This window comes from Medicago sativa, chromosome 6, assembly GCF_051527215.1.
Source record: "Medicago sativa cultivar Bolivia chromosome 6, Bolivia_mono, whole genome shotgun sequence".
Lineage (NCBI taxonomy): Eukaryota > Viridiplantae > Streptophyta > Magnoliopsida > Fabales > Fabaceae > Medicago > Medicago sativa.
The window spans coordinates 64,955,367-65,193,333 of record NC_140754.1 but is presented as its reverse complement, the minus strand read 5'-3'; the positions used below and the strand labels follow the sequence as shown (position 1 = coordinate 65,193,333).

General features: G+C 34.9%; 12 protein-coding genes, 2 long non-coding RNA genes and 4 pseudogenes across 46 annotated transcripts; 5 read left to right on the top strand and 13 right to left on the bottom strand.

Annotated features, from left to right (window-relative positions):
• Nucleotides 1-15,025: 15,025 nt before the first annotated feature.
• Nucleotides 15,026-28,059, bottom strand: LOC146916347 (uncharacterized). 6 transcript variants are annotated; one of them, XR_015015009.1, is made up of 2 exons: nt 16,011-23,207; nt 15,026-15,462 (listed from the first exon to the last, which is right to left on the bottom strand). XR_015015009.1 is itself a non-coding variant. In XM_085718501.1 (2 exons), exons 1-2 carry the CDS (start codon nt 25,050-25,052, stop codon nt 19,373-19,375), a joined length of 1,977 nt encoding a protein of 658 aa, XP_085574627.1. In that variant the 5' UTR covers nt 25,053-25,578; the 3' UTR covers nt 15,092-19,372. The 6 variants fall into 6 exon arrangements, 4 of the variants coding, with proteins under 4 accessions (XP_085574627.1, XP_085574625.1, XP_085574624.1 ...); XR_015015010.1 differs by having other exon boundaries at nt 15,026-15,446; XM_085718501.1 differs by adding an exon at nt 23,905-25,578 and having other exon boundaries at nt 15,092-20,201.
• A 1,736-nt stretch (nt 28,060-29,795) lies between these two features.
• Nucleotides 29,796-37,183, bottom strand: LOC146916346 (uncharacterized). Of its 5 annotated transcripts, none has more exons than XR_015015007.1 (3): nt 32,582-36,762; nt 31,358-31,445; nt 29,796-30,323 (listed from the first exon to the last, which is right to left on the bottom strand). XR_015015007.1 is itself a non-coding variant. In XM_085718495.1 (3 exons), the coding sequence occupies exon 2, from the start codon at nt 34,229-34,231 to the stop codon at nt 32,594-32,596; it is 1,638 nt and encodes a 545-aa protein (XP_085574621.1). In that variant the 5' UTR covers nt 34,232-34,378; nt 36,869-37,183; the 3' UTR covers nt 29,796-31,445; nt 32,582-32,593. The 5 variants fall into 5 exon arrangements, 3 of the variants coding, with proteins under 3 accessions (XP_085574621.1, XP_085574622.1, XP_085574620.1); XR_015015008.1 differs by having other exon boundaries at nt 29,796-30,051; nt 32,582-36,761; XM_085718495.1 differs by adding an exon at nt 36,869-37,183 and having other exon boundaries at nt 29,796-31,445; nt 32,582-34,378.
• A 3,731-nt stretch (nt 37,184-40,914) lies between these two features.
• Nucleotides 40,915-53,795, bottom strand: LOC146916345 (uncharacterized). Of its 8 annotated transcripts, none has more exons than XM_085718480.1 (7): nt 53,651-53,795; nt 46,458-51,622; nt 44,413-44,549; nt 43,243-44,188; nt 42,558-42,639; nt 42,113-42,288; nt 40,915-41,362 (listed from the first exon to the last, which is right to left on the bottom strand). In XM_085718480.1, the coding sequence occupies exons 2-3, from the start codon at nt 48,086-48,088 to the stop codon at nt 44,543-44,545; spliced, it is 1,638 nt and encodes a 545-aa protein (XP_085574606.1). In that variant the 5' UTR covers nt 48,089-51,622; nt 53,651-53,795; the 3' UTR covers nt 40,915-41,362; nt 42,113-42,288; nt 42,558-42,639; nt 43,243-44,188; nt 44,413-44,542. The 8 variants fall into 8 exon arrangements, with proteins under 8 accessions (XP_085574606.1, XP_085574604.1, XP_085574607.1 ...); XM_085718478.1 differs by lacking the exon at nt 42,558-42,639 and having other exon boundaries at nt 43,243-43,488; nt 44,149-44,188; XM_085718481.1 differs by lacking the exon at nt 42,558-42,639 and having other exon boundaries at nt 43,243-43,375; nt 44,149-44,188.
• Nucleotides 49,564-53,795, bottom strand: LOC146916344 (uncharacterized). The gene has a single exon (XM_085718475.1). The coding sequence runs from the start codon at nt 53,692-53,694 to the stop codon at nt 52,039-52,041; it is 1,656 nt and encodes a 551-aa protein (XP_085574601.1). The 5' UTR covers nt 53,695-53,795; the 3' UTR covers nt 49,564-52,038.
• Nucleotides 53,796-54,590: 795 nt separating this feature from the next.
• LOC146916343 (uncharacterized) lies at nt 54,591-82,345 on the bottom strand. Its single transcript, XR_015015006.1, has 7 exons — nt 81,793-82,345; nt 77,741-79,023; nt 73,687-74,969; nt 69,633-70,915; nt 65,580-66,862; nt 57,539-62,874; nt 54,591-54,768 (listed from the first exon to the last, which is right to left on the bottom strand). It is a non-coding gene; the product is annotated as an uncharacterized LOC146916343 (long non-coding RNA).
• A 10,790-nt stretch (nt 82,346-93,135) lies between these two features.
• Nucleotides 93,136-98,304, bottom strand: LOC146916342 (uncharacterized; annotated as a pseudogene).
• LOC146916341 (uncharacterized) lies at nt 98,298-103,205 on the top strand (annotated as a pseudogene).
• Nucleotides 103,206-103,310: 105 nt separating this feature from the next.
• On the top strand, nt 103,311-104,915 carry LOC146916340 (uncharacterized; annotated as a pseudogene).
• Nucleotides 104,916-113,547: 8,632 nt separating this feature from the next.
• LOC146916338 (uncharacterized) lies at nt 113,548-129,404 on the bottom strand. Of its 8 annotated transcripts, none has more exons than XR_015014999.1 (4): nt 128,162-129,404; nt 126,920-127,021; nt 124,326-124,789; nt 123,667-124,130 (listed from the first exon to the last, which is right to left on the bottom strand). XR_015014999.1 is itself a non-coding variant. In XM_085718487.1 (2 exons), the coding sequence occupies exon 1, from the start codon at nt 129,275-129,277 to the stop codon at nt 128,174-128,176; it is 1,104 nt and encodes a 367-aa protein (XP_085574613.1). In that variant the 5' UTR covers nt 129,278-129,404; the 3' UTR covers nt 126,689-127,021; nt 128,162-128,173. The 8 variants fall into 8 exon arrangements, 4 of the variants coding, with proteins under 4 accessions (XP_085574613.1, XP_085574611.1, XP_085574614.1 ...); XR_015014995.1 differs by having other exon boundaries at nt 126,920-127,007; nt 128,162-129,401; XR_015014996.1 differs by lacking the exons at nt 123,667-124,130; nt 124,326-124,789 and adding an exon at nt 113,548-114,119 and having other exon boundaries at nt 126,920-127,007; nt 128,162-129,401.
• On the bottom strand, nt 115,797-119,750 carry LOC146916339 (uncharacterized). The gene is made up of 2 exons (XM_085718474.1): nt 117,807-119,750; nt 115,797-116,192 (listed from the first exon to the last, which is right to left on the bottom strand). Exon 1 carries the CDS (start codon nt 119,495-119,497, stop codon nt 117,812-117,814), a length of 1,686 nt encoding a protein of 561 aa, XP_085574600.1. The 5' UTR covers nt 119,498-119,750; the 3' UTR covers nt 115,797-116,192; nt 117,807-117,811.
• A 1,659-nt stretch (nt 129,405-131,063) lies between the features above and the next one.
• LOC146916337 (uncharacterized) lies at nt 131,064-136,522 on the bottom strand. Of its 8 annotated transcripts, none has more exons than XR_015015005.1 (4): nt 135,778-136,522; nt 134,639-134,726; nt 132,099-132,159; nt 131,064-132,012 (listed from the first exon to the last, which is right to left on the bottom strand). XR_015015005.1 is itself a non-coding variant. In XM_085718493.1 (4 exons), exons 1-4 carry the CDS (start codon nt 135,458-135,460, stop codon nt 131,930-131,932), a joined length of 240 nt encoding a protein of 79 aa, XP_085574619.1. In that variant the 5' UTR covers nt 135,461-135,763; the 3' UTR covers nt 131,064-131,929. The 8 variants fall into 8 exon arrangements, 2 of the variants coding, with proteins under 2 accessions (XP_085574619.1, XP_085574618.1); XM_085718493.1 differs by lacking the exon at nt 135,778-136,522 and adding an exon at nt 135,453-135,763; XR_015015001.1 differs by having other exon boundaries at nt 131,064-134,186.
• Nucleotides 136,523-137,237: 715 nt separating this feature from the next.
• On the bottom strand, nt 137,238-143,846 carry LOC146916336 (uncharacterized). Its single transcript, XM_085718490.1, has 2 exons — nt 143,679-143,846; nt 137,238-143,389 (listed from the first exon to the last, which is right to left on the bottom strand). The coding sequence occupies exon 2, from the start codon at nt 142,813-142,815 to the stop codon at nt 141,511-141,513; it is 1,305 nt and encodes a 434-aa protein (XP_085574616.1). The 5' UTR covers nt 142,816-143,389; nt 143,679-143,846; the 3' UTR covers nt 137,238-141,510.
• An 8,033-nt stretch (nt 143,847-151,879) lies between these two features.
• On the bottom strand, nt 151,880-158,305 carry LOC146916335 (uncharacterized). Of its 2 annotated transcripts, XM_085718472.1 has the most exons (4): nt 156,370-158,304; nt 155,386-155,562; nt 152,629-152,714; nt 151,880-152,369 (listed from the first exon to the last, which is right to left on the bottom strand). In XM_085718472.1, the coding sequence occupies exon 1, from the start codon at nt 157,404-157,406 to the stop codon at nt 156,375-156,377; it is 1,032 nt and encodes a 343-aa protein (XP_085574598.1). In that variant the 5' UTR covers nt 157,407-158,304; the 3' UTR covers nt 151,880-152,369; nt 152,629-152,714; nt 155,386-155,562; nt 156,370-156,374. The 2 variants fall into 2 exon arrangements, with proteins under 2 accessions (XP_085574598.1, XP_085574599.1); XM_085718473.1 differs by having other exon boundaries at nt 155,386-158,305.
• A 6,932-nt stretch (nt 158,306-165,237) lies between these two features.
• LOC146916334 (uncharacterized) lies at nt 165,238-167,568 on the bottom strand. Of its 2 annotated transcripts, XR_015014993.1 has the most exons (5): nt 167,110-167,568; nt 166,802-166,853; nt 166,246-166,437; nt 165,961-166,127; nt 165,238-165,873 (listed from the first exon to the last, which is right to left on the bottom strand). It is a non-coding gene; the product is annotated as an uncharacterized LOC146916334 (long non-coding RNA). The 2 variants fall into 2 exon arrangements; XR_015014992.1 differs by lacking the exon at nt 167,110-167,568 and having other exon boundaries at nt 166,802-167,071.
• Nucleotides 167,569-174,589: 7,021 nt separating this feature from the next.
• On the top strand, nt 174,590-177,336 carry LOC146916333 (replication protein A 70 kDa DNA-binding subunit E-like). Its single transcript, XM_085721601.1, has 11 exons — nt 174,590-174,771; nt 174,871-175,138; nt 175,241-175,337; nt 175,434-175,555; nt 175,677-175,761; nt 175,849-176,136; nt 176,237-176,354; nt 176,497-176,619; nt 176,711-176,785; nt 176,891-176,998; nt 177,091-177,336. The coding sequence occupies exons 1-11, from the start codon at nt 174,616-174,618 to the stop codon at nt 177,334-177,336; spliced, it is 1,686 nt and encodes a 561-aa protein (XP_085577727.1). The 5' UTR covers nt 174,590-174,615.
• A 2,940-nt stretch (nt 177,337-180,276) lies between these two features.
• On the top strand, nt 180,277-181,321 carry LOC146916332 (uncharacterized). The gene is made up of 4 exons (XM_085721600.1): nt 180,277-180,479; nt 180,573-180,684; nt 180,796-180,984; nt 181,091-181,321. The coding sequence occupies exons 1-4, from the start codon at nt 180,277-180,279 to the stop codon at nt 181,319-181,321; spliced, it is 735 nt and encodes a 244-aa protein (XP_085577726.1).
• Nucleotides 181,322-185,402: 4,081 nt separating this feature from the next.
• LOC146916331 (uncharacterized) lies at nt 185,403-226,957 on the top strand (annotated as a pseudogene).
• Nucleotides 226,958-234,146: 7,189 nt separating this feature from the next.
• On the bottom strand, nt 234,147-234,989 carry LOC146916330 (uncharacterized). The gene has a single exon (XM_085721599.1). It carries the CDS (start codon nt 234,987-234,989, stop codon nt 234,147-234,149), a length of 843 nt encoding a protein of 280 aa, XP_085577725.1.
• Between the last annotated feature and the right edge of the window lie 2,978 nt (nt 234,990-237,967).

The window sequence follows — 237,967 nt, the reverse complement described above, 5'->3', positions numbered from 1 at the left end:
GTTTTTCTTATTTTTCCCTTCCCAAGAAAAAATGAGATATCAAAGGTTAAAAAGGTTCAAACTTAATCAATGTTTGACACCCGAAAAACCAAGATAAAACAACGCATAGGCATCAATTACCAATTTATCTTTACACAAACTATCAATGATTGTGTTGTGCATTACCACATTGGTGTTGTCCAATTTCCCTTCAATCTTTCTCAACATTAGCAAGGCAGCTTTTGTATCCCCCATTTTACACAACCCATTGATCAATGTACCGTAAGTAACTTGATCCAAGTGAAATCCAAGTGCAAGCAAATGGTCGTGAAAGTGCAGAGCTTTCTTGACCTTACCATTAAGACATAAACCTTTGATAAGCGTATTAAAGGTAATGGTATCAGATAACCCATCTTAAGAATCTTGGCCAACACAGAAAAGGCAAAATCCATTTCTCCGAGATGGCAGTAACAATTAATGAGAATATTGAAAGTAAAAATATGAATAATTCCATGGAATTCCAATTGATGAGAAAGGGAAATAACAGTGGTGTAATGATTGTTGTCAGACTTAACAAGGGAACCTAAAATCTTGTTAAATTCAATAATTGATGGGGTGGGATTCATACGCAGCATATGGTGGAATGAAGAAATAACATTATCAACATCAACAGTACTGCTAACAAACTGAGATTGAGAATAGAGTCTTGTACTTAAAAAGGGAAAATGAAAAGAGAGGATTGAAGAAGAACGAAACCAGAAGCAGCATGAAAACAAAAAAGACATTTGAGCGTTAGTGAGCGGCCCTTGCTTGGTAAGCGGAAGTTAAAGAAGAAGAAGAAGAAGAAGAAGAAGAAGAAGAAGAAGAAGAAGAAGAAGAAGAAGAAGAAGACGCAAGTTGTTGCCGTTGGTGATTGATTGTGAAAGCTTCAAGCCTTCAATGGGAAATTAACGATTTTTCCTTTCTCTTTCTATATTCATTTTGTGAAAAGTAAAATTAAGGGTTTTTTAAATTTTTTTGAAAAAAAAATCTAAGGTTAATAAGGCTTTACCCCTTTAATGTAGGAAAATTGTTGTTCACACATGCGAGAAAGCTGTGGCACACATGTAAAATACGTTTTTGCCCCCTCGGCAGTTAACTGCCGAGGAATTCAAAATCCGGCTGCAGTTAACTGCCGAGGAATTCCTCGGTAGTTAACTGCCGAGGAAAGCATTTATGCAGACAGCAGGTTCTGCATTAATGCTAACCCTTACCAAGCCGTTTTTAGGCCAGTTTTGACCTGTAATTTCACCAGCGCATTTCCATAGGCAATTCAAATTATACAACAATGAAACTCGGTCATAAACAAGAAAAAACAATATCTTTTACATTTGTCCATAATTAAATCAAACCGACATTTGGTTCAAACCACACAAAAGTTTGAAATTCATCAAAACAGAACATAGTGTCCATAATCAAACAACACATTACAACTCATTACACATCATTAAATTAAATCCCTACTTACATTCATTACAATTGCATATGGAACGAACATATATATATAATACATTATTTTCCACCATATTCCTAAACATAAATCTGACGTCGCTATCATCTTTAATAATCCAAGGCATATAGCTTGCCGTTTTCCATGCGAATTCATCTCTATCTTCTCCTAGGTCTATGCATGGCATTAGAGCAGACAAGTGACGTGTATATTGATTTTCACCAAGATGCTCAAATAAGTGTTAAGTTGTGTCTTCAAATCATCAATAGAGTCTGTCGATGTTATCATAACCTTAACCGTCTTTTTAAACGCGCAATACCTAACACGCCCTTCAATTCTTGCAACCTCTGACATGTTTCACTTGACAAAAGCTTTAACAAAATAATCATAGATTAGAACAAAATTAAATGGAATGTAATAACGAATAAATCAAATGCGTAAACATTAATAAGCTATAAATAAGTATTGCACTAGTTTCAAGTCAATAAAAGTCATATTATCATATATATCAATATCAATTACATAATGTTACTTATATATTGGCCACAAAAAATTGGCATTACAATTTTGACCCCAAAATATACGTCGGTGTAATTTCTACCAAAAAAAAGGACTAACACCGACAAAAAATCACTCGTTAAAGGCCAAGTGATTGGAGAAGATCAAGTGACATAAAATCTTCCTCATCTTCCGCAATAACTTCAAATTGTTGCTTTGGTTTTTTGGGAGTGTCCAACAAAATAGGTGACGCTTTGTTTGATTCCTTTTGTGGTTTTGGCGGTTTGTTTCCCCTTTCAATAGCCATGAGCTTTCGGAACAACTCATGTTGATCCAAATACTCATCTTCCCAAGTCACCGCATCTTGTTTCTTGTGATTGTGCCACTCCGTAGATGATGGAGGTAGTGGACAACCATTCTTCAAGTAAATAAGCGCAAAGTGATTAGGAATTACCCCAAGGCACATGATGGGAGCTTTTTGCTTACCCGGCGGTGGTGGCCCTCGAAAAAAAGATTCCGAGTTACCAACTTTAAGATTTGTCAACACAACCACACACCTTTTGTAATAATTAGCAACAATGTGCCCCATGTCCGGAAAAGTCAACCACTTATCAACAAGATGTGCACAACTTTTTGTATTTGCGGGAGGATGTAAGCCATTTAAAATGTAGTTATAACGATCCTCACCTGCAAATACTTCAACATAATCATCTCTATGATCTTTCAATTCTTGAATAAGATATGTACGAATCATGAGATGATTTTGTTCGGTTAAGCCCATGAACTCGGCTATAGCCCAGAATCCACAATGTCCATCGCCAATAACATCCACCACTTTTTCAATAAATGGAAGCATGAAGCGTGGCATATAATCAATAGGCCTCATAACTGGGATAACCTTAGGCTTTGGATACCGAGAAGGTGGTGTAAGTGGGGAAATTGGTGCTTTACCAAGACGAGCACCTTTTTTCCTTTTATATGATGATGTTGTTGGTGATGGTGACGGTTGACTATCCAGATTTTGGGAATCAACAACCTCCCAAGAAGAAGGGATCTGACTAGTTGATGTAATTATTCCTTTAGACCTCGCAATGTCCACTTTTTTCTTGGCTCCCTTGGTTGTTGCTTTTTGTGGTGGTGGAGACATCATGGTGGTTTCAGGAAATGCCAATTGCCGCAAAGCCTCTTTGACTTCAAGCTTCATTTGGAAAGGGAGTTTCTTGAGACGTTCTACAATACCCTTCAACTCATCATCCACCGAAAAACCAAGTTCATTACTTTCTTCTCCCATGCGTAACCTTTTCCAATGGTGGTGTATCTCATCCAATAAAATTGGCTTTTCTTCAAGGAGTTTAGTTGCAATTTCGCATGCACATGGTAGGCCATAAGATGTTCTTTGAATACAACCACAAATTTCCTTGTTCATGCACAACGTTTCCCTACAACGTGACTCTTCCATAGCAATGTTGTCCAAAGCATATCTAGACACATGACCACCTAAGCCGGAGTACAAAGTGACATCTTTGAATCTATGTTTCAACACGGTAACGCTCTGACCAAAGGCTGTTTGTATCGCAGTGTGTTGAAGCAACAACATGCTATGTATTTTCTCCCAACAAGTACCCAAATCACCAACACTATTGTCCAAATATTTCTTCACCAAAGCATGAGCCGATTCTACCCTATTAGTGGATCTACAACCAAGATGCAACACACGGTCTGTCCATACCCTCACTATTTTCTCCTTCACTTCATTCAAGGTGGTCATGGCATAATTTAGGAAAAGTGGGAAATCACTACAAGCATCTTGGAACTCCACTAATGCATTTGCATATAACTCTTGAGTGGACCATTCAACCATATCTTTCCATGCCCTCATGATCTTCTTGACAACATCGCGATTACTCACCTCTTTCCCATCCTTTTTTCCCAAAGGATATTTACAATCTAAGACGCACCTTTGTTTAACATTTGCTTGCACATGAAAGTAACAATTCATAGCATAACTTTCCTGGAAAACAATTCCAACCGCTTTCATCAAAGACCCATCCCTGTCGGTAACAATCACCTTAGGCATATTCATCTTTGAAGTATGAAGTTTACGCAACATTTTTAAAACCGAAACAAAGTTTTCCTCTTTCTCATGCATCAAGAATCCAAACCCAACCGAATATGTCAAATCGGTCGAAGTTACCCCAACTACCTCAAACATTGGCATCTTATACAAGTTGGTTTTGTAGGTGGAGTCCATAACCAAAACCGTTGGAAAATTGTTAAACAACTTAACGGATGTTGGATGAGCGCAAAAGATATCTTCGATTGTATTACTTTCACCATGTGTTCTTGAGTAATAAGTATAGTTGTGCTCCTCCAACTTCGAGATTAGATATTGCAACGGCTTCTTGTCACCTCTATTTGCCTTCGATATTTTTTGACGTTCATTGTACACTTGCTTCACATTTGTCATGCAATGTGGTCTTTTGTTCTTCAAGTGTATGAAAATATTTCTTGGAAGCATCTTGCTCTTGGTCAAGTCATGTACATCTTCTTGTCATCCTCCTTTAATCTACCGGCAAGAATGTGTCCTTCTAAAGCCGGCTCCATCGCATGGTTGTGAACTCCATTAAGAATGTTCAATCCCCATTCCTTTGTTTGCGTACTTTGATATCCACTAATCATGAACAAGCACCCGCATTTTCTTGAGCCCGTTGTCGCATGCTTCGGTTTTTTTAGGCACTTTGTGAGCTCCACTCCTTTCACACACTAGGCGCAATATTGGATGGATCAAGCTTGATCTTTGTGTAACAATTGTAAATCCCGCCTTATTTGCTTGACAACGTACCCACCCAAGCAATTCTTCTCTATCTTGAAACTTAATGTCGTCAGAAAAAAACCTAGCCGTGTCAACTTCGTGGGCTTGAAGTGGGACGACACCGGGGCTAACATATTTAGAAGCTTCAACATGGACGGAAGCTCCATCAATGTTTGGTTTGACTTCAACCTTAGGCGGTTTGACATCTCCGAAAATTTGGACAAAATTACGTTTTGTCTCTCCCGAAACATCTTCCGCGTTCTCGGTCATTACTATAATTAAACAACACAAAAATATAAATTAACAACTTACTAATGCATAAACATTAATGTCATAATGAACTAAAACAAAAAAAACAAAAAAAAAACAAAGAAAAAAAAGTTTGGAAAAAATGGCAGTAGCTGCTATTTTTTCGCACCAAAATTTTTTCCTAAGAGTTCCTCGGTAGTTAACTACCGAGGTTTTCCTCGGCAGTAAGGTACCGAGGTTTTCCTCGGCAGTATACTACCGAGATTCCCCATGACAGTGTTACGTAACTGACGTTGTAAAACCATGACATATCCAAAAAATAAACCGAATAAAATGCACAATACCTGTTTTTTTACGTCAAAAGTGTGTTGATACATCCTATGCTTGATGCTTGAATCAGTTTGGAGCAAGATTTGATGAAAAAAAATTTAGAATTTTGGCTTGGATTGGAGTTGTATGGAAGGTGATGAGAAAATAGTGTGTAGGGGGAGCAGGTGACTGTTTCATCTGATGAAACCGTTTTGCTCGGCAGTTAACTACCGAGGAATTCCTCGGCAGTTAACTGCAGCCGAATTTTGAATTCCTCGGCAGTTAACTGCCGAGGGGGCAAAAAGGTATTTTACATGTGTGTCTCAGCCATATGGAATGTGTCAACAACAATTTTCTTAATGTAGGTCATTTTCGGTTTTACATTCTGTAAAAAAAAAATTATTTACCCCTTTATAGGTAAAAAAAATGAAAATTTCTGCAAAAAAAAAAAGGTTTTTTTTATGACCTATACATGGGTAAATAATTTTTTTTTTACAGGGGTAAATAAAAAATGAAAGGCTATTCCAAGTAGTTTTTTCAATTTTTTTCTAATATAAGAAACTCAAGTGTAAGAGTTTCACATCTTAAAAATTGATTTTTATGATAGTAAACAAACAAAACTAACTTATCTATACTATATATAAAGAAAACTACTTCTTTCAGCACACTTTTGGGTTTGACTTTTTTTTCCAAAAATAACCTTAATTTTTCATTTTAATTTTAAATACAAATAACACATGTAACAAATAGATCTATACTATATATAAAGAAAATTACCCCTTTCAGCACACTTTTGAGTTTGACTTTTCTTTTCAAAAATACCCTTAATTTTTAATTTTAATTTTAAATACAAATAACACTAACAAATAGATAAGAATAAATTTAATTTAAGGAGAAAACTTACGCACAATTCCTTATGAACTGTTCTTACTGTTAGCCAATTATAAAACAACACATGGATTACTAATCAATGTCACTAATCGTCCCCGTTAACCCTCTTTTACCTCTGTTAACCACAAATCAAACTCAAAAAAACTGGCACAAAACAAAAACTCATGTTACTTTTTATTAGCCGATTTTATGTTATACATCTGTGTTGTTCCCCTCAATACAACCGACAAAGATTGCCAAGTATTTTTATATCCCTTCCACAAGAAACAATATTTCCATATTATTTTATTACTTCCAAAAAAACAATATTTCCATATTATTTTATCTATACTTCTATATAAACAAAACTACCCCTTTCAGAACACTTTTGGGTTGGACTTTTCTTTCCAAAAATACCCTTAATTATTAATTTTAATTTTAAATACAAATAAAATATGTAACATAGATCTATACTATATATAAAGAAAATTACCCCTTTCAGCTAACTTTTGGGTTTGACTTTTCTTTCCAAAAATACCCTTAATTTTTTATTTTAATTTTAAATACAAATAATACATGTAACAAATAGATAAGAAAAAATTTAATTTAAGGAGAAAACTTACGCACAATTCCTTATGAATTGTTCTTACTATTAGCCAATTATAAAATAACACGTGGATTACTAATCTATGTCACTAATCGTCCCCGTTAACCCTCTTTTACCTCCGTTAACCACAAATCAAACTCACAACAAACTAGCACAAAACAAAATCTCATGTTACTTTTATCAGCCGATTTTATGTTGTACATCTGTGTTGTTCCCCTCAATACAACTGACAAAGATTGCCAAGTATTTTTATATCCCTTCCACAAGAAACAATATTTCCATATTATTTTATTACTTCCAAAAAAACAATATTTCCATATTATTTTATTATTTTATCTATACTTCTATATAAACAAAACTATCCCTTTCGGCACACTTTTGGGTTGGACTTTTCTTTCCAAAAATACCCTTAATTTTAAATTTTAATTTTAAATACAAATAAAACATGTAACATATAGATCTATACTATATATATAAAGAAAATTACCCCTTCAGCACACTTTTGGGTTTGACTTTTCTTTCCAAAAATACCCTTAATTTTTTATTTTAATTTTAAATAAAAATAATACATGTAACAAATAGATAAGAATAAATTTAATTTAAGGAGAAAACTTACGCACAATTCCTTATGAAATGTTCTTACTGTTAGCCGATTATAAAATAACACGTGGATTACTAATTCATGTCACTAATCGTCCCTGTTAACCCTCTTTTACCTCCGTTAACCACATATCAAACGCACAAAAAACTAGCACAAAACAAAAACTCATGTTATATAGTACATCTCTATTGTTCCCCTCAATACAACGGACAAACATTGCCAAGTATTTTCTTATCCCTTCCACAAAATACAGTATTTCCAAATTATTTTATTACTTCCACAACAAACAGTATTTTCATATTATTTTATTAATATAAGTTACTCTTCCTTAGCCTTTGATCAATTGTAACAAACGTAAGCAAAAAATAATAGTAAAGATTGGACTTTAAATCCTCTAAAAAAATATTAGTAACAAACGTGAGCAAAAAATAATGTTAAAGATTGAACTTTAAATCCACTAAAAAAAGACTGGTAACAAACGTGAGAAAAAAATATTGTTAAAGATTGGACTTTAAATCCTCTAACAAAAAGATTAATAACAAACATGAGCAAAAAATAATGTTAAAAATTGGACTTTAAATCTTCTGAAAAAAGATTGGTAACAAATGTGAGCAAAAAATAATGTTAAAGATTGGACTTTAAATCCTTCAAAAAAAGATTAAGACTCAAAATATTTTAGAAAAAGATTTGTTAACACTATATTAAATATTAATAAGTATGGTTCTCACAGTTAATAATTCGTTTCCGCATTGTTTAGTTTTTCTCAACCTCTCAGCCCTCTGCATCAGAATTCAGAATTAACGTGTAAGTTTTTTTCTTTTCCTTTCATGTTACAACTAATCAAAGTCGATTAATTTTATGGATTATATTTGACTTTGTTGGTTTATAATTGCTTATAAAAACTATGATAGCGTGGTTTTTTTTTTATATATATAAAGAGAACCGTGGTTTTTTAATTATTAAATAAAGGGAAAATAGAAGGAGAAGATGGAGACTTTACGAAAAATGTAGTTTTTAAAGATATTTTTTTATCGCAATCATAACAATGTTTCTTTTAAAGATATTTTTTTATCGCAATCATAACAACGGGAGAAGGTAACCAGGTCGTTAGAGGTGCCTAGAGAAAGTTCAAACAACGTTTCAATATCGTCGGAATCAGTGAATAATGACTGGAAAAATTGGGTAGTTTTACATGGTAGTGAGAAGACCAAGGTGGATGACATACAAGGTATTGGTAAGGTTATTGGCGTTTCTATTTCCGAAAGCACCCACAACAAGTTTAGTGTACTATCTCAGCCTAGAAACAAATCGGTTGGGTCGGTTTTAACGCCTGTGTTGGTTGGGGGAGGCGAGGAGGATGGGGGGGAGTAGGGGTTCCGGTGTGTTGGGGGTGATTGGGAGGGGTGGGTGTTTCGATGAAGTTGGTATCTTGGAATGTACGGGGGTTAGGTGGAGTAAAGAAGAGGAGGGAAGTTCGGAAATTGGTAGGAGAAAAAAGTCCTTTTATTATTTGTCTTCAAGAAACAAAATTAGCAGTTTGTGATGATTCTTTGTGTACGTCGTTGTGGGGCAATTTAGACAATGATTTTTTGTATCGCCCTTCAGTGGGGGCGTCAGGCAGGTTGTTAATTTTGTGGGATACAAAGGAAGTGGAAGTTTGGTCGTCTATTAGTAAAGAACATATATGTTACAGATTCATGGGAGATTTATCCGGACTAATGAGGAGTTTTACTTGATTAGTATTTATGCTCCTTGTGAGTACCGAGCTAAACATGATTTGTGGGTCTCTTTGTCGACAAGATTGCAGATGCTAGGGGGTGCAAAGGTGTGTGTGCGCGGTGATTTTAATGCGGTCTGTAGTATGGAGGAACGGCGATCATCAAGGGAAGTTACTCAGTCTAATGATATTCAGCAATTTAGTCTCTTTATTAATGATAATGGGTTGATTGATTTGTCTTTGTGTGGTCGTCGGTTCACGTGGTTTAAAGGGGATGGTACCTCTATGAGCAGGTTAGATCGATTCTTGCTTTCCGAAGAGTGGTTCCTTCATTGGCCCAATTGTTTTCAGGTAGCCCTTCTTAGGGGTCTATCTGATCATTGTCCACTTCAGCTGTCTGTAGATGAGGAGAATTGGGGTCCCCGTCCGTTGAGGATGTTAAAATGTTGGCAAGACTTACCTGGGTACAAACAGTTTGTGCAAGATAAATGGCGGTCATTCCAAATAGATGGGTGGGGCGGCTTTGTTCTTCGAGAAAAGTTAAAATTGATCAAGTATGCTTTGAAGGAGTGGCACTCATTACATGCTAGAAATATACCAGGAAAGATTGATAATTTAAAAGTGCGTCTCTCCGAGCTAGATGAAAAAGGAGAGGATGGTGGGTTGTCAGCGGGAGAAATTGAGGAGATGAGGGGCATTACTCATGATATTCATTCTTTGTCTCGTGTTAGTATGAGCATCAGTTGGCAACAGTCACGACTACATTGGTTGAAGGATGGGGATGCAAACTCTAAGTATTTCCACTTGGTTCTTGCTAGTCGACGGAGGCGGAATGCTATCGTTTCTCTGTTGGTTGACGGAAACATTGTCGAAGGTGTGCAACCCATTCGAAGCGCAATTTATTCTCATTTTCAAAATCATTTTGCGGCTTCTAATGTGTCAAGACCGGGGGTCGGCAATTTAATATTCAAATCTCTATCTTATGTCGAAGGAAGTGGTATGATAAAACCTTTCTTGGAAGCGGAAGTAAAAGCGGCAGTTTGGGATTGTGATTGCTATAAGGGTCCTGGCCCGGATGGAGTGAATTTTGGGTTCATCAAGGATTTTTCGGAATTGTTAAAAGGTGATGTTATGAGTTTTGTATCAGAATTTCATCGAAATGGTAAATTAACAAGAGGTATCAATTCTACTTTTATAGCTCTCATTCCGAAGGTTGATAGCCCCCAGAGTTTAAATGAGTTTCGACCTATTTCCTTGGTTGGGTGTTTATATAAAATATTGTCGAAAGTGTTAGCTAACAGGTTGAGATTGGTTATTGGCCGGGTAATATCAGAAACTCAGACGGCTTTTGTGAAGGATAGGAAGATTCTTGACGGTATTTTAATAGCAAATGAGGTGGTGGATGAGGCTAAAAAGGAGAAAAATGAGTTAATGCTTTTTAAAGTTGATTTTGAAAAAGCATACGACTCGGTGGATTGGGGGTATTTGGATGCGGTTATGCATAAGATAGCGTTCCCTGTGTTGTGGAGGAAATGGATTAAAGAATGTGTTAGTACAGCAACAGCTTCGATTCTAGTTAATGGAAGTCCAACAGATGAGTTTCCTTTGCAAAGGGGATTGCGTCAAGGGGATCCCCTCTCTCCTTTTCTTTTTTTGCTAGCAGCTGAAGGTTTGAATGTTATGATGAATGGTGGGGTAGCTAATAATTTATTTAGAGGTTATCATGTTGGGACATCTAACTCGGTGGGGGTATCCCACTTACAGTTTGCGGATGATACATTGCTTATAGGTGAAAAGAGTTGGGCTAATGTGCGAGCATTACGGGCGGTGTTGACTCTGTTTGGGGAGATGTCTGGTTTAAAAGTGAATTTTCATAAGAGTTTGCTGGTTGGAGTTAATATTGGGGATTCTTGGCTAACGGAGGCGGCATCAGTTTTAAATTGTAAAGTGGGTAAAATCCCGTTCATGTATCTTGGTCTCTCAATTGGAGGTGATCCTCAGCAGTTGGTGTTTTGGGATCCGATGGTGAATACCATTAATGCTAGATTGTCGGGGTGGCAAAGTCGCTTTCTATCCTTCGGGGGTCGTTTAGTTCTTCTCAAGTCTGTCCTGACTTCGCTTTCTGTCTATGCTCTTTCCTTTTTCAAGGCTCCGTCAGGTATAATCTCTCTCATTGAATCTATTTTTAATAAAAAAAATTGGGGTGGGAGTGAGGAAAACAGGAAAATTTCCTGGATTGCTTGGAGCTCTATTTTTTTACGAAAGGAGTTAGGAGGTTTGGGGGTGAGGCAGTTGAGGGAATTTAATTTAGCCTTGTTGGGTAAATGGTGTTGGAGGTTGTTGGTGGATAGAGGGGGGTTTCGGTATAGGGTGTTAGTGGCAAGATATGGTGAGGAGGCTGGAAGGTTGGAGGTTGGGGGCCGGAGAGTTTCTCATTGGTGGAGGGAGGTAGCGAAGATTAGGGATGGTGTAGGTGAGGTTGACGGGGGCTGGTTTGCCACGAGGGTGTCGAAGGTGTTAGGGGATGGTTCTAACACATTATTTTGGTATGATAGGTGGGTAGGAGAGGTTCATTTACTTAGTAGGTTTGCTCGCTTATTTGATCTTTCAGAAAATAAGTTAAGCACGGTGGCAGATATGCTTTCTCTTGGTTGGGAAGTAGGTGGGGAAGCTTGGAGGTGGCGGAGACGTTTGTGGGCGTGGGAGGAAGAGATGTTAGAAGAGTGTAGGCTTTTACTTGATAATGTTTGTGTGCAGTCTTCTATTTCTGACAGGTGGCAGTGAGATCCGGATTCTCATGCTGGATATACAGTGAAAGGAGCTTATCAGATTCTGACATCAACGGTCTCTTTTACTCATGTCGAAACAGACGATCTAGTATGGCACAAACAGGTTCCTTTGAAGGTGTCCATTATTGCTTAGCGATTGCTGAAGGACAGGTTACCTACCAAAATCAATCTGCAAAGGCGTGGCTCTCTTCGAGATGCGGCCAACACATGTGTGGCGGGGTGCGGCTATGCTGAGACGGTGTCCCATTTGTTTATGCATTGTGAGGTCTTCGGTTCTTTATGGCAGCATATCAGGTCTTGGATTGGTGTGGCTGGAGTTGACCCTCAAAATATTGTGACCATTTTTATCAGTTTATTCATTCCACAGGTCACTCAAGGAAGCGTAGGTCGTTTCTTCAATTGGCTTGGTTACTTTGCGTTTGGCTGGTGTGGACCGAACGTAATAACAGGTTATTTAATAACATTGAAACACCGGTTATCCAGCTTTTAGAAAAAGCAAAGTTTCATTCATTGTGGTGGCTAAAAGCTCACAATACCACTTTTGTGTATGGTTCCCAAAGATGGTGGTCGGACTCTTTACTTTGTTTGGGTATCGACTGACCTTTAATGTGTAAATCATTTGTATGACTCTTTGATTTCTGGGGTGGTTCCTTTGGTACACCTTGTACTAATGTGTTCTCACCGCCGTTGTTAATATATCCCATTTTCATTTCTTCAAAAAAAAATGTTTCTTTTACATAACATGTCATTTATACAATTATGTTATGATGTTACTAATTACTATTAGAATAAACAATAAATGATCATTATTTTATCTTAATTTTATATGCCGGCAAACTAAAATATGCTGAGTTCAAAAATAATTTTGTTATATGTTTTGACAATATTTTGTTTATAAATCAATATATCAATGATTTCCATTAATATTTTAAAATTTAAAATTTTTAATCTAAATTATTCAAACAAACATAATAAAATAATTACATGCGTTAGCACAGTAGAAAGAGCGGATAGACGAGCCCGATAGTGTCCATCTTTCCGCTAGTGATAATAATATTGCTATGTACACATTTTAATTTTTAACAATCTATATTTCATTATCAAAATTAATGAACAAAGCATTTCATCCTAATATATTTTAATCTTTTTTTTTTTGTTTTTTTAACAAAAAATCCAATTTAGAATAGAGAGAAAAACAAACGTCAAAATATTAAGAAAATTTTGTAACAACAAATTCTTTTATATAATTGTACTAAACAAACTAAATTATTTTTTAAAATGATGTTTTACGATAACCAAACACAAAATAGATTTTGATTCTTTTATAAAACATCTAAAAAATATATAAATTATTGAATGTAGACTTAAGAATTTTAATATATAAGATATTGTATTAATTTACTCTATATAATTACTACTTCATATGTTTCAAACATAATCACTCACTTTCATTCTTTAATGTTAATCTCTTAATATATTTTGTTATTTTTATATGAAACCTATTATTTTACTTTCTTTGACTAATATTTTTTTTTTTGAAGTTCTTAATATTAATATTAATTAAAAAAAAATTATGTGTTACATTTTGGATATCCAAAAACCAATTCAAACTAAACCACATATATTTGTATCGGATTAGATTGATTTTCTATAAATAGTCATCCAACCTGAATGGCATTTTATTTTTATTTTTGATCGCATGCGTTTTTGCCTTAAAACTGATCTAAACTGCATCACGATCACCTCTATATAATGTTTGTAGAATAAAACTATAAGAAATATTTATACATGTCTCTTACAAGTTTATTAAATTGTATTTCAATGTATTAGACATTTTCGAGAAAGATTTTTTTTATGTTAACCTTTCAGTTAACAAATGAAGGGGCTCTGATAATCCAAAGATCGACTAGTCTGTTCAAGTATTGTTCCATCCAGAAATCAAACTCAGATTCTCTTGAACGATTCATCTTTTCGCAAAGCTCATTAACCACTTAAGCACAATCACTTGAATCGAGAAAGTTGTTTTATTTCGAAGGAAAAGTGTGGGAACTTTTTTTTCTAGAAGGATGAATAAATTCATGAGTAAGACTTTACCAAAAAAAATCATGTGTAACTACTCATAACTTTCTCTCTTCAAGTAAATCTCATAAAATAAAAGTTAACAAATAGTTTTTTTTTTCTCTCTCAAATGTGTGTGTGTGTGTGTGTATATATATATATATATATATATATATATATATATATATATATATATATGAATAAAACTCTAAAATGTATATATGAATAAAACTTTGATCATTTATATTCTCATGAAAATCATTCGTAGGAATGAATCCATTTAATTTGAAACAAACACCCTATTAATTAAAAGGGAATATAAGAATTGTTGATAAGTGGGTTTAATAATAGGTTTGAGAATAAAATATTAAATATTAACTTTTTTATACAATTAAATGAGATGAGATGTAATTTAGGTAATTAAGTTTTACATTTTTTTTTCAACAAGTTCCTTCAACCTTCAACTGGAGGTATTCCTGCTAGGAACGTGTTGAATATGAAACGTGGATACCTTTTCAAGTTTAGATTTAAATACGTATAAATTAATTAGAATTTTTTGGATATGAGTAAAAAAACAACTTTGCTGACAATTATTTATTTGGTTAGAAGAGTCCTCCAAATATTTTAATCTTGTATTGGTAATCATTTTCAAGATTTTTAAAAATTGAGAAAAAAGGATAAATTAATCAGAATTATTTGGTATGAGTAAAAAACAACTTTGCTGACAATTATTTATTTGGTTAAAAGAGTCCTCCAAATATTTTAATCTTGTATTGGTAATCATTTTCAAGATTTTTAGAAATAGAGAAAAGAGGATATGCTCATTCGATAATAAAGATAGGTAAATTTCCTATAAGGAATTGAGTGTGAGAGGCAAATGAATTGAAAGATTCATGTTTGGTTCGGGAAGAGATCGACGTGGTAATCTAGGTCTTTTTGCTAGACTCATCTTTCATTAACAACTATATATTTATCTTTATATTCCTTTTAGTTTTATCTTTTACAACTTTCGCATTTTAATAACACATCCCTACTGAACTAAAGTTGTACAACAAACCTCATGGACAAATTGTAATTAAAACTCAAATTGTATACAAAAATTACAAGGGGAGAAACCAATATAAGCGTTAGTACTCAGAATTGTCCATTAGGTTCATGTCATCAAGACAGCAAAAAAATTTCCTTCGTTTAACAGACCACCAAAATTACAATTAACAACGCAGGGCCACATCAAATGAGAGAAACAAACTGAAACTTCTAACATCCAACAGCTGCAACAGAGAGGTCCATAAACCATTATTAATAATCTCCTTTTGCAGCATAAAAATTACATAAACTTTTACTACTAGTCATTACTTTTTTGAGTTACTCAATGCCAGCCTTCTGTCCCTCCAATGCTTAATGTTCTTTATCCACTATATTGTGCTTCTCCAATTCCATTGAAGCTATCACTTCTCAGTGTTCTATCCTAACCAGTGTTATTCCTAACCATCAACACAGATTGATTACTTTTATAGACACACATTCTGGTATCACAAACAGGTCCACTCCACAGACAGCATAACCACACTACCCAGCATGATATCAAAATCACATGTCTAGTATTTCATGCTAGGCTTGGTATTAGCTATCAGAAAAGTTTTGCACTTCAATTAAGAAAGCTATAAAATGCTCCTAAATTAAGAAATAACTATTTCTATAAAATATCCAATTAGCATACAGTGATTCACGTGCAACCATCCTTGTTTTTTGTAGATTCAAAGGTGAGTCAGTGACAGTTTTCATAGTTGTGACATAATTAGTAATCATATTGACATTTGATCTTATGATATTCATAGTCATTTCTATTTCTGTTTTTGAATTGAAATTGAAATTGAAGATGGAATATACAACTTGAAATTTTCATGGAAACAAGTTGTTAATCCGTGATCTGCAAAATTCAGTATATATTAAACAAGAAATCAATGTAGACTTAATAGAAAAATGAAGTTTCAACTCATCTACAAAGATCCAAACATGATACTGCTATTACCTCCAATGCCGTTGGTAATCCTTCTAGCTCTACCTTATTTCTCTACCTTATTTCAAAATTGTCAAAGCCTTGAGTAATTCAAAGGTCCATCACCCTCACGACATCTTTCTAAGCCATACTTAACTTTTTCAATTCGAAGGTCCATCCACCTCATAAAAACTCAACTAAGTTTTACTGTTCAAGAGATAAGGAGTACATTCATGGAACTTAATACGATGTAATCAAGCCAATTGCAAGACTTTCATCATAAAATAAATATGATCTGTTGAGAGCAAACCAAAATTTCAGCTGAAAAAGCATATAGTGAAAGATCAATCAGGTAATTCATCATCAATTAATTAATTAATCAGTAAAAAAAAAAACTTGTAGCACATCCTAAATCAATCCTATCAGTAAACCTGGAGCACTAACTGAATATTATTTTGTTAGAAATTTCATCTGGTTTCTAGACAACTAGATTGTCCTATTATTGAAAACCGCAAAACCTGTCAAACCTTCCTACATTCTCATTTGGAACAAGGTAGTGATAACAGAACCAGAATGTTGATATCAAGAGTAAAAAGCCCTAATGGAAGGTATCCACTGGTTACTGGATAGATCTTTAAGTATGCCAATGATAACGGTAGAAACTACAAGAATCATGTGAACACAACCGACTCCAGCACACTACAACTATTGACACCAGCACAACGCAACCTCCTCTTAGCTATTGCATAATTATGTTAGAATCCAACCTCCCACAACAGACTCAATAACTGAAACCCAACACAGGGCAGCAATGCAAACTGACTTAGTACAACCTACATACCCGCCACAATAGTGAGTCCAACTTCCCCATAATATCTAATCAACCTTCATTTTCTGAATAACTGGCTTAGTCTGACAGAGCCAACATGCCTCTACAACGAAAAAAACGCACAAGCCTCAGCCGAACTGAAGGCCAAAAACGACGAGAAAACAAACTGCACGGATATACAGCAGCAAAATCAACACAAAAACAGCTGCACGGTACAACCTCCCAGCAACATAGCCACAGCTACCAACACAATGCACACTAGAAGTAGAAACAAACAAACGTGCAAAAACATTTGATGACTCAGACTCCACACACGTCCAAAAACTTAATTTTTTACGTTTTTGCATTACAACTTCAATATGCAGGCTAAGCAATACTACCACTAGTCACCACCCATTTATCCCATTTCCAGAAGTTATAGGATCATGCCTTATTGGAATGACGGTCAACTAACTAGATTGAAATGAAGGAGGTGGAAAACTAGAATAGCATATAATGTGCACTAGAGAAAGTGTGAGAATAGACTCATCATATAATATAAATTATCATCGGAGTGGTAGTTTATTTGGCTTTCTATAGTAAGACAGTAACCAAAGAATCGACTCATTATACAATATTAGAGTTTGTAAAAAGGTGACGAAGAGTGAGAAAATGTATAACTAATCCTCAAAGCATGTGATACTGCTTGAACCAACTATTTTTGTATAAGCTATAAGTTGTTTTAATAAGCTATATTGGAGACCTTAGATGAAAACAACTTGTGGATATGTCCTAAGTTATTTCCATAAACTATTCCAAATAATCCCACTAGTATTTATGTTAGTATATAATCTCAAATTCGTCAATTCAAACATATCCTAAAGCTTGCTGGCCAAAGGTGCAAATCAGACCTTCATTACTAATATCACTTAACACTTAAAAATCTTCTTTTGGACTTAACAAGAGCAGCTAAACACGGAAAATTTAGTATATGATCGGATGATTCTTTTTGAGTCATAATTGTGTTAGAAATAACAAAAGAATGCACATATTTTCTAATAAAGATTCTAAAACTTAAGCAGTTTTTGCATTAATTTCCAAAGAGATTTTAATTTCTTTATAAACCACATTTTCAGGCTTCTTATATTTTGGTCAGAAAAATGAGACTAAATCCTCCACCAATCAAAGGCATAACAATATTCAGATAATGCATCACTTTGTACGAAAATGAACTTAGCTATCTTTCCAATCAACTATCAGTCTTCGAGAACATTTTTAATTCCAAGGTCCGTTCTACCAAAGACAAGGTTTCCAAAAAGGTAACATTTCATTTATCAACTCTACTGATAAAATTCCTTTATTAAATAGTGAGGAGGTTCTTGATCGTCATCCACTCAACAAAAGAAATATTAAGCTAGTACAATGTGTAATGGTGGAATGAACCTCTCTCAGCCAAATGTATTTCAATAGTTATTGTTTAACAAAAAACAGAGAATTCAAAAATTTGTTATTCGATCTATTGAGTTACAATCCCTATATAGGAAAGCTTAACCTACAGTCACTATTGAGTTAACCTACACCCTAGTTGTCATTACCAGCTGGACAGAGGTGGCTAATTAACTTTAACCACAGTGGCAGAACTGGAATAAACAGATGAAGCTTCTAGAGCTCAGCAGAAGGTTCTAGAATCTTAGAGTACAAACTAAGTCGGTAAAAATATTTGAAATTGCCTGAATTCCTTATACATTCACACATTGTTATATTGCTTTTGTATGACTACACCAATGAGTCATGCACGTTATACCAAATTCAAGATAGCACAGAAATATGAAAGTGTATCCGACCCATCCTACCAACACAACACCAGAGAAGAAGAAAAAAGAGGACTCCATCCAATTTTTCAAACGACAGTGGCACAACTTGTATCTGACTCAACCACAACAAACTGTATAAGTCTAAAACACAAAAATATATCACCCTTATACATTCACACATTGTTATATTGCTTTTGTATGACTACACCAATGAGTCATGCACGTTATACCAAATTCAAGATAGCACAGAAATATGAAAGTGTATCCGACCCATCCTACCAACACAACACCAGAGAAGAAGAAAAAAGAGGACTCCATCCAATTTTTCAAACGACAGTGGCACAACTTGTATCTGACTCAACCACAACAAACTGTATAAGTCTAAAACACAAAAATATATCACATATCAAGATTTTATTAACTGTATTGCACACGACGAACACTAGCCAAAGATCACAGAATAACCAAAGAATAACCATATTTGTTTCTATTTGGTTTGTGAGTTAAAACACAAAGAGTAACCCATGAATGAAAAGAAAAGAAAAACTTACAACTATATGAAGAAAAAATGACAGAACATTGGAAAGAAAAAAATATTTATTTCAAAAATAAAAACACATGAATTCGAATTAAAACTAAGGAGTGAGGTCATTGTTAGTTGATCATCATTTGTATATGTAACCATTCAAACGAATAATTAGGATTCAATCGTTGTCAACGAAATTCAAAGTAACCTAATAATTAATAAGAAATAATCTTAACTAGTACTTTTCTTACAGTAGACCTCGAGCAATCATTTCACGTAGAAGTTTCTCTGCCTTATTATTCTCGTCATTTTTAAAGAGAGCACGGATAATTGTTTCGTATGTTACAGCATCAGGAATGCAACCATTGTCTTCCATTTTTGACAACAGGGTCACAGCTTCATCAAATAAGCCCTCTAAACAAAGACCATTGATTATGATATTATATGTCCAAACTGTTAAATTATAGCCTTTAATCAAAAGATCTTGAAAAATAACTTGTGCATTCGTAAGTCTTCCTTCTTTGCATAATCCATCGATAAGTATATTGTACGTGTACATATTTGGTTCAATGCCTTGGTCTTTAATTTTCTTGACCAATTCAATTGCCTTGTCAACACGACGATTTTTACATAAAGAATGTAAGAAGGAGCTGTAAGTGATTACATCGGCAGGTTGACCTCTATCATGCATCTGATCAAGAAGCTCCCATGCATGAGATATTCTCCCTGATTTGCACAAAGCATCAATAAGAGAATTGTAAGTTACCATATTAGGTTCACAATGCATTTCTTTAAAGAGATTCAAGGCTTCATCAACGATTTTAATCTTACATAAACCATTAATAATGATATTGTAGCTGCGAACATTAGGCGTCACTTTCCTTTTCCCTATGATGTTGAATACATGCTTGGCCTTGTTCAGTTGATTAATTAAGCAATACCCATCCATTAGAGAGTTATATGTAACAACATCAGGCTCCGCACCTTCTTTTATCATCACAGCTATCACATTTTTAGCTTCTTTCATCTTTCCTTCCTTACATAGAGCATCAACCAATATATTAAAAGTATACACGCTCGGGTTGATGTTTTTCAATACCATTTCATGGAACAAACCAAAGGCTTCTTTCAATTGACCAATAATGCAAAATCCATAGATTAGAGAATTGAAAGTGACAACATCAGGAGAAATTCTCTTTGCAATCATTTTAGAGTATAACTCATAGGCATCATTTACAAGTTTATCTTTACACAAACCATCTATGATTGTGTTATACATTACCACATTGGTGATGACCAATTTCCCTTCGATTTGTTTCAACATCTTCAAGGCGGCTCTTGTTTATATATATAGAGTTTTTATTTTTATTTTTATTTTTATATTTATATATATAGGAAACAAAAAGGGCCTGACTTTCCATGGTCAATCCCAAAATCAAATGATAGGTTATATTCTGTGGTAGCTATTGCCACTTAACCATTATTTGGTGCTTTGATAATCTTCCATTGGGAATGAATGCAACCAGGAGAGAGAACACGTAATATCAGACATCTTGCAATCCCTCAACGAAGCACTGACCCTTACACATACACTCAACACAAAACTAACTCTGACACGTCAAAACCGATATAATTTGTAAAAAAGAATTAATTGAATGTAATCAATCACATGCGTCTCTGTCATATCAGACATCAGATACACCTTCTACTCTTTGGCAATTTGCAAAATTCTACTAGAAAGGTAAATATCCAATCACAAATCACCTTTTGTGTGACTTATAAGATAGATATGATTAAAGTCAAATAATTATAGCGATCCGACAATTGTGATAGACTGTCAGTGTAAAAATCTTTAAATTGTCAGTGCATATGAATTGAATCCATATAAAAATGAATCATATCTAATAACATGTACTTACTCAAAACAAAAGTAACAGTGAGCCTGTTGCATAGTTTGTCCTCTTTTTATCTATAACTATGCAAAGAAGAAAGGATACAGTGTGTCACTAAAACATAACAATGTCGGACGGTTTTAAATGAATATTATGCACAACAGGTCGGACAATACTTACACAATGTAGAAACTATATAAATCATGTGAACACAACAGAATGCAACATAACAAAATGCAACACAGTATAATGTCTTGGGAAAAATATTGGGAAATTGGTTAAAGAAAATAATTCCAATAGTGAATAAAGACTATCAATCATCTGACTAATATTAGATCACGAAACCTCTGAATTATAGTTAAATAGATTCAACTGTTTGAACTGCAATAGAACTACATTGAAAAAATAAATTATTGCGTCAAAATAATAAATTTATATTGTCATGACTACATTGAAAAAACTAGAATTCAAGCTATAAATGGAATCAAGTCTCTTTTAAAGCATTGGTCTATTTGAATTGGAATCATGTCTAAAGAACATACTGTCCTTTGTCAACACTTTATCCTTTTCGCTCGCCGAGTTTATTAAAAACGCTTGAAATGGATAAGGACTATGAGGGCAATGTAAAAGTATCATTGGAAATGTTATACTTTTTATCTATTTATTCATCTACCTAACTATTTTTATGTATATTTTAAAGGACAAAATATAATGTTATTGAAGATGAAAGCACCACGGACATAATACAAATACAATATTACAAGAATGAAAACACACCTACACCCCATTTATCAATATTTGCTTCACTCACCACAAGTAAGATCACCAAACTAATAAAACATAGAAAGTTCCCAACCAAATCAAATTCTAATTCAAAAAAATCCAGCAATATTGAAAACAGGAAACATGTCAGTAAGATAACTTTATTCTAAAGAATTGTCACTGCTCCAGGAAAAGGAGAGAAGAAAAAAAAAATCTCCCACCTTTTTGATCGACCACCCTCACATTGCAACCTATTTCTTTCTTTTTGTTTTTGGATAAATAGAGGGTTAAATCCCGAAAAAGAAGACTACACAATAACTAAATGTGAAGCAGTAACTCCTACAAAATCAGCAATAAACAACGGTCTAACATGAGTCTGACACTACTCATAGAAAATCAACTCAGAATCTTCTTCACAACCCAACGAAGCCAAAACATCCACACATTTGTTGGCTTCACGATAAGAGTGGGACACATTCACTTCACAATCCAATTCTAACATTAAGAGTGGCACACATTGCAAGCTAGTTCCCTGACAGCATTTTCTGCATAAAAAAATGCTGCTATAAGCAGCCGCACTACCACCAACAGCAGTGGCAGAGCCACTAGGGGGGCCAAGGGGTACCACGGTCCCCCCAACATTTTCATGTTTTTATACTATTATACGATGCTGCTACTATGATGCTAGTAAACTCTTTAGCTTCTCATGATATTAAGTAGGCATCATTGATAAACTAGCATATATAATATACATAGATTAGACCCATTTTTATCATAGATTTATTTTATATCATGTGATAAACTAGCATAATATACATATAAATTTATATTTTTTACTAAATTATTGGAACTGGTCCCCCCAAACTTTAATTCCTGACTCCGCCCCTGACCAACAGTACATTATTTTTTATGCATGATGCCAGACAGAGAGGATTATTCAATTTTGACAATGATGTTACGTTTATAGTGATTTGTTGCAATGATGGTGCATTTATAGAGAGCATTGTTCAAATTTAACGGAGGAGTCTGATCCACAAATGAACCTCTCCAAGGGGAAGTTAATGCAAATCACGGTTATAGTGATTAGTTATTAAAATTGATGGATATATTACATCTATAGAGAGAGAAGTTCACACTGTATAAATTTTAAAGTTGACTTTGTTTTCCTCTATTAATTAAAGTGATTATCAAATACATGTTTATATGCAGACTTGTGAGTAACCCATTTTTCCAATATCCATGACTTGTATAGACTTATTACTTCATCTCAACATTCAATAAATCACATACATTATACAACACCACCATATACAAGAACATTATAGTTCAAAGCTCCTACCTTCTCAAATTGTTTTGTGCTTTGACTCACTAAAATTGGGCAATGAAAAGACAAATCCTTATAAGTAAATAAAGTTGATTGAAAATACACTGCAAAGATAAAGGATAACTAAAATCAACATTCTGAAGTACAAAATGAGAGATATGATTTTAGTATCGGGGATTGAAATGAACATTCTGACTTTTAAGTAGTACACCTTTTAAAAAATATATAAAGAAATCATAATGATTGCACAATTGTCTTCGAAATTCAAAATAACCAATTATATAGAGAAATCATCTTACCTAGTATTACTGTTTCAAGAGGCCTCTAGCAATCATTTTCCGAAGAAGTTTCTCCGCCTTTTTATTCTCGTCTTTATGAAAGAGTGCGCGGATAATAGTTTCATAAGTTACGGCATCAGGACTGATACCGTTGTCTTCCATTTTTGACAGCAACACCTCTGCTTCATCAAACAAGCCCTCTTTACAAAGTCCATTGATCATGATATTATACGTTCGGATATTTAGACTATAACCCTTAATCAAAAGATCTTGAAAGACATCTCGTGCATTCTTAAGTTGTCCTTCTTTGCATAGTCCATCAATAAGTATATTGTATGTGCACATATTTGGTTGAATGCCTTGGTCTTTAATTTTCTTGACTAATGCAATAGCCTTGTCAACATGATGGTTTTTGCATAAAGCATCTATAAACGGATTGTAAGTCATTACATTCGCAGGCTGACCTCTATCATGCATCTCATCAAGCAGCTCCCAAGCATAGGAGATTCTCCCAGATTTACACAAACCATCAATTAGAGAATTGTAAGTTACCGTATTAGGAGCAATTCCTCTGCAACGCATTTCATCAAAGAGACTCAAGGCTTCATCAACCATTTTAATCTTACAAAATCCATTAATCATGATATTATAACTATGAGCATTAGGAGCCACTCCTGTTCGAGAAATAGTGTTTAATACATGATTGGCCTTATTAACTTTGTTAACTAGGCAATATCCATCCATTATTGAACTGTAGGTAACAACATTCGGTATTACACCTTCTTTCATCATCACCACCAAGAAACTCTTTGCTTCTTTCACATCTCCTTGCTTACAAAGGGCATCAACCAATATATTAAAAGTATAGACATCTGGGTTGATGTTTTTCAATACCATTTGATGGAACAAACCAAATGCTTCTTTCAATCGACCAACAATGCAAAATCCATAAATTAGAGCACTAAAAGTGACAACATCAGGAGGAATTTTCTTTGCAGTCATTTCAGAATATAACTCATAGGCATCAATTACCAATTCATCTTTACACAAACTATCAATAATTATGTTATACATTACCACGTCAGTCTTGATCAATTTCCCATCAATCTTTCTCAACATTTGCAAGGCAGCTCTTGTTTCTCCCATTTTACACAATCCATTGATCAAGGTCGCATAAGTAACTTGGTTCAATTGAAATCCAAGTGCAAGCACACGGTCATGAAAGTGTAGAGCTTCTTTCACCTTACCATTAAGACACAAACCTTTGACAAGTGTATTTAAGGTAATGGTATCGGGCTGATAACCCATTTTGAGAATTTTTCCAAACAGAGAAAATGCAAAATTGATTTCACGTAGATGGCAGTAACAATTGATGACGATGCTGAGAGTAACAATAGTTGGCACAATTCCGTTGAATTGCATTTGTCGGAAAAAGGAAATAACAGTGTTGTAATGGGTTTTAGTCTTAACAAGAGAAGTTAAGATCTTGTTAAATTCAACAATGGATGGAGTAGGATTCATACGAAGCATGCGATTGAATGAGGAAACAACATTATCAATATCAATATTATTGGGAGAAGATCGATGGGTTAGGGTTGTGAAGTGTGAATGTGATAAGGGTAAAAAGGGAATAAGAAAAGATGGCTTAACAAAAGAACTTACTTTTCTCATTCTTAAAGGAACTGACGGGTTGATGGTTGCGATGCAACAGGCTTCAATGTGACGGCGGCGAATTGTTCAGTTGAAGCTTGCGGCACCGGAATCACAATTCGTGAGAGAAGAAATTGAGCTACTTACGGATGTAACATGAGTTCTTTACTGCTAACCTCATTTCACCATTTTACAAACATTAAATAAATAAGTTTAAAAAAGAGATAATAATAATAAAAAAAGAAAGAGATAAGAATTTTACTCCCTCCGTTTCAAAATGAGTGTCGTTTTAGGTGTTTAAGAAATGCAATGATTAAGAGAAAGAAAATGGTTATTTTACCAAATTATCCTTATTAACTATTGGTTAGTTTTAAAAGTAATATTTTGGAAGTAGTGTGCAGAGTATTAATTGGAGGGTACAATTGAAAAGAAAAAGTTATTATTGCATTGGAAACTGAAAGCGACACTCATTTTGAAACAAATTTTTTTGGCTAAAGCGACACTCATTTTGAAACGGAGGGAGTATTAAACTATTTACGTATTTCTTCAAAAAAAAAAGTTAAACTATTTACGTATTTTTTTTTAGACCAAAGTAAATATATTAAATAAAAAGAAAGTGCTACAAAGAACCCAGGAATAACCCAAACAAGAATACAACATGATAGATTAATTCAAGTGAATCAACTCAAATCTATCCTAACAAAAGTTCATTAATCACATGCGCAACCCGAACCCGTATTTGGGTGCGAAACCAAGTTAAAAAAAAAATGAACATCCGCATCAGACAATTTATAGTATAATTATGGCGGATGGATTGACCGCAAACACGGTAACAAAATCCAAGTGTCAACGACTCTTTGTCCAACAACAAACTTCAAATGCTCTTTCAAGCAAAACAACACGTAAAAAACAAACTATTTTTTAAATAATGTTTAATGATCCGTCAGATTTTTAATAAAATTGTATTTATATGGAATTTTTGCGATTCGTTGACGATTTTATTGTGTAATTAATATATTTATAGGTTAATAAATTGGATGGATGATGGATTAGTGGATTATTTTGTCACTCTACTCAAGTGTAACAAAAAACCTACTAATTAAACATCTTTTGATAACTACAAACAAGGATTCAGAGGCTCCTTTTACTTCTTACTAGGTATATAACCCGTGCGTTGTACGGGTTCGATTAAAATAGTGCTTGCATTTTTTCTTACAAATGTGAAAATAAAAATTGTGATAAGCATACTCATATATAATTCAATGATTTGTAATTTTTTTCTGATCAAATGATTTATATTTTTTTTTGAAATATAGTGATACAATTATTTTTAATATTGATTCCTTCAAAAAAAAAATATGTTTAATATTGATTTATATTAATAATATGTGTATTGTTTAAAAATATCAGAAGTTGTCTTGATTTACATCGTAGGTTTATGTAAATATTTTATGGACTGTGAATATCATTTTTGATGGACCTTATAATATTCTATAAGTTTAAACACATGTCATAGTTTATCCTAATAGTGTAATTATATAAGAGTACTTTTTCTTTATCATGTTCTTGAAAACTACGCAAAGTGACGTAAGTGCTTACTTTTGTTTTCCTATCTTATTTAAGGTCTCTCATATTTATTAAAGAGATTCATTCTTGTGTTGGAAAATTAGCTTCTTTTAAAGTTTCCTATGTAACCTCCACCTTTGGGATTCTACTCCGACTTTTATAATTGGTCCGGAGATTTTTAGTCAACGACTTAGTTTACCTCCATGTCACTGCGTAATCTTTTTTTTTTCCTTTTTTTGATCACGTTTATGTTCTCCAATATTTTTGTTTGACTTTTTTCTTTTATTATTATGTTTTGCTATATAGCACTATTCTAGTGAAAATAGAATACATCACTATTATTTTATAGATGAGATTTCCTTTAGTACTATTCAATGACACACACACACACACACACACACACACACATATATATATATATATATATATATATATATATATATATATATATATATATATATTAACGAAGTAAAAAAGGGTGAGTTTTTATGTAAGTGAATCTTAATCACATTAATATTAGAGATTACTACATAGGGGTAAGTGAAAAGTTTTTCAAATAGTTACACATAATCATAATTCTAACTTAATATTAAAAATGATAGGAAAATCCAAAAGAGTGTTGTATAAGCATATGAATTGCATTTTCAATATATATGAGAGAAAAAAGAGACAAAATCACCAAATAATCGAGTTCCATCATTATCATTCTTATGTTACAATAACCATATCACAACATGGATGACAACTTCAAAATCTTTTACTTCCCACTTAGTTTCTATCATTCTCATGACATCCAAATAGATCACAAACATTTTGTATACAACATATATTTAAAAATAAGACACATGGTTTATATTCCTAAATTCATCGCGGTCTGTCATCCTTTGATTGAATGTCCGCAACATCAACTTGTTGCCAATTTAATATAAAACTTATAGGTATAACAATAAAATATTCTGACTAAAAAAATTAAAATAATAAATTTAAATTTATCTTTCAGAAGAAACCTATAAAATTTACTACATAAAACAATTGCAATACAAATTACATAATTTAATTCAATATATGCAAGTATTAATGTTACATAATTTAATTCTTTTTTTTTTTAACGGCAAAAGTAGTGCAAAGCACACTACCCAATTTCATTCATTAAAAAGAAGAACAAACATAATTTAATTCAATATATGCAAGTATTAATGTAAAAGACATATACTTACGCTATGAGATGTCGTTTTTCTAAGGCTTTCCGAGCATAAGGGTGCAACAAAAGCAAAAATAGAAGCATAGTTTTTCCTTTTCTCCTTGTTCACACGAAAAAATAGTCACATATATATTAGACAATAAAAGAAAATAAAAAAGAAAGGTAGAAAAGTAGTAAATGAATAATCAAGATATATGTGAAGAGTAAGATAGATAAACAAAAACAACAAAACAAAATTCCAGAGTATCACCAAGAGTTTGAAGAGTTTCATCTAAGAATTGCATGTTAGAGAAAAATGGCAAGAAGTTAAATTATGTGATTTTTTTTTTTCTTCAAGAATCAATAATGGAGGGTGAGATTTTATATGGGAAAACGATTGGTTCATTAAAAGAATTTTTATCATATATTCAATGATTGAACCTTTGAATAACTAGAAATTTTACCCCATACCCCTACAAATGTACTTTCACCCCTACAAATCTGAAAATATTCCAATTTTATCCTTTTTTATCATTTAATCTTTTATTATTACTACTTCATATGTTTCAAACATAATCGCTCAATTTCATTCTTTAATGTTAATTTCTTAATATATTGTATGTTATTTTTTGGATCAAACCTATTATTTTACCTTCTTTGATTAATATTAATATTAATTAAAAAAAATTACGTGTTACATTTTGGATATCCAAATACCAATTCAAACTAAACCACATATATCACCACCAAAAAAACTAAACCACATATATTTGTATTTGATTTTTATTTTTGATTATGTGAGTTTTTGTCTCAAAACCGATCTAAACTGCATCATGAACACCCGTACATAATGTTTGTAGAATAAAACTATAAGAAGTATTTATTCATGTCTCTTACAAGTTTATTAAATTGTATTCCTATGTATCATATATTTTCGAGAAGAATATTTTTTTATGTTAACCTTGCGGTTAACAAATGAAGGGGCTCTGATAAATCCAGAGATCGACTAGTCTGTCCAAGTATTGTTCCATCCAGAATCGAACTCTGATAATCCCAAATTCGTCCTTTAGTGAAGTTCATTAACCACTTGAACACAATCACTTGGATCGAGAAAGTTGTTTTATTTCCAAGGAAAAGTGCTGGAATTTTTTTTTCTAGAAGGATGAATAAATTCATGTGTAACACTTATGCAACTAGTCATAACTTCTCACTTCAAGTAAATCTCATAAAATAAAAAGTTAGTTTTTTTTTCCTAAAATGTATATATGAATAAAACTTTGATCATTATATTCTCATGAAAATCATTCGTAGGAATAAATCCATTAAATTTGAAACAAACACCCTATTAATTAAAAGGCAATTCAAGGATTATTGATATAAGTGGGTTTTTTTTTTTTTTTTTTGTGGTGGCCGAAGTTTGAATCCCGGACATATATCATGCATTGTTCATACCAATTTAGCTAAACTCACAAGAACATATAAGTGGGTTTAATAATAGGTTTGAGAATAAAATATTAAATATTAATTTTTTTTATACAATTAAATGAGATGAGGTGTAATTTATGTAATTAAGTTTTACATTTTTTTTCTACAAGTTCCTTCCAACTAGGAATGTGTTGGATATCAATAGTGGATACATTTTCTCCCTCAAAAAAAAAAAAAATAGTGGATACATTTTCAAGCTTAGATTTAAATATTGATTCGTTACGATGTGGTAATCATCTAGGTCTTTTTGGTAGACTCATTTTTCATTAACAACTATATATTTATCTTTATCTTCCTTTTAGTTTTATTTTAAGAACACACATAAAACTCACCCACCCACACAATCTCTACTGAACTAAAGTTGTAAAACTCAAATTGAATACAAAAATTAAGGGGAGAAACCAATATAAGCGTTAGTACTCAGAATTGACATCAGGTTCCAATTTATAGTTAGCTTAAGCCTAAAAAGATGCATAACAGTGCTACTCCCAAAGCAGAAGGATTTTTTCATGTCATCAAGACAGCAAAAAAAATTCCATCACTCAACAAACCATCAAAATTACAATTAACAAAGCAGGGTCACATCAAATGTGAGAAACAAACTGAAGCTTCTAACATGCAACAGCTGCAACAGAGAGGTTCCATATCTTGGTATTACATGTATAAACCATTATTAATAATCTCTTTTTTGCAGCAGAAAAATTACAAATAATTTCACTTCTAATCATTACTTTTATTTGAGTTACTCAATGCCAGCCTTCTGTCATCCAATATACCCTTTTAAATAACCTGCACAAAAGAACCAAAACAAAGTAAAGTCTGCTTGCTATTCCCCAAAAACAGCAAGAATTTCCCTATTTCACAGTCATACCACTCCTCTACAACTACAATAAAAACGCGCCAAACTTTCCCATTCATTTCAACCACTATATTGTGCTACTCTGATTCCGTTGAAGCTATCACTTCTCGGTGTTCTAACCAGGGCTAACTGCTCAAAGCCATAACAGTGTTGGTGCTGCAGTAAAAAGTGCTACTGCATAACGACACTACCAGCGCTATCCCTAACCATCAACACAAATTCATTACTTTTCTGGACACAAATTCTGGTATCACAATCAGGTGAGCTTGTCCAATTAGATTCCACATTTTTTGGTAAGTGCATTTTCTGATCAACAGGTCCACTTCACAGACAGCATAACCACACTAACAGCATAACCACACTACCAAGCACAATATCAAAATCACATATGTCTAGTATTTCATGCTTGGCTTTGTATTAGCTATCAAAAAATGTTTTGCACCTAAATTAAGAAAGCTATAAAATGCTTCTAAATAAAGGAATAACTTATTTATATCCAATTAGGTTCATAACTGTTTACAGCTTATTTTCATAAGCTCTGCATAATAGCTTATCAAAACAACTTATAACGTCTATGAAAACAATTTGACTTAAGTTTATTTTCTCTTATAGAAATAGTTTATACATAAGCAGTATATGATAAATAATTATATTAAGTCTTTAATCCAAACAAATATAAAAGAAGATTTTCAGAAGAGTGACAATCATGCGGGTAAAGTGGGGACAGAAAGGAAGTAGGACCTATGGACAAGATTGTAAGAGAAGGACTTCTCAGTCTTTTGTTGTGACCAAAAGGAAGATGCACAAAAAAGGACTTCTCACAAATATTGAAGGAAAAGACATACGAAGTGTAACACAAATCTAAAGTGAAAAATCACACCAAGATGACAACATTCAATACATTTTTTCACCTTGGCGACTCAAGACACATACATGAAGATCATCCTCCTTCTCACAATTTAGAATAAACCCTAGGCAGTGAAGCTTAAAATACAGTAGCATCAGAAAAACAAAAACAGTTCATAAAACATTTCATTCTTTTTATAGTAACATTTTATGTTATTGTACATCGACTCTATACAAGCTCGACGAGTAAAAGCTAATTAATGCAAGCACATAATAGATCCTAAAATTATTTATACTAATATTCACTGATCTCGGGTCATCCATAGGTTCAGTGTATTAATTAGCATTTGGCAATCAATAAGCAATGATTGATACTTCTAATGCAATTACCTCTAAGCTTGTTGGACAGCCAGGGTTGTAATCCAGACAATGTTTTTCTTTACTGCTGAAGATAATGTGTCCCCTTAGGTACCAAATCCTGAAATTCAGAATCTGAATCATTAATGATCAAATTTTCAAATTATATGATTAGCGGTACGAAACAATGTTCAAAGTGATGTGCAAAGCCTGGCCGTTGGAGTAATGCAACTGAAAAATCTTCTCTCCACTATTCAGCGTCTATGAAAATATCAAGAACATAATGAAACTAAAATCTAACATTACATTACAATATTAATCTAACGCTTCACTGTTTCTTTTGAGAGCAATAATTCTCCCACCAAGTGGGATCTGGAAAGCTTCAATTAAAGTCATTTTTGTGACAGCATCAACAAACCATACTTAACACAATATACTAGATAGATCATCAAGCTCTTCTTGCATAATCATCCAAGCGAATTTCTATCAATTTAAAATGTTAAAATTGCAGGTGTTGGTTAGTAATAGGAAAATGTGGTACATACTTGTTCAGTGAACTTCCATCAATATAAAAATATATCTTTGTTGCTAAACAAAAAATTTTCAATGATAACACTGTGACAAGGGAAAGAACCAAAAAATACAAATATAGCAGAGTATGATGATATAACCATGGCGAAATATTTTCCAAAACATGATTTCCTACTCTATTACAGAATTTAAAAAGAAAAGGAATAAGGTTAGATACAATGCTTCCATCATGTCTTTGTTTTTCATCGTATAATAAGGAAGGATGATTATTAAAAACATATTCACGGAAAACTTGTGAGCAACCCATTTTGCGAAGATACAAGACTTGTATAGACTTATTGCATCATTTTAACACTCAATAAACCATATACAACACAGGAGCATTACATTCAAAGATCCTACCTTCTCATATTAGTTTGTGATTAGCCTCACTTAAAATGAGCAATGAGTGAAAATATCATTAAAGTAGATAAAGCTCATTGATAGTACGTTGTAAAGATAACAGATAATTGTGTCAAGAAAAAGAAAATCAGTCACCAACACTATTATAATATCGAAATGAACATATCAACAAAACATGAGTTTTATTAACATTAAGTGATAGTGAGACCATTGAGTAGTCCACCTTTTACTTAAAAAAAAAATAAAAAATCAATAAACCATAACGATTGCATAGTTGTCATCAAAATTCAAAACAACCAATAATATAATGAGAAATCATCTTACCTAGTATTAATCTTACATTAGACCTCTAGCAATCATTTCACGAAGAAATTTCTCCGCCTTTTCATTCTCATCTTTATGAAAGAGAGCCCGGATAATAGTTTCATAAGTTACTGCATCAGGAATGATACCATTGTCATCCATTTTTGACAACAAGGCCTCTGCTTTATCAAACAAGCCTTCTTTACAAAGTCCATTGATCAAAATATTATACGTTCGGATATTTAGACTATAACCCTTAGTTAAAAGATCCTGAAAAACATCTTGTGCATTCTTAAGTCGTCCTCCTTTGCATAACCCATCAATAAGTATATTGTATGTGCACATATCTGGTTGAATGCCGTTGTCTTTAATTTTATTGACTAATGCAATAGCTTTGTCAAGATGATTGTTTTTGCATAAAGCATCTATTAAAGAACTGTAGGTAAATATGTCAGGTGGTTGATCATTATCATGCATCTCATCAACAAGCTCCCAAGCATAGGAGATTCTCCCAGATTTGCACAAACCATCAATTAGAGAATTGTAAGTTACCGTATTAGGAGCAATTCCTCTGCAGTGCATTTCATTAAAGAGACTCAAGGCTTCATCAACCATTTTAATCTTACAAAATCCATTAATCATGATACTATAGCTATGAACATTAGGAGTCATTCCCATTCGAGAAATAATGCTTAACACATGTTTGGCTTTATTAACTTTGTTAACTAGGCAATATCCATCCATTAATGAATTGTAGGTAACAACATCCGGAATCACACCGTCTTTCATCATCACAGCTATCACACTTTTAGCTTCTTTTATCTTTCCTTCCTTACAAAGAGCATCAACCAATATATTAAAAGTATAAACATTTGGGTTGATGTTTTTCAATATCATTTCATGGAACAAACCAAATGCTTCTTCAAGTTGACCAACAGTGCAAAATCCATAAATTAGAGCACTAAAGGTAACAACATCAGGAGGAATTTTCTTTGCAGTCATTTCAGAATATAACTCATAGGCATCAATTACCAATTCATCTTTACACAAACTATCAATAATTATGTTATACATTACCACGTCAGTCTTGATCAATTTCCCATCAATCTTTCTCAACATTTGCAAGGCAGCTCTTGTTTCTCCCATTTTACACAATCCATTGATCAAGGTCGCATAAGTAACTTGGTTCAATTGAAATCCAAGTGCAAGCACACGGTCATGAAAGTGTAGAGCTTCTTTCACCTTACCATTAAGACACAAACCTTTGACAAGTGTATTTAAGGTAATGGTATCGGGCTGATAACCCATTTTGAGAATTTTTCCAAACAGAGAAAATGCAAAATTGATTTCACGTAGATGGCAGTAACAATTGATGACGATGCTGAGAGTAACAATAGTTGGCACAATTCCGTTGAATTGCATTTGTCGGAAAAAGGAAATAACAGTGTTGTAATGGGTTTTAGTCTTAACAAGAGAAGTTAAGATCTTGTTAAATTCAACAATGGATGGAGTAGGATTCATACGAAGCATGCGATTGAATGAGGAAACAACATTATCAATATCAATATTATTGGGAGAAGATCGATGGGTTAGGGTTGTGAAGTGTGAATGTGATAAGGGTAAAAAGGGAATAAGAAAAGATGGCTTAACAAAAGAACTTACTTTTCTCATTCTTAAAGGAACTGACGGGTTGATGGTTGCGATGCAACAGGCTTCAATGTGACGGCGGCGAATTGTTCAGTTGAAGCTTGCGGCACCGGAATCACAATTCGTGAGAGAAGAAATTGAGCTACTTACGGATGTAACATGAGTTCTTTACTGCTAACCTCATTTCACCATTTTACAAACATTAAATAAATAAGTTTAAAAAAGAGATAATAATAATAAAAAAAGAAAGAGATAAGAATTTTACTCCCTCCGTTTCAAAATGAGTGTCGTTTTAGGTGTTTAAGAAATGCAATGATTAAGAGAAAGAAAATGGTTATTTTACCAAATTATCCTTATTAACTATTGGTTAGTTTTAAAAGTAATATTTTGGAAGTAGTGTGCAGAGTATTAATTGGAGGGTACAATTGAAAAGAAAAAGTTATTATTGCATTGGAAACTGAAAGCGACACTCATTTTGAAACAAATTTTTTTGGCTAAAGCGACACTCATTTTGAAACGGAGGGAGTATTAAACTATTTACGTATTTCTTCAAAAAAAAAAGTTAAACTATTTACGTATTTTTTTTTTAGACCAAAGTAAATATATTAAATAAAAAGAAAGTGCTACAAAGAACCCAGGAATAACCCAAACAAGAATACAACATGATAGATTAATTCAAGTGTCAACGACTCTTTGTCCAACAACAACATGATAGTATAATTATGGCGGATGGATTGACCGCAAACACGGTAACAAAATCCAAGTGTCAACGACTCTTTGTCCAACAACAAACTTCAAATGCTCTTTCAAGCAAAACAACACGTAAAAAACAAACTATATTTTAAATAGTGTTTAATGATCCGTCAGATTTTTAATAAAATTGTATTTATATGGAATTTTTGCGATTCGTTGACGATTTTATTGTGTAATTAATATATTTATAGGTTAATAAATTGGATGGATGATGGATTAGTGGATTATTTTGTCACTCTACTCAAGTGTAACAAAAAACCTACTAATTAAACATCTTTTGATAACTACAAACAAGGATTCAGAGGCTCCTTTTACTTCTTACTAGGTATATAACCCGTGCGTTGTACGGGTTCGATTAAAATAGTGCTTGCATTTTTTCTTACAAATGTGAAAATAAAAATTGTGATAAGCATACTCATATATAATTCAATGATTTGTAATTTTTTTCTGATCAAATGATTTATATTTTTTTTTGAAATATAGTGGTACAATTATTTTTAATATTGATTCCTTCAAAAAAAAAATATGTTTAATATTGATTTATATTAATAATATGTGTATTGTTTAAAAATATCAGAAGTTGTCTTGATTTACATCGTAGGTTTATGTAAATATTTTATGGACTGTGAATATCATTTTTGATGGACCTTATAATATTCTATAAGTTTAAACACATGTCATAGTTTATCCTAATAGTGTAATTATATAAGAGTACTTTTTCTTTATCATGTTCTTGAGAACTACGCAAAGTGACGTAAGTGCTTACTTTTGTTTTCCTATCTTATTTAAGGTCTCTCATATTTATTAAAGAGATTCATTCTTGTGTTGGAAAATTAGCTTCTTTTAAAGTTTCCTATGTAACCTCCACCTTTGGGATTCTACTCCGACTTTTATAATTGGTCCGGAGATTTTTAGTCAACGACTTAGTTTACCTCCATGTCACTGCGTAATCTTTTTTTTTTTCCTTTTTTTGATCACGTTTATGTTCTCCAATATTTTTGTTTGACTTTTTTCTTTTATTATTATGTTTTGGTATATAGCACTATTCTAGTGAAAATAGAATACATCACTATTATTTTATAGATGAGATTTCCTTTAGTACTATTCAATGACACACACACACACACACACATATATATATATATATATATTAACGAAGTAAAAAAGGGTGAGTTTTTATGTAAGTGAATCTTAATCACATTAATATTAGAGATTACTACATAGGGGTAAGTGAAAAGTTTTTCAAATAGTTACACATAATCATAATTCTAACTTAATATTAAAAATGATAGGAAAATCCAAAAGAGTGTTGTATAAGCATATGAATTGCATTTTCAATATATATGAGAGAAAAAAGAGACAAAATCACCAAATAATCGAGTTCCATCATTATCATTCTTATGTTACAATAACCATATCACAACATGGATGACAACTTCAAAATCTTTTACTTCCCACTTAGTTTCTATCATTCTCATGACATCCAAATAGATCACAAACATTTTGTATACAACATATATTTAAAAATAAGACACATGGTTTATATTCCTAAATTCATCGCGGTCTGTCATCCTTTGATTGAATGTCCGCAACATCAACTTGTTGCCAATTTAATATAAAACTTATAGGTATAACAATAAAATATTCTGACTAAAAAAATTAAAATAATAAATTTAAATTTATCTTTCAGAAGAAACCTATAAAATTTACTACATAAAACAATTGCAATACAAATTACATAATTTAATTCAATATATGCAAGTATTAATGTTACATAATTTAATTCTTTTTTTTTTTTAACGGCAAAAGTAGTGCAAAGCACACTACCCAATTTCATTCATTAAAAAGAAGAACAAACATAATTTAATTCAATATATGCAAATATTAATGTAAAAGACATATACTTACGCTATGAGATGTCGTTTTTCTAAGGCTTTCCGAGCATAAGGGTGCAACAAAAGCAAAAATAGAAGCATAGTTTTTCCTTTTCTCCTTGTTCACACGAAAAAATAGTCACATATATATTAGACAATAAAAGAAAATAAAAAAGAAAGGTAGAAAAGTAGTAAATGAATAATCAAGATATATGTGAAGAGTAAGATAGATAAACAAAAACAACAAAACAAAATTCCAGAGTATCACCAAGAGTTTGAAGAGTTTCATCTAAGAATTCCATGTGTTTGAAGAGTTTCATCTAAGAATTCCATGTTAGAGAAAAATGGCAAGAAGTTAAATTATGTGATTTTTTTTTCTTCATGAATCAATAATGGAGGGTGAGATTTTATATGTGAAAACGATTGGTTCATTAAAAGAATTTTTATCATATATTCAATGATTGAACCTTTGAATAACTATGTATGTGTTAAAATAATTGGTGGGTCTTAAACATATTTAAGCTCATGGGTCAAAATACTTTATAGGTCACATAAAAAAAAATTACTTTCGTTTCATTGATACATGTCTGTATATACTAATATAATTTTATTTTATTATATTAATTTTTGGCTTGGAACGATATTTTGTTTAAAACTTTGATAAATGTTTGTATATACTAATATAATTTTATTTTATTATATTAATTTTTGGCTTGGAACGATATTTTGTTTAAAACTACACACAATAATATTTTAAGTAGTTTTAATTCTTGTGGTCAAAAAAAGAAGTAGTTTTAATTCTTAAATCTGAAAATCCTCTTTCAAAAATAAACTCTTAAAAGCCACTTGTAAATTCCATCAAGAGTTGCATCGGTTGTGATTTAATGACCATTTTGTGGAGATAAACCAAACCTTTTAAATATTAAGTTATAAAAGCAACGGTTTTTTTTACTCAAAGAAGACATGGGTCTAATCATATGAAACCTTTTAAATATACATACGTTTACATATTTAATTTAAAGCATCAGTTTTTTGTTGTAGAAATTATATAATCAGACATTGAATTGGTTTAAAAATAGTGAAAGAACTCTTTGTAGAGTGGCAAAGTTTCAATCAATAGAGAATGAGAAATTGAAGCTCATTTAGACATGCCACATCATCAAAACTCTTGCATAAGAATAGTTCAAGTTTCAAATTCAAAGATATATAGATATATATATATATATATATATATATATATATATATATATATATATATATATATAGATTAGAGCTGTCAAAACGGGCCGGCCCGAAAGCCCGAATAAAATGCAGGGCCTGGGCCGAATAATTACAGCCCGAATCGTTTCAGGGCTTTTTAGCCCGGCCCGAAAAAGCCCGGAGCCCGGATGGGCTAGCCCGGTCGGGCCTCGGGCGGCCCGGCAGCCCGCAAAAAAACTGAAATTATGAAAAAAATATGTTGCTTCTGTAATAAGAACTGCATGAAGGTAGTTGAATGCACAGACGTCAATAAGCACTTTAGTTGATAATATTGATATTGTTGTATCTTCAAGTGAATTGATATGTCCAAAATCAGAAAAGTATGTCCACAGTTACACGTTGCATGGATCTGTCCAATCTTTGCGAAGAAATTAAACTAATGTAAATTAAACTAATGTAAGATTTACACCAGAATAAATATAATACAGGTATCTGCCTCCTTTAAAATAGGTTGAGCCTACTGAGTTTTTGTGAAAGTTTGAAGGATATAGAAAGAATACTGCACGCCAATTATAAACAAAAGAATATAACAAAACAAAAGAATACAAACAAAAGAATGCTACCAGCCACATAAACCAGCAAGCAACAAGCAACATATAGTATAGAACAGTGACAATTTTATCAATTCTAACAAGTAGTAATAATAACTATGTACTAAGATCTCTCAAAAAAAAAAATAACTATGTACTAAGATCTCTTCAAAAAAAAAAAACTATGTACTAAGATTGAAATAAAAAAAAAAAAAAAAAACTAGATATGTGCGGGCCGGGCTGGCCCGTTAGCCCGGGAGCCCGTATAGGGCCGGGCTCGGGCTCAATTATTCTAGCCCATATTTAAACCGGGCTTTTTAGCCCGGCCCTAAAAAGCCCGTTGCCCGGTCGGGCCGGGCCTAAACGGGCCGGGCCGCCCGTTTTGACAGCTCTAATATAGATAGATAGATAACAAAAGTTGTAAGAGTGAACCCAAAAGTGGTTGAGCAGTTCCATTTTCCTTTAGGGCTATTTCTCCTTATTGCATTTTTTTAGAATTCTGATCTTTACCCAAACGGTTTTGCTCATTCCCAAGTGAACGGACCAAAATACCCCTACGCATGTTAACTTACGCTAGTGTTACATATGCGTGAGTTAACTCACGCAGAGATTTACACAGGGTTTTACTATAGCGTGAGTTAACTCACGCTGAGATTTACACTAGCGTGAGCTAACTCATGCTGCGGGAGTTAACTCACGCAAGGGCGTTTTGGTCTTTTCATTTGGGAATGAGAAAAACGTTTGGGTAAATAGCAGAATTCTTTTTTTTACTTGCTTGTGGCCTTTTTTTTAGGGTTGTATGCCCATGTACACAATTTTTCTTTTGTTAATAACTAGACTATTCCCGTGCTACCGCATGGGTCCTACCGTTTAGAAGTTAATCGAATAAGTCGCAATAATGTAAACATATATATTTAATAAAAGTTTTATAAAAATTTAAAAGACCCGTGCTCAAATAGACCCGTACATTATAATTGGCAGCGCAACATCACTTTTTGAGTTGATTGCAACATCACTTTTTTTGTCATGAAAAGAGGTAACCACTTTGAGTTGATTGCAACTATAGTAATTTTTTTGGCATCATAGGTTTTGATGTATCAAGTTGCAAGTGGTATTGTAATGAGTGGATATTGCTTGGATTATTGGATAAGCTAACAAACTATAAACATCAAATACAAGTGTGATTAACTTGACGATTATTGGATATTGCATGGATCAACTTTACAAATATCATGATTTCAACTTAGATGTTTTGTCCTTCAGCGGATTTTTTAAATTGGCTTAAGGAACATGTGCATCAGTTAATCAACAAAACCTCTTTTGTATGAGTATCTTTTGATAATGGGTGCACAATGCCGTGTATGATATTATAGATGAGTAGTATCTCATAAGTCATACCAAGCTTGGTATCAACAATCAGAAAAAACTAAAGGGTACATAACCACATATATAAGCATGTGATTTTAGTTTCAATCGAGCAACACGTGCAGGCTTAATACACAAATCATATCATTCACAACTGAACAGTGATTTAATCAACTTCATGATTTGAAGGGTTATTTTGAAAATCAAATTAGAAATCATCTCAAAGTAGATCACTGGAATTGTATGTTTCATGTGTTTTAGTTTGCTAAATTAAGTGGAATTCGTCAAAATATATATTGATTACACTAATTCATAAAAATAACATATTCAAGATAGCACCAGAGTCGGACAATGTATCTAACCCAACTTTCTAACACCAGAGAAGTACCCCGTAAAGAACGAATTATAAGCTAGTCACAAACACTCGGAGAAAATACAAAATTCCAAATGAATGGAGAGACTACAACTGAAAGCATAGCATAAAACCAAATAGAGCATATGCGATATTATAACTTTGTATCATGTCATATGTAGTCCATGACCTTATGTGATATTGCAAGAGCAATTACAACCTAGGAGCATATGCCAACGAACTTCTGAAGTATCAAGCATTTGCCACTGCAATATAAGACTTGTGACCATCACATAAGCAATAGCCAGCATTGCGTTTTCATCTATATGATAAGTTTGGAATTGTCAATCGCGAATTGGGAAAAAATAGTTGTGTTCGAATTATGCTACGCTACAACACTATATTGCGGCTATAGCCTCTATTTGACAACACTTTATCTTTATAGTAAATAGTGTACCACAGAACCATAGCGATTTATTCAATTTCTGCTACATAATAACATTATAGCACCGCTATAGCTACTATTTGACAACAAAGTGTACACCAAAGAAAGATGACCCTGAAACACAAGTGTATGGAGAAAGGGTTTGAAGAGTTTCCGTTCACCTTTCCAAAAGTTAAATTACATTTTCATTTAACTGTTCTTAAAAAACACTTCTTGTTTTGGTAAAAATAAAATAAAAAATAACTTCCAGACATAACCCCTTTGCACTTCTGTTCTCTGCCCATGTGTCGAGTAATAAACCTAACCTAAATAAACTTTTCATCTTTTATCTATCCATTTACATTTTGTCCAACAATTTAAAACCTAAACAAACTTTGTGAAACTGTTTATAACAAAACTTTCAGCATATCCCCATTTTTGAAGTGTATCACACACCACAAACACCAGCCAAATATCATAAATACTACAAGATATACAAGGTACCAGCAAATTATAGCACTATCTAAATAAAAAAACATGAAATCATGCGAGCTTATATTCTTCTTCCAAGTTTCCAATGAAAACAAGTTGCTCCACCTGTCGCGAGTTAACCATTAAAAAAAAAATCTAATTACTTATCCCAAATGACAATTTTTTAGCTGCAAATTGCATCTTAGTTTCTAGACAACAAGATTGTCCATATTATCAAACCTTCCTGATTTCTATTTTACAGCAAGGCAGTCCCAAAAACTGATAACATAGAATAGTGTTTTATAATTGGTTCATTATGCAAAAGTGATGAGAAGCCTAACTGACATTCAAAGAACATATTAGTAGCTCTTCTAACTCTTCTAATTGACACAATAGATAAAATAAGTTCATTTCTAGTTCCCACTCTTTGATATAGTCTCTTATCCAATTTCTAACTGACATCATAACACAAACAAATTGTTGAACTCAATTTCAGTCTTACATTTCTAGCTCTACCTCATTTCTAAACCTCTTCATCAATCTCAACAGAAACAGCCAGCTCCCACTCCACTACATCTTCCTCTTCTCAGCTCCTAATCACTCAGACCACTCATTTTTACTAGTAATTACCCGTACCTGTCCTACAGATTGTGGGTATTTTTTGCGGGTACCTAATGGATACCAAAAAGAAATTTAAGCCTAAAACCAAATCAACTAAGAGATATTTGAAGCCTTCAAACAGGAACGACAAGAACAGTGTATCATAAGCCAAAATGAGTAAAGACAACTCTGAGGTGAACTTTTACTAAGAAAGAAAACATGACAAATTATTATGCAAAAGACAAATTATCTGATAGGTTTCAGACTTAATAATACCGTTGATTGTTGAAGAATATGACATGACGTGAACTTCATATGCTGTTGTTGTGGATGTCATCCCATGATATTTTTCAGATTTTTGCTAATGTCAAGTGCCAATTTGTTTCGAGTTGGTTGAAGGCTTCAAGATCCACATTCAATTAGTTGAAATCTTATATTTCATCTTTGATATTCTGAAACCAAGTTACAAAAGCAATTTAAATTCACTAAAATTGGTCAAAATTTGAACAACAATTTGCTACAAGTATTGAAAGTAGAAACTACAAGAATCATGTGAACACAACCGACTCCAGCACACTACAAGTATTGACACCAGCACAACGCAACCTCCTCTTAGCTATTGCATAATTATGAAATTGGAATCCAACCTCCCACAACAGACTCAATAATTGAAACCCAACACAGGGCAGCAATGCAAACTGACTTAGTACAACCTACATACCCGCCACAATAGTGTGTCCAACCTCCCCATTCAACCTTCATTTTCTGAATAACTGGCTTAGTCTAACAGAACCAACATGCCCCTACAACGCAAAAAAAAAAAACTCAAGAACAAGCCTTAGCTGAACCGAAGGCCAAAAACGACGAGAAAACAAACTGCATGAATTTACAGCAGCAAAATCAACACAAAAACAGCTGCACAGTACAACCTCCCAGCGACATAGCTACAGCCAGCAACACAACACACACTAGAAACAAACAAATGTGCAGAAACATTTGATGATTCAGACTCCGCACACTTCCAAAAACTTAATTTTTTTACTTTTTTGCATTACAACTTCAATATGCAGGCTAAGCAATACTGCCACTAGTCACCACCCATTTATCCCATTTCCAGGCTACGTTTTAGGATCATGCCTTATTGGAATGACGGTCAACTAACTAGATTGAAATGAAGGAGGTGAAAAATTAGAATAGCATATAATGTGCACTAGAGAAAGTGTGAGAATAGACTCATCATATAATATAAATTATCATTAGAGAGGTAGTTTATTTGGCTTTCTACAGTAAGACAGTAACCAAAGAATAGACTGATTATACAATATTAGAGTTCGTAAAAAGGTGACGAAGAGTGAGAAAATGTGCACAAAGGATATTAGAGAAGCTATAATATAAGTAAATTTTACCTCTATATAGAGGTTTAGACCCTGTGGAGTAGTTGTGTTATCACATGAGTCCTGCCGGTACTGGTGAAACAGTACCAACCGGCAGCCAAGAAGGTATCAGCGTGCCACAGGGGACAGTGGCAGCCTGCCACATCTACGATTGAAAATAATGATAAGCTGATCATATCTCATAATCGGGTATCCTTTAACTGATCAAAGCTTGTGGCTTCTTATGCCAATTGAATCTTGTATGCCTATAAATGACTCCTATCAGGTAAACAACATCATTTCATGTGAACACACTGTTTGTACAAGTATTAGATGGATAGATTACATGAACAAAATACTTGGTAACTGCTACAACTATGCAGAAATTGTGAAACCAACCACTAGAAATTAGAGATCCTAGTATCTCCCTTGCCAGCCAATAATAAAAATAACCGGATGCCCTTTCTTTCATCCTTATTCCATTTAAATACACGCACACCTACTTACATAACTAGGGCCTACTGGCCAATGGGCATACACCTTAATGATAGGAGGCCAACTAAGACCAGCTTACAGAAACTGGTATGTATAATGATAACATTAGTAGAAACAACACTTTAATTATAACAATCTCGGAACTGTTGTCTCAGAACAGACGATGGATTCTTTTAGATTACAACTAATTAGAGATTAATACAAAAACTAAGAAAATTGATAGAGTTTGGTCTTGTAATACAATTCCAATCCAAGAAATTCCAGAGTCTTATTCTCTCCCATATAATAAATGCCTATCTTCTCAACATCCCAACTTCGCTATTTATTAATTAAGACTGTAAAATTAACTTCTAAATAGATTGAAGACTAACTTTTACTTTTAACCAGCCCATATACTTCAGACCTTTTTCTATTGTTCTTACTAATAAGGGGTCTAACACATACCTAGAGCTGTCCTTCTCCTTTCGAATTCAACCAGCAATACCTAAATAACCAAGATTAGAAATTAGTTAAGGAACTTTGACATACTATTTTTTTTTTTTAAAAAAAGAAAAGCAATCTGTTTTGCATTCATTATATACTAACAAACTTCTGTTCTCATTTAGCATATGAATACTACTATGCCAACACTGACTAGAAACTCGAGTAACTGCACACTGTATAAGTTTTGTTTGTTCAAGATCAAAGTAAACATGATACTATCATTACCTCTAAACTTGTTGGTCAGGGCAGCAATCCAAGCTCTGTCATGACTGCTAAATGCATAACTCATCGTCAAAGCATGTGATACAGCTTGGACCAAAAAAATAATGTGCTCTTAGGTACCAAATCCTGAATTTCAGAATCTGAAACATTCATGATCAAACTTTCTAATTATTTGAACTAAGGTACAAAACAATGTTCCTCCCAACTCAACCAACAACTCCTAAATAACTAAGATTAGAAATTTGTTAAGACACTTTGATAAGTACTTATTTGAAGCTATTTATTTAACAAAAGATAAAATAAAGTCAACTATTTTTGTATAAGCTATAAGTTGTTTTAATAAGCTATATTGGAGACCTTAGTTGAAAACAACTTATGGATATGTCCCAAGTTAATTCTATAAACTCTTCCAAATAATCCCACAAGAATTTATGTCAGTATATAAGCTCAAATTCGTCAATTCAAACATATCCTAAAGCTTGCTGGCCAAAGGTGCAAATCAGACCTTCGTTACTAATATCACTCAACACTTAAAAATCTTCTTTTGGACTTAACAAGAGCAGCTAAACATGGAAAATTTAGTATATGATCAGATGATTCTTTTTGAGTCATAATTGTGTCAGAAATAACAAAAGAATGCACATATTTGCTAATAAAGATTCTAAAACTTAACCAGTTTTTGCATTAATTTCCAAAGAGATTCTAATTTCTTTATAAACCACATTTTTAGGCTTCTTATATTTTGGGTTAAATTAGTTAGAGCTTGGTAAAAGGGAAAATGTAAGGTCAGAAAAAATATCAAACACAATGAGACTAAATTTCTTCAAAAAAATGAGACTAAATCCTCCACCAACCTGAGGCATAACAATATTCAGATAATGCATCACTATGTACCAAAATGAACATAGCTATCATTCCAATCGACTATAAGTCTTCGACAACATTTTTAATTCCAAGGTCCATTCTACCATGCAAACTCAAGATTCACTGTTCAAGTTCCGATAATCTTTTACACCAGAGACAAGGTCTCCAAAAAGGTAACATTCATTTTCATCTATACTGATAAAATTCCTTTATTAAATAGTGAGGAGGTTGTTGATTGTCATCCACTCAACAAAAGAAATATTAAGCTAGTACAATGTGTAATGGTGGAATGAACCTCTCTCAGCAAAATGTATTTCAATAGTTAATTGTTTAACAAAAAACAGAAAATTCTAAAATTTGTTATTCGATCTATTGAGTTACAATCCCTATATAGGAAAGCAGTCATGATTGAGTTAACCTACACCCTAGTTGTCAGTGTCAGCTGGACAGAGGTGGCTAACTAACTTTAACCACACTGGCAGAAATGGAACAAACAGCTGAAGCTTCTAGAGCTCAGCAGAAGGTTCTAGAATCTAAGAGTACAAACTAAGTCGGTAAAAATATTTGAAATTGCCTGAATTCCTTATACATTCACACATTGTTATATTGCTATTGTATGACTACACCAATGAGTCATGCATGTTATACCAAATCCAAGATAGCACAGAAATATGAAAGTGTATCAGGTCCATCCTACGAACACAACACCAGAGAAGAAGAAAAAAGAGGACTCCATCCAATTTTTCGACCGACAGTGGCGCAACTTGTACCCGACTCAACCCCAGAAAACCATACCAGTCTAAAACACAAAAATAAATGACATATCATGATTTTATGAATTGTATCACACACGACAAACACCAGCCAAAGATCACAAAGAATAACCAAAGAATAACCATATTAGTTTCTATTTGGTTTGAGTTAAAACACAGAATAACCAATGAATAAAAAGAAAAAATGACAGTACATTGCAAAGAAATAAATATTTATTTAAAAAAAAAATAAAAACACATGATTCCAAATTAAAACTAAAGTGATAGAGGTCATTGTGTAGTTGATCATCATTTGCATATGTAACCATTAAGGAAACATTAAAATGAATAATTAGGATTCAATTGTTGTCATCAAAATTCAAAGTAACCTAATAAGTAATAAGAAATAATCTTAACTAGTACTTTTCTTACAATAGACCTCGAGCAATCATTTCACGTAGAAGTTTCTCTGCCTTATCATTCTCATCATTTTTAAAGAGAGCACGGATAATTGTTTCATAAGTTACAGCATTTGGAATGCAACCATTGTCTTCCATTTTTGACAGCAGGGTTGCAACTTCATCAAATAAGCCCTCCAAACAAAGACCATTGATCATAATATTATATGTCCAAACAGTTAAATTATAGCCTTTAATCAAAAGATCTTCAAAAATCACTTGTGAGTTCTTAAGTCTTCCTTCTTTGCATAGTCCATCAATAAGTATATTGTATGTGTACATATCTGGTTGAATTCCTTGGTCTTTGATCTTCTTGACCAAAGCAATTGCCTTGTCAACGTGATGATTTTTGCATAAAGCATGCAATAAGGAATTGTATGTGATAATATTGGCTGGTTGACCTCTATCATGCATCTGATCAAGAAGCTGCCAAGCATGAGAAACTCTCCCAGATTTGCATAAACCATCAATAAGAGAACTGTAAGTCACCATATTAGGTTCACAATGCATTTCTTTAAAGAGATTCAAGGCTTCATCAACCATTTTAATCTTACATAATCCATTAATAATGATGTTGCAGCTGTTAACATTAGGTGTCACATTCATTTTTCCTATGATGTTGAATACATGTTTTGCCTTATTCACTTCATTAACCAGGCAATAACCATCCATTAATGAATTGTATGTAACAACATCAGGTTCCACACCTTCTTTGATCATCACAGCTATCACATTTTTAGCTTCTTTCATTTTTCCTTCCTTACAAAAAGCATCAACCAATATATTAAAAGTATAAACATCTGGGTTGATGTTTTTCAATACCATTTCACGGAACAAACCAAATGCTTCTTTGAATTGACCAACAATGCAAAATCCATAGATTAGAGAACTGAAAGTGACAACAGTGGGAGGAATTCTCTTTACAATCATTTCTGAATATAAACCATAGGCATCAGTTACAAGTTTATCTTTACACAAACCATCGATGATTGTGTTGTGCATAACCACATTGATCTTGACCAATTTCCCTTCAATTCGTCTTAACAACTGCAAGGCGGCTCTTGTTTCTCCCATTTTACACAATCCATTGATCAAAGTCCCATAAGTAACTTGATCCATGAAAAATCCAAGTGCAAGTACACGGTCATGAAAGTGTAGAGCTTCATTGACCTTACCATTAAGACACAAACCTTTGATAAGAGTAGTCAAGGTTATGGTATCTGGGCGATAACCCATCTTGAGAATCTTAGCCAATACAGAAAAAGAGAAATTCATTTGACCTAAGTGGCAATAACAATTAATCAAGATGGTAAAAGTAAATAAATCAGGCTTAATTCCCTTGGATTCCATTTTTCTGGAAAGGGAAAGAACAGTGAGATAGTGGTTCTTAGTCTTAACAAGGGAAGATAAGATCTTATTGAATTCAACAATGGATGGAGTATGACGCATTCGGAGCATGCGATGGAAGGACGAAACAACATTATGAACATCAAAATCATTGGGAATGGATCTAAAGTGAGAGTAAAACCTTAACCCCAAAGGTGAAAGTGAGTTTGAGTGATGTAAGAAAGAAGAATGAAGGAACCTGAAAGTTGAAAACAACATTGGAGCAACAAGTAGTGATTGAGGGAATGGAATTTGGAACCTGATTGAAGTGATTTTGGCCTGTGTCCACTGCAGAACAATTTTCAGCGGTGATGTTATTTTCTGTTCTTAAAACTCAGTTTTTAAGAACAATGTAGACATTAGAGCTATAGATGAGTGAAGACAAACTAACAAACAAGAAGCAGAATGAGATCTGAGCTGAATGAACCGAATCTAACAAGAATGTCGTCTTCTTTTTCTTCAATAGTTCAGAGTTCAGACACAAAGTAAGTGCCTCCCGTGTTGTGTGGCTCACAAAGGAATTTTATTTTTAAGATTTAATTTTTTTTACCAAAGATTTAAGATATATTTTTTTAAAAAAAAGGGTAGATTTAAGATACTTCCAATTCCCACAAACATGGTTACATTTTTTTTTGTCAAATAGTCTAGTGGTTAGAGCTCACACAATTTAATTGTGGAGAAGTTGAATGTCTGGAATTCAAACCCCGGTTACATTTTTTATTTTACATATGCCTCTGTGTTTTTTTTTTGGGTATTTTTTACTTCTCATATAGAGAAATAGTATCATTATATTATTTCATTTATAATGACACTTACTTTTCTTTAAAAAAAAAAAAAAGACACTAACTTCATTGTTTTTTCCGAAATTGATTTTTTTTTTTTTTGAAGGAAAGAAACTTATATCATTTCATTACTTAAAACGTGTTCAATACAATCTGGTATTTCTACCAAAATTTGGAAACTAGCTGAGGATGTGGCCGCCTTAGCTAATCTATGGGCTGCCTCATTTGCTTGTCTCCTCACAAACTCAACACTAGAGTTGACATAATGGTGAAAACAAAGAAGACATTAGAGCCATAGAGAGCAGCTGTGACGTGAACACTCGTGTGGAAGAGGCAACTTGGTGGCTGAAACAAACAGACCTAAGGCAGTACAAGCGTTTTACAACACTTTCCAAATTATGGTTTTTCCGAAATTGATAATATCTTCACATTAATTTCCCAAATTAATAAATTTTTTTATCATTTTAAAAAAACAGAGAAATGCCAAGAAGTTGTCAAAATTACATACATTTACCAAAAATAAAACAAAAATTATTGTGAGGATGAAACATCTCATTTTATTTTTCAGGGAATAAAATCAAAATTTGTTGTATTTTCATGGACGAAGAACTTATTTGACCCATTTATTTATTTTGACTAAATGAAACAATATTCATTATTTCAAATTAATAAAGTACATCACAATCAAATAAAATTTTAACATCGCTAAAAACAAAAAGTGTGAGCTTGCAAACAAATTCAAAACATTCAAGTTAATAACTTAAAACGGTTAAATATATACAAATAATATGATAAAATAAAAGTGTTGGAGATTCTCATGCCTCCGATTCTACAAAGTTAAAAACATAGTCATTTGATTGAGTTTGCAACCAGTTACAACCTTAATAAACTTTCTCAAACTATTTATAGCAATTTTTTTTTTTGGATAAATAATCAATTTTATTTAAAACAACTTGACCACTCTCCCCACTTTATAGGAAGGATTGACGAGGAAACTCAATGACGCACTAGACCTAGATGAGGAAAAAAAATTACACCAAATTCAACCTACTAAAAACCTGTCGAGACACCAAGTATTACAAAGCCCTTAAGCAACCTAATCTAAACTAGAAAGTAAGCAAAACCAAAATTAAAGATACATTATCCTTAACGATGATAGAATAGAAAAGAAAAACATAATTACTCCAACACTAAGCTATGGTACTCCTAGACGAGCAAGATTCATGAACACCAAACTACATACACTATCAACACCAAGAGTAGCACTAGAGAACAGCAAACTGCATTCTTCCATCCAATACCACTAGCAGCAACACACATCATAAAAAATAGGTTACCACTTTATGAAGTGCGTAAATATCTAGAGTGACAAACGAATAACCGAAATTGGAAGAAACCAAGAATTCCTTTGACTCCTCAGTAACACACTCCCCCATGCTCCATTATGCATCACAATAATGACTTCTTCAACCGTCATAATCATAACATGGAAAAAATCAGCTCCAAAGAATCATGCCAGTAGACCAGCGGCCATTATCCCACCCTTCTTTAGTATAACATCCCACATGAAGATACAAGCAACCAATTTTCCAGGCTCAGGTTGTAGCAATAAGAGCTCCCAAACCATAAATTCACATCACATCACCAAATCAGCACATGCCACTTGCAGCTAAGGACTTATACATTTAAACAATAACAAGCCAACACCTCATGAACACAACCCTACTTGAAAGTTTATGTAGTGTAACCTTCCACAGGACACTAATTCATTCACTGCATGATAGTAGGTTAATAGCAACTATCGCACTTAACCTTTGCTTACCATCAAATCATGCTAGCTTATATTCTCCTTCTAAATGTCCTTTGAAAAAAAGTTAATATGTCGTTTGCCTCCCATGTTAACTATCAGAATTGACGTCTAATTATTATTATTTTCGTACAGGAGAATTGACCTCTAATTAGATTAAAATCCCAAGAAGTTAGATGGAATCAAAGCCAGCGTGAGAGAGAGGGAACATTAGAAACCTTTAACCTCAGCAACCATCCATTTCCAAGTTCTGACATTGGCTTCTTTAATTACTAAGCCCAACCGAATAAGTTTTTCTACAAATTGCATCTAGTTTCTACACAGTCAGATCGTCCATATTACATTCCAAGAACATATCAAAAGTACCATACTCTTCTAGTTCTCACTTTTTTTATATAGTCTCTCAGCCAATTTCAAGCTGTTATCATAGCACATACACATTGTTCAACTCAATCTCACCCACACAATTCTAACTCTTTCTCATTTCAAAACTCTCAAAGCCTTAAGTATACCTCTGAATCAGAGCAAACTCCCACTCAACCACATCTTGCTCTTCTCAGCCTTCCACAACCTTTTTGATTCCACCAGATATTTCCATTCAAGACACTATAATAAAATCTAATGACTGGTACATACCAAATATACCATAAAAATAAAAAGTATGGGAAGATAAACTAATTTACTCAATAAATAAGGAGTTCATGCTAGTTTTAAATCTGCCAACAAAAAGGAAAATTGTGACAGTGTGATTAAGTTCCCAGGTACTCTTAAATATCCAGAAGAAAAAAAAGCTCACAGATAGTTTGTATGTGTTGTTGGACTGCAAATTTAACAATCTCAATTGACATGTAACTCCACTTTTTTTTTTCTTCCTAATATCACACAAATGACAACTACGTCAAAAAAAGTAGATGATTAACACAGCTGACAGGATTCTATGTCCATAACTGACAATAAGTATAGTGGGATGAGTCAAATGTTAACCCGAAAATGATATGTCTAAATGATCCAATTCCTTATATATGTTTTATTCATTCTTCTGTAAAAGTAGTATATTCAAGATTATCAATAGAACACACATACCTGAAATGATTTTCAGCCATTCAAAAAGCTCCAATTCCTTGGCCAACAATGACTTCAAAGAATATATCAACAATTGTAGCCCTGTAGAAAACTCAGATGGTACAAACACAAAAGGTTGAATCCTTACATGTTCCCTTCATGTGAAAACAATGGAAGAAAATGCAATAAAAAACACAAATGCTTCTTCCATCTAAATGGGGTCGACTACATGAAACATTTAAAACTCGGGATTTGCATTTAGTTTTTTATTAGAAACACAAAGAATGACCAACGATGGAAAAAATTGATACAACTATATGAAGAAAATTGACTGCACATTGGAAATAAAATATAATTACGTCAAAAATCATAACAAACGACCAATCGTAACAATTTAATAACAAAATGAACATAGCAATACATGATTTTTAGTTAAAACTACAACATTCTCATCACAAAATGAACATAACTAAATCATAACTGTTAACAAAAAGAAATCATCTTAACTCTACTTTTTCTTACAACAGACCTCTACCAATCATTTCACGTAGAAGTTTCTCCGCCTTTTCATTCTCATCATTTTTAAAAAGAGCGCGAATAATGATTTCATAAGTTACAACATCAGGAGTGCAACCATTGTCTTCCATTTTTTCCAGTAGGGTCATAGATTCATCAAACAAGCCCTCTAGACAAAGACCATTAATCATGATTGTATATGTCCAAACAGTTAAATTATAGCCTTTAATCAAAAGATCCTGAAAAATCACTTGTGCATTCTCAAGTCTTCTTTCTTTGCATAGTCCATCGATAAGTATATTGTATGTGTTAATATTTGGTTGAATGCCTTGGTCTTTAATTTTCTTAACCAATGCAATTGCCTTGTCAACTTGATGGTTTTTACATAAAGCATGTAAGAAGGAGTTGTATGTGATTATGTCGGCAGGTTGACCTCTAGCATGCATGTGATCAAGAAGCTCCCAAGCATGAGAAACTCTACCAGATTTGCATAAACCATCAATAAGAGAACTGTAAGTTATCATATTAGGTTCACAATGCATTTCTTTAAAGAGATTCAAGGCTTCGTCAACCATTTTAATCTTACATAAACCATTAATAATGATAGTGTAGCTGTGAACGTTAGGTGTAACTTTCCTTTTCCCTATGATGTTGAATACATGCTTGGCTTTGTTCACTTGATTAACTAAGCAATACCCATCCATTAGTGAAGTATATGTAACAACATTAGGTTCCACACCTTGTTTCATCATCATAGCTATCATAATTTTAGCTTGGTTAACATTTCCTTCCTTACAAAGAGCATCAACCAAGATATTGAAAGTATAAACATTTGGGTTGATGTTTGTCAATACCATTTCATGGAACAAACGAAATGCTTCTTTTAGTCGACCAACGATGCAAAATCCATAGATTAGAGAGCTCAAAGTAACAACATCAGGAGAAATTTTCTTTGCAATCATTTCAGAATATAACTCATAAGCCTCAGTCACCAATTTATCTTTACACAAACTATCAATGATTGTGTTGTACATTACCACATCAGTGTTGATCAATTTCCCTTCAATCTTTCTCAACATTTGCAAGGCAGCTCTTGTTTCCCCCAATTTACACAAGCCATTGATTAAGGTCCCATAACTAATATGATTTAAGTGAAACCCAAGTGCAAGCACATGGTCATGAAAGTGAAGAGCTTCCTTGACCTTACCATTAACACACAAACCTTTGATAAGTGTTGTGAGCGTTACAATATCCAGCTGAAACCCCAACTTAAGAATCTTCCCCAATAAAGAAAATGCAAAATCCATTTCTCCAAGATGGCAGTAACAATTAATGAGAATATTAAAAGTAAAAATATCAGGAATAATTCCATGGAATTCCAATCGATGAAAAAGGGAAATGGCAGTGGTGTAACGTTTGTTGCCAGACTTAACAAGGGAACCTAAAATCTTGTTAAATTGAATGATGGATGGAGTGGGTTTCGCAAGAAGCATGTGATTGAATGAAGAAACAGCATTATCAACAGCATCAACATGATTGGGAACAAATCTAGTGTGAGAATAGTATAGTGTTCTTGTAAAGCGAAAAAAGGGATTAGAAGAAAAAGAATGAAACCTGAAGAAACAAATTGACTCCATTTGAGAGATGGAGAGGATCATTCGGAGTGTCGTTGAACGAGACGTCGTCGTTGCCGTTGTTGAGCGGAAATGGAAATGGAAATTGGGGAAAGTCTCTCTTCTTTGTTTGTGTCTATGAAGCTGAACAAGATTCGTAGCTTGATCTTCAAAGATGATGATGACTCTGCGAAAGGGTTTTTAACACTTTACTAAATTACGGTTTCACCCCCCAATTCTCTTTGCATTTTTTATTTTTATTTTTATTTTTAAGATTAAGACATTTTTTATGCACCTTATCATTTAAAATAACTCTCATATCTTTAATTAATTTTGCTGAATTCAAAATATATTTTGTAAGCCATGTTGATGGAGGTCCAACATATACAATGTTTTAATTATTAACTTTCATTTTCTTCTTTGAAGAATATTAACTTTCATTTTTGTGTGGATACTAATACGTTCATAACATAGTTTTAAAACTCAGATCGGTCGTTGACTCGGTTAGGTTATTGGGTCACCGGTTCATTGAACCACTGGTACAACGGTTGGATCACATGACTGAATCCGATTAAACCAAATGACTCGGTCCTTATAAAAAAAATGTATACTATTAAATCCCATAACTCGATCTCTTAAAATTTTAAAAAATAAAAATCAAGTCACATATAATTACACATAATTTTACAAACTCATTCTTCAAATTAAACCACATGATTAAAAATTTTAAAAATAATCTACATTTAATCATATTAAACTAAACGACTTATAACTCAGTTGATAGCTATAATACTGGTGTTTTTTTCTCTGCTAGGGTTTCATGTCTGCCGACTTTGTCTTCTCAGCGCATATGGATACAGGTGAAACTCCAACAAAAAAACCACCTGATCACAATGATTCATGAAACACCCCTACTAGAAAATTACATAGAATATCTAGCATGAGTGTTAAACTCGGCATCGGGTACATTAAAATTGCAATAATTAAAAACTCTCTGAACAATACATATAACTTCTCACCTGTTAATTCAGAAAAAGTACCACTGACGTGTACTTTATATGGTCTAGCTACTTCTGCTCCTTCCTCAAGTATCATCCTGTCGTATAACAACTCGTATATCTGAAATAAATAAAAGGGATTGGAATGAGACAATATGTCTCAGTGAGTTCCACCTATCCTAGGCTATAGGCAACCTCGGGGAACCTAGGATCGCCATCTGTTTCTAAACTTAACCCATTTCGGGTTTATAGGATTTCACTACGCATAGCTGAGCGATTAGGGGATAACTAGAATCGCTCTCTCAAATACTACTTTGATTATATAATTCATATAGTCATACTCATAACCTTAATCATAATTTCATAAACATAATCACCATAATCATAATAATCATAAACATATCTCCAATATATCGTATTCTGGTATAGCTTACATTCTGACATACTTATCTACGTATGTTTCCGATCCTTTTCTGATAACAACTAGTTTCGGCTAACTAAGCCGGAATTCCATAACTAAAATTCCACATTTCTACTTTTGATAAAAAATGCCCATGAACTATTGCTTCGTAGCTAATTCATTCTAAACATAATTTTCATGATAATATGCGTATGCTATGTTAATATTCATGTTGGAGGGTCCTTAAAATTTTTCCTTGGTTCCATAATTTTATTTTTTTATTCTCTTTCAAATATTATTCGAATAATTCTTGACTTAAAATTTTATACCATTAATTATACATTTCATTTGTTACTATAAGTCGTACCTCATAGGCTACATTATCTCTTCGTTGTAGCAAACGGAGTTTTCATATTCGTTACTATGACCCGTACGTCATAGGCTACATTATCTCTCGTTGTAGCAAACGGATATAGAATTCATTACTATGACCCGTACGTCATAGGCTACATTATCTCTCGTTGTAGCAAACGGATATAGAATTCATTACTATGACCCGTACGTCATAGGCTACATTATCTCTCGTTGTAGCAAACGGATATAGAATTCATTACTATGACCCGTACGTCATAGGCTACATTATCTCTCGTTGTAGCAAACGGATATACTATGACCCGTACGTCATAGGCTACATTATATCTCGTTGTAGCAAACGGTTTACTATGACCCGTACGTCATAGACTACATTATCTCTCGTTGTAGCAAACGGTATACTATGACCCGTACGTCATAGGCTACATTATCTCTCGTTGTAGCAAACGGTTTTTCCATATATTCTCTTTTTTTTTTCTTTTTCTATGAGCATGTTACTCATTTCAATTTTTTCTCCTCATTTCCATTTTTCTGCGATTTTCTATAATTCACTGTGAGCATATTACTCATAGGATGCATTTCAAATTTTTCTTTCAATTCTTTACTATAAGCATATATGCATCAATTTCGTTGTTAATTTCCCTCCAACATTTATACTAACATCACATACTAACATCAATTAATTATGCACAATTAACATTACTATCTAATCACTTATTCTTAAAATCATCACTTATAAATAATATAAACAATCCTCTTACAATTATCACTTATAAATAATATAAGCAATCCTCTATAGGTTATCAAACGTGGGAAAACCTCGATAACCTAAACTAACCGACTTGTGAACATAAATGATCGTTACATCAGAACAATCACTGACAAGTTAGTTATCTCAACACTAATAGGTAAGGTGGAGATATATTAACTCCGATAAACGGTGCCCCGTTTACTCCTTCTTACACGTCACGTCGTAGACGGAGAATCCACCTAGCTAGGATGAATCCTAATTTTCTCACTCAACTTATCAGTTATCTAAATATTTATGAGACTTTTACATACTACGAACAAGAATGTCCCATTTCACATCGAATTCACCTTTAGATCAACCATCATCCTTTCATGTAACTTTCATCATTTAAGATCTCTTAGAAAAAGCATAGAACATGAAAGTATACATTAATTATAAAAAAAAACAGAATTTTCTGCTAAATCATCTGTCATTCAAAGCCACAAAAGACATAAAAATTGAAGTTATAAATTTTTGTAAATTTTTCTGTACATGACCAATACACACACGAAGACAATGCATTTGGTCCCATATCCAAATTCAAAGTAATCAATTTCAGAAAAATCTAACACTGAAACTGATCTGCAGAAATCAATTCCAGCACAGCAGTCCATAAAACCTATGATTGAATCATTCATATGAAATCAAACATTTATGATTATTTTACTGTATGCAGCCAGCTTATAATTTCAACTTATGCAATTGGTCCCGTCTAAAAATTCAAAATCAATAAATTATTAAAAATCCTGCACTGAAGCTATTTTCTGCAGTAATTTTTCATTAACATCTGAAACTTGTAACTTAATTTTCTCCATCATAACATAATTGAATCAATCCATTCCAAAGCCTATTTCGTGTTAAATTTTGTCTGCTTTCAAATGATCCAAGTCCCACTGCAAAATGACGTACGTACAGAGAGATATAACATAAACATTCCAGCAACAATAGTGCAGACTTTCAATTTCAGTAACTGAACTTCTAACTCAATTTTCTCAGCCATAGCATAGCGAAATTAAAGTTTTCTAAAGCCCACTTCATGTTAAATTCTGTCTATTTTTCCAATGGTACAATTCTCACTCAAAAACAATTCCTTTACACGTACTTACGACAGTTTTTCCGACAGCAGGTCTATAGGAATTTTAGCCAATTATTCATAAAACTCAACCGTAACCAATCTAACAAAAGCATTCAATTTCGACAGCAACACCAATTCAAAATACCACAACAACTGTACATTTTAAGGTTATTAAATTACTATCCCCTTAAGCTATCATCAATATCAAATTCATCTCTATATATTACAATTTCAAACCTAGAAAAGGAACTCACCTTGTAAATTGTGAATGAACTACCATTGATGAACATAAGCTCCAATTCTTTAAAATTCGCTATCAATTCTTCTTGTCCTTGCAGCTCCAAACATACATGTCATACCATTCCTCTATACCCCACTTCAATTTCTTGCCAAGAACCAAGCTTTTGCCTCAAAACCACAAACACATAACAAAACTACCAATTTAACAAATTTCCAAGCCAAGAGAACAAGAGAAAGGATGGGTCACGTGGCATAGAGGGAATAATAAGGGGATTCAAAGCTTGCTGAAGGTTCCTAGTGTGTTGAGGAACAAGAATGATCACTTGCATATTGATTTCTAAAAGGATTAAGGTTGGATATTGGTGGTTTTTTTTTTGAGAATGAGGGAGTGAGCCGAGAGGGAGGAAGAGATAGGGGAAAGAGCTTTTCAGCAAAGTGAGAGGAAGTGTGTGGAAGGATAGAGAAAAATGTGGACTTTTCCACTTAAAAAAATCTCAAGACCCAAATTGCCAAAATACCCTCCAAGGGAAAAGACACATTTACCCTCCATTACTTGTTACCATATAATTTCTCAATAACTAATTAACCCTTTAGAAATTATTTCGGTCTTGACATGCTCGACTGATACATCAGTCTATTTATAATTTCGCGGGATATTACAATCTACCCCCCTTAAAGAAATTTCGTCCTCGAAATTTAGCGATTTACTTGCTAATAAGCACAAATAATTTCTCCAACTTTCAACTTTAGATTCCAACATACGTCTGTTACGAACTGATTCTTTCTGACTGACTAATTTAAACTGCACAGGTACCAGCCACCATTGGCGTTGAATACTTCCTTAAGAGAATTCATTATAAACTTCACATCATGCCTTTCCTTCTTCGTACACTTCATTCCTCCAAGGTCCTATTCAGCTCTCAGACATTTGTTCTAACTGTCATATACTAGTCTGAGTTGATCAGGCTCAGCAGACATGACATTTGGAATAAATATCTGGAACCCAATAGTCACACTACATATTATTGAATTCTAATGACCCAAGGCACGATCTGAATCGACCTGCTCTGATACCAAATTGAAACACCCCTACTAGAAAATTACATAGAATATCTAGCATGAGTGTTAAACTCGGCATCGGGTACATTAAAATTACAATAATTAAAAACTCTCTGAACAATACATATAACTTCTCACCTGTTAATTCAGAAAAAGTACCACTGACGTGTACTTTATATGGTCTAGCTACTTCTGCTCCTTCCTCAAGTATCATCCTGTCGTATAACAACTCGTATATCTGAAATAAATAAAAGGGATTGGAATGAGACAAGATGTCTCAGTGAGTTCCACCTATCCTAGGCTATAGGCAACCTCGGGGAACCTAGGATCGCCATCTGTTTCTAAACTTAACCCATTTCGGGTTTATAGGATTTCACTACGCATAGCTGAGCGATTAGGGGATAACTAGAATCGCTCTCTCAAATACTACTTTGATTATATAATTCATATAGTCATACTCATAACCTTAATCATAATTTCATAAACATAATCACCATAATCATAATAATCATAAACATATCTCCAATATATCGTATTCTGGTATAGCTTACATTCTGACATACTTATCTACGTATGTTTCCGATCCTTTTCTGATAACAACTAGTTTCGGCTAACTAAGCCGGAATTCCATAACTAAAATTCCACATTTCTACTTTTGATAAAAAATGCCCATGAACTATTGCTTCGTAGCTAATTCATTCTAAACATAATTTTCATGATAATATGCGTATGCTATGTTAATATTCATGTTGGAGGGTCCTTAAAATTTTTCCTTGGTTCCATAATTTTATTTTTTATTCTCTTTCAAATATTATTCGAATAATTCTTGACTTAAAATTTTATACCATTAATTATACATTTCATTTGTTACTATAAGTCGTACCTCATAGGCTACATTATCTCTTCGTTGTAGCAAACGGAGTTTTCATATTCGTTACTATGACCCGTACGTCATAGGCTACATTATCTCTCGTTGTAGCAAACGGATATAGAATTCATTACTATGACCCGTACGTCATAGGCTACATTATCTCTCGTTGTAGCAAACGGATATAGAATTCATTACTATGACCCGTACGTCATAGGCTACATTATCTCTCGTTGTAGCAAACGGATATAGAATTCATTACTATGACCCGTACGTCATAGGCTACATTATCTCTCGTTGTAGCAAACGGATATACTATGACCCGTACGTCATAGGCTACATTATATCTCGTTGTAGCAAACGGTTTACTATGACCCGTACGTCATAGGCTACATTATCTCTCGTTGTAGCAAACGGTATACTATGACCCGTACGTCATAGGCTACATTATCTCTCGTTGTAGCAAACGGTTTTTCCATATATTCTCTTTCTTTTTTTCTTTTTCTATGAGCATGTTACTCATTTCAATTTTTTCTCCTCATTTCCATTTTTCTGCGATTTTCTATAATTCACTGTGAGCATATTACTCATAGGATGCATTTCAAATTTTTCTTTCAATTCTTTACTATAAGCATATATGCATCAATTTCGTTGTTAATTTCCCTCCAACATTTATACTAACATCACATACTAACATCAATTAATTATGCACAATTAACATTACTATCTAATCACTTATTCTTAAAATCATCACTTATAAATAATATAAACAATCCTCTTACAATTATCACTTATAAATAATATAAGCAATCCTCTATAGGTTATCAAACGTGGGAAAACCTCGATAACCTAAACTAACCGACTTGTGAACATAAATGATCGTTACATCAGAACAATCACTGACAAGTTAGTTATCTCAACACTAATAGGTAAGGTGGAGATATATTAACTCCGATAAACGGTGCCCCGTTTACTCCTTCTTACACGTCACGTCGTAGACGGAGAATCCACCTAGCTAGGATGAATCCTAATTTTCTCACTCAACTTATCAGTTATCTAAATATTTATGAGACTTTTACATACTACGAACAAGAATGTCCCATTTCACATCGAATTCACCTTTAGATCAACCATCATCCTTTCATGTAACTTTCATCATTTAAGATCTCTTAGAAAAAGCATAGAACATGAAAGTATACATTAATTATAAAAAAAAACAGAATTTTCTGCTAAATCATCTGTCATTCAAAGCCACAAAAGACATAAAAATTGAAGTTATAAATTTTTGTAAATTTTTCTGTACATGACCAATACACACACGAAGACAATGCATTTGGTCCCATATCCAAATTCAAAGTAATCAATTTCAGAAAAATCTAACACTGAAACTGATCTGCAGAAATCAATTCCAGCACAGCAGTCCATAAAACCTATGATTGAATCATTCATATGAAATCAAACATTTATGATTATTTTACTGTATGCAGCCAGCTTATAATTTCAACTTATGCAATTGGTCCCGTCTAAAAATTCAAAATCAATAAATTATTAAAAATCCTGCACTGAAGCTATTTTCTGCAGTAATTTTTCATTAACATCTGAAACTTGTAACTTAATTTTCTCCATCATAACATAATTGAATCAATCCATTCCAAAGCCTATTTCGTGTTAAATTTTGTCTGCTTTCAAATGATCCAAGTCCCACTGCAAAATGACGTACGTACAGAGAGATATAACATAAACATTCCAGCAACAATAGTGCAGACTTTCAATTTCAGTAACTGAACTTCTAACTCAATTTTCTCAGCCATAGCATAGCGAAATTAAAGTTTTCTAAAGCCCACTTCATGTTAAATTCTGTCTATTTTTCCAATGGTACAATTCTCACTCAAAAACAATTCCTTTACACGTACTTACGACAGTTTTTCCGACAGCAGGTCTATAGGAATTTTAGCCAATTATTCATAAAACTCAACCGTAACCAATCTAACAATAGCATTCAATTTCGACAGCAACACCAATTCAAAATACCACAACAACTGTACATTTTAAGGTTATTAAATTACTATCCCCTTAAGCTATCATCAATATCAAATTCATCTCTATATATTACAATTTCAAACCTAGAAAAGGAACTCACCTTGTAAATTGTGAATGAACTACCATTGATGAACATAAGCTCCAATTCTTTAAAATTCTCTATCAATTCTTCTTGTCCTTGCAGCTCCAAACATACATGTCATACCATTCCTCTATACCCCACTTCAATTTCTTGCCAAGAACCAAGCTTTTGCCTCAAAACCACAAACACATAACAAAACTACCAATTTAACAAATTTCCAAGCCAAGAGAACAAGAGAAAGGATGGGTCACGTGGCATAGAGGGAATAATAAGGGGATTCAAAGCTTGCTGAAGGTTCCTAGTGTGTTGAGGAACAAGAATGATCACTTGCATATTGATTTCTAAAAGGATTAAGGTTGGATATTGGTGGTTTTTTTTTTGAGAATGAGGGAGTGAGCCGAGAGGGAGGAAGAGATAGGGGAAAGAGCTTTTCAGCAAAGTGAGAGGAAGTGTGTGGAAGGATAGAGAAAAATGTGGACTTTTCCACTTAAAAAAATCTCAAGACCCAAATTGCCAAAATACCCTCCAAGGGAAAAGACACATTTACCCTCCATTACTTGTTACCATATAATTTCTCAATAACTAATTAACCCTTTAGAAATTATTTCGGTCTTGACATGCTCGACTGATACATCAGTCTATTTATAATTTCGCGGGATATTACAATCTACCCCCCTTAAAGAAATTTCGTCCTCGAAATTTAGCGATTTACTTGCTAATAAGCACAAATAATTTCTCCAACTTTCAACTTTAGATTCCAACATACGTCTGTTACGAACTGATTCTTTCTGACTGACTAATTTAAACTGCACAGGTACCAGCCACCATTGGCGTTGAATACTTCCTTAAGAGAATTCATTATAAACTTCACATCATGCCTTTCCTTCTTCGTACACTTCATTCCTCCAAGGTCCTATTCAGCTCTCAGACATTTGTTCTAACTGTCATATACTAGTCTGAGTTGATCAGGCTCAGCAGACATGACATTTGGAATAAATATCTGGAACCCAATAGTCACACTACATATTATTGAATTCTAATGACCCAAGGCACGATCTGAATCGACCTGCTCTGATACCAAATTGAAACACCCCTACTAGAAAATTACATAGAATATCTAGCATGAGTGTTAAACTCGGCATCGGGTACATTAAAATTACAATAATTAAAAACTCTCTGAACAATACATATAACTTCTCACCTGTTAATTCAGAAAAAGTACCACTGACGTGTACTTTATATGGTCTAGCTACTTCTGCTCCTTCCTCAAGTATCATCCTGTCGTATAACAACTCGTATATCTGAAATAAATAAAAGGGATTGGAATGAGACAAGATGTCTCAGTGAGTTCCACCTATCCTGGGCTATAGGCAACCTCGGGGAACCTAGGATCGCCATCTGTTTCTAAACTTAACCCATTTCGGGTTTATAGGATTTCACTACGCATAGCTGAGCGATTAGGGGATAACTAGAATCGCTCTCTCAAATACTACTTTGATTATATAATTCATATAGTCATACTCATAACCTTAATCATAATTTCATAAACATAATCACCATAATCATAATAATCATAAACATATCTCCAATATATCGTATTCTGGTATAGCTTACATTCTGACATACTTATCTACGTATGTTTCCGATCCTTTTCTGATAACAACTAGTTTCGGCTAACTAAGCCGGAATTCCATAACTAAAATTCCACATTTCTACTTTTGATAAAAAATGCCCATGAACTATTGCTTCGTAGCTAATTCATTCTAAACATAATTTTCATGATAATATGCGTATGCTATGTTAATATTCATGTTGGAGGGTCCTTAAAATTTTTCCTTGGTTCCATAATTTTATTTTTTATTCTCTTTCAAATATTATTCGAATAATTCTTGACTTAAAATTTTATACCATTAATTATACATTTCATTTGTTACTATAAGTCGTACCTCATAGGCTACATTATCTCTTCGTTGTAGCAAACGGAGTTTTCATATTCGTTACTATGACCCGTACGTCATAGGCTACATTATCTCTCGTTGTAGCAAACGGATATAGAATTCATTACTATGACCCGTACGTCATAGGCTACATTATCTCTCGTTGTAGCAAACGGATATAGAATTCATTACTATGACCCGTACGTCATAGGCTACATTATCTCTCGTTGTAGCAAACGGATATACTATGACCCGTACGTCATAGGCTACATTATATCTCGTTGTAGCAAACGGTTTACTATGACCCGTACGTCATAGGCTACATTATCTCTCGTTGTAGCAAACGGTATACTATGACCCGTACGTCATAGGCTACATTATCTCTCGTTGTAGCAAACGGTTTTTCCATATATTCTCTTTTTTTTTTCTTTTTCTATGAGCATGTTACTCATTTCAATTTTTTCTCCTCATTTCCATTTTTCTGCGATTTTCTATAATTCACTGTGAGCATATTACTCATAGGATGCATTTCAAATTTTTCTTTCAATTCTTTACTATAAGCATATATGCATCAATTTCGTTGTTAATTTCCCTCCAACATTTATACTAACATCACATACTAACATCAATTAATTATGCACAATTAACATTACTATCTAATCACTTATTCTTAAAATCATCACTTATAAATAATATAAACAATCCTCTTACAATTATCACTTATAAATAATATAAGCAATCCTCTATAGGTTATCAAACGTGGGAAAACCTCGATAACCTAAACTAACCGACTTGTGAACATAAATGATCGTTACATCAGAACAATCACTGACAAGTTAGTTATCTCAACACTAATAGGTAAGGTGGAGATATATTAACTCCGATAAACGGTGCCCCGTTTACTCCTTCTTACACGTCACGTCGTAGACGGAGAATCCACCTAGCTAGGATGAATCCTAATTTTCTCACTCAACTTATCAGTTATCTAAATATTTATGAGACTTTTACATACTACGAACAAGAATGTCCCATTTCACATCGAATTCACCTTTAGATCAACCATCATCCTTTCATGTAACTTTCATCATTTAAGATCTCTTAGAAAAAGCATAGAACATGAAAGTATACATTAATTATAAAAAAAAACAGAATTTTCTGCTAAATCATCTGTCATTCAAAGCCACAAAAGACATAAAAATTGAAGTTATAAATTTTTGTAAATTTTTCTGTACATGACCAATACACACACGAAGACAATGCATTTGGTCCCATATCCAAATTCAAAGTAATCAATTTCAGAAAAATCTAACACTGAAACTGATCTGCAGAAATCAATTCCAGCACAGCAGTCCATAAAACCTATGATTGAATCATTCATATGAAATCAAACATTTATGATTATTTTACTGTATGCAGCCAGCTTATAATTTCAACTTATGCAATTGGTCCCGTCTAAAAATTCAAAATCAATAAATTATTAAAAATCCTGCACTGAAGCTATTTTCTGCAGTAATTTTTCATTAACATCTGAAACTTGTAACTTAATTTTCTCCATCATAACATAATTGAATCAATCCATTCCAAAGCCTATTTCGTGTTAAATTTTGTCTGCTTTCAAATGATCCAAGTCCCACTGCAAAATGACGTACGTACAGAGAGATATAACATAAACATTCCAGCAACAATAGTGCAGACTTTCAATTTCAGTAACTGAACTTCTAACTCAATTTTCTCAGCCATAGCATAGCGAAATTAAAGTTTTCTAAAGCCCACTTCATGTTAAATTCTGTCTATTTTTCCAATGGTACAATTCTCACTCAAAAACAATTCCTTTACACGTACTTACGACAGTTTTTCCGACAGCAGGTCTATAGGAATTTTAGCCAATTATTCATAAAACTCAACCGTAACCAATCTAACAATAGCATTCAATTTCGACAGCAACACCAATTCAAAATACCACAACAACTGTACATTTTAAGGTTATTAAATTACTATCCCCTTAAGCTATCATCAATATCAAATTCATCTCTATATATTACAATTTCAAACCTAGAAAAGGAACTCACCTTGTAAATTGTGAATGAACTACCATTGATGAACATAAGCTCCAATTCTTTAAAATTCTCTATCAATTCTTCTTGTCCTTGCAGCTCCAAACATACATGTCATACCATTCCTCTATACCCCACTTCAATTTCTTGCCAAGAACCAAGCTTTTGCCTCAAAACCACAAACACATAACAAAACTACCAATTTAACAAATTTCCAAGCCAAGAGAACAAGAGAAAGGATGGGTCACGTGGCATAGAGGGAATAATAAGGGGATTCAAAGCTTGCTGAAGGTTCCTAGTGTGTTGAGGAACAAGAATGATCACTTGCATATTGATTTCTAAAAGGATTAAGGTTGGATATTGGTGGTTTTTTTTTTGAGAATGAGGGAGTGAGCCGAGAGGGAGGAAGAGATAGGGGAAAGAGCTTTTCAGCAAAGTGAGAGGAAGTGTGTGGAAGGATAGAGAAAAATGTGGACTTTTCCACTTAAAAAAATCTCAAGACCCAAATTGCCAAAATACCCTCCAAGGGAAAAGACACATTTACCCTCCATTACTTGTTACCATATAATTTCTCAATAACTAATTAACCCTTTAGAAATTATTTCGGTCTTGACATGCTCGACTGATACATCAGTCTATTTATAATTTCGCGGGATATTACAATCTACCCCCCTTAAAGAAATTTCGTCCTCGAAATTTAGCGATTTACTTGCTAATAAGCACAAATAATTTCTCCAACTTTCAACTTTAGATTCCAACATACGTCTGTTACGAACTGATTCTTTCTGACTGACTAATTTAAACTGCACAGGTACCAGCCACCATTGGCGTTGAATACTTCCTTAAGAGAATTCATTATAAACTTCACATCATGCCTTTCCTTCTTCGTACACTTCATTCCTCCAAGGTCCTATTCAGCTCTCAGACATTTGTTCTAACTGTCATATACTAGTCTGAGTTGATCAGGCTCAGCAGACATGACATTTGGAATAAATATCTGGAACCCAATAGTCACACTACATATTATTGAATTCTAATGACCCAAGGCACGATCTGAATCGACCTGCTCTGATACCAAATTGAAACACCCCTACTAGAAAATTACATAGAATATCTAGCATGAGTGTTAAACTCGGCATCGGGTACATTAAAATTACAATAATTAAAAACTCTCTGAACAATACATATAACTTCTCACCTGTTAATTCAGAAAAAGTACCACTGACGTGTACTTTATATGGTCTAGCTACTTCTGCTCCTTCCTCAAGTATCATCCTGTCGTATAACAACTCGTATATCTGAAATAAATAAAAGGGATTGGAATGAGACAAGATGTCTCAGTGAGTTCCACCTATCCTGGGCTATAGGCAACCTCGGGGAACCTAGGATCGCCATCTGTTTCTAAACTTAACCCATTTCGGGTTTATAGGATTTCACTACGCATAGCTGAGCGATTAGGGGATAACTAGAATCGCTCTCTCAAATACTACTTTGATTATATAATTCATATAGTCATACTCATAACCTTAATCATAATTTCATAAACATAATCACCATAATCATAATAATCATAAACATATCTCCAATATATCGTATTCTGGTATAGCTTACATTCTGACATACTTATCTACGTATGTTTCCGATCCTTTTCTGATAACAACTAGTTTCGGCTAACTAAGCCGGAATTCCATAACTAAAATTCCACATTTCTACTTTTGATAAAAAATGCCCATGAACTATTGCTTCGTAGCTAATTCATTCTAAACATAATTTTCATGATAATATGCGTATGCTATGTTAATATTCATGTTGGAGGGTCCTTAAAATTTTTCCTTGGTTCCATAATTTTATTTTTTATTCTCTTTCAAATATTATTCGAATAATTCTTGACTTAAAATTTTATACCATTAATTATACATTTCATTTGTTACTATAAGTCGTACCTCATAGGCTACATTATCTCTTCGTTGTAGCAAACGGAGTTTTCATATTCGTTACTATGACCCGTACGTCATAGGCTACATTATCTCTCGTTGTAGCAAACGGATATAGAATTCATTACTATGACCCGTACGTCATAGGCTACATTATCTCTCGTTGTAGCAAACGGATATAGAATTCATTACTATGACCCGTACGTCATAGGCTACATTATCTCTCGTTGTAGCAAACGGATATAGAATTCATTACTATGACCCGTACGTCATAGGCTACATTATCTCTCGTTGTAGCAAACGGATATACTATGACCCGTACGTCATAGGCTACATTATATCTCGTTGTAGCAAACGGTTTACTATGACCCGTACGTCATAGGCTACATTATCTCTCGTTGTAGCAAACGGTATACTATGACCCGTACGTCATAGGCTACATTATCTCTCGTTGTAGCAAACGGTTTTTCCATATATTCTCTTTTTTTTTTTCTTTTTCTATGAGCATGTTACTCATTTCAATTTTTTCTCCTCATTTCCATTTTTCTGCGATTTTCTATAATTCACTGTGAGCATATTACTCATAGGATGCATTTCAAATTTTTCTTTCAATTCTTTACTATAAGCATATATGCATCAATTTCGTTGTTAATTTCCCTCCAACATTTATACTAACATCACATACTAACATCAATTAATTATGCACAATTAACATTACTATCTAATCACTTATTCTTAAAATCATCACTTATAAATAATATAAACAATCCTCTTACAATTATCACTTATAAATAATATAAGCAATCCTCTATAGGTTATCAAACGTGGGAAAACCTCGATAACCTAAACTAACCGACTTGTGAACATAAATGATCGTTACATCAGAACAATCACTGACAAGTTAGTTATCTCAACACTAATAGGTAAGGTGGAGATATATTAACTCCGATAAACGGTGCCCCGTTTACTCCTTCTTACACGTCACGTCGTAGACGGAGAATCCACCTAGCTAGGATGAATCCTAATTTTCTCACTCAACTTATCAGTTATCTAAATATTTATGAGACTTTTACATACTACGAACAAGAATGTCCCATTTCACATCGAATTCACCTTTAGATCAACCATCATCCTTTCATGTAACTTTCATCATTTAAGATCTCTTAGAAAAAGCATAGAACATGAAAGTATACATTAATTATAAAAAAAAACAGAATTTTCTGCTAAATCATCTGTCATTCAAAGCCACAAAAGACATAAAAATTGAAGTTATAAATTTTTGTAAATTTTTCTGTACATGACCAATACACACACGAAGACAATGCATTTGGTCCCATATCCAAATTCAAAGTAATCAATTTCAGAAAAATCTAACACTGAAACTGATCTGCAGAAATCAATTCCAGCACAGCAGTCCATAAAACCTATGATTGAATCATTCATATGAAATCAAACATTTATGATTATTTTACTGTATGCAGCCAGCTTATAATTTCAACTTATGCAATTGGTCCCGTCTAAAAATTCAAAATCAATAAATTATTAAAAATCCTGCACTGAAGCTATTTTCTGCAGTAATTTTTCATTAACATCTGAAACTTGTAACTTAATTTTCTCCATCATAACATAATTGAATCAATCCATTCCAAAGCCTATTTCGTGTTAAATTTTGTCTGCTTTCAAATGATCCAAGTCCCACTGCAAAATGACGTACGTACAGAGAGATATAACATAAACATTCCAGCAACAATAGTGCAGACTTTCAATTTCAGTAACTGAACTTCTAACTCAATTTTCTCAGCCATAGCATAGCGAAATTAAAGTTTTCTAAAGCCCACTTCATGTTAAATTCTGTCTATTTTTCCAATGGTACAATTCTCACTCAAAAACAATTCCTTTACACGTACTTACGACAGTTTTTCCGACAGCAGGTCTATAGGAATTTTAGCCAATTATTCATAAAACTCAACCGTAACCAATCTAACAATAGCATTCAATTTCGACAGCAACACCAATTCAAAATACCACAACAACTGTACATTTTAAGGTTATTAAATTACTATCCCCTTAAGCTATCATCAATATCAAATTCATCTCTATATATTACAATTTCAAACCTAGAAAAGGAACTCACCTTGTAAATTGTGAATGAACTACCATTGATGAACATAAGCTCCAATTCTTTAAAATTCTCTATCAATTCTTCTTGTCCTTGCAGCTCCAAACATACATGTCATACCATTCCTCTATACCCCACTTCAATTTCTTGCCAAGAACCAAGCTTTTGCCTCAAAACCACAAACACATAACAAAACTACCAATTTAACAAATTTCCAAGCCAAGAGAACAAGAGAAAGGATGGGTCACGTGGCATAGAGGGAATAATAAGGGGATTCAAAGCTTGCTGAAGGTTCCTAGTGTGTTGAGGAACAAGAATGATCACTTGCATATTGATTTCTAAAAGGATTAAGGTTGGATATTGGTGGTTTTTTTTTTGAGAATGAGGGAGTGAGCCGAGAGGGAGGAAGAGATAGGGGAAAGAGCTTTTCAGCAAAGTGAGAGGAAGTGTGTGGAAGGATAGAGAAAAATGTGGACTTTTCCACTTAAAAAAATCTCAAGACCCAAATTGCCAAAATACCCTCCAAGGGAAAAGACACATTTACCCTCCATTACTTGTTACCATATAATTTCTCAATAACTAATTAACCCTTTAGAAATTATTTCGGTCTTGACATGCTCGACTGATACATCAGTCTATTTATAATTTCGCGGGATATTACAATCTACCCCCCTTAAAGAAATTTCGTCCTCGAAATTTAGCGATTTACTTGCTAATAAGCACAAATAATTTCTCCAACTTTCAACTTTAGATTCCAACATACGTCTGTTACGAACTGATTCTTTCTGACTGACTAATTTAAACTGCACAGGTACCAGCCACCATTGGCGTTGAATACTTCCTTAAGAGAATTCATTATAAACTTCACATCATGCCTTTCCTTCTTCGTACACTTCATTCCTCCAAGGTCCTATTCAGCTCTCAGACATTTGTTCTAACTGTCATATACTAGTCTGAGTTGATCAGGCTCAGCAGACATGACATTTGGAATAAATATCTGGAACCCAATAGTCACACTACATATTATTGAATTCTAATGACCCAAGGCACGATCTGAATCGACCTGCTCTGATACCAAATTGAAACACCCCTACTAGAAAATTACATAGAATATCTAGCATGAGTGTTAAACTCGGCATCGGGTACATTAAAATTACAATAATTAAAAACTCTCTGAACAATACATATAACTTCTCACCTGTTAATTCAGAAAAAGTACCACTGACGTGTACTTTATATGGTCTAGCTACTTCTGCTCCTTCCTCAAGTATCATCCTGTCGTATAACAACTCGTATATCTGAAATAAATAAAAGGGATTGGAATGAGACAAGATGTCTCAGTGAGTTCCACCTATCCTGGGCTATAGGCAACCTCGGGGAACCTAGGATCGCCATCTGTTTCTAAACTTAACCCATTTCGGGTTTATAGGATTTCACTACGCATAGCTGAGCGATTAGGGGATAACTAGAATCGCTCTCTCAAATACTACTTTGATTATATAATTCATATAGTCATACTCATAACCTTAATCATAATTTCATAAACATAATCACCATAATCATAATAATCATAAACATATCTCCAATATATCGTATTCTGGTATAGCTTACATTCTGACATACTTATCTACGTATGTTTCCGATCCTTTTCTGATAACAACTAGTTTCGGCTAACTAAGCCGGAATTCCATAACTAAAATTCCACATTTCTACTTTTGATAAAAAATGCCCATGAACTATTGCTTCGTAGCTAATTCATTCTAAACATAATTTTCATGATAATATGCGTATGCTATGTTAATATTCATGTTGGAGGGTCCTTAAAATTTTTCCTTGGTTCCATAATTTTATTTTTTATTCTCTTTCAAATATTATTCGAATAATTCTTGACTTAAAATTTTATACCATTAATTATACATTTCATTTGTTACTATAAGTCGTACCTCATAGGCTACATTATCTCTTCGTTGTAGCAAACGGAGTTTTCATATTCGTTACTATGACCCGTACGTCATAGGCTACATTATCTCTCGTTGTAGCAAACGGATATAGAATTCATTACTATGACCCGTACGTCATAGGCTACATTATCTCTCGTTGTAGCAAACGGATATAGAATTCATTACTATGACCCGTACGTCATAGGCTACATTATCTCTCGTTGTAGCAAACGGATATAGAATTCATTACTATGACCCGTACGTCATAGGCTACATTATCTCTCGTTGTAGCAAACGGATATACTATGACCCGTACGTCATAGGCTACATTATATCTCGTTGTAGCAAACGGTTTACTATGACCCGTACGTCATAGGCTACATTATCTCTCGTTGTAGCAAACGGTATACTATGACCCGTACGTCATAGGCTACATTATCTCTCGTTGTAGCAAACGGTTTTTCCATATATTCTCTTTTTTTTTTTCTTTTTCTATGAGCATGTTACTCATTTCAATTTTTTCTCCTCATTTCCATTTTTCTGCGATTTTCTATAATTCACTGTGAGCATATTACTCATAGGATGCATTTCAAATTTTTCTTTCAATTCTTTACTATAAGCATATATGCATCAATTTCGTTGTTAATTTCCCTCCAACATTTATACTAACATCACATACTAACATCAATTAATTATGCACAATTAACATTACTATCTAATCACTTATTCTTAAAATCATCACTTATAAATAATATAAACAATCCTCTTACAATTATCACTTATAAATAATATAAGCAATCCTCTATAGGTTATCAAACGTGGGAAAACCTCGATAACCTAAACTAACCGACTTGTGAACATAAATGATCGTTACATCAGAACAATCACTGACAAGTTAGTTATCTCAACACTAATAGGTAAGGTGGAGATATATTAACTCCGATAAACGGTGCCCCGTTTACTCCTTCTTACACGTCACGTCGTAGACGGAGAATCCACCTAGCTAGGATGAATCCTAATTTTCTCACTCAACTTATCAGTTATCTAAATATTTATGAGACTTTTACATACTACGAACAAGAATGTCCCATTTCACATCGAATTCACCTTTAGATCAACCATCATCCTTTCATGTAACTTTCATCATTTAAGATCTCTTAGAAAAAGCATAGAACATGAAAGTATACATTAATTATAAAAAAAAAACAGAATTTTCTGCTAAATCATCTGTCATTCAAAGCCACAAAAGACATAAAAATTGAAGTTATAAATTTTTGTAAATTTTTCTGTACATGACCAATACACACACGAAGACAATGCATTTGGTCCCATATCCAAATTCAAAGTAATCAATTTCAGAAAAATCTAACACTGAAACTGATCTGCAGAAATCAATTCCAGCACAGCAGTCCATAAAACCTATGATTGAATCATTCATATGAAATCAAACATTTATGATTATTTTACTGTATGCAGCCAGCTTATAATTTCAACTTATGCAATTGGTCCCGTCTAAAAATTCAAAATCAATAAATTATTAAAAATCCTGCACTGAAGCTATTTTCTGCAGTAATTTTTCATTAACATCTGAAACTTGTAACTTAATTTTCTCCATCATAACATAATTGAATCAATCCATTCCAAAGCCTATTTCGTGTTAAATTTTGTCTGCTTTCAAATGATCCAAGTCCCACTGCAAAATGACGTACGTACAGAGAGATATAACATAAACATTCCAGCAACAATAGTGCAGACTTTCAATTTCAGTAACTGAACTTCTAACTCAATTTTCTCAGCCATAGCATAGCGAAATTAAAGTTTTCTAAAGCCCACTTCATGTTAAATTCTGTCTATTTTTCCAATGGTACAATTCTCACTCAAAAACAATTCCTTTACACGTACTTACGACAGTTTTTCCGACAGCAGGTCTATAGGAATTTTAGCCAATTATTCATAAAACTCAACCGTAACCAATCTAACAATAGCATTCAATTTCGACAGCAACACCAATTCAAAATACCACAACAACTGTACATTTTAAGGTTATTAAATTACTATCCCCTTAAGCTATCATCAATATCAAATTCATCTCTATATATTACAATTTCAAACCTAGAAAAGGAACTCACCTTGTAAATTGTGAATGAACTACCATTGATGAACATAAGCTCCAATTCTTTAAAATTCTCTATCAATTCTTCTTGTCCTTGCAGCTCCAAACATACATGTCATACCATTCCTCTATACCCCACTTCAATTTCTTGCCAAGAACCAAGCTTTTGCCTCAAAACCACAAACACATAACAAAACTACCAATTTAACAAATTTCCAAGCCAAGAGAACAAGAGAAAGGATGGGTCACGTGGCATAGAGGGAATAATAAGGGGATTCAAAGCTTGCTGAAGGTTCCTAGTGTGTTGAGGAACAAGAATGATCACTTGCATATTGATTTCTAAAAGGATTAAGGTTGGATATTGGTGGTTTTTTTTTTGAGAATGAGGGAGTGAGCCGAGAGGGAGGAAGAGATAGGGGAAAGAGCTTTTCAGCAAAGTGAGAGGAAGTGTGTGGAAGGATAGAGAAAAATGTGGACTTTTCCACTTAAAAAAATCTCAAGACCCAAATTGCCAAAATACCCTCCAAGGGAAAAGACACATTTACCCTCCATTACTTGTTACCATATAATTTCTCAATAACTAATTAACCCTTTAGAAATTATTTCGGTCTTGACATGCTCGACTGATACATCAGTCTATTTATAATTTCGCGGGATATTACAATCTACCCCCCTTAAAGAAATTTCGTCCTCGAAATTTAGCGATTTACTTGCTAATAAGCACAAATAATTTCTCCAACTTTCAACTTTAGATTCCAACATACGTCTGTTACGAACTGATTCTTTCTGACTGACTAATTTAAACTGCACAGGTACCAGCCACCATTGGCGTTGAATACTTCCTTAAGAGAATTCATTATAAACTTCACATCATGCCTTTCCTTCTTCGTACACTTCATTCCTCCAAGGTCCTATTCAGCTCTCAGACATTTGTTCTAACTGTCATATACTAGTCTGAGTTGATCAGGCTCAGCAGACATGACATTTGGAATAAATATCTGGAACCCAATAGTCACACTACATATTATTGAATTCTAATGACCCAAGGCACGATCTGAATCGACCTGCTCTGATACCAAATTGAAACACCCCTACTAGAAAATTACATAGAATATCTAGCATGAGTGTTAAACTCGGCATCGGGTACATTAAAATTACAATAATTAAAAACTCTCTGAACAATACATATAACTTCTCACCTGTTAATTCAGAAAAAGTACCACTGACGTGTACTTTATATGGTCTAGCTACTTCTGCTCCTTCCTCAAGTATCATCCTGTCGTATAACAACTCGTATATCTGAAATAAATAAAAGGGATTGGAATGAGACAAGATGTCTCAGTGAGTTCCACCTATCCTGGGCTATAGGCAACCTCGGGGAACCTAGGATCGCCATCTGTTTCTAAACTTAACCCATTTCGGGTTTATAGGATTTCACTACGCATAGCTGAGCGATTAGGGGATAACTAGAATCGCTCTCTCAAATACTACTTTGATTATATAATTCATATAGTCATACTCATAACCTTAATCATAATTTCATAAACATAATCACCATAATCATAATAATCATAAACATATCTCCAATATATCGTATTCTGGTATAGCTTACATTCTGACATACTTATCTACGTATGTTTCCGATCCTTTTCTGATAACAACTAGTTTCGGCTAACTAAGCCGGAATTCCATAACTAAAATTCCACATTTCTACTTTTGATAAAAAATGCCCATGAACTATTGCTTCGTAGCTAATTCATTCTAAACATAATTTTCATGATAATATGCGTATGCTATGTTAATATTCATGTTGGAGGGTCCTTAAAATTTTTCCTTGGTTCCATAATTTTATTTTTTATTCTCTTTCAAATATTATTCGAATAATTCTTGACTTAAAATTTTATACCATTAATTATACATTTCATTTGTTACTATAAGTCGTACCTCATAGGCTACATTATCTCTTCGTTGTAGCAAACGGAGTTTTCATATTCGTTACTATGACCCGTACGTCATAGGCTACATTATCTCTCGTTGTAGCAAACGGATATAGAATTCATTACTATGACCCGTACGTCATAGGCTACATTATCTCTCGTTGTAGCAAACGGATATAGAATTCATTACTATGACCCGTACGTCATAGGCTACATTATCTCTCGTTGTAGCAAACGGATATAGAATTCATTACTATGACCCGTACGTCATAGGCTACATTATCTCTCGTTGTAGCAAACGGATATACTATGACCCGTACGTCATAGGCTACATTATATCTCGTTGTAGCAAACGGTTTACTATGACCCGTACGTCATAGGCTACATTATCTCTCGTTGTAGCAAACGGTATACTATGACCCGTACGTCATAGGCTACATTATCTCTCGTTGTAGCAAACGGTTTTTCCATATATTCTCTTTTTTTTTTTCTTTTTCTATGAGCATGTTACTCATTTCAATTTTTTCTCCTCATTTCCATTTTTCTGCGATTTTCTATAATTCACTGTGAGCATATTACTCATAGGATGCATTTCAAATTTTTCTTTCAATTCTTTACTATAAGCATATATGCATCAATTTCGTTGTTAATTTCCCTCCAACATTTATACTAACATCACATACTAACATCAATTAATTATGCACAATTAACATTACTATCTAATCACTTATTCTTAAAATCATCACTTATAAATAATATAAACAATCCTCTTACAATTATCACTTATAAATAATATAAGCAATCCTCTATAGGTTATCAAACGTGGGAAAACCTCGATAACCTAAACTAACCGACTTGTGAACATAAATGATCGTTACATCAGAACAATCACTGACAAGTTAGTTATCTCAACACTAATAGGTAAGGTGGAGATATATTAACTCCGATAAACGGTGCCCCGTTTACTCCTTCTTACACGTCACGTCGTAGACGGAGAATCCACCTAGCTAGGATGAATCCTAATTTTCTCACTCAACTTATCAGTTATCTAAATATTTATGAGACTTTTACATACTACGAACAAGAATGTCCCATTTCACATCGAATTCACCTTTAGATCAACCATCATCCTTTCATGTAACTTTCATCATTTAAGATCTCTTAGAAAAAGCATAGAACATGAAAGTATACATTAATTATAAAAAAAAAACAGAATTTTCTGCTAAATCATCTGTCATTCAAAGCCACAAAAGACATAAAAATTGAAGTTATAAATTTTTGTAAATTTTTCTGTACATGACCAATACACACACGAAGACAATGCATTTGGTCCCATATCCAAATTCAAAGTAATCAATTTCAGAAAAATCTAACACTGAAACTGATCTGCAGAAATCAATTCCAGCACAGCAGTCCATAAAACCTATGATTGAATCATTCATATGAAATCAAACATTTATGATTATTTTACTGTATGCAGCCAGCTTATAATTTCAACTTATGCAATTGGTCCCGTCTAAAAATTCAAAATCAATAAATTATTAAAAATCCTGCACTGAAGCTATTTTCTGCAGTAATTTTTCATTAACATCTGAAACTTGTAACTTAATTTTCTCCATCATAACATAATTGAATCAATCCATTCCAAAGCCTATTTCGTGTTAAATTTTGTCTGCTTTCAAATGATCCAAGTCCCACTGCAAAATGACGTACGTACAGAGAGATATAACATAAACATTCCAGCAACAATAGTGCAGACTTTCAATTTCAGTAACTGAACTTCTAACTCAATTTTCTCAGCCATAGCATAGCGAAATTAAAGTTTTCTAAAGCCCACTTCATGTTAAATTCTGTCTATTTTTCCAATGGTACAATTCTCACTCAAAAACAATTCCTTTACACGTACTTACGACAGTTTTTCCGACAGCAGGTCTATAGGAATTTTAGCCAATTATTCATAAAACTCAACCGTAACCAATCTAACAATAGCATTCAATTTCGACAGCAACACCAATTCAAAATACCACAACAACTGTACATTTTAAGGTTATTAAATTACTATCCCCTTAAGCTATCATCAATATCAAATTCATCTCTATATATTACAATTTCAAACCTAGAAAAGGAACTCACCTTGTAAATTGTGAATGAACTACCATTGATGAACATAAGCTCCAATTCTTTAAAATTCTCTATCAATTCTTCTTGTCCTTGCAGCTCCAAACATACATGTCATACCATTCCTCTATACCCCACTTCAATTTCTTGCCAAGAACCAAGCTTTTGCCTCAAAACCACAAACACATAACAAAACTACCAATTTAACAAATTTCCAAGCCAAGAGAACAAGAGAAAGGATGGGTCACGTGGCATAGAGGGAATAATAAGGGGATTCAAAGCTTGCTGAAGGTTCCTAGTGTGTTGAGGAACAAGAATGATCACTTGCATATTGATTTCTAAAAGGATTAAGGTTGGATATTGGTGGTTTTTTTTTTGAGAATGAGGGAGTGAGCCGAGAGGGAGGAAGAGATAGGGGAAAGAGCTTTTCAGCAAAGTGAGAGGAAGTGTGTGGAAGGATAGAGAAAAATGTGGACTTTTCCACTTAAAAAAATCTCAAGACCCAAATTGCCAAAATACCCTCCAAGGGAAAAGACACATTTACCCTCCATTACTTGTTACCATATAATTTCTCAATAACTAATTAACCCTTTAGAAATTATTTCGGTCTTGACATGCTCGACTGATACATCAGTCTATTTATAATTTCGCGGGATATTACAATCTACCCCCCTTAAAGAAATTTCGTCCTCGAAATTTAGCGATTTACTTGCTAATAAGCACAAATAATTTCTCCAACTTTCAACTTTAGATTCCAACATACGTCTGTTACGAACTGATTCTTTCTGACTGACTAATTTAAACTGCACAGGTACCAGCCACCATTGGCGTTGAATACTTCCTTAAGAGAATTCATTATAAACTTCACATCATGCCTTTCCTTCTTCGTACACTTCATTCCTCCAAGGTCCTATTCAGCTCTCAGACATTTGTTCTAACTGTCATATACTAGTCTGAGTTGATCAGGCTCAGCAGACATGACATTTGGAATAAATATCTGGAACCCAATAGTCACACTACATATTATTGAATTCTAATGACCCAAGGCACGATCTGAATCGACCTGCTCTGATACCAAATTGAAACACCCCTACTAGAAAATTACATAGAATATCTAGCATGAGTGTTAAACTCGGCATCGGGTACATTAAAATTACAATAATTAAAAACTCTCTGAACAATACATATAACTTCTCACCTGTTAATTCAGAAAAAGTACCACTGACGTGTACTTTATATGGTCTAGCTACTTCTGCTCCTTCCTCAAGTATCATCCTGTCGTATAACAACTCGTATATCTGAAATAAATAAAAGGGATTGGAATGAGACAAGATGTCTCAGTGAGTTCCACCTATCCTGGGCTATAGGCAACCTCGGGGAACCTAGGATCGCCATCTGTTTCTAAACTTAACCCATTTCGGGTTTATAGGATTTCACTACGCATAGCTGAGCGATTAGGGGATAACTAGAATCGCTCTCTCAAATACTACTTTGATTATATAATTCATATAGTCATACTCATAACCTTAATCATAATTTCATAAACATAATCACCATAATCATAATAATCATAAACATATCTCCAATATATCGTATTCTGGTATAGCTTACATTCTGACATACTTATCTACGTATGTTTCCGATCCTTTTCTGATAACAACTAGTTTCGGCTAACTAAGCCGGAATTCCATAACTAAAATTCCACATTTCTACTTTTGATAAAAAATGCCCATGAACTATTGCTTCGTAGCTAATTCATTCTAAACATAATTTTCATGATAATATGCGTATGCTATGTTAATATTCATGTTGGAGGGTCCTTAAAATTTTTCCTTGGTTCCATAATTTTATTTTTTATTCTCTTTCAAATATTATTCGAATAATTCTTGACTTAAAATTTTATACCATTAATTATACATTTCATTTGTTACTATAAGTCGTACCTCATAGGCTACATTATCTCTTCGTTGTAGCAAACGGAGTTTTCATATTCATTACTATGACCCGTACGTCATAGGCTACATTATCTCTCGTTGTAGCAAACGGATATAGAATTCATTACTATGACCCGTACGTCATAGGCTACATTATCTCTCGTTGTAGCAAACGGATATAGAATTCATTACTATGACCCGTACGTCATAGGCTACATTATCTCTCGTTGTAGCAAACGGATATAGAATTCATTACTATGACCCGTACGTCATAGGCTACATTATCTCTCGTTGTAGCAAACAGATATACTATGACCCGTACGTCATAGGCTACATTATATCTCGTTGTAGCAAACGGTTTACTATGACCCGTACGTCATAGGCTACATTATCTCTCGTTGTAGCAAACGGTATACTATGACCCGTACGTCATAGGCTACATTATCTCTCGTTGTAGCAAACGGTTTTTCCATATATTCTCTTTTTTTTTTCTTTTTCTATGAGCATGTTACTCATTTCAATTTTTTCTCCTCATTTCCATTTTTCTGCGATTTTCTATAATTCACTGTGAGCATATTACTCATAGGATGCATTTCAAATTTTTCTTTCAATTCTTTACTATAAGCATATATGCATCAATTTCGTTGTTAATTTCCCTCCAACATTTATACTAACATCACATACTAACATCAATTAATTATGCACAATTAACATTACTATCTAATCACTTATTCTTAAAATCATCACTTATAAATAATATAAACAATCCTCTTACAATTATCACTTATAAATAATATATGCAATCCTCTATAGGTTATCAAACGTGGGAAAACCTCGATAACCTAAACTAACCGACTTGTGAACATAAATGATCGTTACATCAGAACAATCACTGACAAGTTAGTTATCTCAACACTAATAGGTAAGGTGGAGATATATTAACTCCGATAAACGGTGCCCCGTTTACTCCTTCTTACACGTCACGTCGTAGACGGAGAATCCACCTAGCTAGGATGAATCCTAATTTTCTCACTCAACTTATCAGTTATCTAAATATTTATGAGACTTTTACATACTACGAACAAGAATGTCCCATTTCACATCGAATTCACCTTTAGATCAACCATCATCCTTTCATGTAACTTTCATCATTTAAGATCTCTTAGAAAAAGCATAGAACATGAAAGTATACATTAATTATAAAAAAAAACAGAATTTTCTGCTAAATCATCTGTCATTCAAAGCCACAAAAGACATAAAAATTGAAGTTATAAATTTTTGTAAATTTTTCTGTACATGACCAATACACACACGAAGACAATGCATTTGGTCCCATATCCAAATTCAAAGTAATCAATTTCAGAAAAATCTAACACTGAAACTGATCTGCAGAAATCAATTCCAGCACAGCAGTCCATAAAACCTATGATTGAATCATTCATATGAAATCAAACATTTATGATTATTTTACTGTATGCAGCCAGCTTATAATTTCAACTTATGCAATTGGTCCCGTCTAAAAATTCAAAATCAATAAATTATTAAAAATCCTGCACTGAAGCTATTTTCTGCAGTAATTTTTCATTAACATCTGAAACTTGTAACTTAATTTTCTCCATCATAACATAATTGAATCAATCCATTCCAAAGCCTATTTCGTGTTAAATTTTGTCTGCTTTCAAATGATCCAAGTCCCACTGCAAAATGACGTACGTACAGAGAGATATAACATAAACATTCCAGCAACAATAGTGCAGACTTTCAATTTCAGTAACTGAACTTCTAACTCAATTTTCTCAGCCATAGCATAGCGAAATTAAAGTTTTCTAAAGCCCACTTCATGTTAAATTCTGTCTATTTTTCCAATGGTACAATTCTCACTCAAAAACAATTCCTTTACACGTACTTACGACAGTTTTTCCGACAGCAGGTCTATAGGAATTTTAGCCAATTATTCATAAAACTCAACCGTAACCAATCTAACAATAGCATTCAATTTCGACAGCAACACCAATTCAAAATACCACAACAACTGTACATTTTAAGGTTATTAAATTACTATCCCCTTAAGCTATCATCAATATCAAATTCATCTCTATATATTACAATTTCAAACCTAGAAAAGGAACTCACCTTGTAAATTGTGAATGAACTACCATTGATGAACATAAGCTCCAATTCTTTAAAATTCTCTATCAATTCTTCTTGTCCTTGCAGCTCCAAACATACATGTCATACCATTCCTCTATACCCCACTTCAATTTCTTGCCAAGAACCAAGCTTTTGCCTCAAAACCACAAACACATAACAAAACTACCAATTTAACAAATTTCCAAGCCAAGAGAACAAGAGAAAGGATGGGTCACGTGGCATAGAGGGAATAATAAGGGGATTCAAAGCTTGCTGAAGGTTCCTAGTGTGTTGAGGAACAAGAATGATCACTTGCATATTGATTTCTAAAAGGATTAAGGTTGGATATTGGTGGTTTTTTTTTTGAGAATGAGGGAGTGAGCCGAGAGGGAGGAAGAGATAGGGGAAAGAGCTTTTCAGCAAAGTGAGAGGAAGTGTGTGGAAGGATAGAGAAAAATGTGGACTTTTCCACTTAAAAAAATCTCAAGACCCAAATTGCCAAAATACCCTCCAAGGGAAAAGACACATTTACCCTCCATTACTTGTTACCATATAATTTCTCAATAAATTAACCCTTTAGAAATTATTTCGGTCTTGACATGCTCGACTGATACATCAGTCTATTTATAATTTCGCGGGATATTACAATTCACATGGAAATCCAAATAAAAATTAAACAATCTCCTTCAGGGACATGGTTATGGGTAAACAAGAAATAGCTCCACCAAAGCCAAAGGTGGATCTTTTTGCTGCAAAACTTGCACATGTCAAGTATTATGGAGGTAATCCTGCTGCACCTATGGTACACATCAATGACTCAGTGTTTGAGGGCCTTTGTGAACCGTGGGAAGATTCTTTAGTGGTAAAACTAATGGATAAAAGTATTGGTTATCATACCATGAAGGACCGTCTAACAAGAATTTGGAAGCTTTCTTCTGGTTTTGACATAATGGCTATAAGCAATGACTACTATATGGTCAAGTTTGATTTAGAAGAAGATCGAGTTAAGGTTATTGAAGGTGGACCATGGATGATCTTTGATCATTATCTTACTGTGCAATCTTGGTCAGCGGAATTTGCCTCTCCTTTTGATAAAATTGAAAAAACAATGGTTTGGATCCGATTCCCTGGACTCAATTTGGTTTTTTATGATGAAAGCATTCTTCTTGCCTTGGCTTCAACAGTTGGTAGACCTATCCGCGTCGACAGCAACACGCTTGATGTAAGGCGTGGTCGTTTTGCTCGAGTTTGTGTCAAAATTGATCTCAACAAACATGTTGCTGGTAAAGTTTGGATCAAGGGGCACTGGTATAAAATTGAATATGAAGGTTTACACAGAATTTGCACATCATGTGGATGTTATGGGAACCTTGGACGTGACTGCAAAAAGGTTGTGAAGGTTGCAAGCAAGGAAACGACGGCAGCATCAACTACTGTTAGCGGTGGCATAACGGTTTCCGGCACGGTGGCTTCTGATTCTATCAACAATGCCATGGTGGATCCTGCCGCTGTCAAGGTTTCAGAGCCGTTAGCTAACAATCAGGTACAACCTTCAATTCCCATTAATTACTCTGAACCGTTACATGTTACTATGATGTCAAATGAGGAAATAATCAATCAGAATATAAAGGATATTAATGAGGAGGATCTCTATGGAGATTGGCTTATGGTTACACGTAAAACAGGTAAGGTAAAACAACATGGTAAATCTATCATTAATGTTACGGATTCTAAGGGAAAGAAACCTTCTGTGCAGCAATTAAAGCAGGGAGATAAAAAAGGCAACTCTCAAACTTACCAAGTCAACAATAGAGGTAAGTCTTTGGTTAACCATATTGTTAAAAATAAAAGGCCAAGGCAAGAAAATGACATGGTAAGACAATTTTATACGGCACCTATTAAGCCCAAGGAGGCTACTTTATTTGAAAATTGTTCTCCTAAAACAATTTATAGTGCTGGTCCGTCACATGTTCCCAAGGATAAAGACAAAATAACCCCTACCATATATGATATTGGAAATGGTATTAAATCAGTGTTAAATTTAAAACATGTTTCTAATTCTCAATATGAGCTAATGTTGGATGCAGATGACAGTAACTCTACTCAGAGAGTGCATGAGGGGGAGGGGAAGGAGATGGTTCTAGTAACTCAAAATCATAATGATTTTATGGCTGCTTAATGTTGACTTTTGTTTGGCTAACTTTATTTTTTGTTTTTATGGATTGTTATAAAGATTTCTCTTTTCTCTCCTGGAATATTCGTGGTGCTTTAGGTAAAAGTTCTAGACGCCATGTTCGTGAGATTATTAGAGGTTATCATCCCACTCTTTGTTTTATTTTTGAAACTCATGGTGCTTTTCAAAAAGTGGAAAATTTTTGGGATTCTCTAGGATATCATCCTTTATTTCTTCAAGAGGCTAGAGGTCATGCCGGAGGGATTTGGATTTTATCTTGCACTAATGATTTTACATTTACTCTTATACATAATATGCATCAGGCTATCACCTTTTGCATCTCTAAGGGAATGGCTACTTGGTATTGCTCGGCCATATATGCTTCTCCTACTTATACTATTAGGCTTAAACTTTGGGAGCATCTGATGGATTTACGTAATTTAATTTTGGGTCCTTGGATCATGGTTGGTGATTTTAACGAGGTTCGCAACTGCAGAGAGGTGGTGGGGACTTTAACTTGTCTCGGGCTAATTTTCTCTCTCAAATGATGGATGCTTGTGGGGTCATGGATTTAGACACTATTGGTGGCCTTTTTACTTGGAGGAGAAATTCTCAATATGGTGGCCATATTCGTAAAAAACTTGATAGATGTCTAGCAAATGTGGATTGGAGGCTAGCTTTTCCTCATTCTCTGGCTGAGTTGTTACCTACTCATGACTCTGATCATAACCCTATTTTGGAGAGTTGTATGAAGGCAGCGAGTAGGAGGTCTAAGATTTTTCATTTTCAAGCAGCTTGGCTTTATCATACAGACTATAAACCTTTAGTTCAATCTACTTGGAGTGACACTGTTGGTAATGTGATCTCTAAGCTTCAAGCGGTCCAAAAGTCTTCAGAGAGATTTAATTCTGATATCTTTGGTAACATTTTTAAAAATAAAAGACAATTGGAGGCTAGGATCAAAGGAGTGCATCAACAACTTGATTATTGTCAATCTTCTGATCTTATCAATTTTGAAAGACATTTGCAAAATGAGTATAACAAGGTCTTGGCTCAAGAGGAGATGTTGTGGTATCAAAAGTCGAGAGAGAATTGGATTAAATTTGGAAATAAGAATACAAAATTTTTTCATGTCCAAACTGTCATTCGCCGAAGGAGAAATAAGGTGGTTGGCTTGAATATTGATGGTATTTGGTGCACAGATGAAGATTCTTTAAGAAGGGAAGCTTTATCTTACTTTAGGAGCTTATTTCAAGAGGGAGGATCAACCAGTCCTGCAAGCCTCCACTTTTCTCACTTTCCTCATATTAGTATTGATCTTTATGACTCTCTTTGCCTGAACCCAAGTCTTGAAGAGGTAAAGTCTGCTCTTTTCTCGATGAATTCTTATAAGGCTCCTGGTCCAGATGGGTTCCAATCTATTTTCTTCAAAACTTTTTGGAATATTATTTCATCAGAAGTTCATAACTTGGTTTCCACTGCTTTTCAATCAGGTACCATCGATCCAAAATTGACTGAGACTCTTATTATTCCTATTCCTAAAATTGATGATCCTATGTCTTTGAAAGATTTTAGGCCATTAGCCTTTGCAATGTTATGCTTAAAATTATTTCTAAGGTGCTAGTGGGGAGGATTAGACCCCATTTAAATAGTCTTATCAGCCCTTTTCAAAGTAGTTTTCTACCTAAACGAGGCACGGCTGATAATGCTATTATCGCACAGGAAATAGTTCATAGCATGAATAAAAAGAAAGGAAAAAAAGGTTATCTTTTGTTCAAAATTGATTTTGAAAAAGCTTATGATAGAGTAGATTGGAATTTCCTTCGTATAACTTTACATGATTTTGGTTTCCCTACTTCCATTATTACTCTTATTATGAACTGTATAACCTCTTCTACTTTATCTTTAAAGTGGAACAACGAAAAACTAGAGTTTTATTCCTCAAAGAGGCTTAAGGCAAGGGGATCCTATGTCTCCTTATCTTTTTGTCCTTTGCATGGAAAAACTTTCTATGTTAATTCAGGAGAAGGTTCAATCTAATGAATGGAAACCGATCAAAATCTCCAATAATGGTCCAGCTATCTCTCATTTATTTTTTGCAGATGATTGTCTTTTATTTACTCAAGCTAAATCCTCCCAAGCTAGAATGGTGAAAGAGGTGTTAGAGAGTTTTTGTCATGCTTCTGGGTTGAAAGTTAATATTCAGAAATCTAGATTCATGTCTTCTGCTAATATCTCTAGAGGCAAAGTGAATAAATTTTCTTCTATCGTCCATTTTACTCATCATACTCAATTAGGCAAGTACCTTGGTTTCCCTATGTTATCTGGCAGGATAAAAAATGTTGATTTTGCTTATATCATGGATCGAGTCAATAGCAGATTGGATGGTTGGAAGACAAAACTCCTTAGCCGAGCAGGGAGGGTGACTTTGGCCCAATCTGTGGTCTCTGCTCTTCCTACCTACTCTATGCAGAATTTATGGATTCCTGAAGGGGTGTGTAACCAAATAGATGCTTCTATCAGACAATTTATTTGGGGAAGGAAACATAGTCATTGGGTGAATTGGAAGATGATTACACAACCTAAGTCTAGAGGTGGTCTTGGAATTCGGACAGCCCCTGCTTCAAATATATCTATTTTGGGCAAACATGTTTGGGAATTGATCCATAATCCTGATAAGCTTTGGGTCAACCTTCTTTCTTCTAAATATCTTCATGGTATCTCTATTTTAGAGGCTACAGATTATCAGGGTTCATCTTGTGTTTGAAAGGCTATTACCAAGACAGTTGAAGTTTTGAAATCTGGTTTCAAGACTAGAATTGGAAGAGGAGAGGTTTCTCTTTGGTATGACAAATGGTTGGAGGATGATTATCTTTGTAATCTTGTCCCTTATGTCCACATTAGTGAAACTAATTTGAGACTGAGAGACATTTACCATCACGGCCGCTGGAATTTCTCTCATCTCACAACTCAGATACCTCTCAATATTCAACTCCAAATTCAAAGTATCTTCATCGACGAGTCATCCCAAGACATCAAGATTTGGACTCATTCCCCAACAGGTATGTACTCTGTTAAAAGTGGTTATCAGTGGTTAACTTCAAACTCTCTTTCTTTTTCAGGTCATACTCAACATGAAACATGGCAATGGATTTGGAAGCTCAACCTCCCAGAGAATCTGAAGCATTTTATTTGGTTGGCTATGCATGGTAACCTTCCAACGAATGCATTTCGGGCTGGTAGACATTTAACCTCAGATTCATCAGGCAAGAGATGTGGAGCTAGTATTGAGCCACTTCTTCACACCTTTAGAGATTGCCCCCTCTCATTGGCGATCTGGGATGCCTTGCTGTTTAACAAAGATACAAATTTCAATTCTCAGGATTTCAATTGGTGGTTCAAACATTATGCCCTTGCTCCTAATGGTAATATCTTCGTTATTGCATGTTGGGTCTTATGGAAGGCTCGGAATCATAAGGTTTTCAATGGAAATGATTGGGTAAATTGGGTTTGTCTTAGCCATATTTATTCTCTTCATTCAGATGTGGTGGTGCATCTTTCTAATGATGCAATTCAGAGGCCCATTAGACAGGTTAAATGGATTCCTCCTTTGAATAATATCATCAAAGTTAATTTGGACGGTAGTTCTCTTTCTAATCCTGGGAGATCAGGTTTTGGAGGTCTTATTAGAAATAATAATGGTGATTGGTTGCTGGGCTTTTCTGGATTTTGTGGTATTACTTCTTGTTTGGCGGCCGAATTGTATGCCATTTTTCATGGCCTTCGTATGGCTTATGATGCGGGACACAGGAACATTATTCTTGAATCAGATTCTATGATGGCTCTTGATTTAATCATGTCGGATGTCCAATCTCATCATCCTCATGCTCCTCTGATTAGTCAGATTGTCCAACTGCAACATAGAGATTGGATTGTTAATTTTCATCATACCCTCCGTCAAGGCAACGAGTGTGCGGATTGGCTTGCTAAGCATGGTGCTTCCTCTTCAGATGTTTTTAAGACTTGGATTGTTTGCCCTCCTCAACTGCATCATTCCCTTCTGGATGATGCTCTTGGTGTTGCTCGCATGAGATTGTAGTTTGTTTTTGTTTTTATCATTTCTTCTTGATCAAAAAAAAAAAACTAAACGACTTATCTAAAAAGTAATGAAAAACCAAAATATAAAAAATATTTTCGAAAATATATCAATGCTTTGTATGAATTTCTTTTCACATAAGCTTTGTTACTTTTTTTTAAGGAAGCTTTGTTACTTTTGTTTTTGCGCAGAAACTAACACATTTGTATTGTTTGTTAACGAGTATCATAAAATTTGGAAAATTGCTCATCTCTCATCATGTTTTGCTCACTCCTAATTGCACTTCCAAAAACGCCCCCAGTGTGAGTTAAATCACGTTACGTGAGTTAAGTCACGCTGAACTTAGCGTGAGTTAACTCCCGTTGCGTGTCCTTTTAAAGGTCAGACAACAACTCATTTCCTCACTTCTCATCTCAAATCTCCAAAAACTCTCTCAAATCAACCAAATCCCTAATTTTTTCAAGTTCAAATCCAACAACGCTCCAATAACAAGTAAGTTTTCATAATCAAACATCATTAACTTTTATGTTTATATGTTAGATTTTTCCTCTTAAATTAGAATTTTTTTAGTTTTACGGTTTGTTTAAATTTTGATTTTTTTTGCCATGAAATGATACAATGTTTACATAAAATGACTTATATTTCTTAATTGTTTAGATGTTTGCATGTTTATGTTGTAGTTATGAGTTTTAGGGTTTATGTATAATTTGCACTCTAAGTGTTGGATGAAATGTAGAAGGAAGAGGATGAGAGAGAGTCTGAGATGATGGTGTCAGAAATGGTGAAGGTTTGAAGGGTATTTATAGGGAATATGGTTACATAGGTTATAACTACACTAAATGCAGTCAAAAAACATGTAAAATCAAGCTTGAACAACGGACCACCGTCCGAAAAACATGTTTTATGTGCTGCAGACCACCGACCATAATAGCGTGAGTTAAGTCACGCTAGCTTATAACATGCGTGAGTTAACTCACGATGAAAGTACTAGCGTGACTTAAGTCACGCGAGGGTACTTTCATCCATTCAGTTGGACATGAGTGTTTTTTGTTGGGACAAGAGCAGTTTTCTAAAATTTGGGCTTATTTTGAGAGGCCCATTATACCACCAGTCCACTACTAAGCTTTGTTTGCGAGTTTGGAAGGGAAGGGAAGGAAAGACTTGAAAAAATAGGAAGAAGTAAGTGATAAAATAGAGGACATTGGAATGAGGGGTTTTGAGATAGGTTATAACTACACTAAATGCAGTCAAAAAACATGTAAAATCAAGCTTGAACAACGGACCACCGTCCAAAAAACATGTTTTTTGTGCTGCAGACCACCGACCATAATAGCGTGAGTTAAGTCACGCTAGCTTATAACATGCGTGAGTTAACTCACGATGAAAGTACTAGCGTGACTTAAGTCACGCGAGGGTACTTTCATCCATTCAGTTGGACATGAGTGTTTTTTGTTGGGACAAGAGCAGTTTTCTAAAATTTGGGCTTATTTTGAGAGGCCCATTATACCACCAGTCCACTACTAAGCTTTGTTTGCGAGTTTGGAAGGGAAGGGAAGGGAAGACTTGAAAAAATAGGAAGAAGTAAGTGATAAAATAGAGGACATTGGAATGAGGGGTTTTGAGAGGCTTATGTTTCTTCAAAATATAAAACCCTCCTCATTTAGGGGAACTAAAAACTTGTATTGGAGGAGGGTTTTGGGGGGTTTAAGAGGGTTTATATGAATTCTTCAAATTAAATTTATATGTTGTCATAATATTCTTAAAATTAAAAATATATTAATCATAAGCAATAATTTATCCCCCCCAGAGTCTTTCCTTCCCCTCCCCTCCAAAGTCCCAAACAAAGCCTAAACTACTAAGCACCAATAACAAACCCTAATAGTGGCAACACTAACAACAGTAATCATGTTCATTTGTCTTTCTTTGTCCCAATTATTTAGCCTCTTATACATCTTCTCTAAGATTTGCTTTTCTCTTCCATTTTCTCACTAAGATGCAACTGCAACTCTCTCCAGCTCTGATATATCCACAAAATATTGAACTGTAGTTTACCATTAACGTCTTTTTGTGCGAAAAAACGGTCTGATCTAGAAAATCTGAGTCACCAGTTCAACTGGAAACCGACCGGTTTGTTAGAGTTTAACTGCAAACCCGATCCAACTTTATGCTCGAACCAGTCATGGTACCGGTTTTCGGTTGGACCAGTCCGACCGGCCAATCCGACCGACTGATCTGGTCCGAGTTTTAAAACTATGGTTTAGAGACACATCACTCATCTACGAAGTATTAGAATTAAAAGGAATCTAAGTTAACATTTAATTAAAGTTATTTTAATAAACGGTGGTGAGATTTGATCTTAATTAAAGTGAATTTAAGATAAAATTATTTAAACCGGTGATTTGAATAATAAATTTGAGAGTAAAACCCTTCAAAAAAAATTGAGAGTAAAAATTATGTTTGCTAACAAAAGACGATACACTTGATTTTTTTTTTTTTAAGATACACTTGATTTTAATATTATTGTTATTATTATTATTATTATTATTATTATTATTATTATTATTATTATTATTATTATTATTATTATTATTATTATTATTATTATTATTTATTTTATTGGGTGGGGGTATTTATTATTATTAAAAAAAAACATAATTGATCTCCTATATAATGATTATTTATGTAAGATTTGCATCATTTCATCAAAGAAAACTTTAACTTCTAACAAAGTCGGCCCTTTTTTTTAAAAAAAAAGTAGATCTTAGTTCTCTCTCTCTCTCTCTCTCTCTCTCTCTCTCTCCCTCTCTCTCTCTCTCTCTCTATATTCTCTCTTCTATTTTCTTTCTTGAGGGGTGGTTGTGAGTCAGATTTTGACCCAAAATCACCACTTGTCTTCTTCATCTTTTTCTCTCTATTTTAATTTAAATAACTTATTTTCACATAGATGTATATTTTTTTCCTCATGATTTCGTCGTTTAAGTACAACGTTGTGTTGTTCGTCGTCTTGTGTGTCATTGTTCGATTTCTTGTTGTTTTACGATGTTCGTTTGATTTCTATTGGCTTCAGTGAATTATAGATTCAATCAATGATTTGTTCATCAACGTTGCATATCTGAGGAAATGGGTATCTCGATCACTTTGATTTAATCATATTATTTGTATGCATTTTATCATTGTATGCTATTAAGTTCGGTGTTGTGAGTTAGTTCAGAGATTCATGTTGTACATTTTTAACAATGTTGAATATGTAGTTGTATTTGATGTACTTTATCAAATTGAATGAATGATTATCAGTTTGATTTTGTAAAAAAAATGTAAGATTTGTATCATATATAATTTTTCTTGGTTAATACACATTTTGTTCCATGATTGTTATTATTAACATTGGATGTTTAAAAAAGTGAGTTTAATAATAAATATGAGGGTAAAACTTACAATTGGAGACAAAGGCAACAAATGGCGCACTCGTGATGACATGTCATATGAGAATGTCGATTCAAATGGCGTATCCGTGATGTCTTCTTTTCTTTGTTTTGTTTGCTTTTTTTGGCTTTTTTAGTTTTGTTTGCTTTTTTTGGCTTTTTTAAATAATAATTTTTTTTTGTCAAGTAGCCTAGTGGCTAGATGAATAAGTGGGGTGTCCAAGGTTCGAACTCCGACCCCTGCACATATTGTGCATTATCCCTTACCAAATGAGCTAAGCTCATGGGACAATAATTATTTAAATATTTAAAATATAAGCTCAAGATTAAATATTAAAAAATATACTAATAAGATTCATTATGAAATATTACAAATTAAAAATTATTACAACAAATGAAAAACTACAAATGTCCTATTGTGCCACATCCCTGATGTCTAATGGCGTGGGTGGGATATCGTGGACTTTTCGATTGTGCATTCACCTATATGCTATTTGAAATGTTTGCCTATTAAGCCTGTGAAGTGTCTGCATATGTAGTGTTGAATTCAATATCATCTCTTACTGTTAACCTCTAATAGCAAATGTCAAAAAAGTCTTTGAAGATGAGAGAATCAAATCATTTTTTATATCATTCATTTTAATTCCTCTAGCTGCAAAGTATTGAATTCAAAAAAGCATTGAATTCTGTATGATTTTTTGTCAAGCTCTTCCTTGCTTCTTAACTCCATTACCATCATTAGACCACCCAGAAGCCGGAAAACACATCAGCAGGTTCACCCAAATCAATTGTAGTTAGGGTGAGTAACCCTGATATGCTAACTATCTGCTGAAATTGGACAAGTTTATTTTTACCAAATCAATAATGTAAATAAATATTAGCATATAGTAATTAGGACTGATATAAATCTGTCAAAATGTAAAAAGAAATGGATGAGGTCATTTAAAATAGAAAGATACACATACATAAAGTGTGAAATCAATATACAAAAGCAAGTACAAACATGTTTAGTATTGATGCCTCATGAGATGAGTTTTGCGTTTGTTTGTGCATCTTGGTCCTGTTGTCTAATTAGATTCCACATATTCACGCAGCCAAGCATATGATATCACAACTCACATATTAAAGCCATCAGAAAACTCTTGCACTGGAATCACTCAATCAATGTAGCTGACCTCGTAAATTATGAAGCATTGACATAGTAACACAACACTAACATAATGTAACTACATGTGTCGGTGTCGGACATCGGCACAGGTGAGATACCTAACTTTTTCGGACAGTGGATACATATTCAATATGAAGTGTTAATTCTACATTGCTCATAAATTTCTTTTCGAAGACAAAAACATAGCTCAAATTCTAAGCTTTAAGTTTTTGTATATCATTCTACTTGTTATTTATTTATCATCGTTAAATTTATTTATCATCCTTGAAGATAAATTTATTTATTAAACATTAGAGAATCTCTGAGTTGGTTAATTATAGCAATAATTAAGATCCATGCATGTTTCATCCAAGTCCTCACTATGACAATCCATAGATCAATCTCAGGAGGCCAAGACCATCACAATTCACAAACCACTTGAAGCTTAAATAAGGAAACCAGGCCAATAGCTAAAGCTCAACTACAGTCCTAGTCACCCACACAAAGCTAAAGATTCATAATTCTACTATATTATGAAGGTAACACCAGTAGTGATTACGCCTTCATGTGCAATCCACTAAAGTCCACAAGAAAATATACCAGAAACATAAAAAATCAAAGCACAAGTTCAAGAAACAATATGGGGACTAGCAGGGAAAAAGCAAGGGCAAGACTAACCGGCAACCTTAGACCAGAGCACCAAAACATAAAATCTACAAATTAAGCAAAAGAAATTGTCCTATGCAGGCGATATCAGCTACTGTCCTGATGAAAGTAGTAAGCCGCATGCAACCACCTAGAGGGACCCTAAATATCTATCACCAAAAAACAATAAGCTCGCATCAGACCAGAAAAACATAAACCTATACCACCAAACCGAAGCCCAAACCAACAAAGCACCCAAAAATTCTACAGAAAATACCATATATATAACACCTCCTCCTTCACCGAGCCAAACAGTTCATTGGATCTCAATAACATATGCATATTTTGAAATTGATGACATGACAAAAAAAATAGTGGCATCTAAATTGATGCAAGTGTAAAAATATCGGAGTAGGTCCATTAAACTCTAATAAATATTGTTGCCTTTTCACCCTTCCAACACCTCAATCCAACACAAAAATCTCAGCACATCAATAAAGCATGGATTGTAATACTGAAAAACAGGATAAAACAGAAGCATCACAGTCCCTCCAGATCGGAAAAAAAATGTCTTATATCAAATTGAAGCTCCATGGAAGAAAAGGTTGCCATGGTGGATGGTCACATGGAAGAGGTGATCGATCAACTCGAACAACTTCTACTGCACTATTTACAGCCAATGATGCCTTGGTGTACTATGAAATGGGTATGACAGAATGAACCAAAGAGATTCTAAGTAAGGGTCAGCATATCCCTAAAAGTAAATGACTGAAATGAAAAAAATCCTTAAACATAATGAAGATGGTCGATAGTACATTGCAAAGATAACGGATAACTACGTCAAGAAAAAAAAAAGAATCAACCATTAACACCATTCTAATATTGAAATGAACATAACAACAACACATGACTCTTGATTAAAATTTAAGTGATAGTGAGAACATTGAGTAGTCCATATTATTTTGTATATGCAACTATCAACAAAAATAAATAAATCATAATGATAACATAGTTTTCATCATAGTAAAAAAAATTATAATTAGAAAGTATCTTACCTACAGTTACTCTTCAAGTAGACCTCTAGCAATCATTTCCCGAAGAAGTTTCTCCGCCTTTTCATTCTCGTCTTTATGAAAGAGAGCCCGGATAATAGTTTCATAAGTAACAGCATTAGGAATTATACCATTGTCCTCCATATTTGACAACAAGGCCTCCACTTCGTCAAATAAACCCATTTTACAAAGTCCATTGATCATAATAGTATACGTTCGAATATCTAGACTATAACCCTTAATCAAAAGATCTTGAAAAACATCTCGTGCATTCTGAAGTCGTCCCCCTTTGCATAGTCCATCGAGAAGTATATTATATGTGCACATATCTGGTTGAATCCCCTATTCATTAATTTTATTAACTAATGCAATAGCCTTGTCAACCTGATGGCTTTTGCATAAAGCATCTATTAAGGAATTGTAAGTGATTGTATTGGGTGATTGGCCATTATCATGCATCTCACCAACAAGCTCCCAAGCACAAGAGAATCTCCCAGATTTGCACAAACCATCAATGAGAGAATTGTAAGTTACCATATTAGGAGAAATTCCTCTGCAACGCATTTCACAAAAGAGACTCAAGGCTTCGTCGATCATTTTTATCTTACAAAATCCATTAATCATGATACTATAGCTATGAGCACTAGGAGCCACTCCTATTTGAGAAATAATGCTTAACACTTGTTTGGCCTTATTAACTTAATTAACTAGGAAATATCCATCCATTATTGAACTGTAGGTAACAACATTCGGTATTACACTTTCTTTCATCATAACGGCTAACAGATTCTTAGCTCCTTTCAGATTTCCTTCCTTACAAAGAGTATCGACCAATATATTAAAAGTATACGCATCTGGGTTGATGTTTTTCAATACCATTTCATGGAACAAAACATATGCTTCTTTCAATTGACCAACAGCACAATTGAAACACACCGTTTTAGTAATTGGAAAAAAAAAATAGAATAAAATAAGTAACAATAATAATTATGTATATTGTAACACGTGAAAAAAAAATAAAAAATAAAATAAATAACACTAAACTACAATTGATAATAATAATATTTAAATAAATACTAATGTTTAGTAGTAAAGATAAAAGTGAGGTCTAGAAGCTACTAAACCATTCCCCTTGTTTCTTTCATCCTTTCCCTTGGTTCCTCTGTTCATCACACGGCAACATTTCTTTCTTTTTTCTTTCTATTCAAACATCAAATTTAAGCTTGTTCCTAATTCTGCAAGTGCTATTTGGTGGAATTTTGGGGTTAGAGTTTGTGCTTTGGGAAAGAAGAGGAATACCCATGTTGTGAAAGTTGCTCATTGAGACTTCTTGGAGGTATATTTATCAATTTACAACTCAATTAGTACATATTTGGGCATGATTATTGTTAGAAATTAATTTTTGATATTAGAGTAGATGATACGGGGATTTTATGGTTAACTATAGTTAAAGTAGTAGTAAAATGAGTTACTAATTCATGAGAAAATATTATGGATGCTCAGATATGACGCCGGACGCTTCACATACTTCTTCAGGAGTGGTTAGAGAGCAAACAGAGTTGATTCGTCATAGTTGTGAGTTGATAACGATCATTATCACAAATTTTCACTATTAATATTATTGATATTTTGATAATTTTCTATGTTAATGTGTTTATAAAAAATGGGAAACACACTCTTTGAACATTTTTCTTCTCATTGATACTTATGTTTAAAGTCATCGATATTATTATGGTCTCTATTTGGATTTATCTATGACTTATTGAGCAAAAGACTTGAAAATAAAGGTTTGAGATATGGAGAAATACGGTTGAGATATATGTTCTTGGAAATTTCGATATTAATATGCGATACATCTGGATTTGGATTTTACTAGGGATTTATAAAGTAGATAAATTGAAACAGAGAATTTGATTGTATGTATTTTCGTAGTTGTTTTGATATGTTGTGAAGTGTGGTTTTGAAATATGCGTTTTTGAAAGGTTTGATATTAATTTGTACGCGATTTGGATTTTGATTTGGATTTGAATTTGGATTTACTTATGATTATAAGTAGTAGATTTTCGACTGAGTTTTGATGACGCGTATTTTGAAATAAGTTTCGTTATATTGTGAAATATGATTTTAGCATTGTGCTTTTAAGAATGGTGTTTTGAAAATTACGGTTATAATGACGACGACCTAGGTGCACCTAGCATGTGATTTCAATTAGGTAGTTAATCCATTAGATGGAGCCGCCCCAATGGAAAGGTCGCCATTAGGAGGAGAGGGCTATCAATGAGAGGTTAACTCCCTAATTGAAAATGTTTTATACTTTGTTTTAAGTCGAGAGAAAAGAGCTATCCGTTAGATGGAGCCGCCTCTATGGAAAAGGCCACCATTAGGAGGAGAGGGCTATCAACGAGATGGAGCTAGTTCTCGATTCACCCATTTTGATTATTTTCACTAAATTGAGTTTACTATACTTTAAAAAACATTTTTGTTTTGAGTCGAGAGAAAAGAGCTATCCGTTAGATGGAGCCTCCCCTATGGAAAGGCCACCATTAGGAGGAGAGGGCTATCAACGAGATGGAGCTAGTTCTCGATTCATCCATTTGATTATTTTCACTAAAGTTGGATTTATATACTTTCTTTAAAGTTGATTATTTTGGTGAAATCAAATTGAATGTGATTTTATATTTTATTTGAAGTTGATTATTTTGATCATTTTCATTAATGGAGTTTTCTATATTTTCTGTAAAGGCTTTTACTATGATTTTCATCGGTGTATTTATAAAGGCTTGTAACCTATTTTTCACCTCTTTAAAATATGGGATTTTCTTTGAATTATTCTTATTTGATTGGAAATATTTATACATGTGTAAATTATCATGCGTCTAATGCGGATCAATAGAATTTTATACAATTACTATTTTTGTAAATTGACATTAGATTTGAGAAAGTAAATAATCGTGCCCTTGTGTGTTTCCCTTCTAGGTGGTGGTGGTGGTTGTTGTCTCTCACTAAGTCTTTGTGACTTACCCCTTCTTCTTACATTTTTTTTCAGATTCAAAGTCAAGGGCGTAGAAAGCTTGTAGCAAAGTTAAAGATCTATCAATGTCATTCTTTTGGTAGGTCTCCTCTATGTATAAACTGAATGGTCGATGTATCTGCAGCTATTGGTAGTCTAGAAATGTTTTGTTTTGAGTTGTACAAACATCTAGTTATGTCACTTTGAGATTCTGCTGATAATACAAGTATATAGATAGGATTTATATCTTGGAAAGTATTCAAAATACAGAGAATACTCTGTCGAAAATTCAGTGGATGTCATTTTAAGTAAAAGTAAATTTGAAAATTGTTTAAATTATAGTTTGTCAAGTGTCGTCAATAGGCTTGCCGGACTAGGATGCTCTAGTTCGTGCGCTAGTCACGATATTGAATTTTGGGTCGTGACAACAATATCCATAGATTAGAGAATTGAAAGTGAAAACATCAGGAGAAATTTTCTTTGCAATCATTTGAGAATATAACTCATAAGCATCAATTACCAATTTATCTTTACACAAACTATCGATGATTGTGTTGTGCATTACCACATCAGTGTTGATCAATTTCTCTTCAATCTTTCTCAACATTTGCAAGGCTGCTCTTGTTTCCCCGATTTTACACAAACCATTGATCAAGGTCCCATAGCTAACATGATCCAAGTGAAATTCAAGTGCAAGTACATGGTCGTGAAAGTGTAGAGCTTCTTTGACCTTACCACTAAGACACAAACCTTTGATAAGAGTATTCAAGCTAATGGTATCCGGCTGATAACCCATCTTAAGAATCTTGGCGAAAACAGAAAAAGAGAAATTTATTTGACCTAAGTAGCAGTAGCAATTAATCAAGATGGTCAAAGTAAATATATCATGCTTAATTCCTTTGAATTCCATTTGTCTTGAAAGAGAAAGAACAGTGGAGTAATGGTTCTTAGTCTTAACAAGGTAAGGAAATTATGGCCATAAAAAATAAAATAGAAAATGATAATTTGGGAGTAATACATATAGTATTAATTTTATGATATAATTTCGAAAATTAAATTAAAATTACGTTAAAATAAACTATTATTTTTATGAATGTGATAATTATTATGAAAAAGAGACAAGTATTGTTGGTATAAACTAGTTTGACACTACCCAAAAGTATTTTTATGAGATGATAATAGATATCTTTCAACTCAATTGGAGAGAATTCAAATTGAGCTTTAGATATTTAAATCTCTTAGACCATGTCCAATGGTAGTGTTGAATGCAACTTTCAACATGTGGTTTTGCTCCAATGGGGTGTTGAGAGATGATGTGGAGGAGAGAAGTGTTGAACACATTCAACATGTTGAAACCGTCTGCCATAGGGACACGCGACGTGATTTTGTTGGGAAAAAATGGCGAGTGTGCAACACGCGCCGACAGGCGCGACTGGTGCTGCAGGAGGCGGAGAGAGAAGATGCTTTGTCGATAGTGTGTGACACGTGGCTGATTCTGATTGGCTGTCTGGATTTTTACCATCTTAATAATTCAAACTCAATTATTTCACTCGAAATTAATTTTATTTTTTTTACCAAAATTCATAATTTTTTTCCTCTATAAATAGAGCTTGGTTCATTTGATTTGGACACAGGAAAAAAACCAAGTTTTTCACTATCTTAATCTTATTATTATCTTTCTATTAGCAAACTAAGTGAAGTTTTAATCTTGTTTTTAGTGAAATGGATCCCAATAATAACCATTTCAACACCCAAAATTATTTTAATTACCCATTTAACTACCAAAATCTCAACAATTATCAAAATCCAAATCAATTTTCCAACCAATGTCCTCAAAACATACCTCAAAACATACCTAATTTTGGTTTTACACCAAAGTTCAACTAGTCATCCTCTGTTTCAAACTTTCATCCATATTATGAATCTATGATGAGATATCCATCTCAAACACCCCCGTTTAATGGTTGTATGCCAATGGAGAATGAAAATTTTCCCAATGTTGGTGCATCTGAATTTCCTAAATTTTCAACACAAATAACTCTTGGTGGCATGTTAGTTCCTAATGAAGTCACTCCAAATCCAGAAGATTCAAATCCTAAGAGCAAGAAAAACCAGCAAGCAGCATGGAACACTGAACAAAATTTGGTGTTAATTAGTGCGTGGATTAAATATGGAACAAGCAGTGTTGTTGGGAGAAACCAGAGAGGTGAAACATATTGTGGTAAAATTGCTGAGTAATGTAATGAGTATTGCTCATTCGATTCTCCGCGCAATCTAGTGGGATGCCAAAAGCGTTTTAATTATATGAGCAAAGTAATAAATAAATGGATTGGTGCTTATGAAGGTGCTAAGTGTTTGCAAGGAAGCGGTTGGTCGGAAACTGATGTTTTAACAAAAGCGCAATAATTATATGCATGTGGGAAGAATGTTCAATTTACTTTAATAGAAGAATGGCATGCTCTTCGTGATCAACCACGTTATGGTAGTCAAGTAGGAGAAAATATTGGCTCAGGAAGTAGTGGATCTAAGAGATCTCAAGAGGACTCTATAGGATCTAGTGCTCGTCCAATGGGTAGGGACTAGGGAGGCAGCTAGAAAAAAGGTAAAAAGAAAAGCAAGGACGTTGTAACGCCAGTTTCGATTATTTAATTATTTTAATGAGTTTTAGAATATAATTATATGATTAGTGTGATTTATAAGATTTATGTGATTTATATGATTTTAGAGAAATTTATGTGACGTTGTGACTTATTTTATTGTTTAATAAAATAAGATTCGAAAATAAAATAAATATTAAGTTGTGGGGTTATTTTGTATAGAAATATATTTGTTATTTGATGTAGAGATATATTTGTTATTTTGTGTAGAAATATATATGTTATTTGGTGTAGAAATATATTTGTTATTTTGTGTAGAAATATATATGTTATTTAGTGTAGAAATATATTTGTTATTTTGTGTGGAAATATATATGTTATCTGGTGTAGAAATATATTTGTTATTCAGTGAAGAGGTGTATTTGTTATTTGGTGTTAAAATATTATATACATATATATTTTGATGAAATATGCTATTATGTGTTATTTGGTGTATTAATATTATTAAGTGGGAGAGATATATATTTAATTTAGAAATAAATAAGATTATGAGGAAAAGAGTAATTTTGATGTGTAAGAGAAATTAGATGAGGGGTTATAAATAAGAGAAGTTAGGTTTAGAAAGACATAGAACGTACGATCAGTTTTTGGAGAAAACAAGGTTTAGAGAGAAGAGAAGAGAAGAGAAGAGAAGACAAAGAGAAGAGAGAAGAGGCTGCATCGATAATTCTAAGGTAAGGGTGAGACTAGCATTCAATCTTATTATGTGTATGATTCTAACGATTAGATTTAACGAGTTGTAGGAAGAGTTTTTGAGAGATCGAGAATTAGGGTTTAAGTGAAGAATTGAGAATTAATGGTTGTTGTTGATTGAATTTTGAAGGATAAATATTAATTTATTCCATTTATGATTTTTAAGAAATGTGACATTCCGTTTTGTGATGAAAAACTCTGATAATTGTTATGAAATTTTTACGTTGGGAAAATGGGGTGTTACAATTGGTATCAGAGCAGGTCGGTCCGTCCGGCCAGGTAGATGAGTCGTTGTGTCGTGTGACGGTAAAATGTTGTCGTTGTGTTTTCTATTTAATGGTTATGTTTTATTATGTGATCATGTTTGACTGACTAACCTTAATGTGGTTTTTGTGTAATGTTTGAAGTTACTATTTTGTTTAAGATATTTAAGTAATAATTAAATTCATTTTCCTATTGTGCTTTGAATTTCAAGGACGAAATTCTTTTAAGGGGGGAGAGTTGTAACGCCCGTTTCGATTATTTAATTATTTTAATGAGTTTTAGAATATATTTATATGATTAGTGTGATTTATAAGATTTATGTGATTTATATGATTTTAGAGAAATTTATGAGACGTTGTGACTTATTTTATTGTTTTAATAAAATAAGATTCGAAAATAAAATAAATATTAAGTTGTGGGGCTATTTTGTGTAGAAATATATTTGTTACTTGATGTTGATATATATTTGTTATTTTGTGTAGAAATATATATGTTATTTGGTGTAGAAATATATTTGTTATTTTGTGTAGAAATATATATATTATTTAGTGTAGAAATATATTTGTTATTTTGTGTGGAAATATATATGTTATCTGGTGTAGAAATATATTTGTTATTCAGTGAAGAGGTGTATTTGTTATTTGGTGTTAAAATATTATATACATATATATTTTGATGAAATATGCTATTATGTGTTATTTGGTGTATTAATATTATTAAGTGGGAGAGATATATATTTAATTTAGAAATAAATAAGATTATGAGGAAAAGAGTAATTTTGAGGTGTAAGAGAAATTAGATGAGGGGTTATAAATAAGAGAAGTTAGGTTTAGAAAGACATAGAACGTACAATCAATTTTTGGATAAAACAAGGTTTAGAGAGAATAGAAGAGAAGAGAAGAGAAGAGAAGAGAAGAGAAGAGAAGACAAAGAGAAAAGAGAAGAGGCTGCATCGATAATTCTAAGGTAAGGGTGATACTAGCATTCAATCTTATTATGTGTATGATTCTAACGATTAGATTTAATGAGTTGTAGGAAGAGTTTTTGAGAGATCGATAATTAGGGTTTAAGTGAAGAATTGAGAATTAATGGTTGTTGTTGATTGAATTTTGAAGGGTAAATATTAATTTATTCCATTTATGATTTTTAAGAAATGTGACATTCCGTTTTGTGATGAAAAACTCTGATAATTGTTATGAAATTTTTACGTTGGGAAAACAGGGTGTTATAGACGCTGCCTTGGAGGCAGGGATGGGAATAGGTCAAGCCGCCCGTCCTATGGCTCGGCCTAATAAAAGCCCGGCTCGGCCTAGCTCATTCAATAAATGAGTCAAGCTTGAGCTTTTTAAAAAGCCTATTAATTTAATTAGGTCGGGCTTAGGCTTATAAAAAAGCCTATCAAGCTTATCAGGTCGGCCCGTATATGAGTATATGACATTTTTCCATATTTATTATTTATATTTATATATATCAAAAAAGAATTATTATCCTTCAAATTCTCATACCACAATTATTATTATTATTTCATTTTTTTTAATTTGTATTTTGGATACAACACAACTCTTGGTATTTCCCTCATATATCTGATAAACTTCATCTAACGAGGCAAGAGTTACTCACACCAATTACCAACCACCAAAAGTTAAAAGATAACACACGGTACACACAAATTATTAGTTTAATTTGTATCTAATTAATGTTTATCTCTATATTAAGTACGTTGCACAAATTGAAAGGAAAAAATAAATTTGATGAACAGACTCTATTTAAAATTTGTTACACAAACTAGGCTTTTAGACAGGCTAATAGACCAGGCCAGGCTTTTAAAAAGGTCAAGCCAGGCTTAAAATAAAGCCTTTGACAGGTGAAAGGCCAAGGCCCGGCTCATTCAACTAGGCCTAGCCTATTTAACCAAAGCCCGGCTCATTCTCACCCCTACTTGGAGGAGGTGGAAAAGCAGTGGATTGAATTCAAAGAATTAAAGGAGCAAGAGATTGAACAATTGAAAGAGTTAACCTTGGTGAAACAACAGAAAAACAAATTGATGAAAGAAAAGACTGAAGCTAAGAAAATGAAAATGTATCTAAAGTTAAGTTCCGAAGAGCATCTCGATGATCGTAAGAAAGAGCTGTTGGAAAAGTTGGAGCGTGAGATGTTTGAAAATTAATTTCAATCAAATATTTGTTTGTATTCGGTCAAAATTGGCAGTGTTGTCTGGTCCCCAGTGTTTGCTTTAATAATTGTCAGTGTTGTCTAGTCCTCAGTGATTTCTTTATTATCCCCATTGATAGTCCCCAGTGTTGTCTAGTCCCCCGTGACTTATTTCACATACTATTTTGCTTTAATAATTATCCTCACTGTGTGCCCATTATTTCACATACTATTTGCTTTAATAATAGTCCCTACTGTGTGCCCATTATTTCACATACTATTTGCTTTAATAATTATCCCCACTGTGTGCCCATTATTTCACATACTATTTGCTTTAATAATTATCCCCACTGTTTGCTTTAATACAATACAATAACTTATTTCGAATCCGTCAGTGTCCGCCACAAATGTACTTATATATTGGGACTCATATCTACTTCCAATTTCACAAATCTCATTCATATATACTTCCAATTTCACAAATCTCATTTATATCTACTTCCAATATCACAAAAAACTATTCAATCTACTTCCAAAAAACTATCAATGGATCCTTTTGATATCGAAGCCTACAAACAAAAACGTGATATTGAAGACACTTATATCGTCAACCGATTTATTCAGCGTCGAAAAAAAATAGAGGAAGATAGTGCATCTCGTACTAGAAAATATTTCAATAGAGATCATGCAACGGTAAACCAAAGACTAATTGACGACTACTTTTCCAATGAGCCTACATATGACGATACAATGTTTCGTCGTCGGTACCGGATGCAAAAACACGTTTTCCTTCGAATCGTTGGAGACCTTTCAAGTAGTGATAACTACTTCACCCAATGAGTTGATGCAGCCAATAAAGAAGGTATATCACCCTTAGCAAAATGTACCACAGCAATGCGAATGTTAGCATATGGTGTGGCAGTAGATGCGGTCGATGAATACATCAAAATAGGAAGTAGTACATCATTGGAGTGCTTACTTAGATTCTGCAAAGGAATCATACGATTGTATGAGCAAGGGTACTTGAGAGCACCAACCCAAGATGACCTGCAAAGAATACTACATGTTAGTGAAATGCGGGGGTTCCCATGGATGATCGGGAATAGTGACTGCATGCACTGGGAGTGGAGAAATTGTCCTAAAGCATGGGAAGATCAATTTACCAGGGGAATAAAGGAACCACCATAGTTATTCTTGAAGCAATGATCTATGGATCTGACATGCCTTTTTTGGATGTCCGGGAACGTTGAACGATATAAACGTTCTAGACCGATCACCAGTGTTTGACGATGTGGAACAGGGAAAGGCTCCAAGGGTGAATTACTTTGTGAATCAACGTCCCTATAATATGTCATATTATCTAGCTGATGGTATCTATCCTTCTTATCCAACTTTCGTCAAATCAATTAGACTTCCTCAAAGTGAACCCGATAAGTTATTTGCAAAACATCAAGAGGGATGTCGGAAGGACATCGAACGTGCTTTTGGAGTGCTTTAAGCTCGATTTAAAATCATCCGTGAACCAGCTCGCTTGTGGGACATAGTCGATTTGGGTATCATCATGAGGTCATGCATCATATTACATAATATGATTGTTGAGGATGAACGAGATACATATGCTCAACGTTGGACCGATTTTGAGCAACCTGGGGAAGTGGATCTAGTACACCACAAGCATACTCGACCGAGGTGTTACCAGCTTATGCAAATCATGTGTGTGCTAGATCCGAGTTGCGTGATCCAAATGTTCATCACGAATTGCAAGCAGATCTAGTGAAGCACATATGGACAAAGTTTGGAATGTTTCGTGATTGAAGATGATTTGTATCGTATTAAATAAATTACTTGTGTGTTGTATGCTTAATTTTTTGTCTTGCATTTTAAGTTATTTGTGTGTCGCGTGCTTAGTTTGTTGTATTGCATTTTAAGTTATTTGTGTGCCGCGTGCTTAGTTTGTTGTTGTATTGCATTTTAAGTTAAGAAAATAAAAATAAATTATTTTACAAAATTTTGTTATTCCAAAAAAACTAAAAAATAAATTGTTAATTGTATTATTTTAATTTAATAATAATCGATAATTGTAATTTTATGTAATTATAAAAAATAAAAAAAAAAAGTGATGGGGTAGAGTGTTGAATGAAAAATCATTGGAGAGGGTAAAAGTTCAATGAGTGTTGAATAAGATAGAGAAAATGATGTGGAGTTGGGAGTTAAAAAAGTGGGTGTTGAAAGAAAAAACCATTGTAGATGGTCTTAAGAGAGAGTTTTGTCATCCATTAAGTCTTACTCAAATCGAGGAATTAACTTTTACGGTTGCATTATTTTACCTTCTTGTTTATCCTTCTATGTAGGAATTGAAAAAGCTACAACACCTATTAAAAGACTGTTTTTAGTCTACGAAAAAGTCCTTTTATCACATTTTTTATTAGATTCTTAACAGGTCAACTAAATAAGAAGGATTTAGATTTAAATATTGTTCATGGTTCGGTTCATACCATAGAAAGAAACTGTTACAACTACTCGGTAAAATTAAATTAAACTGAACTGAAAGTGTTTGATATTACAATCTACTTGGCTTTAATCCCTCTTACCTTAATGAAATGAACTGTGGTGAAGCGCTTTATACCATGGAACAATAATATTCACAATGCCTTGAACCATAGTTAACTATGAGAATTGTAAAAGCAGATTTCAACTTATTTTCATAAGCTTTCTTTGATAGCTTGTGAAAAAAAATCTATTGAAATAGTTTGACTTTATTATATCTTTTATATATAAATAACTTATATATAAGCACTTATACAACAAATGTTTATGCAATAAGCACTTATACACTTATTGTATTGACTTATAAATAAATAACTTGTATATAAGAACTCATACACTTCTTTTTTAGGAATCTTAAATTATTAAGACACCAGTTTTATTAAGCACCATTGCCTAACAATGAAAGTTTTATAATTAGATAATCAAATCTTAATTTTTTTAACATCATGAACATTATCAACATATCATGTCTCGACATTTTTCTTACTAATATCAGAGCCATTTGTTGTTACTAACCATTTTTCTCAATCTTCTAGATGATCTACCTTGCAACTAACAGAATCTTCTGTAATTTTTTGTTGGAACACTAGTACTAGTCTAGTGAGAAAATTGGAAAGAAAGAAAACACTATGAGAAACTAGTGTGTGGGTATGTGACTTAAAAATGTCCCACATTGTAGAGTCACCCCAACTAGTAAGTGTTTATATAAGGGTGAGGTGACCTCCAAGGGTGTGCCCTTGGGGTACCCATTTTTGTGAACGGGTGAACGCTTACAAAAATGTATATATCACACGCGCGCCGAGGACGCCGCCGTCCGACCGGCCGGGCCGGGCTTGGGTCGTGGGTTAGAAAAATTGATATATATTTTTTTGTCACTTGAAAATGTTAAATTAATTAATTAATTTTTCATTATACGAAAGCGTTACGCGTAACAAATTGATGTGTTACATTCCGACCCGTATCCAGAAGCTTCCGGATATTTCCAATTAAGAAAACGCGTTTGCTTGAGTATTAAGCAAACTTAATCCCCAAGTCACGCGTAAAACGCGTTTGCTTAAGGATTAAGCAAACTTAATCCCCAAGTAACTATGCCTATAAAAGGAGAGCTCGCCCCACTCATTCTTCACACCAAAATCTCACAGTTGATGCTTCCTGTGCGGTTTTCTCTCTTCTCCCTTTCGATTTTAACAAATCGTTCTTCTTCTTCTACTCCTTTCTGTCCCTTCGGTATTAAGAGTGTTCTTAAGACCATAGTCCCTTGGTCTTAGGTTCATATTCCCTTCGATAATATATGATTCTTCGGAATATAGAGTGTTATTAAGATCATATTAAAGAATGATCTTAACAGTATATATATTATTTTAATAATTTTAAGGAGAAATGGTGGTATCACCATATTTGAGTGGTCGTAGTGCCATATTCATGTTTTGGAGAAGTTAGAATGGTGGTAACACCATATTTGAGTGGTCTCAGCACCATAATAGAATGGTAATAATACCATATTAATTTGAACGGTTTCGAATAGAGCGGTTACGTACCGTATCGAGTGGCTTCGATCAAACGATTGAGCCATATTTTGAGGGTGTAATTCTCGAACGATTTATCTACAGTGCAGTAGTTAATCGAACAGTTGTAGCTGGGCTTGTTTTATCCTGGAAGCGGCGTGGTTGATAGTCTACCTTGCACAACTTTGGGTAGTGCCACGAAACGTCTTAAAGAGAGCGACCTGGTCGCGACTCAACCTAGTAACAACTTCGGTAGATGATAGAATTTGGAGATTCAAATTTAACAGTTTGGAAATCCAAAAACAACAATTTTAAGACGTTTTTATATGCTATGTCTACCGAAGAAGTTACATATTGAGGTTAAGTTGTCCCTAAATACATTAAGGATAAATCAAGCTATAGATTTACATCTTTCGAATGAAACGATGAAGTGATTGTTGTCTCAATCAACAACACTAAATATTTATTTGATGAAAACAATAATTTGTTACAAAACAAATTATTTGTTACAGAACCAAACAAGTTTAGTTTGTTACAAAACATAAAAAAATTGTTTGGACCAGAAAATAAAATAATGCAAAGGTCGTTATTTTGTTATGGTGAATTCTAAAAGTGTTTTGTTTAAACATTGATATCACGTACTGGTTTTCAAATCTTTAACAAGAATTGATAAACATATGCATCGATCGCTTTAAATAATCCAAACTTATAAATAAGGAAAATAAATGGAATTGTGAAATTCTATTTATGTTTAAGAAAGAATCTGAATTTCAGATTTCTATTGAATAAGACTGAGTTGACTCAGACTTAAAGAGAGACTTGTGTACCATGCACTCTTGTGAAAAAGATTGCACTTTGATGGTATGTTAAAAAATTAAATTCTCCTTCTATGTTATTAGTTGTGTGATTTTAATATTTGACATATCAAAATTGATCATGAACAAGTTTAATTTTTGAGTAACTTGGAATTTAATTCCAACGTTATATAATTAGACAATTTTATTTATTGCAGTCAAGATATATGAACCAAAAGTTCATATAAATCAGAATTTAGAGAATTGAATCTCTAAACATAATAAATTATGATATGTGTTAATTTGAAGACACATAAATTAGAAATGATAAAATGATATTTTTATCATATTTATTGATGACTGTGACTTTTGGAAAATAAAATTGATGAGCTTGAATGTTCATTTTTTATAACGAAAATTGAAATTTATAGAGTTCCCAAGTCTAAGAACAAAAATTCTAATTAAGAAATTTTTGAAGAAAAGACAATCCAACTTGTCTTATTTTTTGAACTTGGGATTGTCTGGACTATATTTAGATCCTGGACCCCAAGAGAGTTGAACTCACTAGTAGAGCCTATGAATATGTATTCATCAGGTATGCGATAAATAACGAAACGTATAGGTTTTATGACCTAAATGTGAAAGTGATCATAGAAATTAAAAGATGTCGAATTCTATGTAAATATTTACCCCTTTAACTAAAGAATAGTGGAGGCACTAGTGGGGGCTCTAATGGGAGCACGACATTAGTGGGGGCAAATTAAATTTCCCTTTTAAAAAATTAAGAACTAGTGGGGGCACTAAATCTGATCACATTCATGTTATCAGAAATAGTTATGAAATAGTTATGAAAACATCATACGAGATGTTATAGAACCTCAAGGAGGTAAGAAAGCTAAAATTGCTAAAGAGTATGAACTTGGTTTATACAATGGAAGAAGATCCATTAAGCCTTAAAAAGCTATATCCTTAATGGATGCTGAATTATGGCAAGAAACAATAAACGATGAAATGGATTTTCTAGAGTCTAACAAAACATGAAACTTAGTTGACTTGTCTCATAGTTGCAAAACAAATCGGTTGTATTTGGATTTTTTTTATAAAAAAAAAATACAAAAAAAAAAGGAACTAAAACCTGATGGTACGGTTGATGAATACAAGGCTTTCCTTGGAGTCAAAGGTTTTAGAAAAAGAGAAAAATATAGACTTCTTCGACATTCATTCACCAGTCACGAAAATCATATCCATAAGAGTACTAGTCCCTTTAGCCGCCGTTTATAACTCGACAGTACTCCAAAAGAATGTGAAAGTTGCCTTTTTATGATGAACTAGAAGAACAAGTCTATATGGAACAACCTGAAAATTTTTGCAATTCATGGACAAGAAAACAAGGTCTATAAGTTAGATAATTATTTGAATGGTCTAAAATAAACTCCTGAGGAATGGCATGAAAAATTTGACATTCTAATGTTATCGAATGAGTATAAAGTGAATGAAAGTGACAAATGATATTTGCACGATCATATATCTCTATGAAGACGACTTGCTCATATTGAAAGATTCATGTTATGAATTATGTGAAATCATTGTTTATCAACAACATTGATAAGAAAGACCTAAACAAAAAAAAAATTGAAGTAATTCTTGGTTTCAAGATCGATTACTAGATCAGAAAAGATAACTTTTTTGATAATTCTCACAAAGTTGAGAAGATCTTAAAGAAATGTAAACTTGCAATCACATATTATGATCCAAGTGTAAGAACACTTGAGATGGAATTAGAAAAACAGAATATACGAGCATCATTGGCAGCACTTAGGTATGCCACTGAATGTATTAGATCCGACATTGTTGATGTCGTGAAACTCTTGTGCAAGTTTACTAGTAGACGGATGAGAAGCATTTCCATACTATAGAAAGAGTCATGAGGTGCCTTAAGAAGACTATGACTCTAAGATTACTTCACTAGGAGTAACATATTGTACTTAAATGGTACAAGATATAGAATTGAACATCTTTCAGATGAATATTTAGTGACTAGTGTTTGCACATTGAGCATCACTAGAGGAGTTGTTTGTTAAAATAAATGATATTGACTCAGTCCACTATGGAATGAATCTGAGATGAGAAAACTAGAGAAAACTAGTGAAGAAGCAAGTTGGCTAAGATCCTTGCTAGCTGAAATCCCTTTATGGGAGAAACCGTTACCGGCTATGTTAATTCATTGCGATAGTACCGCGGCTATTGCAAAGATTAAGAATCGTTATTACAATGGTAAGAGACGACAGATAAGGCGAAAACATAGCACGATTAGAGAGTGTATCTCTAAATGGAGCGGTTAGAGTTGATTTTGTACGTACGAATGAAAACTTAGCTGATCCTTTGACGAAAGGACTTAATAGAGAGAAAGTACAAGAAACATCCAGTAGGATGGGACTAATGCCTATAGCCCACAAGTGATGGTAACCCGACCTACATGACTGGAGATCCCAAGAAATAGGTTCAATGGGTAAAAACAAGTCATGAAGTGGTAGAACATGCTATGAGAGAAAGAATATAGAAAGCATGATCCTGCAATGGGTAAAAACAAGTCATGAAGTGGTAGAACATGCTATGAGAGAAAGAATATAGAAAGCATGATCCTGCAGCGAAAGAAGGATGAGGTAATAGTAACTCTTAATGAGATCTATACTCTATGTTGAGTGGGGTACACAGCTACAGGAGTACCCTTGATAGACTCACCTATACGAATGTGGAACTTAGGCCAGTCCTATGGAATTTCGAGGCAGATTTCCTAGAGCATTCGTTAAAACTGGGATACACGTGCAGGGCCTTAAAACGCACGGGCTTTTAGAATACACCTATGAAAAGGTTTGTGTGTGGATTCTATGTCTGAGATAGAGTTCAATGCTGTAAGCAACTCTTGTTAAATTAGAATACCTTCCACTATGCAAAGGTTCAAGTTGTTAACAACACCTTTGTATATTAGCAAATCTTATGGAAACGTTTTACGTTATTTCTCGAAACCATTTTGAAGTCAAGTGGGGGATTGTTGGAACACTAGTAATAGTCTAGTGAGAAAATTGGAAAGAAAGAAAACACTATGAGAAACTAGTGTGTGGGTATGTGACTTAAAAATGTCCCACATTGGAGAGTCACCCCAACTAGTAAGTGTTTATATAAGGGTGGGGTGACCTCCAAGGGTGTGCCCTTGGGGTACCCATTTTTGGGGAACGGATTGACTCCAGTGTGTTTTCTCTCCTGTTTTCTCCTGTGACAAATCTAAGCCCTTCATTTATTCTAATGGTAGATCAACGGATAGAATTAATAACACATAAATGTTCTCTCCTGAGTTCCATCTTTATTGACTGACGTCGCCGTCGCTTGCTGGTTGTTGACATCATAACCCAAGTATAATCAATTGAATAACAGCTCCCTCTTTGGTCAGGCCGGAAGAATAATCCAAGCAACTGTCATGGTTTTCAAGAAACTAATTGATATAATTTCAAGAAATTGTTATTGTTTCCAAGCAATTTACATCAACAGGTGTTGCCGCACTGCACTGTCGCCGCACTGCTCCACCGCCACACTTTTCCATACGTTTCATTTGGAACTAGACAAGGTTACCGCTACTTCAACCACACCTTCTCTCCCGTTGCGTATCATTGTTCTCCCATCGTGAATCACGGTTGCTAACGGCGCCGGTGTGGAGATCATAATCATGGAGTTTCAAATCATATGGATGGATCTTGTGAACAAGAAGGACTGCGATGGGTTTGTTTGAGGAAAAAAAAAAGGGAAAACTGGATATGGCTCGCCAGAAAGAACTGATGGATAAAACAGGAAAATGGCAAAACCACACCTCATTTATGTGTTATTAATCCTATCCGTTGATCTACCATTAGAATAAATGAAGGGCTTAGATTTGTCACAGGAGAAAACAGGAGAGAAAACACACTGGAGTCAATCCGTTCCCCCATTTTTGTGAACGGGTGAACGCTTACAAAAATGTATATATCACACGCGCGACGAGGACGCCGCCGTCCGTCCGACCGGCCGGGCCGGGCTTGGGCTTGGGTCGTGGGTTAGAAAAATTGATATATATTTTTTTGTTACTTGAAAATGTTAAATTAATTAATTAATTTTTCATTATACGAAAGCGTTACGCGTAACAAATTGATGTGTTACATTCCGACCCGATCCAAACCCGTATCCAGAAGCTTCCGGATATTTCCAATTAAGAAAACGCGTTTGCTTTAGTATTAAGAAAACTTAATCCCCAAGTCACGCGTAAAACGCGTTTGCTTAAGGATTAAGCAAACTTAATCCCCAAGTAACTATGTCTATAAAAGGAGAGCTCGCCCCACTCATTCTTCACACCAAAATCTCACAGTTGATGCTTCCTGTGCGGTTTTCTCTCTTCTCCCTTTCGATTTTAACAAATCGTTCTTCTTCTTCTACTCCTTTCTGTCCCTTCGGTATTAAGAGTGTTCTTAAGACCATAGTCCCTTGGTCTTAGGTTCATATTCCCTTCGATAATATATGATTCTTCGGAATATAGAGTGCTATTAAGATCATATTAAAGAATGATCTTAACAGTATATATATTATTTTAATAATTTTAAGGAGAAATGGTGGTATCACCATATTTGAGTGGTCGTAGTGCCATATTCATGTTTTGGAGAAGTTAGAATGGTGGTAACACCATATTTGAGTGGTCTCAGCACCATAATAGAATGGTAATAATACCATATTAATTTGAACGGTTTCGAATAGAGCGGTTACGTACCGTATCGAGTGGCTTCGATCAAACGATTGAGCCATATTTTGAGGGTGTAATTCTCGAACGATTTATCTACAGTGTAGTAGTTAATCGAACAGTTGTAGCTGGGCTTGTTTTATCCTGGAGGCGGCGTGGTTGATAGTCTACCTTGCACAACTTTGGGTAGTGCCACGAAACGTCTTAAAGAGAGCGACCTGGTCGTGACTCAACCTAGTAACAACTTCGGTAGATGATAGAATTTGGAGATTCAAATTTAACAGTTTGGAAATCCAAAAACAACATTTTTCATTAAACCATCATGGGCTATCTACAAAATTTAATCCTTAAGCACTTGGGTGACATAATGTCACCGTGACATTAAATCTGGGCCACACAACACACATTGCCACAAAACATCTGGACCACACAACACATACAACACATCTGGGCCACATAACACAACACCTTTGTGTGGTCCAGATTTAATGTCACGGTGACATTATGTCACCCAAGTATTTTCCAAAAGTTTCAGAGGGTGGACAATTTTAACTGAAATCATTAAGTACACATAAACCACAATATGATCAAACAGGAATCACTATGTGCTTTAAGATGCAAGTGATTCCTGTCGTACTTTGGAATAGAGCCCCTAATTTTATTTGGCATGTAGCAACATTGAATGATAAAATGATCCGATATTTCAAAGCACATGATGCCTATGCGATGACAAACGAAAATCGAGAGTCTCTTTTGTACTGCACCGTATGGTAGGAAGTCCATGTTTCTGGTGAGCCTCACATCGGTAGTGACAGCCAATACGGAATATGTTTTTCTTGGATATGACCCATTGTGAAAGAATCAAGTTCAAGGGAAAGTAAGTAATAAAAGTGTACAAGTTAGAAAAAGAATCAGATTTAATTTTTTTTCTGCCGTTTCATTCATCATGCTGTACCTATTGACAAGTAGCTACACCTCAGTGCAGCAGAAAAGGTGGAAGCTAAAAACCTATGAATCATGGACTCGGACACGGACACGGCTAATCTAAAAAAACGCCGGACACAGACACGGCTATAAATATTTTACACCAGAGCAGAGTCGAATCCGTGTCCGACCAAATAGATTTTTTTTTGGTTGGATATGGCTGAATCCGCGTCTGACGCGAATCATACCAGTGTCGCACGTGCGTCCGTGTCGGAACCACGTGGGACACGGCGACATGCCAGATTTCCACCACATCTGTGCTTCAGAGCTAAAAACTAAAAAGGGCATAGGAAAATATAATTGGGAATGTGCTTGAATATATAACAACCAGAAGTGGAGACCTTAAGCATTGTCAGCAAGTCCAATCTCTTGGAGTATCTCCCAGCTATGTATCATTACTCCATCTGTCCCCAACAACTTTGTCATTAAGGCTGTGATCACGAATAGCCAAAAGAAATCAGCCATAGCAGCAATATCAATTAAAAATACTATAATACCAGAAGGTACCAAGCAAAATACTCGATGATTCTATCACCAAGGTTTATAACTATCTTTAAAGGCATCATCTTTTCCACAATTACAAAAAGCCTAAACAAATATCGGATTTGGAAGTAGAAATGATTCTGTTCTGGAAGCTATTGACGGAAAATAGCAATTGTGTCACCAATACTAGCAGGCTCAAGCTCTAGTTGTCTGGCCAAGCCAAAATTACACAGGCAAGCATTATGATGTGAATCAAACATTACTGTAGCAAGAGAGTCAGCGATTACCTGATTGAATATCTATCGTAGGTTGATGGTAACAATTTGACGGAAATAGTGAAAAAATCTAGAATTCATTTGCCGCGCCATGATAGGATCATACAACAACCAACAACCAAGCCTTATCCCACTAAATAGGGTCGACTATCATTTGACATTGTACTCGAGCTATACAAAGTGTTGCTTCTGGGCACGACATAGCATTCACATTATAACGTATTTGTCATGTCCTATACGTTTGACTACGTTTTATGTTTGTTGTCAATTTCCTAACACAGCCCTATCCTTTTATCCGGGCTTGCGAACGGCTATGCATAGCTAGGTTAATATAGGCACAATAGGATCATATGAGTAGCTAAAAAAGTTGATGTGATTTTGTTTGGGTGCAAATAACTGTAGCTTCTGCAGCATAGTTGCTGCCCCAGCAGTGCAGGTGAACATCACAGCCCAGAAAAACAACATTTTTTCTTGAATTCATTAAGTTGAGTGCCAATTGAGGATAGTAATGAGCATACACTCTTTCAATAGTTGTTAAGTAAGGATCATGGCAACTATAAGTTATGGTACATGCAACAAGTGCTCTTTCATCCCTAAAAAAAGTAGACAAATATTCCATGAATTAAGTTAAGTTATTTAAGATTTCTGTCGGAAAAAAATGATTTCTATAGTATCCCAATTTCCACAAGGAATTATGCTTTTTGATACACTCAATTTAAATTGGGGAAAAACTGAAACAACTAAAGAAAGCATATATAAAAAAGTATGATTGTAATTATTTTATAATAATATGAGATTATGAATAGTGTCCCACGTTATTTTTGAGAAAATAGCTATCTTCAAGTATTGTGGTAATTGCTTTAACCAACTAATATTCAACAGAACATGCCTTTCACCATTCTGGGTAACAAATCATTGGGAAGCAATTGATGTGGTCAACAGGAATCAGTTGATGTACATCCCAATTTTACCAATCCTCAAATTGCATTCGAATTTAAATATGAAGAATTTGAGCAACAAAAAGTATCAAAGCATCGAGATGAACTTAGATGGCAGAATGCCACATATCCTTTATTAACATTTAAACAGTAGAGAGAGATATTTTAAAAAGAATTGACTATAAGAGCCAAGAGGTACTCACTATCCCAAATACAAACTGAGAACAAGGACACATCTAAAATAATTAAACTATAACATGAGGAGTAAAAAGTTTCCTAAACTCGAACAAGGTAGATTTCTTCTAATTTAAGTTACAAGAAAAAACTCCAATCGCTAGAACATGAACCAGCTAACATATATAATGACACCGCCAAACACTTGAGCGTATAATCTGAAACCAAACAGGGCATATGCTATACTGCAATCTTTGCATTTCATAAGATATAATGCAAAAGTAATTACAAATACACTATCCTTGACTATGAAAGTAAATAAAAGCAAAATATAATTACTCCAACACTAAACTATGATACTCGTAGACCAGCAAGATCCATGAACACCAAACTACATACACTATCAACACCATGAGTAGCACTGGAGAATAGAAAACAACATCCTTCCATCAAACCAATAGCAGTAACACGCCTCGTAAAAAACAAAACACCGCTTTATGAAGTGCGTAAATATATCAGTGGCAGAAATTAATCAAAATTGGCAACAACTGATAATTTCTTTGACTCCTTAGTGACACACTCCTCCACCTCCACCATGATCCATTTATGCATTACAGCAATGACTTCTTCAACCCTACATAATCTCAAAATGATAAAAACATGACAGTAGAGTAAACAATCCTTTGTGAAGATACAAGCAAGCAGCTTTCCATGCTCATGTTGTAACAATAAGAGCTGCATGTTCCACCCAAATCAAAATATAAAATTCCTGAGATTAACATCACATGACCAAAACCAGCACATGCCACTTGAAGCTAAGGACTTATTCCTTGAATGAAACAATAACATGCCAACACCTTATAAAGAACACAACTCTCTTTGAAAATTTATCTATTCTAATCTTCCATTAGACACCAATTCATTCACTGCAGGATAGCAACCACTATCACACAGAAATCCATCCCATCATTTAGCTATCATCACAGTTTAAACTATGTCAGTAGGCAAGAAACAGTAAACATCAATATCCTCTACTTTCTTTATCCACAAGCCATCCAAACCTAGTATGCTATGGATTACCACACACCCTAATATACTCCAAGACACCAGAAATATCACAAATACTCCAAAGACAGATAAGGTATCAACGCGTTATAGCACAATGAGAAAAAATAAGTAGAAATATCAAAACATGCTAGCTTATAATCTCATTCCAAATGTCCATTGAAAACAAGTTGGTCCATGTGTCGGGAGTTACCTCCCCTGCTAATTTTTAGAATTGACCTCTAATTAGATTGAAATATCAAGAACCCTACGGGATTCAAAGCCAGGGTGATAGAGAAGGAACATGACAAACCTGGAACCTTGATTTTTATCCACTTACATGTTCTGACATTGGTTTTTTCAATTATCTACTCCAACTGAATATTTGTTTTGGGCAAATTGCATCTAGTTTCTAGACAGCCAAATTGTTCATATTATTGGAAACCATAAAATCTGTCAAACCTTCTTCCTTTCAATTTTTTAGCAAGGCAGTTCCAAAAACTGATAAAAAGAAAGAATATAGTGATATGCATTTGATAGGAACCTGGAAGGGAAAGGTAGGGCTAGGGAGAGAATAAAAGTTAATTAGCACTCATTGGTTTTAGGGGATTTTCTGTTATAACAGAGAGGGAAAGGTAGCGACTAATTCACTTAGAGATATTGTTAAGAGTTGGTTATGAGAGATTTCTCTCTGGTTAAGACATTAAGCTCTAGTAGGAGAGTTCACACTTTGGTTTATCTTTTCATTTCATGTTTCCACCATTGTAGTACTCTTGAGCTCATCATTATATCATTCAATTCAATAATATACAGTTTTGTATCTTGATTTTACGAGTTCTATCAGTATGCATTTTGTAAAACTAATGCACAGTTCATTTCTAATTCTTACTTTATATAATCGCTCAGCAAATTTCTAACTGACATCATAGCATAAATACATTGTTGAACTCAATCTCACTCACAACTCTAGCTTTACTTAAATTCAAAACTCTGAAAGCCATAGGGAACCATTGGTAATTTGGTATCATGAAAATATAAAAATGAACCTAACACATAAATTTTAATTAAAACTAAATTAATAGCGAGTACAATGCGTAGTCCGTCATCTTTTGCAAATGCAACTATAAGTAAATAAAATAACAAATAATAAAAAGATCTTATCACTTTCATCAAAATTCAAAATACCTATGCAACAAGAAATCACCTTAACTAGTCTTTTTCTTCCAAAAGACCTCTACCAATCATTTCACGCAGTAGTTTCTCTGCCCTTTTGTTCTTATCATTTTTAAAGAGAGCGCGGATAATTGTTTCGAAAGTAACAACATCAGGAATGCATAAGTTGTCTTCCATTTTTGATAACAGAGCCTCGGCTTCATGAAGGAAGCCCTCTAAACAAAGACCATTGATCATAATATTATATGTACAGACTGATACATTGTAGCCTTTAATCAAAAGATCCTGAAAAATCACTTGTGCGTCCTTAAGTCTTCCTTGTTTGCATAATCCATCAATAAGTATAGTGTATGTGTGCATATCAGGTTGAATGCCTTGGTCTTTAATATTTTTGACCAATGCAATTGCCTTGTCAACATGGCGGGTTTTACATAAAGCATGTAATAAGGAATTGTAAGTGATTATATCGGGAGGTTGACCTCTGTCATGCATCTGATCAAGTAGCTTCCAAGCATTAGAAACTCTCCCAGATTTGCACAAACCATCAATGAGAGAATTGTAAGTTACCGTATTAGGAGCAATTCCTCTGCAACACATTTCATCGAAGAGACTCGAGGCTTCGTCGACCATTTTAATCTTACAGAATCCATTAATCATGATACTATAACTATGAGCATCAGGAGCCACTCCTATTCGAGAAATAATGCTTAGCACATGTTTGGCCTTATTGACTTCATTAACTAGGCAATATCCATCCATTAATGAATTGTATGTAACAACATTTGGTATTACACCTTCTTTCATCATAACGGCTAGGAAACTTTTAGCTCCTTTCACATCTCCTTCCTTACAAAGAGCATCAACCAATATATTAAAAGTATAAACATTTGGGTTGATGTTTTTCAATTCCATTTCATGGAACAAACGAAATGCATCTTTGAATTGACCAACAATACAAAATCCGTAGATTAGAGAACTGAAAGTGACGACAGTAGGAGAAATTCTTTTTGCAATCATTTTAGAGTATAACTCATAGGCATTGGTTACAAGTTTATGTTTACACAAACTATCAATGATTGTGTTATACATTACCACATTGGTGTTGCCCAATTTCCCATCGATTTGTTTCAACATTAGCATGGCAGCTCTTGTTTCGCTCATTTTACACAATCCATTGATCAAGGTCCCATAGCTAAAATGATCCAAGTGAAATCCAAGTGCAAGAACATGGTCGTGAAAGTGTAGAGCATCTTTCACCTTACCATTAAAACACAAACCTTTCATAAGTGTAGTCAAGGTTATGGTATCTGGCTTATAACCCATCTTAAGAATCTTTGCCAACATAGAAAATGCAAAATTGATTTCACGTAGATGGCAGTAACAATTGATGACGATGCCGAGAGTAACAATAGTTGGCACAATTCCGTTATATTGCATTAGTCGGAAAAAGGAAATAACAGTGTTGTAGTGAGTCTTAGTTTTAACAAGGTAAGTTAAGATCTTGTTAAATTCAATAATGGATGGAGTATGACGCATGTGTAGCATGTGATGGAATGAGGAAATTGCATTATCAACATCATCAGTATTATTGGAATTGAATCGATGTGAAGAATGAAAGTGAGAAATTGGGGTTGTGAAGTGTGAGTGTAAAAAGGGTAAAAATGGAATACGAAAAGAGGGATTGTTACAGAGAGAACCTAACCTTTTCATTGATCTCAACATTTGGACGAAAATGATGATGTCGAACTTCAAGCTTTTGCTGCTGGCGGAAAGAAAAATCACAAATTCATGAGCGAAGAACAAATTGGATAAAATGGACCCGTATTTTTTTTTTTTTTGAGAGAACCGTATTTTATTTTATTTTTTATGTCTTAACACGGTAAAAAAAAAAGTACTTTTTAATTTTTTTTAAGGAAAAAAAGTACTCCGTTTTTTATTGGTGGCTACATTTCACCATTTTACAAATATTATTAAAATAAAAAAGAGATAATTATTATTATTTTTTTAGATAAGTCAAAAGTATGGAGGACATCAAAGGGAATCAGGGACATCTCAACTAGGTTGGCACCTCGTTGGAACACTCATTTAGAGTGTTCAAATCCAAAACCGATTCAAATTAAACCGCATTAAATTGGATCGGTTCGGATCAATTTTTCAAAATTATTCATCAAAATCGTACCGGATCGCATACAATTTTATTTTTGGATCGGATGAGTTTTATCCTCAAAACCGATCCAAACCAGATCGCTAACACCCCTACCATCTTATACCACCTACTCAATATATATCACTAATATATATACACACACACACAAACAAAGAGGGGGACCAAACCAAAACCCTCTAAGATAATTATTTCATTAAGTTATTATTCTTTTTAAATATTAATGTATTTCATTATTTTTTTGTGTGATTTTTTTTTAAGAGCATAAACTAGTCCACCTATAAAAGGAATGATAGTAACCAAAACTTGAGACATGAGGTAAGAAAAGTATGGCCATAGAAAATGATAATTTGGGAGTAATACATATAGTATTAATTGTATGGTATAATTTATTAAATTAAGTTAAAAATTGAAATTAACAACCTTTTTTAAAATAAACTATTTTTTTTAGGAATGTGTCAATTATTATGAAAAAGCGACAAGTATTGTTAGTATAAACTAGTTTGATATTGTCTCCGTAAGCTTAACTCAGTTGGTAAGGACACTGCATAATATATACAAGGTATGGGGTTCGAACCCTATACACCACAAAAAAAAAACTAGTTTGACACTACCCAAAAGTATTTTTATAAGATGGTAATAGATCTCTTTCAGCTCAATTGGAGGTCTTGAATTCAAATTGAGCTTTAGGAATTTAAATCGTTTAAGAGAGAGTTTTGTCATCCATTAAGTCTTACTCGACTTGAGGAATTAACTTTTACAGTTGCATTCATAGGATATTTAATTAACAGTCATATTTTTTTACGCTACTTTAAAAAAAAAATAGTTTGTCACTAAACAACATCCAAGGACAATAAATTATCGTAGCTACAAGGAGAGATTGTGAGTATTGATACCTTGTGTTCGAGGTTGGGCCTCAACCGACACCGTCGGCCAAATGCATAGTGGCCCAAGAACACAAGTGCACAACTACGTCAATCAAGACCATTGATGTAATCTCTAATAAACTAATGTATTCCTCGCTGAATTTCACGATAACGGTTATGGTTGGAAACCCTTATATAAGGCCAGTTGTGTGTCATTGCACAGAGGTCCACACTTTTTCACCATTTTTACGAACTCTTCTAGAGAGTTATCTCTAGATCGTCTCTCAATAATATCATTTTACTTTCACTGAAGAACTACCTCCACCTTAACTTAGCATAGCTCAACCATAAGTTAGCATTTTACTCTCCCAACGTGGATTTTTTTGGATTATGTTGTGTGTGGAGATAGTTGATTATTACAATGTATTGTTCAATGGGGATGTTGTACGCCTTATCATTTTAGGTAGAGGATTGCGTCAAGGAAATCCCTTACCTCCCTTTTTATCCATCTTATTTGTAAAAGGTTTTTCCGCTCTTATCCAGCAAGCATAACAACAAGGTGATATCTAGGACATAACACTCCTCTATTGACTACAATGAATTAAGGAAAAAAAAATATCGTTGCAAATGAATTAACAAATCACTGAAAACTAGTTTAATTGTTAAATATAACAAACCAGGTTATTTAACTAATACAACATTCAAAACATGTAAATATCAAAATTATAAATCCAATTTTTTTTTTTTTTACAATAGTAACATTTTATTTTATTTTTGTAGAAAAAGTTTAGGTGAGTGGAACTTCGGAAGCTCGTCAGGATCAGAGCAGACCTGAAAGCTTAAAGAGTACTTATAGAGGTATTTACACGCTATCCGTTAAGAGAACATCGCTTTGATAGCGGTAGTTGCACCCATAACCTTATGGACGAGTCAACTCCTCACCAATAAAGTCAACCTTCATTGACCTCGTTAACACTTTATGACCGGAATAAGTTCGTAAGCTTGAAAATTATATTCTATAAAACCTATAAAAATAAGTTGATGTATTCTATTAGATAATTATATTTATACCAAGGCAAATGTGACATTCTTTTACCTTCTTGCTTATCTTTCTATGTAGTAAATTGAAAAAGCTACAACACCTACTTTTTTTATGATTGATTAAAAGACTGTTTTTACTCTACGAAAAAGTCCTTTTATCACATTTTTATTAGATTCCTAACAGGTCAACTAAATAAGAGGGATTTAGATTTAAATAGTTTGTTACTGGGTTCCTTATAAAATGAACCCATGAAAATATTTGTCCATGATGGACCAATTTTTTCAATGGTTAGATTATATGAACCCCTAAATCTTATCATGGTCTATAAACACTAAATCTAACCCATCTTTTCTTATCCTTTTATAAAAAATTCATTTTTATCCTTTATATAGTTTTTTTCTTGACAAATTTGTTACAGCAATTTTTTTGTTGGTATTTACACTTTTTTTTTTTACGAATTTGATACTGTAATTGTTGGACAGCTACATATTGTTATTTGATTTTATTTTTACGAAAGCGTACAAGTTTTTTTTTTTTTAAAAAGGACATTTTTTTAACAAATGGGAGAAAAGGTACATGATATTTTTTTTAAATAAGAAGAGGTACATGTTTTTTTTTTTAAAGAAAAAATGTACATGTTATTGTTACCTTTTTTTTTTTGAGGGAACATGTTATTGTTACCTGAAAAGTATAGTTCAGGTATATCGTTATCAATTATTTATTTATTTTCATTGTTTTTTTTAAATAGTCATATTATCCTTTCCAAAAATAATAGCAGTAATAATAAATTCTTTAACTGTTCATTGCTATCTTTTATAAAAAAAAAAAAAAGCTTTTCATTGCTATGTTTAAGTAAATGAAAATAAATATAAAATGATTTTTTTTGGGTAAATATTAATTTAATATTATAATATAAAAGATATGTTAAATTATTAAATTCTAAATATTGATTGAAAACGATGGGTTTTCATTGAAAACAATTGAAGATTGAATTTTGAAATTACTGAAAGAGAGAGAAGGCAAGAAAATATTTTAGAGAGAGTAAAGGAAATAATTAGATGTGTGAGGTGTATTGTGTTATTGTGTTTACATATAATCCAATGACTATAAATATTGGTCCATTATGGACCAATACTTACACAAGTCCAGGCTAAATGGCACCTTGTTACTGATCATGAGTTATATTGTTCATGGTCGGTTCATACCATAGAAATAAACTGTTACTACTACTCGGTAAAATTAAATTAAACTGAACTGAAAGTGTTTGATATTACAATCTACTTGGCTTAAATCCCTCTTACCTTAATGAAATGAACTGTGGTGAAGCGCTTTATACCATGGAACAATAATATTCACAATGCCTTGAACCATAGTTAACTATGAGAATTGTAAAAGCAGATTTCAACTTATTTTCATAAGCTTTCTTTGATAGCTTGTGAAAAAAAATGTATTGAAATAGTTTGATCTTATTATATCTTTTATATAAAAATAACTTATATATAAGCACTTATACAACAAATGTTTATGCTATAAGCACTTATACACTTATTGTATTGACTTATAAATAACCACTTAATAACTTGTATATAAGCACTCATACACTTCTTTTTTAGGAATCTTAAATTATTAAGACACTGGTTTTATTAAGCACCTTTGCCTGACAATGAAAGTTTTATAATTAGATAATCAAATCATAATTTTTTTAACATCATGAACATTATCAACATATCATGTCTCTTCATTTTTCTTACCAACATCAGAGCCATTTATTGTTACTAACCATTTTTCTCAATCTTCTAGATGATCTACCTTGCAACTAACAGAATCTTCTGTAATTTTTCATTAAACCATCATGGGCTATCTACAAAATTTAATCCTTAACATAAAAGTTACAGAGGGTGGACAATTTTAATTGAAATCATTATGTGCTTTGAGATGCAAGTGACTCCTGTCATACTTTGGAATAGAGCCCCTAATCACTATATGCTTTGAGATGCAACATTGAATGATAAAATGATCCGATATTTCAAAGCATATGATGCCTATGTGATGACAAACGAAAATCGAGTTTCTTTTGTACTGCACCGTATGGTAGGAAGTCCATGTTTCTGGTGAGCCTCATACCAGTAGTGACAGCCAATACGGAATGTTTTTCTTCGATACGACCCTTTGTGAGAAAGAATCAAGCTCAAGGGAAAGTAAGTAATAAAGTGTACAAGTTAAAAAAATAATCAGATTTAATTTTTTTTCTGCCGTTTCATTCATCATGTTGTACCTATTGACCTATGAAGCACGGATACGGACACGGACACCGGACACGACTCGGACACCGACACGCCGACACAGCTAATAATTTGAAAAAATTACATAATTCAGTGTAATTACAAGTGTCGGTGTCGTATCGGTGTCGGACACGACACGTGTCTGACACCGGGACACGCCTAATCCGAGGAGTGTCTGTGCTTCATAGCTATTGACAAGTAGCTACACCTCAGTGCAGCAGAAAAGGTGGAAGCTAAAAAACTATGAAGCATGGACTCAGACACGGACATGGGACACGGCTAATCTAAAAAAACGCAGGACACAGACACGGCTATATATATTTTACACCAGAGCAGAGTCGAATCCGTGTCCGACCAAATAGATTTTTTTTGGTTGGATACGGCTGAATCCGCGTCTGACGCGAATCGTACCAGTGTTGAACGCGCGTCCGTGTCGGAACCGCGCGGGACATGGCGACACGCCAGATTTCCACCACATATGTGCTTCAGAGCTAAAAACTAAAAAGGGCATAGGAAAATATAATTGGGAATGTGCTAGAATATGTAATATGTAACAACCAGAAGTGGAGACCTTAAGCATTGTCAGCAAGTCTAATCTCTTGGAGTATCTCCCAGCTATGTATCATTACTCATTTGTCCACAACAACTTCGTCGTTAAGGCTGTGATCACGAATAGCCAAAAGAAATCAGCCATAGCAGAAATATCCTTTATAAATACCATAAAACCAGAAGGTACAAAGCAAAATACTAGATTATTCTATCACCAAGGTTTATAACTATCTTTAAAAGCATCATCTTTTCCACAATTACCAAAAAGCCTAAACAAATATTGGATTTAGAAGTAGAAACGATTCTGTTCTGGAAGCTATTGACGGAAAAAAGTCAATTGTGCCACCAATACTTCCCAGCCAACCTAAATTGGCTTTCCATGTGCCAGGCTCAAGCTCTAGTTGTCTGGCAAAGCCAGAACTACCCAAGCAAGCATTATGATGTGAATCAAACATTACTGTAGCAAAAGAGGTAACGATTACCTAATTGAATATACATCATAAGTTGATGGTAACAATTTGATGGAAATAATGAAAAATTCTAGGGTGACATTAAGCAGCAGAAGAGAGGCAACGTTTACCTAATTGAATATCTGTCATAAGTAGTGGGTTTAAGCAGCAGAAAGCTTTGACATTAAGCATGTGATTATTAAAATCATCAATTATACTAAGTGGATCTCGTAAGGAATAGCACGGTAATAGGGATTGGGACATAGAATAGTACTATCTAGGAGTTCTGGGGTCTGAATTCTGCTGCTAACAAGTCCCTCTCCCCCTAACATATCAACTATGGATTCAGCAGATGCTGATGTTCCTTTTACTAAAAAAAGATTCAATGATTTAGACATTAAGTAGCTGCAGCGTAGATATAGCAGACCAAAATGACATTATACTTGCACTTAAACTATATTCAAATGACATAATATTTGAAGAAAGACTGAATTCTAGATAAGTATTACTATTCTGAAAATGTTGCATAATAGAAATAATTTAAAGATCATCATTTCCCAAATTTTCTTTTTTCGTGTCAATAACATGACCTACAAATTAAAGTATTATGGATTGGAAACACAAGCTTGATACAAAACCTCCAGATTATTTAGGTTAAAATATGTTGATTCCTATCGTATGATTTTTCGGCAAGCTCTTCTTTTCTACTTAATTGCATTACCATTATTAGGCCCAAATCAATTGGACATTGTTGGAATCAAAGTTATAAGTAACCTTGATATGCTAACTGTGGTTGAAGTAGCGTGAACAATTGGACATGTTTCTTTTTAACAAAACAATAATATACATAAAAATTATCATATCGTAATTAGTAATGATATATCCCTCAAAATGTAAAAGAAATGGATGAGGCCCACTGGCTGCATAATCACACTACCAAGCATGATATCACAATCACATGTACAGTATCTTAGTATAGACACTTCAAATTGAAGGTGTGTCCAGTGTCCAACATGTGTCAGTGTCCAACAACGACACGACACTGACGTATGTGGTAACATTTAGTTATTCCATTTTCATAAATTATTACTGGTGGCCACGTGAGTGTCATGTTCATGTTTGTATCACTACTTCATTGGTATTATCTCATGTAAGGATTGGTTTTAGCCATAAGAAAAAGAAAATCACCTCAATCAAGATAACTGACCTCAGAGGCTCAGACTATGAAGCATTGACACAGACACAGGTGTCGGACACGGCACTGACACGTCAACACTGGTAATGATTCGAGAAAATGGAATAATCTAATGTAACTGCAAGTACTGGTGTCGAGAACCTGACACATTTTCAATGTGAAGTGTCAGTGCTACATAGTTCTAAGCTTTAAGTTTATGTATATCATTCTACCTGTTATTTGTTTATCATCTTCGTGAAAAATAGTCTACCTATTCAATCTACTTTTTTAACAAGTGTATTTCTTTAGAGCAGACCTAATAATCAAATCATACATATGTTGACAGCAGGAAAAAAATGAGTAATCTAATAGAGTAACATAGAATGATTCTCATAGAAGACTTTCATAATAGTCATGTAACAGGATACTTTTATGAGGTTTTAAATATCAAAATGAAAACATAAATACACATTTCCAATACTAAAGTGGCTTGGAAGACACAAATCTAAATAGACACTGTTTAATGGAATTCACACTTACTTGATTGATAATAAAATGAAGTATAAATGTAAACTCCTCAACAACTCTAAACATGATTGATACTTTTAATGCTATTACCTCTAAGCTTGTTGGACAGCCAGGGCTGTAATCCAGACAATGTCTTTCTTTACTGCTGAAGATAACGTGTCCCCTTAGGTGCCAAATCCTGAAATTCAGAATCTAAATCATTAATGATCAAATTTTCAAATTATATGAACAATGGTACAAAACAATGTTTAAAATGAAGTGCAAAGCCTGATGGTTGGAGTAGTACAATTGAAAAATCTTCTCTCCACTATTTTAGTGTCTATCTAAATCTCAATAACATAATGGAACTAAAATCTAACATTACAATATTCAGATAACGCTTCACTGCATATGAAAAGTTGAAAACTATTTTCTATTCTTTCGAGCAAGATGCTCCCACCAAGAGGGATCTGGAAAGCTTCAATTAAAGTCATCTTTGTGACAGCAGCAACAAACCATATTTGACACGATATACTAGGTAGATCATCAAGCTCTTCTTGCATAATCATTCAAGTGAATTTCTATCAATTTAAAATGTTAAAATTACAGGTTAAGAAAATGTGGTACATACTTGTTCAGTGAACTCCCACCAATATAAATATATCTTTGGTTAAGAAAAAAAACTAAAACTTGTTCAATGATAGCACTGAGACAAGGGAAAGAACCAAAAAATACAAATATAACAGAGTATGATGATATAATCGTGGCAAAATATTTTCCAAAACATGATTTCCTACCCTATTACTGAATTTAAAAAGAAAAGGAATAAGCTTAGATACAATGCTTCCATCATGTCTTTGTTTTTCATCGTATAATAAGGAAGGATGATTATTAAAAACATATTCACAGAAAACTTGTGAGCAACCCATTTTGCAAAGATACAAGACTTGCATAGACTTATTGCATCATTTCAACACTTAATAAACCATATACAACACTGTACAACAGGAACATTACATTCAAAGATCTTCTCGTATTAGTTTGTGATTTGACTCATTTAAAATGAGCAATGAATGAAAAATTCATTAAAGTAGATAAAGCTCATTGACAGTACATTGAAAAGATAACAGATAACTGTGTCAAGAAAAATAAAATCAGTCACTAACACCATTATAATATCGAATTGAACATATCAACAAAACATGAGTTTTATTAACATTAAAGTGATAGTGAGACCATTGAGTAGTCTACCTTTTACTTAAAAAAATATAATAAAAAATCAATGAATCATAATGATTGCATAGTTGTCATCAAAATTCAAAATAACCAATTATATAATGAGAAATATCTTACCTAGAGTAACTCTTACAATAGACCTCTAGCAATCATTTCACGAAGAAGTTTCTCCGCCTTTTCATTCTCATCCTTTTCAAATAGAGCGTGAATAATAGTTTGATAAGTTACAGCATTAGGAATGCATCCATTGTCTTCCATTTTTGACAGCAGGGTCTCAGCTTCATCAAGCAAGCTCTCTAAACAAAGACCATTGATCATAATATTATATGTCCAGACCGTTACATTATAGCCTTTAATCAAAAGATCCTGAAAAATCATTTGTGCGTTCTCAAGTCTTCCTTCTTTGCATAGTCCATCGATAAGTATATTGTATGTGTTAATATTTGGTTGAATGCCTTGGTCTTTAATTTTCTTGGCCAATGCAATTGCCTTGTCAACTTGATGGTTTTTACATAAAGCATGTAAGAAGGAATTGTAAGTGATCACATTTGCAGGTTGACCTCTATCATGCATCTGATCAAGAAGCTCCCATGCATGAGAAACTCTCCCAGATTTGCATAAACCATCAATAAGAGAGCTGTAAGTTAACGTATCAGGTTTGCAATGCATTTCCATAAAGAGATTCAAGGCTTCATCAACCATTTTAATCTTACATAATCCATTAATAATGATATTGTCGCTGTAAACATTAGGTGTTACTTTCATTTTTCCTATGATGTTGAATACATGCTTGGTCTTTGTCACTTCATTAACTAAGCAATACCCATCCATTAATGTATTATATGTAACTACATCAGGTTCCACACCTTGTTTCATCATCATAGCTATCATATATTTAGCTTGTTTAACGTTTCCTTCCTTACAAAGAGCATCAACCAAGATATTAAAAGTATAAATATTTGGATTGATGTTTGTCAATACCATTTCATGGAACAAACCAAGCGCTTCTTTCAGTCGACCAACGATGCAAAATCCATATATTAGAGAGCTCAAAGTAACAACATTAGGAGAAATTTCCTTTACAATCATTTGAGAATATAACTCATATGCCTCGGTCACCAATTTCTCTTTACACAAACCATCAATGATTGTGCTATACATTACCACATTAGTGTTGACCAATTTCCCTTCAATTTGTCTCAACACTTGTAAGGCTTCTATTGTTTTTCCCATTTTACACAAGCCATTAATCAAGGTACTATAAGTAAATTGGTCCAAGTGAAATCCATGTGCAAGCACATGGTCATGAAAGTGCAGAGCTTCCTTGACTTTACCATTAAGGCACAAACCTTTGATAAGCGTATTAAAGGTAAAGTATCGGGGTGATAACCCATCTTAAGAATCTTGGCCAAGATAGAAAAGGCAAAATTCATTTCAGTGAGGTGGCAGTAACAATTAATGACGATGTTGAAAGTAACAATACTCGGAGTAATACCATTTGATTGCAATTGTTGATAAAGGGAAATAGCAGTGGTGTAATGGTTGTTGTTATTCTTAACAATGGAACCTAAAATCTTATTAAATTCAACAATGGATGGGGTGGGACGCATACGAAGCATTCGATGGAATGAAGAAACATGATCGTTAACATCAAAATCGTTACAGAATGAGTGAAATCACCTTGTGTGCTGCCTGATTCTGGAAATTCTATTTGGTAAAGTGGTATTTGGGAGGCGACTAGCCAATGACTTATTCACCCTATATTTTATATTTTTTTCCCATTTTGATAATACTCTTACCATATTTTATATATATATATATATATATATATATATATGAGGTTTGATAACTTAGAAAAATAAAAAAACAGGAAGTTCTAAGTTAGAAAAAATGTACCATTTTTATTTGGACAAAAAGTCAATATTCACTAGTATAAATCAATTTAAAGTAAGGGATAGTTTAGTAAATATCTTTCAAGCTATTTGTTATATAAAATAAAAGTAAGTCTAAATTAGTAAATTGGTCCAAGTTAACAAATATGTTTGTCCTCGTGAGCTTAGCTCAGTTGATATGGACAATGAATAAAATATGCAAGGTTCGGGGTTCAAACCCCGGCCACCACCAAAAAAAGTTAACAAATATGTTTTAATGATCAAGCTAACAAATTTGTTATTAAAACAAAAGGGTTTTTAACACTCACCATATAACGGTTTCGTCCCCAATTGTATTTGCAATTTCTTTTTTTTTGAGGAATTTGCAATTTATTTTTTGTTAAACAAATTTTTTACACAAAAAAAAAAAGTAAATCAAGTAATTAAATTAATTAAATCATTTTTACGTGATATTTTTATTTCAAGGGTATTTTTGTACTTTTAAATATAATCAACACATCTCTATTTCTCTTATATCAAACAACCTATCAAATCTACTTTATTTCTAACCAATTTCTCTCTTCTCATACTCTCTCTCACCTATTTCTCATACGCTCTCTTACCTATTTCTCTCTTACCTATCATCCATATAAAACTGAACGAGCATAATGACATCAAAGTATCTGCAAATTTCCTAGAATTAATACTTTAGTGCAGAAGTAGTATCAAATGAAAAATTTCCAGCTAGCCAAGTATAATTCCTTCTTCCATTTCAATGACGCTTGTTGCAAGCCAAGGCATTAAATGTGTTCTGCATATATCTAGAATATCACTTGAGTTCTAGTTTGCTAGTGCTAGTGGAGTTTCTATCATGACAGTAGGTATTTGCCTCTTTACTTAGATACAAGTATTGCAAAATTTGGTTCATATTCCTTTCAGAGTCATGCTAAAATGGCATGTTTGACTGCTTCCTTTCCGAGACAGGCTAAAATGGCATGTGTGAATTCGTTAAAGGATTATCTTGATTGCCGGATCCTTATTCTCTGATGTTCATTTACAAAACAATCAATGAGATTCCTAGTTATAACAGTAAGGTCAAAATTAAGTTATGCACTCACATACTTTTAATGAGAAAAGATAAGCCAAGCTAAATCAGAATAATGTAAACTTTATTAAGATAATGAGGCTAAAGTATACAAGTTTCCCGCATAGCTATAAAAATATTTCTTTCATCAGGGCAAAGAACACATGCTTTTAGCAATTTCAAATACATAACCTGCAATATTTTCTTCCACCAAGACATGAATCTGATTGCCTCAAGTCCCAGCTGAAGACAAATAATGAAAGTGCAAATCTAGAGTTGAGATTTGGAATTGACTGTGATGAAAGGAACGGAGCCTTTGATTGCTTCAGCAAACAGATTAATCAGAGTTGATCACTTGGCTCCATATTCTATTTCTTTAGAATTAACTTCAATTAAAGACATGTTACCAATATCATACGTAGATTCTTCCCTGGGCAACTGTCTTCGAGTCAGCATTCTCAAAATTGCTGATGAGCAATAGAAGTTGTATCAAACTATCTTATCTTACTATAAATCTATTATGTAAATTGCTGCTGCACTGACTTCTAGCTCACCTTTGTGCATTAGCAGGAAATCGACCTTTCCATTAACATTCATGATATAACTCGGCCATCAAAGGTGATGTGTGACATGTAATATTGGCCTCTTAATATCAATATCATCTTTGTTTCTATCTAGATGACTATACAAAAGGGAAAAAAGAATCTCGATGGTGTCCCTGCCTAGCCCAAATAGGCATAACAAAAGGGAAAAACAAAAGAAAACTGATAAATAAAAATAAAATTACAAGCATTTTTTCAACGAACAAAAATTTTGAAATAAAAAATCAATAATGAACCAATACATTTTAAGCGAACATCAGAATTTTGAGTCTTCAAGAGAACATCTGCCAACATGTACAAAAGCTTTGGACAAAAAGGAATCAACATATCACTTCCATCTCCCTCTTCCGATGTACTCTGAAGAACAGATAATTTTTAAGCACAAAAATGGACTTCTCCACGAATACATCACTGCACCAGGAAGTAAAAGACATACAAAGTCTAAAACAAATCTAAAGTGAAAAATCACACAAAGATGATTCAATACATTTTTTCACCTTGGCAATTGAAGACCCGTACATGGAGATCATCCTCCTTCTCACAATTTAGGTAGTGAAGCTTTACATACAGTAGCATCAGAAAACAAAAACAGTTCATAAAAAATTTCATTCCTTTTATAGTAACATTTTATGTTATTGTAAATCGACTCTGTGCAAGCTCGACGAGTAAAAGCTAATTAATGCAAGCACAGAATAGATCCTAAAATTATTTATACTAATATTCACTGATCTCAGGTCATCCATAGGTTCAGTGTATTAATTAGCATCTGGCAATCAATAAGTAATAGCTGGGAGAGAGCGTGGGAGTTATGCCATGGATAGTTGGGGAGAGAGGATTAGAGACAAGATTGGAGAAACACACGAGGAAGATTGTGCCACCTTGGTTTGTTTGTAGGTTCAAAGAAGAATGGTGGCCTTGAGAACAACACCCTCGCAGATCGTTGTAATCTTCAACATTTATGTTGTGTGAATCTACTTTCAAAGAGTCACCACAATGGAGAATAGCGCCAAACTGATTTTATAAGTATATAGGTTTTGGCTCAATCTGTTGGGGTGTTGTTACTAACACCTAGTTCGTGCATAGTCACACCCCATTTTTTTGTCCAAGTAGAAAAAAATATATGTACTCCATAATCATTCAAAAAGTGAAAACTAAACTAATATATATATATATATATATATATATATATATATATATATATATATATATATATATATATATATATATATATATATATAACCAACGAAAAACCTTGCTAAAATGCTAAAAATGTGTAAAAGAAGGGTCTTAAAAATGTGATGCCACCATTGTGTTATGTCTGTATTGCACCCCAACGAATACGTATCCACAAAGTATCTCAAACGTATCTAGTATCATTTTAAAAAACAATAAAAAAAATTGAATACTTCTAAGATATGTATCCAGAAATCCTAGGAGTATTTGTGTCCAACACGGATACTTCTCCCATTTTGCAGTATCCAGGCATCATAGATTTAATGTCTTAAATGTATATTCCTTTGGCTTTTGAAGAAATTAGATATGCTAGGCATTTGGAGTAGATATCCTCTTCATTTCCAAAAAGAAACGAAGATGTCTATTATTATGATTTTGGTGTCTTTATAGAGAACCTGTGTATTTGAGTGTCACAATGAAAGATGTGTAAGATTCTGCTTGATAAGTTTATATGCTGTCACAATTCCTGCTGTGTAACTAAATCAGCCTTTATGTGTTCCTCACAATCTACATGATGAACTTCTCCTGACCAGTAGTTTAAGTGCTAGCAATTCATCAATTATATCAGAGAAGTACTAATTTGAGTTATTGCCAACAGCTTAGGTAATCTGATGGTTTGGGGATAAGTCAATTTAGAATTGGTGTAACTTAAGATAATAAAGCCAGTCTGATGCAATGCTGGTCAGATAATGTGGGTTTAAGCAGCAGAAAGCTTTGACATTAAGCTAGTGATTATTAAAATCATCAATTATACTAAGTGGGTCTCCTCAGGAATAGTTAATAAGGATTGGGACATTGAACAGTATTATGTAGGAGTTCTAGGGTCCGAATTCTGCTACTAACAAGTCCCTCTCCCCCTGACATATCAACTATTAACATTTGCCTCTAAAAAATAATCATCAGTTATGCTATTGATTCCTCAGATTCTGATGTTATTTTTACAAAAAAGATTCAATGATTTAGACAGGAAGCAGCTGCAGCGTAGATATAGCAGACCAAAATGACACTATACTTGCACTTAAACAATATTCAAATGACATAATATTTCAACGACACGACACCGACATATGCGGTAACATTTCATCATTTCATTTTCATAAATTATTACCGCTGACGACATGTCAGTGCCGTGAGTCTGTGTCACTAATTCATTGGTAGTATCTCATGCAAGAATTGGTTTTAGCCATAAGAAGAAGAAAAATCACCTCGATCAAGGTAACTGACCTCAGACTATGAAGCATTGACATAGACACGGGCGTCCGACATGGCACTGACATGTCAACATCGGTAATGATTTGAGAAAATGAAATGATCTAATGTTACTGCAAGTACCAGTGTCGAGAACGGAGAACCTGACATATCTTTAATGTTAATTGTCGGTGCTACATAGTTCTTACTTTAAGTTTTTGTATATCATTCTGCTTGTTATTTATCTTCGTGAATAATAGTCTACCTATTCAATCTACTTTTTTAACACGTGTATTTCTTTAGAGCAGACCTAATAATCAAATCATACATATGTTGACAACAGGAAAAAAAAATGAGTAACCTAATAGAGTAACATAGAATGATTTTCATAGAAAACTTGCATAATAGTCATGTAATAGGATACTTCTATGAGGTTTCTAAATATCAAAATGAAAAACTAATACACATTTCCAATACTAAAGTGGCTTGGAAGACACAAATCTTAATAGACACTGTCTAATGGAATTCACACTTATTTGATTGATAAAAAAATGAAGTGTAAATGTAAACTCCTCAACAACACTATAAACATGATTGATACTTCTAATGCTGTTACCTCTAAGCTTGTTGGACAGCCAGGGCTGTAATCCAGACAATGTCTTTCTTTACTGCTGAAGATAACGTGTCCCCTTAGGTACCAAATCCTGAAATTCAAAATCTGAATCATTAATAATCAAATTTTCAAATTATATGAACAATGGTACAAAACAATGTTTAAAATGAAGTGCAAAGCCTGATGGTTGGAGTAGTACAATTGAAAAATCTTCTCTCCACTATTTAGTGTCTATCAAAATCTCAAGAACATAATGAAACTAAAATCTAACATTACAATATTAATATAACACTTCACTGCGTATGAAAAGTTGAAAACTAGATTTTCTATTCTTTTGAGAGCAATAATGCTCCCACCAACAAACCATACTCATTCAAGCGAATTTATAAAAATAGGAAAATGTGGTAGATACTTGTTTAGTGAACTTCCATCAATATAAATATCTTTGTCGTTAAAAAAAATAACTTGTTCAATGATAACACTGAGACAACGGAAAGAACCAAAAAATACAAATATAACAGAGTATGATGATATAACCATGGCAAAATATTTTCAAAAACATGATTTCCTACCCTATTACAGAATTTTAAAAAAAAAAAAAAAAGAAGGAATAAGCTTAGATACAATGCTTCTATCATGTCTTTGTTTTTCATCATATAATAAGGAAGGATGATTATTAAAAACATATTTACAGAAAACTTGTGAGCAACCCATTTTGCGAAGATACAAGACTTGTATGGACTTATTGCATCATTTCAACACTCAATAAATCAAATACAACACTGTATAACAGGAACATTACATTCAAAGCTCCTACCTTCTCATATTAGTTTGTGATTTGACTCACTTAAAATGAGCAATGAGTGAAAATATCATTAAAGTAGATAAAGCTCATTGATAGTACGTTGCAAAGATAACATATAATTGTGTCAAGAAAAAGAAAATCAGTCACCAACACCATTATAATATCGAAATGAACATATCAACAAAACATGAGTTTTATTAACATTACGTGATAGTGAGACCATTGAGTAGTCTACCTTTTACTTAAAAAAATAAAATAATAAATCAATAAATCATATCGATTGCATAGTTGTCATCAAAATTCAAAACAACCAATTATATAATAAGAAATATCTTACCTAGAGTAACTCTTACAATAGACCTCTAGCAATCATTTCACGAAGAAGTTTCTCCGCCTTTTCATTGTAATCTTTATAAAAGAGAGAACGGATAATAGTTTCATAAGTTACAGCATCAGGAATGATATCATTATCCTCCATTTTTGACAACAAGGCCTCTGCTTTATCAAACAAGCCCTCTTTACAAAGTCCATTGATCAAAATATTATATGTTCGGATATTTAGACTATAACCCTTAGTTAATAGATCCTGAAAAACATCTTGTGCATTCTTAAGTCGTCCTCCTTTGCATAACCCATCAATAAGTATATTGTATGTGCACATATTTGGTTGAATGCCTTGGTCTTTAATTTTCTTGACTAATGCAATAGCTTTGTCAAGATGATTGTTTTTGCATAAAGCATCTATTAAAGAACTATAGGTAAATATGTCAGGTGGTTGACCATTAACATGCATCTCATCAACAAGCTCCCAAGCATACGAGATTTTCCCAGATTTGCACAAACCATCAATTAGAGAATTGTAAGTTACCGTATCGGGGGCAATTCGTCTGAAACGCATATCTTTAAAGAGACGCAAGGCTTCATTGACCATTTTAATCTTACAAAATCCATTAATGATGATACTATAGCATCGAGCATTAGGAACCACTCCCATTCGAGCAATAGTGCTTAAAACATGTTTGGCCTTATTCACTTCATTAACTAGGCAATATCCATCCAAGCTTATCTTTTAATTGAAAGTGACAACTGTAGGAGAAATTCTCTTAGTAATCATTTCAGAATATAACTCATAGGCATCATTTACAAGCTTATCTTTACACAAACCATCAATGATTGTGTTATACATTACTACATTGGGGTTGACCAACTTCCCTTCAATTCGTCTCAACAACTGTAATGCGGCTCTTGTTTCCCCCATTTTACACAAGCCATTGATCAAGGTCGCATAAGTAACTTGGTTCAATTGAAATCCAAGTGCAAGCACATGGTCGTGAAAGTGAAGAGCTTCCTTGACCTTACCATTAAGACACAAACCTTTCATAAGTGTAGTCAAGGTTATGGTATTCGGATGATAACCCATCTTGAGAATCTTGGCTAAAATAGAAAAGGCAAATCTGATATGACCAGCATGAGAGTAACAATTGATCAAAATATTTTTTTTTTTGGCTTAATTGCATTTTTGGCCCCCTATCTTTCCAAAAGTTGCGGTTACAGCCCCCTAACTAATTTAAATACAAAACAGCCCCCTAAGTATTGAATCTGTGGCAGTTTTGGCCCCCAAGGCTGACGTGGCACCCTAAGTAAGGTGACACGTGTCATTTTTTTATTTTTTTTTGGCCTTGGGGGGCCAAAACCGCCACAGTTTCAATACTTAGGGGGCTGTTTTGTGTTTAAATTAGTTAAGGGGCTGTAACCGCAACTTTTGGAAAGATAGGGGGCCAAAAGTGCAATTAAGCCTTTTTTTTTTTTGATAAAGCTAAAATTTATTAGAGAGCCAGGAGAAGCCTGAACCACATACAAACACCAATCCAAACAAAACAGAAACAACCAAACAGAAAGAAGTCAAAAAAAACTACAGGCCAAGAAACAAATAGCTAAATCATAGCCAGTCTGGAGAAGAGCAAGCCAAGACTATCTCTCAAAAGAAGAGAGTGAATGAAGTTAGGGGGAGAAGACCACCATTGGGATGTGAATAAAGAGAGCCCCTGGCCATTTTTTGCCAAAGCATCTGCAACCATGTTGCCCTCCCTTAAGATGTGCACGCAGGAACAGGTAATGCTCTTACAATACTTCATACAATTAAACCATCTAGCCCTCAACTGCCAAGGGATACCAACATCTGTACGGTAAGCAGAGACAACACTAAGAGAGTCTGTTTCCAAGCATATATTGGTTAAGTTCATATGTTGGGCTCTTTCCATGGCAAGGAGGCAAGCATGGAATTCCGCTTCCAGTGAGGATGCAAATCCAATGTTGCTGACCATGGCCCCCAAAAAATCAGAATGTGAGTTCCTAATGACAAACCCAATAGCGCCACAAGGGTTGGATCCTATGACAGATCCATCACAGTTGAATTTCACAGCGTCCCCAGAAGGTGGTTTCCAGACAATATCATGAGCAGAAGAGAGTCTCTTGATTCTGAAGGGGATATTAAAAAGTCTAGCAATGTTATAGTCATGCATAGAAGAGTTACAGTTGACCATACAGAGGTTAAAGCTGAGTTTAACTTCAGCTAACACATGATTGAAAAGAGTTGACATGGATTGCTGCTTGTTGTGGAAATTTCTCAGATTTCTTTCAATCCAGATGATCCAGATGGTGTGTATGATAGCAGTGTTTAAAATTTGCTGCACAAACTTACTCTCCACCCCAGTCCTGCCCAGAAGAAGCTGCAAGCAACTGCTGCTATCAAGTGTATGAGCAGTTCCTCTACTAAGCCAAGTCCAAAGAGTGGAAGTCACACAACAATAAAAAAAGATATGGTGGGAGGATTCAGCTTGTTGTCTGCAAAAACAACAAATAGACACAATGTAACAACCTCTCTTCCTGAGATTGTCATCAGTGGGAAGTTTATTGTGTAACAGCCTCCAAACGATAAATGCTCTAGAAGGAGGGATGTGTGTGTTCCAAATAATATTGGCCCATTGAACTGCTTGACCACTGGTCACAAGAGAGCGGTAGGCAAGCTTTTGGGTGAGTTCACCATCAGGGGCAGATGTCCAATGCAATTTATCTGGAATGGCATCAATAGGCAGAATGACCCTATGAATTTGATCAGCAAGCTCATGATCTCTATTAACAATGTAGTCTGGGAGACACCAAATGTCTTCCAAAATACAATCAGAGACTCTCATAGTAAGAGAATCATGTAAGTCAGGAGGGATGTTCCATTTGGATGCTATGGTGTTGTCTAACCACCTATCAGTCCAAAATCTAATGCAGTGACCATCACCCACAGACCAAGTTGTGTGATCAAGGACAGAGTGGATATGTTGCCTCAGACCTGGCCAAACAGAAGAAGTAAAGTAGTTCCTTTTAGGTTTTCCATCCTTAAGGAACCTATGTCTACAGATAGCAGCTCATTGCTCATTAGATGTGAGAAGTTTCCAGGTTAGGAAGAGAAGAGAAGCTTGATTGACAGTACTGGGGTCTTTGACAGATAATCCACCTTCAGCTCGAGGTTTACAGACTTGAGACCAAGCAACAGTGCATAATTTCCTTTGGTCCCAGTTGCCACTCCAGATAAAATTCCTCATACATTTTGCCACTTCATGAAGAAGGCTAGGGGGCCATTTATAGACATGAAAAGTATAGGTAAGCATGCTACTGATGACGGCATTCATGAGTTGCACTCTTCCCATTATGGTCAGTAATCTACCTTTCCAAGCACTGAGCTTAGTTTGGATTTTGTCAACAATAGGTCTAAGATACAAAGCTTTAGGTTTCCCTATGAATAGAGGGACTCCCAAGTAAGTGAAAGGAATAGCTCCATGGCTGAAACCAGTGATGGAAGTGATAGTTTGAACTCTGGATAAAGAGATGGCACCAGAATAGAACTTGCTTTTGGCAGCATTAACTACTTGACCAGAGTATTGACCATATAGCTCAAAAAGTTTCATTATATGTCTCACATTAGCTAGAGTACCTTTACAAAAGATGAGGACATCATCAGCATATAGGCAATGGCTGGGAATCAAAAGATTTCTAGCAGCAGTAATTTGAGATAATCTTCCTTCTAGGACAAGAGCTTCCAGGCCCCTACTAATCACCTCCTCTGCAATACAAAAGAGAAGAGGAGAAAGAGGATCTCCCTGTCTCACTCCTCTAGAGCAACTAAAGAAGCCCACAGCTTTGCCAATGACATTAATTGAGAGCTTTGCTGAATGTAGAATACCAAGGATCCATTGGCAGAAAAGGTCATTAAAGCCAAAACAGTGAAGCACATGAATGAGGAACTTCCAATTGATTGTGTCAAAAGCTTTCTTGATGTCAATTTTTAAAGCTAAATTGCCTCCAAATGTTTTCTTGTGCAGCAGGTTAACAGCTTCAGAGGCTGTCATAATGCAATCATGGATATGTCTGCCAGGAATGAAGCCCCCTTTGATGAACAGAAATGATCTTAGAAGCAATGCCTCCCAATCTATCAGCAATAATCTTGGTGATGATTTTGAATTGAAAATTTGCAAGAGCAATAGGCCTGAAGTTGTCCAATTTGTCAGCACCTGGGATCTTAGGAATGAGAATGAGCAGGCTGGAGTTCAAATTAGGCATTATGTAGTTGTGTGTGAAGAAATATTGTGTTGATTTCACCACATCATCACCAACAATTTTCCAGTAGCACTGATAGAAATGTCCAGAGTATCCATCTGGGCCAGGTGCTGCATCACCACTTAAAGCAAAAACAGCTCTCTTGATTTCATCAGCTAGGGGTAAGGCAGTGAGAAGGTCATTGTCTGCAGGAGTGACCAGTTGAGGAATGAACCTATCAGGTAGATCATTTTCCATATAATCCTCATTGGCAGAAAAAATGTTGGTAAAGTAATTCAAAACATGGTGTTCCACATCTGCAGGGCTAGTCAGCACATTATCACCATCTTTGAGTAAGCTTATGTAGCTTTGGGCATCTCTAATTTTAGCACTTCTATGGAAGAAGGCAGTATTTCTGTCTCCTTCAATAAATCTAGCATGTTTGTGCTTGTCCTGCCAGAAGCTATTGAGCAAATTAAGAGCTTGACTATAGCTAGTCAAACAAGCAACCTCTTCTTGGGATCTTTCAGAGCTATAACCTAATTGATCCATTGCTAGCTGGGCATCCTGGAGTTTCTGGTGAGCCAGAGAGACCCTTTGATAGAAATTTCCCACCTCAGATTTGTTCTACTCCTGCAGTTTAGGCTTTAAGCTTTTTAATTTGAAATGGAGCTTATGCATAGGAGTCCCCTGAACAGGAATATTCCAGTGAGCAGTTATAAGGGATTCACATCCTTCAAAAGAAGACCAGGCCTTGAAAAACTTGAATCTAGGAATGACGTTAATAGGTAGTTGTTTGTGCATAGAGAGTAAGAGAGGAAAGTGGTCAGAGTGGCATCTGATTAAAGTGTTGCAGGTAGTGACAGCCCACTGGTCAAACCAATTTTCATTGCAGATGGCCCTATCCAGTCAATGTGCAATGAAAGCTCCACCATCTCGTTTGTTGGTCCAAGTGTATTTGACTCCACTGGTGTTTAAATGAATCAAGGAATTCAAATTGGTCCATCCAGAAAAATCAGAACAAGCAATATGCAGAGGAAGTTTCCCACCAAGTTTCTCATGGGCACCAAGAATGGAGTTGAAATCCCCAATGAACAACCAGGGTCCTTGATTGTCAGAAAGCAGCTTTGTGAGGTCCAACCAAAGCTTCCTTCTATTAAGATAGAGTGTAGATGCATAGATGGCAGCAATGTAGGTAGGAACACCATCAACCAGGAAGGTGAAGGCTATGCATTGGGTAGTGTTAATATAGTAATGTGGTACTGATTGTTCCAGAGACACCATAAAGAGGGGGTGTTATTGTGTTGATTTATGATACTATTGTGCAGATGAAGTTTTTTCCAGTACCATGAGGGTATATCAGTGAATGTAATAAGAGGTTCAGCTAAAAACAGAAAATCAGGTTTGTGTGTCTTAACCAAATGGAAAAGATGAACTTGGGTTTCTAGATTGCCAATACCCCTAATATTCCAAAATATACATTTCATTGTGTAAGGTTGAGGTTATTTTGAGTATTACTGCCAGGCTTAGATCTGGTATAGACAACAACCTTGCTATGTTCAGGAGGATCATGAACCTGAGTATTCAACTTATCTGTGGGACTTCTCTGTTTTCTGGGTCTGCCTCTTTTACCCTTCTTCACTGTACTTTGAGAAGAGACCAAGTATTTAGAAGCATCTAGGATTTTAAGAGAGAGTTTGTGAGCTTCTGGGTCAGTTTCAGGATCTAAGGTGCTGCCAGAATCAACATCACCCCACAATTTTCCCAGCAATAAACCATCTTTCAGACAAGCAGATGAATTCTTGGGGCCAGCAGTAGAGATTTCCTTTCTATTTATTTTCCCTAATGTCTCCTCATTTGTAGTAATAGGAGAGGGAATAGGCTGCACTGTCAAAGAGTCATCATACACAGGATCCCTAGCCTCACCAAATGACACAGAGGTAGCATTGGGGAATGACAGCCTCCCAATATTGCTACTCTGAGCAAGGGAAGAAGGACCTATAATGGGGAATGTCTGCCTCCCATTAATAGAGTCCAACCAAGGATTGCTTGAGCTTGAAGCAGCAGATTTGGAGTTCCTTTTCCTCAAATTACCAGGATCTTCCAAGTTAGTGCTTTGAGTCAAGTTTTCCTTCCCAAGGGAATTAACCACCACCGTTGGATTTTTATCAATTTGCATATCCATTATAGTGGGGGTATCTTCCTCATCATGTGGTTTAGCCTCCCCTGTAACAAATTCAGAGCCATTTTCCAGCAGTTCAAATGAATTATATAGAGTGAGCTTCAAATTAGGATTATTGCGCTGATCATGAACCTTGGCATTATCCTCAGTGGATTGATTCTGATTCCTAGTGTTAGGTGCAGAGGAGAGGATCTCAAAATCATGGTACTCAGGAGCAGATAATTCACCTTCTTCAAGGTCATCAGCTGAAACAAAAGCAGCCTCCTGAATGTCAATAGGAGATTTAGCAGGTTTATTACCCTCTGCAACAATTGGTTGAGAATCTGCTGTTCTGACCGAAGCATTAGCAACTTTGGTAGCAGGAAGCATAGTATTCTGCTTGTTGGGCACTTCAGATTTTGAGGGAGCAGTCTTGTGCACAACCTTGTGAGTCATTGTTGTGGCTGGAACATTGATTTCAGCATGCATTTTGGAGCAGTTTTGTATGTTGTGTCCTATGGCTTTGCAGTGGTTACAGAACAAGGGGTATCTCTCATACTGAACCAGTATGGTTAGAGCGTGCCCTTCCCTCTCAACAATCACAGATTCAAACATGTTATCATTCATGTCAACATCAATTAAAACTCTGGCAAAGATCCCAAAACGTCGTTGCTGCGTTGCTTCATCAATGTTAAGGGGTGTACCTAGTCCTGAGGCAATTTCAAAGAGCGTTTGTTTTCCCCAATATTCTTGGGGCAGTTGCAGAAACCTTACCCAGATCTGTGCATGTGTTTGGCCTGCGCTTTTGGTGTGAAATCCTTAGTCCAACGATAAAATCGAATGAACCCAGGTTTCAGGTTGAGAACACCAATGGCCCAAATCTGCTTCATATCTTCAATTGAACTAAAATTGAGCTCAAAGAATCCCTTACCAAGGGGAATCAAGTTCCAGCTGTTCAGATGAGGCCACAAAAAGCTAAGTTTCGTTTTCAGAGCTAGCGTTGTTAGAGGGGAGTCACCTTTGTGAAGAGTTAACCTAGCATGAAGATTGAATCTGCACGCAGCGAGGCCGGATTCGTACGCAGCTTGAGAGATCTTGACACGAACTGATTTACCCATAACAATTTTGGAGGTTGAGTGCGGTACGAAGATCTCATCGGAGTTCTCACCGGAAAGAACTTGAGCGAAGGATTTGCCTGGAGCTGGTTGCATAACAATTGATCAAAATATTGAAAGTAACAATATCTGGCCTAATTCCATTTAATTCCAATTGGTGAGAAAGGGAAATAGCAGTAGAGTAACGCTTGAACTTAACAAGGGAAGTTAGTATTTTGCCGAATTCGACATTATTACGAAGCATGTGATTGAATGAAGAAATGGCATTATCAACATCATCAACATTATTGGGAACAAATCTAAAATGAGAGTATAGTCTTTTTTTCTAAGAAGGGAAAAAGAAAAGTGGGATTAAAAGAAGAATATGAACGAAACCTGAAGCAACATGAAAACGACCGCATCTGAGCGATGTGCAATGGAGAGGAACTGAGGCAGAGAGGAGTGTCTGGAGATTTGCTGTGTTGGAGGGGTGGGTGTCGGAGTGAGGCAGAGAGATACCGAGGTTAGGTTACAGACTATGGTATAAAATAAACAAAAACCCAGGTGATATTCTTATCGTTAATTTAATAATAATTACTCCTATTATTAAACTAAACTAGCTTTCTGTAATTAAAAAAATTCTAAACAAGATTTTATAAAATAAATTTTTAAGCTTTTACTAAAAATAATAGGCTTAATTGCATGTTTGATCCCTTATGTTTATTTTAGTTTTCAAGTTGGTCCAAAATGTTACTTACGTTGGAATAAGTTCGTCCCTTCAGCCACTTAACGTTTAAGGATTCGGGCTGACAATATGGGTGATGGAACTTAACTTATTTAAAAAATCAGTTTTAAAACATTTTTTTTTAATTTTTTTGATTTATTAAACTCAATATCATGTCGAGGAATGGACTAACCCATTCCAATGAGAGTAACGTTTTGGACCAACCTGAAACTTTTAAATCGTAAGGGACCAACTTGAAACTTTTAAAACATTAGGGACCAACTTAAAAACTAAAATAAACATAAGGGATCAAACATGCAATTAAACCAAAATAATAATAGCAATGATAGATTGACTCAAATGGTAAGGGACTTGGACTCTTTAAATAGAATCTTCCGAATAAAAGTGGAGTTTCAACTCTTATAGAAAAAATGAGTAATTGTAACAAAAAAAAAAAGGTCTTTAATTGTTAGCATGTGTTTTTAATGTTGGTTTTTCGACAAGAAAGCTATCTAGTCGATGCTAAAAATTTAATTTTGGTCAATCGAAAGATAAGTTATATTCGACAATTTCTAATGAGCAGGGGTGGATCTAGACATTTATTATACGTGGGGCTAAAATTTTAAAGAAACAGTAATGCAAATTATATTAAAAATAAGAAGTGTTTATTTTTTTGAAGGAATAAGAAGTGTTTTTTCTATCATGCGCAAATTTGCACATGTTAAGAAATTTAAAATGGTAAGTTTGTGTTGTAATTTGTGTATTTTATATTAAATATATAACTTTTTAATAAATAATTATTGTTTTTCAATGAAAAGTTACTTTCTTTGCGTATATGGTGCATCCATATCAAACACATCAATATCATGCTTATTGCAAATTTTAATAACTTTAGATATAAGTTCTTCTCATTCTTCATTACTCATTTCTTATAATTAATTTTTGGTATCATTAACAAGTGACAAAGCAATCAAAAGATCTTATTTTTAACATGTGTTTTATTTATTAAAAAAACGGAAAATTTCACGTGGAGCTTTAGCCCCACATAGTCCTCAAATGCATCCGCTCCTGCTAATGAGTCTTGGCATATTCAAGATCATTTAGTTTTGATAGAGGAAACTCAAATACTTTGTGAAGAGACAAGGTCAAGAGTCGAATATTTTTGAATGTGAATGTTTTGAGATAATGTAATGTTTTGAGGGAATTCAAATAATTTGAGTTGAATTTCATTGTTTGGTTGATAATTTGAAGAATTTTCAAAATGATTTTATATTTTTTATATTTATTAGTCTTACATAGGACAAATACCATTTTTAGTCCTTTAAGTTTGACAAGAATACCTGATTAGTTTTAAGTTTTTTAACTTTCAAGTAGGTCCTTTGAGTTGTTAATTTAATACACCTATTTGAAGTTTTTAAGTTTTAAACAGATCCTTAAAAGGGTAATGGTGTAATAAATTAACAACTTAAAGGACGGACCTATGTAAAACTTAAAGGACTAACCCGACAATTTTGTCAAACTTAAAGGACCAAAAGAGGTATTTGGTCTATATATATGTCATTTTTTTAATAATAAATTTAGGTAAGCTGAATTTTGAGGATCGAAAGGGTCAAGACAGGTTTTAAGAATCAAAAGAGTGCTTATAAAGGTATTTACAAATCATCCATCAAAGAGATTGTCGCATCGGTAACACGAGTTGAACCCACAACCTTGCATGTTAATCAACTCCTTACTTACTAATTGGTCCAACCTTCATTGACTTATTATATATTTCATTATTCTATTGTCCGTTGGTTTTTAATATTTTGTATTACAATAATTTAATAGTACTCCCTCCATCCCTATATCTAACCACCCATTTGACATTATTTTTGTCCCTAAATTTAAACACATTTTCAAATTACTAGATGCATTTATTATTATTTTCCTAAACATATCCCTAATTAATACTACTAACTTATCTTGAAATTTAAAAGTCAAATTTAATACATATACAAACAAAGGACAATGTGGTAATATAACACACAAAACAGACATAATAATTACATTGACAACTTTTCTTAAGAAATGTGAAAAAAAGCAAAGGGATGTTACATTAAGGGACGGAGGGAGTATTTCACATGTTTCAAACGTAATCACTCACTTTCAATCTTTAATGTTAATCTTTTAATATATTTATAGATTTATCAAACCTATTATTTTTGTCGTGTTTGTCTAATATTAATTAAAAAAGTTACGTGTTACATTTTGGATATCCAAAAAACGATCCAAACTAAACTGCTTATATTTGGATAAGATCATATTGATTTTTTTTGTGGACAAAAAACTATTTTTGTATTTTAGATAACTTCTACATCAGAGAAAAAGTTCTGTTGTGGTTTAGTGAAGGACACAAATTTTTGTTTTTGTCATATCCCTTGCCTCCAGTTTGTCCTGTCCCGGAAACAGTTTTACAAATCAAACATTGTACAACTGTAGTTGTCATGTCTTGTCCTTCATTTTTTAGCAAATCAAACGCACCCTTAGTGCTGGTGCCTCGTGATATATCTTGTACATTTGTTTGTGCTGCAAAGGGTCAACATTCTACTTTGGGAGATGATGGAATGCTGCAAAGGGTCAACATTCTATTTTGGGATCAAATTTCATGGCACAGTTGATATTATAGCCAGCACAAAAGTTTTGCACCTCAACCAGGGTAGCTAACCATGGAAAACTTACGTAGATACGGTCACTAGAGACGACATAGATAGGTCAACACCGATAATAATCTGAGAAAGTGGAATAATTAAATGAAACTACATGTGTTTGTGTCGAACACCGACATGTGTTAGACACCGTTTCTCGGACACACTTTTAATATGATATTTCGGTGCTATAAATGTAGCTCTAGTTCAAGCTTGGTTTAAACTCATGAGAATTCCACACCAGTGGTAACCATAGTTTTAAAACTCGGCTCGGATCGGCCAGTCGAACCGGTCCGACCGTGAACCAATGGTTAGGCCGAGTCGAGCCACCTTTAGGATCGGTCATGTAATTAGACTATAATATCTCGTCAGTCGGTATCGGAATATTATCAGTCAATCATGCCAGAGGATAAAATTCAAGGAAAGTAAGTATGGAGAATATTTATTACGTAATGTCAGTTTATTACGGATTAAGTATCAGTGTCAGATTTAACACGCTTAAGGAAAGGGGTATTTTGGTAATTGCACGAATAAGAGATATTTATAGATGTTGGTACCAAAATATATTCATAATCTTTTCACTTTCTCTCTCTAGGGTTGAATTTGGGAGCTTCTCCCCCTTCTCTCTCTACTCCCACGCCTCCATCTCTCATCTCCTCTTCATCAATCTTCCAAAACTTATTCCTCTCAAAGATTAAGCTTATGTTATGGTACTTTTAAGTTCAAGGAACAAGTGGAAGCTTCATAATAGCTTGTTCTTCAACTCTATCATCACAAGGAAAGAACCAAGAGTTAGGGTTTTGGTGAAGGAAGCTTTGAGTTGGAATGGAGAAGAGCTAGCAAGAATCATGGTGCGTGGTTTGCAAGTAAGAACAACAAGATTGAATGGTTTGAGCTAAGGATGCAAGTGGATTAAGCTAGGGTTTTGTTTGCTTGGGCTTGGAAGCTTGGGAATCAAGTTCACATCATGATTAGGTGAGTTCCTTAGTTAGTTCTCCACCCTTGGGATTATGTGTTTTACTTGTGTAAGATAACTATGATTTCTAGGGATTTTACATAAGAGTTTAGTTACCCCTTCTCATGACATGCTTGCTAACCATGTGAATACTTGCTATAAAGATGTTTTACATGTTTTCTATGACCACTAGAGTCATAAAATGCATAGAGACACTTGGTTTTGAGGTTTTTGGGTCAAAAATACCATTTTTGGGGTTCTGGACTGTCACAACTCGCCACGGCGAGCTAGTACTCGCCACAGCGAGCACAAGCAACAGAACACATGATCTGCTCGCCTCCTACTCGCCATGGCGAGTAGGTACTCGCCTCCCCAGTAAAGTTGCTCGTCATGGTGAGCAGACTGTGTGGTCACACACGGTTCGCTCACTTTCGGCAGCTTTGTCATCTTTTCCAACGGTTTTCTTTGAGCAGTCTTTTATAGAAGTAAACCCCTCAAACCAAGGTTCCTATTTGATAATATTTAGAAAAGTTATCCTGAGAAAGAAGCAAGTATTTGACAATGTTAACATAGCATGGCAAATGAGAGAATAGTACAACAGGAATCGGGTAGAAAGTTAATCATTCAGGAAGGGAATGAAGTAGAGCCTTGACATAGCTTGTCAAGAACTAGAATAGTTAGAAAGAAATAGAATGCTATGCATTAGTAATATGATTGATAAGACGCGAAGTGATATAGAATATCACCTTCACATAAGAGCTAAGTGCCATACGAGTATGGCAAGACGTGAATCGATTAGATATCTATTCACAAAGTAAGTTAAGCAAGCATATAGTTTACCTCTAGTGGGATCGTTTAAGGATCCGAGGTAAAAGAGATAGTATGATTAGGTTTAACCTTCATACATGCATCAGACCAAGATTTTGTTAAAGATGTGATGCGATTAATATCATATTCACAAGAAAGTTTAAGCAAGTCTTAAGACAAGAATTATATATGGTCAAGACCATTAAGTAAGAGTAGGTGTCGTGTCTCTTATAATCCTTCCTAGGATGGATTCAAGGGGTTCTCCGAGGGGAACAGGCAAGCCGTAAGGGACCCGCACACCACTAAGGGAGTCCGGTACGCCATAGCTAGGCATTTCACCGGTAGTAAGGGATTAACTTCCGGGGTTACTCCACCCAGGACTAATCCGAAAAATGAACTCAGATAATGTTGTTGTTACACGCTAACATAATCAATGAAGCTGACTATGCATATTTGATAAACATGTATATGTATTTTATAGAGCCTTGATGTAGATCGTTAAGAACAAGTAGAGACTTGGCGTAGATCGTCAAGAAGTAGTAAGATAGCAAGAATCACTTTGGTGATAAGAGGTGATATGTTGTAGATACAACATATTAAGCCAGTAGAAGTAAGTAAAGAAAGATATGTCGGAGACGATCTTAGGTTTCCCCTAATCGTCCGGTTTAGAATCGTGTCATGATAGAAGTTTATGAGAGCTTTGATGCATAGAGCGTATCTTGGCATTGCGGTATTAGATTCCCCTTGACCGCCATGACACGTAAGTCCCCACACACCCTAGCAAGCACAGCCGTCTAAGTAAGCAAGTCCCCACACACGTATAATCAACCAGCAGGTTGTATTGTAGGCACGTGGTGACCGTAGGTTTCCCCCGTGGTTGCTTATAGCCTAGGGTTAGGTGGAACTCACTGAGACATTATGTCTCATCCCAATCCTTATTTGTTTCAGATATCAGAATGGATTAGCAAGCTAGTAGCCGGATGGATGTTTCAGCAAGTGTTCGTTCGTACCAGCTGCAACATGATATGGATATTCAAGGATGCCTTTATCATATTTTAGAAAAGTTGAGTTATAATCTTAGTGTACGAACGCATTTGTTGTATACGATATTCATTCGAAGCTTTTATGTTGTAAATATTTAATGTATCCAGTATTAAACTAACGCACATGCTAGACTTTCTAGATACATCTAGTATGGGTGTTACATAGACCAGTGTGAACCGGTGAGACTTGGTTAAAACCGGCCAGAACCGGTAACTCGGTCGGGTTTCGAGTCAATCCGATCTAACATTAAATGCATAGTTTTGTAGAAAAATCATGAATTTAAAAGGGAAATGTTAACGAGTGCCCCCGGGGCACTCTTTAAGCACTTTAAATGGTAAGTTTTATATGAAAAGTTATGTAATGAATGCATTGGAAATTGTAATAGTTGACTTTTTGAAAGAATAATTTCCAAATTTAGGATGCTTAAAGAGTGCCCCGGAGGCACTCGTTAACAAGACCCTAAAAGGTTGGAGCCTAGCCTATAGGAATCAAACCATGTACACCAAAGAGCATCAGGATACTTGACCACCGCAGCCTCAACATGTTTGTGTCAAACTAGTGAAATATAATATATATATATATATATATATATATATATATATATATATATATATATATATATATATATATATATATATATATGTACGAATACTATTCTGCATTTTTTCCTTTTACATCATTTTTTTTAAAGGGCACATCATTTTTAATAGTAAAAAAAAATTAGGAAGAAAGATCACATCGTTTTTTTTCTTTTTAAAAAGAGCACATTATTATTAAATATAATATTACACAATAATAATAATAACAACATCTCTCCCCCAAAAAAATATATAGACACCGTATATTTTTTAGAAAATCTACAAATTATATTAATATTAATATATATGTAAAATAAAAACTATTGTCGAAAAATATAGCTATACAAATATTAATATACACAATACATGTCAGTTTTTTAGTTTTTAAGTGGCCGAGTCATTGGTTCAATTTGATTTAATATAGTTATTCGTAAGGCCGAGTCATCTAGCCGAGTTATTCGATTTAATCCGGTTCAGTCATGCGGTTCAACCAGTGACCCAGTGGTTTGACCATTAACTCAGTGACCCAGTACCCCAGCCTAGTCGAGTTTTAAAACTATGGTGGTAACTACCTACTACTGCTGTCTCGTTTATTTTAGATAAATAAAAGCATAGGGTGATGTAAGTTTAACCCAGTTCAAGGTAAGTAGGTAACCCAGTGGCAAATAGATTAAAGTCTGTGCTAGACAAATGTATTTCGGTGAACCAGTTTGCATTTGTGCCCGGAAGGTCCATCCTTGACAATGCATTGGTGGCTATTGAGGTAGTACATTACATGAAGGCAAAAACCAAAGGAACACAAGGTGATGTGGCCAGGTGATGCCTGAACCTCATACAAGAAAAAATCCAAAACATCAAAACAAACAAAAACCCTCCCAAACAAACCAGGAGGGAGGGGAATCAATCAAGACATATGCAATCTAATCAAAAGGCAAAAGGTAAAATGAAACATCCCAAGACTCAAACATATTTGGGATTGCTCTTAATTACACCCTTTTTGGATCGAGTTTGGATGTGCTCACTACTTGTGATGCCACCAGAACCTTTTTCATTAGGACTCTTATGTTTTCTAGACTTCCTGCCAGGTTTTGTAAACTTGCCTATCTCTAAAGAAGTGGCTAAAAACTTATCTGCATCAGGAGGAAAAACCTCAATGTCTTCAGGTTCTAGTGTGCTGTCAGTATCTTCATCTCCCCAAAGCTTTCTCAACACCTTCCCATCTTTCAAACAAACAGCAGTGGAATTTTTAGGTCCAGTGGTAAATTGTAACCTAAAATTAAGAAGAAACATAAGCATGAAACAAATTATTGGGAAGTAAAGAAAACTAATTCATCATTGGAAATGAATTGAAAGAGATGGAAAGGAATTATAATCGAACCAGATGGTGCAACGATGGAAAAATCGAATCAAAAGAGATTATTCTTGAGCTATGTAATTAGGCTAGTACATATTTAAGTAATATTCATTATTCTTGCGGTTTGGTTTGGTTTGGTTGCTGAGATGCAAACCACAAACCGAACCGAACCGCGCGGTTCAGTGCAAAAGTCATCCGAATTCATCCGAACCAAGTGCGGTTTTTTGCGGTTTCGGTTTGGATTGGTTTGGTTTGCGGTTTTTCTATTGGGTTGGTTCGGTTTTGAACACCCCTAGTTCAGATTAGTTAGAGAATATATCATGTACAAATAAGATGATGCATGGATAGAGGGGAATCATTCAATATTGTAAACATATACAAATAAAGCAACACCTTATTGTACAAGGAGAAACATTTGTAGGAAATTCTCATTCTTTAAATAAAATTGTTCTTTCTTTTCAATTGAACTTCTTCATTCCAATCAACGGTTAATCACATTCCACTACAAGGTTTATACACATTAAATTATCGGCTCAATCGATAATCACATTTTTCTATACACATTAAATTATTAATATAGCTAAAAAAATTAAAATAATACCCAAAAAAGGTCAAGAAAACAAACAAGTTTAAACAGCTAAAGCTTAAAGGAACTAAACATTAAAATTAAAATTAAAATGGTTAATTAAACAAAGGTTTTTAGCAGCTGTTAAAACCAAAAACAACTCTCATTTAGATGCTATAACTGACTGCTCCACTACGAACTTTCAATAGCATCCACCTATCGTTCTGCTACGCTATGCTGCCGCTATAGCACACCTTATTGACAACCTTTGGTGATCCAAAAGAAGGTTGAGAGGACATGAGGGACCATGCATTTGCTGGGTCATTGTGAAGTGAAAAAGGCAATGCTAACTTCTTCGAAGAAGTGCTAGTATCAGCTACAGAAAAGAATGACCAATCAGCCTCTAACAAAATCATAGCACTTATCAGTTTAAATTCAATAAAAAAGGACAACATTAATCGTTTTCAACAATATATCAGCCACTTCCGTTCTAATGGTTACATTCACCTAACACACCTACTTTTTTTTTGTAATGGAGCTCATTGATTGGTCTGAAAAAGGAATTTCAAGAAAAATGCTCAAAATAACAGAGAACAATCAGTTTCTAACTCTTCTCCATGCACGTTTCCTAATACCTGCCGTAATTGTTGCTAGATCTGGCCACGTTACTTTCAGGAGGCAGGCAGTCTATTCCAACGTCAACTCCCTATATGCAAACCACCTGCAAAGGTTACCACACTTCAGGCAGCTAACTAATTGTAATTTGTATTAAAATGTGTACACAATCAGCTTGTAAAACCGTCAGGTAAATCTACAACAAGAAATTCATTTCAGTTAAACTTTGGAATATTGCTATCAAAATTTATTTGTCAGCCTTCTAATTAATTGGCAACAAGATTGGAAATTCATCAAAGTGTTGCAAGGAACTTTTAGTACACAAATTAGGACTGTTTATGGTTCAATTCAAGAAGTAAACGGAACAGAAATCAGAATCAGTTTTGCTAAACCCAATTGTTCACAGTTTGTCTGAACAGACTGGTTTAAGGTTCGATGAATAGGGTTCTGTAGAATCCGAACTGATCAATCTTTACAAAATGAAGCTGTTAAGCTTTACGAAACGAATTGTTTTCTATATGAACACAACAGTTTTTTATTCTCCTGACAGAACAAAACACTTATTTGGTGTTGATAACTTTTAAGTTTTTTCTAAGAATAAGAACATGGTTTCACAAATGAGAAACACAAGCAGTGTAGTTAGAAAAAACATAGACTGAGTTTCAAAAATTGCCTCATCTGAAACCATGCACTCAAACCCAACTCCTCCTTGAAAACCATATAATGAAACAAAGCAGAAAACACAAAGCCAAGAACAATACACACACTGCTTCCAACAAGTGAAAGAAAATCAGCAAAATTAGGCACCATAATTGCAACCAAATTCACCACCAAAACCAAAAACTGCTTTCATATAAGTCATAAGCTGATCGAGAGCTTATGGAAATAACTTGAAAACAATTTATAGACATGTCATCACCTATTTCAAAAACTCTCCGAAATAATCTCGCAAGTGTTTATGCCAATAGATAAACTCAAATTCGTCAATTCAAACAAATCCCAACGCTTGTTGGTCAACACTGCAAGGTAGACCTTTATTGCTAAGAGGAGTGGTAGAAACACTTTCTTTTCGACACTCTCTCTAACACTCAACTCTTATTAGGTAAAATTATTGTGGCCCCCATACTTTGGAAATGGGTCATAGATAAAGTGGTGGGATCCACATAAATTTTATCACCAGGGAAACAAAACTATTCGCCCATAGATTTTATCGATTCAAAGAAATAGGATACACAAAGGAGCTATTTCCTCCTACACAGGAGTATTCTCTATAGTTTAGAAGTCAGCCGGTAAATGTTTTGTGTTAGGATGATGACCTACGGCTGCACTAGTATTAGGTCATTTCCCTCAAAGGTTGGTAATGTGTCAGCTACAAATTTGCTACTTACCGAGTTATCTTCTTCGCTGCGTCCTTGTTCTTACCTTCTGGGTCATACATTCAATAATCATCTCCTATTAGTTGTTCAAAGCCAAACTCAAGGATAATACCAACTTTTTTTGGTCGTAATCAGGTTATTTGGAAGCCTTCTGAATAGTAGAGAGGTAACTTATTTGGCAAACTACAGTAAGATAGCCTATTAGAATTTGTAATAGGTGAGAGTGTGAGAAAATGTGCACAGAAAAATGATAAGTTATTTCTGAATTCATTGTAACAGATAACAAAACGGTGAATTAGTGTCGAGCTATTTTCTAAACCTCTATATAGAGGTTTAGGTACAGCGAATTAGTGTCGAGCTAAAGGGCTGCACAATATTTATAGTAACACTCTAGATTTTACTAGAATCATGGGAACAAAAAAGAATGCATTGTGTACTCATGTTGAAATAATTATAAGACAAATTTTATATGGCTTTAAATAGCTGACATATACAAAGCTAGAATAAAGGTTAACTGTGGCATGGTCCTTTTTCCTAGTGCTTATGCTTTTACCTGAAACTTTAACGCTTATTATACACAGTATGTTCAGTTGTATAATACTACCTACCTTTGTCCCTCTCTATCAGAAGCTCCTTTTACCATTTTCACATATAATCAAAAAATAAGTAGTGTTTCTAAAACAGTATTTAATGTTCATTTTGTGCGTAAATGTTTCTAAAATGGAGTTTATAAAATGTGGAGGTTCTTATGCAGATACAATTTGTTATCATCATTTAGCTCTAAAGAAAGGCATACAAAATAATAAAAATGAAAATAAACCTCAAGTAATCATAACTATGATATTGTATACTATTTTTCTGTCATAAAATTGTTTGGAACTCAATGATCAGATGAAATAAGTTGATCAATCTGTCATGAGTTACGTCCTTTGTTAATTAGATTGAGATCCAAAGAATCCTACTGAATTCAAAGCTAGGGTGAGAGAGAGAACATGAGAATATTGGAACCTTAACTGCTGTCCAATTTCAATTACTTAACCCAAGTAAATATGTTTTGATGCAAATTGCATCTAATTTCTGATTGTCCATTTTACTGGAAACGCTAAAATCTGTTGAACATTCTTACTTTTCGTTTTGCAGGAAGAGAGTCCTGAAAACTGAGAAAGAATAATAATTTGCTATGTATTCGTTATGCTAAACTGATGAGAAATCTAACTGGCATCAGTCTTCAATCATTGATATAGTTTTCCTTCATTGTTTTATGTTTGTTTCGGATTCTTTTTCAGTTCTCAATCAAATAATAACAATAAAACAATACACTTTTTATGTTTTAATTTCAATAACGGCATTTTGAACAAAATTCAACATCATGCAACATGAAATAAGGTCACGAAAAAATACCTGAAAATCCACAAATCCTTCAATATGGATCACATATTCTACGTGTTGGTTCCATGTAAGTGGTTGTGCTGCTCTTGTGAGCTCAGGAACATTTTGCTTACTGAATTTACTCACAGCTTATATCATAGCTTTTCATCCGTAACTTTAATTGACAAAGTAAAATTCACATTGCTGTGACTGAAATCATCATTTGAAAACATGTTTACACACTATCTAAAAGTAGTTCCTATAAGATTTAGATTCCAATTTAAAACATGTAACACAAAATCACCAAAACATTAGATATAGATAATCCAAAGAGTTGAAGAATGAATTTTGTTCTATAACTTTCAATAAGTAAATATACCCGCAAGAACTATACAACAGAGAAAACACAACAGAGAATGGATTTTGCCTATATTCCTTATACATCCACACATTGTTATATTGCTATTGTATGACTACACCAATGAGTCATGTACCTTGTACCATATTCAAGATAGCACAAAAATATGAAAGTGTATCAGACCCATGCTACCAACACTAGAGAAGAAGAAAAAGGAGGACCCCATCCAATTTTTCAAACGACAGTGGCACAACTTGTACCTGACTCAACCACAGAAAACTGTACCAGTCTAAAACATGATTTTATGAACACGACAAACACCAGCCAAAGATCAGAAAGAATGACCAAAGAATAACCATATTAGTTTCTATTTGATTTTTGAGTTAAAACACAAAAAATAACAAATGAATGAAAAGAAAAATATTACAACTATATGAAGAAAAAATGACAGTACATTAGAAAGAAAAAATATTTATTTAAAAAATAAAAACACATAATTTCAAATTAAAACTAAGGTGATAGTGAGGTCATTGTGTAGTTGATCATCATTTGTATATGTAACCATTAAGAAAAAATTAAAACGAATAATTAGGATTCAATCGTTGTCATCGAAATTCAAAGTAACCTACTAAGTAACAAGAAATAATCTTAACTAGTACTTTTCTTATAGTAGACCTCGGGCAATCATTTCACGTAAAAGTTTCTCTGCCTTATCATTCTCATCATTTTTAAAGAGAGCACAGATAATTGTTTGATAAGTTACAGCATCTGGAATGCAACCACTGTCTTCCATTTTTGACAGCAGGGTCATAGCTTCATCAAATAAGCCCTCTAAACAAAGACCATTGATCATAATACTATATGTCCAGGTTGTTACATTGTAGCCTTTAGTCAAAAGATCCTGAAAAATCAGTTGTGCGTCCTTAAGCCTTCTTTGTTTGCATAATCCATCAATAAGTGTATTGTATGTCTGTATATCTGGTTGAATGCCTTGGTCTTTCAAATTGTTGATCAATGCAATTGCCTTGTCAACATGATGGTTTTTACATAAAGCATGTAATAAGGAAGTGTAAGTGATTACATTGGGAGGTTGGCCTCTATCACGCATCTTATCAAGAAGCTTCCAAGCATCAGAAACTTTACCAGATTTGCACAAACCATCAATAAGAGAGTTGTAAGTTACTGTATTGGGTTCGCAATGCATTTCTGTGAAGAGATTCAAGGCTTCATCAACCATTTTAATCTTACATAATCCATTAATAATGATATTGTAGCTGTTAACAATAGGTCTCACTTTCATTTTTCCTATGATGTTGAATACATGTTTTGCCTTATTCACTTCATTAACCAGGCAATACCCGTCCATTAATGTATTATATGTAACAATATCAGGTTCCACACCTTCTTTCATCATCACAGCTATCACATTTTTAGCTTCTTTGATCTTTCCTTCCTTACAAAGAACATCAACCAATATGTTAAAAGTATAAACATCTGGGAGGATGTTTGTCAATAGCATTTCATGGAACAAACCAAATGCTTCTTTCTGTCGACCAACGATGCAAAATCCATATATTAGAGAGCTCAAAGTAACAACATTGGGATAAATTTTCTTTACAATCATTTGAGAATATAACTCATAAGCCTCAGTCACCAATTTCTCTTTACACAAACTATCTATGATTATGCTATACATTTCTACATCGGTGTTGACCAATTTCCCTTCAATCTTTTTCAATATTTGCAAGGACGCTCTTGTTTCCCCGATTTTACATTGATCAAAGTCCTGTAGCTAACCTGGTTCAAGTGAAATCCACGTGCAAGCACATGATCGTGAAAGTGCAAAGCTTCCTTGACTTTACCATTAAGACACATACCATTGATAAGTGTATTGAAGGTTATGGTTGTGGGGTGATGACCTAATTTGAGAATCTTAGCAAATATAGAAAAGGCAAAATTCAATTCACCTAGGTGGGAGTAACAATTGATCAATATACTCAAAGTAACAATACTTGGTGTAATTCCATGAAATTCCAATTGATGAGAAAGGGAGATGGCAGTGGTGTAATGGTTGTTGTTATTCTTAACAATGTAATGGATGGGGTGGGACGCATACGAAGCATTCGATGGAATGAAGAAACATCATCGTTAACATCAAAATCATTGGATTTAAGAATAAATGGATGAAGAGAGTGAGAGAAAGAAGTCTGAATCGATGGAATGAGAAAATTGTAAGAGTAAGAAATGAACCTGTTCTTCAACATTGCTCAAAGATGAACTAACTGATTAGAAGGATTCAAACTGAGTTCTAAGATTTGCAGTTTCTTCAGTCGTCGCCGACGCTATCTTTGTCCGTCTGTCGACCGGCGCATCACAAAAAAGTTACAGAATGAAATCACGATGATTGTTTGTAGTGAGATTTGCAGTAAATTGGAGTATCCAAGTTCACCAGCACATCACAAAGAAGTTACAGTGTTGATTTGTTTTCTTGTAATTTGTTTCATAGAGATTGCGTAATAGGAATTGTATTTTGTGAAGTGATTTTTGGGAGGCTGCTACTACTACTAGTAACTAGCAAATCCTTACTGACACAACCCTTTGTACTAACCCTTAGAATTCACATTTTTTAAGGTGAATAAGTGGGATGTCAAAGGTTCGAACCATCGTTTCTACATATAACAATGCATATCCCTGCAAACTGAGTTAAACTAACATAGTTTTTTTTATTCATTTTTATAATACTCGTTTGATATTTTCAATTATATTCCCAATGTTCTCAAATAAAAGTAGCATTTTTTTTTTCTACAAAAAAAGTCGCATATTTTTAAAACATATGAAGTATTATTTATTTCCCAATATAATCTTATTTATTTTACTTTTTCCTTTAATCAACAATAAATAAATAAATGTTATGTTGAAAATATAAATTAATTCTCTCTCGTAAAAATCAAAATGGAATTAAATCACCAAGGGTAACCCATCTCGCACAAGGTGTGCAAAAGAGAATCACCCTTCAAAATACAAAGTTACAGTCTGTTTCCAATACAAAAACACCACAAACAAAAGAGGAAAAAGCTAGTCCTAACACCCATACAAAACAAAGGGTGTCGCCATCAGTCAGTATAACTGAAAGCGATATTGAGCATTTTAGCTTTCAACTAAGAAAAAGACATAAACTTAACACTATCGAATAAATTCACCAAATCATGAGCCTTCTCTGAAAAAATTCTATTGTTTCGTTCCTTCCAAACAACCCAACAGCATGCGTGCCAGATCACTTGGAGGAAAGAATGAGTAACCCGCGGTAAACCCGCCAAATGGCTAAACTGATGAAAGTGATCACGAACGGACTCTGGAGGTGTGAAATTGATACTGATCCACTGGTACACAAGATACCACAAGCTGACAAAAATGTCACACCGAAAGAAAAGGTGATCCATAGTCTCTGGATGGCCACAACCGCCTATACAATGAATGTCATCATGATGAAGTACTCGTCTATGAAGAAGATTATCTTTAGTGGGGAGTCTGTTACGTAGTAGTCGCCAAACGAACACGGAAACCTTTAGCGGAACTTGTTTCAACCAAGCTGCATCATAAAGATCATTCTCCAGTGTTGTGTCAGACATCGTGAGAAACTTATAAGTGCCCTTAACAGAATAACCATTAATAGGGTCAAGAGTCCACCGCCGCCTGTCAAATGAAGATTCCTGCAAAACAACATTAGACAGCAAGGACGAGAATTCCGTGATGGAATCCTCTTCACACGCCAAAAGACGTCTCCTCCACTCCCAAGTCCCACCTCCAACCTCCCACCCTCTCGAGGCCATCTCCCTAACCGTCACCCCTTTGTTTAGAGCAAGATCAAAGAGGCGAGGGAATCGCACTCGCAACGGCACTCCCCCCACCCAATTATCTAACCAAAAGTAAGTGTCAGCGCCGCCACCAACCACCCTACGGACATTATCCTCAAACCAACTCCCCACTTCAAACCCCACACCACCTCGAATACCACACATCATCCTCCACCACATCGAATTGGTTCCCCCCATCCTTCAACCGCCCTCCCTCTTCACCGTATCTCGCATTTTAATCTAATTGACCTCTAATTAGATTAAAATACCAAGAACCCCGCATGATTCAAAACCAGGGTAAGAGAGGGACCACGACAAACTTTGAACCTTAATTGTTATCCACTTGCAAGTTCTAATGTTGGCTTTTCAATTACTTACACCAACAAAATATTTGTTTGGGGAAAATTGCATCTGGTTTCTAGACAGACAAATTGTTCATATTACCATAAATCATGCTGAAAGATAAAAAAAATTGATCTGCAAGAAAGAAATTATATCCCTCCTAAATCCTAAGTTCACTCAGCCCGGGTGTAGGACTTTTGATATTCTCACCCCACACGTTTGCAAGAAATTAAACATTTATTCACATAAGGAAGCAAGTAAAAGAAGCAAGTAAAAACGAAGCGCAAGCGTGGAAATAAAGACTAGGCGTAACTCTCGAAAATCCCCAGTGAAGTCGCCAGCTGGTTTATCTTGGTTTTCGGGTGTCAAACATTGATTACGTTTGAACCTTTTTAACCGGTGATATCTCATTTTTTCTGGGGAAGGGAAAAAACAAGCAAAACCCTTGAGAATCGAGGTCCGGGAGTTGTTTTCGCTACGAGAAGGTGTTAGGCACCCATAACGACTATAGTATCCTGTAGGAACCGTCTTTATTTTCTACGCGTGCGCTTTATTTTTAAATGCTATTTGAAAGTGATATTTACACCTAAGAGTTTACTAAGTGAAGAATTGGAGGGAGAAGAAAGTGTTTGAATTTTTATTTTATTTGAATTGAAGGAATTTTGATTCCTTGCCTACGTACCCTTTTAAGGGATCAAATCCACCGTAGTTCTCTTCCAAAAATGTTTTTGTTTTTGTTGGTTGATTTTAAGTTTGAAAATTGGAATTTTGAAGAATGGAGATTGAGAGGCCTTGAAGGCATGAGATTTAAGAAAAAAGGTGGGGTTTGATTAGTTATTTTTGGAAACAAAGTCAAGTATGATTAATTTTCATTGGAATTTGATTAAGAAAACAAAGAGAAAATACAATGGGATTTTGATCCCAAGGTTTATTTAGAAATTGATTTGAGTGATGTTGTTCATATTTATTGGAAAATTGATTTTTCTAAGTGTAAATCCTAAGCATTCATCTAAACATTCAATCTTAAACATACATCTAAACATGCATATCCTAGGCATATATCTAAAGATATCTATGTGATGTGTGTGCATGTGTCGGTGCTCGTGTCGGTGTACATCATTAGGGTCCATTGTCCTTTACATCATTGGCCTAGATACATTCTATGGTCTTGTAAGAATTTAAGTTGCATGAAAGTAAAATACAAGAATCCCTAGGTTATTACATTCTAAGCCTTTGTGTAAAAATTAAAGTGTATGATAATAAGGACTAAGAATATAAGATGGAGGATGAAATGCTTATGGAATGTGTGAAGCATGAAATGAAATGGTTAGTAGTATGAGGTGTAATATGGTAAAGATAAAGCAAGTACAATACTATAGCAAGAGCATAGGAATTGACACAAGACATGGCCAAAATAATGCAAGGTATAGCTACAATTCAACCACAAAAATGCAAGAATCATATGGCATATAATTCTCACAATTCAACCTATTTTTCAAAGGCATAAACTCTGGTTTTAAGATGAGGATCAAGGCAACATGATGAACTTGACATTTTAAAGTGAATTTAGACATATTTGCATCATTTATTCACAAACATAACTTGCAAACCAAGCAATTAAGCAAAATTCACACACATGCAGCAAAAGCACATACAAACAGCAGCTAAAACTTCACAAAATCATATGGTATAGGTCACAACCATTTATCAAGAAATTGGAATTAGAATCAAGCAATTTTCACAAGCTTTTAATTCAAAACATCACAAAATAGCAAGAAAATCAACACATTATTTTTTTATCAATTTTTAATATGCAAAAATCATCACAAAAATACCACAAAATTAACAAGAAATATACATGAAAATTCTTAGGATTTTTAAAAGGTTTTCTAGACTCGAGAACATGCAAAACTTCACAACTTTTAGCAAAATTAGTAAACAATTAACAAGAAAATACCACACATATTCTTAATCAAGATTTAACACATAACAACATCACAAAAATGTCAAGAAAATGATCAAGAACATATAGAAATTTTTTAGGAATTTTATAGTACAAAAATAAGCATGCAGGGGTTCAAACAGCAAGCAAACAAGTGTATATAGCAAAAAGGAAGCATAAAACGAAAAAAACAGGAAGCCTAGGCCCAAGCCCAAGGGAAACGGGTTCTGGATCTGCAGGGAAGCAACAGAGGCCGCTGGATTGATCCAATTGGATCAAACCCTAGATCTAAGGGCCAGGATGGAAAACCAGTGAACCAAGACTGAACCAGACCGGTTCAACTGCTTATATAAATGCCTATGGACCGGTTCACTTCATTCTTCTCTTTCACTTCTCTCTCTTCTCTCATTCTAGTGAGAGAAGCTCTCACTTCTCTCTTCCTTTCCGTCGTCTTCTTCGACGAACACAACGACGGAGGTACCGGCGCCGCCGTACCTGAACCCTTTTTCTGAAAATTTTTCATCGTTGTATTCGTCTTTGACTCCTCTTCATGATTCTTAAACTTGTTTTTCGAAATAAGGCCTAGATATGAACAGATCTACGCTTGAATCTTACGGTTTCTAGGTTTTCAAATCTTTCTCGAACTTCTTGAAACGAAACCCTAATCTACTCTATCTTCTTCGCTGATCATGGATTTGAACTCAGATTTCACAAATAAACGGTGAATCTTCATGAATTACATTTTTAGGGTTTCGGTTTCGAAGTTTTTAGAATGTTTTCAAAGTTCTTGCTTCGATTCACCGTTTATTTACGTTCACAAGTCTTCGATGATGATTTACAACGAAAAGACGAGAAGGTTTGATGAGTTTACCTGGAGATTCAAGTGAGAAGACGAAGAAAATCTTCGTGAATCCTCTCTGATGTTTCTGGTAGATGATTTGTTGTTGCGAACTGAAAAACGAACCGGTGAACTTCCTCTTCTTCTTCTCTGATTCGAATCTTTTCGATCCTTCTTCTTCTCTCCTCTTTGAATTGTGATCGCACAATTCCTTCGAATTCGTGCTTGGATTGCAGCTCTTTCAATTCAATGATGAAGATTCGAACTCGAATCTCTGAGAATTGCAGCGAATTAGCTTCAATTCAATTCAATTCTTTGTTCTGGAAACTTAGGGTTTTCATTGTGTTCTTCGTGTTCTTGTTATTTCTGGCTTTTTGATTGTAACTGAATAGAGAGAGAAAGTTGAAAGTGTTTATGATTGTGATTGTGGTGTGGCACTGCGTGATTGATGATTCTGACACTTGTGATGAGTTGGCTTGTATTTATAGGCCAGCTTGTGACTTCTGATCCAATGAACGTACGACACCTGTGCTTGGACTTGAGAAATTCGGCCTTGCTGAGTTTTTGCTTTGGGGACCTCTTTGCAATTTTTGGAACTTAAGGGACTGACCTGCAAAAAATTATTAAGGACCATTCTGCAATTTTTTTAAAACTCTGAGACTGAAATGTAATTGACCTAAAATGACTAAAACAAAAGGTTTGACCTAAAGGACTAAAAAAATTCGAATTAAAAACCTAAAAAGAAATAAAATGAAACAGAGGGACTAAAATGCAATTTTTAGAAGTTTGAGGACTTAAAATGAAAATTAAAAATAACATTGAATTAAAATTGGTAAATGGACAATAACGTAAAGTGAAACTAATAAAAAACACAAAATGGACTAAAATGAACCAACTACTTAAATGAGGTACTTCAAAGTAACCTCTCTCTGCCAAAATTTGGTGTGAAAAGACCAAAATACCCCTGGGGACTAAAATGACTCGAAACGATTCAAATGCAATTTTAAAATGATTTTTAACAAGGAATTAAAGCAAGAGCTTATACAAGCAAATTAAAAGACTCAGAGACAATTTTTAGGGATTAAAAAGAAATTTTAACATAGGAAAAGACTGAAATGCCCCTAGGGGCTAAACTGACTCAAAATGGCTTTAGACGTAATTTTTGAAATGGATTTTGACATGAGATTGAAACAAAGACTTATTCAAACCAATTGAAAAGACTCAAACAATTTTTAAGGACTAAAATGGGTTTGAATACAAGAAATGACTAAAATACCCTTTTTCATGAATTTTGTAAACAATATTGAAATGAGATGCAGAGAAAGACGCAATTGATTAGAGACATATCAAATGACTTGAAATACAAGAAAAGAAGAGTTGAGCTAGTATTTTTAAGTCCAAAATTAGGGTATAACAGACTTCAAATGTCGTCTATAAAAAAATAGTAATTTTAATGAGAGAAACTCCAACTTCTCTCTAAACTTTCCTTCTCCTTCAATCATTGATGAGGGGTGGTATTAGGTCAATTTTTTTTACATAAAATCACCACTCTACATCTTTTTTTCCTTTCCTTTCTTTCAATCTAAATAAGTGGTTTTCACATATATCAAGTTTTTCCTTTGTGTTTTTGTGATTTCGTCGTCTAATTGCGGCATTGTGTTGTTAGTCGTCTTGTATGGCGTTTGATTTCGCATCTTATTGCGGTGTTCGTTTAGTTCCTATTGAAAGATCGACACCACTCAATTACAAATTCAATCAATGATTTTTGGGCGTCAACGTTGCAGATCCGGAAGCATGGGTATTTCGGTGACTTATATTTTATCATATTATTTGTAGGCATTTTGCCGTTGTATGCTATTAACTTGGGTGCTGTGAGTTTGTTCGCAAATTTATCCTTTACGTTTTTAGCATGTTTGTATCTGAATGAATGATTATTTTTTTCTTTTTGTCAAAAAATAGTAATTTTTAGGGCTCGTTTGATGGTCAGGATAGGATAGAGGCAGGATATGATATAGAGCTGGATAAAGATAGGATATGATATGGACATGATAAGCATTAATCCTATCATGTGTTTGATGCGCACATGATAACAAACTAGAAACCTACATTTCACTAAGAAGTATTGCCTAATGAGCAATGACATACATATCCCTTAGTGTTACTTCACATTCATTTTCTTACGTCCTACACTTTACGTGATAATTAGTTTCCATAACAACCGACTTTTTTTTAAATATAATAAGGAAATGATAAATGAACAACCCAATAGTTGTACAAATTAATTTTTTTAATCATTTTTATTTTCTTGGAATATGTGCCATCCTTAATTGCTCAGTGTAAGAACCATACAGTGTGGAAATTTGTAGGCTTTTGCATGTCAATATAAAACTACTCAATATAATACCCCCTCCGGTCCTAAATATAAGCAAATTTGACTTTTTAGATTCATTCAATTAATGATGTATTTGGTCCATAATATGAACCACATACATCATTAATTGAATGAACCTAAAAAGTTAAATTTGCTTATATTTAGGACCGGAGGGAGTAATTGGATGTCAATATAAAACTAGTCAATATAATAATCATGCATATTACAATCACTTAACTTATTGTAGAGGATATAAATATATACTAATCTTCTTTTCATGGCAGTCTAGAAAAGGGAAGAAGACATCTTTCTCAAGTACGACTATAAATATTGGTAATTAAGGTAGACTATAGCTCATAAAAAACATCATAAACGATCACACGAAAATCTTGATAAGATGGCATGACAAAATCATCAGAATCTTAAAGTCGAGCTAAATAATAAATCTGTCACATTCTTTACACATGCGAATTCACTGCTTAATTTCTGGCTTTCTTTTCATCAGATTTTTGTTCTCGCTCTATAAATCAGCACGATACGGGTTTGAACTCATGTCCTCTCCACTAGTTTGATGTGAAGTTTCCACCAATCCCAACTAATTTTATGCATGCCAACAATTTGGTTCTTTTACACTTGATTGGTGGGAGAAGGTAGATATATCCTCGCTTAAAATTCTCATTGGGGAATTCCCATTTGTCGGGAACAATCTTTCGGTGAAAGGAAACAACTTAGATCAATGAAGTTCGATTATATCCAGTTAGTGTATGGCCTCTTGCAAATTAATTTCGTTTAATGTACCATTTATCAAAAGGATGTCTGTCAAAAAACAAAAAGGGATGTTAAATAAAAACAATAGTGGCCAAAAACTAAAAAGAAAGAAAATAAATTAAAACAAAACATTACCTAAATTGGATTGTGATCATGGATGATCCGGAGAGTTGTCTGAATTTTCCTGCTCATTAGCAGAACTATTTGAGCCTTCAACTTGTTGTGATGCTTCTTATTTACCCTCTTTGAGAACTAAGCACAAGCAAATCCCCTTATTATAATCAATAATTATAATGATAACCCTATGAAAAGTTGAAGTGAAAATGTTAGTTACAAATCTAACTGAATCAACGTCATAAAGCCCCTTATTATAATAAATAGTTGAATATTTACAATGATATGTCTTATTTATATAAATACCTGGTTTCTGATTTTGTATGTAATGATTTTTACCACAGCTGAAATCCTTTCACTAGAATTAGAATTCAAATTTTTTGCTGCCTGTGAAACTAATCTGGTCTATTTTCCCTTGAATTGAAATTCAAATTCCCTCGTCTTTAGATATATTATTTGCATTCTGGTGTTTGTTGTAAGGCTCTCTGTTGTAAAAATCTGCATAAAATTTAGGGTTAATTAAGTTTTTAGTCCTATAAATATTTAGGGTTTTATTTTTAGCCCCTACAAAATAAAATCACACTTTTTAGTCCCTATAAAATTTTCCATCAGCATTTTTAGTCCCTATAAAATTTTTCCATCAGCATTTTTAGTCCCTAAAATGCTTAAGAAAAATGTCACATGGACTAAAAAGTGTGATTTTATTTTGTAGGGATTAAAAACAAAACTGTGAATATTTATAGGGACTGAAAACTTAATTAACCCTAAAATTTAAACATTAAAAATATATTATGCTTAATTAAACTAACAAAAAAAGGTGAAATAGAACATTTGTAGGTGAAAAGGTGAAATAAGTATTAACCTCGTGGTAATTAAGTGGGTTTGGCTTGAAAGATACAGTGCCTCCACTAAATCTAGGAAGAAAAAAAGGATCAAATTGATTTATGATATTGAGAAGCACTTGGGTGACATAATGTCACAGTGACATTAAATCTGAGCCACACAACACACATTGCCACACAACATCTGGGCCACACAACACATACAACACATCTGGGCCACACAACACAACACCTTTGTGTGGCCCAGATTTAATGTCACGGTGACATTATGTCACCCAAGTATTTTCCTATGATGTCAAGGGAATCAGAAGAAATGTTAGTGGCATACCATTTACTGTTGGAGGCACAATGTTCTCACATGGTGTCATATTCCGATAAAATTGTGCTTGAAAATCCATTTGGATGTACAACATTGGGAGGATGGTACAAAGGCTCCTCTAATTTTCCATTATCACAATACCGTCCCTATTGAAGATTCTTTCAATATCTTTTTAAATCGCCATTTAAAATATCATAAAATTGGTTCAATAAATAATGTGAAGCTTCAACATGACTAATATTGTTGTATCTAAATGGTAATTGAATCACAGAGGAGCATGTTGCACGCGGTGACCGAATGGCATCAACATTTAAACCATTAGATTCAGCAGTGGTGCTCTCATGCCTCAAGTTAGATCCAATAGATCCAATAATTTTATTCTTAAACTTTTTTCCTAACAACAACAACAAAAAATTAATTTTATAATCTCAAAATTAACCTAATAATTGAATAGAGAATGTGAAGCATAATAAGAAAATATTAATTATTAATGAGAAAAACACTGTAGATGCGGTTATATTATGTGAAGCATAATAAGAAAATATTAATTATTATAACAATATTAATTATTAAGCACACACAAACGATAAAAAGTTGAACAGAAAATATTGTTATTTTTCAATAATAATAATAATTGTTATAATTAATTATTTCCTTTTCTAATTTTTATTATTTGTGGTGTTCCTAAATCAATATTATATGTGGTTGTGACTATAGAAGTGATGACGGAGGCTCATATGACGGGTTATGCTATGTTTTAGTTATTTTAATAAGTATTTGAAGACAATTTAGAGGTCATTTACAGCAGTTGCTCATGGCTTGAGGGACATTTTGTATTGTTTTCCTCCGAGTCATTGTAATTCAATTTATTCCCAAATTATACAACTTCATACGTGTTTTGGTTCTTTTTATTATTTAATTGTGTAAAGACACCATATGGAGGATTATGGAAGTTTAAAAATGAAGATCAATGTAGTTTGGAACGTTTTTGAGCACAATAGAAGTTGGGAAAACTTCATCACAAGTCCCAAGACACTTCAAGAAGGGAGAACACCCAAAGAAGGACGAATAAACTTCAAAATTTTCCCCTTGGGGCGTAGTTAACTATCATAGTGCGAGCTGCAGTTAACTCCAGTTGGCTCAGCTGCACTTATGCGCAGTTCCTGTCAAAGCATTAATTAAGATTTTGCGCGTTTCGGTCAAAAAATCAAAATAAATCGAGGATTATTCGGAATGCTACGAAACTTTACAGATTCTCTATATGCATTTTTATAGAGGTGTCTACAAAAAATCAGCTCAAAATTCAATTTCTAAGTCAATGTTTTGATGTTTTGGTTTCTTGAGTTTTTGGTTCGTTAAAAGTTCATATTTAATCCGTTGGAAAATTCTAATTTTTTGTGGGGGATATTGTTTTTATATCCTAAACATGAATGCAAAAAATCGTGAAAAAATTCAACTTCTAGCCTCTAGACTTAGTTGGACGCGCACTTGGGAAAAAAAATTATGATTTTGCGCATTTTGGTCGAAAAATCAAAATAAATCTAGAATTAGTGGGAATGCTACAGAATTTTGGAGACACCTCTATAAAAATATATATTGAGGATCTGCAAATTTCCGTAGCATTCCGAATAAGCCTCGATTTATTTTGATTTTTCGACAGAAATGCGCAAAATCGCATTTGATGCTCTGCCAAGAACAAGATTTAAGTGAAGTTCTCACAACGACAGTTAACTACAGTTCACTTACCGAACGGTAGTTAACTGCAGCTGGGGGGTAAAATGGTATGTTCCATGTGTTTTTAAGCAAAACTTGATGTGAGAAAAACAATTTTTTTTTTACAACCCAACAGTCCATGTTTGGGGCCTCTTGATGTACTTTGTTTTATAACCCCCCTATAAATCGAGGTTTACTATATACACCCCACTCCAATAATTTTTTTTTGTTTCTCCTACTAGCATGGGCTCTATGCCGTCGTATCCTGTCATATATATAGGATCGGCCCTGAAGAGGAGCACACTACAAGATTCTAAGCCAAAACCGCCAGGTCGACTTAAGTGTTAGAGTTTCTAATGTTGAGTCTTTGACATACAACTTATGTGTTTCTGACATATATTTTATGTGTTTCTAATGTTAAAATTCTGACATACAACTTAAGTGTTAGGGGTATGGTAAAAAAATGGTCAGGAATTGGTGCTATAGTTGTTTTTCAAAAGAACAAATCACACCAAACAGTTGGCTTCGAGGTGGGGCATCCAATTGTTGTCTCGGACGGTGTTAACCCAGGAAGGAGTGTGTTGGTGTGCAGTGTTCGTGGCGAGAACATTTGCGTACCGAACAAAGATGTTTACCTTATGCACGACCAAATTAAAATATTCAATAAAATTCTGAAAGACTTAAAAGTTAAGTTGTTCAAAATGAGTAGTATTGAGGCGGAGTCAAAAACTAGTAATAAATATTATATCATAGCTTGGCTCTGCCAATTGGTTCTGACATTTAATATCTTATCATCTAAATGAAATTGGTGAATAATGATAGAGAAAAATACTTCAATTTCGTTAATTCCATTTCCCAATTGAAAACTCATTGGTTCAATGATTTAGCCCCACATGTAGGCATGGCATTGGAGCGGGGTGGTCCGTCCCCATCTCCAACTCCTATATACTTATCCATTACCTTACATATACCCAACAAGAATGGAAAATTGAATATCATCCCCTTCTCCAATGGATTTTGGTATCTCCGTCTCATTCTCGTCCCACAGTGAATCTTTTTTTTCAACAAAAAAAGAAGTTTTTTAGCCTCGAAGGCAATATTGTAATGCATTATCAAGCAATATGTTCATTTTAACATTGCCTTTACTGAATGATTTGACTGCTTCTTTAAATATCAATTGCAAATTATATAATATGAAAATTATAAATTGATGATAATGTAATTTTCTACCATGGGACAAGTTTGGATATGGTTTCAGGTTGGATACTTATATCCTCGTTACCCATCCTGCAACTGTGTTTTGAAATCGGAGAAAACTCAAACACATATCCATTCTCAATCAAAACGGAAAAAACTCATCAAATCGGAGTTGATACGTGCGGATAACCGTAAGTATGGATTTTGTTGATATGCTTACCCACATGTCTATGCCACTAAATGAGGGTTGATTGTTATTTGAAGACGACAGACAAACAAGCTCGTGTCTTTGCCTTTAATTTAGTAATTATTGTAGTCCACTTCTGCTTTTTCTTTTCCTTTTTCTTATTATATGTCAACAATTGACTAAATTAAACAACAAAACAGCTTTCCTTTAAAACTAATGACCATTTCTTTTAAACTACATCTCTCATCCTACCATAGCGCCATTCAACTGATCATTTAACTTAATCCAATTGATTTCTCATTAATCCGTATTTTTTTTCTTCTGTAACAAATTGGCCCGACATGTTTTCTAACGTTAGCAATGTCTATAATTTCTAACTTTTGACGTGCATACATGGAGTTAAGATCCTCTCCATTTATTATTCTCTCCATTTATTCCATTACCAAAATTTTGGTGTATAAATATTTTATTATTGTATCAATTTCTAATTACATGTGCATTTATATCATTTATTTATTTAAAATTATAGTAATGGAGATTGTCATTTTATTTAGAAAATGGAGATGATCTCAACTCGTCAAGTGATCTAAATCAAACAAGTGATCTAAAAATATAGTATATACTATTAGTCATGGAAATTTCAACCCTATTTTAAAATTTAATTGAAAAGGGTAATGTTGTGAGAGACTAATTCCTTCCATGAATTCAACAATTTTTTCTTCCATCATTAATATTGGGACTTAGGCCTTGTTTGGATTAGCTTATTTTAGAGCTTACGAAAAACAGCTTATGCAAATAAATATGTCTTTATGCATTATTTATAAACTTGTTAAAGTAGTTTATGAAAAAACAGTTTATGAAGGTACAATTTTCGTTAATGAGAACTTATAAATTAAAATAAAAACTTATGTATTTGCATACACTCTTTTTCATAAGCTCACAATAAGTTCAATCCAAACGGGACCTTAATGCTCGTGTTTAAAATGTTTCCATAATCAAGAATTATTTTCTTGTCGTTTTCCCTTTTGTTGTTAGTTACTCTAGAAACTAGAATTATTTGACTGAAATTTTGCTTTACAATTTTGGTGATCTAAGCTCGATAAAATGCTAAGCTAGATAATTTTTTATGGTTACCCGGATTTAAACTTGAGATCTCCTCTTTGTGCTCCAAATTTTTATGAAGTATGATTAGCATGAGAAAATAGACTTGTCTGGCATTTTTCATGTGAATATTAATAAAGTGAGACAGCTAATTACAATATTAATTATACAATTTATAGTACGCATGATACTGATGCAGGGTTAAATAATTTATAATAGTGAAAGTTTTTTAGAAGTAACCATGTGATTCTCGATTTGCCAACTGCTATCGAGATCAAATTCATTATTTATGTTTCATTTCCAACCCCCATTATTAATATGCTAAACTACCACATGTATTCATATTGTTCAATTAGTTGATATTAATGTTATAAAATTAGATACGACAGGTGAAGTGTAGCATTCATCAATATTGACCCAAGATCTTACATAAAAAAGTATTGACCAGAGATCAGGATACAATTGGGGAATTTGGAAGTTCAACTTGTGTAAGTTTAAGGGATAAGGAGTTGAAGGTTTTGAGTTTAAACTCGAGCAAATGAATAAATATTAATCTAGCAACTACTTACTAACATTTTTCATAATTTTTTTTTCTGAGGTATGACAACATAACCAATAATATGACATATGTATATTTGTCGGAGGGCCATGGAAGAGAAGTTACTAGGCGTGTTTGGATTAGAGAAAAAGAAACAAATCTTGTGTTTAGGGATTATAAAGTTGACTTGGTAGTTGGATGATATAGAGTTAAAGAGTGTAGCGATTGTGGATTCGATCTTCACTCTTGATAAAAAATGACAATACTAACATTTAATGTTGGTGATGGTTATATGGTGCGCGGTGTGTATTAACTTCTCCTGAGGCAGGAGATGCATAACTATGACGCTGTCTCGGATGCCGTTTGGCATAAACATGTTCCTTTGAAGGTCTCAATTTGTGCGTGGTGTCTTCTCCGCAACCCGTGGCCTACTAAGGATAACTTGATGCATCGTGGCGTTATTTCAATTGATTCTCAATTCGACACATTTTGGATCATTTTACACAATTTGCTTATTCTTCAGGTGACTTTTAACAGCGACGTTCTTTTTTGCAACTTATATGGTTGTGCACTGTTTGGGTGATTTGGAATGAAAGGAATCACAGGCTATTCTCTAATAAAGAAAAATCGATTATGCAGCTAGTGGATAAAGTAAAACTTTGTTCCTTAGGTTGGTTGAAAGCTAATAATGTCTGTTTTCCTTTTGGTTATCATATGTGGTGGCAGCAACCCCTTAATTGTTTGGGTATAGATTGACTGTCACTTTTTCTTGTTTAATCCGGACAATTGTTGTAACTTTGTATAGTTTTCCTATGCACACCTTGTGCTAAGGAGTAGCTATTTTCCCTTGTGGTATTATATCTCATTTTGGCTTGTTAAGAAAAAATGTTGAAATCTATTAAAAACAATGTACTTTTGTTTAAAAAAAAAAAACCCCATTTAAAAAATTTATAAGGTAATAATATCTTATCGTATCAAAGTACATGCATATGTAGGGGGTGTGCAAAAGAATTGGAAGAATTGGTAAAGTACATGCATATGTAGGGGGTGTGCAAAAGAATTGGAAGAATTGGTAAAGTACATGCATATGTAGGGGGTAGAATTGGTGTATCGTCATAGTGTCTAAATGGACCACGAGGGGAGTTAGGGGGACCCCACCAGAGCAACTACACAAGCGAGTGAAACACCACACTTTTACCCAAAATTTTAAGGTAAAGGTTTATGTGTCTTCTCACTTATAAAGAGCCCAACCTCCACTTTTCTATCCGATGTGGGACATATAACTCACACTTGAACACAACAATCTCCCCCTCAAGTGTGAGTTCATCAATTCATCATGCTCACCCCTCAAGTGGAAGCTCTTTCATCCGCACACACGTATAGTTGTACCGTTGTTGCCGCACTCAACGGAACACGCCGCTTGAACACTCTTTGTCAAGAAGACTTTCGACAGAAGGAGATGGTCGAACCCTTCGTCGAACCTCGGCTCTGATACGACTGTTGGGTCACGAGGGGTGTCAGGGGAACTACCCACATCCAGGCAGAGCAACCACACAAGCGAGAGAGACGCCACACTCTTACCTAAAACTTAAGGCAACAGGTTTATGGGTTCTCTCACTTATAAAGAGTTCAACCTCCACTTTTCTATCCGTGTGAGACATATAATTCACACTTGAACACAACAAAACTCACGGAACAAACAACTTTATGTTGTTTTGCAATATAATTAAACTCACGGAACAAATAACTCTTATGTTGTTTGAAAGTGGGTTGCATTTGCATTTTAGGATATATTGTATCATGTTAAAATGACAAGTGATAAGATGAAAGTGGTTCAAGACAGATAAAATATCTATATTGATAAACGGAGGATGGCCTTTAGAATCTATAGTCGGAGATCATGTATTGCTTACAATAACTTCTATATAATTGGTGTTTGCAAAGCAATTAAGACTAGAAAACTTGCTCCTAGATTTATTGTTCATTCCGGATAGTGTTTTGATAGTGCTTTTTTAATCCATAATGAGGATGATTGCATGTTCTCTTTTGAAGGGAACAATTATGCATTATTTGGTTTGACTTATTCAGCCATTTTGCTTTGTGTTGGAGAATCAACCGTATCCAAATTAGTCCCAATATCCATTGCCTATTCAGCAGTTATGCTGACTCACTGCCACGTCCATTATCAGCTCCAATTTCTTCACAAAAAACCACGAGGTCCTCACAACTAGTGGATGTAATTAACCAATGCAAAAGGTTAGAAGCATAAAATGGAAAAGAGTATAGACACTTGTAAAATTATGCTCTCCACGTGTATAATCAATACACTTTACAACATGGTTTCCCCAAAAATCACTGTAGATCCCTAATTTTGCATGTAATTTACGTTTGTTGGCATGTTCATTAGGTTGGTTTTTGTCTGTATTCCCCATTTTAATGCATTCCTAGGTATGCCGCCCTATGTTTGCATGGGTTTGCTATGATTGGCATGTTTTATTTGTTGAATTTTGTCTGTATTGTCCATTAGGTTTGTATAATGCATTCCTAGGTTAGCGGCGCCTATGTTATTTCATGCTGCAAAGTTTTTATGTCAGGTAGCTTTTGTGGTTTGACAAACTTTGGTGGTTTTCCCCCCGAAAATGAATTTTAGGTTAAAATTGAATTTGAATTTCTTCTCTTTCACCTCTGTTTTTTTTTCTATAAATACCTATTCCATTTGTGCTTCATTGTCACAGATTATTGCTTCTGTGCTCTGATTTTGCAACCAACCCACTGAAAAATGAGAAAGGAAAACTCTTTTGATTCATTGTGTGATGTTCTGCCTGGCAGAGAAACTTGGAGGATCAAGGTTCGTGTTGATCGATTGTGGGCTGTGCAGTCCTTTATGAAACCTGACCAGATCAACTCTCTTGAGATGGTTTTGGTTGATGAGAAGGTAAGTGTTGCATTAACCATTTTGTGAGATGTTTAATTTTTCTGTCGCATGGAATTATTAACTGATTTGTGGTGTTTCTGCTGTATTTTTTCTTAAAAGGGGGGAAAGATTCATGCAACCGTTCGCAAGCAACTGGTGTATCTTTTTCAGCCGAAATTGGTCGAGGGTCAGGTGTACAGGATTTCTTTCTTCTCGGTTGCTCCCTGTTCTGGCTTTTACCGTACCACCCTTCATCCATATAAGATAATGTTCCAGATGAGAACTAATGTGTTTGAGTCTCACAGTTCACTGATTGATCCATATGGTCTGTCCTTGACCAAGATTTCTGAAGTATGCGATCACGTTGTTGACTACGACTACTTGGTTGGTATGTATTTATGATTTATGGTGGATGAAGGATTATTTTTGTGTTATTTTTTTCGTCATATATTGTGTTTCTTTGTGTACGAAATCTCTGCTGTGTTACCAGATGTGATGGGTGTGATGACTGGTATATCTGCTGAGAGGGAGTATATTAGGGATGGGAAGGTGACAAAGATGATTGTGATTGAGCTCACTGATGAAAGGTTTGTTTGATCTTTGTTATTTATATAGGTGTGGGTGACGTTGATATGACAAATTCTGTTTTGGCTTGGTTTTGGTTTTTATGTTAATTGATGCAGTGGTAAGTGTGAGTGTGCTCTCTTTGGTGATTATGTGGATCTTCTTCAGCGGTTGATGGGAAAGTCTGTTGGTGGAATGCCAGTTGTGATTCTGCAGTATGCAAAGATTAAGATTTTCAGAGGTTGTTGTTGTGTTTATTCTATTTATTGATCTTTTGATTGTTACCACGTATATTTTGTGGTATTTTTTTTTAGTGTTTTGTTGGTTTTTAAGTGATTAATTCCTTGAGTTTTTTTTGACAGATAAGCCATCTCTCCAAAATGTCATGAGTACAACTAGGCTTTTGCTGAATCCTGACATTAAGGAGGCTGTGGACTTTAAAAATGGGTATATTTTTGTATTCAGTTGTTTTGTGGTGTAATTGAATTTCGAATAGGTGCTTTAATTGGTGTTTTATCTTATGTTTGATGGCAGGATTGCTCTCCATGGGGTTGAATCCAGCGCATCTGTTCCCATCATTGGGCCAAGGGCTAGGCCGTCAATGGAGGAAGATTTCATTAGCCTCTATCCCCGGAAAAAGATATCTGAGTTGCAAGCTACTGATGAGGATGGTGTATTTATTGTTTTTGGTATTATTGATGGGTTTGTTGAAGGTGAGCAGTGGTGGTATCCGGCCTGTCGTTGCCATAGAGGAGTTACCCCTGATTCCGGTGCATACTATTGCAAGGGATGTGTCAAGCATGTGTTCCATATGGTGCCAAGGTTTGTTGATTCTAGCTAATTTGATTGTTTCAACTGTCGTGGTAGCCTAATATTATAATACACTATTGTTTACCCTTTGTTTTTTTTATTGAATTGGTAGGTATAAGCTGAAGGTTCGCGTTAGTGATGAGACCGATCATGCAGTTTTTGTGTTGTTTGACACTGACGTGAACTATCTTATTGGAAAACAATGTTCTGCTGTGGTTTCCTCATCCAAGGTGTGGTTCTGGCTGTTTAATTCTGCATCAGGAAATTGATATATTTGTAGGTTTAAAGAAATCATTTATTTTGTAGGCTGAGATTGCTGGTTCATATCCTCCTGAACTTCTATTAATTAAGGGCACAAAGATGCTGTTCTAGGTTGAGAAGACTTCTACCGTCAGTTCTTTGTTTGATGGCTCATTCAGGGTGAAAAGGGTTTGCAAGGAGTCTGATATCCTAGCTAAGTTCTGTGATGATGGAGATGGCACTACTCCTATTAAGGTCTGGCCTTGATTATTGGAGTTTGGTTGTTTTCATTCATGTATATGCCGAACTTTTTGTTTATTGTGTCCTGGTTTTATGTTGGTTGTAGCGCATGTCTAGGGTGCCTCTTGCTGGTGACTTTGATTCCGAGAAGGATGATGATGCTGATGATTTGTCACCGCAGGTTTATTATATATCATTGCATGAACAGGTCTTTTTATCTTTCATGGTTGCATTAGATTGTATGTTTTGGACTGTCCTCATGATTATATTGTTGTATTGTTCAAAGGATTTTGAGGGGTCTGATTCTGGTGATGCCCAGCTGGGGGATGATGGTGATAATTTGATTGGATCAGCGCCAACTGCCCCAGATAGCAAGGATGGTGAGAGTCCACTGGTAGGCCACTACAGTCGTCTGAACTTGTCCCTCTCAATGGGTCTTTTTATTTGTTAATGTGCATGAATTTGACAATATTTCTTTGTATATAGGATGAACCAAAGGAAGAAGCTGCTGGTTTGGAAAGCCTTGATGACAAAGTTGATTATGTTGTCGATTCCCAGACGGAGGAGTTTGTTTCTGGCCTCATCGTTACCCCATCTCCTGATGTTGCCACTAAACCAAAGAGGTCGTCCCGTGCTAGATCTGTCAAGAGGAACCTGGCAGATGACTTTGATGAGGTTGCTCTTGATGCCCCAAAGAAGAGGTCCAAGTTTGTTGTTCTCGAGGATGATTGAAGACGAGGTTGTTCGTTGTGTTGATGTGTTGGGGTGCTGTTAGCTTTGCCGGACTAGGCGATAAATAATGTAGGATGTTTCCAGTTGTCATCCACAAGTGTCTTTCATGATTAAGTTACTGTATTGTGTAGGAGTTCTTATGTTGTGGTGTAAATTTGCTTAGTTTCAATTTGCTGTTATGTTGTTGTTGCAGTGTCTGCAACCTCGGCTATTTATCCTATTTAGCTCCATCTGCTAAGTCATTGGTACCTTCCTTTAGTGTCTTGATGTTCTGGTGTTGTTTGTAGTTTCCTTGGTTGATTGTTGTTGAACTCTTATGTACTTCAAGTCACCATATATATATATATATATTTGTGTTGGATTAATATTCTTTCCCACTGTATATTTTTATTTTTTTTGCAAGATACTTATGACTTTGTTGATATGAATGTGTTGTATAACAAAGTTAGATGGGTTAATATGCCAATGAGTTTGGGAAATTTTACTAAGTTTATTTAATCCGGTGATTAATGTCGTGGACGTTCTCGATCTATTTTGAACATTTACATGTTAGTAGATTTTTTTTGCAATTGATTTCTGCAGTCTACAGTTTCACATTAGACGACCGATGTAATCCTATTTGCTATTTAATTAAAACGGTAGTGTTGATGCTCATTGTTATATGTATATCAGTGAAAAAAATATACCAAGAGATCCAATTAAATTACTACATATATTAAAAACGTTCTTCGTAAAAAGCACTTAAAGTTCAAAAAGGTTAGAGGTAAAAAAGCATTACATCTATCTACATAAAAAATGTTAGACATATTAAAACCACTTGAAATCCTAGATCTAATTAAATTTTTACTCTCCTTTACCTCTTTTTTATTTATTTATCATTAGATGGTGGGCCATGAAAAGGGTTAGATGTAAAAAAACTACTTTAAAGTTCTATTTCCTTTGACATGCTTTGTTTTTTTTTGAAGAACATTTGACCTGCTTTGTGTTTATTTTTGTTTGAGATTACAATTAAGTTGTGTGGTCCAACAAATTAACGTAGGGATATATATTATTCGCATTTATTGACTATTATTGGGTATTTGCACAATTGGGTTGGGGCCATCACCTTTGGTAAAGTCTAACAGATGCAGCGAGAAAGAGTAACGTGTTGTTAAGCACGGACAATCTCCTTCCAAATGGAGAGGTGTTTATTTTTGGTTTTATGATTCTTAATTTCGGGGTGCTTGCTACCATCTTGGTTCTCTTACTCATGGTAATGAGTTTTAGTCTGATATATCTTTAAATCTTTGTCTTCATACACCTCATTCCCAGGTCAAATTCTTTTTTCATAGATTTTTTTATCTGGCCATGCTCTTAGCATTTTTAGCGGCTCATTGTATGATAAAGATTTAATTTAATTGTTAATTTTTCATTTTATTTGGTTTGGACATTGTATGTAGTTTGAATCTTAAAATTAGATTATTGGGATTGTAGAGGGATGTGTGGTTGTTAAAAATGTTTTTTTGGTATTGTTGGGATTGTAGAGGGACGTGTGGGTGTTGATAATGTTTTTTGGTTGTACAGTGTATGGTAAATGGTTATGGTTAGATTATTGAGATGATGATAGCTGCCTGGTAAGTAGGGTTATGATGTCGTTGTATTTGGTTGATTTTATTTTATTTTAATTTAGTGAAGTTAACTTGAATCTGGAATGTTTCATTATGAAAACATCTTAAACATTGCATTGAGGTATAATATCAAAGTGTATAATTGTAGGAAGAGTCTTTGTGGCGGTGGTGTATTTCCAGCTTCAGCAGGCGTTGACAGGTATACACAGGGCGCACATCCATGATTTATCATTGTGCTTGATGATTTTTTAGTTTTGATTTCTTGCATTTATTGATGTGTAAACATGGCCTTGAGTTGATAATTGATTTTATTGCTGTGTTGATTGTTCAGTTTGGTATCAAAATGTTTGGTTGTGGGAAGTCATTGTTGCAGTGGTAATTTTTCAGCGTATATGAGATTCTACACCTATATTCAGGTCCTACATCAATAATTGATCATTGTCCTTAGTGGTATTGGTGTTTTGTTCTCTTTAATTTATTGGGAGAGTTGCTTTAGGTAGTGTAGGATGGTCTAAGATGCCCCTTATTTCTTCATCTATGTATATAATCCAGCATTCTATAGGATTTGAGATCTCTGTATTTTGAAAAAGTATTTGTGTTGTCATTTTGCCTTAAATTGTTGATTGCTTTATCTCACACGGTTGCTTTTGCATTAATTGGTTTGGGATCCCTTCTATCTGGCTTGCTTTTGCTTTGTAATTGTCAGTCATTTGTCCTTATAATGTCTACCAAGACTGTGATATTCTTTTTAGAGTTATTCTAGGGTCAACCCTCTATAGTTCCAAGTGTTTATTTCTTTTTGTTTATGGAAGGTTCCTAAGCCAGGTTTTTATGTTATAGGTATTTAGTGTTTATAACTTTGTATAATACGGTATACGATATCGGTATTTTTAACATTTATTACATTTTATAACTCTTTTGGTTGCAATGCCTATTTTTTGATAAAAAAACTATTGATGTGTAATGTATAGGGTCATTGGTGTGGTATTTTGGCATCACAGTGTATTGATAAAGGTTTTTGAAATGGACTTAGGTCATGATAGAAAAGATCCTGATCGTTTGTTTTTTATATTGAGATATGAGTGTGTGAGGTTATTCTTATTTTGGAGTATGTCCAATTGTGTAATTGTTGTTACTTGAGCCATAGCTATCTACTTGGTCTATGTCTCTCAATTTTATATTGTATTTTTGAAAACCTTCCTTTTCCCTCCACCAAGAACCTGGCCTTTTCTGCATTGGGTGATTCAACTTATCTATATATAGTCTCTACATATCACGTTGGTATCAAACTTATCTCACTTTACTTGATTGTGCAATTGTTCAATTGTGGGAAATGGGTGATTCTTCCGATGAGAATGTTTTGTCGTATGGGATGAATGAACTCGATCATGTTACGGAGGTAGAAAACATAAAGAAATTTTCTGATTTTTCTTCTTCTAAAATTGAAGGAGTGTCGTTTGTTGTTGCTTGCTACTTAGGTGTCGTGGAAGGGGTTGATATGTGGCGCCGAGATGTTGGTGATCAGGATGATCCAAGGTTATTTGTTGAGGACTGATGTGCTGTTTCCCATTTCATTGGTGTGCATCATTGTTTAGCATTCTTATTGAATTGGTTGATTATTTTATGCAGGTTCAGGCTTAAAATTAGGGCTGGCGGTCTAACAAATGATGTTGTTTTTGTGTTGTACGATGATGTTGTTAAGGAGATTGCCTCTGAAACTTGCAGGATGTTAATCTCCATGGTAGTTTGATTTTTTAATTTAAATTGTATATTTCTATTATACCTCGTGATGCTTTGGCTAGATGTTAAAAGTGGTAATTATTTTTTTCAAAAACAATTTTGGTGTGCACAGTCTGGTGCATCCTCTCTCTATCCTGATGATATGGAGTCTTTGTACGGTGAGCCATTGCTTTTCAAAGTTGGAAAGAAGTTGGCCGATGATTCTGATGAGGCTACAAGTTATGAGGTATTGGGCTTACGCTATGATCCTTCTTTGGTGGGAATGTATATTAGTAAGTACCTTACCGCTAGGGTTGACAAGGTGAGCTATGCGTTGGGTGATGATCATTGTACCAGTGTTTTGTATTCAGAAAATTTATGCATAAGCTACGAGATTTTAGATGACCGTGTTTTTTTTTATTTGTTAGGAACCACTCATTGAATTAGCTGCTGATGATTCTCAGGTTATTCAAAAAGATGTTGAGAAAGATCCTAAGGACAGTGTTCCAGCTGATGCTTGCCATGAAGCCATTTCGGAGTCTAACACTCTTAATAATAAGCGGAAGTACATTGACTTGTGCAATGACCTTGAAGTTGTTCAGTCAACTGTTGTTTCCAAGGCTGCAATGCTTACCAAGACCTATATTATTATGGAGTAGTTATGTAGTTTTTATGTTGGCATTTTGTCATCGGTCTTTGTTTGTATTCGGAGTGGTAGTGTCTTCATTCCAGTGTCTGTGTATTGTGATGAAGTTGTGTAATGATGTGTAACCTGTCCTTTCATTTGAATGTGTCTTTGTCTGTTTGTATGAGTGTTTCTCTTATTAATAAACACATGTTTTGTTAATTTATTTGTTTTCCACCATTGCTATTTACTGGAATGTTTTTGTGATTAAAATTTGTCTGGGCTCACAGTGTAAAGGGAAACAACCCTTACATATTGTGTATTCCCTGAGTTATGACCATATAAAACCTCTCTTTGGTGATGCAGAATTTATTTTACATCTTTGGCATATTATTTGATTTTTTTTGTAGAGGTTACTGTACAGGCGTGCGGTAGCCTTGCTTATTTATTATAAGCGTGTGATTGAGATATGTCCAACTTCTCAATTTAAACTTATTTTCTGAAGCACTTCTAAACATAAAGCTTGGTTAATTGTCAAAATATATTCACCTTCAGGTGTAATACTTATCCAAATTTTTTTCTTTTATGTAGATAAATTTTTTTTTCAGATTTTAGTACAATTTGTTTTTACGCATTTCAAAAAATAAAAATAATTGAATGCTCATTGTTATTATGAGCTTCAATGCCTCATTTATTCGGTTGAATGCTTGATCCTAAAAAGATTGTTTTAATGCACGGACGCACGGGTAAGTTTACCTTTTGTCCTTTTGTGATGGTGTCCTTTTTTTGCGGTGGTGATTGGTGGTGTCATTCAGTCTATAGGGAATTTTTTAAATTTTAATGTTACTCGAAAGTAATTGGTGCACGAACTTATCCAAAAAATCTATAACTTTTATGAAATTTATAACTTCAAAAAAAATTTAGTAACTAACTTAAAAATTATACCTTATGTAATTGATAAATGTGATGAATCTAATTTATATATATTTGTATATTTCAGGTAATTTTACCCGTGTGTCCAGACAAATAGTCTATATAAAATGTGATGAATCTAATTTACAAAAGTTTAGCTATGAATATCTAATTTTTTTTTTAGAGATTGTCCCTGAAAATTTAGAATAATTTTGTGTTTATCACTTTCATAGTATATAGTTGATAGACGACAAGTTAGATATGTCAATGTAGCATATCGTAGGCACCATAGATCATAAGAGTATGGGTCACATCTAATATGTTCTACCTCATTATGTATATAAATGAATGTTTGTTTCAATTTTCTCTAAGAAAATTACATCTCTATGTAATTATTTATTATGACTGTGATATTTGTTTCATGTTCTCTTTGTAGCCGTCGTGGTCAATTTTGTCTAATTATGTATCCTAATTTTGTGCACTTTGTTCTTTTTATGAGTTGATTTTTTGGATTGGTCACATGTCGTTAATTATTAGGCTCTTCACAAGATTATGTGTAATTGGTTGTGGTTGATGGTATCATTTGTTCATGCTGCTTTATATTTTTTAGGAATTAGGGTGAGGCTACAAGATTTCAAAATGAATTTTGGTTGACTGTGTTCTCTCCAAATATGTTAATGTACAGCAAGTATGGGTCAATTCCATGATTGAATACTCATTGTTATTATGGAACTTCAATGCGTCCTATCCTTTATTAGGTTGGATGCCCGGTCCTAATTGAATTATACTGTGTGGTGGTGATTGGTGGTGTCATTCAGCCTATTGCGAATTTTTTAGATTTTAATTGTTACTCGAAAGTAATTGGTGCACGAACTTATCCAAAAAATTTATAGCTTTCATAAAATTTATAACTTTCTAAAAAAATTAATAACTAACGTAAGAATTATACCTTTTGTAATTGATAAATGTGATGAATCTGATTTATATGTTTATGTACATTCGAGATCATTTTACCCGTGTGTCCGGGCAAATGGTCTATAAAAAATGTGATGAATGTAATTTACAAAAGATTAACTATGAATATCTATTTTTTTTAGACATTGTCCCTAAAAATTTAGAATAATTTTGTGTTTATCACTTTCATGGTAAATAGTTGATAGAAGACAAGTGAGATATGTCAATGTAGCATATCCTGGCAGCATAGATTATAAAAGTATGGGTCACATATTGCTTGGATTGGTCACATGCCGTTAATTATTAGGCCCTTCACAACATTATGTGTAATTGGTTGTGGTTGATGGTACCATTTGTTCATGCTGCTTTATATTTTTTAGGAATTAGGGTGAGGCTACAAGATTTCAAAATGAATTTTGGTTGACTGTGTTCTCTCCAAATATGTCAATGTACAGCAAGTATGGGTCAATTCCACAATTGAATACTCATTGTTATTATGGAACTTCAATGCGTCCTATCCTTTATTAGGTTGGATGCCCGATCCTAATTTAATTATACTGTGTGGTGGTGATTGGTGGTGTCATTCAGCCTATTGCAAATTTTTTAGATGTTAATTGTTACTCGAAAGTAATTGGTGCACGAACTTATCCAAAAAATTTATAGCTTTCATAACATTTATAACTTTCTAAAAAAATTAATTATACCTTTTGTAATTGATAAATGTGATGAATCTGATTTTTATGTTTGTGTATATTCGAGGTCATTTTACCCGTGTGTCCGGGTAAATGGTCTATAAAAAATGTGATGAATCTAATTTACAAAAGATTAACTATGAATATCTAATTTTTTTTTTTTAGAGATTGTCCCTAGAAATTTAGAATAATTTTGTGTTTATCACTTTCATAGTAAATAGTTGATAGAAGACAAGTGAGATATGTCAATGTAGCATATCCTGGCAGCATAGATGATAAAAGTATGGGTCACATCTAATATGATCTACCACATTATTTACATAAAGGAATGTTTGTTTCAATTTTCTCTAAGCAAGTTACACCTATATGTGATTATTTATTATGACTATGATGTATGTTACATGTTCTCTTTGTACCCGTCGTGGTTCATTTTTTCTAATTATGTATCCCAATTTTGTGCACTTTGTTATTTTTTAGTTGATTTTTTGGATTTGTCGCATGTGAAAAATATTAGGCCCTTCACACGACTATGTGTAATTGGTTGTGGTTGATGTTATCATTTGTTCATGCTGCTTTATCTTTTTTAGGAATTAGGTTGAGGTTACAAGATTTCAAAATGAATTTGGTTTACTGTGTTCTCCCCAACTGTGTCAATGTACAGTATATTGAGGTCTTATGTGTAATTGGTTGTAGTTGATGTTATCATTTGTTCATGCTGCTTTATCTTTTTTAGGAATTAGGTTGAGGCTATAAGATTTCAAAATGAATTTGGTTTACTGTGTTCTCTCCAAATATGTTAATGTACAGTATGTTGAGGTCAATTCCATAAGATAATGTACTTGTGCAATTGATCGCCGATTGTCAGTTAATGGATCCATAATTCATCTTTGGTTTGCATTCCATTTAATGCTTACTCCCCATGATTCATAGATGTCTAAATGGAGGATGTATCTGCTCACCCACTCCCCATGAAAACCGGACACTGCTTTGTTAACCTCCAAATGGCAATATTTGGTTTAATTGTTCAGTTTCTGAGTTGGAAAAAGTTTTATTTGTTAGTTGACAATCAATGGTCCCACGTCAATCTAAGATGACATTTCATTCCACTGCCACTCTTTGAGGTTCAATACTCTTTGTTCTTTGACTAGGATAGGTGTACAAAATATATTTTCTTTTGGATATTTGCTCTACCACCTACACTGTTTGGTTGGCTGCATGATATCAGGCCAAGGACTCAATTTCACTACACCCTACATCTCTACATGCCTCTCCAAACTTTGCATAAATGCGGACCTTAAAATTTCCCTTTTTGAGTTGTGAAAAATGTAGGATTATTTTTATTTTTTAAAATCTGACGCACAAGGGCATGTGTTGTAATACATTCTTTCTTTTTCAGTACATTCTTTCTTTTTAACTTAATGTGTCTATATATATATATAGAGAAGTATCCTCTATATAAATGTCCTTGCCTTACTACCTTAAAAGTTCATTACTTATTTCAAAGTTACAAGTTTTGAAATATTAAAGGACTTATTGCTTTCAAAAGCTTTGTTCAGAATGAATTATCCTGTTAGGAGTGTTCTTTCACTGAAACCAAATAGGAAGGATTGGTCCATCACCCTCAGGGTCTTGAGGTTGTGGACTGTTGAGAGTTGTATGGTGCCTGGGAAGGTTGGTTGCATTGAGATGATTTTGCTTGACCGACATGTAATGATCATTATGAGGTGTTGTTTGAGTTTGTAATGTATTTGACGTTTGGGATGTTTGTTTGTTTGATTTCTATTATTACATATGATTTTATTAGATTCTGTGTTATAGTAAAATTTACTATGTTTGCAGGGGGAAAATTTTTTAGCATCTGTTCCAACTCAGGCTGTTGATCATTTTATCAATGTTTTGGCTGAGGAGTTTGTGTATCTGTTCGCCTTCTTTCATGTTGTTCCTGACACAGCTTTGTTGAAGGTAACCTATAACAAGCATAGGATTGTTCTTCACCCAAGTTCATATGTGAGAAAGACAGATGGGCTTATGTTTCATGGGGATGGTCTTTCACTTCTTCCATCCAACGTTTTGGCAAAACCAACTCTAGGTGTTGGTTACTTGGTTGGTAAGCATTGTAATCTTTCTCTGGTGTGAAATATTCATATGATGGATTTATGAGATTTCTGTTTTTTTCGTTCGTGATAGATGTTATTGGACTGTTAACTGCTATTTGTTATGAAACCGCTGAGGATTCAACTGGATGCATGACCACCACTTTGAAGATTGTGCTTGCTGACATTAGGTTTTATTTTGCATATGTTTGTTTAAATATTTGGAGTGTTATTGTTTTAGATGTTGTTCATGGTGTTGGTTTTTTTTTTATCTTCAGGGGTAAGTTCGAGTGTATATTGTATGGAGAATATGTTGGGAAGTTTCAAGAGTTGGTCACTCAATCATCGGCTGGTCTCCCTGTAGTTGTGCTGCAGTTTGTAAAGATTAACAGGGAAAAAGGTTTTTTTTGTAATGTTTATTTTACTTATTGACGTGATCATATTTTGGTACCATTTGTCGATATATTGATTTAGCGGACATGTGATGTTTATGTCATAGGCATTGCTGTGGTTGAATCTGTGAGGGATGTCACTAGGCTATTACTGAACCCTCAAATAGGAGAGGTTATGCAGTTTAGGATTGGGTATGTTTTGATTTGAGATTTGAATTCCCAAATGTATGGTGTGGTCAGTGGACTTTGTTGTTGATGCATTTGTTTGTGATTTGTAGACTTCTTCAATCTGATGCTAGAGGTCCTTTGTTTGAGGCTAATGCTAATCACAGTCCAGTTATTCCGGACAGTTCTCTGTTTAGACGCATGTATGCGGTTAAGACTGTTCGTGAGCTGATACGTTCATACGAGAGTGGTATGTTTGTTGTGTATGGAAAAGTTGCCCGAGGGCTTCACTCTGATGCTTGGTGGTATCCCATGTGTGGCTGTAACAAAGTTTTGACTCCTGTGAATGGTGCATATTTCTGCAATAACTGCAATGTGGGGGGTTTCAAAGTTGTGTCCAAGTATGAATTATTCCCTTTGGAATTTTCTCATTTTTTGTTGTATTTCATACTGGATTTTATATTTTTACATTCATGTTTTGCATTTTTCACAGGTGCTGGATCAAGATATCAGTGGTTGATCATACTGGATCAGCTGTGTTTGGTTTTTTTGATGATTTGCTGCATGGAATCAGTTCAAGGAATTACAACGTTTTGGTGAGTAGTTCACTTATGTTGTTCATTAAGACTTTGAAATTCTTGGAAACCTCCATTTGGTAGTTGTTTGTGTGCAGAGTTTTGCTATAAAATTAACTTATTAATATTCTATTTCGTTGAATGCATCAGGGGCGTGATACTGCATCCAGTTTCTTGGGAATGGAACAACTTAGGGGCAGAAATTTTCTCTTCATTATTAAGAAGATTCGTGGTCTTCCAGTTATGTCTGATGATGCTCTTGAGGTTGTCCGGATTACTGATGATCCTGTTTTGATCAGTGCTTACCGGGCTGATGGTAGGAACTATACTCCTGAGAAGGTATTTTGTTTGTGTCAACTGATCTGCGTGTGCTATTGATATTTTTACATTTATGCAGCATGCTATAGATGATATATTTAACTATATTTTGTTTGTTTCCAGTGTATATTCAAGCCGTCTTTTTTATCGATCATTCCTTCATCTCTTGGCAAGGTGAATGATGTGAGGGCTGAGTATCGCCGTGATGCTGATGGAAAGCTTATATGGAAAGATTCAGGAAAGGCTCCTCGCCGTGCTCCGGAAACGTTTGGCGGATCGTCTTATATAGTCGATGAAGCTGGTTGCATTCGCTCTAGGGGTGATTCTGTTTCCAATGCTATTGTTTTGGATTCTGAGGATTCTGGTGGAGGTCAATCTGTTGGCAAGGGTAACTCCCTTTCTTATTGTGTAGATTCTAAGTTGGCAAAGTCCGTTGACGTTGTTCATTTTGATCCTGTTGTTCCGGATCAAGGTTCTAATATGACTGGCAATTTGGAGGAAGTGGAGGATCCTTTGGATTTGCGCCTTGGTCCTATGTCTGAAGGTCCCTCGGCTGTTAGTCTTACTGAGTCTGATATGTGGGTGAATTGTGAAGCCAAAAGGGATTTCCTGACACTGTGCCGTGGATCCGAAGATGAAGCATTATCTTTTAGCTCAAAGAAGAGTAGAATCTGATGCGTCTGCAGGGATTCATCGTCTTAATATCTATGTTTATTGGTTGCTTTGTGCCTAGGTCTTATTAGTTTATGTTAGTTTTCTAGAGCTTAATGCTTTGCATAGGCTTTGGTTTGTTGTAATAACTAGCAATCTGTTCTATTATGATTTTAAGCTCTTTGTTTGTCTGAGATTTATGTTAGTCTCCCTTTTTTTTTGGGCAGTGTTTAGTTGGTTCCATGCCATTCCAGGTGCTATGTATTGGTATTTGTTTGATAGGTTTGTTAATGTATAACTCTGTTGAATGCACTATTATAATCCTATGACTTATTGATAATGTCTTAAGTGAATCATTATTTGGCATAATCTTATAACTTATTTAGTGTTTATTTTTATAAGGCAGTTTGTATGGATCATGATTAAATGGAATGTTTTTGAATTGAATTGGTTGGAAATAATGTAATCTTGAGATGTGCAATCACAATGAATATGTTTTTTTTGTCATGCATGGCATCATTGTATTCACATCAGCTCTTCCTGAAATCGTAAACTGTGTTTCCTTTTTCATCAAGTATTGGATTTGGTTGATCCACATGTTTTCTTTATCGACCAAAAAAATTTAAGGACCAAAACTTAAGGAACAATTTTTTTTTAGAGATTGTCCCTTAATACTTTCTACTCACAGTTTATGAATATCTTTACAAAGGTTTTTCTATGTCGACTTTATGGTGATATTGTGTACTCCAGTGCTACCTTTTTATGTCTGCATGCTTGCTTACCTATGTGTAAGGCCGTGTCATGGCCATCTCATAAAATTGTGCAAGGTTTTACTTATATGTCAAGTAAATAACTATCTTTTCAGTCGCTTTTTAGCCACTACTTCCTAAAAGAGTCAGGTTTTTAATTGGATTATAGGCTGTGTAGACTTTTATTCTAAAAGGATTTGAATTTATTTACCTATTTCGTACTGTGTAGGGCTGCGTCAGATACTTTAAAAGGTGTTGTGGTGGGCATCGAGCTATAACACCTTTGGTTTTTCTTATGGTTTTGTTTTTTGCTTGGAAGTTACATGTGTTTTAGTTTGTATTTGTCTTTTACGTGGTAGCTTCACTAGAGGTCACCAAGGTGTTTTAATTTCTTGCCACTTGGTTATGTAAAGCAAATGTGTGCAGGTTTTTGGTGCATTTTACTCACATTTTGAAATCCTTTATAAAGCAACGTGGATGTCATACTCTTACCATTGATATCACATAAATTTCATTCCGTGTCTTTCCTTTGTGTAAACCTCATCTTATTCTTATCTCCTATTTACTGTTTTATAAAATTCACCTCTTATATTACTCCATGGATGTTGTGGACGATGTAACTACTGCTTCTATGGCAAGGCAGAGGAGGTTTGAGCGCATGCAGAAGCTTAAGAGAAAGAGGGACAGACTTGGCAGCGTTCGACCTGTTCTCAGACGTGGCTGTAAGTATTTAGTGTTGAAATTCCAAAATCTATCAGGTATTTGTTTTTGAGTTTTTGCATATGTTTTGATTGGTGTTTGATTATTTTCCAGTGTATAGATATAATTCAGACTTACCATCTTCTTCCAACTTGAATTTGAGTATATTGCAGCATCCAGATCTACGTATTGAATTTTGTTCTTTGTTGTATTCAAATTTTATTTTATAATTGCATAGATACAAGGTTCATTATGCTTTCGCATCAGTTGTTCCATTGTGATCAATCAAACTTAAATCAACTATTGAAATGAAGTTGGATGCCACATTGTTTGTTTTTTGAATAGGTGATTCTGACATCTTATTTGGAGATACGGTTTCTGTGGCTGTCAATCCCGTTGAGTTGTTGAATTCTACGCTGTTCAGGGATGGTGAGCTTGAAGGTGAACAATTTTCCATTTATTGTTTAGTTAATTAGGCTAATATTTCACGGTGTTGATCATGTTTCAATGTTTTAATTTTTTGATTTTTTTTCCACACCTGGATGTTAATAGGTGTTGCTTATTTGTTAGTTTGATTGTTAAGATGCTAAGTTTGTTCTTTTTCCTGTGTTAGAATATCTTGATATTGGCGATAGGACTACAGTGTGTCAAAAATGCCTAGCCTTGGTGTGGTATGGTGAGAGAGCTCGGAAAGATATTGTGACGACTACGCCGGATATTTCTCTTTGTTGCATGAAAGGAAATATAACGCTTCCTTACATGATTGAGCCGCCACCTCTCATTAGAGGTTTGTTCGATGGATTGGATCCAAGAAGTGGTCATTTTCTAAGCAATGTAAGATCATATAACAATATGTTTGCTTTTACATCTTTGGGGGGTAGAATTGATACTGGAAGAAATGATGGCCATGGTCCGCCGAAGTTTGTTATATCAGGGCAAAATTATCACAGGATTGGAAGCTTGGTACCAGACGAAGGTTAAACACCTAAATTTGCTCAATTATATATTTATGACACTGAAAACGAGCTTGATAATCGTCTCTCACATTTTAGGTATTTTTATTGTGAATTTATTATGAATTCTGCTTTAATTATTTTATATTTTCTTTGTCCATGATTGGTTTTTATTTTTATTATCAATTCTGCTTTAATTTATTGTGAATTTTTTTTTCAGTGCACGTGCTTAATTCGTTTTTAAAATTTGTTTATGATGTGTTTTAATATATACAGCTCACATTCAACTGGAAATTCGTTTGACGCCTCTTTGGTTCAAGATTTGATGAATGTTATGGATGATCGTAACAAATTGGTTAAGAGTTTCAGAATGGTTCGTGATTTTCGTGAAGCTAATGTTGGTGTTCCCGTCAAGCTACGTTTATTTAGGAATTGAAACTCTGATTCACGCATATATAATGTTCCTGAGATCAGCGAGGTTGCCGCTTTAATCGTGGGAGATTTTGATGATTCCGAAGATGGTAGAGATATTATCGTCAGGGAGACAGATGGGTCTTTGCGACGTATACACGAGACGCATTCGAAATATATTCCATTGCAATATCCTTTATTGTTTCCTTTGGGGGAGGACCAATATGAGGAGAATATTGAACTTAACCGTCGTACTACCACACGTTCTGTGAAGAAACGTGTGCGTGTTTCATTGCGTGAATTTGTGGCTTTTCGTTTGCAGGAGCGTGGTGTTGAGAATTCTGTTATTTTTCAAGGGAGAAGACTTTTTCAACAATTTGTTGTTGATCTCTATTCCATGGTTGAGAATCAGAGATTATCTTATGTTAGAAACAATCAAGGCCAAATTCGTTCTGGATTTTTAACCGGTATAGAGGAGGCTGTTAGTCGTGGTGATATTGATGCATCGTCTGTTGGTTCCAGGGTTGTTTTGCCGGCTTCATTTACCGGGGGTCGAAGATATATGTTCAATAATTGTCAGGATGCAATGGCCATATGTAAAAAACATGGATATCCTGATTTGTTTTTGACATTCACTTGCAATCCTAATTGGGTTGAGATCCGTCGTCATTTGTCGAGGAGTTCTAACCAATCATCATATAGACCAGACATATGTTGCAGAGTTTTCCAGATTAAGCTCCAAGAGATGATGAATGATTTTAAGAAAGGTTTATTTTTTGGAAGAGTAATCGCAAGTAAGTTGATTTAATCTTTTGCTTATTCGTTGAATTATCTATTTCTCTTTACATTTTATTTGTTGTGTTGTTATTGAAATATGTTTTTTTTTAGATGTTTACACAATTGAATTCCAAAAACGTGGTTTGCCACATGCACATATTTTATTATGGCTTGATCCTCGGGATAAACTTAACTCTCCGGAGTCTATTAATTCTGTTATTTGTGCTGAGCTTCCTGATGAAAGATTATACCCAGAATTGTATGCAACTGTGTCAAAGTTTATGATTCATGGACCCTGTGGTTTTTCTAGACCAAACTCACCTTGCATGAAAGATCGCCATTGTTCAAAGTTTTATCCAAAGAAGTTTGTTCGTAGGACTACGTTTGACGAGGGTGGATATCCAGTGTATAGACGCAGAGATACTGGGATTACTACTGTGAAAAATGACATTGAGTTGGATAATCGAAGTGTTGTTCCTTATAATCCAAAGTTGATTATGAAGTATCAGGCGCACATTAACCTGGAGTATTGCAACAAATCAAACTCTATCAAGTATTTGTTTAAGTATATAACCAAGGGTGTTGATAGGGTTGTTGGAACAAAATGTGTTTAACAATAAACCTTAAAGAGTTTTGATGATAACAAGGTATTAAAAATTGTAAATTGGATTAGCTAATATTTGTTCAAGTGTACAGGACCATAAGTATAAAGTTACATCATCATTGGTTCTGAATGAGCAAATAAAGAGCTATGGAAACAACAAAAATTTGAAGCTTGGACGCTCCTGAAGGCAACTTGCTCCTGAAGAAAAAGCGCTCCTGAAGTCAAGTTGCTCCTGAAGAAAAAGCGCTCCTGAAGTCAAGCTGCTCCTGAAGAAATAGCGCTCCTGAAGTAAGCTGCTCCTGAAGAATAGTGCTCCTGAAGACAAGAGGTCCAGAAGTCACATCATCAGAAGCTGCATCATCAGAAGCTGCAGAAGTCATCTCATCAGAAGCTGCATCATCAGAAGCTGCATCATCAGAAGCTGCCTCATCAGAAGTCATTTCACCAGAAGCTGAATATCAACTGGATTTGCAAAGAATCAAGAATTGAAGAATCATCAATGCAAAAGCTGTCTATTGGATTCGAAATCACAAACAAAGGATTAGTGGAGCTTGCAACGGTCATTTCAAAGGTGTTTGAAGGTGTGTGTTTGCAATTTGGACGAAAGCGTTGACATTGTACTTTGTACGAATTGTACAACCACGTTCTCCACTACTCTGTTTTGTGTCTGCACTTCAAGACAAGAAAACAGCTCCAGAATACGGTCTCGCCTGCATAGATGTTCCTTTGGATAAGGAATGGATTTCAAATTTGTTCTTCATAGGACAACAACCAAATCAGGCAAAAGATCATTGGTGAAAGATCAAGCTTCAACAACGACTCTTTGGTGTGCTGGCAATTTCACAACGTCTCTTTCACACCTCTATATAAAGGAGTGAAGACCTAGAGATTTGGTAATGCAAGAACGCTGAACGAAAGACTCACAAGATTTTCACAAGTACCAAACCTCTGCTGAAATTGTTCTGCATTCACTTAGAATTTCTGTGTCTCAAAGTCATATCTTAGAAATTCTTAAGTCCATTGAGTCTGTATCTGATTTGTATTGCGAGCACCTCTGATTGTATATCAAGTGTTCAACCTTAAACAATTTTCTGTGTAATTTTGTTTAGTTAGGAAGTCTCTTGCAGTTGTGCTTGAGCAGGAAGTCTCTTGATTGTGTTCTTGAGCAAAGGAAGTCTCTTGCTTGTGTGCTTGAGCATTGGAAGTCTCTTGCTTGTGTGCTTGAGCATTGGAAGTCTCTTGCTTGTGTGCTTGAGCATTTGTAATCAGATATTACTCATAGTGAAATCTCCTTGGAAGTGCAAGGGGGACTGGACTACTTCCGGATTGTGGAAGGAACCAGTATAATTGCTTTGTGTCATTCTTCTTCTCTCTCTCTGTTTTATTCCGCTGCATTTAGATTCTGATCATCACTTCAGAAGCTGTCTCACTTAGCTTCTGATCAGTGTATTCAGTTGTTTAGAGAAACGAAGAATTTTTCAAAACACAATTCAACCCCCCTTCTTGTGTTTTTTCTCACCTTCAATTGGTATCTAGAGCCTTGGTCTGTTGTGTATCACTTAACCGTGCAACAGTCAAAGATCTGAGAAAAACATGACTACTCCTCCTCCTGATGGTGATACTAGCTATAAAAATGTCTCACATGATTATAGTGATAGTAAGAAAACCAGTGTTGGAAAAGTTCCAAAGTTCAATGGAGATGCTGAAGAGTTCTCTTGGTGGAAGACCAATTTTTACAGTTACATCATGAGCCTAGATGAAGAATTGTGGGATATTCTGGAAGACGGCGTTGGTGGTTTAGTCCTTGATGAAGAAGGAGCTGCTGTGGATAGAAAGAAACATACTCCAGAACTGAGGAAACTTTACAAGAAGCATCATATTATCAGAGGAGCTCTTGTCACTGCCATACCCAAAGCAGAATACATGAAGATGAGTGACAAATCAACTGCTAAAGCTATGTTTGCTTCTCTCTGTTCAAATTATGAAGGGAGCAAGAAGGTCAAAGAAGCAAAGGCTCTCCTGCTTGTACATCAGTATGAGTTATTCAAAATGAAGGATGATGAAACTATTGAGGAGATGTACTCAAGGTTTCAAACCTTAGTTTCTGGTCTACAGATTCTAAAGAAGAGCTATGTTGCTTCTGATCATGTAAGCAAGATTCTCAGAAGCTTACCTGCCAGATGGAGACCGAAGGTGACTGCCATTGAGGAAGCTAAAGATTTAAACACTTTAAGTGTCGAAGATCTTGTTAGTTCTCTCAAAGTTCATGAGTTAAGTCTTAATGAACATGAGTCTACTAAGAAGAGTAAATCAATAGCTCTTCCATCCAAAGGCAAGTCATCAAAAGCTCTCAAAGTGGTTGAATCTGAAGAGGAAGAACAGTCAAGTTCAGATTCTGAACCAGATGCTGCAGAAATGGCCATGCTCTCAAACAGACTTCAATATCTGGCCAAGAAGAACAGAAAGTTTCTCTCCAGAAGGGGTAACTCCAGAAGCTCAAGGAAAGAAGATCAGAAGGGATGCTTCAACTGTAAGAAGCCAGGTCACTTCATTGCTGAATGCCCTGATCTTCAAAGAGAAAAGTCAAAGGACAAGTCAAAGAGGTCTACATTCAAACCAAGCAAATTCAAGAAGCAGATTAAGCAGAGTTTAATGGCAACCTGGGATGATTTGGGTAGTGAATCTGGATCTGATAAAGAGGAAGCTGATGAAGATGCAAAGGTAGCTGTTGGGTTGGTAGCAACAGCAACTTCAGAAGCTGGGTCAAATTCAGACTCAGAAGATGAAAATGAGATATATTCCAAAATTCCCAGAGATGAACTTGTTGAGTCACTTAAAGAACTTCTTACACATTTTGAAGTAAGAACCAATGAGTTGAAGGATTTAAAAGAAAAATATGCTGATTTGGTACAACAGCAAAAATCAACTTTATTGGATCTGAAAGCTTCTGAACAAGGACTTAGGGGCTTTGACTTCATGTGTAAAACATATGAAGATCAGCTCAGGTTCTTATGTCAGAAGCTACAAGAAAAGTGTAATGAAAAACCTTTAAGTAACCATGAAATTGCTCTTGAAGATTTTATTATATCTGGCATTGACAGAAGCAGAGTGGCTTCTATGATTTATAGCATTTACAAGAACAATGGCAGAGGAATTGGCTTTCCAGAAGTGAAACTGGAGAAAACCAATCTAAAGTCTTGTTGTGAATGCATCAAGGAAGGTCTGAAAACATTCTTTGTACCAGAAGGGGCTGAGTTGGAAACTGTTGTTCAATCAGAACCTGAAGCTTCTAGTTCTAAGGCTAAGATTACTTCAAAGCCAAAGAACTCTAAGTCAAAGGCTATGATCAAATCTGATTCCAAAACTTCAAAGGTTAGGATCCTGAAAAGATCAGAACCTATTCCTCAGAGTCTGGTGAAACCAAAATCTGGGGTTCTGAAGTCTAAGTTTCAGAAGAAGACAGTTACTACTTCTGAAGTACCAAAACCTAAGGTGATGGTTAATCAGAAGCAATCCAACTCACAGCACAAGGTACAAGAAGTGAAGAGTAAAGCCTTATGTACTAACCTTCCAGGACCCATAGAACAATGGGTACCTAAATCTAAAAATGTCAATGATGCAGGTATGTCTAAGAGCAGTGCCAAAGCAAAGATCATGGTACCTAGACAGTGGTTGCTCAAGACACATGACAGGAGACAAGTCCATGTTCCTCAGCCTAACAATGAAAGAGGGAGGAAATGTGAAATTTGGAGGCAACCAGTCAGGCAAGATCATAGGTACAGGAACTATTGGTAACTCCTCTACCTCGATTAATAATGTATGGTTGGTAGATGGTCTTGAACATAACCTTTTGAGCATTAGTCAATTTTGTGATAATGGTTATGATGTGTTTTTTGAAAAACCCAACTGTACAGTAATCAACAAGGAAGACAAATCCATTGTGTTCAAAGGAAAGAGAGTTGACAATGTCTATAAAATCAATTTTTCTGAACTGGCTGATCAGAAGGTGATTTGCCTACTATCAGTGAATGATAAGAAATGGATGTGGCACAGAAGGTTGGGACATGCTAACTGGAGGTTAATCTCTAAGCTTAGTAAGTTACAACTGGTGAAAGGGCTACCAGACATTGACTATCATTCAGATGCACTCTGTGGTGCATGTCAGAGAGGGAAAATTGTGAAATCATCTTTTAAAACAAAAGATTTTGTTTCAACCTCAAGACCTTTAGAATTACTCCATATTGATTTATTTGGACCAGTAAGTACTGCATCCTTATATGGAAGTAGATATGGATTAGTCATTGTTGATGATTACAGCAGATGGACTTGGGTGAAATTCATAAAGAGTAAAGATGTTGCGTGTGATGTATTCAGTAGCTTCTGCACTCAAATTCAATCTGAAAAAGAATCAAAAATTTTGAAAGTCAGAAGTGATCATGGTGGAGAATTTGAAAATGAGCCATTTGAAGCTTTTTGTGAAAAACATGGAATTTTCCATGAATTCTCTTCTCCTAGAACACCACAACAAAATGGAGTTGTAGAGAGAAAGAATAGAACTTTACAAGAAATGGCCAGAACCATGATTCATGAAAACAATTTACCAAAACATTTTTGGGCAGAAGCAGTGAATACAGCATGCTATGTTCAAAACAGGATCTATATTAGACCTATTTTGGAGAAAACAGCATATGAACTCTTTAAAGGAAGAAAACCCAATATCTCTTACTTTCATCAATTTGGATGTACTTGTTACATTCTGAACAACAAGCTCTACCTAAAGAAATTTGATGCCAAGGCCCAAAGAGGAATCTTTTTAGGTTACTCTGAAAGGTCAAAGGCATACAGAGTGTATAATTCAGAAACACTCTGTGTTGAAGAATCTATGCACGTTAAATTTGATGACAAGGAGCTTGAAGATAAAACTTCAAAGCAGGGTGAAAGTTTTGCAGAGATACAGGTTCCTGAAGCTACTCCAGAACCTGATCAGATAGCTGAGTCTGAAGATAGTCCAGAAGCTGAACCCACATCAGAAGCGCAAGATGAAACTGCTTCTGATGAAGCACAAGATGGCTCACATCAAGAAGATCCTCCCAGAAACACATTCAAACACAAGTCTTCACATCCTGAGGAGCTAATCATTGGAAACAAAGATAGTCCAAGAAGAACAAGATCACATTTCAGACAAGAAGAGTCAATGATTGGACTAATCTCAATGATTGAACCTACAACAGTTGATGAAGCACTTTCAGATGATGGATGGATCCTAGCTATGCAAGAAGAGTTGAATCAATTTCAAAGAAATGATGTGTGGGATCTGGTACCCAAACCTCAGCACAAGAACATTATTGGAACAAAATGGGTATTCAGAAACAAGCTGAATGAGCAAGGTGAAGTAACAAGAAACAAAGCCAGACTTGTTGCACAAGGGTATAGTCAACAAGAAGGCATTGATTACACTGAAACGTTTGCTCCAGTTGCAAGATTGGAAGCAATCAGGTTACTTCTTTCCTATGCAGTTAATCATGGCATAATATTATTTCAGATGGATGTCAAGAGTGCATTTCTCAATGGTGTCATAGAAGAAGAAGTGTATGTTAAGCAACCTCCTGGATTTGAGGATATTAAATATCCTGACCATGTTTTTAAATTGAAGAAATCACTATATGGCTTGAAACAAGCTCCCAGAGCTTGGTATGATAGACTAAGTAATTTCTTAATCAAAAATGATTTTAAGAGAGGACAGGTTGACACTACACTCTTCAGAAGGACCCTTGGGAAAGATATTCTTGTTGTGCAAATATATGTTGATGATATAATATTTGGTTCTACTAATGCATCTCTTTGCAAGGAATTTTCTGAGTTAATGCAGGATGAATTTGAAATGAGCATGATGGGAGAGCTGAAGTTCTTCCTTGGCATTCAAATCAATCAATGCAAAGATGGAGTCTATGTTCATCAATCAAAGTACACAAAGGAGCTTCTGAAGAAGTTCAAACTTGAAGATTGTAAAGTGATGAACACTCCAATGCATCCTACGTGCAACCTGAGCAAAGAAGATGAAGGAACTAAAGTAGATCAGAAGCTGTATAGAGGTATGATTGGTTCTTTGTTATACCTCACTGCATCTAGGCCAGATATTTTATTCAGTGTATGCTTGTGTGCAAGATTCCAATCAGATCCTAGAGAATCTCATATGACTGCTGTCAAGAGAATCTTCAGGTATTTGAAAGGAACAACCAATCTTGGACTCCTTTATAGGAAATCCTTAGATTATAAGCTAATTGGATTCTGTGATGCTGATTATGCTGGTGATAGGATTGAAAGAAAGTCAACCAGTGGCAATTGTCAATTTCTGGGCGATAATCTTATATCCTGGGCTAGCAAAAGACAAACAACTATTGCTATGTCTACAGCAGAAGCAGAATACATTTCAGCTGCAAGTTGTTGTACACAACTACTTTGGATGAAACATCAGTTGGAAGATTATCAGATAACTGCTAACAGTATTCCCATTTATTGTGATAATACTGCTGCTATTTGTTTGTCTACAAATCCAATTTTGCATTCAAGAGCGAAGCACATTGAAATCAAACACCATTTTATCAGAGATTATGTTCAAAAAGGAATTTTAGATATACAATTCATTGATACTGAAAATCAATGGGCTGATATATTTACTAAGCCTTTAACTGTTGAAAGATTTGATTTTATAAAGAAAAATTTGAACATGCACTTTGTATCTGATTAAATGCTTGCTTGCTCCTGAATAGGATTTTAGGTTCTGAAGTTAGTTCAGAAGCAGTAGTCCATCAGAAGCTCTTTATTGAGGTTCTGAGGAAAACTCGCTTCTGATGATGACGTCAGCATCTGAAGTCCAGAAGCTGGATTTATTGCTTCTGAATAGTTGAATTAGTGGAAACGTTGGAAGTTACCTTCTAAAAAAAAAAAAAAAAAAAAAAAAACTTCTGGCCCACTAACTTGGTAGTTACTCTGTGAACTTCTTACGTGGCCTGTATGTGTTGGCGTATAACTAAAAGGGCAATGATGATTTAAAAAGCTTTGAAAGTACTTTTCACGCGCCCCCAATTTTGTCATTAATGTTATGTTTGTTTGTCTCTTTTGAATTGCAATCGTTTTACTTTTAACACTTTGTCAATTCACACACTACTCACTCACAACAAACACATTTGCTCTCAAACCTCTTGCGAAGTAAGCGCATTCTCTCAACCTTAGAACCCTAAAAATCTTCATCTTCTTCAAATCTTCGTCAATCATCAAATGGCATCATCAAGCTCGCAACGAAAGGATTCAGTATCTACTTCAAGAATGGTCCCTGAATATGACTACAAAGGAAGAAGCATGAAATTGGAAGAATGGGATTTGCAAGTTCAGATAGAGAATCCAGTGGACTTTGATTCTCTGAATTTTCATAGGTGTTCTATCAGAAGCTACTATGAAGATGCAAGCACTCAGGATGAAGCTGCTCCTGTTAAAGTGAAGAAAGTTAAAAATGCTCCTGGAGCTGCTGCTGATAAGGTCAAGCAACTGAAAGTTGTTAAGAGAAAGAGAGGAAAGACTGAAACTGTCTACCATAAAGAGAAGTTGGATGAAGCTCTGGACGAGTTAGAGAAAGAAGAAGCTGATCCCAAGTTGAAGAAGAAGAAAGCTCATCTTGAGTTGAAAAACTCTATGTTTGAAGTAACTCCAGTCATGGAAAGGATGGCTAAGGAATACGCTGCTGATAAGTTAGCAGATAGAATGGAGAAGAAGAAAATTAGGGCTGCTTCTATTCCCATAAAAAGAAGCAAGGACAGATCAGAGTCAGTCATCACAGAAGAGCATCTGAATAAAGCTCTTGATGGGATAAAGGCAAATGAGCACAAGAAGAAGGCATCTGAACTAATCTTCACTCCAATGGTTGAAGTAACTTCTGATATGGAGAAAGAAGCTGATGGGCAAGCTGTTCAGATGCTAGCTGAATTAAAAAGGAAAGAAGCTCAATACAATTTGGAGAGGGATCAAAGGCTCAAGGCTTCAGGTCTGGAGAATTGTGATGAATTTTTCAAGAAGAAGTCTGAAGAAGTCAAGGAAGTGGCTGTTAAAGCTTCAGAAGCGGTTCTGAAAGCACCTAGTACTATCACTTCTGAAGCTGACCCTGCAGATCAGGTAATCCAGATTCCAGTCACCTCTATCCCCACTTCACCCTCTTCACCATCAGCACCTGAACCAATAGAAGACACTTCTGTCTTAGACAATCTTGCTCTCCACTACTCAGGTGAGTTACCCATAGACAAAGCCTCAGAAAAAGCCTCTGAAACAACTCCAGAAGCAGCTGCTTCTGAAAAAGTTGTTTCAGAAAACCCTCATCAACAAACACCTGAACCACAAAAACCCACAACACTCCCACAATCACCAATAGCCATCACTGACCCCCAACTCAACACTCAAACAACAACTTCACCACAACAACCACCATCTGAAACTGAATTTCAACCTTTACCTGAACACTCTCCTGAACCAACTCCCATGGATGTTGACATCTCTCTAGTCAATGTTCAAGCCTCAACCTCCACCACACACATTGATTCTGACCAGCCCTCATCTTCTAACACACAAACACACCTTACCATTCCAGTTCCTAACCCTATTCAAGACTTAGAAATCAGTGATTCTGATCTTGAAATCCTTGAACATCCACCCACAAACATCCTGGAATCTGGATATATCAATTCTGAGCTTCTGACAATCTTGAGTCAGATGCACAATCTGGTGGATCAAAGAAGGACGATTGATCTCACAGGTGCATATGAAGACTCCTGGGTATCTCTTCAGAACCGGGCAGCTGAGGTTATTGAAGAAATCAAGGCTAAATGCATCATAGTCAAGCAAGCTTCAGTCAGAAGGCTAATGGAAAATCTGAATCAGAGTCTTAGAGTAAGAAGTTCTACACTGCTCTTGGCAAACCAGCCTTTCTTCTTTGAAACGGATTACTTGACCAGAGAAGCAAGGCTGTGTAAGCTTCTGAAGAAACAGATGGCACAGCAGCAGCAAGAAGCTAGAGAAAGGGAACAAGCTCTTCTTCAGAGGCAACAACAACTTGAAGAATTGTTGAAGAAGAAGATTGAAGAAATGGAAGAGATGAAGAAACAACAACAAACCAACCCTTAGTTGCACACCCTTGTGTTTTTCTTTGTTTGTTGTTTGTTTTATTTTCTTAGTCCTTGCTTCTGAAATCATCTTGTCTTATTTCTTTTGCTTCTGAATGCTTACTGATTCTGACTGTTTAGCTGCTTCTGACAATTGAATATACATGATTTTTGCTCTGACTTATTTAGTTCATTTTCTTTTATACTCTCTCCTGTTTGAGTTTTTCTCATATCTTTTTGTCTTTTATGCTTAAATTTATTCTAATTTTTTTTGATAATGACAAAAGGGGGAGTATATGTGACAAGTATTTAAAGGCTCTGAGCCCCATTAATGGCATTTGAAATTTTTGAAAAACTTCTATCTTTTTACCTTATTGGTATAAGCTATGAATGAACGAAGGAGTATCAAAATTCAAGTAAAGTTAATTGAACCATTCTTCTTATCTATAAGTAAATTCTTTCAATGATTCAATTTTGCTTTTAAGCTCTGATAATAATTATTGCGCAAAATGAATTTAATTAACCTGGATAGAACTTAGGGGGAGCTTACAAACCTCACCTTAAAGACTATCAGACTCAGGGGGAGTTGAGCTTACAAACCTCAGAACCCCAAAGTCAACTTGTTAATTAGATTAACAACAATTGATCAATTTTAAATACTTTTGTTTGTCATCATCAAAAAGGGGGAGATTGTTGGAACAAAATGTGTTTAACAATAAACCTTAAAGAGTTTTGATGATAACAAGGTATTAAAAATTGTAAATTGGATTAGCTAATATTTGTTCAAGTGTACAGGACCATAAGTATAAAGTTACATCATCATTGGTTCTGAATGAGCAAATAAAGAGCTATGGAAACAACAAAAATTTGAAGCTTGGACGCTCCTGAAGGCAACTTGCTCCTGAAGAAAAAGCGCTCCTGAAGTCAAGTTGCTCCTGAAGAAAAAGCGCTCCTGAAGTCAAGCTGCTCCTGAAGAAATAGCGCTCCTGAAGTAAGCTGCTCCTGAAGAATAGTGCTCCTGAAGACAAGAGGTCCAGAAGTCACATCATCAGAAGCTGCATCATCAGAAGCTGCAGAAGTCATCTCATCAGAAGCTGCATCATCAGAAGCTGCATCATCAGAAGCTGCCTCATCAGAAGTCATTTCACCAGAAGCTGAATATCAACTGGATTTGCAAAGAATCAAGAATTGAAGAATCATCAATGCAAAAGCTGTCTATTGGATTCGAAAACACAAACAAAGGATTAGTGGAGCTTGCAACGGTCATTTCAAAGGTGTTTGAAGGTGTGTGTTTGCAATTTGGACGAAAGCGTTGACATTGTACTTTGTACGAATTGTACAACCACGTTCTCCACTACTCTGTTTTGTGTCTGCACTTCAAGACAAGAAAACAGCTCCAGAATACGGTCTCGCCTGCATAGATGTTCCTTTGGATAAGGAATGGATTTCAAATTTGTTCTTCATAGGACAACAACCAAATCAGGCAAAAGATCATTGGTGAAAGATCAAGCTTCAACAACGACTCTTTGGTGTGCTGGCAATTTCACAACGTCTCTTTCACACCTCTATATAAAGGAGTGAAGACCTAGAGATTTGGTAATGCAAGAACGCTGAACGAAAGACTCACAAGATTTTCACAAGTACCAAACCTCTGCTGAAATTGTTCTGCATTCACTTAGAATTTCTGTGTCTCAAAGTCATATCTTAGAAATTCTTAAGTCCATTGAGTCTGTATCTGATTTGTATTGCGAGCACCTCTGATTGTATATCAAGTGTTCAACCTTAAACAATTTTCTGTGTAATTTTGTTTAGTTAGGAAGTCTCTTGCAGTTGTGCTTGAGCAGGAAGTCTCTTGATTGTGTTCTTGAGCAAAGGAAGTCTCTTGCTTGTGTGCTTGAGCATTGGAAGTCTCTTGCTTGTGTGCTTGAGCATTGGAAGTCTCTTGCTTGTGTGCTTGAGCATTTGTAATCAGATATTACTCATAGTGAAATCTCCTTGGAAGTGCAAGGGGGACTGGACTACTTCCGGATTGTGGAAGGAACCAGTATAATTGCTTTGTGTCGTTCTTCTTCTCTCTCTCTGTTTTATTCCGCTGCATTTAGATTCTGATCATCACTTCAGAAGCTGTCTCACTTAGCTTCTGATCAGTGTATTCAGTTGTTTAGAGAAACGAAGAATTTTTCAAAACACAATTCAACCCCCCTTCTTGTGTTTTTTCTCACCTTCAAGGGTGACTGCCACGTTGGATGCTGGTGAAGAGCAATGTGTGGATGAGATTCAGCAATACTATGACTGCAGATATTTATCACCATCTGAGTCCATATGGAGGATATTTGCCTTTGATATTCATTGCAGGTATCCTCCGGTGAAGAGGTTGACCTTCCATCTTCGTGGAAAACAAAGAATTATGTTTAGGGAAAGTTCTAGCCTTGATGATGTGTTGACTCGAAATAGACACAAGAAGACAATGTTTCTTGCTTGGATGGAGGCTAATCGGGTTTACCCTCAGGGTCGTCATTTAACTTATGTACAATATCCTAGCAAATTCACTTACGACATTGAACATCGATGTTGGAATCCACGCAAGAAGGGACAGTCTGTTGGTAGATTGACTTTTGTTCCACCGAGTACCAGAGAATTGTATTACATGCGTTTGTTGCTGAATCGTCAGGTAGGATGTACATCTTTTGAAGACATTCGTACTGTTGATGGCCATGTTTATGACTCCTGTCGAGAGGCGTGCGGTGCCTTGGGTTTGCTAGCGAATGATCGAGAATTTGTTGATGCCATTGATGAAGTTGTTATACTTGGCTCAGGGGCAACCATCCGCAAAGTATTTGCTAATTTATTGGTCACTTCGTGCATGGGTGATCCGTTGAATGTTTGGAATAAAATGTGGCCTGTTCTTTGTGACGGGATTCTTTATGAACATCGAAGATTGATGAACTCGCCAGGTTATAAGATTTGCATATTTTATCCGAGTATGTTGTTTACTTTTATATTATATATTTCTTACCAAATAATATATAATTTTTTTCATTTTTTTACAGATTTGGCTATTCAAGAGGATGAATTGAAGCAGCTTTGTTTGATTGATATTGACAAATACCTTAGAATGAACGGGAAGTCATTGGATGAGTTTGATTGCATGCCAAAGATAATAAACCCACCTATGGTTATTTTTAATAATCTTTTGTTGGCTAATGAGTTGTCCTATGACCACGATGAGATGTTGTCAAAACATAAAGAGCATTTTGGTTCGTTAAATACTGATCAGTTGCTTGCTTATAAAAAAATTGTCAATGCTGTTGACAATGAATTGGGACAGATGTTTTTTGTTGATGGCTATGGTGGAACTGGAAAGACTTTTCTTTGGAATGCACTTTCGTATCGGTTTCGTTCAGAAGGAAAGGTTGTTCTGAATGTAGCTTCTAGCGGTATTGCGTCTTTACTGCTTCCTGGTGGTCGCACTGCACATTCTCTTTTTGGAATACCGTTGTCTTTGACCGAGGAATCAATTTGCAGGATTGAAAAGGAGAGTAAAAAGGCTCAGCTTTTGATTATGACAAGTCTGATCATTTGGGATGAAGCTCCTATGATAAGTCGTTTGGCTTTTGAAGCATTTGATAGGACTCTGCGTGACATTATGAGCAATGTTATTGATGGTGCATCTGATAAACCATTTGGGGGAAAGACGATTGTATTAGGAGGAGATTTTCGGCAGATTTTACCTGTTGTCCCAAAGGGAAGTCGTGCTAATATTGTTCATGCATGCATTAATTCTTCTTTGTTGTGGCGTCGCTGCAGAGTTTTAAAGCTGACAAAGAACATGAGGTTGCATCATCTGCAGATCATGACGAGAATGAGTCGTTGAGGTTGTTTGCTAAGTGGATTCTTGATATTGGTGATGGAAATTTGGGTATTGATAATGTTTTATCTTGGTTTTCGGGTGTCAAACATTGATTACGTTTGAACCTTTTAAACCGGTGATATCTTATTTTTTCTTGGGAAGGGAAAAAGTAAGCAAAACCCTTGAGAATCGAGGTCCGGGAGTTGTTTTCGCTACGGGAAGGTGTTAGGCACCCATAACGACTATAGTATCCTATAGGAACCGTCTTTAATTTCTACGCGCGCGCTTTATTTTTAAATGCTATTTTGAAAGTGTTTATTTAAACCTAAGAGTTTCTAAGTGAAGAATTTGAGGGAGAAGAATGTTTTTGGATTTTTATTTTAGTTGAATTGAAGGAATTTTGGTTCCTTGCCTACGTACCCGATTAAGGGATCAAATCCACCGTAGTTCTCTTCCAAAAATGTTTTTGTTTTTGTTGGTTGATTTTAAGTTTGAAAATGGAGTTTGAAGAATAGAAAGAGGCCTTTAAAGGCATGAGATTATGAAAAGAGTGAGGTTTGATTAGTCATTTTGCAAAAGAAGTCAAAGTTTGATTATTTTTCATTGGAGTTTGATTAAGAAAATAAAAGGAAAATTCAATGGGGTTTTGACCCCAAGGTTTATTATGAAAATGCTTGAGTGAAGTTTGTTCAAGTTTTTTGAAAATTTGATTTTTCTAAGTTTAAAGCCTAAACATACATCTAAACATACAATCCTAAACATACATCTAAAAATGCATATTCTAGCTATATACCTAAAGTGGTGTGTGTGCATGTGTCGGTGCTTGTGTCGGTGTACATCATTAGAGTCCATTGTCCTTATTACATCATACCCTAGATACATTCTATGGCCTCTTTGCCAAGAAATTGAAATTGCATAAAGGAAAATATTACAAAAACTCCTGTGTGTTTACATTCTAACTTTGGTACAAATTAAATTGCAAGAAAGAAATAGAGATGAATATGGGATGGAATGGAGATGCTTATGATGAATATGAAACATGAAATGAAAATGTTAGTAGCATAAGGCAATATCAAAAGAAGTAAAGCAAGAAAGACACTACAACATAAAGGATGGAAAACAAACCAAAGTAAAGGCAAAATGAGTGCAAACATAACTAAAATTTGTTCATAGAATGCAAGAACCATATGACCTATAATTCTCACATTCCAATACATTTTAAAGGTTTAGAATCAAATCTTGGAATGGGAATTAAGGCAATCATGATTTAATTGGCATCTTAGAACAAATTTTAACCACATTTGCATTATTTACCTACACAAGTAACTTGCAAGCTAAGCAATTGAGCATTATTCACACACATGCAGCAAAACACATTCAAAACAGTAGCAGCAAACTTCACAAAATCACATCACATGTATCTTAATCATTTTCAAGAATTGGGATTAGAATCAAGCAAAATTTCACAAGTTTTCCACGTAAAAATCAAGAAACAATGTAATAAAGTGTCACAATATTTTTATTGAGCTTTTCAGTAAACAAATATCACAAAAACATCACAAGATTATCAAAGACATGTGTAAGTTTTTTATAGAATTTTTCAAAGCATTTTGGTCATAACCAGAGGTGTAGAAAAGCAAAAACAGTATATGAAATAGCAAAAAAAAACAAGAAAGAAAAACAATCTGCGCAGAATTCAAGCCCAGGCCCAAGGGGATATGGATCCTGGACTATCCAAACGTATTAGGGACGTTGGATTGATCCAGGATCCTCAAACCCTAGATCAAACGGCTAAGAACACGCAGATCATAGTAAGGGAAAGCAGGCACACTGAACAGGCAAATCTGAGCCATACACGTCATTATCAAACGAAACAAACGGTCAAGATCAAGGAAAGGTTGAACCAAAGAGTAAACCGAACTGGTTCACGTGGACCGGTCCGGTTTACGTTCTATATATTCATGTAAACCGGTTTTATCCTCATTTCAACCTTTCCTTTCCCTCACTAACTCTCTCAAATTCTCTCTTCTCTCTCTAAGTTTCCGTCGTCTTCTCCGGCGGGTTTCACCGCCGCCGGAGACCTAACCACCACTCAAACTCACCAAAACTCTTCGATCTAAAGCTTTTCACCGTTTATTTTTCAATCTAAACACGAATCAAGCATCAGAAATGGCAAATAAGACTTGGATCTATGCAGATCGAAACTCAAAACTTTACGGTTTCAGTTTTTTTTAAAACTCATCACACTTTTTGAAACGAGGCTTTAATCTACGTTGTTTTCTCTGCTAATGATGAATTTGGACTTGATTTTGTAAAAACGAACGGTGAATTTCGCAGATCTGTATTTTAGGGTTTCATTTCGAATCTTTTGAAAGTTTTTTTTTTGAATACGATGAGATGAAACCCTAAACTGAAGTATTTTGTTTACTTGTGATGATTTCAAGCCTCGTTTCAAGGAATAAACGGTGAATCTTTGAAGGTTCACATCTTTTAGGGTTTTACTTCAAAATCCTTCGAATTTTCCGAAGCTTTTCTTCAATTCACCGTTTATTTATGTTCGTTGAGCTTCGTTGAGCTTCTTGCAATGAAAAACGAAGGAGTTTGGGTGATTACCTGAGTTTGATTCGGAGATTCGAACAAGAAAGATCCACGCAGTCGTTGATGCTTCTGGTGAGCTTCGAAACCGAAAATAAATCGGTGTTTTGATCTCCTTCTTCTTCGAACTGTGATCTTGCTTCAATTCTTCTTCTTCTTGCCTCTCTCAAATCCTCTGTGATCGTACCAAATGATTTGGTGCTGGAATTGCAGAGGTCGTGGTTCAGTGATGAAGATTCGTCCTCGAATCTCTGAGAACTACGAAGCAATTGCTCCAATTTTGACTTGATTCTGATTCTGGAGAACTAGGGTTTCGTTGAGTTCTTCGTTGTTCTTGGTAGTTTCTGAATTTTGATCTAACTGCCAAGAGAGAGAAAATTTTGATTCTGTTTCTGTGGTTTGATGAGTTGGCGCGTGATTATTGATTCTGGCACTGCATTGGGTGATGTGGCCTATTTATAGGCCACCAAGTGTGATGTTGGACCAATGAATTGTTGACATGTGGACTTTTGGCTTAGCTGGCTTCGGCCTTGCTGTATTTTGGACCCAGGGACCATCCTGCAATTTTGAGAATTAAAAGGACTGACCTGCAAAATAAAAACTTAAAAAGAAATAACCTGGACAAAAAGGACTATCTTGCAATATTTGGAACTTTGGGACTAAAGTGCAATTGACCAAAAAACTTAAACGAAATTTGACCTTAAAAAAAAAGTCTTAAAATAAGATAAAATAACATGAAGGACCAAAGTGCAATTTTAGGAACTTTAGGACTTAGAAAAAACTAAAAATAAAATTGGAATAAAAAATGGTACTTTGACTAAACGTAAAGTGAAACGTCTAAAATTTGACAAAACGGACTAAAACGAACCAATGGCCTAAATGAGGTACTTTAAAGTAACCTCTCTCTGCCGAAATTTCGTGTGAAATGACCAAAATGCCCCTAGGGCTAAAACGACTGAAAATGACTGAGATACAAATTTTAAAATGGATTTTTTACAAGAATTTGAAGCAAAGACTCATACAATCAAAATTAAAAGACTTAGAGGCAATTTTTTAGGATTTAAACAGGGTTTTGACACATGAAAAGACCGAAATGCCCCTAGGGGCAAAACTGACCCAAAATGACTTCAAATGCAATTTTTGAAATGGATTTTGACATAGAATGAAACAGAGACTTATTCAAACTAGTTGAAAGGACTCGAACAAAATTTTGAAAGATTGAGAGAAATCTTGTCATAGGAAATGACCAAAATACCCTTCTGTTGTGAATTTTTGCAGATAGAATTGAAATAAAATGCAGGGAAAGGTGCAAGTGATCAGAGACACATCAAATGACTTATAATGCAAGAAAAGAAGAATTGAATAAGTATTTTTAGGTCCAAAATTAGGGTATAACAGCTGCCCCTATTTAAGTTTCTTTGTCCGGAGAGTCAAGAGACGAAGTCTTAGAATTGACGGGATGAAGATACTTAAATATTAACATTTGCACTGCTTTTGGACATAAAAATACGTTTTCAGATTTTCAAAAACATGAATGCCATGCAACATTTTGATTATGAATGCGAGACAAACAACCGGAGTCTATGGAACATGTCATGTCACCGGGGATTCAGGTGGACATTGACAAGGTAGACAAGCCAGGGAGCAGAAAATAGGGTACAAGTTGTTCTTTGGGTCGAGCTAGCCACTTGACCGAGGAATACAAAACAAGAGATAGGTGCAAGCTGTTCTTGGGATTGAACTTGGCACTTGACCGGAAAACATAGACACATAGGCAGATACGAGCTGTTCTTTGGATCGAACTTGACACTTGGTTGAAGATACAAACAGATAGGCAGACACAAACTGTTCTTTGGATTGAACTGGCCGTTTGGCTGGAGACATAGACAAAAGGGTTGATACAAGCTGTTTCTTTGGATCGAACTTGCTTGTGGGATTATCACCACGTCATGTGGGAAGGTGCAGACTGTTCTCTTAGATCGAACTTGTCGTTTGACCGATAACAAAGCATAAGCTGGGTACAAACTGTTCTTCAGATTGAACTTGCCGTCTGACTGATAACAAAGCATAAGCTGGGTACAAACTGTTCTTCAGATTGAACTTGCCGTTTGTCCGGAAGCATAGGCATATAAGCAGGTACAAGTGGTTTTTTGGATCGAACCTGGCATTTGACCAGTAACAAGATACAAATTGAAAGTCTGGTTTAACAAAATACCGATTGAGGGTAAATTGTCATTGACTTGATTTGAAAACAGACATGACCATTTTTGTTGGCCCAAGGGTAAATTGAGAGCGAATTGACATTGATTTGAATTGAAAATTGACATTGAAAGAGAAATTAAAAGTTGAGATTGAGCAGAGACATAGACATAGACATTGGATTGAGAGTTGCAATTGACTTTGAGATTGGATTGGAATTGAATTGAAAATTGACATTGACGTTGACATTGAGACATTGACATTGACATTGGATATTGACATTGACATTGACAGTTGGAATTGGATATTGACATTGGATATTGTCATTGAAATTGGAATTGAAATTGGAGATTGACATTGAAATTGGAATTGAAATTGGAGATTGGCATTGAAATTGGATTTGAAATTGGAGATTGGAAATTGCTTCGAATTTGACAGTTGACATGATTTGGAATTGAGATTGGAAAGTTGAGATTGCATCGAATTTGACAGTTGAAATTGAATTGAATTTGACATTGGAATTGGAATTGAAATTGGAATTGAACTTGACAGTTGACAGTTGGATATGCAACATGTATGTATGGTATAGCAATATTATTGGATGTATGAGCACATGAAATGCATGATTATGCATGTATGAATGCTTGAAATGCATGATTGGTTGGCAGTTTTGACAGAGAAGTTTCACAAAGGCAGACAAGACATTGGAAGATTGGGCACGTGGTGGCTCGTGTTGAAACATATTCACAGGGGGAAACCTCTTTGGAGAGACCGTCGTTGAGAGACGTATCGAAACCATGGCTGAGGGCGATAAAACTTGTAAAGGAGGGACCCTTGGAAGGTTCTTGGATACAGGTCGCCGTTGCTAGGCGTGTCAGTGCTGGATGAACATTGGATGTTCGCATCTGTGGTCAATGCTTTTCAATTTTTTCATTTTTCATTTTCAAACCCCATTTTTGCCTGAACCGCCCTTTCGGGTTTTCGATTCACCGGGGGATAAGATTCTTTTCATTGCCCCATTTTTGCCTGAATTGCCTTCATAGGTTGTCAATCAGCGGGGTGCTCATTTTTTGCCTAAGCCGCCCTTTCGGGTTTTCAACTTAGCGAGCTTTTCATTTTCATTTTTCAATTTTTCATTTTCATTCTGTTTTTTCATTCTTGCCATTGACCACAGATCATCCCGGGGAGTAACCTGCTTGTAACATGTATTGAAATAGACCTTGACATTCATTCATTCATGCATGTTTCATTGAAATGTACCCTATTGCTCAGGTTTGCTTTCAAAAATAGACAGGAAAAGATTTTTCAATTTTCAAAGATGTTTGTTTCAGACATTAACATTATCAATTGGAAAGGAAATATTTTGTATAAAGCATTGAAAGTAGAAAGGAAATAGAGTTTCAAACAATAGAAAGGCTCAAATTGATGTAGAAGAGTGAGAGTCAGCCAAAGGCATGACTTCACGGATTTACAAAGCTTGGAAAATGGTAATTTTAGCGGTTGGTGATACATTGAACACGATGACCGCTACATTTCATAGAAATTTTGAATCCACAAGTACAGAAGCCTCTGATGAAGAAGATCATTGACAGTTGCAGATGCCCCAAGGGGTGACGGTGATTTGCCAGATATAGTTACTTGTCTTTATTGTCAACCTCATTTTTGCATGAACCGCCCTTTCGGGTTTTCGGCCCATCGAGGCGCTCATTTTTGCCTGAGTTGCGTACAATCTCAGCGAGCTCTTTCATATCATTTTTTTTGTCCCTAACTTTTGCCTGGATCGCCCTTTCGGGTCTTCGATCCACCAGGAAGCGCATTTTTGCCTAGGCCGCCCTTTCGGGTTTTCGACCTACCACGCTATTCTTTTCTTTTTAGACAAAGTATTTCTTGACTATATCGACATTAACAGGATTTGGGAGCTCAACACCATCCATGTGTGTCAGAATCAAAGCAACACCAGAGAAAGCCTTCTTGACAACATAAGGACCTTCATAGTTAGGTGTCCACTTGCCCCTTGGGTCGGGTTGCTGGCTTATCCTTCTTTTCAATACAAGTTCGCCTTCCTTGAATTCTCGAGGTCGGACTTCCTTGTCAAAAGCATTCTTCATTCGCACTTGATACAACTGTCCATGAGCCATAGCATTCATACGTTTCTCTTCGATCAAATTCAACTGGTCATACCGACTTTGACACCATTCAGCCTCAGTTAACTTTGCTTCCATGATCACTCGAAGAGATGGAATCTCCACTTCCAGAGGGAGAACTGCTTCCATACCATACACAAGAGAGAAAGGAGTTGCCCCGGTTGAGCTGCGCACTGTAGTACGGTAACCATGCAAGGCAAAAGGTAGCATTTCATGCCAGTCTTTGTAAGTAGTGACCATCTTCTGAACAATCTTCTTGATGTTCTTGTTAGCGGCCTCAACTGCACCATTCATCTGAGGTCTATAAGGAGAAGAGTTGTGATGTTCAATTTTGAATTCTTCACATAAAGCTTGCATCATGCTATTGTTCAGATTGGAACCATTGTCAGTAATGATCTTGTTGGGAACACCATATCGACAGATGATATTATTAAACTTGACAACCACTTGCTTGGTCACATTTGCATAGGAAGCAGCTTCAACCCACTTGGTGAAATAGTCAATTGCCACTAGGATGAAACGATGTCCATTGGAAGCCTTTGGTTCAATTCTCCCGATCATGTCAATGCCCCACATAGAGAAAGGCCATGGGGAAGATATAACATTGAGAGCGTGTGGAGGCACATGAATCTTGTCAGCATAAATTTGACACTTGTGGCATCTTTTAGCATGTTTGTGGCAGTCACTTTCCATAGTTATCCAGTAATAGCCGGCTCTTAACAGCTTTCTTGACATGGTGTGACCCGAAGCATGGGTCCCAAAGGTACCATCATGTACATCATGCATCAACTTCTCAGCTTCTTGTTTGTCAACACATCTCAGCAAGACCATGTCATAGTTCCTCTTGTATAGGATTTCTCCGTCCAGAAAGAATCTACTAGCCCATCGTCTCAAAGTCTTTTTATCCCTGTTGGAAGCACCAGGTGGATATTCACGATTCTGCAAGAATTGTTTGATGTTGTAATACCAAGTCTTTTTATCATTCACATCTCTATCAGCTTGATCTGGCATATTTTCAATAGTAAACACATGAGCGGGTCTATCAAGACGCTGTACTTTGATCACAGGCACGTCATTCCAGTGATTCACACGAAACATGGAAGACAAAGTAGCGAGAGCATCAGCCATTTGGTTTTCATCCCGAGGGATGTGGTGCAGCTCAACTTTTGTAAAGTATGTCAACAGGCGTCTTGCATAGTCACGGTAAGGGATCAGCTTCTCATGATGAGTCTCCCATTCACCCTTTATCTGATTAATGACAAGTGCAGAATCTCCATAGATGTCAAGGTGCTTAATTCTCAGATCGAGGGCTTCTTCGATACCCAAGATGCATGCTTCATATTCAGCTATGTTGTTTGTGCATTCAAAAGTTATTCGAGCAGTGAAAGGAATGTGGTGCCCCTGTGGGGTTACAATGATGGCTCCAATTCCTTTACCATAAGCATTAACAGCACCGTCAAACACCAATCCCCACTTGCTATTGGGATCCGGCCCTTCATTGATCAGCGGCTCTTCACAGTCTTTTGCTTTCAGATACATAATCTCTTCATCAGGGAAATCAAACTTAATTGGCTGGTAATCATCAAGAGGTTGACAAGCAAGATGTTCAGCAAGGATGCTTCCCTTGATTGCCTTCTGAGCTTTGTACACAATATCATATTCAGACAACAACATTTGCCAACGTGCGATCTTTCCAGTAACAGCAGGCTTCTCGAAGATGTACTTGATTGGATCCATTCGGGATATCAACCAAGTTGTATGATTCACCATATAATGACGCAGGCGTTTGGCAGCCCAGGCTAAAGCACAGCAAGTCTTTTCAAGCATTGTATACCGAGTCTCGCAGTCGGTGAACTTCTTGCTCAGATAGTAGATAGCATGCTCTTTCTTACCAGTCTCATCTTGTTGACCGAGAACACAACCCACAGAATCATCTAACACTGACAGATACATAATCAAAGGCCTTCCTTCCACTGGCGGGACAAGGATAGGTGGCTCTAACAGGTATTCTTTGATGCTATCGAAAGCTTCCTGGCATTCATCATTCCATACAACAGGCTGATTCTTTCTGAGCAATTTGAAAATTGGACCACAAGTAGTAGTCATGTGAGATATGAATCTTGAAATATAATTCAGACGTCCGAGGAAACCTCTGACTTGCTTCTCAGTTTGAGGGGTTGGCATCTCTCTGATGGCTCGGACTTTGTCAGGGTCAACTTCAATGCCTCTTTGGCTGACAATGAAGCCTAGCAACTTTCCTGATCGTACACCGAATGTACACTTGTTAGGATTCAACCGCAGCTTGTACTTTCTCAGTCTTTCAAACATCTTTTTCAAATACACAACATGCTGCTCTTCATCACTTGACTTCACAATCATATCATCGACATATACCTCAATCTCTTTGTGAATCATATCATGAAATAGGGTGGTCATACCTCTTTGATAGGTAGCACCAGCATTTATCAAGCCAAAGGGCATCACTTTATAACAGAACGTTCCCCACGGAGTGATGAAGGACGTCTTTTCTCTATCTTCAGGAGACATTCGTATCTGATTATAACCAGAGAAACCATCCATGAAGGAGAACACTTTGGATTGAGCAGTACTGTCAACAAGCACATCAATATGAGGCAATGGGAAGTTATCTTTTGGACTGGCTTTATTCAGGTCTCTGTAATCAACACACATTCGAACTTTCCCATCTTTCTTTGGTATTGGTACGATGTTGGCAATCCACTCAGGATATTCAGCTGTCATGAGGAAACCCGCATCAATTTGCTTCTGCATCTCAGCCTTTATCTTAAGAGCCATGTCTGGACGAGACCTTCTCAATTTTTGTTTGACAGGAGGACATTCAGGTCTTGTCGGTATCCGATGTTCCACGATCTTGGGATCTAGACCCGGCATATCTTCATAGGACCATGCAAAAACATCTGGATAATCATGGAGAAGCTGAATGATCTTCTTTTTCACTTCTGGCTCAAGTGCGGCACCGATCTTGATCTCTCGCTTGTTCTCTTCAGTACCCAGGTTGATAAGCTCAATCTCTTCCTGATGAGGCTGAATGGCTCTTCTTTCTCGCTCAAGCAGTCGAGTGATCTCACACGGTATCTCTTCATTATCATCATCCTCATCTTCAGCTTCATATACAGGGAATTCAAAATTTGGAGGAACCATAGGGTCACTGTGTTCAACGGGTTTATTGTGGTTCAATCTGCATAATATGATTGGGATGGTTTTAGAAAAAATGTTTTCTATGCAGATTTTTGAAATTAATAAGAAAATACAGATGTTTTGGTTTTTTCTGGCATTACCATTATTTCCAAGAAAAAAAGCACTAAAAAGTAAAAAAAAACAAAGAGTCGTGAGAAAAACGACAACTTTTATTGATAACGGCAATGCCGAAACAAACACGCCCTTACAATGATATCACTTTCGCCTTGGGCAGAGCGAAAGGATTGTTATTTTGAAAACAAAAAACATGAGCAACAAAACACATTACATGGAAGCATGCATGACTAAAGGAACATCAATGGCCTCCCAATTTTTCACAGTGCCTCCTGGTATAACAAATGTAGGCACGTGACCTCTTTCAGCAGCATCTTCAGCAATAGCATTGATGAACCCAACACTGTAGAAGGTTCCCTTTGAAACACCAGAAGTTGGAGAGAATCCAAGGCCCTCTTTACGCTTGTTTTCCAGAATCTGAATCACTTTGCCCCAGCCGGCAGCTTGCCCTGCCTGGACAGCCTTCTGGGCGTCTTTCAGTGAAGCCATAGCAGTACCAGCCCTCCGGGGTTCTGCACCCTCGACGGTCAAGCCTTGAAACGACGTCCCTTCAGCGGACCCTGCTTCAACACAAGAGAAAGATGATACTTGGCTAACCAGAAATGCCTCTTCACCATGCACAGTGACAATCTTACCATTCCTCATGAACTTGAGCTTCTGATGCAAAGTAGAAGTGACTGCTCCAGCGTCGTGGATCCACGGTCTTCCGAGGAGACAACTGTAGGAAGCATTGATGTCCATGACTTGGAAAGTGATCTGAAATGTCTCAGGACCAATGGTAATTGGCAAGTCTACTTCCCCAAGAACATCTTTGCGGGATCCATCGAAAGCCTTAACCAGATAGCTGCTACCCCTCAGGGAAATTCCATGATGGCTTAATTGCCTTAGTGTGGACTCAGGCATTACATTCAACGATGATCCAGTGTCCACCAAAACGTTGGATATCATGTCAGACCCACAGTGCACCGAGATATGTAGAGCCAAGTTGTGATACTTCCCTGCTTCGGGGAGCTCATCGTCACCAAATCCCAAACTGTTGCAAGCAGTGATATTACCCACTATTCCATTGAATTGCTCCACAGAGACCTCGTGGTCAACATAAGCTTGCTCCAGTACCTTCATCAACACCTTCCTATGAGCTTCTGAGCTCATGAGCAGAGACAAGATGGATATCTTTGATGGGGTTTGCAGCAGCTGGTCAACAATCTTATAGTCACTTTTCTTGATAAGCCTCAGGATTTCGTCCAGATTGGATTCTTCGATAGATTGGCCTGCTGGGCCGGTATTCTTGTCAACAGGAGGAGCAACTGGTGGTATTATTGTGGCAATGGGTGTTACCACCTTCTTTTGAAACAAGGGTGGACGGACTTTCCCGCTTCTGAGAGCTTTAACTTCACTAGCAACATTATCAACTGTAGCTGGGGATACCAGAGGCACCTCCACCCCGTTCTCAATCATGGTTGCATTATACTTGTAGGGAATTGCTTTGGTAGAGGTGTAAGATACCAGACCAGGTAACCTGATCACCAAAGGCTCAACATTCTTTGCCTGAGATACACTTTCAACAGGGGAATCATGGAACACTAGCACAATCACACATACATCATTGACGATCAAGTATTTGTCATCCATTAGACCCTGGATATCATCTTGCACAACACAACAGCCCATAGGGTTCCGAAGACATTCTGAACAAGAAGTATGATCATGTTTGAACAGAGAAGCCTGGCAAAGTTTGACATGTAATGGCACCAAGGAAGTAACGACATTGCGGACATCCAACATGGGATCCTCTTGAGGAACAGGAACCCTTTCAAAGGCCTCAATCATGTTAACAGCAGCATGGTTTGGAAGTGGATTGTCAAGGACATGAGGAACACTGTTCTCAAAAGTCAACCGTCTTTTTTCTATCAGGTCTTTCACAATATATTTCAGAGCAAAGCAACCTTCAACATCGTGACCTTGAGCACCCTGATGGAATTCACATGTCAGATCCTGTCGGAACCTGGGAGGCAATGGATTAGGCGGAGGCTTGCCTGGTCTAGTAACACAGTGTCCCTTGGCAAGTAGGGTTGGGAGCAGCTCACCATACCGCATTGGTATTGGTGGAAAAGAAGGTTTGGGTCGGGGACCCTGTTGTTGCTGCCGTTGCTGTTGAGAGGGAGGCTGTTGTTGTACTTGCTGAGGAATGGCATTGACGGGCATTGGTGGTTGACCCGGTGGTAGGGGATACTGTTGATAGAATGGCGGGAAGAAGGGATGTTGAGAGTACTGCATGTAGTGATAGGGCAAGGGCAATTGTGTAGCAGCTGCAGATGGGTTACCAGATACCATCCCTACGTCAGATTCTTTCCTCTCGTGGTGACCATTGCCATACTTCTTTGGCGCACTGTTTGAAGATTCACCTTTCTCAAGGACAATAATACCATCTCGGACAGCCTCCTCTAAGCGAGTTCCCATCGTAACCATATCAGAGAAGTTGTTTGGGGCAGAGACTATCATTCTCTCCTTATATTCCTTCTTCAGAGTCTTCAGGAATGTCTGTGTTAACTCTTCCTCATCAAGTCGAGGAGAAACACGGGCAGCTGCCCCTCTCCACCTCTGAGCATATTCACGGAAGGTTTCATCTGATTTCTGAGATAGGGCTTTAAGAGAGTCCCTATTTGGCTTCAGACGAGTGTTGAACTCATATTGACCTTCAAAAGCAGCAGCGAGTTCCTCAAAGGTATGGATGTTGTCTTTGCTCAGACTAGTGTACCAATCTGCTGCATCATCTGTCAAGCTACTCTGGAAGCAATGGATCATCAGTGCATCATTGTCTGCGTAATTAGCCATCTTTCGGACATACCGGATAACATGGTTATGTGGGCAAGAAGTCCCATTGTATTTGTCAAATTCTGGCTCTTTGAATTTCTTAGGAACCTCAAATCGGGATACCAAGCATAGATCACGAGCTTTAGCAGGAGCACCATTGTTTCCTCGGCTAGCCTTGACCTCACGGAGTTCTCCAGCCAACTCCCTCAACTGTCTTTTCATAGATTCCATTGCGGGATCTTGTCCACGCGGAGTATCAACATCAATCACCTGTTGCACGGTGTGGACAATAGGGTCGGTAACAACAGTAGTCACCTGAGGCATAGCAGTAGACATCGGAATCTGTCCTTGACCAGCAAAACCAGAGACACCAGCAGCAGTATTAGGAGAATAGTAAGCTGAGAGCCCATAAGGACGCCCATTGGGCATAACAAAACGAGCATCAGTAGCCACAGTAGATAGTGGGATAGACGGAATTGCTTCAGTAGAAACTGGGACAGATGTGGCTGGTTGTTCTTGTGCAGCCAGCAAAGCAGACATAGTGTCATGGGCCTTAGCCAAGTCTTCCTTCATAGCAGCCAATTCGGCACGGAGCTGAGCATTTTCTTCTTCAAAGTTAGCCATAATTCTTCTCTTGTGAAATCTTGTCTGATGAATTCTATCTGGTTGGTAGACTTTGCGAGTACGAGCCACTTTTCAGACTGCGGCGGACAAAACCAGGAGGCAATGAGCACGAGAGAAGTTTTTTGTGACCAATGAATGCATATGATGCATGAAATGTGTTAATGCATATGCAAAAAAGACTCTTTTTGTGTATTATCGAAGGGTTTTTAGACAAACTAGAAACTTGTAAACATTACTAAACAACAATTAACATAAACGGGAAACAACCAACATATAGTTTTACAAGACAATTTCAACATGAACAAATGGAATCAACAGGAAAAAGGAATCTTCAAGCATAGGAAGTGGAAGCATCATCCTCAGACTCAGACCCATAGTCGCAGTATCGTGCATAGAAGTCACGGGCACCCCTAGCCCTCTTGGAGTCCCTCATAAGCATCCTATCTTTCTCTTCAATCTCTCTCTTAGCCTTAGCTAACTCTTTCTTCAGTGTCAAGACCTCATGAGTCTTCTGCTCATCCTTTCCATCCAAAGTCATGATCAAGTTCTCAGCCTCATAGTATCTAGCCCTCCACTGATGCTTCTCCCGACTCTCCATAGCTAGATGCTCCTGATACATCTCCTGGGTAGGTGGGAGTAGAGGCAAAGGCATGGTAGGAGCAGATGCAGACACATCTCATAGAGGGGTAAGGCATACCAATCTCCTCAGCTTGGTTTATCACCCACTGTGTATAGGCCTCATGAGCAATACCGGACCTTACACCCATATGCTTCACCTCTTTCCTCCGAAGCTTAGACCAAGCTTCCATGAAATCCTCTCTTATGCCGGTGGGAGCATTGGAGTAGTGAAAGAAGTAAGGAGCCGTAGCAAGATTGATGGGCTTATCTTTCATCGAGAAACCAAATTGTCGCAAACCAAATTGCGGCGGACAAAACCAGGAGGCAATGAGCACGAGAGAAGTTTTTTGTGACCAATGAATGCATATGATGCATGAAATGTGTTAATGCATATGCAAAAAAGACTCTTTTTGTGTATTATCGAAGGGTTTTTAGACAAACTAGAAACTTGTAAACATTACTAAACAACAATTAACATAAACGGGAAACAACCAACATATAGTTTTACAAGACAATTTCAACATGAACAAATGGAATCAACAGGAAAAAGGAATCTTCAAGCATAGGAAGTGGAAGCATCATCCTCAGACTCAGACCCATAGTCGCAGTATCGTGCATAGAAGTCACGGGCACCCCTAGCCCTCTTGGAGTCCCTCATAAGCATCCTATCTTTCTCTTCAATCTCTCTCTTAGCCTTAGCTAACTCTTTCTTCAGTGTCAAGACCTCATGAGTCTTCTGCTCATCCTTTCCATCCAAAGTCATAATCAAGTTCTCAGCCTCATAGTATCTAGCCCTCCACTGATGCTTCTCCCGACTCTCCATAGCTAGATGCTCCTGATACATCTCCTGGGTAGGTGGGAGTAGAGGCAAAGGCATGGTAGGAGCAGATGCAGACACATCTCATAGAGGGGTAAGGCATACCAATCTCCTCAGCTTGGTTTATCACCCACTGTGTATAGGCCTCATGAGCAATACCGGACCTTACACCCATATGCTTCACCTCTTTCCTCCGAAGCTTAGACCAAGCTTCCATGAAATCCTCTCTTATGCCGGTGGGAGCATTGGAGTAGTGAAAGAAGTAAGGAGCCGTAGCAAGATTGATGGGCTTATCTTTCATCGAGAAACCAAATTGTCGCAAAGCAAGCTCCGGGTTGTAGTTGATTCCACCCCGGGTACCAAGAAGAGGCACATTAAGAAACTTCCCACCACCAAAGATGATTTCCTTGACTCTAGAAGCGGGAGTGAGCCGAACCACTTCATTAGGAGTGAGAGCCATAATCCTCTGTGAAATAGACCAATTCTCCGGATTGTCATGGAAAGACTCCGGAAGGTGCGAAATAAACCACCTATAGAGGAGAGGCACACAACAAAGAATGTAACCACGACCCTTGCCAGTACGATCATGAATAGCATGGTATGTGTCAGCTAGCAGAGTAGGAACCGAATTCTTGGAGTGGAAGATCATAATAGCATTCATGTCCACGAAGCCATCAAGATTCGGAAAAAGAATAAGCCCATAGATGAGAAGTGCAAGAATAGCCTCGAGAGTGTCCTGACAAGTGGTATTGAGGTTGGCTTTCCCAAGAAGATACTCTGAAGTGAACCCTCGAATACGTGCCTTAGTGACAAGATTCTTGGAGATATCGGTGGTCTTGAGATAGAGATCCTTAGCAATAACCAATGGAGTAAGAGGAGGCTCAAGTCCTGAGAAAGGTACCCCCTTAGCAATAGACAGATCCATCAAGGAAGAATAAGCCTCTAGAGTAGGCATCAACTGAAAGTCGGGGAAAGTAAAACACCGATACTTCGGATCATAGAATTGCACTAGAGTGTGCACAAGCTTCTCATCCACATTAGTATGAAGAATAGTAAGTAAAGCCCCGTAACGACGTCGGAAACCAGTCGGATCCTCAATCTTGAGTGCCAAATCTCTCAAACTAGCCAAATCCACTTCCTTGAACTTGTAGGAATTAGTCCTCTTCATTCCTACAATGTTTACAAATTCAACTTGTCTAAGCCCTTCGATAACAATGCATGAAAAAAAAGTTTATGCATGTATGCATGTATGCATGAATGCATGATTATGTTCAAGTTCGGAGAAAACATGGTGGGTTGAAGTTCAAAGTCGAGGAGTCATGGGTGGACACGGTGTCCGGTGAATCTAGGGCTTTAGGATAATAGTAACCGGGTTCTAAAAAGGTTCCCAAGCTGCAACCTCTCCGACGTATATCATGGTGTCACGAGACAACACTCGCTCCAAGATTATCCGTGGAAGGTCTAACTTGAGTGTAGTATCGCGTGACGACTAAAACTCGAGACAACACTCGGTTTAGCCTCCGCACTACGTCCTAGAAAATGGCCATGGATGGGTTTGGTTATCTACGGTTCATAGCGTCATAGAACAATTAGAAGTAAAGTGCCTAAACGCGACAACACGCGCCGGCAACATCACCCCCAAAATGCCTCAGCTATGTGGGATTGATCGCATAATCCAAAACAAGAGGCAACCCCCGGAATGAATTGTCGATTATATCCCCCCTAAATCCTAAGTTCACTCAGCCCGGGTGCAGGACTTTTGATATTCTCACCCCACACGTTTGCAAGAAATTAAACATTTATTCACATAGGAAAGCAAGTAAAAGAAACAAGTAAAAAGAGCGCAAGCGTGGAAATAAAGACTAGGCGTAACTCTCGAATCTCCCCAGTGAAGTCGCCAGCTGTTTTATCTTGGTTTTCGGGTGTCAAACATTGATTACGTTTGAACCTTTTAAACCGGTGATATCTTATTTTTTCTTGGGAAGGGAAAAAGTAAGCAAAACCCTTGAGAATCGAGGTCCGGGAGTTGTTTTCGCTACGGGAAGGTGTTAGGCACCCATAACGACTATAGTATCCTATAGGAACCGTCTTTAATTTCTACGCGCGCGCTTTATTTTTAAATGCTATTTTGAAAGTGTTTATTTAAACCTAAGAGTTTCTAAGTGAAGAATTTGAGGGAGAAGAATGTTTTTGGATTTTTATTTTAGTTGAATTGAAGGAATTTTGGTTCCTTGCCTACGTACCCGATTAAGGGATCAAATCCACCGTAGTTCTCTTCCAAAAATGTTTTTGTTTTTGTTGGTTGATTTTAAGTTTGAAAATGGAGTTTGAAGAATAGAAAGAGGCCTTTAAAGGCATGAGATTATGAAAAGAGTGAGGTTTGATTAGTCATTTTGCAAAAGAAGTCAAAGTTTGATTATTTTTCATTGGAGTTTGATTAAGAAAATAAAAGGAAAATTCAATGGGGTTTTGACCCCAAGGTTTATTATGAAAATGCTTGAGTGAAGTTTGTTCAAGTTTTTTGAAAATTTGATTTTTCTAAGTTTAAAGCCTAAACATACATCTAAACATACAATCCTAAACATACATCTAAAAATGCATATTCTAGCTATATACCTAAAGTGGTGTGTGTGCATGTGTCGGTGCTTGTGTCGGTGTACATCATTAGAGTCCATTGTCCTTATTACATCATACCCTAGATACATTCTATGGCCTCTTTGCCAAGAAATTGAAATTGCATAAAGGAAAATATTACAAAAACTCTTAAGTGTTTACATTCTAACTTTGGTACAAATTAAATTGCAAGAAAGAAATAGAGATGAATATGGGATGGAATGGAGATGCTTATGATGAATATGAAACATGAAATGAAAATGTTAGTAGCATAAGGCAATATCAAAAGAAGTAAAGCAAGAAAGACACTACAACATAAAGGATGGAAAACAAACCAAAGTAAAGGCAAAATGAGTGCAAACATAACTAAAATTTGTTCATAGAATGCAAGAACCATATGACCTATAATTCTCACATTCCAATACATTTTAAAGGTTTAGAATCAAATCTTGGAATGGGAATTAAGGCAATCATGATTTAATTGGCATCTTAGAACAAATTTTAACCACATTTGCATTATTTACCTACACAAGTAACTTGCAAGCTAAGCAATTGAGCATTATTCACACACATGCAGCAAAACACATTCAAAACAGTAGCAGCAAACTTCACAAAATCACATCACATGTATCTTAATCATTTTCAAGAATTGGGATTAGAATCAAGCAAAATTTCACAAGTTTTCCACGTAAAAATCAAGAAACAATGTAATAAAGTGTCACAATATTTTTATTGAGCTTTTCAGTAAACAAATATCACAAAAACATCACAAGATTATCAAAGACATGTGTAAGTTTTTTATAGAATTTTTCAAAGCATTTTGGTCATAACCAGAGGTGTAGAAAAGCAAAAACAGTATATGAAATAGCAAAAAAAAACAAGAAAGAAAAACAATCTGCGCAGAATTCAAGCCCAGGCCCAAGGGGATATGGATCCTGGACTATCCAAACGTATTAGGGACGTTGGATTGATCCAGGATCCTCAAACCCTAGATCAAACGGCTAAGAACACGCAGATCATAGTAAGGGAAAGCAGGCACACTGAACAGGCAAATCTGAGCCATACACGTCATTATCAAACGAAACAAACGGTCAAGATCAAGGAAAGGTTGAACCAAAGAGTAAACCGAACTGGTTCACGTGGACCGGTCCGGTTTACGTTCTATATATTCATGTAAACCGGTTTTATCCTCATTTCAACCTTTCCTTTCTCTCACTAACTCTCTCAAATCCTCTCTTCTCTCTCTAAGTTTCCGTCGTCTTCTCCGGCGGGTTTCACCGCCGCCGGAGACCTAACCACCACTCAAACTCACCAAAACTCTTCGATCTAAAGCTTTTCACCGTTTATTTTTCAATCTAAACACGAATCAAGCATCAGAAATGGCAAATAAGACTTGGATCTATGCAGATCGAAACTCAAAACTTTACGGTTTCAGTTTTTTTTAAAACTCATCACACTTTTTGAAACGAGGCTTTAATCTACGTTGTTTTCTCTGCTAATGATGAATTTGGACTTGATTTTGTAAAAACGAACGGTGAATTTCGCAGATCTGTATTTTAGGGTTTCATTTCGAATCTTTTGAAAGTTTTTTTTTGAATACGATGAGATGAAACCCTAAACTGAAGTATTTTGTTTACTTGTGATGATTTCAAGCCTCGTTTCAAGGAATAAACGGTGAATCTTTGAAGGTTCACATCTTTTAGGGTTTTACTTCAAAATCCTTCGAATTTTCCGAAGCTTTTCTTCAATTCACCGTTTATTTATGTTCGTTGAGCTTCGTTGAGCTTCTTGCAATGAAAAACGAAGGAGTTTGGGTGATTACCTGAGTTTGATTCGGAGATTCGAACAAGAAAGATCCACGCAGTCGTTGATGCTTCTGGTGAGCTTCGAAACCGAAAATAAATCGGTGTTTTGATCTCCTTCTTCTTCGAACTGTGATCTTGCTTCAATTCTTCTTCTTCTTGCCTCTCTCAAATCCTCTGTGATCGTACCAAATGATTTGGTGCTGGAATTGCAGAGGTCGTGGTTCAGTGATGAAGATTCGTCCTCAAATCTCTGAGAACTACGAAGCAATTGCTCCAATTTTGACTTGATTCTGATTCTGGAGAACTAGGGTTTCGTTGAGTTCTTCGTTGTTCTTGGTAGTTTCTGAATTTTGATCTAACTGCCAAGAGAGAGAAAATTTTGATTCTGTTTCTGTGGTTTGATGAGTTGGCGCGTGATTATTGATTCTGGCACTGCATTGGGTGATGTGGCCTATTTATAGGCCACCAAGTGTGATGTTGGACCAATGAATTGTTGACATGTGGACTTTTGGCTTAGCTGGCTTTGGCCTTGCTGTATTTTGGACCCAGGGACCATCCTGCAATTTTGAGAATTAAAAGGACTGACCTGCAAAATAAAAACTTAAAAAGAAATAACCTGGACAAAAAGGACTATCTTGCGATATTTGGAACTTTGGGACTAAAGTGCAATTGACCAAAAAACTTAAACGAAATTTGACCTTAAAAAAAAAGTCTTAAAATAAGATAAAATAACATGAAGGACCAAAGTGCAATTTTAGGAACTTTAGGACTTAGAAAAAACTAAAAATAAAATTGGAATAAAAAATGGTACTTTGACTAAACGTAAAGTGAAACGTCTAAAATTTGACAAAACGGACTAAAACGAACCAATGGCCTAAATGAGGTACTTTAAAGTAACCTCTCTCTGCCGAAATTTCGTGTGAAATGACCAAAATGCCCCTAGGGCTAAAACGACTGAAAATGACTCAGATACAAATTTTAAAATGGATTTTTTACAAGAATTTGAAGCAAAGACTCATACAATCAAAATTAAAAGACTCAGAGGCAATTTTTTAGGATTTAAACAGGGTTTTGACACATGAAAAGACCGAAATGCCCCTAGGGGCAAAACTGACCCAAAATGACTTCAAATGCAATTTTTGAAATGGATTTTGACATAGAATGAAACAGAGACTTATTCAAACTACTTGAAAGGACTCGAACAAAATTTTGAAAGACTGAGAGAAATCTTGTCATAGGAAATGACCAAAATACCCTTCTGTTGTGAATTTTTGCAGATAGAATTGAAATAAAATGCAGGGAAAGGTGCAAGCGATCAGAGACACATCAAATGACTTATAATGCAAGAAAAGAAGAATTGAATAAGTATTTTTAGGTCCAAAATTAGGGTATAACAAATAATGATGGAGAATCAATTATTGAAATTCCCGATGGTATTTGCATCAAGAATTCAGGGAATCATGTTGGTGATATTGTCGAAGTGATTTATCCCAATTTGCTTCTTAATATGAAGGAACCTTCTTTTTTTCAGGATCGAGCTATTCTGGCACCTACTCTAGAATTGGTTGAGAAGGTTAATGATTATGTAATGTCTTTGGTTCCTGGAGAAGAGAAAGAGTATTTTAGTTCTGATTCTGTTTTGAAATGTGACGAGGATGCTGGGATTGATCGTCGTTGGATTACTCCTGAATTTCTGAATGATATAAAGTCTTCTGGCATGCCAAACCATAGACTTCATTTTAAGGTCAGTGTTCCGGTAATGCTTCTTAGAAATATTGATATTTCATCTGGTCTTTGCAATGGAACTCGATTAACCATAGTTAGTTTGGGAAAAAATGTTATCACTGCACAAGTTGTTAATGGACCTCACAATTCAGAGATGGCTTATATTCACCGAATGAATTTGATACCTTCTGATGCAAATGCTCCAATTGTTTTTCAAAGACGTCAATTCCCTCTCTGTCTTTGTTTTGCTATGACTATCAATAAGAGTCAAGGGCAAACATTGTCTCATGTTGGTCTATATTTACCTAGGCCTGTTTTTACTCATGGACAGTTATATGTTGTTGTATCTCGGGTCAAGACTAGATCTGGTTTGAAAATTCTGATTGCCGATGAGTTTGGAGAGTCTTCTAACACGACTACCAACATTGTTTACCCAGAAGTTTTCCAAAAAATTGGTTTCGTCGAGCCACTTGGCAACATATAGTTTAGTTGATGTTTAAGAATATTTATTTTGATTTAGTTTGTTTCATTTTTAGTTTTTTTACGTAAGCAACTTGGACGTGTTTATGTGTAATAATGCTCTGAAGTAATGTATGTTTATTATAATATATCCTACTATAATTATGGACTGGTCACGCCACTTTCAGAAATTATGTGTAATAATGGTTTTCCAAGGTAAACCTATTCTTAATAATGCTCTAATATATAATTTGTGTGTAATAATGCTATGAAGGATAGACGGTACAAGATAATTTACCAAGGGCCTTGCGATTGAATTCCTGCTCCTTTTTTTTATGAATATTCTTGTGTTTGGATTTTAAAAGACATAATATACGGAATATAATTTTTTATTTTTTTGTTTATCAATCAATGTGTATACAATAAATTTATATGTAGTGTAAATCTTTTAATTGCCCTTTATACAATTTTCCCCACCTAATCCAATTAATGGTAAGAAGGTGTTTTTTTTTTAAAACGTTGTTTCCTAAATTAAATAATCAAAAAATGAAAATTTTGTTTCCAATAACACACGAGAGGAATATAAAAAATAAAAAAAAATTATATCTTTGTAAGAAATTTAGTTAAAGTAATATAAGAAATGTTATTGTTTGCCTTAGTTGAATATAGAAATGCCACTTATATATATATATATATATATATATATATATATATATATATATATATATATATATATATATGAAATAAGAATACAATTTGCAATGATATAAGGTTTTGATCAACTTACAATGGAAGACATTGTTTCAGTCCAACTACAAAGGTTGAATATAAATTTTACTAAATATAGCTTCGAAACAGCTTCGTGCCAATAGATGAATTGCAGTTGCTCGCTTCAAAGATTTTGCCTTGGAGCATGGATCAAGAAAACACCAATAGCATCACATTCTCGCACAAAAAACCTGTTTTGAATTCCAAACATAAGAATATTGTGTTATTTGGTGGCAAGAATTACATGAGACCGCACATTGCTTTATTCTTTGTTTCTATCAAAACAAATGGTAATGATCCACGCAAAGACTAATAGTGGCAGAATGATAATTAGGAGAAATCCTGCTCCATCTTCTTCTGCTTCGTCGATATGTATGTAGTCTATAAAGAGTAAAATAACTACAAGTAGTGTGATGCAGACCAAAAAACACTTGGCCATCTGTTTAGTAGTGCTGGATTATTTTTGAAATGGTTGAAAATTGTTGAGGAGTGTGTTGTATTTATAGCAGGTATTGTGCAATGTATTGGTTGATGTTGCTGTGTGATTTGCTTGCTACTGTTTCTGTTTTGTACTGTTGGGAGACTATTCTTGGTCGTTGGTCAAATGGTCAATAACTTTATTGGTCTTTGGCAATTTTTTCCCCATCAGCTTTTGCTGTTTTGCTTGCTAGCCACTGAAGGGACAATTGTCAAGGGAAGAATTTCTATTTATGAAATAAATTTGTTTGCTTTGGATAGGATAGTAATGGTGGGAATATTACGAAGGAACAAGTCATGTAGGATGTGGTGCGTTGTTGGATGAATTAAACATGTTTTTTTTGTAAATCGTTATTTGTAGTGTGTGTTGTGGATGACTTGTGCGTTATATGAACATTGTGTTTGATTGTCCTTTGGTGGTGGACACATTGTCGAGTAGCAAATTGTGTTTGCCTGTTGTTGTGATATACTAATATCATTTTAGCTGCGCATGCGTGCACTGTGCATGCGCGCACTGGTCACATGATTGTAGGATGGAGAAGAGTTTATGTTTCTTAGAAAGATAAAATAGTTCAGAAAGGGATAGATGAAATTTTTTTAAACATTTTAGCAGAGGGTGATAGTTTTTTAATAAAATAAAATAAACTAATAGTCAAATAGGTGAATGTTTATTAGCGTTTTTTGTTTTTTTAAAGAACGGGGAGGGACACTCACGTCTCACATCACATTGTAAGTATCTACAAATTACAAGGAATTTATTATTTTTTTTCTTTCCAAATAGGTGAATGTTTATTAGCAGTATACTTTTTATATTTGTGGGTGCAGTAGTGTTTTTTTTTTTATTGGATGTAGAATTTTAATGGGGTGTGAAATATGTTTTAATTGCTATTACCCGTTTGGGATTTCCTCATTAAATTCATGCCGTATTGGTAATGGTTCAAATTGGTCCGTCCACATGAGTCTCTTTTCGAAATCAAATAAATATATATCGATATGAGGTCATCGTAATCGGTATTGTTTTAAACGCACGAACATCGATATATACATCAAATGCGACCTGAACAATAATACGGTGACACAGCGATGTGGTGATGCCTTATTAACAATTTGAAAATAATATAATTGTGTATTCATCGTATCGTGTTGTGTCAATCCCGGACATTGGCTGACGTGCATTCGATTTCGGGACACGTTTAATCTGATATATAATATAGGTTGATGTGTAAACAAAAGGTAAAGTTACCCGTGCGTCCGCGCACGGGTCACACACTAGTTAAATCCAAAAGAAAAAAAGAAAGGGACATGGGGAGCCACACATCTTACTTTTTGTTACTTTCAAACAAACAAACAAAAATAATTCTAATAGAATCTTTTCTCCCCTAAAAAAATAGTAGAAACTTTTCTTATTTGCATAAGTAAAATAGTCATATCTTCGTGAATTTAGTTCACTTAGCAGAGATATTGCATATTATATGCAGGAGTCGTGGTTTGAACTCCGGACACTCCACTTCTCTACCTTTAAAATGTATGAGCTATAATCACTAGGCTACTTGACAAAAGTGTGTTATAGATGTTTAAGCATAACCTAACCCGTGTAATAAGTTGGTCTTAACTCTCTCTCTCTCTCTCTCTATCTCTCTCTATGTTCTCTCTTTAATTTCCTTATTTAGGGATTGGTTTGAATCAATTTGTGATCTGAACTCACCTGTCTTCATATTTTTTGTTGTATTTCAATATAAATAAGTGATTTTTACATATACAAGTTTTTTCTTTATGATTTCGTCGTGTGAGTGTCTCGTTGTGTTGTTCATCATCTTGTGAGGAGTTGTTTGATTTCTTGTCTTGTTGCGGTGTTCATTTGGTTCATATTGAAAGATTGACTATTCAACCAATAATTTGAGCGTCAACATTGCGGATCTGGGGAAATGAGTATTATAGTAACTTTAATTTTATGATATTATTTGTAGGTTTTTTTTATCGATGAATGCTATTAACTTGGATATTGTGAGTTTGTTCGCTGATTCATCCTTTACGTTTTTAACGATGTTGAATGAAGTACGCTATCAATTTGAATGAATGAATGTCGTTTCGTTTTTCTCAAAACAATAAGTAATAAATAATTATTTTTTTAGGAAAAGTAATAAATAATTGTGTTTATATTATTTGATCAATAAGTCTATTATATCTTTTTTTTTTTGAAGGAAAGTCTATTATATCTTATTTAATCAAAAGTTGAGAGATTTATGGATCAATAAGTCTATTATATGTCATTCGGGAACGAGGAAGGTGAAACCCGTCCGCGCCCGTGCCCATTTCCATGTCTAGTTTCAAATGTCAAGATAATGTTGATATCAATGTAAAATTACTTCTTTTGGAATCCTTAACATGTATAAGAAAAATGAGAAACTTCATGTTAGCAAGACCCTTAAAAAAATGAGAAACTTCATTTTGAAGAGATAAAAACAAAAAAGTAATAGTGGTTCACATTACTAAGTGAGGTGTACTATCTTTACCGTTTATTTAATTATTTTCAAATTTGCTTTTAATTTTTTTCTAGTAGTTTTTGTAGAGTTGTTTAAGTAGTTTAGTGACTATAATTTCACATCTTTTTTGAAAGGAAAAGAGCATGCTTATATCATTTCATTAATAATAAGAGAGTTTATACAACGATGTACACGATAATAAATATTGGGACTAGCTGATAATGTGGCAACCCCAGTAAGGGTGTGAGCTGCCTCATTTGCTTGTCTCCTGTTAAACTCGACCTTAGAGTTTGAAAAGTTTGTGTTGAAGAGACTCTGGTATGCTGAAATCACTTGGCAAAATTTTGTAACATCAATCTGACGATGGTTAAAGGCATCTGTTGTAATCTTTGAATCCAACATGAAATTGACGTTGTCAAATTGCATGTCACTTAGCCATTGTAAGGCATGGAATAAGCCTAGAGCTTCTCCTACGACAACAGAACACATAGGAGAGATAAATACAGTTTTAGCCAGTACAAATGTTCCTTCGTCATCACAGACACATATGCCAATACCTGTTCTGTTTAATGGATCCGAAAACAAAGCATCAACATTACATTTCAGACGGCCTCGTGCCGTTGCCACCTGACCGAAGCCATATCACTCATTGTAGCAGAAGAATTTCGAGTTGTACCTGAACCACTTTGTCTTATCGGTGTTGTTGTGGTCATCTGATCATTATGAATTGAATTTGTTGAAGTGTTGTTACGACTAGCTTCTGGAATAGTAGAGTTAGCTACATACTAATCCTCCATAATGTGACAAGCTCGATCGACTACATTAGCACAAGTTTCTGTGACATCTTGCCAAAACTTGAGATTTCTATGCTTCTAAAGGCTCCATAGGACAGCTGCAAATCGTTGACTAAATTCGTGTGAAAGTTGATGTAGCAATTCGAAGATGGCTTCAACTGCTGAATTCTTTTCAAGAAACACCTTATGAACCGTATTCCAAAGACCGGTTGTACGCCAAACCTGCACAGTAAAAGGACATTCGAAACAAATATGAGCAAGATCCTCATGTGGGCCATCACAACTCACACAACTTATGGGACATTGCACTCCTTTATCTTGAAGTCGAACTCCGGTATGTAAGCACCCACGACACATTTGCCAAAGTAAATTCTTTATTTTTGGCGGCACTTTCAGTCTTCAAATACCAGACCATTATCCCGGCCTCTGAAGGTGAGAAACATCCACCAATTCTTCCATACACAATTTGTAAGCACTCTTGATGGAATATAAACCATTTTTTTTCAGCTTTCCATATTAACATGTCATTCACCAACTGATCAAGTAACGGTGTTCGAAGAATAGAGTTGGCTATATCAGAACTAAAAACTTGATGAATTACCTCCTGGCTCCAGCCTTTCGACGAGGTATTCATTAGACTACTCACAGAAAAATCTCTCACAAAGTTTGCCCCGACAATATGTTTGTCTATACGATCTCCATTCAACAACCATATGGTTCATCAAGTATAGATATACTGTGACCAGTACCAACGTACCAACGCCCCCCCACCGCGTACTATGAAGCGCGCCTTCAAAATACTTTTCCATACATAGCTAGGATTGTGACCCAAATTTGCTGTCAAGTAACTACAGGACGGAAAATATCGAGCCTTGTAAATACTAGAGACAAGTGAATCAGGTTATGTCTGAAATTTCCAACCTTGTTTCCCTAACATAGCCAGATTAAAAGCAGTCAAATCTTTGAATCCAATACCGCCATGGTTTTTATGCATTGACAGCTTCTCCCAAGACATCCAATGGATACCCCGATTATGGGCCCCCCATGACCCCACCAAAATGAGTTCATCATCTTCTCAATAGTAGAAATAATATAAGACGGTAATAGAAAGATACTCATAACATATGACGGTATAGCCTGCAACACAGATTTGATCATGACCTCACGACCTGCTTTAGATAAACATTACTGCTCCAGGAATTTATCTTATGCCAGACACGGTCCTGAATATATGAAAATACTGTCGTACGGTCCCTCCCGATCATCGAAGGAAGACCTAAGTACTTCCCAGTACCAAGTACATCCTGAACTCCCAAAATATTAGTGATTGATTTTTTTAAAGCAACGAGAACATTTCTACTATAATATATCTCAAATTTAGGAAAACTAATAGCTTGACCAGAGGATGCTTCATACATTGCGAGAATAATCTGAATCACCTAAGCCTGACGCTCTTCTGCTTTAAAGAAAAGGAAACAATCATCAGCAAATAGTAAATGAGACACTGGTGGCGCACCTCCACAAATGTTCGTACCCCTAAGATCTCCTCTGGCCTCAGCAGTTCTGATAAGAGAGGAAAGGCCCTCCGCACAAATAATAAAAGGATAAGGAGAAAGAGGATCCACTTGTCTCAAACCACAGCCTGGAATAACAGGCCCCACCACTTCATTATTAACAAGAACCGAATAATCAGTCGTCTCAACGCACATAGTCATCCAATGAATCCACTTATTATTGAACTCCATCTTAAGAATGACCTCCTTTAAATAATCCCAATCCATCATGTCATAAGCCTTACTAATATCAAGTTTAAGTGCAACTGAACCATTTGTTCCCCTCATCTTCGTCTTCATATAGTGAATAACTTTAATAGCTACCATGGCATTGTCCAGGATTGACCTACCCAGAAAAAAATTGCAGATTGGTTATCAGAAATGCACTTAGGTAACACGACTTTTAGTCTATTAGAAAGCACTTTGGAGATAAGTTTATACAATACGTTACACAAAGCTATAGGGCGCCAATCCTTCATAGTAGTATTAAGGTTACCCTTTGGAATGAGAGTTATATTTGTTGCATTCAAAGAAGCCAGGACCTGACCTGTTTCTAACCACTCACAACAATCCTTAAATATGTCTTCACTACAATTGGACCAGAAATGTGGATAGAACCCCGGGTTATAACCATCAGGACCAGGACATTTGTCTGGGTGCATCGAAAAAATTGCATTTCTAAATTCTTCCTTTGAGAAAGGTGCAGTAAGTAAAGCATTATCAGTATCAGTAATAGAGTGTCGAATGACATCCACCACAGGTGTGGTATTACTGATCTTTTTTTGAAATAAATTCATGAAGTAGTTCTTTGCTAAATTACTCATTCCAGGATTATCAGTAACTTTGACACCTTGATCATTTTCTAGATAAAGAATGTGATTTACCTTTTTTCTAGCAGTAGCAGAGGCATGAATTTTTTTTTGTATTTCAGTCTCCTTCCTTATACCAATGAGTTTTTTTTCCCGTTGACGCCAATATGCATCCTCTTGCATTAGTAACTTGGCCATCTGTTTAAGCAATGACAACAACTGAACTTGATCTGCACCTGTGTTAATACGAGAAAAGAGTAGCTTTTTGCGCCAATCATCAATATCTTTCTTCAATTTGTTACAATGCTCCCAACTCCAAGAATGAATATCTTATGCACACCTTTTGAGACGGGTAATGACCGTATGGTCATTATGCAACAACCAGCTGTCTTTCAACATATCATCAAAACCCGGTTCAAGCTGCCAAGAATTTTCAAACCAAAAACTACGTTGGGCAAGAGGAGGCCGAACAACAGAAGAATGGTTAAGTAGGATTGGGTAGTGATCCGATGCTGGAGCAGCAAGATTTTCTAGTTTGGCACTAGGGAAGAGGTCAAACCAAGCATTATTAGCTAGTGCTCCATCTAGTCTTTCTTCAACCGCACGAGGGGTGCCTAAACTCTTAAACCAAGTAAATGGATAACCCTCAACCAGAACATCAGAAAAGCCAGAATCCATAACAGCCTGACAAAAGCCAATAATCAACCAGTTAGAACGATTCGTCCTACCATGTTTCTCACTCGCATCCATGATATTGTTGAAATCATCAAAAATGCACCAAGGGTGAGAGGACTGTTGAGACAACTGTCGAAGGAAATCCCAAGCAGCCCGTCTCCTACCCCCATTAGGATAACCATAGTAACCTGTCAATTGCCAATTGCCTTTTTCATCATCTAAAATTTCAACAGTAATATGATTATTCGAAAAATCAATGATTTGACAATTAATAGAGGATCGCCAATAAAGAGCTAAACCACCACCTCTACCAATACGATTAATAGAAAAACAAGCATCAAATCCAAGAATGTAGCAAAAATTTTCAATTTTATTTCGGTGTACTAGTGTCTCACTTGAGAAGAGGATAGTCGGATTGTAGTACCGAACAAGATATTTTATGTTAGGAACTGCGCTCCGGTTACCCAATCCCTGACAGTTCCAACTAATGACACTCATAATTCAGCCCCAAAAGTAGAAATAACCCTTTTTCCCAAGGCAAAATTAACAGCAACCGTTAACACAATGGACGAAACAAGCACGCAAAGGAAGGAGTGTCGTAATCAACAACCGTTATCACTCAGTTGATAACCCAAAGGAAGCAAAAAAATGTATCAAAGTGCTAAAGGTAACAATTGATGCATTATTGTAAAAGTCAAAACGGTGATGTAATGATGATAATGATAGGAGATCAAATCAATTGGAAAAGGGGTGTAGTTAAATTGAGACAACAACCTAGGAACGGTAGAGAGATTATATAAACACCAGAAAACTAAGGTTCATGCTAAGAAGTATCTCACAGAACAAACGCAACAACACTCACAAGGGCGACGACAAGGAGATGTAACCCTGGGAGAGAAAAAAAGACGTCCGATAACTTTTTTGACTACACTAAATTGGAAGCCATGGAATCAGAAGAAAAAACTTCTCACAAGGAGAGAATAACAATAACTACTTCTCACCAAAGATGGGAGAGAATTAACAAAAAGAAAGCAGCGTGAAAGAGGGTTGAATCGGCGATGAAACAGAGCGAACAAAAGCAAGAAGGAATGAAAACTGGATGAAGGGAGGCGACTCTGATACCTAGCAGGGAAAAGTTTTCAATCTATGGCATCTTGCTATAATTTCACCTCTTAAAATGAATAAATGATTAATTATCCCATTTTTTATTTGAAAAAAAAATTATGATCACTTAATGAATTTAAATATATCCCACATATATTTACATAGACGAATATTGTGATAACTTCCTGATTTAGGTTATTTTACAAAGTTATTCACATAACTTATTAACTTCTTTTTCAAGTTATATAAAGAAAAACCTAAGAAATCATGCAAATATAAAGTCCTTATAATTATAATACAAGTTAAGCTACTCTTACCAATTTTCCTTTGATTGTGTAGGTTTTTTAGCTTAGCGACTAAAATGATAAAGAGCAGAGCTTCTGAGTCGGAGCAAATTCGTTAGGTATGCCAAAGCGAGTCACAAGAAAATTAAAATAGAAATTTCATATTTGCAAGACAAGAAAATAGCGAGCTCAAAACGATAGATTCTAAAAAGATAAGGGGAAATACAAGAGAAAATTCGCTAAGTGAGCCATACTCCGCTTCCGCTAAGCGAAATAAAGAGGCTTTATTGACATACTGGATGAGTTGTCATTTCCTTTCATCAGAAGAAAACTCAGATTTGCTAGGCGAGCTAAATCCGCTATGGAATGTCCACTTATCGTAACTCTATAAAAAGAGGCCCTCATTTCTTTTCGAGGGGACATAACAAAGGATGTTAGAATTGGTTATTTGCAAGTAATATATATAGATAGAAACACACACACACATACAGAGAGAGAGAGAGAGAGAGAGAGAGAGAGAGAGAGAGAGAGAGAGAGAGAGAGAGAGAGAGAGAATGGGTGTGCGTGTGTGATCTTGAAGGAGATAGTCAAGGATAGAGAAGATCGAGGAATCGTCGTCAACGTTAAATCTCTTTTCTACTTGTTTTGTATTGTAAGATTATGTATAACTAGCCCTCTTTATTGTGGGGATTAGGTCTAATTGTTATGATTCTAATGTCGATAGTTGATCTGGCTCATCATATATAATCTCTTTTTTGGTATGTTGATGATTTATTTTTGTTCTTAATGCTTTTTTTGACATGCAATCCAAAAATGATATTTTGATTTAGAAAGTGCAAGACATTGACTTCTTATCTAAGCGATTTTTTATTTTTTTTGAATAAAACTTCTTGTCTAAGCGATTTGAAATAATTTCATTTGTGAATTCTAGTTGCTAGACATATAGATAAGTTTACAGTCACATACACTCTTTGATCTGAATGCCAATGAACCGGTTAACAGAACGAGACATCGAAATTTAATAGGTATAATGGATCTCGCATCATTTGCCACAAATGAAAACATACGATGAGAGGTAAATGAAATTTACAAAGTTTATAATCGTTCAAGGAAGGACATTAGATGATTAGTTAACAAAGGTTAATTTCGACAGTATTATCTATATTATATTGTTCAAAACAATATTAGTTGTTGACAGGCTTTAGTATGTCACTAGTCTCTATGTATACGATAACTATGAATACTTAATTTTGATGCCGCTTTAAAAGTAACTTTCATCGCTTTACAAAAGTTAGGCAAAAAAATGCCACATAAAAAAGATCAAAGTTGTGGCAAAATTCTCTGTCATATTTGCATCTTCTGTGTGATTGAGCTTATCAATGACGAAAATAGGAATAATCTCAAATTATAGGGGTAGCATGCATGTATTTTTACAATGGTTAGTTCAAGACTTCACATATTTCAACAATTAATCCAAAAATATTATATCGTAATATTTATTTCTTAAAAATGTGATTTTTTTTAAGGAAAAAATTGTGATTTTAATCCTTTCGGTTAGAGTAACCAAACAATTGAACTCAAATTGTTAATGAGTTCGACCAATATTAATGAATTATTTAAAAGAACCTAAGTTCGATTCTTGTGTAGAATAATTCTTGACCAAACTTTATTTATTTTCAAGCTGAACTTCACATACTAGAGCCTAAGTGTAAAATATTTTATATATGCTTTTAATCAAATTTTAATTATTTTTACAATTATGTAACTGTTTTAAAAAGTAATATTTTGATGTATAAATAGTGATTTTTTGCTCAAAAAGCTTAGTTTTTTATTAATTGATGAACTTAATTAAATCATGCAACACAAGATGTGCAACGTCACTCAGTTACACAAATTGACCCAACCATCGCCTACTAAATTAAACGAGTAACATACAACATTTGGAACATTGATTAAACAATTCAACTGACTTCATTCCTAAAAAAAGAAAAAAGTTCAACAAACTTCACAGCGCAAAAGTATGAACAGAATTCATCAACTCCTGTTTTGTTTTGCTTCAGACATCATAAATCACATTCCACAGATTTG

What these genes read in the sequence shown, in the direction of transcription:
- LOC146916347 (XM_085718501.1), bottom strand. Translation starts at nt 25,052, where the DNA reads ATGAGAAAAGTAAGTTCTTTTGTTAAGCCATCTTTTCTTATTCCCTTT. An exon ending in AATTCTCTAATTGATGGTTT is followed by an intron (nt 20,202 to 23,904) that starts GTGTAAATCTGG and finishes CATCAACCCGAG; the next exon opens with CGTGTATACTTTTAATATAT.
- LOC146916346 (XM_085718495.1), bottom strand. Translation starts at nt 34,231, where the DNA reads ATGAGAAAAGTAAGTTCTTTTGTTAAGCCATCTTTTCTTATTCCCTTT.
- LOC146916345 (XM_085718479.1), bottom strand. Translation starts at nt 48,088, where the DNA reads ATGTTGTTTTCAACTTTCAGGTTCCTTCATTCTTCTTTCTTACATCAC.
- LOC146916344 (XM_085718475.1), bottom strand. Translation starts at nt 53,694, where the DNA reads ATGATCCTCTCCATCTCTCAAATGGAGTCAATTTGTTTCTTCAGGTTT.
- LOC146916339 (XM_085718474.1), bottom strand. Translation starts at nt 119,497, where the DNA reads ATGTTGAGATCAATGAAAAGGTTAGGTTCTCTCTGTAACAATCCCTCT.
- LOC146916338 (XM_085718487.1), bottom strand. Translation starts at nt 129,277, where the DNA reads ATGGGAAAAACAATAGAAGCCTTACAAGTGTTGAGACAAATTGAAGGG.
- LOC146916337 (XM_085718492.1), bottom strand. Translation starts at nt 136,434, where the DNA reads ATGGGAGTGGTTCCTAATGCTCGATGCTATAGTATCATCATTAATGGA.
- LOC146916336 (XM_085718490.1), bottom strand. Translation starts at nt 142,815, where the DNA reads ATGAATGATAACATGTTTGAATCTGTGATTGTTGAGAGGGAAGGGCAC.
- LOC146916335 (XM_085718473.1), bottom strand. Translation starts at nt 157,406, where the DNA reads ATGTATAGCATAATCATAGATAGTTTGTGTAAAGAGAAATTGGTGACT.
- LOC146916333 (XM_085721601.1), top strand. Translation starts at nt 174,616, where the DNA reads ATGAGAAAGGAAAACTCTTTTGATTCATTGTGTGATGTTCTGCCTGGC. An exon ending in GTGTTCCATATGGTGCCAAG is followed by an intron (nt 176,137 to 176,236) that starts GTTTGTTGATTC and finishes TTGAATTGGTAG; the next exon opens with GTATAAGCTGAAGGTTCGCG. An exon ending in ATGGCACTACTCCTATTAAG is followed by an intron (nt 176,620 to 176,710) that starts GTCTGGCCTTGA and finishes TGTTGGTTGTAG; the next exon opens with CGCATGTCTAGGGTGCCTCT.
- LOC146916332 (XM_085721600.1), top strand. Translation starts at nt 180,277, where the DNA reads ATGGGTGATTCTTCCGATGAGAATGTTTTGTCGTATGGGATGAATGAA. An exon ending in GGTGATCAGGATGATCCAAG is followed by an intron (nt 180,480 to 180,572) that starts GTTATTTGTTGA and finishes TATTTTATGCAG; the next exon opens with GTTCAGGCTTAAAATTAGGG. An exon ending in GCAGGATGTTAATCTCCATG is followed by an intron (nt 180,685 to 180,795) that starts GTAGTTTGATTT and finishes TGGTGTGCACAG; the next exon opens with TCTGGTGCATCCTCTCTCTA.
- LOC146916330 (XM_085721599.1), bottom strand. Translation starts at nt 234,989, where the DNA reads ATGAGTGTCATTAGTTGGAACTGTCAGGGATTGGGTAACCGGAGCGCA.